This window comes from Microtus oregoni, unplaced genomic scaffold, assembly GCF_018167655.1.
Source record: "Microtus oregoni isolate MIOR12 unplaced genomic scaffold, Mior012 000007F_ref0000211, whole genome shotgun sequence".
NCBI lineage: Eukaryota > Metazoa > Chordata > Mammalia > Rodentia > Cricetidae > Microtus > Microtus oregoni.
In genome coordinates, this window is record NW_024543066.1 from 21,951,559 (window position 1) to 22,239,916 (window position 288,358).

At 43.6% G+C, this 288,358-nt stretch overlaps 4 protein-coding genes and 1 pseudogene across 6 annotated transcripts in view; 3 read left to right on the plus strand and 2 right to left on the minus strand.

Moving 5' to 3' along the window:
* Nucleotides 1-21,388: 21,388 nt before the first annotated feature.
* Tmem131 (transmembrane protein 131) lies at nucleotides 21,389-185,510 on the plus strand. Of its 2 annotated transcripts, none has more exons than XM_041655933.1 (41): nucleotides 21,389-22,017; nucleotides 67,393-67,454; nucleotides 82,380-82,420; nucleotides 90,501-90,569; nucleotides 109,187-109,310; nucleotides 124,387-124,503; nucleotides 125,651-125,773; nucleotides 127,108-127,188; nucleotides 130,349-130,499; nucleotides 130,589-130,645; nucleotides 132,188-132,249; nucleotides 136,389-136,497; nucleotides 139,891-139,999; nucleotides 140,910-141,063; nucleotides 141,146-141,316; nucleotides 142,799-142,909; nucleotides 142,993-143,127; nucleotides 143,556-143,660; nucleotides 145,351-145,437; nucleotides 155,373-155,525; nucleotides 155,620-155,695; nucleotides 155,830-155,947; nucleotides 159,942-160,080; nucleotides 160,163-160,272; nucleotides 160,654-160,720; nucleotides 162,537-162,688; nucleotides 162,936-163,078; nucleotides 163,821-164,007; nucleotides 165,013-165,198; nucleotides 166,190-166,348; nucleotides 166,713-167,299; nucleotides 171,922-172,100; nucleotides 174,806-174,933; nucleotides 177,670-177,794; nucleotides 177,963-178,112; nucleotides 180,761-180,923; nucleotides 182,161-182,282; nucleotides 182,382-182,478; nucleotides 182,663-182,760; nucleotides 183,311-183,468; nucleotides 184,495-185,510. In XM_041655933.1, the coding sequence occupies exons 1-41, from the start codon at nucleotides 21,843-21,845 to the stop codon at nucleotides 184,777-184,779; spliced, it is 5,625 nt and encodes a 1,874-aa protein (XP_041511867.1). In that variant the 5' UTR covers nucleotides 21,389-21,842; the 3' UTR covers nucleotides 184,780-185,510. The 2 variants fall into 2 exon arrangements, with proteins under 2 accessions (XP_041511867.1, XP_041511866.1); XM_041655932.1 differs by having other exon boundaries at nucleotides 21,390-22,017; nucleotides 183,308-183,468.
* Nucleotides 185,511-203,011: 17,501 nt separating this feature from the next.
* Nucleotides 203,012-221,314, minus strand: LOC121450851 (tyrosine-protein kinase ZAP-70). Of its 2 annotated transcripts, XM_041656190.1 has the most exons (13): nucleotides 221,207-221,314; nucleotides 212,651-213,062; nucleotides 212,114-212,274; nucleotides 206,993-207,131; nucleotides 206,818-206,902; nucleotides 206,695-206,741; nucleotides 206,484-206,535; nucleotides 205,980-206,172; nucleotides 205,368-205,574; nucleotides 204,862-205,054; nucleotides 204,631-204,771; nucleotides 204,423-204,535; nucleotides 203,012-203,368 (listed from the first exon to the last, which is right to left on the minus strand). In XM_041656190.1, the coding sequence occupies exons 2-13, from the start codon at nucleotides 213,050-213,052 to the stop codon at nucleotides 203,245-203,247; spliced, it is 1,857 nt and encodes a 618-aa protein (XP_041512124.1). In that variant the 5' UTR covers nucleotides 213,053-213,062; nucleotides 221,207-221,314; the 3' UTR covers nucleotides 203,012-203,244. The 2 variants fall into 2 exon arrangements, with proteins under 2 accessions (XP_041512124.1, XP_041512125.1); XM_041656191.1 differs by lacking the exons at nucleotides 206,818-206,902; nucleotides 206,993-207,131; nucleotides 212,114-212,274; nucleotides 212,651-213,062; nucleotides 221,207-221,314 and having other exon boundaries at nucleotides 206,484-206,593; nucleotides 206,695-206,713.
* LOC121450685 lies at nucleotides 215,340-217,684 on the plus strand (annotated as a pseudogene).
* A 9,099-nt stretch (nucleotides 221,315-230,413) lies between the features above and the next one.
* CUNH2orf92 (chromosome unknown C2orf92 homolog) lies at nucleotides 230,414-271,525 on the minus strand. The gene is made up of 8 exons (XM_041655910.1): nucleotides 271,441-271,525; nucleotides 257,682-257,744; nucleotides 253,883-253,981; nucleotides 252,507-252,575; nucleotides 249,405-249,506; nucleotides 235,441-235,548; nucleotides 232,316-232,466; nucleotides 230,414-230,546 (listed from the first exon to the last, which is right to left on the minus strand). Exons 1-8 carry the CDS (start codon nucleotides 271,523-271,525, stop codon nucleotides 230,414-230,416), a joined length of 810 nt encoding a protein of 269 aa, XP_041511844.1.
* Nucleotides 271,526-280,898: 9,373 nt separating this feature from the next.
* The window catches only part of Actr1b (actin related protein 1B), an 11,648-nt gene continuing 4,188 nt past the window's right edge, over nucleotides 280,899-288,358 (plus strand). The window contains exons 1-5 of the mRNA XM_041656145.1: nucleotides 280,899-281,060; nucleotides 282,807-282,871; nucleotides 284,133-284,208; nucleotides 287,845-287,970; nucleotides 288,231-288,355. Of these exons, the coding sequence (XP_041512079.1) occupies nucleotides 281,013-281,060; nucleotides 282,807-282,871; nucleotides 284,133-284,208; nucleotides 287,845-287,970; nucleotides 288,231-288,355 (440 nt within the window). The 5' untranslated portion in view covers nucleotides 280,899-281,012. The remainder of the gene's footprint in view (nucleotides 281,061-282,806; nucleotides 282,872-284,132; nucleotides 284,209-287,844; nucleotides 287,971-288,230; nucleotides 288,356-288,358) is intronic.

Consider the following 288,358-nt stretch of genomic DNA (forward strand, 5'->3'; position numbering starts at 1 on the left):
ATGACATCACAACTAGCTTTTTCCAGAGTGTTGGGGATCAAATGCAGGCCCTTGTGTTTGTGTTTCAGCCACTTTCCCATCTTTGCTATCTCCTCATCCTCTCCAAGGTCCACCTTTATGAAACCCAAAGCCAAGTCCATCAAAGCTTGCATGGGATAAAGCATCTTGGGGCTAAGATCCGCTGAGTTATGAGGGATTGGGAAGCAGCTTTCCACATATTGGCACTAATGAATTTAAATCTACATAAAATTTTTAAATTAAAAAAATCTACATAAAGTCACAATGATTGGCCATTAATTAATCATCATGGTACCTCAATAACTCCTCCCAGGAAAATATAACAAACATTCTCTAAAATGCAGGATAACACTATCCAGTGAACAATAAAAAAGGCTAGACATGCTGAGAAATTGGATAGCATGTTCTATTAAAAAGCACTCAATGGAAACCATGCTGAAAATGGACCAGGTTTTAGAATTAGGAAGAAATTTGAAGGCAGGTGTCAGACTTAGACTCCAAGAGTTAAAGCAAAATGTGATCTTTGGGGAGTCAACATATAGGGACCCACAACAGAGAAATCAAAACTATTAAAAAGGTAAATTCCTGAAACAAAAAGCATGTTACTTCAGAGTCTTTTGCTTGTTTAAGGATTCTGTAGACAAATAAATTGAGAAACTGTGTTTTAAAAGGATGTATATGGTTCGGTTTGCCATGTTATTTGTAAAACCCTTAGCATGTTTAAGTGTGTTGTGAATCTCCAGAAGGGATCATGAGATGCAGCATGTCCACCCATGGGGCTGTAGAACTCAGCACACTCGAGATCCATCGTCTGTAGGACACAGATGAGGATTAACCCTGGCATTTTCAAATCCCGTCTCTCCTCATTGTGTTCATTGCGGTAGATTCACTGCATCCACATCTGGGGACATTTTCCTCTGCTCCGTCAGGCACTCTTTACATCTTCTTGTCTGTCTGATTAGTTACTTACCTATCAAAACTTATCTTAATAGTCCTGGGGACTGGGGAGATGGCTCAGTTAGAAGATACCTGCCGTCAAGCAAGGAGGAGAACCTGAGTTGGGCTGCTCATACCCACATAAAAGCCAGGGTGAGGTGGTAAGAGTGCACCCAGTACTGGTAGGGTATGGGTGGTGAGGAGGGCAGACAGAGGGACCCCTCAAGCTCAGGAGACAGACTGCTTGTCCAAACTGATGAACTTCTGGTTCAGGGAGCAACCCTATCTCAAAAAATAAAGACAGTGATCTGAAAAGACACTCAACCTTGACCTCTGACCTCCACACATACACACAAACATATATATACACATATAACGCACCACACACAAAATAATATTCTTTTTTTTTTCTTTCTGAAAGCTTTCCCCACTCCCTCTCCTAGAACTGGCCAGAACTGTTTGGAAGGGCCCACTGCCACACTATTGACAGGCTGTGCTATAAATGCATGTTTACATGGCTCTCCGTCTTGTGACCTCTTTACACGACTGTCACCTCCTTAAGGGCACTGAGTAGTCTGAGTCATCTAGATTTCCTCAGCCACAACATGAGGCCAAGGATCAGAGGCATCGGAGGCATTTGTGGGGTGAGCAACATCGTACTCCAGAAGGCAACAACCAATGAAACGCAGCCAGCAAGATGACACATGTTCCAACAGCTAGTGGCACTAAGGTGAGTCACCACAGTCCTTAGAAGTCTGGTGTGCGGTAGTGATTAAGAACCCAAGTGCCGGGACCAGAGTGCCGGGGCTCATGCCTATCAATACTTTTATCTCCTGCTATCTTTATAACTTAAGGCAACTTACCTAACCATCCTTAGCCTCAGAATCCTCACCTGGGAAGTGAGGGTGTCAGCCCGCTCTACTTCCTAGGGTCTGTGAGGACTAAATGAGGTGACTGGGGGAGCACAGTTACACAGCCCTTGTATGCCAAGTGCTTGGTGAGCCGTAGCCATCCATAGCATCACCTCTTCCTGCTCACAGTCTGTCTGCCACCACCTCCCCTCAGACGCACCAGTTACTAACATTTCCCCTTTACCTTCCTTCTCCACCTGGCCCCCTGTTGCAGCTCCTAATCCCTAACAACACCTCATCCACCCATGCATGCCAGCATGGCCCAGCCTGTGATTAGCGCACATGGCTAGGTAAGTCTCTGTTTCCTTCTACAGTGTTTGCCTAGTCCACGTGATGTGGGATTTGGCTGCATTCCCCAGTGCTGTATATACGCAACTTTAGAACGACAGTGACCTTACTCAGTAGAGCCCTGCACACATTCCATTTCCTTCTGTGACTACTTCCTAGACTCAAGGCCCAGGGGAGAGCCATTGCAGGATAGCTCTGGGTGCGGTCGAACATCAGAACAACCCTCTGAGGTCGTGATGATTGTATAGCCATAGTCACATGCTCAACTGATGGCCATGGGTGACATGGGCAGCATCCCACATCTTCTCTGATGGTGAGCCACACGGTGTCCCTTCCTAATGCTCACACTCTGAGATACACAAGGGAGGAAAACAGCATCATCTGGAAACAGCATCAGAGGATGATAAGATGAAGAACTTGAAGATCATCAGCTGAGACACAAAGCACAGATAAGCTGCTGGAGTTTTTCTAAATGTTGACATCTAACCTTGATCATGGCAAAGTTAGAAGATCTTAGACAAAGGCCTTTTTTTTTTTTTTAAAACAAATCCTTTTCGACAAAACCTTGCTGATAAGTGTTTAGGGCAGGCACTTTCTCCTTCCTTTCCCCACTCTAATCTTTACTATAGAAAAACTAGCCTAGAGTTGTCTCTTCAGATCAAACTTTGAAACAATGAGAACTAGATCCTACAGAACATGGAGGCTGGCTGTCAGTGAGGATGGTGGTTTCTGAACCCTACTTTCAGTGTGGTTTGTGGGTGTTACCTTGGGAACTTTGGCCTATATTACTAGAAGAGTGTCCAGGCTCCCGTGCATGTTCACAGGAGGTGGCGAGGGAGGAGAGATTCAGGAGCTGCAGCTGATGCTGGGGTAGTCAAGAACTCATGAAAGTCAAACAGCCCAAAACAGTTTAAATGATCTGAGAGAAAAAGCATGATTAGAATTCAGGTAGGAAGAAAAACTGGAGAAAGAGAAAAAAAATAGAAGTTTGAGAAATAAAATATGTAATCACTACAACTTTTAAAAATTCAAGCTGGGCAGGCTAATGCACCCCTTTAATCCCAGCACTTGGGAGGCAAAGGCAGGTAATTATCGGTGAGTTCCAGGCCAGCCAGGACTACACCGTGAGACTCTGCTCAAAAGAACAACAAAAATTCAATACATAAGATAAGCTTAATGACTATCAAGAGAATTAGTGGTTTGGAGGATGGAGCTGAGGGAATCATACCAAAATATACACAGAGAAAGAGAGAAAACACAGAATTTGCAAAAATTAAATCAATGTGATGTAAATAAAAGAAAGGCAAGATGTGGTATAAGTCCAGTCAGATTCCAAAGGAGCAGATGGAGGGAATGGGGTAAGGCAATGTACTAAAAGAACATGGTAGAGAATTTCCTGGAATCAAAGGACGAGCACTCGGACTGAACAGACACACCAAATTATGACTAAGGTAAGTAAAAATAAACTCTCTAGGGCTGCATCAGAGTGAAACTGAGGCACATCCAGTACAAAGGCAAAGTAGTAAGTTAGTCTTAAGAAAAAGAACTAAAGCAAGGTACTGAGAAGTTTCGTTTTATCATGTCTGGTGGCCTGGTCATCTTCTCCCAGTCAGAGAAGGGAACAGGAACTAATAAGAAGCCAGGCATTGTCCAAGTTAAAGTGAGGTATCTCCATCATGCAATTGCTTAAGCTGGAAACAGAACTCCCCTTCACAGCTCCCAGACAGCCTATGTATCAGATTTGACCAATTCACAAAATGTATTTTTGTACTTTGCAAAATGTAATTTTTTAATTTTTGATTTTATTATTGCTAGTGTACATGCAGTACACACACACAGTCATATGCACCTGCACAAGCATGCACACACTCACACATGCACGCACAAACATGCACATGTGTACCTACACATGCACAAATGTGCACATACATGTTCACATGCATATACACATACATACACTCATGCACATATACACACATGCATGTACACGCACAGTTTTTATGACATAGCCCTTTCCCTCTGCCTTGGATCCCAGGAATTGAATCTGGATAATCAGGCTTGTGCAGCAAGCACGTCTACCCACTAAGCCATCTCACCAGCCCTGTAAAATGTATTTTGAGCCTAACCATTTTCCCCCTCTCCAAGGTCACCATCCTATTCATACTGCATCTCTCACCTAGAACACTGCAGTGGCATTTGGGCAACCCTCTTGTTTCTATCCTAATGATCTCCAGCCAATACACAGCAATTCTCTTTTTTTTTAAGTGATCATATTTCTTCTCTGTTGAAATCCCTTCAGCGGCCTCTCTTTGGTTTTGGAATCAAGACCAAAGATCTCAGCCAGGCTTAGGAGGCCCTGCATGACCTCATTGCTTCCTGTCCCCTTGGAGCTATTAGCTCTGCTCACTCACAAGCTCAGCAATTCTAGCCATAATGTTCCACCTTCCTTTGAATTTAGAGATTGCCAACCAGAACCCTTCCTGCCCCGAGTCCGTTCCTCCAGCCATTCCTTTCTGCCTGGAACACCTTTCCTTGCCGTTTGAAGGCCAATTCCTCCTACCCATTGAGATATTAGATTAGATTCCACTTGTTCCAAGAGGCCCTGCTGGATCACCACCTTCCCACACAGTCTAAACCCCCATCACCACGCTTTCCTAATCACCCTCTTTTGAAACCACCAGGGTTTGTAGCTTTGTACTCCTACCAGGAAGCCAGGTCTGCAAGATAATGGCTAGACTGTCTGCGCTCATCCCGAGGCAAGAGCAGTGCTTGACATGACTCCAGCACCATGTGAATATTAATTATATGAATAGATAGCCACGCCAGACTTCTCAGATGCAATGAGATGGGGCCAAAGTGAACAGCTAACAGGTATGAAATAAGGTTAAGTAAGGTATGAAGTAAGGTTAAGATAGCAAGTTCACCCAGATCTTTCGAGAAAGTTGGGGATATTGGGGATATATAGGTAACTGCTGGGAAGCCAGGTTTTTCTGTTCTTGTTTTTGAGATAGAGTCTGGTTAATGAGATAGAGTCTGGTTAGGTTCTTCAAATGTGTGATATGGTGGGGGACAACCGTGAAGTCATTCTAGATTTGTGGAAGTATATTCTACATAAAGTACTTCTCGCTTGGAAGCGAAGGCTTCTCAGATTATAAAGATTATAATTAGAACTGCTGTTAGTGAGATAAAGGATCCTATAGATGATACTGTATTTCATGTTGTATAAGCATCTGGATAATCTGAATAACGTCGTGGCATGCCTGATAGACCAAGGAAATGTTGTGGGAAGAATGTTATGTTTACCCCTACAAATATAATGGCGAAGTGAGTTTTAGCTCAAATGTCGTCTAGTGTATATCCTGTAAATAGGGGGAATCAGTGAACAAATCCAGCTATAATGGCAAATACAGCACCTATGGAAAGAACATAGTGAAAATGGGCGACTACATAATATGTGTCATGAAGAACAATATCTAAGGAGGAGTTAGATAATACAATACCTGTGAGTCCTCCGACTGTGAATAGGAAAATAAACCCTAATCCCAGAATGCTTTTGGATTTCTCTAAGGATCCTCCTGCTAAGACCCGTGAGCAGCAACAACTACGTATGTGCCCCTGCTCAGGCGGAGGATGTTTCCAGTTTAAATTATCTGGAAGATGACATCGATGCTGAAGATGGATGCTGTGTCACAGGGCCTCCTTCTCTGTGCAGGCTCTGAGGAACTAAGCCAACATGCTCTGTGTACCAAGGGCCTCCCAGATCCGGTATTGTTGATCTGCGTTATTTATGACAGGGTTGGGGTTTTCTGCTCTCTCCACCTCCTTCTAACCACTGAGGTCTCCTTTGCATGCCTCCATCCACGTCACAGACTTAAGACTCCTCATGGAAACGGTGGAAGACACCTCTTTGTAGGCCACTTATTCTGTGAAGAGATGAGCATGACCTTTGAGAACTACTGACCTGAACGCTGAAGGGGGTGATTCCAGCAGGAACTGAGAATCCCTGCACAGTTTCCAGTTGCAGAATGACACGGGGGGAGGGCGACAGCATGGATTTCAGTCATGTGTCTTAAGCATCTTCATCCAGAGAAACCTCCCCCACCCCCGTTTCAGATACAGAGTTTGATGCAATGTGTTCAGTGAGACCACTTCTCTTGTGTGAAGTGACATGACAACATGCTTTATTTTGCTGAGCTTTGGTTTCCTCATGAACAAAACAAATGACCCAGCTGGAGTTAAGCTGTGGGCAAGGGCACACGCACGCTCACACCTCACAGGGGCACTCTCCAGACTGGGCTTTTGCGAGTGGGGACCGTGCTTATGAACTCTAAGAAGAGTCTGCAGATGGTGCCAACAGGTACTGATGGTTATTGATTCAGTTTTTTCTCCTTAAATTTAATATTATATTAATACCTTAATTAATATAATATTATATTGATATCTCAGAATTAATAGATTTTAATATTATATTAATAGTAATTAATACTGTGAAATCTTCCTTCACATGAGTTTGGTACTTTGTTTTTAGAATTTATCTATTCAAAAGAAACTTTGGGGCCTGGCGATGGTAGCGCACGCCTTTAATCCCAGCACTCTGGAGGCAGAGGCAGGCGGATCTCTGTGAGTTCGAGACCAGCCTGGTCTACAGAGCTAGTTCCAGGACAGGCTCCAAAGCCACAGAGAAACCCTGTCTCGAAAAACAAAAAAGAAAAAAAAGAAAAAGAAAAAAAAACTTTGGATGTATTATTTGTTTCTTATAAAAGAATTCTGGGTACAAATGGGTGTTAATTCATGTGACTCTCATATATATTTGTTGTTTAAGTTGAATTATGTTTAATGAATTATATTTAAGTTAATGAATTATATTCATTTCACCAACTAGATAGTTGGTTAAGAGGGAAACAGCTACTGTGTATTATGAGAAGCCTTACTGAGAAAATGTCCCCATGGCATTCATGATGAGAAAGCAGCGTGTAGGAGTCTGTAAGTCAAACTACCCCATCCCATCACTGAACTTTTAGTTCTAAGAACTAGAGGAAAGGTCTCCATCAGGCCTGAGAATCAAGAACTGAAACACACCACGAAACTGAGAACAGAAATTACAGGCACAGCTAAAAAGCAGAACCCAGTTCTGGGGGGGACGTACCTTGTAACTGAACCCAGTAGGTGAGTGGGAAGGTACAAAGGTGATGGATAACACTGACCCGTCTCCAGCCTGCACAGAGCAGAGAAGCGTCGTCCCCAGCGTCTTTGGATAAACAAGAGGGTGCACATAAACCTCCACCCCTTCACCTCCGGGCAAAGGTGGGGCTGATCTCTCCAAGTATAGACTGCCCTTCCTCTCCTCACCCAAACATACCTTCTCCTTTGTTTCATTCATCTGTTCCGTCAACCCCACACGTCGAAGACCACCTCAGAGAACAGAAACCTAGCAGGGAACAGCCAGGTGCCTTCTCCCCTTGAAGACTGTGTTCTGAAGGTGAAGGGGGGGGGCGGTGTTTGGCAGTAAGTCAATAAATATATAATGTGTCAAGAGATGACAAGCAGTTTGAAGATAAAAATAGTTGGGGAAGGTGAAGGAGACACAGGAGGAAGGTACTGTTTCAGAGGTGGTCAAGGAGGCTTTGATGCTGGCCTGACCTGGAGCAGACAGCTCTGGGAACTTTGAAAAATCCTGCATGGACCTGATAGTTTCAGATGATCTGCCAACTGGCACAGCAATAGATCCCAAGTAAGGGTAAACCAAATGACCTCCAAAAGGCAGGTAAAAGCCAAGTCATTTGTCTTGGAAGGAAAGTGTGCACTTCTGCCCCACCTTTCCCTGGAGGTGAAAGGGTGGAAGTTTATGTGCATACCCTTAGCAGAAGGAAAAAAGGGAGGATCCAAAAAGGGGCTTGAGAGATGGCTCTGCTGGTGAAGTGTGCAAGCGTGAGGACCTGAGTTCAACTCCCAATACCCATGTGAAGCCTGGGCACTGTGGTGCATGTGGTGGACTCCAACAACACTGGAGAAACAGAGCCAGGAGGGCTTGCTAGTCAACTAGTCTAGTCAAAACAGTGAGTTCTGGGCTTAGTGAAGAGACTCTGTCTCAAAACAGAGAGCAGCTGAGACCCGAGATACCTGATGACAGTGTCTTGCTTTCACATTCCGGTATACATACACGCAACAATCTCTCTGTCTCTCTCTCTGTCTCTCTCTGTCTCTCTCTGTCTCTCTCTCTCTCTCTGTCTCTCTCTGTCTCTCTCGCTCTCTCTGTCTCTCTCTCTGTCTCTCTCTCTGTCTCTCTCTCTCTCTGTCTCTCTTTCTCTCTCTCTCTCTCTCTCTCTCTCTCACACACACACACACACACACACAGTAGAAATGAACTGCTGTTGATAACGATGGTTCTGTAACACATGCAATGTTATATTTAGCAAAAGAAAAATTTGTGACAAAGTCTAAATATCAAAACTGCCCTATTGATGCTTCAAAGAAAAAAAAACCAATTGTCCTTCTGTAGCTAAGGTTCCGTATGTCAGGATTCAATACTCCATGAACTGAAAATATTAAGAATAAAGGGGGGATGTACTGAACATGTGCAGACTTTCCCCCTTCTGTTATTCCCTGAGAAATAAACTATAGCAATTATTTACATAGCACTTATGTTTGTTACCTTAAGATGATTCGGAGTTATTGGAGGGTATGCATGGGTACAAACACCGTGCCATTTTTTGTAAGGGACTAGAACATCTGTGAATCTCATTATCTGGTGTCAAATCCTGGAACCAATCCCCCATGGACACCAAGGGATGACTACAGCATGTCTTGTTGTACTGTAATGACTGAAAAGGGTGAGATTCCGAGGTTCTTGGTCCCAGCCCAGTTCTGAAGCTCAGGATACAGGAAAATAGACCATAGCCTATGGAATGCCACCCTTGACTGCAGGTGGAAAACAGATGATGCCTTGGAGACAGAGAGACTTAGGAGGCAGGCAGACCCTGGCAGGAACGGAAACTGAGATGGAGAAGTTAAATTACTTGCCCAGATCACACAGCTCAGTCAGGCCAGGATGACAGCTCAAGCAGAACTCAAGAGGATTATGCCAAGGGAGAAAAGCAGTCAATCACAAAAGGCTGTGTATCATATCGTCTCATTCTGTGTATAACCCCCTCTTGTTAGTTTCAAGAAAAAAAGAAAAATATTCATATTCTTCCTACCAGTCCTCATTAATAGAAAAATCTTGACAATGACTCTCCCCCCTCCCCACTTTTTTTTTTTTTTTTTGGTTTTTCAAGACAGGGTTTTTCTGTAGCTTTGGTGCCTGTCCCAGAACTAGCTCTTGTAGACCAGGCTGGCCTCGAACTCGCAACTCTTCCCCTTTTAATGTCTTATTGAGACTGAACTGTGAATGCCGGGGTTGCAGTTGCACATAACTTGGTGTTCTGAGACCTTTGTTCATATGCACAGGGAAAGTGACTTCTCTCTATTTCAATTTTTGCTGTTTTGTACAAAATATGATGTAATAGGCTCTGAAGAATACAGTCTTGAATACATATTGATTACATATTGATTTGCTTTTGACAATCTGTGCAAACTATAATCCTAGTCTGACATCCTGAAGGAATTTTGAGGGAGGTTCCCATCCAGCTCCTAAATGCACCCTGGCAGCCTTTCATGGCCTCCCTGATTCTGGGCTGAAGATGCGTCTGGACTAGCAGGCCTATCCATAACAATATTTCTGACATGCGTTTCTTGTCCAGACAGCGAAGGAAGATTGGGGGATGGAGGAAAGAGGGACACAGAGATTTCGAAATCTAATAGTGAAGTAAAATATCCCTTTTGGCATATTCTATTCTGTAAAAATGTTATCAGGTTCAGCTTCCTCCTAGGGACCAGGCACAAAGGCACACGGAAGGCACACGTCTGTAAACCCAGCACTCCAGAGGCTAAGGCTGGAAGAGCAAGCAGACAGAGTGAATTAGTGTGGTGATTTCAATAAGAATGGCCCCCATAGGCTCATATAATTGAATGCTTAGTCTCCAGGGAGTGGCACCGTTTGAAAGAATTGGAAGGATTGGGAGGTGTGGCTTTGTTGGAGGAATTATGTCCACAGGGGTGGGCTTTGAAGTTTCAAAGACAAGGCCAAGCCCAGAGTCTCCCTCTCTCTAGCTACCTGTGAGAATGAAGCTCTCAGCTACTGCTCCAATCCCCATCTATGTGCTGGCAAGCTCTGACAATAGTGAACTAAACTTCTGAAACTGGTTTAGTCCCAATTAAATGCTTTCTTTCATTTGGTCACCGTGTCTTTTTACAGCCACAGAACAGTGACTAATGTTATGCCCAGATCTGCGATGTCCCCAAGACCCAACAAGGAGACCAAGTCTTGCATGTAAAAGCAAAGAGCCTTTATTTTAAACAAGTTTGCAAACTTGGTCTATCTGCATGTCCAGAGTATTGGAATAAACGGAGAGCCCTGAGCTCAGTTAGAATTGGGATTTTATAGTAGTAAAGGTGGGGTGTCCTGGTGAATGTGTGCTGGCAGGTCGTCCTATCTACATGGTTGGAACATTAGGCATTTCCTTAGGATGGTCTGTTCTTGGGTGGCGCCTGGGGAATCTCAGTTTGTGGTCCTTCCTGTAACCAGGTATTGCCTCAGGGTAAACTACTGAGACTCAGGCCTCCATTAAGCTTTATTGTGCCTAGCTCCAACACTGGCAGGTGATAATGGCTGGAAGTTAAGAACTTTCCTTTGGGTAGTCTGTTCCTATTAAGCTTATCATGGTTGGTTGAGTCCTATGCCTAACACAATTAGGAACTAAAGGCTTCTTACCGTAAAGAGCCAGTGGTGCACGCCTTTATTCCCAGCATTTGGGAGGCAGAGGCAGGTGGATCTTGAGGCCAACCTGGTCCACAGAGCTAGTTCTAGGATAGCCAGGGCTACACAAAGAAGCCCTGTCTAAAAACCAAAACAAACAATCAAACAACTCATACCTTTAAACAAACACAGCATGGGCTGGAGGGATGGTGCAGGGGCTAAGAGTACTTAATGCTCTTCCAGAGGAGCCAGGTTTGATTCCTAGCACCCACATGGCAGCTGGAAACCATCAGCAACTTTCTATCACTCCAGTTCTAGAGGATCCAAAACTCCCTTCTGGCCTCAGGCAAAACACCTATCTACATAAAACAAATTTTTAGAAAACTAAAGGTACACAGACAGCAAAGGAAAGAACCTCAATATATATATACTTGTTTGCACTGGGTGCTTTAATTTGGAAGTGTCTCCTAAAAATCTTGGGTTACACACTTAACACCTAGGTGATAGCCTTTGTGAGATTGGATTAAATGAGACCATGAGGGCTCTCTCAGTAAGCTCACTGGCTTTCCAAAACAAAAAACAAAAACAAACAAACAAAACAACAATAACAAAAAAAAAAGAGTTTGCCTTCCTCTCATCGCGGAAGCCCCTCTGCTGTGGTGTTACCATATAGCAGAAAAATTCCCCTAAGATAACAGCAGCCCTGTTGGCTTTCCCAGACTGTAGAAGGTGAGAATATGTTTTTGCTCATAAATTACTTTGTCTCAAGTACTCTGGTATAGCAACAGAAGAAAAACTAAGACACCAAACCCCAGTCCTCAGGAGGGTGGTCCACGGGGCCCTGGGGATCTGCAGTAGGGATTTCAGACGTAAGTTCTGCCACTGGTCACATTTAGACTCGTTCTCAATATCCGTGTCTCTTAACAGGAAACTTCAGATGGGATCGGAGTTCATAGTCAATCCACTAAGGCAGGGAAGAAAACGTCCCCAAGAAAAAGTGTTTGTGTCTCTGTGCAGGATCGCGGGGCTCTCCGGAGAACTATTTCCATGCCAGACATGTCCAGGTGCTGCCTGAGCAAACATTTCTGTTAGGAACAGGCATGCAGTGGCTTGACTTAAAGGTGGCGGGCTTGGAGGAAATCTGTGTTGAAGACTTAGGATCTTTCAGGCAAGAAGATCATTCCTGCGAAGACGTTGCGTCACGTCCTAGGTCACACTCCTACTTCTCAATACCGTGCAGACATCATAAGTCTTCCTCCATACCGTGTTACAGCGCAAAGGAACTTGGGAATCCGGCCAGGGTCACAGGGTAAGCAAAGAAGAGGCGCTGGGTGCAGAAGTGGACGTAGGCCATATGAGTTACATGAGCAATCTTGCCCTGGGAAGGCTCCAGTCTCTTTGTTGGTGCTGCCAGGTTGGGCAAAAGCTGCTCGTTTCAAATACTTGGCAAGTGCAGAAATTCCTTGGGTGAGCATTTCCCAGGGCTCGGTGAAGTTGGTCTCATGGGTACCAACAACGGTCGAAGGTCCCTTGTTATCCATTGGTAGAGAAAGTAAACCTAAAGAGGATATGGGTAAGGCACCTAAGGGTATATTGTGGTATCTGTATGTATGTTTCACACTTTTTTGTTATGGAAAATTCCATCATATCTAAAAATAGAGACACTAGCCTAAGAAACCAACCTCTATGCACTGATCACCCAGCTTTTTTTTTTTTTTTTCGAGACAGGGTTTCTCTGTAGCGTTGGTGCCTGTCCTAGAACTAGCTCTTGTAGACCAGGCTGGCTTCGAACTCCCAGAGATCCGCCTGCCTCTGCCTCCCGAGTGCTGGGATTAAAGACGTGCGCCACCACCGCCCGGCCACCCAGCTTTTATAATTGACTCACAGTCTTTGCTCATCTGTACCCCTACTCACTACTTCTGATCTATGGGTTATATTAACAATATTATTAATTAATTAAATTAATTATATAAAAATTAATCTCATTATGTCATTTCATTCATAACTATTGCAGTATGTCTTTCTGAAAGGTATAGTCTCTTTTTAAATACCCATAGTAGCTAGCCATGGCCATGTATGCTTATAATTCCAGAACTTTAAACGCAGAGGTAGTAAGATTATGAGTTTGAGGCCAACCTGGGCTAAAGAGTGAGTCTAGACTACCCTCCCCTGCACAATTAGATCTTGTCTCAAAAATCAATGAACAAGTTCAGTCAGGCTAAGCAGGTATGTTGGACAAGCCAGGATTCAGAAGATAAGGAAGACTGTGAGTTCAAGTCTAGGCTGAGCTACATAACAAGAACTTATCTTTAAAAAAATCATTCAATATTCAGATATTCTTTTATTGCTTTCATTAAACTGTAAACTCAAAAATTAGAACTTAACTTCCCTACAACTCTTTTAAAAGCATTTCCGGAGGCTGCAGAGACAGCTCAATGGTTAGGAGCATGTATTCCTCTTGCACACGGCCAAAGTTTGTTTTCTAGCACGCATGTCAGACAGCTCACACCTACTTGTAACTCTAGCTCCAAAGAATCCAATACTCTCCTCTGGTGCATAGGACATAACACATCACTGGAAAGGAAAGAAACCTTTTTTGAAAAAGCACTCACAATAAAGCATGTCAAGGTGATGAATGCGGGGCTGCCTGGCTAGCTTATGCCCGAAATAACAACACACAAACTGTATTCATTTAATCACTGCTTGGCCCATTTCTATCTAGCCTCTTCTAGGCTAATTCTCACATATTAATTTAGCCCATTTCTAATCATCTGTGTAGCGCCCCTAGGTGCGCTTGCCGGGAAGATTCTAGCCTATGTCCATCCTGGGTCGGAGCTTCATCAAGTGCGTCTGCCTGGGAGCTGGGAGCATGGCGTCTCTCTCGGAGGCGTCTGCTCCCGAGAGGAGAGGAGAGGAGAGCTGTTGAGTCTGAGCTCACTTCCTCTTCCTCCCAGCGTTCTGTTCTGTTTACTCCTCCCACCTATCTTCTAACCAATGAGGGCCAAGCAGTTTCTTTTTATTTAACCAATGACCTTCCTCCATTAGTCTTAATCACTGTTAAAAGTAGGAAAGAGTGGAGGCTAAATATTGGTCATTCCACGGCCACAAGTGAAAAGGATGCTCCCAAAGCCAGCCCCAACTAAATATGGAAAGCCAGTTCATGATAATTTCTTTTTTTTCCAGTGCTGGAGAATGAATTCAGTTTGTAAGATGTATTTCTTATACTAAAAATCTCATGGGATTTCAGGTTCATTGTGGTATTTATGATTATTCACAAGTTAAATCATATTGTCCAAACTGGTATTTTTTTCCTATATACAAAGCAGTTCCTTTATGTGCAATCATATTTTCCATAGTGTGTTAGAGACTGTTGTATTTCCCTACCTGTTTTCTCTTAAAGGGATTCAAATCCTCAAGCCTTTATGACAGTAGATGGGAAGTAGAGTTAATAATAAGTTGCATGTTGAAACCTGCAAAGGGAGTAGTTTCAAGTGTTCCTACTCAAAAACACAAAACAAACAAACAAAAAAACTGATAAGCTTGTGAGATAATGCCGGTGTCCATTGGTTGTGTGAAGCCATTCCACAACGTATTCATAGTTACAATTTACCTTAAACAAAATATTTCCCTTAAGAACTTGCACAAAGGGTTTGAGAGCTGGCTTAGAGGTTAAGAGCACTGGCTGCTCTTCCAGAGGACCTGGGTTCAACTCCCAGCACCCACATGGCAGCTCACCACTGACTGTAACTCCATTTAGAAGATCTAGCTCCCTCACATGGACATACCTGCAGGCAAAACACCAATGCACATGAAACAATAATAAATAAATTAAGAAAAAAAGAACTAGCACAGAGCCGGTCGGTGGTGGTGTAGGCTTATAATCTCAGCACTCGGGCAGGCAGATCTCTGTGAGTTTGAGGCCAGCCTGGGAGAGCCTCTCCTTGAGAGAGTTCCAGGAGAGCCAAGGCTGTTTACACAGAGAAACCTAGTCTTGAAAAATCAAAACACCAAAAACAAAAAGAGGAAAGAAAAGAAAAAAGAAGTTGTATAGACTATTTGCTGATTTTTTTCTGTTAAGATTATTTACTTGTTTGTTTTGAAACATAGTTTTGCTATGTAGCCCTAGCCAGGAACTCACTGTGTAGACTCAGATGGCCTTGAATTTATGGCAGTCCTCCTGCCTCTGCTTCCCCAGTACCCCACCTGGCTTCAAACTCTTATTAACTTGTGGTCATTGTTAGTTACTTTTCTCTGGTATTATTTCTGAATTATATGTTTATTAGTGGCCGTAGTTATGGTCACTGATGAGACCTTATTTCATATGGCTTTGTAAACTGGAAAAGAATTTGGTTTCGTTGAGGAATATATAAACAAAGATCTTCATACAGGAACCCGTCACAGTGGCTCCTGCCTACAATCCCAGCATTGGGAGGCTGAAACAGAAGGGTTGCCGTGAGGCTGAGGCCAGCCTGGGCGTCTAAGCAAGACTCTGTCTCAAATAACAACAATAAATAACCTTGCTCAGATAGGCAGTGTTAGAAATATTTCCTAAGCGAGCTCTCTGATGACACAAAAATTCCCAATCAAGCCAAATCAAAACAAGCCAAATTAAAAAAATATCCAGGTTTAATGGGAGATCTGCGCTCTCAGGTGGCCCCGAGGGGGAAACCGGGAAGCCTCAGAAACGCGACCCCGGGAGGAAGAAAGGGGGACCACATGTTCTTCTTTTGGGGGATCACTTAAGTACCCTGGGGAGTGGTCCTGACCCCACCCCCAGGGAGGGGTCAGGACCTGGCCCGCTGGGATTTGAAGTCCAGACCAGGCCTGGGGGCTGAGATAGATACCAGGGACTGGGGCCTAGGCTCCCAGCCTAACATTCCAGACTCTTTGGCTATAGGGGTGACAGAAAAATTGGAATGGTATTTATGACAAACACTTAGGGTCTCTTGGGAACAAAGGGCATAGACTCAAATCTGGCTACTTCCTGCGGGTACGGGGTGGCGTGGGGAAGGGGAGAGCCAGGTGTCCACGTTTAGCGAGGTGTGGCTGGAAAGGCATCCCATGAACTGTCATCCTGGAGAAGGCAGGCAGCAGCAGTTCCTTGGGAGAGATGAGAAGGCAGGTAGCTAGGAAAAAAAAAATTGTTATTGATAAAGATGAGTGTGCCAGAATGAGGAGCAGGTAGGCCCTTCATTGTGGCATCCTGGAAAACCGGAGGGTGGAAGGTCCTGCTGCTGAACAAACCAAGTGTCTTGAGCAGGTGCCCGCTTGAGCCTGGAGAGATGGTACCAGCATGGATGTCCCAAAAGTTTGGCAGCTGAGGGTGTGGTGAGGATTAGTGTGTGAGGTCCTGTCCTTGAGAGGGAGAGGTAGGGAAGGTACCCCACCAGTGGAGGAGTTTGAACTGGGAGGTGATGGTTAAGGAGAAAGGGCTCCCAGCCTAACAGACAGGACCATCATGAACGTGGAGTTGAGCCAACCACTTCAGCGGTTTCTTCCTATTTGCCCTAGCAGGGGCATTCCTAAGGTAATTACATAGTTGAACAGGCTCAACACTTAGGCTTTATGAATTGGGTTTTTCTCTTGTTTAAAGGAGTGACACCATGGAAACCTTCCAAGGGGAAAAAAAATCTACTCTGCTTACTTTGGGTCTTATCTGTTGGAAGGTGTCCTGTGTGCTGCTGTTGCTCCCAGAAACCAATCAGCTCACAAAGTCTGGGGCTCAGATGGCACCGTGGATTGAAGACCAGAGAAAATAGGCTGCCTGTCTTCAGGTCCACTTCACTACCGTGGGCTTTGTTCATACTACAGAACGCATGGATGACACAAATGAAAACAAGTGGGGGAAATCAGCGACACGTTGGTGAGGAAGTGGAGGTGCTTCCGATGGAGGAAGAGCTGGGAAGTTGGCCCTGGAGCAACCAGCAAGGCAGTGGCCAGAGACACTGAGATATCCTGAGCTTGAAGGAGTGCTGTAGGAACAGCCAGTCAAGACCAAGGTGAGCCAGAATGTAGGGAGACACCCCTCCCCCCCACCAGCTTTGGCTTTGACCTTGACATGGGGAATCTCTGCAGAGCTCAAGCGGATCTCTGTGAGTTCGAGACCAGCCTAGTCTACAAGAGATAGTTCCAGGACAGGCTCCAAAACCACAGAGAAACCCTGTCTTGAAAAACCAAAAAAAAAAAAAAAAAAAAAAAACCAAAAAACAAGAGCTCAAGAATAAAACAAAGGCCTGCACAGCCAGGTGGCCCAAGCCTTTAATTCCAGGGGAGGCAGAGGCAGGTGAGTATCTGTAAATTCCTAGGCATCCTGGTCTACAGAGTGAGTTCCAGGATAGCCTGAGCTGTTACACAGAGAAAAAAAAAAACTTTCTTGAAACTGCCCCCGTCTCCCCCCAAAAAAAGAGAAAGAAAAAGAAAACTGCATGTATACGTCTCTATCCTGAGTTTAAGACTCTTGCAGGGGAAAACACTTTATGAATTGGGAAAAGTCAAGGTCTCCTTTAGTGCTAGAAAGAGGGAAGGTTGCTGGGTGGGGGTGGAGTTGGTCTCCGGTGGTTATGCTAATCAAGGATTGAAAAGCTGCCTTCCGGGTAGGGCTCTATTCACAGGCCAGTAACAGGCCTGCAGTTAGGTTAAGTAAGGGCTGATAGTGTGAGCACCCAAAGTTCTCATTCCTTGATCAGCTCCGGTCGGTCAGAACCAGATATTACAGCACCACATTCCATCCTGACGCCTCACTGGCCGTGGCTACAAGTGGAAAGTTTTCCTTTTCCAGGGGAAGTAGAGATCCAGCGGGAAGCTGGAGCAGAAATGCGGGGAGACGATGGGAACCCACGTCAGAGCACAGCCGCAGAGGCCAAGAGCAGTTTAGTTCTGGATGCATCTGGGAATGAACAGAGAACCAGCCTAGGTTTTTTTGCACTGTCCATCTTGACAGCTGGAGTAATCCTGGGGAGAAGAACAGCTGTGGGTGGGGCAGGCTTGGTGGGGGAAGATTAGAGGTCACCCCAGTTTAAGATGACTATGAGTGAGTGGAAACAGCAGAGACAGAAGTCGGGCTGGTGGTATAAAGCTGCACCTGGAGAAGATGTGGAAACTGTTGAGTAGCAGGGGACCATGTACACCACTTGGGGAGTCAGAGACATAGAACTCCAGGAACCTCAACAATATCATCCTTCCTGCTCCCATTTTAATTCCTGTGTGTGTGTGTGTGTGTGTGTGTGTGTGTGTACAAAAGTGCTATCATTCATATGTATGTACAATTCCAGACATGCATGGGCTATGTTCGTCTACTTTTCGGTCCTCCTACCTCTTCTGAACCCTAGTAGTCCTTTCTACAACATATCATGCAAAATAGTTTTAAACTTAGTAGGCCATTTATAATATCCATTTTACAGATAAGTGAACAGAAGCCAGAAAAATTGAATAACCTGTCTAGCATCAGTACAACTAATAGCGAATAAAGGCAGGCTAGGATGTAAACCAATGAATTGGACTGACTCTCTTAGCACACTGGTAATTCACTAATTCTAGGGAGAGAGCAAAAAATGAACAGCAACCAAAAATCCGGAGTCTCCAAAGCCCATAGTGGCCAGTGCCAGTAAATTGAGAGAAACGGTTTTCAGCTTGGAGAATGCACCAGAAACCACCCAGAGAGTTAAAGTACTGACGACAGACCTCAGTCTCTGCTTAGAAAGCCACAGACCTGGGCTGCAGCTGGATAATTTGTATTGACAACAAGTTTCCAGCTGTGGCTGACCTTGGGGATGAGACCCAGAGGTTCAAAGGGTTTTCCCTGGTTTTTACCAGCTAATAGCCTCCACCTGCCAAATGTCCAGATGGTGCTAACGTCCAAAAGGTTACCGAGCTGTCCAGCAAGGCATCTGTGCTGACTACTGAAGTCCACTCCTAGTGACCTCGTCATGAGGTCACCAATGTTCACCAAGCACAGGGGAGGGTGTGAGTATGGTTGAGTCCTCACAGAACCATCTTGGTAGAGGCAAAGATGATCCAAGGAGACACACTAGTGCCCCTCCCTTTGGCAATCAGGTTATTCAAACAATGGACCCCAAGGAATTGGAATTTCCCCAGGAATCTCCCTCTGGGGGAAGTGAAAGGCTGAAGCCCCAGTGCCAGCCTAGGGAGGAACCTGGCTCCCAGGAAAAGATTTCCCACAATTCCAACAGCTTCTCAGACCACACTGCTAGAGATTGTGGACTTGGAGGGGCCACACTTTGGTCAGCGCTGCTTGAGGATGCATACCTTTTGCTCTCTATTTAAAGCTAAACTTTGTGTTACAACACTAAAAGGGGCTTGGGGGAGACTGAATTTAATTTTCCTCTTCTCACTATGGCCACATTGAATAAAACTTCTTTCTCTGTTCTTCACTGACTTGTCTCTTTAATTGGTGTTATTGGGGTCAGGAGGGCCTGAGACTTACCTTGCCTTGTTCTGGATGGCTGTGCCCAAACATTGTCTCTACAGTCAGGTAAAATTCTATTCAAGTATTGTAAAGACCCATTTAAAAATAAGAACACAGCTCAAAAATACACAAATATGTATAGGGTCTTGGAAGGAACTTGTGTAAGGAAGCGGGCAGAGGCAGTAAGCTCATGAGAAACTGACTTCTGTTGAACATGTCTGTATATGTTCAAGCTCCAAAGATAGACATCTGCAAGTTATTTCCCATGGGGCTTTTGAGCCTGAGGCTAACATGGAGATGTAGTTAAACTGGCTTTAGAGAACCCATGGTTTTCATGGTTGGAGGGACTTGTTTGCCTCAAATCTGGCAGTGGAGGAAGGGCCTTGGAAGCTAAATTTTGACCCAGCAAAAAACTTACATATCCTTAGGCTTAATTTCCTCCGGTGTTAAACACCTTCCACAAATTCTTGCTTTAGGTACATATCAGAAACCAGTTTAGAGATATTTATGATTATTTCATTACATCACAAACAAAATTAGTCCCTGGGTTAGGACACCCCTCTCCCCACCCCCCAGTGAAAGCAAGGAACTTAAATTTAGTGCTAATATTCAGAAAATTATTATTATTATTATTATTTTTGGTTTTTTGAGACAGGGTTTCTCTGTGGTTTTGGAGCCTGTCCTGGAACTAGCTCTGTAGACCAGGCTGGTCTCGAACTCACAGAGATCTGCCTGCCTCTGCCTCCCGAGTGCTGGGATTAAAGGCGTGCGCCACCACCGCCGGGCCAGAAAATTATTATTTTTTTTTTAAACAAACTATTAACACATCTGGGATGGTGGCTCATGCCTCTATCCCAACACTCTCTGGACTTTTAAGGAAGGCAGTGAGTTCCAGTTCAGCCTGGGCTATGCAGCGAATTCTAGATCAACCTAGGCCAAAGAATGAGACTTTTTCTTGGGGGAAAGGGGTGGGGCAAACAAAAAACCATCTGGGCTGAGGTCATCTTCAAAATATATTAGTCTACATCTACATTTACATGCTTGTTTACAAACAGGACCACTGAGGAGGCCAGCACCCGAGTTCCTTTTTAAAAGATTTTTTGAACTTCTATTTTCTTTTCTAGCTTGTTGTAAGACATTTACTAGGCAAATGTGGCCTTTTAAATAGACCGACTAACTCAACCAAAAGCTGAGGGAAGCAAAAAGACTCTGGGGCTAGGATCTGGAGGAAGTGACCAGACTAGCAAACTGTGACAATATCCTTCCTCTTCCCCAAAGGGTTTAAATGAAGTCTTGTAGAGAGCAGACATACACACCAAGAACATTAGTCTGGGAGACAGGAGATGTCTTCTAAAAGGAGACTAAGGCACACAGCGTTTGATTTGGGCCTTTAAAATGAGTATATGCATAGAAACATCTTATTCATTCCAAGACAGGGAAAGCCCAGGCTGACTTCTAGAGTCACTTGCGACCTTGGGCTTCTCCCTAACTGATGATTTTTCCGCACACGGTTAAGTTTCCAAAAACAAACAAACAAACAAACAAACAACACACAAAGCTCTTTCCTTGGCCAAGAGGTACGACGAGGCACCCTCTTGGGTACGAAGCTTAGGAAGCCACAAACATAAACACAGAGGGTCCCCATTCTCAAGGAAGCACTGCCAGGAACTGAATCAGACTCTGAACACTCTCCACGTCAAAGGCACCGAGGGGCAGAGGTGCGACCCAGAGGAGTCACTGGCACGGATTGTCAGCTTTGGACTCTGGATGCGCACTCACACCTCTGGAAGGCTCAGACTTTGCAGTACAGACCGGGGCTTGTCCCGGCGTCGGAGGCGCGGCCGGGCCCCGCCCACGCACCAATGCGGCTGCGCAGCGTGGCCACCCCCGTCTCCCACGTGACTGCCGTCACTGCCTCCGTGAAGCTTGGGCCGCCATCTTAACTCCTGGCCAACCCGGGTCTATCTCCCTCCTCCTCCCGGGCCGGGCAGCGGTGACAGGGTGCGGTTGGCCGCCCCGGCCCGTCAAGTCGGTGAAGCCCGTGGGAGTCTGAGGGCAGGACGAGGAGTCGGAGCTCACGGACTCCACGGCGAACACACGAACCGGCGGGGCCGCCCAGGTGCTGGCACGGAGGGGGCGGGACCTTGCGCCGCGCCCCGCCCCTCAGAGGCCAGCACCGGGGCCCGCGGCCCTTGCCCGTTTCCAGTATGGCCGCCCGCCGTGCCTGACCCGCGGCCTCTCCGTTCCGGCTCTTCGTAGGCGATGCCGATGCCGAAGCTGTGACTGACACTCTCGCTCCCACGCACGCACCGACCCGGACCCACTCCGGGAGCCCGAGCCCTGGGCCCACAACCGCTCTCTCATCCGGCATCTCGGCCACAGCCCGGACCACGGCTCCCGCGCCGCTGCCGTCGCCTCGCGGAGAAGGGTCGCGCCGGACCTCGAGCTCGGCGGCCCCCGGCCGGCCAGGATGGGGAAGCGGGCGGGAGGAGGAGCAGCCGCCACCGCCTCCGCGTCCTCCGGGGCCGGGCTGGAGCCCGCGGCCGGCCGCGGCGGGGGTCCTCGGAGCGCGGCCACCGGCCTCCTGGGAGCGCTGCACCTGGTGATGACCCTCGTGGTGGCTGCGGCGCGGGCCGAGAAGGAAGGTGGGTGGCCGACGGCGGGCTGCGGGCGGGAGAGGGAGGCCCGCGGCGGGCGCCGGCGCGAAGTTGCTGGGTCGAGCCCCGTCCCGAGCCGGCGACTCGCTGTTCGGCAGCCAACTCGCCGCGTCGGCCGCGCGCGGTGGTTCTGCTGCTCTGTGATTCCTTCTCCCGGTCCCCTTGTCTTCCCCTTGCCTCCTGTCAATGCCATTTCAAAACTTTGTGAGTTCTCGTATGCTCTTGCCACTTGGCCCGCTATGTGAGAAGGTACCCCGCTTTTTAGGCTTCTTGGTGACTTCAGCTAGGTAAATTGCGGGACACTTTCCTTGTTTCCCCTTTGTTGGGCTTTAATTTGGGCATGCAAGACGGAGCTCACTTTAAAATACTGTGGTTAAAAGAAAATAGCGAGACTGATGGAAGGCTTCAATGCACAGCTTCTAAAATTTAAATTTGCTGGGACATTTCCTTTGAAGATGCTCTGTTTCTTTAGTTTTCTTCTTCACTATGCCTTTGCGATATTGAGGATTGTTTGCTTCATTATTAGCCCTAAATAGAATAGCATTTGCCTCTAGTAAGCTACTGGAAGCCGGTTTACATTTCTTGTTTAAGACCCACTCGTAATTCCGTGTCTTTTTCTTTGGTGTGTGAGCCCATAGAAACAAATGGCAAGTTCCCAGCTTGCAAACCTTTCACCTGTAATTCACAGTTAAAGGCTCACACCTGTTTATAAAATTTCCCTAATATAGTTTAAGCCAGTAAAACTGGTACTTTGACAGGGCCAGAAAATTACTTTGTAATCTTGAAGACCAAAACTGATTTTTTTGTTTGGACTACCTGTTTCTGATGAGCCCGGGGGAATGTGAGCAGTCACAAAGCCTTCATGAATTAATCCACTCACGGTGAATATTGCCTCCACTCCCCACCCCTCCAAGGAAGGAAACTAGTTAGGGTATCTTTCATGGCACACCAGGGATTCTCTACCCAGAAAATAATTTCTTGCCTTATAACTTTGAAGTTGTCTTCCTGTATGACTATGAAGTCTCTTAGTTTTTACTGTTATTGATTGGCAGCTGCAGAGGTAAACCAGATTAGCTTTACAGTGCAACAATGTGTCCGTTTACTCTTCATTTTCCTTAAAAAACAATTGCATTCCTCATTTAACTCAAAACAGCCTCAGTCTGGTTAATATACGAACATTAATCAGAGAATAGCAAGGATTTGGCAGAGGCAATATTATTTTAAGCGTAAAAATGTTTTAAGATCGTCAGGCCTGAGGTTGTCATAATTATTTATGATCTCCTGTTAGTGTTGTTATGGGTGACCATGGTAGCCAACATTTGGACATGTGTGTTGAGCAAACCCTTTATAGTTATAACTTCATGGGTATGTCTTTTTGTGTTTCAAGGAGACCTGGGAGGCTCTTGTTCTGCTTTTCTGTTGATTGCCCTGTATAGTGCAGGCACATAGTAGGCATCTAACCTTTGAGTGAAAGACTGTTCTTGTGAACTGGTAGCACGGGGACCTGAAGCAGTAAATGTGTCTAAGTTTGTGTTATCCTTCTAAAGCTGCCTATTTTTTCAATTGCCATTTTATATGCTAATTTTGGGGGTACAGTTAAGTAAATGACTACTTTATGAGGACATCAGCTGAAAATATATTTGCTCATTCTCCATGTACAGTTTACATGTATCCATGCACTTCTCTCATATTCATTAATACGTGCAAAGCCTGCAGAATAGCTGCCAAGGTGTTAAGTACGAAAAGTGATCAAGCCACCGGACCTCCCTGAATCAGACAGCCTTTGTGGCTGTGCTGTATCTGGAGGAATAATTTGTACGGACAAAATAGTTATTTAAGATATTAACAGTAATTCGTGTGGTGGTGAACATACCTTTAATCCCAGCACTCGAGAGGCAGAGGGAGGAATCCCTGAGTGTAAGGCCAACCTGTTCTACAGAGAGACTTCTAGGACAGCCAGGGCTACACAGAGAAACCCTGTCTTGAAAAACAAATAAAACAAAAAGATTATTATTTATTTATTTATTAATATAGATCATGGGCCTTGATCTCTCATAAATGGGTCTAGTTTTAATCAAATGTTTCCAAAAGTTCTTTCAATAAATGTTCTACTCTCTAAACATACTTCTAGATCAAGTTCCAGGCTCTTGTTGTTGTTGTTATTATTATTGTTATTATTATATAAGTAGGGGAAATGGAATTGATTTTCCCCCAGGATTATGACACAGTGTCTTTGGCCTCTGTTGTGGCACTAATATAACGTTTGCCCCACAGGAGCGTTGTTAAGTTGTCTCTTTTTTTCCCCTCAGAAAGTTTGGGCAAATTGTAAAGATAGCTTTCAGCTTATCTGTTTATACTCCAAGTATTGTCTGTGTCAAGTAGTATAGTTTGAATTTTCCAAGAAGGGATATACTAGCAATTTTAGTGGTGATTCTTTGGGTATTTTGTATGTTTGTATGTTTTTTCCTGCATTGCAGTAGAATTTCACTAGAAAACCAAGACAAAGTAAAAGTCACTGTCTCCTAAAAAGCTGCAGGCAAAGCTGGATTGCCTAATCAGTTCATCATGTTTGAACTAGATGATCATTTTCTTGACAGGACATGAGCCATTCCCTGTTTTAACATACTTATGGCTTAGGACTCATATCTTCACACCTATCTTAACTGATCTGTGAAGTGTGTTGTCGCTGGTCCAGAGGAAAGGGACCTTTGACAGCATTTTCATTGCGCTTGAACGTTTGTAAAAACTTTGAGACAGTTGCCAAACATAAAGTTACTATAATTACCACAGATAACCAGCTTATTTTGATTAGGGTCAAGATTTTTCTTGAGACTAAGATTTAGAGACTGAAAACAGAAAGTCTTGTTGTCTGTTTCTGTCTGTCTCTGTAATAAAATAAATTACTAAAATACGAAGAGTGGAGCTACATATATGTATGGTATACTTAAACTTTTGATGGAATCTTGAATTATAGATCGGTGTGGCAAGCGAAGAAGCCTTTTTTAAAAGATTTATTTTATGTGTATGAGTGTTTTGCCTGCATGTATAAATGTTTACAGCATGAATGGCAGGTACATGCTAGAAGAAGGGGTCAGATCCCTTGGAGCTGGAGTTACAGATTGTTGTGAGCTGAGTACTTTGGGTGTTTAGACCTGAACTTAGCTCTTCTGCAAGATCAGGAAGTGCTCTTAACTGCTGAGCCACCTCTCCACCCCACTCTTGCCAATAATATTTTTTTAAGAACATTTTATGTATTCATTTCAAGGTGAAGTGGGTTTTGGAAGGTGTGGTGCCTTTTACTCTAAATTAGCAGGAACCATTATGTATCTAGTAAATTCAACTTGGGCTATTTCATTTCAGTCTGAAGGCTGCCTGTGTTTTCATTAACTGTCAGTTAAAGGCAAGATCAAGTTTATAGTGTTAATTAAGACTTAATTTTTCCCATATATGATGATTTCATACATAAATTTTTATTTTAAGCTATATTTGTGTCATAAGTACAGAAAAACGTTACCTGTACTTTCCTGTATTTTCTGTACAAAGCATAAGAACCAAGTACTTAGGACTAAAGGCCAGAAGACAGGAGATTAAAAAAAAAAAAGCCTGTTAGTGATTTGTCTTAGGGTCATGGAATTCATTAAGAGAGATATGTATTTTCTTTTTTTTTTTTTCTTCTTTGGTTTTTCGAGACAGGGTTTCCCTGTGTATCAGTCCTAGCTTTCCTGGAACTAGCTCTTGTAGACCAGGCTGGTCTCGAACTCACAGAGATCCGCCTGCCTCTGCCTCCCAAGTGCTGGGATTAAAGGTGTGTGCCACCATCTCCCGGCGAGATATGTATTTTCTATTGTAAAGTTATATTTTAAATGTTTTTTGAGAGTGAGATATTTTATCCTTTGGGTAGAATGGCTACATTTTGATTTAGAGTCTGTTAAATAGCTTAGTACAGAATGAACACTTCACTAATGAGCTCGTTTTGCTTTTTCTAAAAGCTCCTTGGTAGTCAGAAACATTGGGGTTCTATAGTGGGAAGAAGTACCCCTTTGTTTTGCTGGTAACCAGTCTCTTCCTCTTTCCAGTATTTTCCCCCCTCTCTAAATTCTTACAGCAAGTCTTGATAGGCACTGCTGAGGAGATGAGCTTTGGAAGCAGATGGAAAATCATCTAATTTGTTATCTGAAGTCTTGATAAAACATGCTCCTCTTGGGGGCACAGTAATAAAAGTCTTTATTGGGTGCTCAATATCTTAGAAACGCTCTCTTCTTGTGGCTTGATTTCTTTTTGGTTTGCCAAACCAAGGCGCCTGAATTATCCTTTTTGTCTGTTGAGAGCATATGACGAATGAACTTTGTACTTCTTGGTTGTCATTGTGTCCTAGCCAGCTGTCACTCCTCTGCATGTGCCAGTTGGATGTCTGTTTTCATCTGTGTGTCTGGCCAGCAGCATACACTGAAGCCCTGGGCAGGATTAGCTTATGCCACCTCCCGTTTCCCAGTTGTTTTAGTGCCATGTTATTTCCCGGGCACATTGGACTCATTTTTGATCTTTTACCAGATAGTGCCAATGGCTGTGACCCCCTCCTTTGGCCAGCTCTTCTTCCAACTTTGTCCAAGTTTTGCCATTTCTGTGCAGTCCTGCTCCCTTTGACCGTGTGTTGTCTGTTCATTGCTCGTTTATTTCATGCCATTGTGTCAGTTATTGCAGTTATTCCCTGGCCGCCCTCCTTCGCCCAGACTGGATTTTGTGTGAGGCATCTGCAATACGAACATAGTTTTGAATGAATATTTGCCTGAAATGATCTCACCTTCTACTTTTTTTAACCTGTGACCTGAGTGACCTGGAGTTTAGAGTCAAGAGTAGGTAAAAACCTCAATTTAGGTGTAGTTGTCTTTAGGAAATCTGTTACAGTAGGATATTGGGTGACACTATCTTTCTCTTCCCACATTGCTTCAGTTTATAACTAAAATGATTTGTGTATCCTCACCTAAACCGTCACACTTCTGGGGCTGGAGAAGACAGCTCAGTATGAAGAATGTGTACTGCTTGTTTAGACTCACATTAGGTTTCCAACACCCACTTGCGAGGCTGACAACTTTCTCTAACTCCTATTCTGGGAGATCTGATGCCCTCTTCTGGGCTCTTGAACCTGCCCTCACATGCACACTATCCCAAACAGATGCACAGCAAACACATAATTAAAAGTAAATAAATCTTAAAAACAAATAATGAACTATCACTACCATAACTTGAGGACTTTTAAGATTTTTAGATCCTCAAAATGGTGAGACTGGCTTAGTACTCAGGGTAACAGCTGATAAATGGTGAGGCCAAGATCCCATGTAAGCCATTGGTTCCCTGAGCAAGCCTCATAGTTGACAGTGAGCATTTGTGCATGAAGGTGTGACTAGAGACAGAGTAAACATGCCTATGCAGGACCAGTTGCTTGGTTATTTTATTTTATTTTCTAAGACTGGATCTCTCCCTGACTATCCTGGAACTCCAGTAGAGTTCTGTATCCAGTAGAGCAGACTGGCCTTGAACTACAGGAGATCAGTGCTTGGATTAAAGATGTGTACTACCACACCCAGCTAATTCCTTGGTTTAAAATAGTCATACATATTTTTTTAAAGATTTATTTGTTTATTGTGTTTATAGAATTTTGCCTGTACACCAAAAGAGGGCACCAGATCTCATTATAGATGGTTGGAAGCCGCCATGTGGTTGCTGGGAATTGAACTCAGGACCTCTTGAAGAATCTCTGAATTTTTAATCTCTGAGCCTCTCTCTAGCCCTAAATAGTCATATTGTAAGCTGGACGGTGGTGGCGCATGCCTTTTAACACCAGCACTAGGTAGGCAGAGGCAGGCAAATGTGTGTGAGTTCACGGCCAGCCTGGTCTACAGAGCGAGTTCCAGGACAGCCAGGGCTATGCAGAGAAACCCTGTTTCAACCTCTCCACTCCCTCCCCTCAGAAAAGTCATATTCTGTCAACTTGGTAAATATTAAAATGCTCATAGACAATTCTGGATCATCAGAATTCTTATAAGGAAACTTTCTTATTAGTGGATAGTTAGGGTATTGAATGTTTGCTTTTGGTAGCTACTGCCTATTGTATATGATGAGTTAGGAACCTCGTATTGTTGCTTGGGTTAAGCAATATTGCATTCTGTAAGTACTCCATAGCTCTTGATTGGTGGGACAGGTTGTTCTAGACCTGGGCAGTATTCCCAGAAGTTGGTACAGAAGAGGATCCAAAGGTTGAGTAGAATGTGTTTGTTGTTCATTGTTTTAGTTTGAGACAGAGTCTTAACTATGTTGCACAGGGTGGCCTCCAACTCCTTATTCTCCTGCTTCAGCCTCCTAAGTGCTAGGATTGAAAACAGGTGCCACCATGCCCAGGAAGATTTTGCTTTTGATAGAGAAGGGAGTCTCTTTGAGGCTTCAGTCTGAACCCAAGGGTTTCAGAAGAAGCATACCTCTAGTGTTTTGGTTTTTCTTCCAAAGGCATTTGAGAAACTTTGATTTGTTTCATTCTGCTGAATACAACACATAGGGCAAAGGTCTGAAAAATGTCTAAGGTCGAAGAGGACCCTTGATATGTCTGTCATGATAAGAGTGTAAAACCTGCATTATCTTTTTAAAACTGCGATAAAACTCACAAGATTTACCATATTAATCACTGTAGAGATGTTCAATTCAGTCATGCTAAGTATGTTCACATGCTGTGCAGTAGGTCTCCAGAATGCTTTCATTATGCAGAATTGGAACCCCTATGCCTATAAACAATTCCCATTTCTCTCCACTACTACCCCCTCCCCAGCCACGGTGTCTGAATTTGATGATAGACGCTATATATATAAGTGGACTCCCCCAGCATTGTCATTTTTGACCTCTTTTATTTTACTTGACTTAAGTCTGTAAAGCTTATGTTGCACCATGTGTTGGAATTTTCATTTTCTCCCTATGTGGGCCAGGCTGGCCTCAAACTCAACTGCCTCCTTTCCAAGACTACAATGCTGTGTCCATAGGCAGGCACTATCACAGTTTCTCATTTCTTTCAATACTAGAGATTGAAACCAGGGCCATGTATATGCTGGTTAAGTGCTCTGTCACTGTTGTCTGAGGTTTCTATCCTGCTCGGTCCTGTAGTCGTTAAGTCCCAAAGAAATCACACAGAGGTCTACATTAACTATAAACTGATTGGCCCATTAGCTTAGGTTTCTTATTAACTCTTATAACTTATATTATTATCCTTGTCTATGCTAGTCACGTGGCTTGGTACCTTATTCTGCGAGGCAGTCACATCTTGCTTCTTCTGTTTCTGGGCCAGGACTGCAGAGAGAGCTTTCCTCTTCCCAGAATTCTCCTGTTCTCCTTGACCCGCCTATACTTCCTGTCTGGTTGTCCCGCCTATACTACTGCCTGGCTACTGATCAATCAGCCTTTATTTAAAATGTAATTGACAGACAATTGTCCCACACCAAGTCACTGAGCTATATCCCTGGTTCTTTTTAACTTTTATTTTGTCTATGGCAGGGTTTCCTTCAGTTGCCTATGTTGAGTTTTCTAGGTAGCTTAAGAAAGCCTTGAACTTGGCACCTTGCTATCTCAGCATCCCAAATAGAGTAGTATGATTCTAGACGTGTGCCATCATGTGTGGCTGTTTTTTCCTTTTAGTAAACAGAATCTTTATACCCCACACTGGATTTGAACTCAACAATCTCCTTGCCTCAACCTCCTTAGTACAGGGATTATATTTGTATTAGGCCATGCTCAGCCTGGTTTCTTACTTTCGTTAATGAGTTTTAGTGTATAGAATAATGGGTTTCAGTATGACATTTTCACACACAGATGTCATGGTACTTTGTTAATATTTACTCCTCTACAACCCTCTCTGTTCCTCCTCCCCACACTAAGCTTGTTTCCCCCCTCTACTTTTGTGTCACGAATACATATTTCAATTCAGAGTCCACATATAAGAGAAAATACACAATAATTTACCTTTCCTACACTCACCATTTCCCTCACCAGCCTCACCTGTTTCTTAAACTGCGTATATCTATATACAGATATGGAGGGGCACATATGTATGTGTGGATGTAGAAGTTAGGTGACTTCATTATGGGTCTCACTATGTAGCTCTGGCTGTCCTGAACTCAGTATGTACACCAGGGTGGCTTCAAACTCACAGAGATCTACCTGCTTCTGCCTCCTGAGTGCTGGAATCAAAAGTGTGCACCACTGTGCCTGGCTCCCCACCTTGTTTTTTTTGTTTTGTTTTTTTTTGTTTTGTTTTTTCGAGACACGGTTTCTCTGTGGTTTTGGAGCCTGTCCTGGAACTAGCTCTTGTAGACCAGGCTGGTCTCAAACTCACAGAGATCTGCCTGCCTCTGCCTCCCAAGTGCTGGGATTAAAGGCATGCGCCACCACCGCCCGGCCCCACCTTGTTTTTTGAGACAGGATTTTTCATTGGGTCCTGAACCTTGTTTATTAGATGAGGCCTGTCTCTACCTCTTTTGAACTGGGATTGAAGCATGTTCTGCCCTGCCTGGCTGTTTGCTTGGGTGTTAACAGTCATATCAGGTCCTTATGTTTGCACTTTCCAGACACTGAGCTGTCTTTCTAACCCATGATTTCTTAACTTGTAAGGCAGAATAACATTCGTTTATAGATACATGGCCTCATTTTCATCTATCCACTCATCCATAGACACTTGGGCTGCTTCTGCCTCTTGGGTTTTATGAATGATACAATGAATATAGGTGTGTAAATACCTCTTCAAGACTTTTCTTTCAATTCTTTGAATACCCAAAACTGCATTGTGTGGTAGTTTTATTTTTAATTTTTTTCAGCAGAAGACTTTTTTTTTTGTAGCCACACTATTTTACAACCACACCAGTAGCATACAGAGGCTCTAATTTCAACACAGCCATGCTAACACATTCATTCATTCATTCATTCATTCATTTTTGGATGGTAGCCATCTTAGAGAGTGTGAGATAATAGGCCATTGTGGTTTTGGTTTTTATTTCTCTGAAGATTAGAGATGTTGAACGTCTCTTAATATGCCTGTTGGCCATATATACGTATTCTCTGAGAAATGTCTAGTTAAGTCATTTGCCTGAACTTTGGCCAGGTTTTTTTGTTGTTGAGTTACAGTTTCTACAAATTTTGAGTATTAACTTTTTTCTGACTTGCAAATATGGTCTCTCATTGCACATGTTTCCTAGTCATTCTTTTATTATTTTCTTTGATGAACAAAGTTTTTGAGTTGGACATGGTGGTGTACACCATGTAGGGATAAAGATTACCACAAGTCAAGCCCAACCACGTTTACATAGTGAGTTCTGGGCCAACCATGGCTACATAATGAGACATTATCTAACTCTCTCAAAAAAACAAAACAAAAACAAAAAATGGAAAGAGACTGAGAAAGAGAAGAGAGTAAGGTGGACTAGGGATGGGGGACCAGAGAGGCAAGAGTCCCTGCAAGAGTTTTTGTGCACCATGTGCATACAGATTACTGAGACCTTAGGGTATCATATCCCTTGGAGCTGGAATTACTGTTGTGACCCACCTGAGGTGGGAACTGGGACCTAAACCTGGTCCTTCAGAGCAGTGTGCCTTTTAACTGCTGAGTTGTCTCTACAGCCTTGGCAGGTCTGCTCTTAAAAACTAATTTTCTATATGGTTATATTACTATGTCTGTGTCAAAGAATGCACTAGCTAAAAACTGTCTCTGCAGTAAAGTTTGGGAAGTTGTGTAAGGTAACTACTGATTCGTCAGTGTGAGCAGTTTGTGTAGAAGGTAACTACTGATTCGTCAGTGTGAGCAGTTTTTATGGAAGATATGGTAAGAGTCTGACCTGAGTTTTCCTTTTTGAGAAATGATAAATAGGAAGCAGAAGTTTTTAGGGGGCAGTAGTTATGGCACAGAAGTCTTGCAAATCTTACCTGCGTTTGTAGAGAGCTTAAGAGATGCAATGAGTCATTCCAAAAGTGATTTGGTGCAGTGGGGGACTTTCAATCAAGCAGCACTCAGGTAAGACTGGACCACTTTTAAGACGCTGCTATGAATTAGAGATCTGTGTTCCTCTGAAGTGCTGCTTTCTGGTTAGTAAGTAGGGAGTGGGGGGGTGGTCAGCACCCCAGCAGGCCAGGGTAGTAATGGTTATGTCCTTGATGTAGAGTTCCTTTGTCTGAGTGGAATTGTGGTTAGCACTCCCCAGCAGGCAGCTGTGCTTTCTAGACTGAGGGAGTTACTTTGTACTTTGGTGCTACTTAGGGGTTTGCCTGGGCTGTTGCCTGGGCCTATGAGTAGGTTATTGAGGAAGTCATGCCAGAGGAGATATAAGAAGGAAGGTATAGTCTGGGAATTCAATCCAGTTTTAATGGAATCCTAAGAGAGTCTTAGAAATGGAACATTTCTGAATATTGTCATTTCCTTCCTGACTGCATCTGGGTGTATTTTTAGTTGCACAGTATCATGGGCTTCTCGGGGTTAGGTCATGTTATCACTGCTAGTCCTAGCGGTTTAAAAGGGTTCAGCACAGCCAGACACGGTGGGGCATGTCTATAACTAAGCACTAAGGAGGCTGAGGGTAGACGGTTCACGAATTGGAAGCTAGCCTGAGCTGGCATAGCAAGACTTTTGCCCTCCATGTGTGCATATGTTGAGTTCTTCCTTGGTAGATGTAAATTTGTGTTACTCGAACAAATACTCGAAATAACCAAATTATAGAGAGGAAAGGTTGATTTTGGCTTATATGTTGGAGATTTTGGTCCATGGCCACTTAGACCCATTGCTTTTAGGTTTGTGGCAAAGCTTGGTGGGAGGCTGTGGCAAAGTTGTTCAACACATGTGCAGGAACATGGGTCCCCTCTCTCAGTTTTCTCCACCCCTCAGAAACACCCCTTTGGAGTAGCTGCCTGTGAGACCTGGGCACATCTGAATCTAAACTAGCTCTAAGAGAAGTCATAAAACAGTGACTTAAAGGTGAACCAGAATGAAGAGAAAGTACTTCTGAAGTGATAACCTTTTTCACTATTTTAGGGCTGTGTTGCTTATTTTTGAAGGCTGCAGTACTTAGGCCACAGGTAGAATGCAGCCAAGGCTAGACAGATACGGAACAGAGAGGGAAGCTGTCATCCATGCGAGGGTTAAATGTGATGAGGCCTGCAATGTAGACAGCACCCTGATTGACAGGAAGCAAGGACTCAGTAAACATGAGCAGGAGTATTGGGTAACAAGCAGCCTTCACTGACTGTATGAGTGCTTTCCATGCATATGACTTACAGATCGACTTTGAGGGTATTTTTTTTTAAGTAAACAAAATTCATTTTGATTGTAAGAGTAAAAACAAATCATCAAATAAAGTTTAATAAGTGGCAAATGGTTTCCTTTTCATAAGCATTTCCAACCCTACTGTCTGTCCGTCCCTCCCTTTTTCTTCCCCTTCCCTTCCCTCCCCTCCCCTCCCCTTCCCTCTCCTCCTCTCCTTCCCTCCCTCTCTTTCTTTTTCTTTTCTTTTTTACGGGGGGTGGGTGGTAGTGTTTGGTTTATTTGAGACAGGGTTTCTCTGTATAACTACCCTGGCTGTTTTTGGAACCCAGTAGATGAAGCTGGCCTCAAACTCATAGAGATCCTCCTGTCTCTGCCTTCTGAATGCTGGGATTAAAGGCATGTTCCTCTGCTAGCTGGCTTTTTCTTTTTTAAAAAGATTTATTTTTATGCATATAAGTGTTTTACCTGAGTGTGTGTCTATGTACCACTTGTGTGCCTGGTGTCCACAGCAGCTAGACAAGAGCATCAGAACACCAGGAACTTAAGTTACAGATGATTGTGCGCCATGGGTTCTAGAAACCAATCCAGGTCCTCTGGAAGAGCAACCAGTACTCTTAACCTCTGAACCATCTCTCCAGCCCCTCTGCTTCCTACTTCTAAAGTAGATATTGCCAGATTGCCTATGAGGAAAAGGATTGTTTCATCATACTGTGTGAGGGCAGCCACTTCCACATTTTTGCTATTGCCCCCCCCCCATCATTGTCTCATTGTGAAACAGTTACTATAGTAAGGCTGGACATTTGATACATTTGCTGGCTATTTCCTTTTTTGGTTTTTGAGATTGGGTTTCTCTGTATAACCCTGACTGTCCTGCTGTCCTGGAACTCACTCTGTTGACCAGGCTGGCCTCGAACTCACAGAGATCTGTCTGTCTCTGCCTCCAGAGTGCTGGGATTAAAGGTATGCGCCACCACTGCCTGGCAAATATTTCTTTCTTTCTTTTTGTTTTTTCGAGACAGGGTTTCTCTGTGGTTTTGGAGCCTGTCCTGGAACTAGCTCTTGTAGACCAGGCTGGTCTCGAACTCACAGAGATCCGCCTGTCTCTGCCTCCCGAGTGCTGGGATTAAAGGCGTGAGCCACCACCGCCCGGCCCTGGCAAATATTTCTATTTCTGTTTAATTGTGTCTTTTGTTATTTTCTCCAATGATGATTGAATTTTTCTTTTTAATTTAAATGAATGCTTAATTAAGGACAGTGTTTTTTAAAGCTTCTCTTTGTATTGAATTTTTATTTTTCTATTATTTTTAATTTATCTGTCAAATCTGTAACTCTTGTTTTTCTAGCTTTGTTGTTATTCTTCAAAAGCCCTATGTGTAACAATTGTATGTTCATTAATATTTCATCTTTATGCTTTTGTTTTGAGAGGTAGATCATAAAACATATACATGCATACATATATTATGTTGTGCTGTATGAAACTGACAATTTTTATAGGAACAACGTGATTAAATAGCATTGTAAGTTTTTCAACCTAACATTGTTCTGTATTTTTGTCTGAATTACTGTATTGACTAGAGTTTGAGAACAATGTTAGATATACACAATAAAAAAAGGCATCTTGTCTTATCCTGATCCTGGTTACTAAGGTAGAGGTACCTTAGATGTTTCACTGTGAGGTATGATTGAAGTATTTGATTGGACTTAGATGTTTTTGTTTGTTTGTTCTTTTAGTTTTTCGAGACAGGGTTTCTCTGTCGCTTTGGAGCCTGTCCAGAACTAGCTCTTGTAGACCAGGCTGGCCTTGAACTCACAGAGATTGGCCACCTGCCTCTCTGCCTGTGCTGGGATTAAAGGCGTGTGCACTACTCAGCAGAGTAGTTGTTCTCCTTGGTAGGAAAGGGAAGTGATTGTAGGAAGGGGAAGCATTATTAGGAGTAGAGGTTATATGTTATCTGTGAGATTGTTTGGGTATTTTGATAGTAGTTTTGGCTGTCTGAAGTATGTTAGCAGTCTCCCAACTCAGTGCCACGCAAGACTGTTTCCTTTAGAAAACTCATGATTTTTTTTCTTTTTGGTTTGGGTGTTTTATTTTTGAGACAGTCACCAAGTGTATGTGCTTCAGTCTGTGTCCCAGAATCAGCTAGAACATTTGTCAGTTCTGCTCTGCCAGGGGACGGTGGCAAACAGCCGCATCTCACACTTTTACAATGTTTGCCTGCTGTGGGATAATGCTCTTGTACACTGTAAAGATTTGTGACTTGTATTTAGTTAATAAAACACTGATTGACCAGTAGCTAGGCAAAAAGTATAAGCAGGGCAAAGACTAGGAAAATTTTGGGAAGAGGAAAGACAGAGATGCAAGCCAGACACAAGAAGCAAGATGAGAATGCCTTACTGAGAAAAGGTACCAAGCCATGAGGCTAAACATAGATAAGAATCACGGGCTAATTTAAATTGTAAGTGCTAATTAGTAATAGGCCTGAGCAATAGTCCAAACAGTTTATAATTAATATAAACCTCTGTGTGTTTATTTGGGACTGAATGGTTGGGGGACCAAGCAGGACAGAAACTTCCATCTACATTTTCCTCTGGTTGATGTGCATCTTTGTATGTTGTGGCTTTTTGAAAACTGCAGCTTACAAACTACAACTTTTGAAATAGTCCAAACACTGCAAAGAGCAACAACAATAGCAAAATGCTTGAAGAACAAACTTTTAAGGACTATGTAGACTGCCGGAAAAGCATTCTTGAAGAAAGAATATAGTAGACTTGCAGTGAAAAACACCTGTGCTTGGTAGGAAACACAACTAAAAAATAGCAGTTCTCTCTTACTTAACTTGATAAAAACAAAACTGTAAATAGAATTCTTCATGGCATTAGGACCCTCCCCCTTTTAATATCATTCCTTCTTCATTCTGACTTCTTGCTCCTGTTAGTTACCTGTGGGATTGTTAGCTCTTTTCAGATTGATGAAGCTCTTTTTTGTGTTTGGCTTGATGAGAGTTTTTAAGTTTTGTGTGTTTTGAGATTTTTTTTTTTTGGTGAGGGCAGTTAATATAAGTTAATAGTCTCACAATTCTTGCTTGGTCATCATATATTATCCTTTATGTGTGTTGTTGGAATTGTTTGACTAAAATTTTTTTTAGGAGTTTAGTATCTTTGGTCAGGAGGGTTACTACTGTTCTATTTTCCTCTAATGGAGTCAGACTGGTCTCAGTCCATGTTGACATTTTGGAACAGTTTTTGGAACAGTTTATACAGAATTGGTACCATTGCAGTTGTCTGGGTCTGAGGTTTTCTTTTGCAGACCTCTTAAAATACAATGTAAATTTCTAGGCTATATGGCTATTTAGGTGTAGCTTCCCCCCTCACGTTTGGATGAGCTTTGGTGACTACACCTTTAAAAGAATTTAGCTATTTCATTTAAGTTGTCAAATGTATTAACAAAATTATTTCTCAGATTTCCTTACTGTCTTTTGAGTATTTACAGTATCTGTGGTGACAAGGCCTTTCTCATTCTTGGTATTTATAAGTTTTTCTCTTGATGAGTTTTGTTTTCCAAGCTGTCCTTGAAGACCCCTGCCTCAACCTCTTATGCACTAGGCTTATTTCTGCTTGAATTTTTATTATTGGTTTTACTTCTTTAGGGTATATTTTGCTGTTTGTGTTTTAGGGGGTTTTGTTTTGTTTTTTAAAAGGTGAAAAATTATTTGAGGCCTTTAGGCGTTTGTTGAAGATTTTCTTGGCTCTGTGGGGCTAATAGTTTTCATTAAGTTCAACGTAAGTTTTATTTCTTTAGAAGTGCTTCCTGTCCCATTTTAGAAGCTCTGAATAGCCATGTGGTAGATAACATGAAGTTGGCTTCTAGCTAATCTTTAGGGTTTGGGGTTTGTGTGCTGCATTTTAGATAGGTTGTACTGGCACACCTTCTACGGTTAATCTTTTGTAATATTTAATCTGATACATCTGATACATTTTAGATAGGTTGTACTGGCACACCTTCTACGGTTAATCTTTTGTAATATTTAATCTGTTACATCTGATACAGTTTTCATCTCACACTGTTTTCATCTCTAGAAATATAATTTTATTTTTCTGTATTTATTTCTCTTTTCTCTACTTCTTTCTGTGGTACTGGTGTCAAACCCAGGACTTTGGGCTTCTTAGGCAAGAACTGCACCGCTGAGCTACAATCCCAACCTCAGTTTTCTACTTAAAAATTTAGGGTTTTGGTGCTAAAGACTGAGTCCAGGGTCTTTCATGTGGGTTCTTTTCTTTCTTTTTTTTTTCTTTTCTATCTTTTTTTCTCCCCCTGAAACAGAGCTTATCTGTAGTTTTGGAGCCTGGCCTGGAACTCTCTTTGTAGACCAGGCTGGCCTGAAACTCACAGAGATCACCTGTCTCTGCCTCCTGAGTGCTGGGATTAAAGGTGTGCGCCACCACTGCTGGGCCTCATGTGCCTTTTTAACTTTCCATTTTAAGGTGGTGTTTCAGGGAGTTCCCAGACTGATCTTGAACGCACTCTTGAGCTTAGGCAGGGCTTGAACTTGCCATCTTCTGCTTCAGATTCTAGAAAAGCAGGTGCTACAGACCTGTGCTACCAGACCAGCAGTCTCACTTTTCTTCTTGTTGAGCACATAGAACACATGTCTATTCGCTGTATGTCGGACACCTGGGCCAGTTCTAAGTAAGCTTTGGCTGACTGCTCTTCTCGTCTTTTCATGTGACTGCTGACGGTGGGGAATTGTACGTTGGTAGGTGCTGGTATCTATCTGTATTCCTGTAAATATTCTTGAGCTGTGCCAGAAGATGCAGTTTAGTGACATGGAAATTTTTACATTCCACTGAGGTTTTGCTCCTCCTTGTTCATCTGCGTTTGCTTGTGTTTGGTGATGCTGGGGATCAAAGCCAAAGCTTTGGATGGATAAGCAGGCTCTGTCCCTTTTAGCTGCTGCCCCAGTCCCTTGAGGTCCAAAGCAGGCCTCAGGCTTGGATTGTTCTGAGTTCACCCTATAGTATTTTGTGAGCTGTGGGTTGTTTCATCCAGTTTCACCATTCGAGTAGGTGGTGTTCCTGATGCATGGGAATTCCAGACACCAGTGTCACTAATCCTTTTAATTAATGCCTTTTTTAGCCCTAGTTACCTCAGGTACAAGTGAGATCAGCAGTTTTTTGGGTTTTTTTTGTTTGTTTTTCAAGACAATTTGTTAGTTTTTCACATTTATTTTTATTATTTTTAAGTATGTGTGTACATACACGAGTGCCCTCAGAAACCCCTCTGTAGCTGAAGTTACAGTGGTTGTGAGCTACCTTGTAAATGCTGGTCTTTGGAAGAGCAGCTTGTGCTCTTAACTCCTGATCAGTCTCTCTCTCCTCCTCTGTAACAGTTCCCTTTTCTGGTATTCTTTTTCAGGGATCCTCACTGCCTGGGGTTCCTGAGCTTTGTCTCAGCAAGCAGGCTCTACCAGTTCCCTCTTCCCACACTGTGGGCTAAGAGCTCTCTGAAGGCAGTTAGCTGGACTGTCATAGGACTTGCCTCCCTGGTTTCCCATCACGAGGGTTTTAGCCTTTGTGGATTGGGGCTTGAAAATCAAATCATTATTTAACATATTTTGTCTATTTGGGATTTGTTGTTGTTGTTGCATCAGATTGAGACTTCCTGTTGCAGACTCCCAAGTGCTGGGAGTTAGATGAAGATAACCTCACACTTCTTTTTTCTTTTTCTAATAACCCAAGAATAAAATAATAATAATTTTAATAATTTTTTTGATGATTGCAAGGCAGTGGTGGTGCACACCTTTAATCCCAGCACTTGGGAGGCAGAGGCAGATGGATCTCTGTGAGTTTGAGACCTGCCTGATCTACAGAGACAGCTAAGACTACACAGAGAAACTCAAAAAACTAAAACAAACAAAAACTTTTAATAATTTACATTGAATAGGATGGTGTGGGGTTACTATACCAAATAGCCATAAACATGGTGGCTTTAAACAATACAGATTTACTATCTTGCAGTTCTAGAAAACCAGGATCAGAAATGCATGTCACTGGCCTATAATGAAATGTTGATAGGGTCCATTTCCTTCTGTATTTACTAGGGGAGACGGCTAAACTTGACTTTTCCAGCTGCTGGAGGCAACTGTGTTTCCTGGCTTGGGACCTCCTTTTCTGTCTTTAAAGCCAGCCGTGCAGCATTGTGCCAACTCCTCCTCATGCTTCTGTCTTTCTTGTTCTCCTGCTTCTTACTTCCAGTTTTCAGGACATTGGGCCCACCCAGACAGTTCAGAATACTCAATCTCCCTGTCTTAAAAGTATCTGAGTAGAATGTTGGTTTCTCCTGCACCCTTAGTTGCCTCTCATTCACTGGGTCTGAGGTGATAACATGGGCATGCTGGGGAAGATGTGTGGACATTATCTTGTTCCCACAGATAAAGAGTTTTTATCAAGCATCACTGTCCTCTGCTTTTTAAATAAAGAAGTAAGATTTTATTCTTAACTTGAATGCATGAAACCATGTTAGAAATAGCAAGACTGTAAGCCTGCTTTTCAGCATGTTGATTATGTATGGCTTGTCCTTCATAGATAGAAGTTAGATGTTGTTTATTTTATTTTTCTTTCTAGACAGGGTTTCTCTGTGTAACGCTGGCTGTCTTCCACTTGCTATACCAGGCTGGCCTCGAACTCAGAGATCCGCCTGCCTCTGTCTCCAGAGTGCTGGGATAAAGGCGTCGCCACCCCCACCCAGCACTATTTATTTAACTTTAGTTGTAACTCTTAATTTTCTTCTTTTTTTTCTTTTTGAGACCGGGTTTCTCAGAAGTTTTTGGTGCCTGTCCTGGAACTAGCTCTTGTAAACCAGGCTGGCCTCGAACTCATAGAGATCTGCCTGCCTCTGCCTCCCAAGTGCTGGGATTAAAGGCGTGCGCCACCACCACCCTGCGTAACTTTTAATTTTCATGTTGAGGTTTTCTCAGGTGTTTGTATTTGTTAATTTCCACAAACTTTTCACTTCTTGTGAAGAGATTGCTGTTACTGTAAAAATAAAACGGCACTGTTCCCTGCATGGCTGCAGTGGGACACGAAGGCAGCCAGTCTAGGCAGTGAGGCCCCTGAGTGGCTCGTGGACCAGGAGGACCTGCAGGTCCTAGGCAGAGAGCTGCATGGAGGGTGAGAGACCAAGACGGATAGGCATGCCATGCAGAGTGAGCTTGGATATTTATTTAGTGGCTTATGGAAGGGAAAGGGGAGAAGAGAAAAGAACAGAGAGAGGGAGGGAGAGAAACAGAGGGAAGAAGTGGGGAGAATGGAGAGAGGCAGAAGCTGCTCTTCAAGAGAGAGATGTGCAAAAGGAGAGAACTCAGAAGGAAGACCTGCCTGCCTCAGCAGTGGCCAGGGGATGGAGTGGGCAAGGCTTGTCTCTTAAAGGGACAGGACAGACTTACAACTGCCACAGCTAGCTTCTGTATTGTTGCTGTTTATCTCACAGAAGAACTGCTTACTTGCCTGTGCTCGATTCCTTTTTTCAGCAATGTGCTGCATGCTAATAATTTCAGAGCGCTAGCAGATGTTGGTACAGTAGGCCAGGATTTCCATTCTGACCCATACAGGCTCCTTTGTGAAAGTGCCTGTACACTTGCTGTTGACACAGTGATTTATGTGCACAGTTCTCAACAGTGAAGTTATCACAGTTGGTTCCACCGTTGTCCACATGTCACTCCACAGTCATCACTTCAGCTATCTTTATGTGCAGTATTTGACTATCTTCATATATTTACATAACTGTTGATGAAACTCCTAAGGCAGACATCACTGTGCATAGTGAGCATATACTATCAGTCATTCTTTATATTCTTCTCTGCCCATCAGTCAACTGCATTATAAACATGACAAGTCAAAGAGGGATTGTGGGTCAGTGGATGGGGGCCAGTGTGAGAGCACACAGGCCAGTAGGTGATGATACCTGCTGTGACTTTCCTTTCTACATTCCTTTGCCTTGTTACTGGCATAACCCTGGGTAAAAATGAGTTAGGTCCAGTAGGGCAGACTGTTTGAAGTCGGTTAAAATACTTGATGCTTTGTCTTTGTGGCAGGAGTCAGTTTATCACTGTTCTTCTGCTGGCTCTAGCCCTGGGACCCAGTCAGCTGAGAACCTGTCCTCTTACCTGGCTGGTTTCTGCCTAGAACTCATTGCCTGATGAATAGATGAGGTCAAGGCTTTGCAGATGAATGGCTCTTATATATTAGTTTGTCAATTACTGACCATGTTTTTTTCTAAATGAAAATCTATAATTGTGGGTTTTCCTTGACTCTAAAATGGACATGCCTGTGTTTCATGCATTTTCAGGCACTTTGTATAAGTCCAATAATGTTAGTTTTGGGTAGCTTTTTATATAGGAGACATTCTGCTTTTTGTTCTCTCTTCTTTATACTCTTTAAGTTTGACCTATATCTCTGTTTACATATTTTTACCCTTTATACTCAGTAAAGCTGCATAAAGTTATTGTGTCATTTATTAATACCTTCATTCTTCTTATTTAACAGTTCACAGGTTGAGTGAAGCCTAAGGACAGACCCAGTAAAGCAATAGGCACTGCTTTAAGGTGTTGTTTATTTTAATAATGTATGCCAGCTTTTCTTTCCATTTCCTTATATAATGTTCCAGAAGAAAAGCCAAGTTTCCTAGCGTATAGCCTTGGAGAAAGAGTTGCTTTGTAGTACTTCTAGCTCACAGCAGCGCTTCCATGGGAACAGTTGAGTACTGGCCACGGCTGCAGCAGTGTAGTAATTCTCAGTCCACAGGAGAAGGTAGAACCACGGCCAGGACGCTGGGTTGCAGAGGTCCCTGCAGCTCCACCCCTGACAGGTTGTTTTGAAAGGTGATAGAATTTAGAGCAGTAAGTAATTTGCATTATATGATCACATCAGGTAGCCCAGGGATGGATGAAGGGAACACACATGATGGCTGCCAGCTGCATTGAGGAGAGTGCGCTTCAGGCTTTCACTTTCTTGCTTCTGTTCCTGAAGTACCTTAAAGACTTACCACATCAGCTTGTTTTCTGTGAGCAGATTGTCTGTAGAGGTGTGTGGAACCATCTCCAGCAGATGGGTGTGGACATAGATTCTGACTCTGCAGAAGGAGTGTTCTGAGACCTTGGAATAGCAGCCTAGCAAAGAGGGATCAGCCCAGAGATACACATAGGAAGGTAGCAAAGAAAGCTTGCTTGAAAGGGTCAGTCGTGAGGATCTGTAAAGGAGATGGCTTTGAAAACATAAGATAGGCATTTGAGTGCCTCCATCAAGCGAAGGGAGAGGTAACAGGCTAGCAGAAGTCTACAGGAAGGAGCTATGTCGCAGGGCAGCCTGACCTAAAGCCTGGAAGTGACTGTTGATAAAAACACAGCAGTGTTTATCTAAGCACACATACTCTGCCACTCCTGTCTTCAAGGGGCTGGCTCTAAGACACAATCCATGTTCTAGTGACTTCTTGCTTGTATAGTTGGATTGATAAAGGAGTTAACTTAGATATACCCAGTAGTTCCAAGTTTTTCTTCAGTGAGTGAATTTATCAGCTAATTAACATTTATGTTGCCATATCCTCTTTATTGTAATGAGAGGGATATTCCTTAGAAAACTGGCTTGAGTGGAGAGCTGGAATCCCCTGATAACAGTAGCGAGGAAGCTTGCTATGGTCAGTATCTGTCTGTACCATATGGGACAGGTGGAGACTATTGAGAGTCACCCCTGCTTCCTGCATTTAAATATAAGCCATCACTGCTTGGCAGTTTCTGAAGATTTCTGTTTTTATCTAAGCAGCTCCTCTCTATTGGTGGAACTTACTCACAGAGTCCTCATTGCAGGGAGAGAGGGGACCTTCTATTTTATCTATGGTATACATGGCCCCTGGCAAGGGCTCCATAATCCTGGGTTAACCAAAAGTGGGACTAGGGGACTGGCTCATGTCCCTTTCATGTTCATCTCAGAAATTCACTCTAGCTAGTGTCTTCAAGCCTTAATACTTAAAATGCCACCTGAATTTTTAAGTATTTTTTTACATTTATTTGTGTGCCATACACACACAATATATGGCACATGTGAAGTCAGAGGACAGCTTGTGGGAGGGAAGTGGTTCTGGGGCTAGAACTAGGATAGTTAGGTTTGTCAGCAAGTTCCTTTACCAGCTATTTCTTCCCATCCTACTGGAGCCTTTAATTTTAAAATAATTTTTTTAAAACACAGACTCGGGGGCTGGAGAGATGGCTCAGTGGTTAAGAGCACTAGCTGCTCTTCCAGAGGTCCTGAGTTCAATTCCCAGCAACCACATGGTGGCTCACAACCATCTGTACTGAGATCTGGCGCCCTCCTCTGGCGTGCGGGCATACATAGAGGCAGAATGTTGTATACTTAATAAATAAATAAATAAATTAAAAAAAAACACAGACTCTGTGAGCTCCTATCTAGTAGTGACACCTTATTTTTTGTTTTGGTTTATGTTGTTGTTGCTTTTGTTTTTCAAGACCGAGTTTCCCTGTGTAGTTTTGGCTATCCTGGGACTCCTGTTTATCAGGTTGGCCTTGAACTCAAAGTTTCGGGATTAAAGGTGTGCCGTCACCACAGCCCAGCTTGTTTGATTTTTTTTAAAAAAACAAGGTCTCAGGTAGCTCAGACTGGTCTCTTAAACCCCTTCATAGTCAGAGATGACCTTAACTCTGGATCCTCTTTGCCTTGACCTTCTAAGTGCAGGGTTTACACATGCATACCACCATACCAACTGAACTACATCCCCCCCCCCCCACACACACACACCTCTTTTTTCATCCAGTCACCAGGTTAGACTGAACAATGGCAAGTTTATTCATTGATTTTAATTCAGTAGGATGAACCTAGGAACAGTCTTGTGGATGATGGAGTGAACAGGCCGCTAGTCAGACACTTGATTTACTGGGAGTTGTTATGATGACCAGGTATTGGAGACAGATTTATCTAAGTGTATTGGGATTGGTGGGAAAGGCACACCTGGGCAGATAGACTCAGTGGGATTCGCTTTGTGTACCTCCTATCAGAGTTGTTTACTCAAAAGCCAGATGTTTAGCTTTTAGTAAAGCTTTCGGGATTCCCAAGTAAGTTAATGACTTTTAAACTGTCATTGCCCAGAATGAGTGACCTATTTGGGATCCTAGATACTGTATCCTTGTTATAATGCCTCTTTGTCTCAGCTGAGTCTTGAGTTTCTTTTTCTGCTTTCTGCCTTCTACCTAAAAAGAACAAAAACAAAATAAACGAGAAAAGATAAGCAACTGAAACAATGGTGTAAGGCATTGCTACAGGATGTGGGAGACAACATGTTAGGATTAAAGAGAACAGCGCTGAGACCCCCATTACTAACTCTGACCTTGGACAAGTCATGGATCCTCTGTCTGTTTTCCTGCATATTAAATAAATGGGAATAACTTTAGTTTAAAGATTCATTCTCTACCTATCTTTTCCTTCTTTTCTCCCCACTGTCAACCCTCTTGAAAAGTTTCTTAATGCAATAATGCAAGTTTTAGTTAATGAATATGCATTTTTACTATAAGTCATTTAATTACTTATTTAAATATCTTCCATTTAATCTTACTACTTCCTTGTGTGTGTGCGTGTGTCTGTCTGTCTGTGTTTTTGTGTCTCTGTGGATCTCCACAGAGTCCAGAAGAGAGCTTTGGGTCCTTGGAAGAGGAGTTAGAAGCAGTTTTGAGCTATCGCACATGAGTGCTGGGAACTAATTTTGCCTCTTCTGGAAGAGCAGCAAGCATTGTTTTTGTTTGTTTGTTTGGGTTTTCAAGACAGGGTTTCTTTGTAGCTCTGGAGCCTGTCCTGGAACTAGCTCTTGTAGACCAGGCTGGCCTTTAACTCACAGAGATCTGCCTGCCTCCACCTCCCGAGGGCTGGGATTAAAGGTGTGTGCCACCCCTCAGTAGTAGCAAGCACTTTTAACTGCTGAACCATCTTAATACTTTTCTTTTTATATCCCTTTTTTCTTTTTTATCTTTCTGTTTGTCCTCCCTCCCTCCCTTCCTCTTTCTTTCCCTCCCTCCCTCCCTCCCTCCCTCCCTCCCTCCGTCCCTCCCTCCCTTCCTCTTTCTTTCCCTCCCTCCCTCCCTCCTTTCCTCCTTTCCTTCCTTTCTCCTGATCTGGTATTGAAGTAAATGAAATCTTCTCAGATAATTGATTTCATGGTTCATATGAATAGGCTTACCTACTATTTTGTTTAATGATCTTCGTCAGTGAGCATCTTTTATACATCAGTAGTTTTTGAATATGCTGTTGGTCTTAGGGAGAATGTGGGTAAGACGTAGTCATTAGCTTCCAAGAATTTCTTGTTAGAGTGACATTGACAAACAGATAATTACAGTGTAAGGTCAAAGATACCTATCAAGGTGTGAGTGTCATAGGAGGAATCTGAATTGACCATGTACATAAACCTACATATTGATCAGCTTCTAATGGAAAGAGCTGTTCTAGCAAGGAACTTAGGGCTGAATCAAGGTAATTCAGTTTTACTAACGATAAAACACAGCTCCATAACTTGCATCTGACTTACTGTCCTTGCCATTATCTTATAAGTATGATTTGTGTTCATTGCTGTTGGAGACTGCGTCTCACTGAATAGGCCAGAGTGATCTGGAACTTACCATCCTCCTGCCTCAGTTTCTTTAATGCTGGGATTTCAGGTGTATACCACCATTTCCAACTGTAAGTATGCCTTTTTGTTTAGTTTAGCAGTGGGCTGAACTGTGGACAGTCTGAGAAAAGCTTGGTCAGAACAAGCATACATCTTTCTGGTATGATCACCTTACCCCTTTATAGGAGGAGGTAGGCTGCCTATCTCTTGTAGAGACTAAGCATACTTGGAAGATGGACTTGCCTATAATTTTGAGCAAGTGGTCTAGTCTTCACGCTTCAGCTTCCTGATCTGCTTGGAAGGCGTTAGGAGAGTACTCACCTTCCAAGGTTTGTGTGAGTACTGAATGAGAACTTGGCATGCAGTAGGAAGTACTGGACGAGCTCTTGTTACATATTCATAGCATGTTTCAGTATAGGGTACTTATGCAATACCAACAAGCTACATTGCAGTTATTTTCAGCTAGTTAAACTAGCTCCTTGGTCTGAAGATATTTCATGTATTCAGTTCAGCAAACATTCATTGAGGGCCAATATGCCAGACATGGGGTTGGTCATAAACGCCTCAGCAGTGAAAAAATCCTTGACTTTGTGGAGTTTGTGCGTTTTATTTGTCCTGTCCTTTGTCTCTCCAAAGTACTTTTCAAGATTAGGACAAAGACTTCTATCTGAAAAGCAGGAGAAGTTCCAAAAAATTGGGGGAGTTTTATATATTTATTTTATTTAAATTTCATGTGCATTAGTGTTTTGCCTGCTTGTATGTCTGTTTTAAGGTGTTGAATCCCCTGGAGCTAGAGTTACAGACAATTGTAAATTTCCTTATGGGTGCTAGGAATAGAACCTGGGTCCTCTGGAAGAGGAGCCAGAGATCTTAACCATTGAGTCATCTCTCCAGCCCTACCCCACCTTTAAAAGATGACATATAAACTAGATTAAGGTAAATTGTCCCTTCTCAGACCTTGTTATTATGACTCTAGGAAGATTCTGCTTCTGCCACCCATGTGCTAAGATTAAAGGCATGCGCCACCACACCCGCCTAAATTGTGCTAGTTTTGTCATGGTCGTCAGAATTCATCATTCCTAGTGTCCACTAAATGCTTAGCAGGGGTTCCATGAATGTCTCTGACAGTAAGTACTCATAGGTTGTGGCTCTCCTGTCCTGATTCCTCATGCTGTAGCTCCCATAGTTTATAGATGAGGAACCAGTTCTGACCAAGAGTCAGTGTTTTCCCCAGCTTTCTTTGATAGTTGCCATAGCGTAAATTCTAATTGGTCTTAATAATTAAACCCTGAGTCAGATATTAGAGGGTGAAAGCTGAAGATCAGAGATCCAGTGCAGCCAGTCTCTAGAAAGACCTTTAGTTTTTCCAGTGCTCAGGCCGAAGGGGCGATCCTGCCCTCAGACTGTCTCTTCAGACTGCATCCTTCCACCTTATTATATTCCTCTCTCTGCCCAGCCATATCACTCCTGTCTCTGGCTTCTTAAAGCCGGGATTGCCTTTGTATGAGCTTTGTTTCTCTTTTAGGCAGATTCAGTCTTGTGCAGCCCAGGTTGGCCTTGAACTAATAGATATTCCTCAATCTCCTGATTCCCAGGATTAAAGACGTGTACCACCACTTCTGGTCTCTTGTGGTTTAGCTCTGCACTCTGGTCTTCTGACAAGCTTTATTTGTTAAAACACAAACAAAATATCACTGCAAGTAGCTAATAATAAAATTTAAATTTACTATCAATTAAGCACCCAAGCTCAAAATTCTGAAATTCATAATGCTTCAAAGTTTCAACCTCCTTGAGGGTTGATATGTTACCTACCACAAGTGGAAAATTCTATACCTGACTTCTGTGAGGTCACAGACTGGACCTCATATACATGACTGGAGTTGTGGCTGACTTGTGCATGAGAACTTGGGTTTGTTCCTCAGTACTATAGCCATGCTCACCAAATGTAGGCACTCAGAATATTGTCTGAAATTCCTTCAGGCCATGTATATTGGTATATGTAAAACACAAACTCTTTTTGTTTAGACTTGAGTCTCATCCCTAAAAACATTCCAGAATCTGAAAAAAAAAATCTGAAATCTAAAACATTCATGTTTCCAGTGTGGGTCACTCGGTCTGTACTTGCTAGTTTATTCCTATTTTAGGAATTTCTTTCTTTCTCTCTTGTAGGTGAAGTTAGTGCACACAGATTACCCAGAAGCACTCAGCATAGAAAGAACATAGCAGGTGCTGCTAGACACTTTAGTTTTTATTTTAATATCTCCAGTTTTGAAGTGAAGGTGAATGTAAGGAAAAGAATTTTCAGGACATGGTTCTAATGTATATTAAAAAGCTAATCATATAAAAATAAATCTATTCTTAGCTGCATGGAATTTTTGTTTTTCCTTGGTAACATTTATTTGACTATTTTAAGGAAATTATGGAAAATACTCACTTCCTTCCTCGTAGTATTCCCCTGAGGCGAGCTTACATTGCAGCTGAGTTTACTCCAGATGAGTGGTGTGTGACTCGGGAACTAGCTTCAGTCATAGGAAATGACTTGAGCAAAAACGGCAAGGAAGTAGAGGTCAGAGATCAGCCTTGAGTAAATCAGCATAAGGGTAGACTGCCATAGTGATTTCTCACATTCCACAGCTGTGTTTTGGGCATTGAAGCTCTTCTGGTTGAGAAAGGAAAAGAGACCTTTGACTGGCAGCTGGCATGCCTGTTAGGGCTGTGTCGTGGAGGTGTGGGGATGCTGCCATCCTACAGTGAAATATCTAGGAGTGAACACTCTGTTCACAAGTTTTCTTGGAGGTAGATTAGGTTATCAGAACATTCCTATACCCAGGCTGTGTTGCCTGAGCCTGTAGAGAAATGCAATTGGGGAAACCTTGAAATTAAAAAAAAAATATTTTATTCTTTAGGTGTTTATCACCCATATGCAAATATTTTGAACTTTGAAGGGAAATGTACCATATGCACTTGTAAAAAGCGAGAGTTTGTAAGAATGTATGACACAGCATTAACATTGCCTGTCATTTGTTGTTTTTTACTGTGTAGTCCTGACTGGTCTTGAACTGCCTCAGTCTCATAGGTTCTGGGATTAGAGGCATTCTCTCCTAGTCCATTTTCTGATTCTAAGCTAATGTTCTAGTAATTACTGTTTCTTTGTGCCTCCCTCCCTCCCTCCCTCCCTCCCTCCCTCCCTCCCTCCCTCCTTTCTGTTGTGTATGTGTGTGTGTTGGAAACTGAACCCTGGTTTTCATTCATGATAGATCATGTTTATTTACCTGCTAATAAACTTTGGTGTGGTTGCTTTTCTCTCCCTCTATTGAACTGTTATAAGTTTTTTATGGATGTTCAAAAACGTGTTTTTGTTTGTTTGTTTTTTGGTTTTTCGAGACAGGGTCTCTATAGCTTTGGAGCCTGTCCTGGAACTAGCTTGTAGACCAGGCTGACCTCAAACTCACAGATATCTGCCTGCCTCTGCGTTCTGAGTACTGAGATTAAAGGCGTGTGCCACCACTGCAGGCCAGAAACCCGTTCTTTAAGAGGTATTTCTTGTAAGTACCTAAAATAGATTGATGTGTTATCTGATAAGGTGATGTTTCATTTTAATCAACTGTCAAACCATCCTCAGCAGTGTGAGAGTTATAGCTACTTTTTGCATGCATCTCTGTCCACGTTTGGCGCTGGTCATTTAATAAGTGTGCCCTTGCATTTGTGGAATGGCTAATGGTAGGCATGGGATGCGCTCTTTGGCCATTTATAGAACTCCTTTTGTTTTTGTCAAATCTTCCCAATTTTTATTAAGTTGCCCTAACAGGCATGCCAGCTGCCAGTCAAAGGTCTCTTTTCCTTTCTCAACCAGAAGAGCTTCAATGCCCGAAACACAGCTGTGGAATGTGAGAAATCACTATGGCAGTCTACCCTTATTTTTGAAAGTTTTTTATATCATGAATGTGCATCTTTTATTAGATAGTTTATATATTATAGTTTATATTACATAGTTTATACTTTTTTAGTATATGTTTAGTATTTTCATTTTTTTCTTTATTTAAAAAAATTAGAGCTAGGTAGTGGTGAATGCCTTTAATTGAAACACTCAGGGGGCAGAAACAGGAGGATCTCCGAGTTTGAGGCCAGCCTAGTCTACAGAGTGAGTTCTAGGATAGCCAGGGCTACACAAAGAAACCTTGCCTTCAAAACAAACAAACAAAATTAAGTTGAGAGGTAGGGCTAGAGAGATGGCTCAGTGGTTAATAGCGCTGGCTGCTTTTCCAGAGAATCTGGGTTTGAATCTCAGCACCTATGTGGCAGTTTACAACTGTCTATAACTCCAGTTCCAGAGGATCTAATGCCCTCTTCTGGCCTCTGCAGGCAACAGACACTCACATGATATACAGACATATACATAAGCAGAACACCCGCACACATAAAACCTTAGTAAAAAAAAATTAATTTTTGGTTGGTTAGTTTTTGATATAGAGTGTCACTCTGGTCCTCACACTCTGAATCCTCTTGTCCCTGTGACTACAGTCATATGCCACATGCCTTGCCATAAGCAATGCCTTTTGAGAATAAATGTTTTAAATTTAATACTAATTTTCCTTTTTTTTATTCTGTGCTTTTTGTATCCTGTAAGCTTTTTCACCCCAACCACAAAGTTACAAAGATTTATAAAGTTTTGTGTGTTTTCTAGAATATTATAGTGTAGGCTAGGAGTAGATTGCTATTATTGAGGTCTGAAGTGTATTCTGACTTATCAATTTCAGTGTTCAGTAGACATCAGTATTCATTATTTATTTGCATCTGACTATTCAGCTATTCTAGCACAAATAATGGAGACTTTCACCCATCAAATTGCTGTGGCACCCTTTCTGAAAATACATAAACTATACATACACGTGTTTTAGATTCTCATCTCTATTTCTTTAGGGATGAAGGTCAAACATACATTGTATGTAAGTATTCTACTGAGCTACATCCTTAGCCCCTTCAGTTTAGTTTGTTATTAGTAGATTTGTCATTTGCTTATCGTAGCATTTTTTTCTTCTTGTTTTTGTTTTGTTTCTTGAGACAGGATCTGTGTCTCCAAAGGTGGTCTTGAACTCTTGATCCTCCTGCCTCAGCTTCCTGAGAGCTGGCTAGAATTGCAGATGTGAACCATCCTACTTTGCTGCAGCCTCTTTTCTGATTTCACAGAATGTGCCTGAACTTTAAACCCATAAAACTTAAGTTTAACTCACACATCAATGAGATCATAAACTAGTCTTGTCCCTCCCTGTCATTTGAGTTAGTTGGTGCTTTCTGTTTTTAGCTAGTGCTCAACACCAAAATTGGTATCCCCAAACTTTTAAAGCAAACCAGGGCAGACTAGAGGCCAGTTAGGATTTGTGCTTGGCTAGCAGGGGGAGAGAATACATCGATACTTGTTTGTTTGTTTGTTTTTCAAGACAGGGTTTTCTCTGTGTAGCTTTGGAGCCAGTTCTGGAACTTGCTCTGTAGACCAGGCTGGCCTCAAACTTACAGAGATCCTCCCACCTTTTCCTCTTATTCTGGGATTAAAGGTATGTGCCACCACCTCCCAGCTCAATGATGTTTTTTATACTCAAGAAATCAAAAGTAAAAGATGATGAAATTTATACTAACACTAAAACTTATTTTTCAAAGAAACACTAAGTACTTGGGCATAACAGAATTTTTGGTTTGGGGTTTTAGATTTTATTTGAAACTACTAGGTTCGAACCTACCAAACTTGGCTTTTTCCTTATTTTTTTTTTTTTTTGTAAAATCTCTCACATTTTGTCATCTAGTTTTATTTTAAGATTCTGTTGAATAATTCTTTTAATTTAAATTTATCAGAGATAAGCTGTTAAAAGACTTGACAGTGAATAAAATTATTGTGCTATATACTTAACAAATATGTTTAATAGTATTAAAAGTTTATACTATGTATTAAAGAAATTAAATATTCTTTAAATCTCTAATTATAGCACATTCTCAATCTACATGATAAACCTAAATGAGGCCTATTCTGTAACTGCTTGCTTGGTGTCATTAATTTTATTTAAAGCAGTTTTTACTTTTTAAATGTCTGGTTGTGCTTAAATGCAAGTCTGTATTGTCAATAGAATTTTGTTGATTTATTCTGTTCTCTGTTTCTGTTCTATGGGGCTTTCTTCTGAACCATAAAGAGTTTAAGTCTGATAACTTATAAACATGACTTGTGAGTTGTGAAGGAAATGAGTGTGCTTATTGGGTATGTAGTTTCTTTCAACTGTACCCCATCTTGCTAATTTGTGCCATAAGTACATTTGTACATCAAAATTAAGCTTCACCTCCTTGACTCTATTAAAACTAAATTTTTAGTTTTTGTTTGTGGGTTAATTGTTGAGCAGTTTTATTCCATACTGGTAAGAAGCTTACTGGACTCGTCTGTGGAGTGAATAGTGTAGCAGTCTGCAGGCCTATGCCCCATGCCGCCTCTAAATTCAACTTTCAGTTAGTCTGTGAGGTGCCCTGGACCTTAAACAAAACATCAAAACAATATTCCTCCTAACTTGTGACAGTAACTGCTTTTGCAGTCTGCTTCTACCCGAATAGAATATCTGGAGTGCAGTAGTGTTGGGAAATGAAGGAACATGAAGACGGAAGCTACTGGGCAGATGGTTGGGGATGCAGGAACTCCAGTCTTCTAAATGGGAGAAGAAAGGGCCAGTTTGTGAAATACAGTATTGCTACTCTCAAGTTTGACTAACATTTTATTTATTTACTTGTTTTTTGAGACAGGGTTTCTCTGTACTGTCCTGGAACTTGCTCTGTAGACACAGCCTGATCTTGAACTCAGAGATCTGCCTGCCTTTGCCTCCAAAGTGTTGGGAATAAAGGTGGGCACTGCCACACCCGGCTTTGACTAACATTTTAATGGAAGCATGACTCACATTTAGTGAACTTTTAAATATATGACTTTTGAATTTTATATGTGAAAATATTTATAAAATCTCTTAAGTAAAATATTATTTTTTTGAAGATTTATTTTAATGTGGATGGATATTTATTTATGGATTTTTTTTTTTTTTGCGCGTATGTCTTTGTTACACATTCATGCAGAGCCTGCAGATGCCAGAAGATGTCTGATCCCCTGGAACTGGAGTTGTATGTCACCATGTGGCTGCTGGGATTATGAACCTGAAAAACCCTTCTTTGCAAAAGGTTTTTAAGGCTAGTGATCTTAACCACTGAGTCTCTCCAGCCTCCCAAGTAAAAATTCATATACTGTCCATTGGGAAACACTTTAGTTCATTTACCACTTTTTTCCATACGCCACAAGAGGGCGCAGGAGCTCAGGACGGATGGCTGCAAGCCACCATGTGGAAGCCGGGAATCGTACTCGGGTCCTCTGGCAGGAAGGGCGATCTGACCGCGAACAGTGCTCTTAACCACTGAGCCATCTCTCCAGACGGTTTTTATTTACCACTTTTATCAGTGTTTTAAGCATTGATTTGGGAAGTATGTGGATGTATATATGTTTTTCTTTTGTGTCCTTGTGCTGAAAGGAAGATACTGCTTTCCTTAATGACTGAGGATAGATGCCATCATAATCAAGTAAAATAGTTAAGGATTTCTGAAGTGGGGAGTACTTCCAAATAATAAATCAATTGGATATGTAGACGTTTATGTATTCGGAGAAAAGCCTTCTTGTAGTTGATATAAGGCTGTTCTTTGCAATCTTCCAAAAACTATTGCTTAAAAGCAACCATAAAAGAAATCCCGTGTAGAATGTAGGAAGGAATATTGACTTTGTTAAATAGATATATCAGAATACAATTAATGAGTGACGAATGAGTGACATTTAAAGTGTGCAGATTTAGCTGGCACGTGTAAACAGCATGAAAACTATTGACACAGTGAGGTTAAGGAAATGAGCATTTTCTCCAGTTTTTTTTTTTTTGTGATCTTTTGGCAAGAAGTCTTGGCCTTTCTTCATTGTTGGTTGCTTAGTATAGTCTAAAAATTTTTAATTAGCATAATAATTATTTTGTGATTCATTTGTCAAGATGTTTTGACCATTGGTTCTCTTACTGCTACACAGTATTCTGATGCAGGATAGTTATCACACAGCCATTCGCCCATGGCCTGAAGCTGTCACCTGTTAAAGAAGCCACTCTATCTCTAGATCCTATATCCTAGATCTCTATCTCTAGATCCCTAGGAATAATGTGTCAGCAAATAGACTTACATGTAAGCTTTTTAAAAGCTACAGTTTGTTTTCTCGCGGGACTTTACTGGTTTGCATTCGTTTACATACATTTCCCCCTCAGACAGGTGTTAAAGAGCCAACACCTAGCCTGGCAGACTTGTAAGCTCAGTCATTGTATTGTGTGTGCATTGCCTTGCTATGTTTTACTAAAGTGTAGTAATTGGGATCTTTGATGTTTGTTTTTGGGACAAACTCTCATGTAGTCCAACTCTGGACAGCCCTGCTTGGGCCCCAAGTCCTGGGATGACAGGTGTAACACCACTTCATTTCCAGCCTGGCTAGCAAAACTCTAGCATGTTTTCATGTGGTTATTCCTGTGTGCTGTTCATAAAGGCTTTATCTGAATACTCTTCAATCTCTGCATTTTAAACTTGAGTTTTCTTAGTTGAAAAACTTTATTTACATATTATAGATCTTAGTTCTTGGTCAAATGAAAGTTTTCCAAGTGCAATTTCTAGTCTGTGGTTTCCTTTTTTACTATAGTTTTTAGAAGAGTTAAGTTTTTTTATATTTAATTATATTTGGCTTTTTAATTTCAGTTCATGGTTGTACATGCATGCATGCATTAAAACTTCAAAACTCAGGGTCACTGACATTTCTTCCTTTGTCAATTTCTAGTTTTGGAATTTTAGCTCTCATTAAGTTTTAGTGTTCAAGTTGATGTTTATAAATGTTGAATTCTGTGAGTTTTCTTGTCTATATGCTATCCATTTTTATCATTATGGTTTATTGAAAAGATTATTTTCCCTTATTGAATTGCCATAACATCTTGGTCAAAAATCACATGTGAGATGGGGTTTCCCTCTCAGCCTCCAGAGTTGGGAATTTCAGGTATTTACTACCACACCTGGTAAACTTTATTTGGAATAATTTCAAACCTTAAAAAAAAATCTGTAAAAGTGAAAATGAAGTGTGGGGAAGAACACGCTTAACAGGTAGATTGACCTGTTATTGCCAGTTTACCATGGGTGCTTTGTCTTTGCTGTTTATTTTCCCTACCACAAGTGCATGCAATACTAAAGAATTTTTATGGTCATGGAGTTGGTAAACTGTTTGTCTTGCATACATGAGGATCTAAGTCATTCATTCTCCAGAACTCATGTGAAAAAACCAGGCACAGTGACACATGCTCATAATCCCATTACCAGGGAGACAGAGACAGGCATACCCAGGGGCTTACTATGCTGTTAACCCATTTCCATTAAATTTGTGTAGCACCACGAGGCTGCGGCTTACCCGGAAAGATCCTAACCTACATCCATCTTGGGCCGGAGCTTCATGGTGTCTGCCTGTCTCTGCTTTCTTTCTTCCACAATTCTTTTCTGTCTTCTCCACCCACCTAAGGGCTGGCCTATCAAAAGACCAAGGCAGTTTCTTTATTTGACCAATGAAAGTAACAAATAGACAGAAGACCCTCCTACATCACCTGACACATACTTGTAATCCCAGTGCTTGAGGTTGAGGCAGGGGGAGCATAATTTCAAGATCAGCCTGATTTACAAGATGAGATTTTTTTTAAAAAAATCAAGAAAATAAAACAAACAAAGCAAGGACCTGTGATGTAGTTCAAAGGCAAAACCGGAGCTGAACTGGTGTTGCCTGCTGGGTTCCGGTCACTCTTATTCCCAGAGACCCACTTTCTTGATGAAAAGTAGCCACAGTGCCCTGGCCTGGGTGCAGGCTGTTCTTAGGGGATTCGCTTTCTGCTCCTGGCCTTTTGCAGGATCCTTATTGCCCTCTTTTCATGGTCTTGCTCTAAAAGGGAGAACAATATATTTTTAAAGTATTTTTGTGTTTTGTTGTTTTTTTAAATAATATTTATTTATTATGCACACAGTGTTCTGTCTACATGTATACCTGCTGGTCAGGAGAGGGTGCCAGATCTTTTACAGATGGTTGTGAGTCACCATGTGGTTGCTGGGAATGGAGCTCAGGACCCACTGAGCCATCCCTCCAGCCCCTTGTGTTTTGTTTTTGAGGCATGTTCTGTAGGCATGGGTGATCTGGAACTCACCTTGTAAAGCAAGCTGGCCTCAGGTTTGCAGCAGTCTTCCTACCTCTTCCTCTGCCAGGACTACAGGTGTCTGTCATTGTGTCCCATGACAGTGTGATGGTTAAGGCTATAATTTGTATCAGAGGGAGGATCCTTGACCAGGCCTAGGTCACATTGTTTACATTCTGGTTTCCCATCTTTTGCCTCCTTTAGTACTTGTGATGCTCTTGGAGGCTCCAGCTTCTGGTCCTTCTGTTACTGTGGTGGTCTCCAGAGGTTCTCTTTTTATAGCTAAGTGTGAGCAAATTGGAAAGCTAAACTTTATTTCCTTAGAAGACATTGTTTATTTTTGTTTGTTTAAACAGAAGATTTTGAAGTTATGGAAGACCTATGATGTCCAGGGTAGAGTTACAGCTAGATGATGATGAAGGCTCTGTGCTGTCTGAGGGACTCCTGCACATCATTCCTGCTTGCAGGCCTTGCTTCATAGTGCTCTACAGGGTCTGATTCATTACTAAGGAAATCAGAATATGCTAGCAGCTATCATTGGCATTCCAGCAGAAAACTGATAGTCGGGGAGTTGTGTGCCTTGAGAACTATTCCCAGGGCCAGTTAGTTGCTCTTTGCCGGTAACAAGGATGCCTCCTTTTTAAGCTTATTTACTTAGGCTTGTTGCTACATTGAAGTGATTTTACAGTCTCAGAACAAGGGGCCAGTGCTTTTGTAAACATGTCAGAAATAGTTTCCCTTAATAGCTAGATGCCCTTCAAGATGAAATGTCTTTAGATTAAAAACAGAACTGAAACACTGAGTCTCTCTGACCAATGTTCCTAGGGTCCAAACTTTCTGTAGAGACAGCTCTGCATCAGATTAAAGACAGCTGTCCAGGTGGAGCCTCATAGGGACTCAGCGTACAGGTCACATAGACAGTTCTCTGGAAATGAGCCTTTGAAGACTTGCTAGCCCTGCTGCCTCCCGGTGACTGCCACACTGGTTCTTACTGTGGAGGTGACTGTGGTTACAGTTGCCATAAAGCCAGAGAGAAGAGAAGGGAGCAGAGCCATGTAAACACCATAAATTTCACTGGTGCTTTGGTTTCTTAAAACGTGAGCCAACAGTCTCTAAATTGTTTGTCCTTTTTGTGGAAGAAAGGATTTTTGAAGTCCCCTGGTTTTGCTTAAAACCTTTTGAAAGTCATGATACTATCTCAGGTCGTCTGTGTCAACAGAAAGCTGTCCTGAGATTTTCATAGGATTTGTTTTAAACTCATGGATTCTTTTGAAAAGATTTGACATATTTACATTTTTCAGCCCATGAACATGTTTGCCCATTTAGACTTTGAAGTATTTTCCATCTGAAAATATTTTTTAAAATTGTTTGATGATTTCGTACTGATTTTGTACATATAGATAATCCTTTTGGGTTTTTTTTTCAGCCTCCATCACTCTCTTTTACCCCCTCCAACTTCCGCCAAACCCTTCCTTCCCAATAAGTTCATCATCTCCCCTCATCCCAGCCCCAGCAGCCCCATCATGTCTTGTTGCTTTGTGACCCACTGAATATAACTAAGGCTGCTTTTGAGGTGGGTGGTGGGCTATTACCAGAGCAGGGGCAGCTTGCCAGCAGCTGCGTCACTAATTATCTAGGTTTTGGTTTCTTTTGACAACTTTTTGTAGATTTTAGTATATATGTACCATACAGTACCTAAGTATTTTACTTTATTTGGATAATTTCCTACATATTCATGGTGATATATAGAAGTTTGATTCAATTTGGGGGTTTGAATTTGTATTTGCAACTTTGCTAAATTTCTTATTCTAAGTAATTTTTTTTTCCTTTTTCTTTCCTTCCTTTTTTTTGGCATCTTATATGTAATTATCTAGTCTGCAAATGGAGGTAGTTTTATTACTTTGAAAACGTTTGTTTTAAACTTATTGCCAGGGCTTCTGGTAGCATGTTGAATAAAAATGGGGCTAGAGCCTACACTGTCCCAAGCCCCAGGGAGTACACGTAGTCTGCAGGCTGAGGTTGGGGCCACCTCTCTGCCTGGTGTTTTGTAGAGCATAGGGCTGTGTGAACGGTTTCAGTTCTGACCATTGATAGTTACATATTACATTGGTTGAGTTTTAAGTTTTGAGTTGGCTCGTATGCCTTGAACAAAAAAATCTTTGGGTATAGCATGGAATCTTTTGGATTGCTAGGTTCAGTTAATATTTTGTTGAAAAATAATGTTGTATACATTAAAGTTTGTTCTATAGATTTTAAGCAACATGTAGCTGTTTGTAAGTATTTTTAGTCATATGATCTGGTAAGATTAGTTACATAGACAGTTGCTGGGTGTTTCATCATCCCAAGACTAAACCTCTGTTAAGCAGTTAACCTCTCACCACCACCCGGTTTCCATCACTTTCTATATCCATTAGTTTGCCTACTTTACATACGTCATATAAATAGAATTAGGATATTTGAACTTTTGGTTCTAGGTTATGTCCCCTACATGATGTTTTCAGGGTCCATCCCTGTTTTATGACTAAATATTTCATGATTATGTTGTGCTTTTGTTGGTCCATCTGTTTGTGGTGGGTATTGGTTGTTTCTGCTTGTTTGGAGACTTTGGGTATTATATTAGTCTTTTCTTTAGCAGGATGTTAGCCTGTTTACCTCACAGGGCTGAAACTGCTGCTGTGGGCTGTGGGACCAATAACAGCATAGTTTTCAGAGCCACTCCAGTATCATTTGGTTTGCCTGGTTTATAAGATGCTTCTACTGACCCTGCTGGTTCCAGCTCATAGCAGGGTCAGGGAGATGTAATAGTATAATAAGTTTCTGTGTGCCGGTGATTTTCTCATTGTTAAGTTGCTAAGAGTAGTTGGTGACTCTCAGAAATTCATTTTATATGTGATAAATTAAGTTTTTGATTTTTAAAATGTGAATAAAAATTTTAAGGTAAAATGAAAATTAAATTATGGCATTAACTTAGCCATAAAATTATTTGGTAAACTTTTTTTGATTGTTTTTGACATGGTCTTGCTGTGTAACCCAAGCAGGCCTCAAACCCGCAATCTTTCTGCCTCGTCCTCCTGAGTGGTGTGATTACAGGGGTTCACTAGGAACCTTTTGTTTTTTGGGTTTTTTTGTTTGTTTGTTCAAGACAGGGTTTCTCTGTATAGTAGTCCTGGTTGTCCTGGAACTAGCTCTTGTAGACCAGGCTGGCCTCAAACACAGAGATTCTGCCTCTGCCTGTTGGGATTAAAGGCGTGTGCCACCACTGCCTGGCTGAACCTTTTGTATTTAAACTTTTATCATGTGTGTATGCATATATGTTCAGGACATGATGCATTATATAGGATTACATTTCACATTTTAGTAAACAATGTAGAGTATAGCCTTTCTTTAAGAAGTTGGTAATACTAAATGGTTTTGGTGAGAGTTTCATAACCGTAGTTTTGTGTATATATAACAATTCAGTCTCATTATATGTAGCAACAATTGATGGACCCATGAGAAAAAAGGGAATCTGCTGTCATAGTCGGAAAATTTACCTCAACAGTTGCTAATAAGTTTTAAGTATATCACAAGTTTAAAGAGCCCAGTAACACACCAAACAGAAGACTCCACCCCACTTTAGTCTATTTTCTTACTGTAATGCAATACTTGAAGCCAGTGTAAAGCCAAGCATAGTAGAACATGCCTATAATCCCAGCACTCAGGGGGGCAGAATCAGGAGGGTGGCGAATTTAAAGTCAGCATGAACTATACATAAAAGATCAGCCAAACATTGTCTCAAGCGAAGGGGTTGCGGAGTTGGGAGTTGAGAAGATAACTCAGTCAGTAAAGTGCTTCAGGACCTCAATTCAATGCCCAGAACCTGTGTGAAGAAACTGGAGTCTGGTAGCACGTTCTTTGTCTACTTAGGGTTATTATTGCTGTGATGAAACCCCATGACCAAAAGCAAGCTGGGGAGGAAAGGCTTTATTTGGCTTACACTACCACATTATAGCCCATCATTGAAGGAAGTCAGGACAGGAATTCAGAGTAGGAACCTGGAGGCAGGAACTAATGTCTGCAGGGGTCATGGAATAACTGCAAGCCCTTTACCCCATTGAGCCATCTCACCAGCTCAACTTTGTACTTTAAATATGGAGAAAGATACGTTTATATTTTAGCATTCATGTAATAAAACCTAGTGAGGGAAGAAACAAAGATTCAATCACAGTGTCTTTCTAAACTGAAGGGCTCCATACAGACCAGAATAAATAAACATTTGTAGTTAGCCTTTTGTTGAAATAAAATGTTGAACAAATAGAACTTTAAAGGAGATAGGAAGGTTGTTAATAGTGACTCTGACATTTCAACCAGTCTTACCTTCCATTTCTTCAGGCTCTATGCAAGTCACGGTTTGACTAAGAAGAAAACTAGAAATTAGTAGATTGTGGTACATTAAAGTAGGGTAGTGGGGCTGCCAGGAACAGTCAGGAGGGCCTCATTGAATAAATGGAGAAGATGGCAGTCAGGCTTGGACATCCCAGGCAAGAGGGGTCCCTCACACAGGATTTGGTGACCCTCTTTAGCCCTGCCTGTGTGGCCTTTTCTTTTCTTGGTTCTTTTTTTTTTTTTTTAATATTTATTTATTATGTCTACAACATTCTGTCTGCATGTATGCCCGCAGCAGAAGAGGACACCAGATTCTCATTACAGATGGTTGTGAGCCACCATGTGGTTGCTGAGAATTGAATGCAGGACCTCTGGAAGAGCAGCCAGTGCTCTTAACCACTGAGCCATCTCTCCAGCCCCCTCTTCTTGGTTCTTGTAGAGGATTTAACCACCCTCTTCCTCTTCAGCCAAAAGAGACCTTGGTGATCTGAAGGTAAAGACCTACAGATGTAACCTAAATTCCTAATCCCCCACACCAACACACACACGGATTGTGTTTCTAGTAGTTACTTACATTGCTGTTTTCATCAAAGTTTTAGAATGTATTATGAGGTAGCTCATCTAGTTTTCAGTTGCAGTATTTGTTTTTGTTTTGTTTTGAGACAGGGTTTCTCCGTAGCTTTGGAGCCTGTCCTGGAACTAGCTCTTGTAGACCAGGCTGGCCTCGAACTCACAGAGATCTGCCAACCTCTACCTCCTGAGTTCTGGGATTAAAGGTGTGCGTCACCACTGTCTGGCCAGTTGCAGTATTTGGGAGCTTATTTTCTTCTTAAAAGTAGAGGTAACCATTGGTGATGCACACCCTTAGTCTCAGTATTTAGGAGTCTGAGGCAGGTAGATCTCTGAGTTCATGGCCAGCCTGGTGTACAGAATGAGTTCCAGGACAGCCAGAGCTACATAGAAACCCTGCCTCAAAAAATCAAATTAATGGATAGATAAAAATTATAGTAGAAAAAGTTGTTTTTAAAATATGAATGTCATTCCCCTCCTTATGGTTCTGGGAATTGAACCCAAAGCATTGTACAGACTAGACAAAGTGTCCTACTACTCAGCAACAACCTCAGGCCTGAATCTCCTTTTTTATTTACTAAATAAAATAGGAAAGAAGACAAGCTTGGCTTCTTAGTTTCATTTTGGAAAGAGGCATGTGAAACGTCTGCTCTAGGAGTGACAGTGATGTGAGTGACTATAAGGAGTTCAGAGTAGAACTTGGGGGAATCATTTGGAGAGTGCACACCCATTCCCTCACCTTTCAGAGATACAGGCCTACTTTTAAAACTCAGATTGCTCAGAGGTGCTGTTTGCCATGAGGATTAATGTCACACTTACTTGAAGGAGTAATGGATTCAGAAGTAGAGATTATGTATTCTGGAGGCTGAGGCAGGATTGTGAGTTTGAGGGCTGCCTGGGCAACATAACATAGCAAGACCCCGTTTCAAAACAAAATAAAGCAAAACAAGAATAACAACAATCTAGCAAGTATAAATTCTAAGTCTCATCAATTTCGAGTTCACTTTCATTGTCAACGTGGAATTTAAATCCCCTAGAGACATAGGGATATGTCAGGATTAACTGAGGAAGGAAGAGGCACTCTGAATGTAGGTAGCACCCCACCCACACCCCCCCCCCAGGTCAGGATTCCAGACTAGAGAAGGAAGAAAAGCAGTGCTTATTTCTCTGCTTCCTGATCAGACAAAATGTGACCAGCCACTTCATGTTTCTGCTACCATGCTGGCCCATATCCCTTCAAACTGTAAGCCAAGTAAGCCCTTCTTCCTTTCTTCCTTAAATAGTTTCTTCTCAGATATTTGGTCATAGCAACAAGGAGAGTAAACATTGCTTTTGCTGAATATACCCTTATTGTGCCCCCCCCCTTTTTTTTTTGACTATATAGCCTTGGATGGTCTAAAACTCACTGTAGACCTGGTCAAATTTATAGAAATTCACCTGTCTCTGCATCCTGAGGTCTGTGCCACCACACTTGACACTTTAGTGTTGTGTGATGTTTTATTCTTTTGGCTTTTTTGGGGGTGGTACTACCCAGCTCCCAAATAAATCTCACACAGAGGCTTATTCCATTATGAATGACTGGCCTTAGCTTGGCTTGTTTCTTGCTAGTTTTTCTTACTTAAGTTATCTCGACTACCTTTTGCCTCTGGGCTCTTTTCTTTTCTTATTGCTGTGTATCTCACTTTCACTTATTCTGTGGCTGCCTGGCCCCTGATGTCCTCCTTCCCTTGTTCTCAAGTTGCTTGCCCCTCTCCTCATTTCTTACTCTGTTTTGACTCTGTCTGCCAGCCCTGCCCATCCTTGCTCCTTGGCCATTCAGCTCTTTATTAGAACCATCAGATAGGCAAAGAATCACAGCTTCACAGAGTTAAACAAATGAAGCATGAACAAAAGTCACACACCTTAAAATAATATTCTCCAACATTTTAGTGTGCTTTTTGTTTGCTTGTTTATTATTTAGTTTCCTTCCTTCCTTCCTTCCTTCCTTCCTTCTTTCTTTTTTTGAGACAAGTTCTTGCCATGTAGCCCAAGCTGTCTTTGAACTCAGAATACTCTTTCCTTTGCTGCCTAAATTTTTTTTTTGGCAGCAGTGGGGGGTGATTTTTCAAGATAGGGTTTCTCTATGTTGCCTTGGCTGTCCTGGAATTTACTCTGTAGACCAGGCTAGCCATGAACTCAGAGATCCACCTGCTTCTTCCTCCCAAGTACTGGGATTAAAGATGTTTACCACCACTGCCTGGCTACATACTGAATCTTAAAAAAATAAAAAATCTGATAATGGGATCATAGTATCTGATTCATATCTTGAAGTTTAATAACAATGATCAGTATTCACTTCGATTATATTTGATTGTTGCTTAGACCAAAGAATATTGAGAAGTTTGAGATTCATTAAGATATAAAATTAGGGGAAATACCTTGAGGAGAAGAAAAATGAGCCCAGATTCGGAGGCTTGCCTTTCTGTCTTTGGCTTCCTTGCCCTTTGCCCTGCTCTTTTCTTCCCTTCTTGAGTGAGGGTCTCATGTTTAGACCAGGTTACCCTCAAACTGTCTGTCCTTCTGCCTTTGCTGAATGCTGGGACTACAAGTATGTGCCACCATGCCTTGCTGCTTGAGTACTCTGTACAGTTTTCTCTATTTTCTAAGCTATTAGTAGGATTAAGTGTGTGGCTAATGTTTTCCTGTCCTAGGCATATAATTTAAAGTTATTATTGGTCACCTAGAGCCAAGAATCCTAATTTGTTTCGTTAAATAATAAATTCTGCTTATTTCTGTATCTTTGAAGAAAGTTGGTGATGTTGATGATATGTAATACAATGTGTTACAACTATCCTAGCTACTGTTATTCATTTTCCCAGGTGATAAAATTCCTGGTATTCTTTTTAATCTAATTAAGAGCACAGTGCACTCAGATTGCTGTTGTTTTCATCACCTGGATGAAAGTGTGAGCCTATTAAACAGCTGGCAACAGGTGCCAGCAGAGGTCCACCTCTTACTGGTTTCCTCTGCTTACCAGGTGCAGAGCATTTGAGTAAGCTCATTTTGTACTTCACATTGGAGCCTCTCCCTGTTGAAGCCATTCTTACTAGTGCAATGTTCTTGCTTCAGGGATGCAAGAGGATGTTTTGTGGATGGTCTGGAGTTTAAGTTTGTGTTAGAAGATAAGAGGCATGAAGAGTGGAGTGGGTAAGCTAGGCAGAGCCTGTAGGGTTCATGGTGCTTTCTTCTGAGGGCTCTGCCACTTTATGCAGAGAGGTTCTAAAGAATGCATATGTAGCAGTTTTGAGACACATTATAAGCTAGCACTAGAGGGAACATAACCAGGAAAGGTCACCTGCTCCGGGATAAACTCCTGTCACCCAAGCAAAAAGATAAGTTTCATCTACATGTTCAGTGTTTACTAGATGTCGTATATGTGCTAAAGACTGGGAGAGGTGAGCAGAAATGGAGCACTTTGACTCTGTGGTTGAAAAAGAATGCAGATAATTAATGGGGTTTCCCAAAAGAACATCTCTGAGATTACTGCATGAAGGGGTCTGGAAAGCTCAGTGAGCAGGGAAACATCATCTAGTTAGGCAATCTGACAAGCTTATTTCTTACCACTCTTTAACTTCCTCTTTGTCCTATTGCAAAAGCCAGGTATGTGAAATTGCATAGTGAGCTTCATCCCTGAATTCCACCATACCAGCAGATAGGAGCCAGTGAACTCCATATTCACCAGATGATACATTATTGATTCACTTTCTTAAAAAAAAATAAGCTTTTATATTTTAGGACAATTTTAAATAAAAGAATTGCAAAGATAGCAGAGTATTCATCTACCCTACTCCCAGTTTCCCTATTACTAACTTTTTACATTAAAGTGTTTTTATTTTTTTAAACAACTAACAAACCAGTATCATACCGTTCTTACTAACAAGATTCCATATTTTACTCAGATTCCTTTACTTTTAGTGCACTGGTTCCTTTATGTTCTGGAATCCCATCTAAGGCTTCTTAGGCTTTCCTTGTCTGTTTTTGATGACCTTGACAGTTTTGAGAATCACTAACTAATCAGGTATTTTGTAGTCTCATCCCTTGGGATTTGTCTAGAATTTTTCTCATGATTAGCCTGAAATTGTATGTTTAGGGGAGGATTTTTCTTAGATCAGGGGTGCATATACAACTTTTCAGTTGGTGTCCATCTTGATCTAGCTGAGGTCTTGCCACTGTAAAGTTAACTCTTCCTGCCCATACTGAATTCTTTAGAAGGATGCCATATTGTATTTAAAAAGTAAAGGGTAACACCCCTCCCTTTTGTCAGTCTTGTGAAGCCCAGGTTGGTCTTGAACTCACTATGTAACTGAGACTGGCCTTCAATTACTGACATTCTGTCTCTACCTTCTCAATGCTGGGATTATATGTATGTGCCACCATGTCCAGTAGGAGTTACCTTCTTGATAGCAGTTTCTATATAAGTTGTTTGTATTTCTGCATGGAGATTTGTCTCTTCTTCCCAAATTTTTATTCAATAATTTGCTTATTTTAGTATGGAGTCATGGGTATTTATTTTGTACTTGAGGTTATAATCTAGTGCCCCTTCGTTTGGTTGCTCAGATTGTTCTAGCTTTGGTCATTTGGGAATTCCTTATAGAGGAATCCTCATTGGTATGTTTTTAAAATAGTTGGGTTGTTTTCCTTTTAGTACTGTCTGCTTTCTGACTCTCTAAGGTGCTCTTGTCCCATTGTGTGTATGCCCTAGAAGCAGCCATTTCTCAAGAAGCTCCAGTTCTTTTCATTGGAGCATAGTCTAGAACTCAGGCTCTGGGTGGTAGATGTGGTCATTTCTGCTGGAGTATCATTGACTGAGGAAGGAATTATATGTCTGTCTCCTAATATATGTACACATCCGGCTTTCTCCCTTGGGATTTGTTTGTTGTTGTTGTTTGAGATTTATTCATTTTTATATTACGTATGTGTTTACCTGCATGTTGGTGTACTATGTCCCTTCAGAGGCCAGAAGAGGGTATCAGACCCCTAGAACTGGAGTTACAGATGTTGTTAGCATTCACGTGGTGCTGAAAATCAAACCTGGGTTCTCTGGAAGAACAGCCAGTGCTCTCAATGCTGATCCCTCTCTTCAGTTCCCATGCCTGCCTTTCTATGTGTAACAATCCGTATCTCTCAAACATGAGTTCATGCTGGTATCACCAAATCTAATGCATTTGCCACATGGATAATTTTGGCCTCCCTCGTTTCTATGTAAACTCTTAGTCTAGTTATGAGGAACCAACACACTTTGTACCATGTCTGTATTCAGTTATTTAATTCCAGTACAGTGGCATCAGAATTGTTAACTTCTATGGGAACAGCCTTTCTGGCTGCCATACAGTTCATGTTTTGATTTTTATCTTTTAGATTCTGTTTCATTTTCAGGTCCACTTGTGACCGCCCCACCCCCCACCCCCAGGCCCCTACCATCCTATTTGATGGGGATTGAGTCATACATTTGTAATATAGTATACATGGTTATGAATAAAACTACTATAAGGAATTTCACATGGATTTATATGTGGACAGCTTTCAGATAATTTTGGTACATACTAAGCTCTTCATTGCCATATTGTACAAAATAGCTATACTAGCTTTTGCATATTTTGTCTTTGCCTTGTTTATTGTGCATTGTCTTGTACAATGGATAAGATTTCTTTTCTTTGCTATTTTCCCTATCCACTTACTCACCAAGTCCCCCTCAACTGCCCACCCCAAAGCATGTTGACATTGCAGAAGAGCAGAGGGCACAGAATTCCAGCTGATCAGTTTAGGTGAAATAAATGCCAACATGCTTATGATCTTCTGCAGCCAGAAGTGAATCTGACTTCTCTCCTTTTTCTTACAACAGCAGGGGTAGATATTCTCAAGGCAGCTTGCGCAGCTGAGTTATTGAAGCTGTCTTGTTACTAGTATTAATCACAGTTGCATAGCAAAACATTTTAAAGTTGATAAACTTGTGAGGCGTTAATTGCATTTTCCTCATAACCATTAAACCATTACTCTGAAACAAGCAATGTTTCATTGGTTTATTTTGGATGCCAGCATTGACCCTAGGGCCCTCACACATGCTAAGCAAATGATCTACCATTGGCCTACACCCCCCAGTAAGCAGTATATTAAAATGTAGAATTATATTTAGTTCATGGTAAAAGTTTATTGAAGTTGGATTTCTGTTCCTGCCAGTGATGATGTTTTTGTTTCCTTCACAGCATTCATGCAGTCAGAGAGCATAATAGAAGTACTGCGCTTTGACGATGGAGGCCTACTACAGGTAATTATCTTGAGTAATAGATGACTATTATTTTTCTTTGAAAAAAAAAGTAACTTTGTCTGAAGTATATTTTATGAGCTGTAGACAGTCAGTGTGGAGGTATTACATAAGCCTATTAGAACTATAATTTAGAGTAAGCATTTCTCTAAAAAGTGTTCTCCTTGTAGTATGGAAGCTATAGGTAAATGTACCTGTGTCCTGAGGATATGAGGGTGTGGAGGGCAGGTCAGAGGAGTGGAGCCTGTGCGCTCCCCCCCACCTGCCATTAGCTATTGAGTGGAACACTGCATCTGTGTGGGACCTCAGCATTTACCTAGAAAAAGAACTTCTGTGCAGAGAGGAAGTTTTTGTCTTTTGTCTAAATATCCTCCACTTACTTGCCATGTGAAGCTATGTCCTTAAGTATATTATGCATGAAATTAGATTATGGTGTCGGATAACGTTCTGGTCTTCCTGTCAAACCTAGCTCAAGACACTGGTAAAAAGCCATTCAGTCCTCTCAGCTGGGGAGCAAGAGCTGCAGGGCTTAAGAGGCATCTTCACTAACAATCTGATCTGTTTTGTTCTGTTCTGTTGAGAAGGCCCTCAGATCCTTCTGCTTCAGCCTCCTCGGTAGTAGGATCACAGGCATATGCCACTATGTCCATTTCTCTCTTGATTTTTTTAAAATTAAATTTGTTTTTGATATGTTCATACATGTAAACAATACATTGTTACTCTAACCCCCTTCCCTCTTTGTGCTTCCTTCCCATCCCAACCCCTCTTCTTAGGGTTCAATTTTTAAAAATTCATGTGTTTTAGGACCTAGTATGTTTAACCAGGACCATAGATGAGGCTATGGATTTGGAAGCCTTCACTGGAGCCATGTGGGGTTACACATCAGCACTCTGGTTTTTATGGCTCTTTCCCCTCTTTTCTAGAGATTTGACATACAAGGTGTTTTTTTTTTCTTCTCCTCACTTACCTACCACAGTGAAGATAGGCACCATGTTGTCAGCTTGTCTCGTAAATATTTCACTCATTTTATGTTCAAAGGAATCCAAGGTCTAAGTTAAGAGAAGTGCCCAAGATCCCATAACTTTGTAGACTGGGACTGACCTAGATGTCCTGTCTTCTTACTCCCAGTGTGAGCATCTGTCTGTATTGCCCTATGGGTTTGTTTTCAGACGGGTCTTACTCAGTTCGGTCTGCATGTGCACTGTTACAGTGGTACATGTTACATTTTTACTTGTGTCTAACTTGTGACTTAAATCACACTTTAACCCGGGGTTGGCCTGGAACTCTCTTAAAGACTAGGCATGATGATTTTTTGCTACACCTTCCCAAGTGCTGAGATTACAGATGTGAACTACCATACCTGACTAATAATTTTGAAAAGACATTCCTGTAACTTATAATAAAGACGAGAACGTAAAAATTTAAATTAGGTCAAGACAATATAGGCAATAGTTCTACTAAGGTGGCATGTTTTGCTATTTCAGCCACAGTAAAACCTAATGTTGTACAGTGAGTTCTACACCTTCATGTTACCTTTGCATGCCTTGGCTCATAGTAAGTGTTAATTTGATAGTAATATTTACCAAACTCAAAATCTGATCAAAATTGTGTTTTCTTTACTTTATAAAGCTAAGGAAAATAAAGTGCAGGAAAGGTAACTTGTTTAGTATTTCATTGCTAGAGCAGGAATCCAGCCAGCCCTCCTCCCCAGCAGACCTTTTCAGAATGTTTTCTGAAGCACAAGGTGTGTGCAGTTTCCCAGATACACCCCTTGGATTACCACTTAGCATAGTAGAAATAGAAATCATAATTCCTTCAGCCTATGATTTCTGTAGGTCGCACTTTAGCCCTGTCCCTCCTGTTTGGAAAGGCTACGTAGATTTACTACATAGCGTACATGGAGACCAAAGGATTCATAAAATGGGCAGAAATTTGTATCACAATCCGAAGTTTACATTAAGACTCAGCATGACAGGATTCAGTGGCTGCCCATTTTATACAACATTCTGTTCTAACTGATTAGAATATATAAGATGAAGTAATAAACATTTTCCCATATATGAGCCTTAATCATTCTTCTAACCTAACTCTCATATAAAGAAATGAAGGATAAGCAAGACAAAAAAATACAGGAAGATGAGTCAGCTCTATGTTTGTACTATTCTATCAAATAATAAACTTTTGTTTTATTTATTTATTCAATTAATTAATTAATTATTTTTTGGGGGCAGGGTTTCTCTGTGTAACAGTCCCAGCTGTCCTGCAACTAGCTCTTATAGACCAGGCTGGCCTTGAACTCACAGAGATCTGCCTGCCTCTTCTTCAGCCGAGGGCTGGAATTAAAGGTATGTGCTACCACCACCTGGCAATAAACAGAATTTTAAGCTGTTGGAAAGTGCCGGGCAGTGGTAGCTCACTCCTTTAATCCCAGCACTTGGGAGGCAGAGGCAGGCAGAATTCTGAGTTCAAGAATAGATGGGACTGGGGCTGGAGAGATGGCTCAGAGGTTAAGAGCATTGCCTGCTCTTCCAAAGGTCCTGAGTTCAATTCCCAGCAACCACATGGTGGCTCACAACCATCTGTAATGTTGTGCCCTCTTCTGGCCTGCAGGCATACACACAGACGAATATTGTATAAATAATAATAATAATAAAAGTAATAATAATAATAATAATAATAAAAGAATAGACGGGGCTACAGAGAAAATTAAAAAAAATGTTGGCGTGTAGTTCTAGCACCTTCATAGGTGGAGCATATACAGTTTAATCTTTTGTTTTTTTAATTAGCCTCTTAAATTATTTTTGAAGGGTCAGTTGTGAGTTATAATTCATATATAGGTGCATAAAATGTAGTGGGGGATTTGTACAGCAAGTCGTCATATCCTTACCACCCAGCTTAAATGCTAAGAGCAGAAATGAGCCAGCACTGGCAGAAGTCCCTCAGGTTCTTTCCCAGCCATTAATTTCATGGCAGTTTTCTTTTCCTATAGTTTAAGTTGAGGCCTTAAACTGTAAGTACTATAGTTTCACTTGTGGTATTTGTACTGTTTTTGGCTTCTTTTTTTTCCAGAATGATGTTTCTAAGGTTTTCTGTGTGAATTAAAAACTTGTTTTAATTGCAGCTTCCACAGTGTATGGATGCGCTCAATTTGTGTATCCTTCTGTGGTTACAGATATTTAGATATTTTACTTCTAGTTTTCAACTATTAATTATGAATAATAGTTTCTTTTAGTAAATATGCTTCTCATAGAGTAAAGTCATTACTGGGTCATGGGTTATGTGTCTTTAGCTGAAGTTTTTTTTCTTGGTTTGTTTTGTGCGTGTGTATGTGTGGGTGTTTGTAGAAGTCAGAGGACAATAGTGGAGTTTGTGCTCTTTCTGCCATGTGGCTCCAGGCGGTCAGTCTTGACAGGAGACACCTTCACCTGCCAAGCCATCTTGTGTCTTTGGTTTTTGTAGACACAGCCAGTAGTTTTCTAAAGTGGTGGTCCACTTTATAATCCCATTTCTTGATTTACGCTTAAGTCAGTGCATTTGTTTATTTTCATTCCTGTATCTCTTGTTACATCACTGTGTGTTTTTCTGTTGTTTAGTAGGAACTCCCTAAGCAATTTTAGATGCAAGCTCTTTATTGGGATCATGTTCCATCAATTACAAACTTAATTTCATTATCCAAACCTTGAGTGGTTATATGTATTGGAAATATCTTTTGAGTTAGGTAATTGTGTCTTAAACAAACAAATTCTTTATTCATGAAGTTTATTCTGTCGGTTTTTGCTATATTTTGTATGTTTTGTATCTGGCTGAAGAACCATATGATGGGGTTGGGATGAAAGCTTGATCAGTAAAGTATTTGCAGAGCAAACATCAGAGCCCAGTTAGATCCTCAGTACCCACATAAGAAACCTGGATTCTTGAGACTCACTGGTCATCTAGCCTAGTCTAATCAGTGAGCTCCAAGTCTCAGTAAGAGACTGTCTCAGAAACGAGGTGAATGACTTTCTGGAGATAACATTCAAGGTTATGGGTACTCAGCAAGGGTGAGCTCGCACATGTGCCTTGGATGTCCTAAAGTCCTTTGCCTTCCACATGCACTTTTAAAATCTGTGTACACTCTTAGGATTTTATTATGGTTACGTTGGATCTGGAGATTAGTTTAGAGAGAATTAAAAATCTTGGTGGGAAACTAATCAATATATGTTGTGCAGAATCGCAATAGTATCCTAACCAATGCAGTGTGGTAGAATGTTCTGCTACTGCTAGGGCTGGATCACAGGAGGCTGGCATCTTCTTCCTTAGCTCTTGAGTCCTGGTTGTGAATCATTTCCATAGGGCAGTCAGTTAACACGATATGATAAATCCTGCTCATAGAGAGGCCATCTGTAGCCCTGTCAGCAGTCCCAACTGAGCTAATGGCTAACAGCCGGCATCACTTATCCCTCATGGGAGTGAACTTCTTGGACAACTAACTAGCACATCTGAACCTTCCTAGGAATGCAACTTGAATTTGCACTTGACTGCAAACCCAGAGAAGACATGAGTGAGAACTAGTGACTTAGGCTTCATCAACCCCAAAATGGGGTTGATAATAATAAATTGCCACTAAACTCTGGAGAGGCTTATTTTGCAGCAATAGATAACCAGAACACAGGTGTGTTCTGAAATCTGGTTGCTTTGTTTCCATTGTTTCAGAAATCCCCTTTTGTATATCTGTGTATAATGAGACTGTAACCAAAGTTCTGCATACCAGAGTGTGGTAGAGAGCTTCATTCTTGGCAAACATAGCCATGTGGCTGGGAATTCAGGTGTCCTGATGACAGGAACACCATCCCTGTAGAATCTAATTGAAATTGTTCAATGGAATGTTGTTTGAGTTCCATGAGTTGTTCCAGTGAATAATCAAGCCTGGAGATCATGGACAAACTTGTATTTATATCTGGTTTATCAGAAGTACAGGTGACCTGGAGTCCCCAAAGTGCACAACTGTGTATGGAGCAAGGACACAATTGTCATTTTGGATTCTCAACTGACTCTGGCTATTTAGAATCAGGATTGTATTTGAGTCCACCAGGAGTGGTATTTTCCATAATTTCTCATGGGAAGATATGGCACATCACGCTGTCTTATGAAGGATTTTCTTGTATAGGAATTTAATGGTTTTGGAAATGAGGTACTGTGATACTGCTTCTATTGACTTTCTAAGCAAGAGGCTGGCAATCTTTCTGTAAGGATCATACATTAATTGTATGAGGGTTCAGGTGCTAGCTGTCTCCATTATAACTACCCAGCTTTTGTTCCTGTGGTACAAAAGCAGCTGTCCCGGTACCAGGGAAGCAGGCTTAAACCAGAGACAGAGTCGCTTGGTCTGTGGCTTCTTGATGACTGTCTCTAAATCATCTTAGGAGCGGGCTTCTGTTCCCTTAAGGAAAAGGAAGGGAGAAGGAGTGGGGTTGACTTGTATGCAGGCTTAGAATACCCACTGTTTATTTTAATAAGCACGGAGTCTTGAATTACAGGAAACATTTGTATTACAGGAAACATTTGTGAAAGTTGACAGAAAACTTAGAAAACATAGAAAAGTAATACTTCTTATATTGCCAAGTCCTAGGCATGCTCTGTGTTGTTGTTCTAGAGGTCAGTCTTAGGGGCTGTGTGTGCTAGAGCACTTTGTCATTGAGCTAGAGCCCTGGTGTCTAAATTATTGTGGTATTTATTTGTTTAAGGTATGTGTGCTCCATTTTAACGTATGCCTGCAGGCCAGAAGAGGGCATCAGATCTCATTACAGATGGCTGTGAGACCTCGGGACCTCTGGAAGAGTAGCCAGTGCTCTTAACTGCTGAGCCATCTCTCCAGTCCTCTAAATTCTTAAGTGCATGTTATAGGCATTAATTTTATGATCATTTTTATGATATAGGTGAGCAGATTAATGCACAGAAAATAAGTAAATTAATCTAATAAGTGACTAGGTAAGTAATAAAGCTAGGATTCAAAACCAAGCAATTTCCTCTGAAGAACAAGTTCTTAGCCACTGCATTATAGGGTTGGACCAGGGAGATTACTCTGTATCCCACTATCCAAATATAATATAGATTAATGGTTGGGTTAATTTCCCACTGGTGTTTGTTTTCTGCAAGCATAGCTTTGTTTCCTCACACGACATATGCATTTTCATAACCTAGCAACTAATTTTGTACCACAAATAGCCATTTTTAATTAAGCTAAAAGCCACTGGAAATATCCACAATTGGTATGACAGCCATACACTATAATGCAAGATGTTATTACAAATACAAAGGGAGCTGGTAGATGGCTTAAAGTGTTCACTCTTTCTGAGGGCCTGAATTAGGATCCCTCACCCTCCCCAAAAAAACCCAGGCATCGTGCATATTGGTAACCTGAGCCCTGGGGGTAGATAGAAAGTGATATTAGAATCCTTGGAGCTCATTGACCAGCTAGTCTAGGCAAATCCTTGACCTCCAGATTCAGTGAGAAGAGACTGGTGCAGAATAGGGGAAAATACCCAACATTGACCTGTGCCATGCACATCTATGCAGATGTAAATACAAAGGAAAACTATAATTAATAACACATTCTAAGGTTATAGCATGGTTTTCAGTCTTGGTAACATTTACATTTTGAACTAAGTAGTTCATTGAGGGGGAGGAATTAAGGAAGACTGTCCTTTGCATCTTAGAGTGGTTATTAAACCTCTTGTCTTTACCCCTTGATGAAATAGCACATGATTTGTGACAATTAAAAATGCTTCTTCTTGGGCTGGAGGGATGGCTGAGTAGTTAAGAGCACTGGCTGCACTGCCAGAGGACCTGGGTTCAATTCCCACCACCTACAGGGTAGCTCACAATAGTCTGTAACTCTAGTTCCAGTGAACCTAGCACCCTCACAGACATACATTTAGGCAAAACACCAATGCAAGATAAAAATAAAATTTTAAAAATGTTTTTCTTAAGGGCTGGGGAAATAGTTTAGTGATAGTAATTGCCCAGCATTTTCAGGGCCTGGACCAATATGGTCCATTCCTGCACTATCAGCATGAAAGCCCCTAGACCTTACTCTCAGCTCACAGGGATCCCTAAGGCCAGTGTGCTTGATTGAAATAACCCGTTTTCCCCTCATGACATCTTTTTAGAGACATGTAGCCATCTGAGAGGTTGTGTTCAGTGGTGAGCACTGCATGCATGAATTGCAGGTGGGAAGGAGTCTCTAATGGCTCTTCTGGATAGGGAGGTAGAAGAATTTGTGTTAACTTGGGGATTACTATGTTGGGTTTCTCTGATTTGGGGAACTTTCTTTTGAAACATGAGTGTCAGTGATTTATGATAGGTGGCCCACTGTATATGATACAGATATTTTCTAGAGCCCAGAATACTCCTGTTACACCCTATCTTGGTGTGTGATAGGTCAAAGGTCCCTTCCCTCAGCTGATGAAATCCAATTATGTTCTGTAGACTTTTATTCTTTAATGAAGCAATCATCTTTTTCAGATGGTTGTGGTTCATTTTTTTCTTTAACTTTTCCCCCCACAAATGTGCACATGCACCGCTTGCATGTCTGATGCGCACAGAGAAGACATCAGAGCCCCTGTGTAATGGTCTTTCCTGTCCCTTAAGAGACAAGCCCCACCCCCATCTACCTAGGCTTTTCTCTCTTCTGAAGAAGTAGCTTCTCCTTTCCTTTCCCCCTCCTCCCTCTCTCTCCTCTCTGTCTCTCTGTTTTTCTTCCTCTCTCTCTCTGCTCTTCCCCCCCTTTCTTTTCCCTTTCCCTTCATAACCCACTAAATAAATACTCACTTTCTCTGCATGGTGTGCCTATCTGTCTCTGTCTCTGTCTCTCAACTATCTGCCCTGCTGCCAACCCGCTGCTGAGGTCTTTCACCCTCTGGCAGTCTCCCTGCCTGGCATCCACCACCCCTTGTGGCCCTCTCCCTCCCCTTGGGGGAACTGCACCGGTTTACCATTACACCCTGGAAGTGGAGTGGCAGGTGGTTGTGAGCCATCATGTGGGTTCTGGGACTTGAACATAGGTCCTCAGCAAAAACAACTGGAGTGTAACCAGTCTTTCTCTGTACTGCCATTCCAAATAACGACACAGAGACTTATTAATTATGAAAGCTTGGCCTTAGCTTAGGCTTGTCCCACTAGTTCTTATGACATAATGCATTTATTTTAATCTATGTTCTATCACATGACTCCTTCATCTCTCCATCTAATTCTTGCTGCTTCCTCCATGTCTGGCTGGTGACTCCACCTTCTTCTCAGAGTTTTTTCTCTGCCTTGAAATTCCCCCTATATCTCCTGCCTAGCTATGATTCAACTTTTTAGTACACCAAACACAGTAATACATTTTCACACAGTGTACAAATATCCCACAACACAGGGGCTCTTAACCTCTGAGCTACTTCTGCAGCCTCTGTTTTTCTGGAGTGAGTTACCTACTCTTGTTCTTTGTTTACATTTCAATACCCCCAACCCCCTTTGTGTTTAAGAAATTTCAACATTATCAAACCTTCTCACAGTACAATTACTCATGTCACAACCATTATTTGCTTTAATATTTGGTTTTGGCATATGTCCTATTTTTGTTCATGTTTTACTTGAATTGTTTATAGTTAAGCTTTAATTTTTGAAACAATCCTTTTTTAAAAAATAAGTTGTCTTATATTTTAAAAAATAAGAGAGACTTACATAGATATAATCTTCATAGAAAGTAGAAAAAGACAAGATCTCCTGAGTAAATTGGGAGCATGGAGACCCTGGGGGAGGATTGAAGGTGGGAGGGGAGAGGCAGGGAGGGGAGCAGAGAAAAATGTAGAGCTCAATAAATATAAAAAAAAAATAAGTTGTCATTTAGTCTTACTAATGGTATGTTTTAATCTTTTTAATCTTTATGCTTTCTGCACTATGTTTTTGTTGTGTTGATCCCATTTTTAGGTTCAATTTTAAGCTACCCTTTAAAGATGAGTTTAAGCTTTTATTTATCAAATTACCTCATTCAAATTACTATTTAATGCCATTTTTTCCTTTTAACACTTAAAGCATGGCATTTGCCTGATGTGAGATTTCAATTATAACTAAATGATAGGTTTTTCTGTTGTGTCTTTGGTTTATACTTAAATAAGAAGCATTTATTTTGTTTTTCTAATCTTGTTTCTTACTGAATACCAGCTAATGTGATGGTTTATAATTCCTTAGTGTGAGTAATTTTGCTTTTTTGTCTCTGATCTTTTGCTTCATTATCTTTATGTTTTATTCCTCAACATATATAGGGTAATCGATTTTCCTGAGTTTTGTTTCTGTTCACATGGGATCATGGCTCCTTATGCTTAAATTCTTTGATCATCCTTTATTAATGTATGAACAGCATGCAGTGTACATGTTTAAGTTACATAAATTAAAGAGATTGACATACTATTTTACACCTGGAAATCATAACTACAGTCAAATAATGATCATAACCTCCTTCCCCAGCAGTTTACTGTATTCTCAGTCCCCCATGTTTAGGTAGCCTCTGGTCAGCTTTCTGTCACTGGATTCCAACACTCACTATAATAGTTGTGAAATTTACTTATGCTATTGTATAAATCAATAATTTGTCTTCTTGTTGCTGAGAAGTATTCAGTTATATTGGTATGCCACCGTTTATGAATCTGTCTGCCTTTTAGCAGAACTTTGGATTGTTCTCAGACTGTTATCACAAAGCTATTGGGAACATTCATGTTGCACGAGTTCTGATTGGTCTTAATAATAAAAATCTGGAGCCAGATATGAGGGTAAATGTTGAAAGATCAGAGAGAAAAAGGAGCAAGCCACAGTTAACTCTTACCTTGCTAACTCCTCAGCTGAAAAGGGGCTGAGCTCCTGTCTCCTCCTGCCTTATATTCTCTTTCCACCCAGCCATATCACTTCCCGTCTGTACAGACCTCCAGACCTCTATGGTTAATTAATAACTAACTCCACCCGCTGATCTTCAGAGAAGCTTTATTTGTTAGAGCACAAACAAAACGTCACTACACATTTGTATCAAAGTCTTTATACAGATAAATGCTTGTTTTTCTCGGGCAGATACCTAGCAGTTGAAGTGATTGCGTCAATTAGAAGGCACACATCTGTTGTGTAAGAAATTGCCATACTTTTTATAAAGCATCTACTCTCATTCCCATCAGCACTGCATGAGCATTCCAGTTACCCTGTATTCTTGCTGATCCTTTGTAGCACCTGCACTACAGGATGATTCACAAGTTGGGCAAGGGACTGGAGATTGAAACACACCACAAACCACACACACACACACACACACACACACACACACACACGTCATCTTTGAAACAAGAATGCCCCCCCCCCTTGAATCAAGAACACCAACTTTATTGTGTTTCAAGGCAGCTTATATAGGATCTCCTTGACCAATGGCCACGCCCCAACTCTCAGCTGCAAGCCCACCAGAAACCACTTCCCTGCCATCAGGAACTCCTGAGGGTCTTGTGCTCAGAGCGGCTGCAAGCACAGGAAAAAAAAAGTTGTTTGCTCAGAGCAACTACAAGCATTGTTTACAGAGGCAGGCAGGGGTCACAGGAAATTCAGGATCTGGAGGTCCACAGTCCCCAACAATCCTTGGCATAGTTCTTTTTAATTTGAACATTTTATAAGTGTAGTATCTTGTTGTGGCTTTAATTTATGTCATAATAGCATGCTGTAAAATACCATATTTCTCATTATTCAATATTTATTGATTGTCTTGTTAGGGTAAAAGCCCTCTTCATCAAATATTTGCAAATATTTTCTCTTAATTTGTAGTTTGCCATTTTGTTTTCATTACAAAGTTTTTTAGGAAATGTATGTCTTAACATCTAGTCTCTTTGGTTGGGTTTGTTTTGTTTTTAATGGATAATGGTTTTTGTTGTTGTTGTTGAAGTTTTTGCCTATTCCAGAGTTGCAAAGATAGTTTTGTTGCTGAAGCTTTAGAATTCATTTTTTCTATAGAGCTGTGATATTTTTAAAAAATAATTTTTTCTGAGACTGCCAAAGAGTTTCAGGTCCCAAAGAGGATGTGTGGAGTCCATGGGGGTGGGGGTGGGAAAGGAACAAATCTAAAGGTGAATCAGGATGGGTGCCAGCAGTGTTCAATTGTAAAAAGAATATTATATAGTTGCACATGGGATTAAGTGGGAGAAAAGAGGGCCTGTGAGCTAGGCTGTGGCTTGAGATCAAAAGATGAGGAATTGACCTTGACAATAGGCAGCTGTCCTGTTAAATGAAAGGGCCACAAGTTCCTCTTGCCAAATATAAGGAGAGTGACTACTTTAGCAAGCTTCCAGGGTATGGAGACCCTTATTCAAACTCCTGACCTTGAGAAAAGGATGTTTTCTGGGGACCAGGCACTATACTACAGTTTAGTCTTACTATAGGGGCCTTTCCCCCTCCTAACACAAAAGGGAAGGTCCCAATGTCTTACTTTTTTTTTTTCTTATTTTCAAGACAGGGTTTCTCTGTAGCTTTTTTTGGTTCCTGTCCTGGAACTAACTCTTCTAGACCAGGCTGGCCTCGAACTCACAGAGATCCGCCTGCCTCTGCCTCCCGAGTGCTGGGATTAAAGGCGTGCGCCACCACCGCCCGGCTCCCAATGGCTTACTCTTTAATCATAATACCGTACCATTCTGATTTCTCTATAGTTATTAACTGAACTCTTGCCCTCCATGGGCCTCAGACTCTGGATCTGAATTTTATGTCATAAACCACACTTTGGGGTGTCTTCTGCATGGTCCAGCCATGATGGGATTGGGTTCCAGGGAAGGTAGGGGCGTGTGGATTAGAAATTAGATAGGAGGAACAGAAATATGAAAGAAATACAGAGACACAGAATAGTACCGGGAGAGCAACTCAGTGGGTACTGAATATCAAATTCACCTGCGTTTATTTTTCATATGCTTTTATACCCCAGTACAAAAGAGGGGGAAGAAGGCAAAGGACTGCTTTAACATGACACAAAGGACAACCAGAACAGTTACTTGCTTCAGTGCTTGAGACATCAAGCCATTATTTCCTGAGTAAAGCATTTGATGTCTCAGGAAATGAAGTGAACACACCCTAGACCAAGTAAGTATCCTGTAGACAACCACTCCCTAAGGAGCAGGAGTATACTTGAATTTTCTGACCTTTGGTCAGGGTGGAGCGCCAACCTCTATGGCCATCTTAATGTCTAAAACACCAAGTAACCACACCCTACATCAGAGGGTGTGTAGCCACACCTGTGTTAACAACTTTGAAAAAGCAAAAATAAACTCAAGGTGCAACAGACTCAAATTTGTGGGTCCCCACAATTTTATCCTGGAATCAGTTGTATACCAGGCTTTTTTCTTTTTCCTTTTTTGAGCCACCAACTAGCTCCCAAAACATGACAAGGAAACTTCTTACTTGTTTTGAATGCTTGACTAGCTTAGGTTTGTTTCTGGCTAGCTCTTTTAAATGAACCTGTTTCTCTTTACCTACCTTTTGCCACAGGGCTTTTTACTTTTCTTTCCTTCTGTGTATCTTACTTTCACTGCTTCTAGTGTCTGGCTGAAGGCTGCCTGTCTTCTAACCCCAGGCACCTCTCTTCATTATCTCTACTCATTTCTCTTCTCCTAGTGAGCCTACATTTCTCCTCCTATTTATTCTCTCCTCCCACCAGCCCCACCTATCATTTCTTTTCCTAGCTTTTGACCATTCAGCTTTTTATAAGACCATCAGGTGCCTTAGACAGGCAAAGTAAAACATATGCAACACATCTTTGCGTAATTAAACACACTTCCCTTCCGGTGAGTAGTGTTAGTGTGTGTATAAACCACCTTTGTCTAATTTATTCAGAGCACTTTAGCTGTTCTGCATACATGTCAGTCTGAGTCTCGTTTTCAGGATTGGTGGCTTGTGGGATTTTTGTTTGTTTATTTTTTAGTATTGGTATGGGGTTTGGGGTATTTTTCCAGAGTGAGGTTATTATTGTGTTATGTGATAAGTCTGTGTTTAGGTTTTATTTTTTTTTTGAGAATCTATATGCTAATTTTTACAGTAGTTTTGCTATTTTATATATCCCCAATACCAATTTTTCCACATCCTTTCAGAGAGAGAGAGAGAGTGAGAGAGAGGGAGAGGGAGAGGCAGAGAGAGTCTGGTTCAGGTGTTTTTGTTTTTGATTTTTGAGTAAGAGTCTCACTCTGTAGCCCAGAATGGCTTGGAACTGACTCTGTAGCCCCAGGATGGCCTTGAACCTGTGGTGATCTTCTTTCTTCAGTCTAGATCTTCTTTTTAGTTATTTAATTTTGAGTAGCCATCTAGCTTATAGAAAAATAGTGCTATGTATTTGCTTTGCTTTTCCATAATGAATTATTGTTGTTGAGTATTTTTCCCTGTGTCTGCTGCCAGTGTGTATGTGTTTTGGGAAAATGTCTTATCAACTTTTTTGCCCCCTAACCTACATTTTTTGTTTTACTAGGCATTGCTCCCAGGGTCTTGTGCATGCTAGGCATATGTTGTACCAACTGATCTATATCCAGAGCTCTTTATATGTTCTAGATATTAATCTCTTAACAGATACATGACTTGTAAATGTTTTCTTCTATTCTTGGGAGGGAGTGTTTAGCTATAATTTACTAATTAAAATTAAAGAAAATTTTCTTTCAATATAGAAAATAGAAGAATTTTTATAAACTTGTTCATAAACCGCTCAGATAGACACAACAAATATTAACATTTTCAATGTTTCTTATCGATTCATACATATTCACACAAACTGTATTATTAAAGCATATTAAAGAAAATTACAAACTCCTTTATACTTAACACATACTTTCAAAAATAAAAGCATTTAATCACATCTGTCTTATCTTCCCCCATACACATTTACCAGAATACCTTTTGAAAACAGTACTGCTAATGGAGAAAGTAATGGCATGTTTTGCTTTCCTAATTATTATAGCATAGCAGCTAGCCTTGGGCTGCATCCATCACTGGTGTTCCTTGGAGTGTTGTCATTCTTACTTCCTCCTTTTGAGGTCTTTATGTCCTTCATCACTGAACTGCAGTAACAACTCCCAACTTCTTTCTCCGCTGTCCTCCACACTACAGCCAGAATACTATCTTAACACTAAGTCAGACCATGACTCTTGATCTCTTACTGCCTCATGGCCCTTGAATTTCTTCTGGTGTACATGATCTAAACGTTGCCATGGCTTCTTAACAGGGTGGACATCTTTTTGACTCCCGCCTTGCCTTGAAGCATTATTTTCTGATGCTCAAGTGCATTCAAATAAATCTGCAGTCTGTTTTTTGGATATACCATGTTCTTTCCTCTTTTACTACCTGTGTGGCTTCCATGTTACTGTTCCTTTCAGTTTAGTGTAACATGCATGAACTCTTTAGATGCACTCTCCTCATGTCTATCACTTTAGTCTTCTTCACAGCCTTCCCAGTATTGCTTTAATCATTTTCAGTGTAGAAATGTCTTTCTATTACTTAGGGTTTCCCCTCAGATTCCCTTGTGTCTTTAGCTCCATAATGGCAGCAGCCATTAGACTCCAGCACCTCATTGGGAAGGAAGTGAATACTCTGGGGCTCATGATTTATATTAAGTGATTGTGAAGGAGATTTTCCTATGGGGTTTGTATTGTTTGCCTAACATAAGGTAACCAATAACATTAGTTTGTGGTATTCCATATATGATGTTTAAAATTGAACCAGATTAGTCTCTCATTTTAATTACAGAGTGTGACCTATTATTTTATGTGACTTTTTTGGGGGGGGGGAGGGGAGGTGGTTTAACCTGAAAATCAATTGTGGGAATGGGATGAAAGTAAAAGATACCAAAAAAAATTGGTTATTTTATCTATAATAACTCTGGGTTTTAGCATTTTCATCCTTATATTCTTCCTTTTACAGACCGAGACAACACTTGGCCTCAGTTCTTATCAACAGAAAAGGTAAGTAGGACTTATATATGGCAACATGAAAACATGCTTTCATTTCTCTGTGGTTCCTCTATACCTCTGCTCACTTTACTGGGTCATTCTCTGATGAACAGGCAATACTCTACTATAAAAACAGGACGCGTTGTGAGAGCCAAAGTTGCATTTTAAGTTTTAATTATCTTTCCCAAGAGGTCCATGAAATAAAAATGTCTCTGATCTGTGTGGAGACCGAAAAAATGCACGCCCATTTCCACCTTGTCTGATGGTCAGAGAGCTTGGAGATTGACAAGCATAGTTGCACATTCAAACTCAGATTGTGATTGCTTGGTTCTTTTGAAATTAACATAGCTCATTCTAGTAAGTCCAGGACCTCTTGACGGCCTCTTGCTCAAGGACAGATTGTTGCTGAAATGCTGGAGGCAATAACGATGTTCTTCACTCCCCTAAACAAGTTTGTTTGACCCACCTGCACCAGACGTGCTTAATCACTTGTGGGCGGGAGGTTTATAGGCAGGAAATATGTCCAGATATATGCTTGCTCCTACCTGGACGTAGGTTGGAGGTATGTCAGGATGGATGCTTGAGTTCTGGGTTTTCCTTCTTAAGCTGCTGTAAACCATGACTCAGGATCAATTCCCAGGAACCTGTGATTGGACCTGGCCAGTATTAAAGCTTGCTTCAAATTTGACTTTAAACTGTGGTAGTGATCTTATTCTCAATCAGTGGAATTAACAGTGTTTCTTTTGTTTTCTGTATTGTTTTGTTTCATTTGGGACAGAATCTTACTATGTAAACCTAACTGGCCTGGAACTTTTTATGTTGACCAGGTTGGTCTCAGACTTAAAAGATCTATCTACCTTTGCCTCCCAAGTGCTGGCATAAGGTGTGTACCATGGCTTTATGCCATGTATTTCTAAATAATTAAGTTTGGAAACCCCAGATTAAATCTGAATTCTCACATGGTACAGTTAGATAGCACACTATTCTGGAATGTTTCCTGTTACTGTAACAAAGACCTGGAGTGATCAACTGGCAAAGAGAAAAGGTTCGTTTTGACCCATAGTTTAAGAAATTTAAATCCCAGCATAGCATGGTGAAACCAAGCTTCTGACCTCATCATAAGAGTCAAGAGATGTACAAGGGTCTTAAATGCTCCTTCAAGGACATGTTCCCAATGACTACCTTTCAGCCTGTCCAACCTATTACAGTGTCTCTAGGGACCAAGTCCCCAATCATGGGCCTTTCAGGCACATGTAAGATGCAAAATGTAGTTCTGCACTTGTCATGTACTCTGAGCAGAAGTACCCTTATCTTATAAGAGTATCAGGTTTGTAAGGCCTTAGTAACTTCTCATGAGCTCTATGAACTCTGGAATCAGCATAGTAGAAAGGAAGGCACACCTTGATTCTAGGAGAGTGAAAATCAGCCACGGAATTGTACTGGTTTATGTTTATGGAAATGATATTTATTATCAAAATCTGGGCTTTGAGCTAGAGAGGTGGCTCAGTGGTTAAGAGCACTTCTCTTGCAGAGGACCTGGGTTCAGTTCCCATCACCCACATGACACAGTCTTCTAACTTGACTACTAGCATTGTAGTCTTTATTTGTCTCATTGAATATGGAATCTTCCAATAGTCGCTGTGTGTTCTGTGGGCCAGCTTTCAGGAAGACAGTTGTAGCACAGGTAGGAATTAGGAAAGAATGCGAAGGAAGAAAGTCGCCATGATTGGAAATAACTGGTGAAGTGTTAGAAGCAAGAGCTAGGAGCCTGCTTGCAGCATCTTAGATTCCTCTATATTGGAGTGGTGATGCACCCGTGTTCAGGAACTTGGAGGACAGCAGAGATACAAGTTGTGTGAAGTTCATTTGTGGAAGACCCTCGTACATTGGAAGAGAGTACTGAAATCAGATGCTGACTTCATTGTTAAGGGGTGTGGCACCTGAAACACAAGTGCTCTAAATGATGTCTCAATCATCAAAACAGTCTTTAAGCCAAGGTGCAGGTTAACTTCTGACTTAAGGATCTGTCTACTAGTATTGACTGTTTTCTGACAAGAGGGCACCTGCTATGTGTGATCTGTCTTTAGGGTGAGGAGCTTTTGGTGGGAGCTTAGGAATCAGGGCAGCTCACCAACTGTGTAGCCTTATTAAAAAAAAAAAAGACTCTGAACAAAATTGTTCTTTACAAACTGTGATAATGATTTCACTGTGTGGCATATATTGCATAGAGTGTAAGCCAATGTGATTATATAAAGCTATTTTGAGATGAAATGAGAATATTTATTCAGGTAATAGTCAGCTTGCCTCCCAGATCCCTGCTCCATCTCAGAAGCAATGTTACAGATAGAGACAGGATCTCTGAGGCAAGTTGACTAGCCAGATCAGTCATATTGGCAAGTTCCAAGTTCCAGATTCCTTTCTCCTCCTTCCCAGTGCTAGGATACAGGTGTGTGTCCCCACACAGTGGGTGTGTGTTCTGCTCAATACCATCTATCTTATTTTCTTAAGACAAGATCTTTCACTGAGTCTAGAGCTAGGACCATTGACCAGCAAATCCCAGTGATCCTCCTATCTAGCCCCACTTCCCCACTCCTGGGGTTACAGGTGCAAGCACAACCATGCCCAGCTTTTTACATGGGATCTGGGGATCTGAACTCAGGTTCTTTTATGTTTATGTAGCCAGTTGTCTTCCTAGCCCTGACCTATAATTCTTGTTTAAATTTTGTCAATTGTTACACTTTCCCCTTATATTTAATTTTGTTTCTTAGATGGAATAAATTATTTGTCTTTCTTAGCTTTATAAATGACTTTGAAATAAATAGAAGTAATGTCTACCTATTTAGCCCAGGCCAATCTCCCACCCATTTATAATGGACAGTAGTGGGTCTATGTATAAAAGCTGAAAGCATAAAATTCTTGGAATAATGTGTCAGTGTTTCATTAGAATTATTTGCAGCCACGGAAATTTTTTCTTAAAATACTAAGAACATATATCAAAGAAAAATGGTAAATTAGATTTCATTAAAATTAAAAATGTTTGCTATTTAAGACAACACTCTCAGAAAAGACAAGATAAATGTGTTGTTTGTGCCCATGTCTGAGAATGTCTGTAATGCATAGGCAGCCTCATAATTCAGATAGTATCTCAGTCTTAGAAAGGAAACAGAACAGATAAGTAGTTCGGTAAGTACATGAAAAAGCAGTTGGTATTATTATTATCATTAGTTAAATTCGTATTAAAACTAAAATTGATATGTATCTATATTATACAGGGGAAATCCTGTTCATTTGTCTGAAGTCTCTGCTCATCTGTCTCTTGTAAAAATCATTGGGAACTACTAAACTGTTGATGGCTATAAAATTTTACTTGCCCCTTCTCTATCTGTTTTTGAAATGATCCTTTGTGAGTCAAATAGCAGTTGCCATATGTGAGAGATTGTTTTTAAAAATTCAGGTTTCTGATCTTTGTGCTACATGTAATGAATCAGATTCTGAAGATGGACCTTTGTAATTTGCATTTCCAAGGAATGCTAGGTGTTTAGGTTCAAGTGGTTCACATTTTTTTAAAAGAAATACTGTGTCCAGGTTTGGTGGCCCTTCCCTCACCAACTGTAGTTGCAGCATTCAGGAGACTGAGGCAAGAGAACAGTGAGTTCATAGACAGCCAGACTACAGAATAAGACCCTATTGCAAACCCTTCTCCATACTGGGTCAGAGTGTATCTTTTGTTTAGTTAGTAGTTGATCCTTGGCAGACATATGTAGACTTCTGTACTTAACACTTCCTTCAACACCAAGAAAGTCCTGTAGATTTCATTTGGAAGTCACTCAACTTTCATCCATCCGTTAACCAAATAGTAGAGTTCTTTTCCCCAGGATTTCATTGTTCTCCAGCTTTACATCAGAAAAGTCTTCATTTCTTGTCTCCAAATAATCTGGAGGGAGGGATGCCCACAAGTGCAAGGCTGTGTGCGTGTGGAGAGCATCATTCATTGCCCTGCGATTACCCAAGTAATCTAGGCTGACCGAACATCAAGCCCCCAGGAGCTGTCTTTTCTCCATCTCCCCAGCGTTGGGATTACAAATGTAATACAAGTCATCATGCCTGACTTTTCATGTGGGTTCTGGGTATCGAACTGAAGTCCTTGTGCTTGCAACACAAGCATTTTATCAAGATGGTTCTCCAGCCCTGCAAATAATTTTCACAAACTTCTAAAAAACAATTGTATTGATAATTCAGAACAAATAATTGTAAAGAAAGTATAAAAGCTGTGAGAACATGCCAGATTGGCTTGAAATGAAATTGACAAAAGGATATATATATTATTTTTCATATTCCCTACCTCAGTTTTCTTTTCATCTTCACTTCCAAACATAATAGAGTATTAATGGTGCTCTGCTATAGTTAATAAACATGTTAGAATCATTTCATCAGCTCATATATGTAGCAGCTGTGTTACTTCATTTTTAGTTTTTAAAAACAATGCAATATTTGTGCCTGTTTGTGTTGACCCATTTAAAATTATTCTTTAGATGTGGCTCTGCTGTTGTCTTTAAATATACATTTATGAAGGGCTCGTCATTCACATTGTTTCCTCTTTACTCATGTTGTGAACATTCTGTGAATCCCATTAAGAGTTGTTGGGTGTTTTCTGCTAAGTTTACAGTAGACTTTAGCACAGAATGTAAAAACATACTCCCAAGGATGTCACAGGAAAGGAAGTGGAATGTTGCTTAAGGGACTGTAGACAAGCCTATTGTGTGATTTTTATTATTATTATTATTTTACTTATTTATTTTTTTGAGGGACCCACCATTCAGCTCCCAAATAAATCACACACAGAGACTTATTCTTAGTTATGAATACCCCGCCTTAGCTTGGCTTGTTTCTTGCCTGCTTTTCTTAACTTAAATTATCCTGACTGCTTTTTGCTTTTGGGCTTTTTCCTTTTCTTACTTCTGTATATCTTACTTTCACTCTTACTCTGTGGGTAACTGGCCCCTGACGTCCTCCTTCTCTTGAGGAGTTCTTGCTCCTCATCGTTGTCGTTTCTCCTATTTATGCTCTCTGCCTGCCAGCTCTGCCTCTCCTTGCTCCTGCCTTGCTATTGGCTGATGGAGGAGGGTCATCTGTCTATGTGTTACTTTCATTTGTTAATAAAGAAAAACTGCCTCGGCTTTTGATAGGGCAGAATTTAGATAGGCGGAGTAGACCTAACAGAATGCTGGGAGAAAGAAGGAAGTGAGGCAGATGCTATAGCTCTCCTCTCCAAGATGGACACAGGTTAAGATCCTTCCCGGTAATCCATCACCTCGTGGTGCCACACAGATTACTAGAAATGGGTTAAGCAAGATGTGAGAATTAGCCAGTAAGAGGCTAGAGCTAATGGGCCAAGCAGTGTTTAAAAGAATACAGTTTGTGTGTTGTTATTTCCGGGGCTAAGCTAGCCGTGCGGGAGCTGGGTGGGATGAAAAGCAGGCCTGCCTGCAGCTCCTTCTACAATTGGCTGTTCTTCTCTTTATTAGGACCATCAGGTGTTTTAGACAGGCAAAGAATCACAGCTTCACAGAGTTAAACAAATGCAGCATAAACAAAAGCAACACACCTTAAAATAATATTCCCCAAATATATAATATAAACTACTAGGATAAATTTACCCAAAGCTGCTGCAGTAGAACCAGGAAGTTTCTTTATATAAGCAGTCATCACATGCATTCACTTACTACCACTTACTTAGCTCCATCTAGATAAGGCACTTTATCAATACTCTGGAACATCTTCCCACACAGCCCCTCACAGATCACCAGTCTGTAAGTCATCCTCGATTCCTCTCTCTTCCTCTTACCATCCCAGATCAATGTTACTGTTGTCTAAGTTCCAAATAGGCTCCGGCAGCTAGAGCTGCACCAGGGCTGCTGTTGCACTACCTGACTTCCACTCCTGAGTTTCTACAGTTTGTTCTTCACACTGTGGCCCTGAATTACACTGCAAAACAGTGCCAAATCATATGACTTCTTTGTTTAAAACACTGTTGTATTAGTTAACTTTTGACACTGTTGCCACAAAATATCTGAAAAGAAACAACTTAAGGTTTACAGTTGAGGAGTATGCTCCTGTCAGGGCAGAGAAACCATGGCAAGACTGAGAGGTCACTGCATCAGCAGTCAGAGTGGAGAGTAAACAGGAAGTGGGGCCAGGCTACAAAACCCCAGTGTCCCACTTCCTCATCATAGATCTACCTCCTAAGAGTTCTACAACAGTGCCACTATCTGGGGATCAAGTGTTCAAACACACGAGCCTATGGGGGACATGCCACATCCAAACCGCCATAGCTGTAGAGGGTGTAGAATAATATCCACACTCCTAATTTGACCTCTCAGTTTCCCTTTCTCCTTCTCTTCACTACAGTTTTTTCTGCCTCCTTGTTCTCCAGCTTGCCAAATACATCCCTACCCTCTACTCTAGGTCTCCACCATCCAAGCTGGTGGTGTGTCCTCCTCAGTCTCTGTTTTTACCCACTGTGCTGGATTTGTCTTCCTATCACCTTTACGTTGAATGACTGCAGTTTGTCCTTTTTAGTCATGCCTACCACTTTAGAATTATTCATTTGCAACTTAGAGAAAATATATTCTTGGCTCTGTGAGAGGGAAAACTATATCTTAATCTTCTTTGTACCTCTAGCATTGAGCACAAATATTTATGTATGTAAGTTGATGACTCAGATGATTATTTCAGGCATTACATTTTCCTTTCCTTATCTTGATAAGATTTTAGACTAGCTTGAGTTTAACACTTAAAACACATGAGCTGGAACTGGAACATTTTCTCAGTGTTTAGTGTTTGGGTGAAGGCTTCACCCCAGCCCCTGGCATCCATATTTCCAAAGAGTCTGGAATGTTTGGGGATCGGGGGAGACTCCACTCCAAGCCCCCTCCTCTAGAGTTGCCTCAGTCCAGACTCGACCCCTGAGAAAGCCCACCAAACAATAATCCTTGCCCAGAGATGCTCAAGACCACTCCCACAGGGTCTTTAAACTGCAGCACACCCCCGTCCCTGCCCCAGAGAACAAACACGGTGGTTTTCTAGTCTTTCTTTCCCGTCTCTCTGGGAGATTAGAAAGCCATCTGGGAGTGTTTGTATCCATTAAATCTGGACTTTTTCTAACTTGGTTTGATTTGGTCTGATTTGGATTATTGCATCGGCAGAGAGACTTATTGGAGTGCAGAAACTTTTCATTTTCGAGCACTTGTTCTTGCAGAGGAGCCAGGTTCAATTCTTAGCACCACCTCCTTGGGCACCAGACAAAATACTCATAAAATAATAAAATAAATCTAAAAAATTATTTTAAAAAACACACAAGCTGCCCATCTCTTATTTTAAAGCTGCCAAAGAATGCTGTTACTCTGTCATATCTAAGGACAGAAAGTAGGGGGTACCCCTCTGGCTGCCACCTAACAAAGAACTGTGCCTTCTCATCTGAGTATCTGTAGTTTTGCATTTTAGCACAATATGATCTTGAGATTTGCTGTTTTATTTCTTTTCTGTTTTTGCCATTTATATTCATAATGCGTGTTCACAAAATAGGCCAATCAAATAGCACAAAAGGATACTCCAAATTTGCAGAACTCAGACATTTTGGGAGTTGATTACTCTTAGCTCAGTAGCCCCCATTTCATTTATATGTACTACTACTGTGTTTCCTGTATCTCCTGTATAGAAATACATCATTTGGAAACTTGTGTATCTTCTGGATAGAATTATATCATTTGGAAACTTGTGTTCTTGTGAATTATGCAAGTGATGGAAATACAGTAGTCTCTGATGGATTGTATCTTATTTCTTCAAACAAAAATATCCAAATCCATTTTGAACGTTACTTTAATAGCTGACTGCATTTCTAACCTCGTGATACTTAAACACTTTAGGGATGCAAGCACCACATGCTCCCCAAGATCCTTGATATCTTACATTAATGTTGAATCATAATATCTGAGGCTTGCCATGCAAAATCTTGTTTAACAGAAGTCAGGCATCTGACTATGATTTGCAGAATGAAAGAGCTGCTTTTCATACTTTTTCTTTTTCTTTCCAGCATTTCTCTGTACCGGGGTAATTGTAGGCCCATACGATTCGAGCCACCAATGCTGGATTTCCATGAACAGTAAGTAATTTGGAACTGTAGGACTATTTTACTTGTGTTAGCTGTGTGAGAAAATGACATGTTCAAGTCTTAACAAAGCAAATGATGTTGAAGCCCTTTGAAACTAGGAAACAAGTATCTGTTAAGAGCATGACATAATGTAAACTTTGAAAGTGAAAATGCCCACACACTACGGTCTCTGGTTCAGAGGATCTGGGCATGAGAGGTAGCCTAAGCCTTTAAGCCTCTTCTGATAAGTACTTCGTTTCTGGTGTTTACATTTTTTCTTCCTGACATTTTGCGTGATATGCGTGCTTTTATAGTGCTTGTGTCAATAGTACATCAATAAATAGTATGATCTCCAACCCCAAATGGAAGATCAAAGCAAATGCCCCAGATGTATCTGAGCCCAGAGCTGAGCTGTTTTCTTTTCTTTTCTTTCTTTCTTTCTTTCTTTTTTTTTTTTTTTTTTTTTTTTTTGGTTTTTCGAGACAGGGTTTCTCTGTGGTTTTGGAGCCTGTCCTGGAACTAGCTCTTGTAGACCAGGCTGGTCTCGAACTCACAGAGATCCACCTGCCTCTGCCTCCCGAGTGCTGGGATTAAAGGCGTGCGCCACCACCGCCCGGCTCTGAGCTGTTTTCTTAAACCATGCACTGGGTCACCTCCTACCTTAAGGACTCTTGTTTCACACATCTTAGAAAGTAGAGAAACAAGTGCACACCGTATTGCGCTCCAATTGCAGGTAAGTGGGGAGGGCCTCTTACCTTCTTGCCTGTTAGAGAAATTGTCAGAGGCAGAAGAGCAAGCTGTACCTACAGCACTAGTGGACCAGGGTCTGCGCTGGTAGAGCATGTGGTCTGGGTTTGGTTCTGTGTGTGCATGCATTTGGTAGTGTGTTTTACTCAAGTGTGGTCAGACTATTGGTGCGATTTTATCTTTATTTTTCCTCGCTAATATAAGTAAATCTCCATACTATCAGCCTATCCTAAATGAAATTTAAATGCATACACATTTCTATGTGTTCAGTTATTCTCCTGCCTTTGGGAATGTGGATTATTACTTTCTCTCTTTATGTTGTTACCATCAGTGAGTTTCTAAGCAAAGGCCAAAGTTAGCATTTTCAATTTTGTGGTTGGTAAATAGATATTAGTTATTAGATGATATGCTTTGTTAAATGCGAGGCTCTGAACAGTCTTTGCAGTGTCATGTCCACTGCCAGTTCCCTTTCCTCTGCTGGAGAAACACTATATTCCACCTTCGCAGTTTTTTGGTTGTATCAATGTTTTAGGTCAGCTCTAACTAAATAGATGAAATTTAGTTTTCTTTATTACTCAAGGTTTTAGTCAGCTGCTTTTGCTGAAATAAACATAATAGATAAATTTAAGTACCTTTTTCAGTTTCAAATGTAAAAGTCAAATATATCGTTTCTATTTTCTGAAGCATGACTAGGTAATTAGAATCACCCAAGAATTGAATGAAGAATGCTTGTTAACCCACGTTTTCTGATGATGATATTCTTGGAGAGATCCTGGGTTGAGGGAGTTAGTGTTTATACTTCAAGACGGAGCCTATATTCAGAATCGGCCATTATATAAGAAAATTGACTTTCTGTGGTTTTAAAGACCATAATGTTCAGATAGGAAATGAATGATCATGTTGTTCTGAAAAAGCTTTAAGAACTGTTAGGATTTTTTTTTTTTTTTGGACAATGTTTCTCTGTGAAACAGTCCTGGCTGTCCTGAAACTCGCTTTGTAGACCAGGTTGGCCTCAAACTCACAGAGATCAACCTTTCTCTGCCTCCCGAGGGCTGGGATTAAAGGTGTGTGCCGACACTACCAGCTGTTCTGATCTTCTCAATAAAACTCAGGAAAAGGTGGTATCTTTCATAGGTGATTAAGCTCTGTGGAGTCATCTGATGCCTACAGCACTGCTGTGACATAACAGGTAAATCTTGATGCGGACACCTTACTGTGAACCTCAGCCTCTCAGAACTGAAAGGGAATAAGTTTATTCTTATGTATACATACATACATACATACATATATACACACACACACATACTCACATATATTTAAATTTGTGTGTGCATGTCTGCGTGTGCCTATGCCATGTGTTCCCATGGAGGCCAGAAGACAGTGTCACATTCCCTAAAACTGAACTCAGGTCTTCTGGAAAAGGAGAAAATCACTCAGCCATCTTTCTAGGCCTTATTTACTTTCTTAATTACTTATCTGTCTCCTGTCTGTCTGTCTATTTGTCTATTTGGTAGTGCAGGAGATCAGACCCAGGGCCTGTGCATGCTAAGAAAATAGTTTCACCACTGCATTTTATGTATGTGTCCATGCAGTTCCCAGAATTCCTATTCCCTATGAATTATACAGTTTGTGATATTCTGTTCTAGCAGCACAAAATCTACTAAGTCAGGTGCCGTGATAAAACTACAAATATAGAGTTCTCAATTCAATTACAGAACGTATCACAGTCTTTGTTAAAAGGAAAAATATTTACTGAAAATACATGAATTTGATGTTTGCCGATATGGTTAATTTTTTTAAATAAAGGATTTTCTTTTTCTAGTAAAATTATCTTTTGAGTGTGATTTCAGAGAAGGTAAGCATAGACTAATGAACTCCATGCTAACACTGTGGCATTAAATAATGTTTGATATGCTATGAGACATGGAGGTGAAAATGTAGATTAGTTTTCAGTACCAAATATTAGTCTAAATCACTGAAAATTCCAGTTTAAAAAATCAGCAACTGCTCTTGAGACTTTCTTTCAAAACTTATATCTAGTTGTTTTCTGCTCCATTTGTTGCTTTGGTTTTTTGCTTTGCATGTGTATGTGTGTGTTGTATATGTGTCTTTATATATGTGGCTAGAGATTGTTGTCAGAGGTCAATGTGGGTGTCTTCCTCCATTACTTTTTGACCTTATTGTTTTAGGCAGGGGTTTACTAAATCTTGAGTTTACCAATTCAACTAGACTGCTGGTCAGCAAGCTCCTGGATCCACTGTCTCCTACCCAGCACTGAGATATCAGAGGTGTGCTATCGTTCCTGCCTTCTTACATAGGTACTGGGGATCTGAACTCAGTTCCCGATACTTGCTTGGCAAGAGCTGTACTGACTGAGCCATTCATTCATTTATTCAGGGTGCTTGTAAATTACATTTTGAAATACAGAAATTTTCAGTTACATAAAAATACTTGAACTGAAACTAAAAATTCCTTCCAATTTATTTGTCTCTCAGTTCTTTGATTTAATTCCCCACCCCCAAAATAGGAGACATTGCGATAAACAAGATTCTGAAATGATTTTGGAAGATTTTTTTTTTCTTTTTGAATCATGTATTTCTCTGGGAGTGGATCGACCCTCTTTCGTCTGTTTCCCTAAAACATGAAGTGGCACACAAGATTATTCAAGAGGCTGAAGCAGGATCAACAAACAGTTCAAGACCAGCTGGGAATATAAAAGCAGCCTGTCACAAAAAGCCAGAGTAGTGAAACAAACTGTTTTGCGCCTAGGTTACAGCATTTTATAGACACCTTCCCAAATTCATATGTTGATCTGTAAGAGCTTGCGAAGGGTGGTAATAACCAGTATAAAACTGGAGTTTTGTTTATTGTGTCAAGTGGTACATGGTTGTAACATGAGGGCCTGCTTGTTGGGGTTTTTGTCCTGCCCAGTTCCCACAGCCAGTAAGCCCCAAAGAAATTACACAGAGGTCTATATTAATGATAAACTGATTGGCCCATTAGCTCAGGCTTCTTATTAACTCTTATAACTTATATTAGCCCATTATTCTAGTATATGTTAGCCACGTGGCTCAGTAACTTTTCAGCAGGGCAGGTCACATCTTCCTTCTTCCCTGTCTGGGCAGGACTAGGGAGGAATGGGCTTCCTCCTTCCCAGAATTCTCCTGTTCTCCTTGACCTATCTCTACTTCCTGTCTGTTTTCCCCACCTATACTTCCTGCCTGGCTACTGGCCAATCAGAGTTTATTTAAAGCATAATTGACAGAATACAGAATTGTTCCACACCACATGGTCATTGTAATAAATTTAGACACAAAATATTTGTGAGGGCAAGAAAGTGAAGAGCTACCATAGCCTGACTACTTAGAACTTCTATATTTGAACTATCGTCTTTTATGACCTTTGCATTTATATTAATTCATTTAAATTTATTTTTTTACTTGTGGGTGTTCTGTCTACATGTATACATGTATGTCAGAAGAAGGTATCAGATCCCACTATAGATGGTTGTGAGCCACTGTGTCGTTGCTGGGAATTGAACTCAAGACCTCAGGAAGAGCAATCAGTGCTCCTAACCTCTGAACCACCTCACCAGCCCAGCATTTATATTTATTGAGTCACAAAACATAACCATATTTTCTAAACATACTATCTGTTAACTTGCTTTTCAACTTAATACATAGTGAACTTTTTTCTATTTCTTTATTATTTTGTGGTAGTAGAGAACATAAAATTACATGGTTATATTTGTTTGCTGTTTTTAGTTGTTTGCATATTTCGTTTGTGATCAGTGCTGAAACTAGTATATTATACAATATGACTCTTCCTCAAGAGGAAATCTTAATGAAATGACATACAGAATATTAAAGTTAACCTTCAATAACCTTTATGGCTAGAGAAGCATTTGGTGTATGAACTAGAGGCGGCTGGTGGGAATAGTAAAATCAGCATTGACTGGAAAAGAAGCAGATGGGCTTTTTTATTGAGACTGATGCTAGTCATAGAGAAACTGAAAACTCACAGGCTGAGAAGCTTTGTAAGCTTACTGAAGACCCTTGGGAAGACAGATGAACTTCAGCAGAGCACAAACAAGGCAACTAACAGTGAGAAGGACTATCGGAAGCACAGAAAAGGAACTGATCCTTGGACCAGCAGTCTCCTGTGCTGCTCCTAAAACAGAGAAGTGAGCAGAAAGGAACAGTGTTCTCTATGGTCTGATGTTTGTGTCCTCCAGCCCCACTATGTGCTGAAACCGTGTCTAGAATATGATGGTATGGGAAGTCTTTGCAGAAAGACTAGGCTCTGAGGGAGGACAGAGCCACCCTGGCCTGTTTACAAGGTGATTATTTAGCAGGGAGACATCATCTGTGAACCACAGAGGAACCCACCAGAACCAAAATGTGCTGGCACTCTTTACTCAGATTTCCTGGTACTGGAACTGTGAGAAAGATGTTCCTGGTGGTTATAATTCACCGAGAGTATGGCATTTTGATATATTTTCTTCAATTAACTAAGACATTATTTTATCATTATTTCAAACATATCTGTGCATAGTCTAAGAACATTAATGTGTTTTATTATACAAAGATAGAACTGGGGTTACAGAAGGTATTTTGTGGGCAGATGGAGAAACATACATAATGAAGTTCATTTGGAGAATCAGTACCTGCAGTGGATCTTAATGTGTGTGTTTATGAATATGTTTAGCAATGTGCTTGTGGGCATATGAGAAACTTGGCTTATATGGCTGTGGAAGCTGGTTAAGCATTCATTGAAGAAGATGGAGAATAGCTGGAACTGTGAGGCCCGCTGCTGATCTTTTCCATGGCAGGCAGGAGGAGATCCTGAGCTAGGGAGAGCAGTAGTTGGTAGAGAAGAAGGCCTAAGCTGTTCATGAAAGGTCTTCCAAGTTATTAGCACACCCACCTGGAATGAGCTCCCTTTTGACCTAAGCTGGTCTGCAGATGGCTTCCAGAAGCACCCACATTAATTAGTATTTCAATAGCTTGGGAAGGTATGTATACTATAAGATAGTTACTGGCTCTCTTGCCATCTCCCACTTGCAGGAGAGACTCTAGGAGTGTCTGTAGTCTTCAGTGCTCACAAGTGAGAAATGCACTAGAAAGGAGTTCTGGGGACTGTAATTTAGTCCAGCCCAGTGTCAGCACCCAGCCGCTGCATGGATACAGACGTCGAGAGTCCTAAATTTAGCTTTCTTGTCTCTAAAAATGGAAGGTCTCACAGTTGAAATACTGTGTTTTGCAGTTTTAGAGTCCAGGCTCTTTGGAGACTCAAAAGTAGCTTCGTGACAAGAAACTGAGAGTATATTGCCACTACAGAAAGCTATTCCTCAGTGTCTTTAGGAAGTAACCAGTTGCTAAAGGAAATCAAATGTGTTAGTTCACATCCTCTTTCAGAGTTATATGTTTTTCCCCACTCTCAGAAACATAAACCTTGTTAGTCAATTGAAATTCTTCTTGCACTGATCTATTTTTTTTTTCTGTCTCCAGACATTCTGCTTTTCTTAAATGGCTACTAAGCAGAAAGTTTGAGATCAGAACTCATCGTAGAATAGCTCCCAGAGCTTTGTCCTATTGTCTGTAGGCACCTACCTCCCCCCAACACACACACACTCTTCTGTTTTTGTTAATACATGTTCAGCTTTTTGTTTGTTTTTGTTTTTTTTTTTTTAATTGTTCAACCCTTAGGGAAAGGGACCAAGTCCTTGGCTCAGGAGCAAATTCTATTTAAGTTGGTTGTAACATTCCCATTTGTCTTAGTTTGGGCTTTTATTGCTTTGAAGAGACACCATAACCACAGTGATTCTTACAAAGAAAACATTTAATTGAGAGTGGTTAGCTTCCAGTTTCAGTCCATCTGTGAACAACACTGGGGAGAGTGGAGGCATGAAGGCAGATACGTGCTGGAGCTGAGAGTGCTATATCTTGCAGGCAGCAGGAAGTCAGCTGTCACAGTGAGGAAAACTTGACCAAAGCCGGCCCTCATAGTGACAGAAGGTGTGACCCAGATTAAAGGTGTGCCCTCCATCCTCAAGGTCTGGATTAAAGGCGCTTGTCTTCTAGCCTACTCCAACAAGGCCACACCTCCTAATAGTACCACTCCCTGTGAGTTTATGGGAGCCAAAAACATTCAAACTGCCACACCATTCTTGTTTGGGGTCAGTTCACAGGTAAATATGACTCAGTGTAGCTAGGAGTATGAGGACAGGTCAAAGAGAGTTTTAGGGGAGGAATTTTTTTCCCTCCATTATTGTTAAACATATGAAAGAAGCACCCCCCTTCCATGCTCAATATTGTATTGGCATCAGGGGTGCCGTGGCAACCATCCCGTCAATCAGTGAGGAGTGCTAGTCAGAAGATAAAGCCAGGGCACTCTGCCTAACAGCAGAAAAATGGAAAGGATCCATGCCCTTGGCAGCTCACTAATCCCAACACTGCTATATTGTAACCTGTGCTACTACGTGTACTATGGTCCTGTAGTGCCTGTACTACGTGTACGGCGGTACTATGCTTGTAACGCACTCTAGCACTATGCCGGGCAAGGGGCTGGTGATTGAAACACACACATACACAGACAGAGACATAGACATGGGTCATCCTTGAATAACCCACGAATGCCAAGAGTGCCAACTTTATTGTGTTCTAGGACAGTTTATATAGTGCCTTCCCTGACCAATGGCCACACCCTAGCTCTTGGGATCCTTCAGCTGCAAGCCACCAGAAACCACTCCCCTGTCTGGTGCTCAGAGCAGCTGCAAACACAGGAAAACAAGTTGTTTTGCTCAGAGTAGCTGAAAACATTATAAGTTGTTTACTCTGGCAGGCAAGGGGGTCACAGGAAATTCAGGGTCTGGGGGTCCACAGTCCCCAACACTATACTGGTCAGGGCCTTTGTTAACAGCACTAGTTTTGTTCTCTTGATACTTTGTGGAATGCATGGCACTCTTCCTCCTGCTCCTTCCTTTTTCTGCCTGCAGCCTTGTGAGCACACAAACCACACATTTATCATATCTGAAACCTTCCCTCATTCATGACTTGGACATAAGCCTGTGATTCCCAGTCTGCTGTCCCTACCTCCTCACTCACTGAGACATCTGGGTTTCTTCCTTTCCCCTGGAATGCTCATATCTCTTCCCCTTCCTCTCCATCAGTAGAAAGATTTCTACCAAATCCATGTATGCTCTCATATATATAATCCTCACCGCTTAGCTACCTCCTCTTGGCTCAGGTCCTTGTCATAGTTTGAAAACTAAGACTATTGCTACCTATGTAGTTTTCTGGTTTTTGATCCATGGTGTCAGCAAATTAAAATGTTAGAATTTGATCATGAGACAAGGGAGATGGCACAGTGGGTAAAGGCCTTACTGCCAAGCCTGATAACCTAAGTTCAATCAATGTTGTCCACATGATGGAAGGAGAGAACAGACTCCCAAAAATTGTCCTCTGACCTCTATACTCATGCCCCTCATAGATAGATAAATAAATAAAGTGTAATTAAAATTTCTTTTAATTTGATCATATTATTACCCTCCTCAAAAAAGTTCTGGTACCTTATGATGAATGGTAAATTTCTTACATTTCTTACACCACATATGTAGAAAGCTACAGACAATATCTTAAAGTCAGTGTGGTCTTTCTAACTCTGGGCATGTTATACATACATACCTTGAAAATCTCTCCCTTTTGTTTTTTAAAGACTTCATTTTAACTTTTAGCAGGCATGTGTGTCTGTGTACATATGCGTTTGAGTGCAGGTGCCCGTGGAATTCAGGCACTTCAGATCCCTGGACCTGGAGTTAACAGGTTGTGAGCTGCCTGGCATTAGGTGCTAGAAACCAAACTCTAGTCCTCTGGAAGTAGAAAATGCTCTTAACCACTGAGCCATCTCTGCAACTGCCCTAAAAGCTAAGTCTCTTACATCTAAACCTTTCTTACATGCAAAATGGTAGAACAAATGATCATTAAGTGATAAACAGGTTTAACAGCTATTTTTTTTACGTTTTGATTGTGTGTGTGTGTGTGTGTGTGCGTGTGTGTGTGTTAAGGTCAAAGGACAACTTGTGGGAATTTGATTCTCTCCTTCCACCATGTGAATGTCAGAATCTTTTCACCTTGTTTTTTTGAGACAAGGATTCTGTCACTGAACCTGGAGCTCACCCATTTAGCTAGGCGGCTAGCTAGAAAGCTTCAGGCATCCTTCCTGCCTCTACCTCCTTAGTGCTGGATTATATATGGCCAGCTTTTTATGTTGGCCCTGGGATCCAAACTCAGGCCCTCAGCCTTAAAAAGCAAGTGCTTTATCAACTGGGCCAGCCATTTACCCAGAGCCTTGTAGTTTATTATAAACTATCTGAAATCAACAGGCACTATAATGATTCAGTCCTATTTCTTTAGCTGTCATTCCATACATAAGGACACTCTACAAAAACTAGCTCACCATTGTTGATAGAATAAGAAAATTATCATTAAGTACAGAGTGCCTATATACCTCTGGTTCAATCAGTGCTGTAATTGTTCAATTGTAAATGAGAAAATGCTACCTGAAACTCCTTAAAGCAAAAAGGAGACTGTGACTTAGCTGCCACTGCAGACATGCAGGTCCATATTATCCAATGCTCCCAGGACTCCTGTGTTTCTCAACTTGCTCACTCTCTTATTCTCTCATTACCGATACCTTTTCCATAAAAGGATGAGAACAGCCCTGCTGACTGCTTCCATTACTGTTTGTAGCCTTCTTCCCTGGGAGACACTAGCTTCTGTTTCTCTAGTCAAAAACATCTCAGGATAGAGCAGCTAGAGTCATTGTCCAGTCTCTGAAACAGCTGTACAAGAGGCATGTATCAGTGGACATAATACTAGGAGCCATTCTTAAGTTTGTCAGGATTTCATCAAGAGAGAAATCATACAGTGGGCAGCTGTTCCTATTGAGACCACCATAGACACCTTCTCATATCCCTGATGACCAGTTTAGTAGAGTTCATACCTGTTTTGTAAAACAAACCTAGCTAGCTAGCACAACCAGCTATTGTTCACACAGAGGTGAGATGAATCACCACCTAAAATTTGGTTTGAATGTCAAGACTGATGATATCACACACATACATACCCCAAGAGGATATGAAAAGTTCATCATACAGATATTTGTTCAATTTAGGATAGGATTATTATATATCACACACAGTTTTCTTTCTTTCCATGAAACTAACAGTCTTTGGCTGGTGGACTTTGACCTTTGGCTAAATGGAAAAAAATTATTTTTTATATTCTAAAAAGCAACATCATATACAACCTTTTAGCCTTTTAAAGAGTTCTTTATAATGGATATGGGCAACTGAGAAAGTGGTATTTAAATTATAAGAACATACCCTATAACTAATTTTGTTTAAACAAACAAACACCAATAAAAATCCTCAAGAATAACTGTTTAGTCTTAAAAAAGGGAAATGATTGCATAAAAAGTGATAGTAATCAATTATATTTAATCATAATGTAGCCGAAGTACCATTTTTCACTTTGAAATGAGGGTGTGAGCTAAGTATGCTGATGAACAATTGATACACAATTACATGATTTTTTTTACCTATTCCAAAGATTATATGCATAATTACAGTCATTACCATGTACTCAGACAGGAATATACACTGACCTGTTAAAAGAGGTCATGGGAGTTATATCACAAGGAACTTTCTTTGCTGTAAACTGAAACTTTTCATGAGTGAGCACTGCATTCTGGTGGTGTTGGTTTTTTTTTTTTTCCTTCCACATAGCAAATTGTGGTTTATGTTGTAATCTTTGTATGGTTCTCTCTTAACCTAGCATAAGTTTAAGTGTCATTGATTTGAAAATGTAATTAGTACTGTGATTGATATATATGGCTGTAGGCAAGCCTATGGGGCATTTTCTTAATTAGTAACTGATGGGGGGCAGCTCATTATGGGTAATGCCATTCATGGGCTGGTGGTCCTGGGTTCTATAAGAAAGCATACTGAACAAGCCAGTAAGTAGCACCCCTCCATTGCTTCTGTATCAGTTTCTGCCTCAAGGTTCCGGCCCTGTTTGAGTTCCTGACTTCTTTGATGAAGAACTGTGATGTGGAAGCATAAGCCGAATAAACCCTTCCTCCCCAGCTTGCTTTGGTCATGGTGTTTTATCACAGTAATAAAAAACCCAAAGTAAGACATGTACTCTGAGTAACATAGCCAGCCTCCCTTTTTCTTTTTCTGTATTTTGTGTATTGTTTTCAGTTCCTTTTGGAGTTGGGTTTGAAGCTGGAACTTTGCATACACTAAGCACACTCCACCACTGAATCACATCTTTGAACTAGCCTGGGCTCCCTTAAATGTGCTTAGAGCATTTACATTAATTTACACGTAAGCAAAATTATGCAGCAAAGGTCTGTTTTATAGTGTGCTGAATATCTGATAGAATCTGTTACACTTCTCTATCCAGAAACACTGAAAACATAGCCCCCAGCACTTGTGTGTGTTCAGCATTTTGACATTGTAATGCAGCATTACCGTGTGCAGAGTTCATGCTCAAGAACTGAATGAACAATTGGGTTATCAAAAAATCAGGGAGCTTCAGTGTTCTAAAGTAAGTTTATGTGCTGGGCACACTGATAGCTATTCTCTCATGACTGAGGCTGACCAGGTGCTGTGTCTGCCGTCTGCTACCCAGCATCCTGAGAGAGGCTAGGCCTGCATAGCTGTAGCCCAGAAAGAGATCTGGGATCAGAGTACAATTTCTAGTGAATGCACATGACCCAGAGTATATTTTACAAACCATTGTAAAGTTTAAGAAGGAAAGGCATAATTCTGGCCATCGTAAATATTAGGGGCCATCTAACAGAATGAAGCATTCTGAAGAAACCACAGTGGGCCCTCAAGCAAGTCTCAGAGCCTTTGCTGAAGAGAGAAGAAAGGAGACGTGCTTGGCTTTTATTATATTTCAGGTTAAGGTGATGGTAAGAGTGTGGACTTTTGGTCCTCTCATTAGCCATGAAGGCGTGTAGAACCTTTTTTGCCCCTTGCCTGCATGTGATGCAGGAGGCAATTGGGGGATCAGTGAGGCTTGAAAGCTGCCGGCATTCTAGTATCAAAAGTGGAGTTCCATTCATGACTACCTATGACATCTTCCAATTTCAGGCCCCTTAATGAGGCTGTAATGAGACATTTACCTTGCTGCTTCCTGGGAAACCTGCTACTAACTGTGATCACTACTGTCATCATCTCTACCATCCTCTATAGTTCATTTCACAGACATCAAATTAATGGTTTGATGACATGGGCCTTTTTTTTTCTTCTTTAAGATTTACGTGTGTAGTGTTTTGCCTGCATATTATATATATGAATCACATGTGACCTGGTACTTGAAGAGGTCAGAAGAAGGCATTGGATCACCTGGAACTGGAGTCACAGACACTCATGAGCCACTGTTTAAGTGTTTAGGTGCTGGGAACTGAACACAAGTCCTCTGTGAGAACTACTAGTGCTCCTAACCAAGTCTCCAGCCCCCAATAGACTTTCCTTGGCTTTCTTTTTTTTTTCAATGAAATTTATATCTTTGATGTTTAATTTCTATTTCTTCCCCTCTCCCTCTCCTTTCCGGTTTCCAAATAATGTTGTGCAGCAGTCTGGGCACTGCTGACCTCCTTTTCTCCCTTCATCCAAATTGTTTATGCCAGTGTTCTTAAATGTTTTCTGTTTCTATAACAACACCTTTCTTTCAAACATTTACTGGAAACAGTAAAAGATGTTTGGCATAGAAACTTGGTTCACTGAATTCTTTGGTTTATATAATTATTAGGTGCAGAAAAATGGCTTCAAATATTCAGTTTAAAATCATTACTAATTGACTTTAATGTGTACATTGAATATGTTGTTGCTAGAAAAAGGACTCTTGTCAAAATAAGTTCAATATATAAAAGGTATTTCTCTCCAGTTACTTTTTGGTGTTTCAGGAAAATCAAGGAGCCTCCTTTTTCCAAGTTGTTTGGTACCTTGTAGTTTTTCCACTGCTAATTCTTAGTCTCACACAAGGGTTTATGACGTGTTTGTGAAAACTGTAAGGTTTTCTGTGATTGAGTAGTACAAAGTGCTGAGCTGATTTGGACCAGCTTCCTGCCTATGGCAGGAATTCCATTCAACAGAATGCTGTGTTATTCACACTCATGAGGTTTGTCTAAGGGCATTTGGGAAACCATTTGTGCAGCTGTTTCTGCTAGTGCAGTGTCATCTTACTGTGACATAGGAAGTGTGCCACTGACCACAAAGCTGCAGCTTACTTTCCAAGCTGCTCCATTTCCTCGATGTTTCCTCCCAATTCTTTGGAGCCTTAGATGCCTCTAGAATCTGGACAGTCATTTGTGCTGGTCTTGAAACATAGAGAACAAATGCCTGATAGCTTCAGCTGTGTTCATCTAGAAATACCTCCCAATGTTCCCTTTGACTTCTCTGTCTGGAGCAGCCAATAATGGAAACAAACAGGCCAAGAGTCTGGGCATCTGTTTAGTTTTATTTTTAAATTCAACTTGGCTAGCCAAGATCACACAGTTGTGGTAGACAGATCTGTGAAATGATTGGCAGAATTTCAGGCTTCTAATATACCTATATAGACCTCTTAACTTTGCAGTCAGATACTCATCCAGGTATTGCTGTAACTAAGGTTCTGTCTAAATCACATGGTCTTTAAAATGGAGGGTTGTCTGGGTAGGCCAGACCTTGACCCAGAGCCTTCAAAGTCTGGCTTGAGAACCAGGAGCCAAGTGTTGGATATTTGAAGGAGAGGAACGTGGTGTAAAGTTTCTTTTTGCTGGTTTTAAGGTAGAGGTGCTAGATGACAGGAGATTTAGAGCAGCATGAGCTGTGCCAACAAATTAAATGCATTAGCTGTGGACTTTGCATTCTGCCTGACAATTCGGCCTGCTAGTAATTTGCAGAAGCCTTGTGAAACCCTGAGTAGATAAACCAGCCAGTCTTAAAGTAGTACAGTAATACGTGGTTATCTTTAACCGCTGAGCTTGTAGAAGTAAGTGATGTTGCATAATGAAGAATGTGCTGCCTATTGGCAAATAAGCATTCTCTTTTCATGGCCCAGAGTTCTCGTGTCACCAAGAGGAGAGGACAACCTAGACAGGGTTCCTGCAGTGTACCCTCCACTTCTTGTGTGGACTGCCCAGAGCTTGAGAAAGTCTGTCTTATGTGAACATACATATGTACAGAAGCCAGCTGTGCTCCTTCTACCATCTTCTCTCTGTCCACATTACTCCTAATTCCCATAACCTTTCTCTCAGCAAGGGTTTATCTCTACTTTTCCTTCTTGATGTCTCAAGAAGAAGACAAAGCCAGGTACAGCAAAATTGTGAATCAAACCTTCTGATCAACAGGCTCCTGGAATTGCCACACTTGCTTCCTTATGCTCTGTCTTTTTGTCCCCGATGAGATTGGTTGTACTAAAGTTGGACAAGAACAAATATAGAAAAAAAATGACTAACAGTCATTTAGCCTTCAGTCTGTTTAAATTGTAGAGTAACAACTTTTTTTCCCAGAAAAAAAGTACATATGGTGGTCTTTGAGGATGTAAGGAGAATGTGTTTATTATTCCACACTGTTTTACTTAAATGCCTAGAATGCTGAGGAAAGACTTCTATACTGTACTGATTGATGTGGGATGTCCTTCCGTATATGTGTTGCTTTTATTGGTTAATAATAAAACTGCTTTGGCCTATGGCAGAGTAGAATTTAGCAAGACAGTATAATTCCATAATAATCATTCTCAACAAACCAAGAACAGAAAGGAATGTTCCAACCTATAAAAGATGATCTGTGAGACCCCAAGGTTGGCATCATGCGGAATGCTGAAAGGATGAAACTGTCCCCTGCATCAAGAACAAATTTTTGTCACCTTTCTTCAGCTTCTTATTTACTCTAATTCAGGCAATAAAGAAGGGGAGGGAACTCAAATGGAACCCAGATTGGAAAAGAAGCATCTCCACTTGCAAGTATTCCCTAATCTATAAACTAAACACCCACTCTAAATGTAATATATAAAATAAAGACTACTAGAAGTAATAAAAAGGGAGAAACAAACTATATTTTTATTCAGTAAGAGTGAAAAGACTTTGAAAAGAAAGAGGAACAGTTTCAGCACATGCTTGTAACTCAGCACTCAGGTAGAGTAAGCTTGAGTTCAAAGGCAGGCTGGATTAGTAGAGACCCTGCATCAAAAACTGGGATAGGGTGGGAAAGAAATTCCATTTATAATAACATCGAAGAGAATAAAATTCTTAAATATAAATTAACAGAAGCAATAAGACTTACACAAAACTAAGAATTATGATCAAGAGAAACTACAGAACTAAATAGATAGGAAGACATCTCAGATGTTCATGGATTAGAAGACACAAATTAAGACTACAATCCTCTGTTAATGTATGGATTTAATACAATCTTCATCAGAATTTCAACTGCCTTTTTTATAGAAATTGATAATCTTAGAATTTACAAACATATAAGGATCCCGAACAATTAGATCCAAAACAACCCTTAAAAGAAAACTAAAATTAAAAGAAGCACACTTTGGAATATCAAAAACCTTTTTTTAATTTTATTTATTTGTGTGGGGGCATACATGTGAAGCCAACTTGAATGTCCTGGTTCTCCTATTACACCATGTGGGTCCTGGAATTGAACTCAATTTGTCAGGCTTGGCCCCAGGTGCCTTCACCTGCTGAGCCATTTTGCTTGCCCTCCATTTTCAAAGGCTTTCTACAAAGCAAGGCTGATTCAAACACATTTATAAGGATAGATTCATAGATAAATGCAAAAGAACTTAGATTGCAGAAATAGACCCTTAAGTTTATTGACAGTTGATTTTGACAGTATTTTAACCATCAAGAAAAGAACATGAATCACACAGTGAGGTAAAATATTTACAAATCATCTGTTTCATGGGCTCTACATGGCTGATCATGGCCAAATCTACATGTAAAATGTTAATGAAAGGGAAGTCTGGGGCTGGAGAGATGGCTCGGTCCTTCCAAAGGACCCAGGTTCAATTCCCCTCACCCACATGGCAGCTTACAATTGTCTGTAACTCCAGTTTCAGGGGACCCGAAACCCTGGGCTTCTGCACTAATGCACACAAAATAAAACTGAAAGAAAGGGAAGTCTGATACTCTTAGAGCTACAGCGTCACATTAGGAACAGAATTGCCGTCTGCCAGTAACACTGTGTATGTTACTCCACTGTATGTGTTTACGGGCTGCTGTCTTACAATCTGTGTTAAGGAAAGAATGTCAAGCCCTGCTCTGTGTTTCTTTTTGTTTAAGAAGGGAAAGGATCCCAAGATGAAAGGAAGACTAGTTACACACACACAAACATACACACAAAATCTTTTGACTTACTTCCCCGTGTTTGTGAGCATTCCAAGACAGTGCTTAGACCAAACTGTAACGGGGCAAGAGTATCTTCCTAGATTGTAACATATAGACCAAAACTTTGGAAGTTCTGAGAGAAAAGTTGGAAACATAAACCTTTCTGCATTTGTTTAAGGAGCTGCTCTCCTTGCTTCAGTCCAGACAGCCTTCCTATACCATAGTCTCCGATTCCCTGTTCTCACTGCCCTTTGCCCCTTACTTTTCCTATCTGCCAGTTCAGGCAGCCTTCTGTTTCCCCCAAAGATTTCTTGGTGGAATTTATTCATTTGGTTTTCAGTATTTCTTAGAATATTTTTAATTTTTTAAAATTTCATACATGTGTACTATATTTACATTATTTCCACCTTTTCTTCTCTCCTTCCCAACGCTTCCTGTGCCTCCTCCACTTCCTCCCAAATTCATGACCTCTTTAATGATTATTGAAATACATATATCACATGTATTTCAGGTCGCAGAGTTCATTTACTGTTGCTCATATTTATATGTGTTTAGGACTGATCATTTGGGATTGGATAGTGCTTCAAAGGGTTCATTCATGGAGAAAACTGATTCTCTCTCTTGGCACCCGTTGATTGTTGTATGTAGTTCTTCTTCTGGGGTGCCAACTGGTAGAGTCGTTGTGCTGGTTTTGTTTAGGTTTTGTTAAGATTTCATACATATATAGAAAACAGTATCTCACAGCAGGTATACTTGGCCTCTGGTTCTTACCATTTTCTACCTGCTCTTTGCTACATTCCTTGAGCCTTCATTGCAGGGGTTGTGTTGTCTAGATGGGTCCATTAGGGTTGGGCACTCGATAGTCAGTTGTTCTCTACGTTTTGACCCATTCTAGTTGTACCTCTCTAGCTTAAGCATTGTAACGTTTGGGAAGCAGTAGTTAAGGGGAAGAAGACTAGCCTGTGTGTACTAACATAATTTATCATCTTTGAAAGAACCTAAAGCCCCTAATTCATTCTCTCTCTCTCTCTCTCTTTTTTTTTTTTTTTTCGAGACAGGGTTTCTCTGTTGCTTTGGTGCCCGTCCTGGAACTAGCTCTGTAGACCAGGCTGGCCTCGAACTCCCAGAGATCCGCCTGCCTCTGCCTCCCGAGTGCTGGGATTAAAGGCATGTGCCACCACCTCCCGGCCTCCTAATTCATTTTTTTAAACTAGTGAAAATTATCAAACTATTTTTTGGTTTATAAATTTTCCCAAATAATAAATTAGAGTCAGAGAACTGAATTGAAGAGAAGATAGGGATAGAGCGTCATGATAAACACTATGATGCAAATGCAAAGCACAGTTCTGGCTGTGTTACAATTTGAGGTTTATGGACAGACATTGACTTTGAATTGTAAAACAAAATTTCAAGAAGTATGGCCTGGAAGGGTTACACAGGGAAAGTATCTTGTAAAAGAAAGATGGATCTGAATTAGAAAGTGAGTGTGGCCTAGAGGACAGGGAAGACTGCAGAGGAACTTGGGGTCCTTCACATCCTGACTCAGGTGGAAGTCTAGATTGTGAAAACTCTGTCAGTTTACTTATTTGGGTTGAGAATATCGGGTTCTGAAGGACATTTTCATACTGGAAGAAGCAGCAAACGTGTGCATGTGTGTGCCCATGCATAGCTGCTACTTACTGAAGGATATGGGCATTGCGGAGTAAGGACATGGCATGTCCTTTGTCTTCAGAGTGTTCTTGTTCTTGTCAGGGAAATAGGACCAATGCCACTGAGATTATGAGAGAGCCCCGAAGAAAAGAATTCTGTGATGCTTTAGAAGCTAGGAAGATACATAGATAGCTGCAGAAGTACCAGTTAAACTCTATAGTAAAATTTTGCTTTTAAGGAACACCAAGGGGAATATTAAAATAGACCTGAGCCATTGAGTATGTATTTCATATTGTTCCCTTAAGAAGAGGCAGTTCAATGTGAGTGTTAGTTCATGGACTGGATGCAAATTCAGGTTCAAAAAATGAATATGGGCAAGTTATTGAAGCTTTTTTTTTTCCTATTCCAGTGTCCTCCATTAAATAAGAATAACAGAAGTCCCTGATTCATTAGATCTTTTCATACAACCTGTTTGTCTCTGGAACTTGGGGAGAGGACCTGATTCACAGTTAACAGAGAGGCAGGATGGTGTTATAGAGAGGAGAGATCAGACCACATTTCCAGATATCAGACCACATTCCCAGGCTGGCTTCCTCACCAAACTGTAGGCATTATTCAGCTAAAACTTATTTCATTGAATTGTAGCATCTGACTTAGTGTATCATACAGAATGACACTCAGATATTTGTTGAGTCAACTAAATGTATTTTACTATTTACTGTGTTTGCATATGAATTTACCTAATAGTTTTATGTTTGGCTTTTAAGCAACTAATGATTATCCTAAAAGTTAGAAGTATCTTTGAATTATTTCTGACAGTTTTCTTTTTACTTTTGCAGGCCAGTTGGAATGCCAAAAATGGAAAAAGTCTACTTACATAATCCTAGTTCTGAAGAAACTATTACTTTAGTATCAATATCTGCTACAACATCACATTTCCATGCATCATTTTTTCAAAATAGGGTAAGCTTTTCCACTGTGGTTGGTATCTCTCTTGTTTGAAATGGAAGTTCTGCATTTTTATTAAGTTTACTTTGCTATAGTTAAAGTTAAATTTCCCTACTTTCTTAGATGTCAGTTTGTCTCCTTTCAGAAAAACCTAACTTTCTCGTAGCCAGTTCTACAGGCAGGTCCTCAGGACTGAGTGAAGGTTCTGTTGCTGTGTAATAAGTTAGCAGGAACTGAATGGCTTAAGCTAGTGCTCACTTAGAAACAGTTTATAAGGCCAGTGAAGTGATGCTCAGTGTATCATAAGAATTATGATGGCGCCAGGAAGTGGTGGCACATGCCTTTAATCCCAGCACTCAAGAGGCAGAGGCATGCAAATCTCTATGAGTTGAGGCCAGCCTGGTCTACAGAGCGAGTTCCTGGACAGGTTCCAAAGCTACAGAGAAACCTGTCTTTAGGAGGGAAAAATGAATTAAGATAGCCTGGGCTCATTCCCTCTTTGCCTAGAGACTGAGAGGAAATGCACCTCTGTACTCATTCAAGTCTTTAGTGGAATCAAGTCATTTTTGTTTGCAGAATGGAAGCCCCTATTTTCTTGCTGATCAGGCCCTCACTGAGCTTAATGCTCCTATGGGCTCTTCCATTTTTGTAAGCCAGCAGCAACATGTCATTCCCTCCTTGTGCTTCTTTTCTCCCTGGCTACTGCATCTGCCACTAGCGAAGTAAACTCATGGCATTGGTTCAGGACCACTGAGATAGTCAGCTGACCTGTGTACACCTGCAAAGTCCCTTTTACAATAGACAGCCACAGTCATCGTGGTCACCATAGTCACGATCATGGTGGAGCTCTGTGTACCATGTGTATCCTCCAAGCTTTTACCCAAGATGTTGGTAGTAAGATGTGAAGCTGTTATTCAAGAAAGAGCCTTTCTGATCAAAACAACAGAAAAAGGAACTGAAGTAAGTTTTTTTTTTAATTAGAAGATACATTATGTTTTAATGTGTAGGCTTTCAAAATAGTGAATAGGAATTTCATTAAAATGAGGAGAAAGTAAATAAATGGATTCTAATTTCATCTTCCCAGGGTTTTGTTGACTGTTGAAGGGCAGTGACTAAGAAAATGAACGTATTTTGTAACACAAGACATTTATAAACTACTGGTTAATTTCATATTAATTGTTCAGTGTTTTACATTTCTCCTCTTTAAAATCCTGTTTTGTGATGTGTTTTTATTAGCAGCTTCTGAGGTTAAAAAATGGCTGTGGTTTAAGTTTTTTCTACCTCCAACTTTGAAGTATTTTCAAAATAAAGCATATTGCTTTTGATAATAAAAGCTTAATTTCTTTGTAATTTTCATGGAAAATATCCCCTTTCTTAAAGTATTTCTTAAATTTTCCTTGAGTTATTCTTGTTTTTTTCCTAAAAGATATCTCACATTTTTTAAATTAATGTATCAGTGGTCTCAAGACAACAAAATTCTAATACCAAGGGAGACATGAGTATATAAAGTAAGAGGTAGGGCTCAGAGGGTTTTGCTTTGGTTATGAGTAACGTGAGTAACTTGCAAGAGTTTAATTTGCCTAGTGTTTTGCCTCATACTTTGCTGTGGCATTATAACACCTGTGTTCATTCCCCCCCCCCCCTTTTTCCCTCTGTGTGTGTATGTGTGTGTGTATGTGTGCGTGCACGTGCGTAAACAGAGATTTCATGTACCACCAGTATGCAGACATGCTAGGTTGGAAGGCAAGGAAAAATGGAAACAACCCTAAACTAGTGGCTTGATTGTGCTATACTTAGATAAATGAATAGTTAATAGTTTGTTGACTGGCTTCACTAATTCAAGTGATCCTTTGCTGTTTCTAAGTGTCTCAAGCTTACCTTGGCCGAGGGCACGGCTTTCATCCTTTCACTTCATCCAATATTGTCTAGACCAGGAATTGGCAACTAGGTAAACAACCCAGGGGCTGCGGTGTTTGGGAGCATACAATCCGTCCAGTTGAGCAGCTCCAACAAGGCTTTACTTGACTGTCTTGTGGGAGTTGGTGCAGTTCTGATTTTTCAAGGCAAGTCAGAAATAAGAATCTTTATGTATCTCCCAATTTTCCCACATTGGAAGTGAGTTGAATTTTAGAAAGACAGGGTAGACTATATAGCATAAGCTTTTTTTTCTGCCATTTTGACACTTCTGATCTAGACTCTCTCCCAGAGTATATTTCTGCTGATGAACTTTATGTAGAGAACAGACTTTCTGGAAATTCCTTGAAAAGATAAATTGTGTATGTAGTCAGAATCAGTTCCAGGAAGCGGAACTAAGCAGTGACTGTCATGACACCCATCACAGTCTTGCTGTAGATGCCTTTAGGTTCAACTTTAAGAAGATAAACTCCCCACCCCCAAAAGATCGCCAAAATTGGTGTGATTTTTTTTTTCTTTCCTCTTGTCCCTTGTGCTTTCTATCCTTTTTCTCATGGTAAGACAGACTCCAGAATCTCAGGCGTGAAGGGGAGAACAGGGTAGAGTGACCTCATTTCCCTACCTCCTCAGTTTCAGACCTATAGTAAAAGCCATTGTGGAGGAATGAAAAGTGTTCCTCATACCCGAAAAACACACCCTTCCATTATGGACCCCTCAGAATCCCCCATCACATCTTATTTCTTTGGGGGGAAAAATGTTTCTTATAACTCATGAAGCTTTTTTTTTTTTAACTACCCAATACCGTCTCTGTATTAACCAACCCATAGAAAATAGGGAAAAAGAAGAATTATTTAAAAGACCAAGTTCTACATAGCTATATTTCAGTTAAATTTTCAGGCAAGCATAATAAAAATGTTTCAGTTTACAGATAAAATGCAAAAAATTTAAGCTACCTTATTACACTTTAAATAATCTCATGGATTGAAGGCTATTGTAAGCATCAATGATTATTTTTAATTTGGTGTAGAAGCCTAAATATTTATTCCATTTTAGGTTAAACTCTGATATCCATGCATATTGTTGGGAATTGAGCACATGTGATGCTATAGCACATATGCTAGGATAGGGTATTGTACAGATAAAGAAACCTGTGTCTGTTGCCAGGAACCAATAATATACAGTGTGTTCTCTGTAAGAAAAGCATATTGTAGCACAGAATGCACCATTTTATGAAAAACAAAGGTTTCTGAGGGTTTCAGTATGTCAGTAAGAGCCAGGGTAAATAGATAGCTACACTGGTGTAGAATGACCTGAGAACATTAACCTTGGCTTGGTGGTGGTGGTGGTGCCGCTGCCTTTAATCCCAGCACTTTGGGAGGCAGAGGCAGGCGGATCTCTGTGAGTTCAAGGCCAGCCTGGTCTACAGAGCTAGTTCCAGTACAGATTCCAAAGCTACACAGAGAAACCCTGTCTCGAAAAACCTATTGAGAGAGAGAGAGAGAGAGAGAGAGAGAGAGAGAGAGAGAGATCGATCATTTACTTCTCTTCCTCACACATCTTTGCTGTGTGTTTGTAAGTATAATAAACTCTTACTACTTTTATAATTTACAACATGTAAGGAAATATAAATGTAAAAACCAGCTTTACCACCTATATAGAAGTAACAAATTTATTAATTTAACAGATATTACCAGGATTTATCACTGAACAAACAAGAGATCACTGCTCATGGCACTTGCCCCTAAAGGGGGTTTAGTGACTTCAGCAAATATAATAAATATACTTTATGAGCCTTTCGAAGACAGCATGATCTAAGAAAAAGAAAAGCAGTGGAATAAGGGGTTTATTGTTAAGGGGGATTGTGTTTCAAATAGTAGGCAGTGTTTGACCAGAGACTCGAATGAATGGCGGCTAGAGAAGAGCAGTCCCGAAAGAGCAGGTAGTGTAGAGACCCTGGTGTGAAAGTTAACCCGGGAGGAAGAGGGTTCTCGTGTTGTGAGGGGCCCTGCACGTTGTATGAGGCCTTGGCTTCTGTCCTTTCTAAAATTCGAAAGCAGCAGAAGAGCATATGCAGAAGAATGGAATGTTAAAGCTTATTTTAAAAGAGTCACCGTTGATCAAAAACAGAAGAAAGACTAAGGGGAGAAATCAGATGTAGACCTGTTCTGGTCACCTGTGGTAACTTATATATGCTTTGCTGAATTTACCAGACTCTGAGTGAGTCTTTCCAGTTCTTCTAGTTTTTAAATGTATGGGCATGGAGATGTATATAATGCCCTTTCTTGAAGGGAAGAAGTTGACATAATCAATTCTTTTGACAATTTTATACATATATAATTAGACTTTATTTACATATACCGTGATGCTTTTCAGTTACATCCATTTTCTTGCAAATGTCATTAATTCATTTTCCTTTACAGCTGAATAAAACTTGATTATGTATATATACCACATTTTTTCATCCACTCCCTCCTTGACAGACAGCCTGGCTGGTTCTGTATCTTGGATGTTGTGAATAACAAAGTAGTAAACACGGCTGTGCTAGTTTCTCTGGTGTGCTGAGACTCCCTTAGATAAGAACCCAGCAGTGGTATCAAATGTTAGTTTAATCTGATTTCCCTAATAGCTACAACCATTTTCATTCTCACAGACAGCATATACATCTTCATCTTTTCAGCATCCATCCACACCAGAATTTCTTGTTTTTCTGACTTGGGTGAGATGGAATCTCACAGCAGTTGTAATTTGTATTTTCCTAATGGCTAAAGGTATTGAACACTCTGCCAAACATTTATTGACTAAATTTCTTTTTAGAAAAGACTATTTAGTTCAGTAAGTATTTATTGGCTAGATGATTTGTCCTTTTGGGTTGTTTGTTTGTAGTTCCTTATTAATACAGATATTATCTGTTCAGTGTTTAAACTGGTAACGATTTTTATACATTCTATAGGGTATGCCTTCACTCTGGTAATTGTTTTAAGTTCATGCAGTCATTGGAGTTACTTGCTGTGCTATGGGCAGCCTTTTACAAAGTCCTTTGTTTATGCCTATATGTCGCAGTGTTGGGGGTGTCTTTATTACTGCTTCAGTATTGTTGCTTGTTATAGATCTAGGTTATTTATATCTTCTTGGTGTATGTTAGTAGGTCACATATCTAAGAATTATTTTTTCTTCAGATTTATGATAAAGGTTTCAAAGTGTTCCCCATTGGTTCTCTGAATTTCATCAGAATCTCTTGTGACATCCCCCCCCCCCCCCTTTCATCTCTAAGTTTGTTAGTTTAGATCTTCTCCCTTTTGGTTAGACTGGCTAGGGATTTATCAATGTTTACTTTTCAAGAAGTGACAACTCTAAACTGACTCTATATATACTTATTTTAGTCTCCATTTTCCTTAATTTCTGCCCTGATCTTTCTTCATTCTTTCTTGCTATCTACTGCCTTTAGCTTTGATTCATTCATGGTTTTTTAAGACTTTTGAGGTACATCATTAATTTGTTTATTTGAGGTCTCTAATTTTTTAAAGATTTATTTATTTTTATATATTGTGTGTGTGAATGTTTCCATGCATGTATGTCTGTATCATGAGCATGCCTAGTGCTCATGAGGGCAGAAGAGACCATTATCTCCCGAGACTAAACTCCAGACAGTTGTGAGCCAACATGTAGGTACTAGAAACCCGAGTCCTCTACAAGGGCAGCAAGTGCCTTTAGCTGCTGGAGCCAGAGTTCCAGCCTCCTCTACAATTTTTTAAATATGTGAGCTCATTGTTTTAAACTTTCCTCTTAAAACTGCCTTGATTATATCCCAAAGGTTTTGGTTAGTTAGAATTATACTTTTGCTTCATGTGATTCTAGGGAATTATCAGGTACAGTTCCTCCCCAAAATGAATTTAGTGACCTACTGGTCATTTAAGAGTGTTTCTTAGTATCCAAGTACTGTTATGGTTTCTGTAGTTTCCCTAGTCACTGATTTCTACTTTTATTCTACTGTCATATAAGATGCAAGAAATTGTTTTAAAGTCCAACTCAGTATGATCTCCTGGGCATGCATGATGGAAGAAAAGACACCAGTTCTTGAAAGTGTGCTCTGACTTCCACTTATGTGTCATGGTGTATACAAATCCACATACTAAATAAATAAACATAATTTCATACTTTTAAAAGAAATTATTTTTATTATTTTGTCTTTAAGATCTTACGTTGAGACCTACTGTATATCTGTTTTGGAGAAGGTACCATAGGCTGTTGAGAATAAATGTATTTCCTTTCTGTTTTATAGAATATCCTACAGACAGCTGTTAAGTCCATTTGGTCTGTGGTGTAATTTAACTCCATTTTCTTTGTTAATTCTTGTTTGAATGACCTGTCTAAAGATGGTAGGCAGGATAGTGTTAAAGAGATAGCTCAGTAGTTAAAGATGGTAGGCAGGGTAGTGTTAAAGAGATGACTCAGTGGTTAAGAGCACATGCTGCTTTCTCAAAGAACCTGGGTTCAATTCCCAGCATCCAAATGGCAGCTCACACCTATCTGTAACTCCCATCCGAAAGGAGTCTTCAGGCTTCTATGGGCTCTTCATACAGGTGGTGTACAGGCATATATACAGGCAAAACACCCATTCACATTAAATAAATATATAAATAAGAAAGTGAGATTTGAAAGTTACACCCTCTTTGTATCAGGATCTAATGCCCACCAGCAATCTTTTATGAAACCAGGAGCCCCAAAATGTGGTACATAGGTATTTACAATTATTATATCTTCTTGATGAATTATATGTTTGTTGTTTGGTTGGTTTTTCTTTCTTTCTTTCTTTCTTTCTTTTTTTTTTTTAAAGACAGGGTTTCTCTGTGCCCTGGCTGTCCTGGAACTCACTTTGTAGACCAGGCTGGCCTCGTTCACAGAGCTCTGCCTCCCAAGTGCTGGGATTAAGAACTATGCCTTTTATTAGTGTGTAAAGTCCTTTTTTATCACTTCAGATTTTATTTTGAACTCTATCACCTGTCAAAATAGTTATACCAGCTTCTGTTTGGCTGATAAATTTAAAAACTTCTGTGAGTGTCTTTTCCAGTGAGGTATGTTTCTTGTAGACAACATATAGTTGAATTTTTTCAGTCTAGTTAACCTGAGTCTTTTTATTGATGCATTGAGGCCGTTAACATTTAAGGTTGTTATTAAGAGATAATTTGGGGAGCTATTATTTGACTTTTCTTTGTTTCTATTAGTGTTAAGGGTTTCCTGGCTTACTTAGTCTGGACATGATGAAGTCCTTCCTAGCTGTCCGGTGTTCATCTGTTCCTCTTACGGAATTATAATGCTTTAGCCTTTCTTTTCTCTCTGGCCTAGTGGCCATAAACTACCTTAATTTGTGCTTGAAATGTCCTAATTTCTTCATCAATTTTAAAAGAGAGCTCTGCTAGACGTAATCATAGGCTTGAAGTATTTGTCCCGTGCTTTTCTTACCATGGGGCTGCTCAAGATCTGATACTTTTTCTGACGAGTTTCACGTTGTAAACTTGTTTCCTCCCTCCCCTACAGCTCTACTGTATCTTCTCTGCTTTGTGTTTTTGACATCTTGACAATATGTTATGAAGCACACTTCTCTGGTTGTTTCTGCTTAGACTTTAAGAGTCTCTTGCATTTGGTTGTCCACTTCTTTCTCTAGACTTAGGAAATTTTCTGCTAGAATTTTATCAAGTAGGTTCTCTCTCCATCTCCAATTCTTTACCTCAAGGATTCTTTGGTTTAGCCTCCTAATCATATTCTGGAGTTCTTGGTCATCGCAGTTAAGCTTGTGTACTTCTTTCGGAATGTTTGAATATGGTGTTTCCTCAACCTTGTGTTCTACCCTGATATTCTAACTTCTTGGGCTAGTCTGTCAGGGCACTTTGCACAGTGTTATTTGATTGATTGAGCTTTCCTTTTCCAATAGCTCTTTGGTTTTCTAAATCCCAGTTTCCATGCTGGTTTTCACTTCCCCTTTGCTCATTTTCTCTTTTCTGTGCCTGTTTTTTCTCTTTTGATCTAGGATTAATTTCCATACTTCACTCATTTGTATGATTGATCCTCTGGGGTGTTTTGCTTTTAAGATATCTGTCAGGTGTTTTAGCCACTTCAGTATCTGATTCTGACTGTTGAGGAATTGTGATCGTTTGGAGGAGTTATCTTTCTTTACTTTTTCATGGTTCTTGTGCCTTTGTGCTGCAATTTGTGCATCTGTTTGTTATGCTGTCTTTTCCTGTTTTATTTGCTTTTCATTTTAGTGAGCGCTCTGTGCCTGAGAGTTCTGTCTCTAGGTGAACTACTGTAGCAACTGTAACACTAAGTCATGCAAGTAGAAGAAATAGATCTTAAAATAAAGTAAAACCCACTTTTATATCACTATGTACCACTAAATAAAGCTTGACAAAACTAATGAAGAATTTAACTTTGAAGTTAAAAATTAGGGTTGGCACCAAAGCTACAGAGAAACCCTGTCTCGAAAAAAAAAAAATTAGGGTTGGGCTGGATAGATGGCTCAGAGGTTTAAAGCACTTGTTGCTCTTGCAGAGAACCTGGGTTTAGTTCCCAGCACTGACTTGACTGCTTATAACCATCGATAACTCCTGCTCTAGAGACTCTGATGCCCTCTTCTGATCTCATTGGGCACTAGGCACACAGGTGATGTAATGACAGACATACAGGCAAAACATTCATATACATAATAAGTCTTTAAATTTTTTTAATTATTTAGAATAAATGAAAATAATAAATGGATGAGGTAAAGGAAGAGGCAGAGAAAGGAGGAAGTTGAAGCAAAGTTAGATAAACAAAAGGAAAAAGAAGAGTAGAGAAACATGTTATGAAGGGAAGAGGAAAGATTAAGAAATTAGAATAAATAAAAAAAATTAAACTGGGGAAATGATTCAACAGGTAAAACACTTGCATATGAGGACCTGGGTTCAAATCCCCAGAACTCAAATAAAAACTGATCATATAGTATGAGTCTAATTCTAGCACCCCTGAAGGGAGATGGGAGCTAGAGATCGAGGAATCTCTGGAAGTTCACAGGCCAACTAGCCTGGAAATCAACAAAGAAACCCTGTCTTAAAAGAGGAGGCAAGGCTGCAATGTTGGATAGTGTCCTAATTGGATTCTAGAGCTTTGAACCCCCTGTCGGATAGGTGACTCGGCAGTGGACAAGCATACTGCCTGTACTTCTCAGTCCCCAGTGCCTGTCTCTCTCATGATGAATTCTGGATGTTCAAGCTTCCAGGGACACTTTGTTATAAACAGGAGGTTGCCTCTACAGGTAGCTACTGGGCACAGCCCTCTGACTCTGAAGAACTCCTCTTTACTCCTGACCCATCCTGTTAGAGAAGTCACTGTCTCAGGAAGACCCATAATTAGATTTGAGACTTGTGAAAGCTGTGGTCTTGTCCTGTGGGTAGGACTGACAGCTCTTTTCACCTAGGCCTCCTAGTTTACCTTACAGATGAGGTTTCTTTTCCACTCCGCAATGAGAGTTGCAGCTCTGTGAACTGTGACTTGCTTCTTTTCCATGACAACCCTTCTATTTCTCTGCACTTTCACCTGTCTTGTCACTCCTATGGACTTCAGGACTGTCCTTTCTCTCTTTGCAGCAGTCTACTTTTTAAAATAATACTTTTATCAATTCTTTTGGTTTTTTTGAGACAGGGTTTATCTGTGTAGCTTTGGTGCCTGTCCTAGAACGAGCTCTTGTAGACCAGGCTGGCCTCCAACTCACACAGTTGCCTGCCTCTGCCTCCCAAGTGCTGGGATTTTGTGCAATGTATATTTATTATACTTACCCCCCAACCACCCCTCCCAGATCTACTCTCACCTCCCTGCCCACCCAACTTGGTATGGTGGTTTGTTTGTTTTTGATTTATATTGTCCAACTAGTCTTAGGAGTGAGGACTCCCTTAGAGAATGGCTGACCTGCCAGGGGTCACACCATAAAAGAAAACAGACTCTTCTTCCCGCAGCAGATATAAATTGCCTATAGCTCAACAGCTCATGGTAGAATTTTGTGCCCATCTCCTCTCCATCTTGGGATTTTGTCTGACTCAAGCTTACATAGATCTTGTGTTTGCTGTTAAAATCTCTTGAGTTCATATTTGTAACTGCCCTGTTGTGTCCAGAAAACTTTACTTGAGTTATCTACCCCCTCTGTCTCTCAAACTCTTTCTATCCCCTCTCCTTGAAGATCCCTTCGCCTTGGGATTTGGACAGCCCCTTTAGGTCTGAGCACTCCCCAGTCTTACTGCGCAAAGGTTGACCAGGTGAGGGTCTCTGTGTTAATTGCCATCAACTGCAATTAGACACTTATGTTACACTGTGTCATTTAGCAGAACAGTAGTAGGTTCTCTTCTAGGGCCTATGTCCTATCTAACTACAGGTTCTTGGCCCCTTTAACATTGCCAGGTGTGGTTTCCATCTCACGGAGAAGATCAAAGCATAAAGCAGTTGGTTATTTCCATAACATTCATGCCACTGGTGCACCACTGAGCGTAACTTGTCAGACTCATCATTATTGTAGCTTGCAGGGTTCACAGCTGGATGACATTAATGGTTACTTTTCTGTGACTCAAGAGTGGGGTATCTTAGCAATAGGGTCTTGCCATCAAACTCTGGATAATGACCAAGAGCATTGGTAATACCTTGTAACATTTGGTGGTTTATGGAACCCCACTGGCCAATAAACTAAAAAAGAGGTATCCCATTACTGGTGCTAGAGTTTTTAATTTGCTGGCATGTGGTGTCTAGTTAGGATGCTGTTCACACTATAGTGTAACTCCATTTAAACTCTTTATATGCATATATATATGTATTTTAAGATGCTTCTACAGTAGTGGGTTTCCATATGGCTTTTTCAAAGGGTTTTCAATGTTAGTTATCCCTCCCCATTTCTCTTCCTGTACCCTGCCCTTCTACTCCCACTCCATTTAATCCTTGCTGCTCCATTATTCCCTTCCCCCATTTATTTCCCTGATGTGTTCTGTTGACAGACGTTTCTGTCCTGCCCAGTCCCGCAGCCATTCAGTTCCAAAGAAACACACAGAGGCCTACATTAATTATAAACTGGTTGGCCTATTAGATCAGGCTTTCTTATTAACTAACTCTTAAATCATACGTTAACCCATAATTTTTGTCTGTATTAGCTACATGGCTTGGTGCCTTTAATCAGCAAAGGATTCTCATCTTGCTTCCTCTGTGTCTGGATGATGACTACAGACTAAACCTTTCCTCTTCCCAGAATTCTCGTATTCTGGTTGCCCCGCCTATACTTCCTACCTGGCGACTGACCAATCAGCATTTTATTAAACCAATACAAGTGACAAGTCTTTACAGGGTACAAGATCATTGTCTCACAGCATCTCCCCCCATTTTTTTTCAAAACAAGAACTCTGATTCTAATCTCCTTTGTTGAGCTTTTTCCTGACCATTATCCATAACAACTTGTAACCAACACTCTAAATAAAGACAAACATCCACAATCAGTTTTTTCTGGGAATGTGGGCATAGTTTTCTAGACTTCTTCCTACTGATTGGGGGTGCTGATAATCTTATGGGGACCTAAAGAAAATTTAGGATTATGCTCAAGTCCTGGCAGAAGTATTCTGTAAGGCTTGATCATCTCAGCGAGTAGTCTTGAGGCTTTTCTGGATGTAGAACTTAGAGGAAACTCCAACAGAGATCCTCTGAAATGTTTAATCATCTGGGCCATTTGCTCCTCTTGGACATTCTTTGAGGGGGGGGGGGGTCTTTCTTGATAAAACCTGATTTTTCTTAACTCAGAATGAATCTACAGCCTCTCATTTCCTGTGGAAACAAAAGCAAAACCACTTCTCCAAGGTAACATTTTTTGACTTAAATTTTGAAGTCAAAGCATTTTCAAAATATGTATGTTATATTAATCCAGCAACATTTATAATCTTTTAGCAGCTGTTGCTCCTTCCTCAGCCATCAAACAATTCAAAGACAACACAATTACATACAGTATCCAGATTCTCTGTATAATTTCCATCTTTACATGGCTTTATTTTAAACTCTTTTTTTATTTTTAATTTTTAGTTTTTTGAGATGAAATTTCTCTGTGTTTCATTGGTGTCCTGGAACTCACTCTGCAGACCAGACTGTTTTTGAACTCACAGAGATCTGCCTGTCTCTGCCTCCCAAGTGTTGGGATTAACGGTGTGTGCCATCATACCCAACTACTCTCTTTCTTTCTTTTTATTTTTTTAAGAATATTATCCTTTTTCTTCTCTTCCAAGCCTACCTATATTTTTAAACACACTGTAAATCATTTAGAAATTTTTTTTCATCTGGATCCATCTTTACTGTATATCTTTTTCTAACCACATGAGTCTTTAATTTGTTAAGCAATAAGGCTAGGATTAAAGCTGCGGCTTTGACGGTTGGATCCACCCCATTCCTTAGCTTTTTGAGAGTCTAGCTTCATGGCGGAAGTACTGGTGGGAGCCATGTTTATTGCCAGAAATCTATGGAGTTTCAAGGTCCCTGCCACCACCAAGAAGCATGTTGTCGGCTGCTCATAAACACCATTTAAGTGTTTGGTAGTTGGGCTTCTTAAAAGAGCTGCAAGGTTTTTATTTATAGCTAAAGCTGAGTCAGGAAGCCTCTCTTAAATGACACATGCTTGCTCTAGCAAACAGAGCCCACCCAAGAAAATGCTGCCACTAAGAAGCCACACTTAACTTTGTTCTTTTGTGTCCAGAATGACTTCCCAAGCTCTCTCAGGTTTTATGTGGATATAATTCCCCATGTTGGGCACCATTTGTTGTCAGAGGTTTTTGTCCTGCCCAGTCTGCAGTCATTCAGTCCCAAAGAAACACACAGAAGCCTACATTAATTATAAACTGGTTGGCCTATTAGCTCAGGCTTATTATTAACTAAACCTTTTTGTTTTTTTCATGGCAGGGTTTCTCTGTAGCTTTGGAGCCTGTCCTGGAACTAGCTCTTGTAGACCAGGCTGGCCTCAAATTTACAGAGATTATCTGCCTCTGCCTCCCAAATGCTGGGATTAAAGGAGTGCACCACCACTGTCCAGCCTTATTAACTAACTCCAACATCATACATTAACCCATAATTCTTGTCTGTGTTAGCCACATGGCTTGGTACCTTTTATCAGCGAGGCAGTCTCATCTTGCTTCCTCTGTTTCTGGGTGGCAACTACAGACTGAGCCTTTCCTATTCCCAGAATTCTGCTGTTCTGTTCACCCCTCCTATACTTCCTTCCTGGCTCCTAGCCAACCAACATTTTATTAAAGCAATACAAGTGACAAGTCTTTACAGAGTACTAGACCATTGTCCCATAGCAGTGTTCTATCCTCCTCCTTTGAAGGCTCCTCTCCTCCCATGGCCCTTTACTGGTTCCCTAACCTCTATTGGTATGGAATAGTCTTATTTTTTTGTTAACCAGATATATTTCCTTCTGACTAACACAGAAGTGGATACTAGTTTTCCATCTTTCTTAGAGGAGCCCTATATTCCTTTACCCTTCCATAGTATACAGTGTATAGATGTGTATACAGTGTATCATCTAGAACTAAAGCTTGTATAATGCCATTCATGTTTTAGATTCCCATGTATTCTCTCTTTTTTTTTTCACGCATTCTGTATAGAAGTTTTAAATCAGTTTTGAGCTCTGAAGTATCAACTTTCATTTTATTTATCTTAGTGACTGGTTCCTGCTTTGTAGTTCATCAGATTTTACCTAACTTTATTTTTGCTTACTTTGGATTTCATTTACTGTATGTTCAAAATAAATGTGTAATTTATAAATTTCCTTCTAATGATTATTTAGCTGCTGCTTGTACATTGTAATATGTTGTATTTTCATTTCAAATCAATTCAGAATATTTATATTACTGTGTGTCTACTTAAATAGCCAGTGGCTTATTTAGAATTGTGTTGTAGGACATTCACAAGACCTTTTTGTTTTGTTTTGTTTTTTTGTTTTTCGAGACAAGGTTTCATTGTAGCTATTGAGCCTGTTCTGGAACTAGCTCTTGTAGACCAGGCTGGCCTCAAACACACAGACATCTGCCTGTCTCTGCCTCCCGAGAGCCGGGATTAAAAGCGTGTGCTACCACCTTTATTAATTAATGAATTCTTTACTAAGAATTTATTCTTAAATTCAGGATCAGGTGTGAATCCCTCTTTTGTTACACTTCTAGGGGTGCTATACTCTGCTTGAGCCCGCATTCTGCTTTTAACAATGTGGGTTTTTTTGTTTGTTTGTTTTGTTTTGTTTTTTTGCCCTCTAGTATGATAGCCCTATTGTCTTCCCATTCTCTGCTGTGGTGAGCCAGTGTTTACATTCCTTCTCTCTTTGGACATGTTTGTCATCCATACATTGTGTGTGACAGTTTTTTTAAAAAGTTAAGATTTCTTCTTTTTTATGGGGGGGGGGGGAGTTCCTGCTGATAATGCAAAAGGAATCTTTCTAGCTTTTGTCATTCTAGAATCAAGCCAGAGTCTCGGTGCCATATGCTTTGGGCTATAATTTGGGTAACATTTTAGAGTTCTCACAATAGAAGCAGAATGAGAGAGACGATAGCTTTACATATTAAATGTTCCTTAAGGCTACATTGCAGGCAAAACTATAGCCTTAGTCTTGAATTTCATGGAATAAAACTTTTGTTACTGATTATGATGACATTCTTGGTCTACAGGAAGTAATAGTGAGTTCCTTCTTTCCTACCTTAAGTTGCAGTGACATTTCTTCCGTCACGGACAAATGGCAGAGGTGGGGGATTGGGGCCCAAGTTTTTTGTTTGTAGTACAACAGTACATCTGTATAACAAGTTCAGCTTCAGCCTTGGGGCTGTTTGGTTATCTGATGGTGAAGCTAACAGTGTATAATTAGGTGCCTTTTTCCAGTCTAGTGACCTTTGAATGAATAGAGTCCAAGGGATCTGTATGTTGAACAGGGCTTTAGGCCAGTAAAGGATGAAGAAGGTAGGTAATGAAGACATGTTTTATTATTTTTCTATTTTACAAGAATATGACTAACCTAAAGGCTAAATATTTAAAGGAAAACAGCTAGTTTATGGAAATTATTTGTTTGTTTTATAGAACTTTAGCTATGTAATGGTCAGTATGCCCTGATATTTTTGATAATCAATTTAATTTCCTTGCTTTCATTTTTCAGAAAATTCTTCCAGGAGGAAACACATCATTTGATGTAGTTTTTCTTGCAAGAGTAGTGGGAAATGTGGAAAATACTTTATTTATTAACACATCTAATCATGGGGTGTTCACTTACCAGGTAAGAACCAGAACTTGAACTTCCGTTTCAGTACACAGATATTGCCAGCAAATCTAATAGCCTTTAAGAGCTCACTTAGTAAACTCCAGGGAGAAGAGAAAAAAGAGGATGTTAGATTTAGGGTACTTACATTTACTGCACCCTATGGGGTTTGCATTTTATTTTATTTTTTACTTGTTTGTTTGCATTTATTTATGCTTTTGTTGTGGTTTGTTTGTTTTTAGTGCCAGGAAATGAACTGAGGCCCTTGCATATTCTAGATATACACTGTACCACCTAGCTATACCCCTGGCCACACTTGTTGACTTAAAGAGAAGACTATTGCAAGAATGGAGGTCATGGCTCTCCTACAGCATTAACACCAGACCCAAGTGGTCAGAGTCAGTCTGTATTTCCTGTGGATTGTAATCAGGTTGTTGTTGAGATGAACCTCACTGCCTTCTGTATTCTAGTCCACTATCTATACTTTCTCATACCTGGTTTTCCTCAAGTCTGTCGGCTTCCCTCAGCACTGCCCCTGCTCTTTCTCAAGCTAGTGTCATCTCTCTGGCTCACAGGATGTCTGTCTAACTACCTCTCACTCTTCTCCAGCTCCTACAGTCTGGGACTTACTCTATAATTAGAGAAATTCTGAAAGAATCTCTCTTGACATCTGCTGAGTACTAGAGTAAGTGCCACGAGCACAGGCCTGTTTTAGTGTGTTCACTGTTAAGCCGTATGTGCCTAGCACATCATATACAATAAACACTGGTCATTTGAATAGCTGCCTGTCCCTGTTAGTCAGTTTAGGTAAGGTGTTCCCATGTGGAGTTAACCTGAGCCTGGGCCATTTCTGAGCATTGTCTGAGTCACAGCTCCATCTCTTAACAGTTACAGTGGGAAATCTTTCAGCGGCCTCTTGCTTCTCTGTATATATATATCCCATGGTCTCGTGAAGGACTGTTCACACTTGAGTTTCCAGTGTGTTACAGAGGCCATTCTAGATGCACATACAGAGTAAAGCAGATCTGCGCCATCATCTCTAGAAGTTGGTAATATTCTCATATTAAAGTTAGATTGACTGTTTTCCATAGAACAAGTAGAGCTGTAACTGTTGAAAATGATAGTTTAAAAAAGCAACTCAAAAACTTATTTCCCTTTGAAACAGGTATTTGGTGTTGGGGTTCCAAATCCGTATCGGCTAAGGCCATTTCTTGGGGCCAGAGTCCCTGTAAACAGCAGCTTTTCACCCATAATAAACATACACAACCCTCACAGTGAGCCTTTACAGGTGAGTTTCTGAGAATAATTTTAACTAGTCCTCATTTTGGTGGGAATTAATGTTTAGCATAAATATCTCAGTCTGTCACAGCTGCCAAAATTTTGTAAAATGTAAGATTTTGTAAGTGGGCTGAAGAGATGTTGGTTGGTCTGCAGTTGTTTAAATATTGCCCATTTTTCTCAGACTTTGTTATCCAGTTATCTTCTCTTTGAATTTAATTTCTCTCCTCCCAGTCATTCCTTGTCTATCTGTTGAAGATAGGGGTTAATGTAGGCCTTGTACTTGCTCCTCAGCTGTGCGCAGTTGTGCCGAATGGTAGGTAATAGTACCGTGGGCGACCTTAGCTCACGAGCCTGCAGAGTGTGTGGCCTTTAGAGCACACACAAAGAAAAGCAAGCAAGCGGAAAACCTTTCAGCTTATATTAGAATTTTGCAGGTTTTATTGCTCTGTTCTCTTTTATTTCTTTCTGGAATACTTTTATGATAAAATAGGTAACAAAAGCTTTCCACCACTTTACCTCAAATTTATTTAAGTTAATGACATTTATTTGTTCTAAGATCGAGAGTTCTCAGCTCAGAAACTAAGTGTTTTGATCTTTATTAGGATTGCTACATATGTCTCAGGATGTTTATCTTTTCATTATTTCACAGTTCTGATAGTTATTGGTTCTGCCACTAGATTTAGCTATATATATAGAATTTATATGTCTTTTTTTTTTTTTTTTTTTTTTGCTTTTTTGAGATGGTCTCATGTAGCCCATGCTGGCCTCAGATAATACAAGCTGAAGATGACCTTGAATTCAAGATTACCTCAACCTCCCAAGAGGAGAGATTATAGGCAAGTGCCACCACATGTGGCCTTAAATTTATATTTCCAACACTTCATAACTTACATGTATTTTTATTTGGTAAAAAAGAAAGTGTTCTGCTGGGCAGTGGTGGCACATTCCTTTAATCCCAGCACTTGGGAGGCAGAGGCAGTGGATCTCTGTGAGTTCAAGGCCAACCAGGTCTGCAAGAGCTAGTTCCAGTACAGGCTCCAAAGCTACAGAGAAACCCTGTCTCTAAAAACCAAAAGATAAAAAATAAAAATAAAGTGTTCTGTTGCTTCCTAAAATCTAATTTCTGAAACTACATTTTTTCCAAGTTTTCAAAGTTACCTTGATTTAGTTTAAAAAATACTGTTGTTTATGCAAATGAGTGACGGCAATGTGGTATTTGCCTACATTTACCTGTTTTTGTATCCCTCCAATAAGCAGTGAGGATGCTAGCTTCGCCATTTCAGCAAACCCCCTGTGATAAAAGTGACTTTGATTGTAACCATGGTGTATGCTTTGTCCCAGGTTGTAGAAATGTACTCTAGTGGAGGAGACCTTCACCTAGAACTACCAACAGGTCAGCAAGGAGGAACCAGAAAACTGTGGGTGAGTGGAAGCCCAGCTTTCTTATGTGTGTGCATGGGAAGTCAGTCATTTCATTTTTAAAATAGTTCATGGAAGATATAGTATGTACCACTCATTACATACTATATGACAAAAGTTCTGGTGGTCTATGGCAAGAGGGCATTCAAACCAACATGATGATCTTTTGATACACAGCATGAGGAATGAGTTATGAACACGACGAATTGAAATAATATAAAAATGAAACAGTTTACAAAATGAAAAGAAGCAAATTAGTTATGGTATATGGTATAATAATTCAACATAAAAGAAAAATGGCAAAATTATAAACTTGGTCTAATTTACGATTACTTTTCAGATATTCTTTCAGCATGTAAAAAGATGACATTTTTACAAAAAAATTCATCTTGTTAATCTGTATATTGTTTGAAATAGGATACTTTTAGGAAATGTGTCCAAACATATTTTTAAAAAATCAACCTAAAAACAGTATTGGTTTTAAAGAACACACACAGAGCATGAAAATCTATCATATGATCCCAGCAATGAACAAGTCATTTTGATTGGCTTATTAACCACAATCACTTAAAGCTTACTAGTATATTGAAACATTTTGGCTCACCCGGTTCAACGGGGCTTAAGATGAAAAGAGAAAAGGTGTATTATATGATTTGACTTTAAAAGAAATAAAACTCAATTTGTATGCCATTACTAAAACAATCCTTTGAGAATCTTTCCATCTAGTATTTATTTTCAGGAATGGAAGTGGAAATACATAGCCCAGAAATCTGCTCTAAGAATGAGCCACTGGGGCTGGAGAGATGGCTCATGTGGGTTAAGAGCAGGTACTGCTCTTTCAGAGTACCCGAGTTCAGCTCTCAACACCCACATCTGGTGGCTCCTAACCACTGGCAACTTCAGCGCCAAGGGATCTGACTCTGCTGGCCTAGTGGGAACCTGCACTCATGTGCACATACACACAAAACAGAACAAGGCACTGTACTCTGGGTACAAGGACATGTACTCTGGGCTCCATAACTACTGGTAGACTCTGTACAAGTCACTTTGCATCAGCTACTTGGTGTTTATAGACTCCACACCCGACTTTGAAACTTTGATACAGCTACAGCTTTTTTGTTAAATTTTCTGTTTTACAGAGTGTTAGCTCACTCTCTGTTTACACCCAAGGATGTGTGAATTTCTATGTCTTGAATCAGGTTTCCCCATTGTAGATTGTTTCCTCATGCTTGTGAAACTGCTATGTGGTGACTAGAAAACTTGTTAATGAATAGAAAAGAGTTCCTTCTAAGTAGCTAAGAACTGTACTGAACCCTGGCAGAAATTAGCATGACCTTTCAATACCCCCAGGTGACTACAGAAAATAATAATAATTCCTTTAGGCCTTGAATAAGAAAAAAAATAAATTGTGGTCCCTGTCCTGTAGTACACGAAGGTATGTTGTTGTCTTCTCAAGAAATTTGATCTGAGACACTGGAAAGATCAAGCAGATGTTTTCTTAGCAAAGGCAGATTCAAATGGACTGTCCCCAAAGTGGAGGTAGCAGCCCAATAGATTCTGTGTTGTGGGTTTTAAGTAAGTTTTATGAATATTTATGAAGTAGGTGGCATAACTAAGATCCTTTCCCTCCCAAATCATAGCAGATTAAATTTCCCTGCTCTATAGATCCATATTTCTTCCCATGATCCTTTAGAAAGGTCCTGAAAGGGAATGAGAATCAAAACCACAATGAAAATGATATTTTAATGGAAGTAAGGTCTTTTGATTGAGGATTCATATCCTTCATTAGTGCACATGTGTGGGAAAATGCTCTGACATCCTGTTTCTTTTGTTTTGTTTCATTTTATTTGTTTTTTGAGATAGGGTTTCTCTGTGTAACAGCCCTGGCTGTCCTGGAATTCACTTTGTGGACCAGGCTGGCCTCGAATTCACAGAGATTCGCCTGCCTCTGCCTCCACCTCCCAACTACTGAGATTAAAGATGTACGCCACCATGTCCAGCAAGATTTATTTATATAGTAAGAACAGTCTCTCTTCCCCTCAGAGAGGTCTAACCAACCATCAAGAGATGAAGCTCTCAAGGCACAGCTGCAACATGCTGCCCAGGGCCCTGTGGTTGCTGTAAGGTTTTATCATTAAGCAGGAACCAGGGCTTTATGATGGGTTGCAGGCTGAATAAACGGGAGCAGAACTTTGACTCTCTATAGGTATCCTTTTGCCCTCGACCATTCCTGTCTGTCTTTTGCCTGATGTCACCTTTGCCCACTTCACTATACATTAGAATGTCCCAGGGGCTGAATCAGCTTCCTCAAGTTGGAAGACACATCTGGGGTTCATCTCCTCCATCCCCGACCCCCGGCCCCAAGTTCCAGTCATCTGTTCTACTTTGAGACTACAGAGTTAGGGAAGTAGGAGTAGATGAGGACCAGTAAGTTCCCGAACATGAGGTTTTCCTAAAATAAGCTAAAAGTGGTTTGCAGAAAAAAATTCTAGCAATTTCCATCCCAGCCAAATAGTTCTAAAACCTAGAAAAGAATTTGTGCACCCCACCCCCATTGTGTTCCAATGAGTCTTCCTTCTAGTATAGTACCTCTGTAGGGCTTATCATTTAGAAGACTGAAAGTTTAGTCTGTGTGCCTGTGCATGCGCAACAAGAGCTTTATTTGAATGCACTTAATGAATTGTTAAGTTTTAACTGAAAATCAATTAATTAAAATAAAGGCGAAGTCCAAGCCCTCCTGATTATTATCGGAAGAACGCTATGCACTTCTGGAAAATACTGCCGTCTAATGGGGCCATTTCCATTGGATAATTTCAAGACTGAATATACAACTAACATGTTAGAAAAAAATAACTGGTTTTCTAGATTAGTTATTCTTTTAAGAGTTTTTTTAGTTGTTTTCAGACCATTGGCTTGATTAGCTTGTCTTGACAGAACATACACCCCTGTTCTCAAAACACTCATTTTTTTTTTGTATTTTAACCCCCTCTGAAATTGGAGGTTTTGTGTTAAAATCAGTGAAGCATATGTTTAAATGGTAATGTACTATTTTTCTTAATAGATAATATAGTAATGTGCCTTCCGTCTGTGTCATCCAGTTGAATAAACAAGGTAGTTGTACAGTGTTCCACACACTGTGCTACAGTATGGTGTTTCCTCACAGGAAATCCCTCCTTATGAAACCAAGGGAGTGATGAGAGCCAGCTTTTCATCCAGAGAAGCAGATAATCATACAGCCTTCATAAGAATCAAGACGAATGCGTCGGATAGCACGGAGTTCATCATTCTCCCCGTGGAGGTTGAAGTTACAACAGGTCAGTGGAGAGCTGCAGGAATGTGAGTTTGTTCTGTTCTCAGTGCACCCTATCTTGGCAGATAATTGTTCACTGTTCTGTTTTCCCAGCTCCTGGAATTTATTCCTCAACTGAAATGTTAGATTTTGGAACACTTCGAACACAAGGTAAAATAGCGGAAGTCTTTATGGGTCTTTCTCAGTTACTTTTCTGTTGCTCTGAGGAGACACCATGGCCAAGGCAACTTATAAAAGGAAGCATTTAATGGGGTGAGGACTGTTGCTTAGGTTTCCAGAGGGTTAATCCATGAACATCGTGGAGGGGAGCATAGAGCATAACAGCAGACAGGCATGGTGCTGAAGTTATAGCTGGGTGCTTACAACTTATCTGCAAGTTGGAGGCAAAGAGAGACTGGGCCTGGTGTGGGCTTTTGAAACCCCAAAGCCTACTCCTCGTGACATACCTATTCAAACAAGGCCACACCTCCTAATCCTTCTCAGAATAGTTCTGCTTTAGAGACCAGTTCTTCAAATACATGCGCCTGTGTGGGCCATTCTCATTCAAACCACAGGTCTAAAATAGTCCAGTTGAGATTCAGTTCTTCTCGTGGCTCTACATACAATTCATCTTTGTAAGTTATTTCTCAGTGGGTCACATAATCTTTTACAAATCTTCAAAGAAACCTGCTTCCCAGGTGATAGAATAAGGTCAGGATATTTTGAGCATTCCAGGTAGAAACTGAGGTAGAAAATAGTTTCTTAGTCTAGTTCCTCACACATTCAGTTGTGATAAGTAGTTATTTGTTTATTTATTATGCATACAGTGTTTTGCCTGCATGTTTGCCTGCACACCAGAAGAGGGCATTAGATCTCATTGCAAATGGTTGAGAGCCACCATGTGGTGACTGGGAATTGAACTCAGGTCCTCTAGAAGAGCTACCAGTGCTCTTAACCTCTGAGTCATCTCTCCAGCCCCATATTTATTGACTGAGGTCTGTCCTGCCCAGTTCCCGCGATTGTAAAGTCCCAAAGAAATCACATAGAGGTCTACATTTTTCAGTAGTAAAATAAAAGTCAAAAGATTTATCTCCAAATTTTTTTAAAGACATGAATTATTCAATTGCATTATAATGGATAATATTGATTATCCTGAGTTGTGAAAGAATTCTAATTCTAAAATAATAAACAACCAAGCTAAGGTTTTTATTAAAGAAAAGTACAAATACTTAGTTGAATCATTTGTAGTTGACGCTTACTTGCCCAGGATTAAAGACCATATTTTTGGAAAATTTATTTTATTTTATTTTATTTTATTTGGTACGCATGTGGGTGCATGGGGGGGGGGGGGTTCCCAAGACAGGGCTTCTCTGTGTAACAGTCCTGGCTGTCCTGAAACTCTGTAGACGAGGCTGGCCTCAAACTCATAGAGATCTGCCTGCCTCTGCCTCCCTAGTGCTGGGATTAAACGTGTGTGCTGCCACCTCCCAGCTTGATTTTTCTTTTAGTATGGTTATTTTGCATTGTAATTGCCTTATTGGAATCTAAGTAATGTCTGAGTTCACTAAAGGTTACTCTCTACATTTTTGTCTTGGTTTTTAAGCTTATTATTTAAGCTGGGTGTGGTCGGGGCAGCTCTTGAAAAACTAATGTTCTGCTGAGTAAAATGTGCTATGGGCAGGTCTTTTAAACACTTTTTCTCCATTTTAACAGATCTACCGAAAGTTTTAAATCTTCATTTATTAAATTCAGGAACAAAGGATGTACCAATAACAGTAAGTTTTTTCCACCCCACCTCCAGTGTGTGGGGGGGGGGGCGGGGGGGGAGTTAACACCAGAGTTAAGTTTTTGCTCTATATTGTGGTAGTTTGTCGACTCTTGGTTTTATGTGGACTATGAGAACCCTGATCTTCATTCATCCCTTTACTCATTCATTTAATTAATTAAACATCAACTATTGTCCTAAAAGTGGAGCTATGAGTCAGACTACCAAAGTCCCCTTTACCACTGAGTTCACTTTGAAATCAGGCTTCTTTGGGTTCATCAAAGTGCAGAAAGAAAAGGATGGGATCAAGAGAGCAACATTAGGAGACTTACATGTTGTAGGAAAACAGTGTAGCTACTTTGAAACACGTGTAGGTGAGAAGAGAGACCAGCCAAAGCTGTCGTGGTGTTCTGCTGGTGAGGTCACAGTAGCTTAGACTTCTCTCCTACACACACTGCAAACTGAGCTTTTAGAAAACTTAACTTTCTTTGTTTTGTTTTCTCTTTATTTCAGCATTTCTTGCATATTATAACAAAATTAGAGGCTGGTATTTATTTTTTTAAGAAAAGTTGTTATCCTCTACCATTTCCTATACATGTGCAATTTTAAATATGTACTAAGGCAGTGCTGAATGTTCAAGTTTTGTTGATTCATCTTCCAAGAATGGTCCCATTTTTAAACACTGTAGTTCTTCTCAGTGCACAGTAATGATACAAGTAACTCCAAATACATGCTCCTCACCTGGTGATGGACAGAACACCTATATTCAGGCCCTCCTATCTATCATGTAGCTTTGAGAAAATTGCCTTCCTGACATAAAGACTAATATGCTTTAGATGCCTTTAGGTCTACACGAGGTTTCTATGTTACCTGATAAATAGGAATCATTTATTAACTTTACCAGTATCAGCTTGATGTTTGCTGTACTGAATTTATGCACAAAATATTAAGGATCCAAAGGCTGTGTACTAATGAGTTCTCTCTGGAGATAGGGTCTCATTGTACAGCTCTGGCTGGCTTGAAACTCACTGGTTGGCTCTGAATTCAGAGATTAGCCTCCCAACTGCTGGGATTAAAGGTGTGCACCACACTTGCCTTCTTGGACTCTTGTACTCACTTGAATTATTGAGTGGTAGTTTGATTTGAATACCATAAGAAAAGGCTAAAATTATATTAAGAATGTATACAAGCTGCCTTTCCTGTCATATTTTCCCACTTCTTAATTATCTTTGAATAAGCATTAGTTAGTAACTAATACTAAAATATTTAGTATAATTAAGTTTATTAGAAGGTTAAAATTATATTAAGAATGTATACAAGCTGCCTTTCCTGTCATATTTTCCCACTTCTTAATTATCTTTGAATAAGCATTAGTTAGTAACTAATACTAAAATGGTTAGTATAATTAAGTTTATTAGAAGGTAATGATTTTGTATTATGTTTTATATTGTCACCAGAATAAACTTTAAGTATTTTGCTCTTACTTTTTTTTGTTTTTGGTTTACTTTGTTTTTATTTCCTTAGACAAATGGATTTTACCTGACAATTAGGTTTATTTTTAATGAGTGAACAGTTCAGATCATTTGTATAAAGTGAGTCACCAGTTGTATATTTGCTTAATATTAGTGCAGTTTGTTCTGAGGTAATAATTCTGAATGTAAATATTTCCTCTGATTTGGAAAATGCTTAAAAGCATTGCATTTGAAGTAAGAGAATCATTTTTTGACATCTATTTTAAGTTCTTCCCTCTTACAACAACAGTATCGTAGAAAAAAACATAACTGGTTCTTTCTGGCATGACTTCGTAGAAGCTACTGCCACCCAGAACATGCTACAGTGGTTCTTGATGAGCCCTTGCAGTATGTGAGTATATTGGGGTGTGGCTGTGGTTTCATTGTTGCTATCTCACACACAGTAGCCAGTGAAGAAGGGAGCTGTGCTGCCAGAGCCGTGATAGCAAGACCAGCTATCTAGCAAGCCACAAGCTTACAATCAAAGTAGCAAGCAGATGGAATCACAAAACTTTTCAGACAGATTAATACCTTAGAAAATGTCTACTTCAGTCTCCCAGGATGTAACATGAAGGGTCCTGTTTGTTGTTGTTTCTGTCCTGCCTGGTTCCCCACAACTGTTTAGCCCCAAAGAAAATCACACATAGGTCTCCATAAATTATAAGCTGATTGGCCCATTAGCTCTAGCCTCTCACTGGCTAACTCTCACATCTTGATTAACCATTTTTCTGATCTATGTTAGCCATGTGGCTCAGTACCTTTTTTCAGTGGGGCAGATCACATCCTGCTGCTTCAGTGGTCTGGGCAGGAGTGGGAGGAATCAACTTCCTCCTTCCCAGAATTCTGTTCTCATTACATCATTTCTACTTCCTGTCTGGTTTTCCCGCCTATATTTCCTACCTGGCGTTTATTTATAACATGTGTTTATTTATAACATGATTGACAGAATACAGACAATTCTCCCGTACCACCAGGATGTTTTTACAGGTTGGAAAAGTGAACCTGAGTATGTGGCAGCTTGCTTAGGCTTCAACTGTATCACTGCTAGATTGCCATATGTATTCTACTGCTTTCCCTCTCTTGGGGAAGTTGTTAGTGTGATAAAATAATATAATGAAAGCAAATGAAACTATCTTCCATATGTAACAGTTCAAACAGGTCTTTGTTTAATCTCAAAAATACATGCATACCCTTCAGGGAATGAACAGATCTGTATTTAAGGTATAAGGATCTCTATTTAGTTTATTATTAACAGTAAGCTTTATTGATAAATAAAATTGCTGTGAACAAGTCATCCAGGTCCCAACCCCAGTCTTATATTCAAATGAGAAAGCATTCTTCCAGAAAAAGTTAGGCAAATGAAAAAGATAAAATGCTGAAGAGTAGAAGGCCAGAAGCCAAGGCTATTAAGAATTCCAACACAAGCAACTTTAAGAATCATCCTTAGGGCCATCATCTAGGACCTGTAAGGACTTGCTAGCTGCCCAGGGCTAAGGCAGTGCATGGGAAAGTGAGCTGCCCTGGCAGGCCCTAGAGTTATTATAATTCTCTTAGTTCCCTGCCATAGCAAACACCAAGCCACAGGACCAGTGTCTTTTTTCACCTTTATCAGTCAACAGAAAGGGTGAGCTGAGAATGGGGAAGAACCTAGTGACTTGCCAGCCCTGTGAATGAACATGCATACCCATTGAGCTGCACAGATGGAAGATTCTTTCCTGTGGGAAGTAATACGTTTGGACATCAAGTTCACACAGTCCTGATCATTTGATAAATACTTTGAATCAGGTTTAGTGTGCAATGCCATGATTCCACGAAGACACTTTACTGCAGTGGTATGTCAGTGACCCTATACCAAGTCAGGAAACCTGGCTTTAGTCCTCCTCTTGCTACCTGACTTTTGAAACATCACTTTATAGTGTGAGACTCTCTTTATCAAAACCATGGGAAAGGGGTTGGACTTTTGAAGTCTCTTTCAGTTTAAATGATTTGTATCTTTGAGGATGATAAAGAACTAGACCTTAAAATGTGTTTATTTATAGAATAATACACTAAACATATACCATTTACTGATTTTGTTGTTTCTATTTGCTTTGGGGATTTTTCTTAATTTTCGGTTTAGTTATGTGAATATATCTAAGTTGAAAGCATTCCAGCCTCTCTTACAAGTTAAGTAGCTCTGTAGTTGGCCTTACTACGCAGTGCACAGATAGTAGTATAGCTTGCTCTTTGACAGTGGGCCTTGCTTACGTTCCAGGCCATGGAGAAACAATTGCAGAAGCCACCTTTGGGTCACAGCATCTTAAAGTATTCATTCTTCCCATTAGAGGACAGCTCCATAGCACCTTTGTGTATAAGACAGATGGTTCTTCATGTCCCCTTTTTTTACAAAGTAGGCATTCATGTAGAAGATAGGACTTTTAAGTTTTCTCATGTGTGAGTTTGTCCTTAGATTCATACGTACTAATCTCATACCTGGTTTCTTTGTCATTACTTTGTTTCATAAGGTATTCAGTTGAAAGTAAGGCATCCGCTTGTGCTATTTCGTTTACAGCTACTACAGACATTAAGCCTTAATTTTGAAAGTGCTTTACTTTCTAGCTATACTACTAGACTAAAATTCCTTTCTTTTTCTTTGCAGAGTGTTCGACCTACACCACAAAATGACGCTATAACGGTACATTTTAAACCAGTTACATTAAAAGCTTCTGAAAGTAAATATACCAAGGTTGCAAGCATTAGTTTTGATGGTAAATATTGATTTTTTCTACCATTGAGTGATATTATTTTGATAAACTAGAAAGCATTTATGTGGGTTAATACAGAAATCCAGACTATTTTAGCCTAGATTTAACAGTACTGAAATTGATTTTGTCCCCCTACAAAAATCATGACTAAATTTTTTTGTCGTCATTCATTTTGTTTGGTTTTTAGAGACAGGATTAATGTGTAACAACCCTAACTGCCATGGAACTTGTTTTATAGACCAGGCTGGCCTCAAATTTACAGAGATCCACCTGCCTCTGCCTTCCCAAGTCTGAGATTAAAGGTGTGCACAACCACACCTGGCTTAACTTACTTTATTCATAAATTATCATAACTTCATAAACCTAAATCAGTATTAACAATCAAGAAACATTAGCAGATACATTAGAATTGGGATTATTTCTGTATTCTGTGATAACAGATCACAGCTGTCATAATTTACCTGAATTATGAAATCATTGCTTGTTTTCATTGATATTGTATTTTACGTTCAGAAGCACCTTTAGGTTTGTGAGCAGAAGTATTCTTCATAACACTTTTATATGTTGACTTCTTAAGCAAAGCAGATAGTCCTGCCTAAACTTAAGTAATAGCCTTTGTTATAATTGTCCAATTAGCTATTATTTCAGCTATGAGTAATATGTGTCATAGGAAATATTATCCCAGATCTACAGCTTAGTGCCCCGAATGTACCCAGTCTCACCGGAAACAATAGCTTAGACTTAAGTATTTTTACAGTCTGTCTTTACTGTGTTTTCGTTTTTGTTTTTGTTCTAAGAGAAATTTATTGAATTTGCTATTTCAAATTTGACTTAACCTTGCTTAACTCTATGTTATTAAATAACTGAAACTCGGAAGAGGGCATGTGTCTTCTGTAGCCTCCCCACCCTGAACATGCCTCTTTCATCTAATGCGCCTGTCTAACCTAAGCAAGGAGCCATAAAGCTGAAACTGACCATCTGCCCGGAGTTCACATTTCATAGCTTAGCTCATCAGATGAGGTAGTCAGTGAGTATGGCAGTACCCTGCAAGCTCAGCATAGTGTCTGTGAGAGAGTATGTATAGTCTGTATATTCCTTAGTTAGGGAGCATTCAGGGAGGATCTGCAGACCATGACACAGGCTGACTGGGGCTTCTGCAAAAGCTCCCAGGGAGAGGAAGTTGAGTTTGTGATCTATTTGATGATGCATATGTAGGAAGTTAGAATTACAGAAAGTTTGGGTATCACAGCTACAGACATACCCGAAGTACACGTCTTGTGTGCCACTGAGAAACCACATTCACGACCAGCAGAGACCCCTCTTCCCTTCCAGAAAACGTTCTGAGCCCTCAGAACACTTAGGCTACCTTAGTGATTAACTCAAGGAATGGGCAAGTTCACCTCAGCCACAATCCTATGGCATTACCATCCCTTTATCTCTGAGGGTACAGGGCTCCTCCCTTCCAGCACCTTAAGCCCAGCAAATGTCTCCATGGAGGCCTATGGTGCCATTTGTGTGGTTCTTCTGAGATTATAGACTCTAAATTATCTATTTACTTATCCAGTGCCAACTATGGAATCCCAAGACCTCATGCACACACACATTGCTTGACAAGTACTCTGTCACTGAGCTGTATCCCCAGCCCTAAAATGGTGTTTCTTACAAGTGTTTTTTTCTAGCAGTTGCTAATTTTCTTTAAAGTGTTTTTTAATGTTATGAGGAAATATTTTGACCTTTAACCCACTCACAGCACTGCAGATCTCCCAGCAGAAAATACCTCTCAAAGGTTGCTGTGAGTGGCCTGGAAAGATGGCTCAGTGGTTAAGAGCACTTGCTTGCCATTGCAGAGGATCCTGAATCAGTTCCCAGCACCCATGTTCAGTGGCTCACAACAGCCTGTAACTCTAGCTCCAGGCAGGATCCAGTGCCCTCTTCTGACCTCCTTGGGCATAAATGTGCATGTATGCACACATACACCGTGCCCTCTTCTGACCTCCTTAGACACACACACACAATTTTTTTAAATAATAGTTTTTAAAGGATTAGTGTGAAATCAGTCGGGAAGCTGTGTTTAACTTGGGTATTTTCAGAGTTCACTGTGTGTTAGTGCTGCCAGGGTCATGTTTAAGACAGATATCCTTCTCCCCAAAAGTATTCCATGATATTTAACTGAATATTCTTGAGATTTTTGTGTTAATTCAATAATACTATTAAATACCTGAATTACAGACATGTAATCAGCCTGACATCAGAACACTGAAAAAATTAAAGTGTCCATAAATAACTCAGTTTGGAAAAAATGTTAAGAAGAAATTTAAATCTTAAGTGCCTAAGAGTAGACCTTGAGATGCTAGGCATCATACCATTTCCTGTCCTTTGCGTGTCCTGAAGTCAGGTGGCACACATCCACAAGCAGAGGCATACCTGAAGGACTGCAAAGGAGAGACACTCCTTCAAAGTGAGCACCAGACTGAACGCAGCAGTTCTTTGACTCCATCAGTGAGACAGTACAGGGATGGCAGCAGGCGAGGGTGTGCTTCAGCTCATATGCACAGCTCTGGGCTGGCGAGTGGCAGATGTCTGAGCTCCTTAGCCTCGGCTTTTCTCCGCACTATACTGCCTTGTTGAAATTTGCGGGAAGACTGCAGCCGAACCAGGAATGCTGTCTCTCAGTACACCCTTGAACTACCAATGCTCAGTAGATGGCTGCAGTTTTGCCTCCCAGGGGATGCTAGACAGTTTTCTGGAGACATTTTTAGTTGTCACAACTGGAGGGATGCTCCTGACATCTAGCAAGAGGAGCCCCTGGGTACTACTGTTGGATATCCTACACAGTGCCTGCCACGGGAGTAAACCTGATCTCACACACTACCATGCTGAGATTAAGGTTAAGGAACCTGCTGTCCTAAATGACACCAATGCCTCAAACGAAGAAGTGATTTGTGTTTACTTGCTAATGACTAGTCTGTCTGTCTCACCACAGGAAAAAGTCCTGCTTTTTATATAAAATATCTACTTTGCATGAGCTTTCCTCTTTTTTTCTTAAAGATCCTCTCAATTTACATAAAATTCACTCAGACTCATAAGTAGTAAACAGTAATAGACAGCTGGCTACATGGCTCAGCAGTTGGGACCTTGCTCAACACCAAGCCTGTCAACCCATGTTTAGTCTCAGAAAATGCAAATGGTGAAAAGAGACAAGACCCCCGCCAGTTGTCCTCAGCCTCCACACGTGTGCCATAACAGGCTCACCTTCACTCACATGTATCATACAGATACACAGAATGTAAATGTAATGTTTTAAGTTTAAAAATACCCCCGCACACAAATAGACATTTTTAATAAAATGACAATTTTTTGTTGTTTTCTTGTTTGTTTTTTAATGCTTCCTTTCAGCTTCAAGAGCAAAAAAGCCATCTCAGTTTTCTGGGAAAATAACTGTTAAAGCAAAGGAAAAGAGTTACTCTAAACTCGAAATACCCTACCAAGCAGAAGTTCTAGATGGGTGAGTTTCTCCTTCCAAAGAGCTTTTAACTTTTTTTTTTAAAAAAAAAACTTTATTTAACCTTATTTCATGCACATTGATATAACGACGTCAGATTCTCTGAAACAGGGGTTACAGACAGCTGCGAGCTGCCATGTGGTTGCTGGGAATTGAACCCAGGTCCTCCGGAAGAGCAGTCAGTGCTCTTAGCCACTGAGCCATCTCACCAGCCCCCGAGCTTTTAACTTTTTGTTTCTAACTTTTTGCTGATAAATAGTTCATCTAACCTAATGGGATTATTATAAAAAGAACAACCACAACTGTAAAGGAAATCGTTCTGTATCTTGTTTATTTCTGATTTTCTAAGATGAAGAGAAAATAGAATGGTATTATTTGTGTTAGAGGATGTAACGATTCATCAATGAATCTGTGTTTTTTTAAGTATTTAAGTCATTTGAACCATTTTCCTTATGTTCTTTTTGTGACGTGTCGGACTGTTTCGTGTCGCTCCTCTCTGACTTGAGGCAAATGTTTGTCTATAAACTCCTCAGTCCCTCGACTGACCCTTGCTTTATAAATGGCCTCTGAGCTATAACTTTCTCATTGTACTTTAAGCAGTAAGTGTTATATTAACACACAACCTGATAGGTCCTCACCATAACCACCATAGCCGTCCTGTTGGTGCATTCTTGATTCCAGAAGTTTGATTTTGTATCATGCAAAGGGAACCATCTTTCCATTACATTTCAGTATTTTATAAGCTAAATTTTAATTCATGTGATCAATCATAGTTTCATAAAGATAAATACTAATTCTGTTCTGTGGTTCTTAATGCTAAATGTATACTACTACTTATAACAAAAGAGCTTGGACCTTAAATTAGCATATGAAAATAAGGAGGATTTATCTTGTTTTGTTTTTTTTCCAATAGTTATTTGGGTTTTGATCACGCCGCAACGCTGTTTCACATCCAGGACAGTCCTGCTGGCCCAGTGGAGAGGCCAATTTACCTGACTAACACTTTCAGTTTTGCGATCCTCATTCATGATGTGTTGTTACCAGAAGAAGCCAAATCAATGTTTCAGGTATGTGTGAGCCCTCTAGCTTCCATTCTGCTGCTATCCACTAGATGGTACTAACTTGCTTTTTCTCTCCTTCTTTTCCCAGGTTTACAACTTCAGCAAACCAGTTTTAATTCTTCCTAATGAGTCAGGATACATTTTTACCCTGGTTTTTATGCCATCCACATCATCCATGCACATAGACAACAACATTTTACTTGTTACCAATGCCTCTAAGTTTCATTTACCTGTGCGGGTATACACAGGCTTTTTAGATGTAAGTATGTTGTCAAGGTCCCTTCTCTGTGCTTCTGGATATTGCCAGGGTTTGGGATACATTCTTCTTGTGTTTACATGTTGATCTGAATCCTTCTCAATCAGTGCTTGCAGAATACAGTAGTGTACCACCCCCATTTACAAAGGACCCCTTCCAGGATCCCCAGAGAATTCCAAAACTAGAGGTTGTTATTCTTCAGTGTCCAAGGGGAATTGGTCTTAGAATCCACTACAGATGCCCAAACCATGAGTATTCCAGTCCCTTATAGAAAATGGTGTAATATTTGTAAGCAAGCAGTGAAGTCCATGGATATGGAACCTACAGGCTGACTGTCCACTCTGTGTTTTCCTCTAATGCATACAACTAAGTTTAATTTAGCAATGAGAGTAAGTAGTAGTAAAATGGAACACTTAGGATAATATGTGGTAAGTGCTGTAATTAAGCTATTACTTTTACCTTTGCCTTAAGGAAAGCACTTTATGGCTTTTCTTTGGGACATGTGAATCACTGCCCTTGCTCCTTATAAAGCAAATTAAGGGTTGTTTGAACACTGGCACTGTGCTGTGACCACAGGTAGTCCTTCTGAAACCCACACGATGAATGAGTGGGTAGCATATATAGCATGGATACAGAGGAGAAAGAGATGGTTCACATCCCCGAAAAGACAACACAAGGCTTTGTTTGCTACTCAGAGTAACATGCAATTGCAAACTTGGGAATTACTTCTGGAATTTTTCCCATAATATAGTTGACTTCTTTAATTTCAGTCTCTACCTAGAACCTTTCTACATTGTTTTCTCTTGGTTTACTTTTAAATTGTAATGGCAGAAACTCTAAAACAAAGATAAATAGAAGGATAATGTGGCAGGGGCAATAGGAAGTAAAGCGGTATCCTTGATTGGTTAAAGTTGGACAAAGTTGTTATACTAGGACAAAGCGAAGAACCAGAGAGGGCAGAAGAAAACTGGGTGGTAAAGATGTACATTTGGGCAAATATGATAAATATAACACAGAAGTAAGGTGAAGAGGTCTTCACAGTACAGAAGACAACAGACCAGTGGGAAAATTCCAGACAAAGCTGTGGTGAATATGGCCAATGAAAAAAATTTGGATAAGTAATAAGACAGTTGAGAAAGAAAAGGGTGGAGCATGCACAGTGCCTTCCAGAACTTAACATCAGCTAGACTTGTGGAGCTTGGGGCTCAGGATTACCCCATCCAGTCAGATGACTTATTTGTAAAATCATTCAGTGCCTTCTGAGACCACCTCAGTTTCTGCCTAACTGCCAAGGACTCCCTAGCCTCTCTTTGTTTTTCAGGGATGTAGCTGCTCATTAAATGGCTCTTTCCATCTCTGATTCCTCTGTTCAAAATACTTACTCTATAATGTTTACATTGACATAACATACAGAAACTGTGGTGTCTCCTAGTGATTACACACATGCGATTTGGTGTTTAATACAGTCCTTTTCTGTCTCTCCAGTACTTTGTATTGCCCCCTAAAATAGAAGAACGCTTCATAGATTTTGGAGTACTGAGTGCCACAGAAGCAAGTAATATATTATTTGCAATTATAAACAGCAATCCAATTGAGGTAAAAAAATTATTTTTATTCTTGATCACACTGAGGATTTCATATTTGTGTTGCAAGATCACTTTTGTGTTTTCTCTTTGAAGCTGGCTATAAAAAGTTGGCATATCATAGGAGATGGCTTATCAATAGAACTTGTAGCTACAGAGAAAGGCAACAGAACTACTGTGATCGCAAGCCTTCCGGAGTTGGAGAGGTCCTCTTTGCCTGTCCAGTCCCCGGTGAGTGAACTTGTTTACTGTTTCTTTGGGTTAGAATGGGTGTTTCAGCCACAGGTAAAAGAGTACTGCTGTGTGCACCACACAGTTAGTGTTTTGATGTGCTTCCTAATGACACTGACTGGTAACATTGGAAGGGCCTCATGGAGATCATCTACTCCCCTACTTTCCTTTCATGATGAGGGCACTGAAACCCAAAGTCATTAAGCCTATCTTATCATGAGTTACAGAGCAAGCGAAATTGGAATGATTTGTATCATACTATCATGAAAGGAGAAAGTGTCTTCAGTGAGTCAGTATTCTAAGCTCCAGTGTGACCTGAGCCACACATGTCTGTGTGGGTATAACTTACCACTAGAGTGCTCTTTCCCAATTCAGTAGGAGACTTGATCCTGCATCACTAGTGAATGATGCCATTTTTACTGCTTCAGGTAACATTAGCTTCAGGACACTTTGCAGTGTTCAGAGTCAAGCTTACTGCTAAGAAACTAGAAGGGATTCACGATGGAGCCATACAGATCACAACAGACTATGAGGTAAGCACATTACTGGGGATTCATGCGAGTGGATTTTTCTGAAACTTTTTGCTGTTATTGATTGTGCACATTTATAGAGCTTTTTGTTTTTGTAGAAGCAAAGAACTACATCTGCTTAAAGTTAATGTACCAGTTTCATGCCTTTAAAACTGGCCTTTTAACCATTCAGAAGACTGGTTGTTACCTCCCAGTTTTCTGCTAAAACTCATACTTTGTAACTAAAACAGAGTTTCAGGAAAATACCTTTAGTACATTTAGAATTACCCTGCTAGAAACCTGCCTACAGACAGTTGCCACATAACAACTGACTGGGTTTTCTGAGCTGCATGTTTGACCCTACACTCATTAGTATATATTTTGCAATATGTTAATGTTTGTGTCCTGATGGACATTCTTTAAAGGACTATCATTGATCTCTTCCAGAGACTGTAGACTTTATGTTGTATTCAGTAAGAGCCTGAATGTATGTATTTCTAACATTGATCTCTTCCAGAGACTGTAGACTTTATGTTGTATTCAATAAGAGCCTGGATGTATGTATTTCTGACAGATCTGATTTTTTTTTATTTTATACTTTCAATTTTTGATAAAGGGATTGGAACTTACTGTGTAGCCTAAAGTGGCCTTAAACTAGCAGACTTCCTACTTCAACTTCTCAAGGGCTGGGGTTGCAGGGGTAGGATTGCTTGCCTACCTCAGTTAAATATCTAAAAATATTTTAAACTTAACATTTAAAAGATCTTTGAATAGTTAAGTCCTGAGTACTGCTGAATTCAACAAGTTGGTATCTTTTTGTCCTCCTGTTGTTTTCAGCACACACAAATCCAGCGACAAAATAAACAGAATTGACTATTCAATAATAATGACTAGTTTAGAGTATATCAAATTACCTCCAAAAACAAGGAATTCATATTTAGTGTTCATATAGAAGTGCCTTTCAGACTTGAGGAAAGTTTTTGTTAAGTGGATGAAAATAAAAATTAAACACAAGGGGCTGGAAAGATGTCTCAGCAGTTAATAGCACTGGCTGCTCTTCTAGCGGACTCAGGTTCAGTTCCCAGCACCTACAAGGTGGCTCTTAACGATCTGTAGCTACAGTTCCAGGGGATCCAATGCCCTCTTCTGGTCTCTGCAGGCACCAGGCATGTGTGTGGTAGGTATGCAGGCAAAATATCTATATACATAAAAGCTAATTACAAAAAAATAAAATTTCAAAAGTTAAACACAGATATTCTTTCATGCACTGCACTCAGCTCATGTGTGGTACTAATTAGGAATAAACTGAAGTCTAACTCCTCAAAGTTCAACTTGTCTTTAAAACTTTGGTTGAAATCAATTTCTGTCTACCAAAAATATACTGAGTTATTTAGCCATAGAAATCCTGGATTTTTATAGATGTTGTTTTAGGAGTACAGCTTTCCTTCTTAATCTGTAAGAGGACGTGCATTTTGAAAAATTTGTCTTTATTCCTTTCCTATGACTTGGTCTTAACTGTTCTTAGCAGGTAAATGCTATTGTTTTCATTTTATAGAGAACCTTGGGCAGATTAAAAAGCTTCCAGGGTGGTTATTGCTGGTATGTGACACAAAATAAACTTTGTTTTTAGCCCTGAAACAATGAAGTAATCGCCAGTACCAAACATCCCAGACTTTCCCCTGACTTCATGGTAATCTGCCTCTTCACTCCACAGATCCTGACCATTCCTGTGAAAGCTGTGATTGCAGTGGGCTCGCTGACCTGCTTCCCAAAGCACATGGTCCTTCCCCCTTCTTTCCCAGTAAGAAAATTATACTTCTTCTTGCTAAGTGTTTTCCATTGCCTGTATCTCTTGTGTTTATAGCTCAAACGGGAAAGTCATGTACTGTTTTCATCATTTATTGTAACGTAAAGCATAGCGCCAGGTTCTTCAGAGGGTATAAAGTGGGATACGAAATAGACCCCTCCCTCAGAAAGACTTTCTATGAAGAATAGGAATGGGAGCCTTGCTGTATGTAAAGCATAAAAAAGAGGTTACTCCAGGAAGAATAAAATAAAGGGACTTAGAGAAAAAGCACCCTGTAGCCTAACTTAGAATTTTTTGTGGCAGGGATAGAAAACCATGGTCAAGGACATCCAGGGCTAGGGAAGAACATCACCAGAGGCAAGAAGGTAAAGTCAGAAGTGGTCCAGGTGCTGCTGAGTGATCTGCTGGGCCAGAAGGGAAGGAAGCTTTAAGAGCAGGTAGAACAGTATGTTGGAGTGGATACCTGAAAAAATGTAAATTCATGGGAATCTAAAATTTTTTGAGCAGAGAGTTAACATCGTCAGTGCTGGACTTTAAAGATTGGCTCTGTATCAGAAGGAAATGCAGGCCACTTGTGGAAGGAAATAACAGCCCAAGGTGGAGTAGGGCACACAGGAAAAGGGCCATGGGGAGAGATGAGCACCTTTTCTGCTTCCAAACCTCCATTTTGAGAGAGGGAGAGGGAGAGAGAAAGATTTGAAATTGGAAAACCTGGTTCAGTTCTCAGCACCTACATGGTAGCTCACAACTGTCTTAAATTCCAGGTTCAGGGAACTCAGTGCTCCTCCAGTCCTCTGTGAGAACTAGGCACACATGTGGTGCATACCAGTACATGCAGGCAAACACTTATACATATAAAATAAAAATAGGCATTCTTTCTGCAGAAGTTAGTTAATGTCAAATGTTTCTCTATCATCTGAAACACTGTTAGAATTAATAACTCTTTTAGCTTGATAAGAAATTGCTTAGGCAGGCATGAACAGACACTTTAAAAATCGTCTCCTGAAAATTTTGTGGTATTGTGCTTCTTTATGCTAAAAAAAAGAATCCATGTAGGTTTTATTCAATAGGATTTCAAACAAAACGCAACAGTTGGATGTTTCTCTCCATAAAAATATAAATTAATAACTGCATATTCTCATAAATAAACATATACAATTAAATGTGTGGGATTTTACATATAAAACCTGGATATAGGCAGCATAACTATAAAATCTCTTTCTTGATGGAATTGGTAACCCCCCCTCCCCCGCCCCAACAGGGTTTCTCTGTAGCTTTAAAGCCTGTCCTGGAACTTGCTCTGTAGACTAGGCTGCCCTCAAACATACAGATCCACCTGCCTCTGCCTCCCACTGGGATTAAAGGTATGTACGGTCATGCCTTTTTTTTTTTTTTTTTTTGAGTACTGTTAAGATATTTAAAGTTGAACTAGTGAAATGGCTCAGCAGATAAAGGTGTTTGCTGCGAAGCCTCATGACCTGAGTTCTCCAAGACTCATATGGAGGAAGGAGAGAACCAACTCCGGGAAGTTGTTTCTTGAGCTTCACGTGGACTCAATGGTGGATACGCACTCTGTGGCACATAAGCCCACCACCATATACATACAAGTTAATCATGTAATTTTTTAATTTTAAAGAATTAAAAAAAGAAAGTTTGTATATGGGTCATTAAGTACTGGAAATACAAGAATTTGAATACTTGGCTACTGTAGGCGACAGCTTCATGTGTGGTTCTAGAATACTTGCAACAGTTCTTTAATCGCACAGTGACTCATCCCTCACAGCGGATCTCTCTCGATGTGGTTCTGAAAGATATGGGACATCTTTTATACCTAGTGGCAGGACCTCAGAGATGATGTGTGCATGGGGAGCAGGGTGCTAGAGAGAAGGCAAAAGATATTACACATGGATCAGCTCCTTGAGTGCTCTGATGAGGTCCGCAAATCGAGACAGCTGGGGGTAGGAGTGGATAACTGTGCCTTAGCATTTGAGCATTTAGGAAGTCAGGATGCATTGGGCAAATGTAGAAATGTGTCTTCCTAGGATAGAGGGTTAGGGGCAGGAGATACGAGTACTGTACTTAACAAAGCCTAAATTCAAGAGTGTACCCTCTCAATATAACATTTTAATTAATAAGTTCAACATATTTAAGTTTGGACTATAATTAAACCCCCACCTTCCTGTCGTTGCACTTTGTCTGACTATATATTAAATCCATGCCTTTATTATTAATCCATGAAACCCTTATTCTTCCTTCAGCCACCTTTTACCCTCTGCTAAATCCTGAAGGGACCTAGAGCTATTGGAGGGAAACCATACATTAGAAAACATTTCAAATAACTCAGGGTTGGATACTTGAGTAGAGTTGCAAAATGAACTTTATTTCTCTTTTGATCTCCATGCGGCCAAAGAGCTGATGCTGGGGAAAAGTTCTGACAGGTATAGGAATCTAGATGACTGCCAAGAAGGCACAGCTGCTGCCTGTTCTGACTTTCTTCCCTCCCAGCCACATGTCCACCCTAAGGGTCTTACTAGGGTATTTATTTTCACTGGGCTGCAAATAAGGACACCATCCTCTTCTGTGTTTTTTAGTACCAAATACTAGAGCGGGTTTCTTTTTTTTTTTTGAAATTACCCAATTTAATATTTTATTTAAAACTGTCACATAGTGGTAAAAAGTAGGTAAATTACTGTTATTAAATATTTAATTTTATCAATATTTAGTCAATATTTCTAAAGCTATTATATAGCACATCTTTTTAAACTATTTTCATACTTCATATTTTATCTTAGTAGTAATAAATATCCATTATTTTATATAACAAGTAAAATTTTCCAATACACATAAGCATATGTAACTATTAGTGCCCATCTCTTGGAATTTTTCTTCTTTTTTTAAAATTTATTTATTTATTTATTTATTTATTACGGATTTCTGTCTCCTCCCCGCAACCGCTTCCCATTTCCCTCCCCCTCCCCCAATCAAGTCCCCTCCCTCATCTGCTCGAAGAGCAATCAGGGTTCCCTGACCTGTGGGAAGCCCAAGGACCGCCCACCTCTATCCAGGTCTCATAAGGTGAGCATCCAAACTGCCTAGGCTCCCCCAAAGCCAGTACGTGCAGTAGGATCAAAAACCCACTGCGATTGTTCTTGAGTTCTCAGTATTCCTCATTGTCCGCTATGTTCAGCTAGTCCGGATTTATCCCATGCTTTTTCAGACCTAGGCCAGCTGGCCTTGGTGAGTTCCCAATAGAACATCCCTATTGTCTCAGTGTGTGGGTGCACCCCTCGTGGTCCTGAGTTCCTTGCTCGTGCTCCGTCTCCTTCTGCTCCTGATTTGGACCTTGAGATTTCTGTCCGGTGCTCCCATGTGGGTCTCTGTCTCTGTCTCCTTTCATCGCCTGATGAAGGTTAATATTCATGAGGATGCCTGTGTGTTTGTCTTTGGATTCACCTTCTTATTTAGCTTCTCTAGGAACATGAATTATAAGCTCAATGTCCTTTATTTATGGCTAGAAATCAAATATGAGTCAGTACATCCCATGTTCCTCTTTTTGGGTCTGGCTTACCTCACTCAGGATAGTGTTTTCTATTTCCATCCATTTGTATGCAAAATTCAAGAAGTCCTTGTTTTTTACTGCTGAGTAATACTCTAATATGTATATATTCCATACTTTCTTCATCCATTCTTCCGTTGAAGGGCATCTAGGTTGTTTTCAGGTTCTGGCTATTACAAACAATGCTGCCATGAACATAGTTGAGCATATACTTTTGTTGTATGATAGGGCCTCTCTTGGGTATATTCCCAAGAGTGGTATTGCTGGATCCAGGGGTAGGTTGATCCCGAATTTCCTGAGAAACCAAAACACTGCTTTCCAGAGTGGTTGCACAAGTTTGCATTCCCACCAGCAATGGGTGAGTGTGCCCCTTTCTCCACAACCTCTCCAGCAAAGGCTATCATTGGTGTTTTTGATTTTAGCCATTCTGACAGGTGTAAGATGGTATCTTAAAGTTGTCTTGATTTGCATTTCCCTGATCGCTAAGGAAGTTGAGCATGACCTTAAGTGTCTTTTGGCCATTTGGACTTCTTCTGTTGAGAATTCTCTCTTCAGCTCAATGCCCCATTTTATAATTGGGTTGATTAGCCTTTTACGGTCTAGTTTCTTGATTTCTTTATATATTTTGGAGATCAGACCTTTGTCAGTTGCGGGGTTGGTGAAAATCTTCTCCCAGTAAGTGGGTTGCCTTTTTGTCTTAGTGACAGTGTCCATTGCTTTACAGAAGCTTCTCAGCCTCAGGAGGTCCCATTTATTCAATGATGCCCTTAGTGTCTGTGCTGCTGGGGTTATACGTAGGAAGTGGTCTCCTGTGCCCATGTGCTGTAGAGTACTTCCCACTTTCTCTTCTATGAGGTTCAGTGTGTTCGGAATGATATTGAGGTCTTTAATCCATTTGGACTTGAGTTTTGTGCATGGTGATAGATATGGATCTATTTTCATTCTTCTACAGATTGACATCCAGTTTTGCCAGCACAATTTGTTGAAGATGCTCTCTTTTTTCCTTTGTATACTTTTAGCTCCTTTATCGAAAATCAGGTGTTCATAGGTTTGTGGGTTAAAGTCAGGGTCTTCTATTCGATTCCATTGGTCGACTTCTCTGTTTTTATGCCAATACCAAGCTGTTTTCAATACTGTAGCTCTGTAATAGAGTTTGAAGTCAGGGACAGTAATGCCTCCAGACAATCCTTTATTGTATAAGATTGTTTTGGCTATCCTGGGTTTTTTGTTTTTCCATATAAAGTTGATTATTGTCCTCTCAAAGTCTGTGAAGAATTTTGATGGGATTTTGATGGGGATTGCATTGAATCTATAGATTGCTTTTGGTAGAATTGCCATTTTTACTATGTTGATCCTCCCAATCCAAGAGCAAGGGAGGTCCTTCCATTTTCTGGTGTCTTCTTCAATTTCTTTCTTCAAAGACGTATAGTTCTTGTCAAATAGATCTTTCACTTCCTTGGTCAGAGTTACCCCAAGATATTTTATGCTATTTGTGGCTATCGTGAAAGGTGATGCTTCTCTGATTTCCCTCTCTGCTTCCTTATCCTTAGTGTATAGGAAGGCAACTGATTTTTTGGAGTTGATCTTGTATCCTGCCACATTACTAAAGGTGTTTATCAGCTGTAGGAGTTCTTTGGTAGAATTTTTGGGGTCGCTTATGTATACTATCATATCATCTGCAAATAATGAAAGCTTAACTTCTTCCTTTCCAATATGAATCCCCTTGATCTCCTTATGTTGTCTTATTGCTATTGCTAGAACTTCAAGCACTATATTGAAGAGGTATGGAGAGAGTGGACATCCTTGTCGTGTTCCTGATTTTAGTGGGATGGCTTTGAGTTTTTCTCCGTTTAATTTAATGTTAGCTGTTGGCTTGCTGTAAATAGCTTCTATTATATTTAGGTAGGACCCTTGTATCCCTATTCTCTCCAAGACCTTTATCATAAAGGGGTGTTGAATTTTGTTGAATGCTTTTTCAGCATCTAATGAAATGATCAGATGGTTTTTTTTCTTTCAGTTTATTTATATGGTGGTTTACATTGATAGATTTGCGTATGTTGAACCAGCCCTGCATCTCTGGGATGAAGCCTACTTGATCATAATGGATGAATTTTCTTATGTGTTCTTGGATTCGGTTTGCCAGTATTTTATTGAGAATTTTTGTGTCGATGTTCATGAGTGAGATAGGTCTGTAATTCTCTTTCTTGGTTGGGTCTTTGTGTGGTTTTCGTATCAGGGTAACTGTAGCTTCATAAAAGGAATTTGGCAATGACTCTTCTGTTTCTATATTGTGAAATACATTAAGGAGTATAGGTATTAGTTCTTCTTGGAAGTTCTGGTAGAATTCTGCATTGAAACCATCTGGTCCTGGGCTTTTTTTCGAAGGGAGATTTTTGATAACCGTTTCTAATTCTTCGCAACTAACCGTTCTATTTAGATCATTCACCTGTTCTTGGTTTAGCTTTGGTATATGGTACTTATTTAAAAAAATGTCCATTTCTTTTGTATTTTCCAGTTTTGTGGCATACAGGCTTTTGTAGTAAGATCTAATGATTCTCTGAATTTCCTCTGTGTCTGTGGTTATGTCCCCCTTTTCATTTCTGATCTTATTTATTTGCGTGCTCTCTCTCTGTCATTTAATTAGTTTGGATAGGGGTTTGTCGATCTTGTTGATTTTCTCCAAGAACCAGCTTTTTGTTTCATTGATTCTTTGGACTGTTTTCTGTGTTTCTATTTTGTTGATTTCAGCCCTCAGTTTTATTATTTCCAGTCTTCTACTTCTCCTGGGCGTGTCTGCTTCTTTTTTTTCTAGAGCTTTCAGGTGTGTTGTTAAGTCCCCAATGTATGCATTCTCCGTTTTCTTTAAGTGGGCACTTAGTGCTATGAACTTTCCTCTTAGGACTGCTTTCATTGTGTCCCATAGGTTTGAGTATGTTGTCCCTTTATTTTCATTAAATTCAAGGAAGACTTTAATTTCTTTCTTGATTTCTTCCTTGACCCAGGTGTGGTTCAGTAGTTGACTGTTCAGTTTCCATGAATTTGTCGGTTTTTTGGGGGTAGCGTGGTTGTTGCCTTCTAACTTTAATCCGTGGTGATCTGATAAGACACAGGTTGACACTGATATTTTTTTGTATCTGTGGAGGTTTCCTTTGTTTCCGAGTATGTGGTCAATTTTTGAGAAGGTTTCATGAGCTGCAGAGAAGAAGGTATATTCTTTCCTATTTGGGTGGAATGTTCTATAGATGTCTGTTAAGTCCATTTGCTTCATTACCTCCAATAATTCTCTTAATTCTCCATTAGGTTTCTGTCTGATTGACCTGTCCCTTGGAGAGAGAGGTGTGTTGAAGTCTCCTATTACTAGTGTGTGTGGTTTGATGTCTGCCTTGAGTTCTAGTAATATTTCTTTTACATAAGTAGGTGCTTTTGTATTGGGGGCGTAGATACTCAGGATTGAGACGTCATCCTGATGAATTGTTCCTGTTATGAGTATAAAGTGACCATCTCGGTCTCTTCTGATTGATTTTAGTTTGAAGTCAATTTTGTTAGAAATTAGTATGGCCACACCTGCTTTTTTCTTAGGACCATTTGCTTGAAACATCTTTTCCCAACCCTTTACTCTGAGTAGGTGCCTGTCTTTGTGGTTGAGATGTGTTTCTTGCAAACAGCAGAATGTTGGATTATGTTTTCGTATCCAATCTTTTAGCCTGTGCCTTTTTATAAGTGAATTGACCCCATTAATATTAAGTGATATTAATGACCAGTGGTTGTTTACTCCAGTTATTCTTATTGCTTTTGGTAGTAGAGATTGTGTGTCTCCCTTTTTTGAGATGTGCTGGTGAAGGGTCACTAGATGCCTGGGTTATTGTAGGCAGTGTTGGCAGTGATGGATTCCTTGGGTTGCGATTTTCCTTCTATTACTTTCTGTAGGGCTGGATTTGTGGCTACGTATTGTTTAAATTTATTCTTATCCTGGAATGTCTTGTTTTCTCCGTTGATAATGAACGATAGCTTGGCTGGGTATAGTAGTTTGGGTTTGCATCCATGGTCTCTTAGCTTCTGCAGTACATCTATCCAGGACCTTCTGGCTTTCATAGTTTCCACAGAGAAGTCAGGTGTAAGTCTGATCGGTTTACCTTTATAAGTTACTTGCCCTTTTTCCTTTGCAGCTCTTAATATTCTTTCTTTAACCTGTATATTTTGTGTTTTGATTATTATATGGCGAGGAGATGTTTTTCTTTGATCCAGTCTGATTGGTGTTCTGTATGCTTCTTGAATATTTAAATGAATATCTTTCTTTAAGTTGGGAAAGTTTTGTTGAAAATATTTTCTGGGCCTTTGAGCTGTGACTCTTCTCCTTCTTCTATTCCTATTATTCTTAGGTTTGGTTTTTTTGATTGTGTCCCATATTTCCTGAATGTTTTGTGTTGAGAATTTGTTGGCTTTGCTGTTTTCTTGGATCTGTTCGTTTATTTTCTCTATGGTGTCCTCAGCATCTGAGATTCTTTCTTCTAGCTCTTGTATTCTATTGATTATGCTTGTTTCTATAGACTCTGTTCGTTGACCTAGATTTTCCATATCCAGCTGGTCCTCAGTTTGTATTTTCTTCCTTGCCTTCATTTCAGTTTTCAATTCTTGAACTGTTTCCATTACCTGTTTGATCGTTTTTTCTTGGTTTCCCAGGGTATCATGTACGTATTTACTCATTTCTTCAAACTTTTTGTTATACTTCTCATCCATTTCTATAAGGGCATTTTTTACATGTTGTTTAAGGGACTCTATTGCCTTCATAAAGTCAATTTTTTCCACTTCTTCTGTGTTAGGTTGTTCAAATACTTCTGTTGTAAGATCATTGGGTTCTGGTGTTTTCATGTTGTTTTTCAGATTATTGGGTGAATTCTTGCCTTGGCTCCTGCCCATCTCCTCCTATTGATCCTATCTAATGGGTCTTTTAAAAACCGGATCAGGTTTCCCTGCTGGCCAAGGGCTCCGCTTACAAAATGCCCTCGCTCTGTTTCCTGGTTCCTGCCGCAGGCCAAGAACCCTCTCATCCCTCCAAAGGGTCTTCAGGACAGGACCAGGCTCCCCATGTGCCAGTGACCTGACCAACCAAAGGCCTACCTCTTTGATTTAATTGTAGTAGGGCGATCTACTCTCCTTATTGCACGCCTGTCCCCGCCGCTTGGGTCTGCCGCTGCACCAGTCCCCCAAAGCCTCTTCCTGAATGCGGTGTCACTCCGCCTCTGCGTCTGGCCACCGCGCCGCCTCTGTCCGGGTTTCTTGTTTTAGAAAATTCTTTTAAGTGGGTAGAAATAATTCTGTATTCAACCAAAAGAAAGTATAAGCTCATAATATGCTTCTCAAGGGTGAGTTTAATCTTTTTTAAATTCATAATTTACTAATTTGATATCCTGTAGAAAAACAAAGCACCTGGTAAGAATGGTTCCTGATTATACTTTGGTTTGTGAGGCTAGAAGGATGGCTCAGCAGTTAAGAGAACTTACGGCTCTTATCGAGGGGATGGTTCAGCTCCCAGCACCCACATGGAGCTCACTGCCATCTGTAACTCCAGGTCCTGTTCCATGTAGTGCACTTTACACAAGTGCAGCCAAGCAGTCATACACATAAAATAAAAGTAATTGATTGTTTTTGGATTTTCGAGACAGGGTTTCTCTATAGCTTTGGAGCCTGTCCTGGAACTAGCTCTTGTAAACCAGGCTGGCCTTGAATTTACAGAGATCCACCTGCTTCACCCTCCTGAGTGCTGGGATTAAAGGCGTGCACCACCACCACCGCCCAGCCTTGTTTTTGTAAGATTCTTAATGGTGTATATTTTTACTAATTTTTTGAGACAAGGACTGTGTAACTCTTTAATCATCTAAGTATTGAAATCACAGGCATGCCAGTTCATAGCCTGTATTTTTAAAAAAGATCTAAGTTTCTCTTTTGTAAAAAAAAAAAATTACATTGCTTTTTATAAAGAAAACCTTTTTAGAAAAGAATGTTTTATTCTTATTTGATTAGGTCTTAGAATTTGTTTATTTCAGTGCAGCCTTTCTTTGATATGAACAGACTTTGCCTTACAAACAAAAATGACCCCTTTGTGTGAAGCTCCCTTCTGTGTCTTAGTGTACTTGGTGCATCAACACGAAACCAGATTTCCCCTTAATTCATACGGTAATATGCCACAGCAGCAACAACAGAGAGGTTGTCCTATGGTTTCTTTTAATTTGGTGCTTTTCTTCTGAATGAGGGGGTAGATTTCTGGGACTTTTACAGATTTAAATATTATCAGCTGATGAAAATTCTGAGTGTGTCATACTTAGCTGCAGATTTGATCATTTACAACTGAATTTGTTTGTTTTTCTTCCTTCAGGGGAAAATAGTTCATCAGAGCTTAAATATTATGAATTCCTTCTCACAGAAGGTGAAGATACAGCACATACGGTCTTTGTCAGAAGATGTACGGTTCTACTACAAACGATTACGGGGCAATAAGGAAGACTTGGAGCCAGGGAAAAAGTCAAAGGTTGGTTAGGTTTGAGAAGTCCCAGCTGTCAGTCCTTTGTGACTGTGATTATCTGTGGATTTGGGATTCACGGTTATCCTGTGCTTCTTTGTAGATTGCAAACATTTATTTTGATCCTGGGCTACAGTGTGGGGATCACTGCTATATTGGCTTGCCCTTTCTATCCAAATGTAAGTCTTCTTGTTCCCTCCATCTCTTCTCTCTCTCCATCAAAAAGTGATGCTGAGTACTGTAGAACTCACTGGAAGGGGTATTGGCAAGTGGATTAGGCTGAGTCTGTGCTGACCTATGCTTCCTCTTTTAGCTGAACCCAAAGTACAGCCCGGGGTCGCCATGCAGGAAGACTCGTGGGATGCCGACTGGGATGTACATCAGAGCTTGTTCAAAGCTTGGATGGGAATAAAGGAGAATTCAGGTCATAGGTACGAGCCTCTGCTTCAGTGACGTGTTTAGCAGTGAAGCACGTGGGATATCTCTGTTGTTACCACTTTTGAAATGTCACTGTATTTTCATATTGGTTATTTTACTTTACAGTAAGATAAGTAAGGCCTAGTTCAGAACGTTGTCACATTGATATTGTCAACATATGTTGCTAAGGAATACATACACTCCTATTTCCTCTTTTCTCTAGTGCACAAAGTCTGTCCTTAAAATCAAAGAAATGTGAAATTGCCTTTATATATCATGACTGCCATGTTCATCTTAGACATAGTGTTGTGCATGAGAAAAAGATTTGTCTGCCACTGGCCTGCCCAAAAGGCAAATTGGGCTCTCTCCCTATAAGAGACCAACTTTATTAGCCCCTTATGAAAAGAACTGCCTTCTTCTTCAAGTGCTAATGTTGCCAGAGGCATAAAGGGCCCCTTCAGGTGGCTCTTCATGGCATCTTTGGCAGATAGAAAATATGCTACTGGAAACCAGTGTTGCACCTGGATTCAAACGCTAAGCTGTAGCTGTGGTATTATAAAAGCCTGACCCTTTCGTACTCTTGGGGAAAAAATTTTCCAGAATCAGGAACATTGACAAGTAGATATGATAGATTTGTCCAAATTAAAATTGTCTACCATAAGAATATTATGAAATTCTTAAACCATTAACTACTTTTTGATTAACTTTTTAGTTAGCACACAAAGAATGGATATCACTGTGACATTTTTGTACATATATGATTAGACTTTACTCTTACCTCTACCCCTTTGCTGGTTCCCTTCGTCCCCTTAGAAGGACCCTGCTTCTGCTCTCATAACACATTTTCCGTTACCTCCTTTTGATACCACTTTTCCCTTTCTTGAGACCTTTCCTTCTCCTGGTTCCCTTTCTACTCTTGGCTATTTTAAATAATGCAGGGATAAATATGGCTTTCTGCAAGTATCTCTACAGTATGCTGACTTAGCAACCTTAGGGAATGGCCCGTGGTTAGTAGAGATATGAAAGCTCTGTTAGTTTTCAAGGACCCTCCATACTGTGTCCAGAATGGCTAGGCAAGTTTACATCCCCACCTGCAGCCCAAATACAGGTTCACCAGCCCATCCTTGTTGGAGCCCATGTTGCTCCAACACAGATAATTCTTTTCCCTAACTGGACTGGAACGGAGTCGAGAGGAATAATCAGACACAGCTTACACAGTCATCATGGAAGGGCATCTCAGGGTCTTTTCTCCTGACGACCTCCCGCATTTATTATCCAAACAGCTTATATCCCATCACATCAATTGAGTGGGAAAATACATTAGGCTGTCTGCTAGGTAACCAGGTGAATGCCTTCTCTCACATCCGTATTTACCTGTATGCTAGCTGTCACATAGGCCTGAATTAGCATCTCTATAAGATATCCTCCAAATTACAAAGGAAGAAGCTCCAAACATCCAGACCATTAGGTCACCAGCTTCAGCCAACACCTCTCCTCAGGCGATCTACATTTATAACAAAAGAGAAAGGAGCAGCACATCCCGACTATTGTTAGGCAGAGACAGCTTGTCTGCAGAGCTACGTGACCACCTCAGATCGGGCCTATGGCTTTTGTGCCCTACAGAAATATGGGCATACAATCCACTCTCTCTTATTAAATTTTAACAACCCCTGTGCTTCTGCAACAGGACAGATGGGTCGCACCTGGCTTGGGCAAAGTCTTCTTCCTATTACCCAAATTTTCCCATCTTTGGAAAGCGGCATTTGTGAGTTTTTCCTGTCTTAGGCATCTGGGGAGGATAAACTTTAAACCCGTCATTGACTGCCGACCTCTGTAAAGAGAAGAGATTAGTGGAGAGAAATATACACAGGCTCCAACACATCCTCACCAGTTGTTGGCAGGTGGTTGGTTAGTCTTGTGTAGGTGTGTGGGTGTGGGTGTGTGGGTGTGGGTGTGTGTTTGTTTTTCAATGGTAGCTACTCCTCTGAATCTCCAAGCAGTTAATTTGCATTTCCCTGAAGATTAAAGATATTGAACACTTTTTCAGATGTTTCTGGACATTTGTATTTTTTCCCTTAAGAACTGTCTACTTCGCTCAGCTCATGAGTCCATCTGTCCAATGGTTCAAACCATTAACTGTTGAAACCGAGAGTTTCTGTATTGTAAAAAGTTTCTTTAAAGAGCCGGGTGGCCTTTAATCCCAGTACTTGGGAGGCAGAGGCAGGCAGATCCCTGTGAGTTCAAGGCCAGCCTGGTCTACAAGAGTTAGTTCCAGGACAGACTCCGAAGCAACACGGAGAAACCCTGTCTTGAAAAACAAAACAAAAAAAAAGTTTCCTTAAAGAAAGTTTTTTGTTTTATTAAACACGGTTCCACTGAGTACACAGAGACTTGTAATGAACTTGTGAAGCGCTCAGTGATTCAAAGTCTCCTTTGTTGCCTGTGTCTCCACAGTGGACCTTGTAGGGTATAGACAGTCTCCAAGTGCTACTGTCCAGGTGTGCATGGCTGACTCAGCCGCGCTGCCCTCCGTTCAGCCCCCAGGGAGCCCTTCACCACCACATCTTCCTCCCAGTGAGCACCCAGCCAAGGCCCTGGGGCTTCCATCTGCCCTCTGCCTCCCCGACCTTCTTGTGCAATGAACAAAGCATTTTTCATGCACCTACATTTCTGTTACCTTGTTGATATGCATGTTTCAAGATATTCCTGTTTCTCGTTTTATAATGCCTATATGTGTATGCTTACCAATACCCCAGGATCATAATTTAGTAGTACAGGGTTTGAGTATGCTTCAATGGTTAGTCCCAGGTACCTTTGCCCCATTACGAATACATTCTGAGTCCTGAACTCGACTCTAACCAGTCATTAGTAGGGACTATTGAAATGAGGTCCTGAGTATGACTGAAAACTCTCCGCACTTGGTTTATTACTTCATGTGGCATCCTCATCATGTGCTGCTCTTATCTTGGTTTTACATAGAGAGGAAAAGTAGTATGTCAGGAGCACCACTTGTCATTAGTTCTCTTGGAAATCTCCTAGCACGTTGCTACATCCCTCCCATATATGCCATGGAAGAATCTTAGAACCCTTGAATAATAGATGTATCTGTCCTAAATCATCTATAGTTCACCTTTCCTTATTAAATTTGTACTTTTTAATTTTTTAAGGCCTAGGCTGCTGATGTAGTTCAGTGGTAGAGTGCTTGCCTAGCACACAGAAGGTGCTGGGTACTATCCTCAGTACCACCAAGAAAAAAATTTTCTTTGAAGACATACATGCATTTCACTAATGCTACTGGATCTAAGACCTGTCAACCTTAACAAACTTAGTATAGAACTGTAGCAGGAATTGTTATGTTGACAGCCCTCTGTGCCAAAATAGAGGCATATACATCATTGAAAGCATAATGAAGTTGCATGCCCAGTCATAGAGGGGGCATCTGTATCACCTTCTCTAAGATTCTGGAAATGGAGGCCAGTGGTGGGAGCCCTGACCTCTGGGCGGGACACAGCTCTTGCACGCTTGAACCCTTGTGCAGCTGTCGTCTCCTGCACGGGATCTCCACCTAACCAGGCCTTTCCGCACTCTGCTGTGGAATGGGTTGGGGCTCCATGAGGATTTAGGCAGGTAACGGTTGATGTGAGAAGGAAAGACACGTTTCCCAGTGGTGTTAGCTGCTGGTAAGGTAACAAACTCCCACTCCATGTTCCTATAAACTACCCTAATGAAATTCATTGGGACACCCCCTCAAAAAAAAAAGAAAATGGGGGGCAAGGCAGGGCAATGATCATCTAGTGAAAGAAATATATCATGTATATGTACAAAAGTAAAACTAATCTCTGTTAATACTAACATTTTAAAGCTAAAAAAATCTTCTAAAGTAGGATGAGTAAACTTTTTTTTAAAAAACCGGAAAAAATCTTTCTCAAGTACACTTCTTAAGAATTTCTTGTGTTCAGAAAACTCAAGTTTTGCTTTTGTACACTAACTTAGAAATTGTTTTTCTAGGTTGAATGCTCTGTTTGAAATAAATACAGACCTTCAAAAAAATATAGTATCAAAAATCACTGCCGAGCTCTCGTGGCCTTCCATCCTCAGCTCTCCCCGGCACGTGAAGTTCCCACTCACTAATACTAACTGCTCCTCAGTAAGTACTCTGATGGTGCACGCGTTCAGACAGAGCTGAGGTTATAGGAATCTCCACTAATGTATCTTGGCTTTGCTTTAAGGAAGAAGAGATTACCTTAGAGAATCCTGCAGACGTCCCTGTCTACGTCCAGTTCATCCCTGTGGCTTTGTATTCCAACCCTTCCATCTTTGTAGATAAGTTAGTCTCAAGGTAAGCGAGCCTTGCTTTAGACAGCCAAAGTGTCGACTGTAGCTGAAGTTCGCAGAAGTTTCCTGGGGTTGGGTTGATACTAAACTGAGCATAAGAAATGCTTCAGCAGGATGTAAGATGGAGTTACCATTTAAAATTTTAAAGAGACAATAGACAAAGAAACTCCAGTATTTCCTATTCTTCCCCAGTATTTCCTTTTTAAAAAGTGAACAAGATATTAATAACTGATAGCCTTTAACATTCTAAATGTTAGTAATGTGATATAATACTGCTCCCAAGACCTGCCACAAGGTAAATTTGCAAATAAAGCTTAAGCCTGATAATCCTCTACAATTTCTAGTAGTGATGTTTATAAAGATGAACACGCATTTTTTATTTTAGGTTTAACTTGAGTAAGGTGGCCAAGCTAGATCTGAGGACACTTGAATTCCAAGTCTGCCGAAACAGTGTAAGTACAAACTCCACACCATTACTCTGCTAGGACCAGGGCCAATGGGAAGGGTACCTACAGGCTGCTGTTAAGCCTGACTGAAATTCAGAGACCATACATGAAGTATGCTAATGTGACATTTTATTTTCATTAAACATTAAAAAATTTAGCTGAATCATTTAAACTTTCTTCCTGTGTACTTCCTAATAAAAGTGTAAAAACCCGTGAATTTGAGACCAGTAGGTGGCTGTGTTCATACCTGGCACAGCTGTGTGTGTTTACATCAGTAGATGATACTGACTTTAAAAGTGTAAGTTGATTTGTCCTGGGAATGAAAGTGTCCCTAGTATTCAGGTGAGTGACCACTAGCTACTCATCAGACCTTGATGTGGAGGGTACATGTCAGCTAGGAGGGTAGCACTGGGAGTCAAATACCTGTGCCTCGCTGCCCTTCTCCCCAGGGTCAGATTCAAGCCTCCTTCAGATCAGGGCATTTGTCCTTCCTGTTGGACCACATAGTGCGGTGTAGGAAGTGCTCCCCAGTCCTGTCCAACCAGCTGCCTTGTAGTTATTCCACCCTTTGTCATAGTTCCAGTCAGAAGACCTAGAACACATGACAGCAGTTTAGATGTCCTAGATTCCAGTGTCTTTCTCTTGAAATCTTACCTTGCTTCTCCCATGCATAAAATGCCATTGTAGCAAGCAGTGGACTGAAAGTCAGTGAAAATACTCATTAACTAGAACGTGGGTCTCTTCCACCTTTATAAATAAAGGACACAAAATAAGTGAATGAGCTGGCACTTAGTTTTTAAATTTTGACCACATACAACAGTATTTGCGAGATATAATACACTGAGCTAGACATCGGGAAATTTCTAAAGAAGAAATTCTAAGGGTGAAAATATAATTGCTCAGTGACTCCTTTAAACTGCTTCTCTTTCTGACATGTACTATAGAGACAGGAGTACATGTTGAAATTGAATAAATTGTTTGTTATTGTTCAAAGACATTATTTTTTTCTTTACAAGTACAGACTGGAAACAGACAGTCACTACAAGGGAGATTAGCACCACTGTCTCTGTTCACACATAAGAGTTGGTGGTATTAACTCCAGCTCCTCTGCTCATCTGATCTATAGTAGAGATGGCATCCTAAGAAAAACAGATAACATCCCAGGGATCCCTTGGTCAGTCTGAGAGTCCATCCCTATACAATTAGGGAGTCCTTTTGTTTGTTTCAGAACATCACACATTTAATCCCAGCACTCAGGAGACATAGGGTTCTGTGAGTGTGAAGGCAGCATTGGGGGTGGTGGGGGGGGTACCAAGAATGGCTTATTATTAAAGGAACTTATTCACCATCCACTTTTTAACAGTCAGAGTATTCCATTATCCTAGTAGATGTTAATAGAGAAAATATTTTACCTCATAAGCAAAAGTTAAGTGGTGTACTTCCAGTCATGAGTGTTGACTTTGTATTAATGTATCAAACTGTTTGTCTCGGGTCTGTGTCCTTTCCTGTATGTGAATTATATTTCAAATTAAAAAAAAATACACACACTTTTTTAAAAAGTAGCTGTATACAGATATAAAGTGCATAATACAAACATGAGGGCTTTGATAACCTGAGGAATAAATTCTGTTGTTTTAGCTTAATGCAGAACATGAAGTCTCCTTACTGGCAACCTAGCTCTCAACACCAGTGTTTAAGTCATGAAGGATAAACTTGTCTGTGTGATGAGTTTGAGAGGCTTGGGATCTAGAGGGGATAAGGGACGAATGGTTTGCCCAGAAACTATATTAATGACTCCTTTTTGTTTGTACAATGATTCAAGGCTCATCCACTGCAAAGTCCAACAGGGTTTACAGAGGGCCCCTCTCGGCGTTTCATTTTAAACCTCATTTTAAAACCTGGAGAAAAGAAATCTGTCAAAGTAAAGTTTACTCCACTTCACAACAGAACTGTTTCTTCGCTGATCATAGTCAGGTAGGCTCTGTGATGTGATGTGGCTCATTTTCAGTGCTGACCTTCAAGTCCTTGTCCCTCACACCGTCAGTAGTAGCATCGGTGTGGCTTAAAATGAAAAACGTGTGCTCTTTGTGAATTTTTAAATTTTTACCCTTAAATTCAACATGTTAATAATTTTTTGTGGTTGTTTAAAAATGTTAGAACCTGTAAATCAAAAGATATGCAAAATTAATTGGATAAAAATGTAATTCTTGTTCTTTCATAGAAACAACCTGACTGTGATGGATGCTGTGATGGTCCAAGGTCAAGGGACAACCGAGAACTTGAGGGTATCAGGCAAGCTTCCAGGTCCAGGAAGTTCCTTACGCTTCAAAATTACAGAAGCATTGTTAAAAGACTGTATAGACAGTGAGTATCCCTAACTGAGAAAAGACCAATTTCCAGTCTTTGCTTTCAGCTATCAGCAATTTCAGAAGAATAGTATTTCCATCTATGCACACCTGCCTTCTAGTTGTGAATGTTTGTGATGCTAAGAGAATCCTGACTTACATTCAGAGCTGTTTCATTTGGATCTTTTGCAGGTTTATTTTGAGAATGAAAAGTAAAACATGTCATTTTTCCATAGCATATCAAAGCCTCGCAGGGTAATGCACTCCTGTAAGCCTAGCCCTTGGGAGGCTGGAGTAAGGGATCGTGAGTTCTAAGCCAACCTAAACTACCTAGTGAGTTCAAGCAGAGTCAGAAGTATACAGAGACCTTACTACCAATAAAGAATGAATGAAGGAAATCTATTAATTATGAATAAAATAGATCGGCCGGGCGGTGGTGACGCACGCCTTTAATCCCAACACTCGGGAGGCAGAGGCAGGTGGATCTCTCTGAGTTCAAGGCCAGCCTGGACTACAAGAGCTATTTCCAGGACAGGAACCAAAAGCTAAGGAGAAACCCTGTCTCGAAAATCCAAAAAAAAAAAAAAAAAAAAAAAAAAAAGATCAAAGTGGAGTGTTTCCAGATAAAACCTGAGGAATGCTGATCTTTTTGGCATGTGGGGTTGACTCATAATGTTCAGCATACAGAAGCTCACAACATATACCTCATTCACACCAGAAGTAAGTGATTTATTCGTCCATCTGATTTCCTTTCCTTTCAGGTTTGAAGCTAAGAGAACCAAATTTCACATTGAAAAGAACATTCAAAGTAGAGAATACAGGACAGCTTGAAGTCCGTGTAGAAACTATTGAAATCAGTGGGTATCCCTGTGAAGGATATGGCTTTAAAGTGGTTAACTGTCAAGAATTTGCACTAAGTGCCAACACCTCCAGAGACATAATCATACTGTAAGTATGTAGTATGTGCTTGTTCGTACTGGTTTAATTCAGTGACTAACTTTCCACTCCTAGGTTTAATTCAGTGACTAACTTTCCACTCCTAACATTGGGGTCATTTCACATGGGCTCCAGAGATGGCTCAGTGGTTAAGAGACCTGGCTGCTCTTCCAGAGGAGCTGGGTTTGAGTCTCATCACCTACATAGTGGCCAACAACCTTCTGTAACTCCAGTCCCTGGTCTCTCAGGGTCTTCATGCATATAATACACAGACATACATGCAGGCAAAATACCCATACACACATGAAAAGAAGTAAATAATTTTAAAAAAAAAGCTTTATCACAAATGTATTTGGTTTTTTTTTCCACTTCAGCTAAAATATTCATTGTATGTTTTTGTTTCCAACATTGTAAAACTTCCTCTGCCCTTAGATTAGACCAGATAATCTTGAAAACTACCTTTTTAGAAACCAGTTTCAATATTTTTAAGGCTATTATAAAGCATAAGATGTTAGAGTGACTTGGAGGTGTCTCAGCCACAGAGCAGAGATCTGTGCCTCCCGTGTGCCATTGATTCTGTATGGTCTGAGAATGTAAACTTACTCAGAAGACAGCCTTTAGGCCCTCAGTATTAGATGCAGTTATTTTTGTAATTGATTACTTATTTCAAAGTAATAAATATGACCTGCCCTTGATTAGACAATGATTCTATGATCTTCTGTGGCTGTTTAATCAGCACTTTCATGTATATTACTACATGCATGGCATAGCACTTGCCACCTAAATGTCCAGGGAAGAAAGAGTCACCAGCTCAGGGTGTGTACAGCTAATAAAGAAAGCACAAGTTACTATAAGCAACATGCAGGAAGTGACAAAACATCACTTGGAATGGGACTGGTTGTTTTTTGTTTTGTTAATAAAGCCATTAGGAGTAAAGCCTAGATTCAAAAACAGATAGAGGGACCAGAAAAGAACATGTGACTCTGAAAATGAACCTCACTGCTGTCCTTGTCTTAGGTTTACTCCAGATTTCACAGCCTCCAGAGTTATCCGGGAACTGAAGTTTATAACAACCAGCGGCTCTGAGTTTGTGTTTGTATTGAATGCCTCCCTTCCATACCACATGCTAGCAGCCTGTGCAGAAGCCCTCCCTAGACCCAACTGGGAACTAGCTCTATACATCATCATCTCAGGAGTAATGAGGTACAGTGTGTACTTTCAAGGTTGGCTCTCACTTTTCTCAGGGATGGGTATCCCAGCAAACAAAGCAGACACCCCTGACTTCTTGGTCAAGCTTGTGTATTGGTAGGAATAGTTACAACTGAACCATTCTTGGGTGGCATATACAATAATGAAGTCTTAGTACCTTTAACACTCATTTAACAAATGAAGTCTATGCTGATTTCATAAGGAAGAAGGCACATAATACAAGGTAAAGTTGCTTTTCTTGGGCATACATAATTAGTGTAATTGACTGTCTAAGCAACATAAACAGAGGAGAAATATTTTCGAAGGCCTTTGCATCCTTATCTTCTTTCAGTTTATTTCTTTATGTATTTTAGAGAATCAAATATTCTCTTATCTAAATTAGTTTATAACTACATGCTTAAGGGAAAGAGAGTTGACCCTCCATCCTCTAGGTCCCCTTGGTAAGGAAAACCCAGGCTGCACGTGTCTCTTCTGACACGTCTTCCCATGAAGCTTCTGGGTAAGGTTAAGCACTTTTAAAGTTGCTGTGCAGAGGCTGGAGGGACAGCTCGGTGCTTAAGAAAGAACTGCTGCTCTTCCACAGGACCTGGGTTTAATTCCCAGTGCCTACATGGCCGCCCATGACCAGCTGTAAGTCTGTAAGTCCAGTCCAGGAGATCTAATTCCCTCTTCTGGTCTCCATTGGCACTGCATGCACTTAGTACACCAACATACATGGAGCCAAAACACCCCAATGCAGAAAGTATATTTAAGTAAGTTTCAAAAAGGTAAAGTTGGTGTGCAAATTTTGTTTGATCTATAATGCTTTATTTTTGTCTTCTTTTAAAAACGTGTTTGTTGCAGGCATATCTAGCTCCTTTTTTGTTGTTTGTTATTTTACATCATACTATAATTAAACACACCACACACACACCAGAAATGTGTAATAGGCAAATATATTATTCTTGTCTTGGCAAATGCTGAATCAGCCCTCTGTGCTCCACAGTGCCCTGTTTCTCTTGGTCATTGGAACAGCCTATTTGGAAGCTCAAGGAATTTGGGAGCCATTTCGGAGGCGACTATCCTTTGAAGCTTCCAACCCGCCCTTTGATGTGGGAAGGCCATTTGATCTCAGGAGAATCGCTGGTATTTCATCTGAAGGAAAGTATGTTCACACACTGAAAATCCACTTTCTAGTACACATAGCCTTGGCTGATGTAATTACAAGAAATAGAAATGTATCTTCACTCGGGGTTAAAATAATTTTTTAATTCTAACCTTGTATGTGGTGCTCAGTTATTGAAAACATACAGGATTTCTTATCAGGGGCAAAATCTGCTTATTGATTAGTTAGACCACTAACCTAATTTATAATTTCAAGAGGGAATGAACTGTAGAAAGTTGTGGCCCTTGCCCCTGCTATTTGTTCCTAGTTTCTCTTTGTGATGGAGATATGCTGATGAATTTTTTTTTATTGGTATTAGACTGGAAGTTGCAGCTTACTGATTTTCAATTGATCCATTTTTCAGCTTGAACACACTCGGCTGCGAACACAGTCACGGTAGGAGTTTCTATAGCAGCTCGTCATCCAGGACTGGCACAGGGAGTCACAGGCAGTGTGGCACCTCAGTTCACCCACACAGCAGCCACAGCAGCAAACATTCAGCTGACGTGGACAGTGTCAGAACCAAAAACAGCTCAAATATGTCAAGCAGGACTAATGCACAAGCAGCCGCCTCACAGGCTACAAGCAAAACAAGTCCCCTAGGCTTAGAGGCAAATGCAGTAACCCAAGGTCACACAGCAAACAGAAAGTCCAAAGGGACGAAGCAGAGCCAGCACAGCAGCCAGCACCATGGCCACAGCCCGTTGGAGCAGCACTCACAGCCTCCACCACCAGTGCCTCAACACCAGGAGCCGCCACCTGAAAGGCTCTCTCCTGCTCCCCTCACACACTCTTCTCACCCAGAGCGAGCCAGCAACACACGGCACAGCTCAGAGGACTCCGACATCACAAGTCTCATAGAAGCCATGGACAAAGACTTCGACCACCATGACTCCCCACCCCTAGATGTGTTTACAGAGCAGCCTCCATCACCATTGTCAAAAAGCAAAGGTAATCTTTTCCCCCTTCAGAAGAACAAGCATGTCCGGGAGAAGGCCCGATCAAGAGCAGTCAGGATTGTGGTCAGTACAGGTAACTACTGTAGCAAGGGTTCCGTAGCTCATAGCCATTTCCTAGGTGAAGCGACAGATTTTCTGTGCCACAGGGCAAACAGAAACACCAATTGTCATGAAAGATAGAGCTGTACTCTCCACTTGCTTCTCCAAATCAGAAACCTGTTGGGTGGCATATCCTGTTGCCCCTTCAACTGCCTACAATAGCTGTGTCACAGCCATTGTCAAATTGATTTTGTAAATGGGGCTAAAACCAAAACCATCTACCTTTTAACTCAAAAATAGGATTTCTGGCCATCCGTGGTGACACATCTGCAGTCCCTCCAGTACTGGTGAGGCAGAGGTGGAAAGGTTGTCACAGGCTTGAGGCCAGCAGGGCTACACACTGACAACTCTTCAGTAAATAGGAAAGGGGGTGCAAAAGAAGCAAATGAGATAATGTGTGAAGCCAAAAGAAGCTGGACCTACAGGACAGGGACAGCAGAGAGTGACAGCAGGGAAAACATGGATGTGCCGGAGAATGTGGGATTAGTGGGTTAGGGAAAGAGCTTTTGCCTGGAGGAACCTTACAATCAGGAAACGTGTGCACAAGGCCAGTTTTGGGATAATGAGACAAATGCCCAAGCACGGTCTAACAGTGAGGCCTGAGAGTGAGGTTTCAGAGTAAACATTGTGGGCATGAACAGGTTCCGGGGTGCAGCCTTGGGTGCAAGGTGCTAAAGTATAATAGAAATAAAGCGTATTGACAGTGGCAAGGCCTCAGACTAGAGTAATCCAGACCCATGGAGTCTGGGAATTCAGAACTTTGGAAAGAAAGGTGACGTGTAGACTGTGATTCCCATGGCTACAAGCAGGCTTTCATCAGTCCAGCTGAAGTAGTGCCACCAAAACTCTTCAGTCATGGGACATTTCATTTTAAGCAAGTTAGGGGACAACAGGTTTTTTTGGGGGGAGTGGGGCAGGGTAGGAGGCCGCTAGATTTCACAGTTACGTAAGGTAGGAGACTGAAGGAGAAAAGATTCCCGTGAGTGTGGCATGTGGCTCCTCGTGGTGACTGGGTAAGTGCATGGGTTGCAGCAGGACCAGGCCAGGTGTCCTAGTTGCTTTTCTGTTTTTAAAACAAAACACCATGACCATGCAGTGCTTATGAAAGAAAGTATTTGTTTGGGGGCTTCATGATTATCAAGGCAGGTAGCATGGCACTGGAGCAGGGGCTGAGTGCTCACGTCTTGAAGCAACAGCTACAAAGCCAAGTGAGATTAATGTGGATTTGTGAAAAGCCTACCCCTAATCATTCCAAACAGTTCTACCAGGTAGGGGCCAAGCGTTCAAATATATGAGCCTATGGGGACGTTCTTACTTAAACCAACACATCCCGTTCCCTGTCCCCATAGGTTTGAAACCGTATCACGGTATAAAATGTATTTAATCCAACTTCAAAAGTCCCTGTTATAGTTGGTTGTTTTTTACTCTTTTGGGAACCTACCACCCAGCTCCCAAATAAATCACACGAAGTCTTATTCTTTCTTATGAATGCTGGGCCTTAACTTGGCTTGTTTCTAGCCAGCTTTTTAATTAATATTTATTGAGCTCTACATTTTTCTCTGCTCCCCTCCCTGCCTCTCTCCTCCCCACTTCAAGGTCCCCATGCTCCCAATTTATTCAGAAGATCTTGTCTTTTTCTGCTTTCTATTTCCCATATAGATTAGATCTATGTAAGTCTCTCTTAGTTTCTGCATTGTTGTCTAAGTTCTCAGGGATTGTGGTTTGTGGGCTGGCTTTCTTTGCTTTATGTTTAAAAACCACCTATGAGTGAGTACATGTGATAATTGTCTTTCTGTGTCTGGGTTACCTCACTCAAAATAATGTTTTCTAGCCGGGCGGTGGTGGCGCACGCCTTTAATCCCAGCACTCGGGAGGCAGAGGCAGGCGGATCTCTGTGGGTTCGAGACCAGCCTGGTCTACAGAGCTAGTTCCAGGACAGGCTCCAAAGCCACAGAGAAACCCTGTCTCGAAAAACAAACAAAAAAAATAATAATAATGTTTTCTAGTTCCATCCATTTGCCTGCAAAATTCAAGCTGCTGTTATTTTTTTTTCTGCGGTGTAGTACTCCATTGTGTAAATGTACCACATTTTTCTTATCCATTCTTGGATCAAGGGGCATTTAGGTTGTTTCCAGTTCTGGCTATGACAAACAAAACTGCTATGAACATAGTTGAGCACATGTCCTTGTGGCACGATTGAGCATCCTTTGGATATATACCCAAAAGTGGTATTACTGGGTCTTGAGGAAGGTTGTTTCCTAATTTACTGAGAAATCGCCACACTGACATCCAAAGGGGTTGTACCAGCTTACATTCCCACCAGCAATGCAGGAGTGTTCCCTTTCCCCCACATGCTCTCCAGTGTAAGTTGTCATCAGTGTTTTTGATCTTGGCCATTCTTACAGGTTACGATGGAATCTCAGAGTTCTTTTGATTTGCATTTCTCTGATGATTAAGGATATTGAACATTTCCTTAAGTGTCTTTCAGCCATTTTAGATTCCTCTGTTGAGAGTTCTCTGTTTAGGTCTGTACTCCATTTTTTTTTATTGGATTATGTGATCTTTTGGTGTCCAATTTCTTGAGTTCTTTGTATATTTTGGAGATCAGACCTCTGTGTGATGTGGGGTTAGTGAAGATCTTTTCCCATTCTGTAGACTGTCATTTTGTCTTGTTGACCATGTCCTTTGCTTTACAGAAGCTTTTCAGTTTCAGGAAGTCCCATTTATTAATTGTTTCTCTCAGTGTCTGTGCTACTGGGGTTATATTTAGGAAGTGGTTCCCTGTGCCAATGGGTTCAAGTGTACTTCCCACTTTCTCTTCTATAAGGTTCAGTGTGGCTGGCTTTATGTTGAGGTCTTTGAATCATTTTAGCCAGCTTTTCTTAACTTAATTATCCCATTTATCTTTTGCCTCTGGGCTTTTGCCTATCTCTATTTCTTTTCTTTCCTTCTTCCTCCATGTCTGGCTGTGTGGCTAGATGGCATCCTCCTCATCTCCTTTTCTCACTCTTCAATCTCTCTTCCCAGATCTCTCCTATTTATTCTCAGTCTGGCAACCCCACCTTTCTCCTGCCTTGCTATTGGTTGTTTAGCTCTTTATTAGACCAATCAAAGTGAAACAGCTTCACAGAATTAAAAAAATACAACACATCTTTGCATCATTAAGTAAATATTCCACAGGATAAACAAATGCAACACATCTTAAAATTATATTCTACAATACCCCCTACTCTTTCAGTTTCAACACAATTCAAAAATCCAAAGTCATCTTACAGGGATCAAAGCAGTCTCTTCACTGTGACCCTTATAAAGTAAAAAAGCAAGTCATGCAAATCACATACTTCTAACATATAATGGCGTATAATATACATTACCATTCCAAAAGGGAGAAAAGGGAGCATAGTGAGGAAATACTGGACCAAAGCAAGACTGAAAACCAGCTGGGCAAGCTCTGTAGCTCCGCTCTCTATCAAAGGGCTTCCATGGCTCTGCCCTTCCAGCTTTGCTGAGGACAGCTCACTTCTCTTGTTTGCTTCCACTCGCTGTGTGCAGCTCTCTCTGGCAGGCATCCTCCCGCTGTCATCACAGCATCTTGGGGTCTCCAACGCTGTCCAGGCCTTTTTACTACTCCTGTGTCCTCCACAACGGTAAAGCCAGAACCACCTGGTTGATGAGGATGCCTGTTTGGGGCCTGCCCCCTTCTTGAATTACATTTTCATGAACTTTGACTTGTTGAATTGGGGGACCAGAAAAGGTCTAAAGGACCTTTTCCTTTTCCTAAATCCCCGAGGACATCACTTCCTTTATTTCATTTTCCATCAGGCCTTCAAACTTACCTTTTTGAACATAGAACTTAGCTCCAACATTACATTTACTGGTGCTCTCTTTTTTTTCCTCAAGTTACACATTTTGGGGTTGAGGGGCATGGGTATTTTGTTTTGTCTTGCCCTGTTTGCTCGTTTTCATTGTAGATCTGCATAGGAGTAGTCACTAGGAACCATGAGAAAGAGTCAATATTGGGCTGTCTGGAATCTCTACCAGCAAAATTAGTCCCAGACTCTCCAGTTCAGCCTCAAGCAGATTCTTAAGGCAAGGGCAAAAAGCAACCACTTTCTGTGACAAAGGGTTTTAGCACCTCCAGGTGATGCACAGAGAGGTTCATCGTATAGTTTCACCCCTGACATTCTGTCACCCCACACATTCCAGAAGTGCCCATGATTTTTTTCAAAGCTCTGTCACTTTCTGGCAGATATTTTCAGACCAGTTTGCTAGATCGGCCAAGTCTCTGCATATTCCCCAAACTGTACCTGTAAGAGGAGTGTAGTCCAGTGCGTATCGGCTGCCACTCAAACTCCTCACAAAGCCAACCCCAATTTGGATAACTTTAAGTCAAGAAGGGAAAAAGTGGAGAAAGAAGAATCTAGCTTCTCTCCCAAACAAAACTTTACAAATTTGGCTTTGGGTTTGAAGCTGTTTGGATCAAGCTTTGTTTTCACTCTGACTTTCCATCCCCAGGGAAAGGAAAATCTCTTCAACAACGCAAGGCTAAGCCTCCAAAGAAGCAAGAAGAGAAGGAGAAGAGGACAAAGGGAAAGTCCCAGGAGGACGAGCTAAAGGACACCCTGGCTGATGATGACAGCTCCTCCACCACCACAGAGACCTCCAACCCCGACACAGAACCACTCCTCAGGGAGGTATGTGGGTGCTCTGTGGAGACCTCAGGCCACCGAGCTCATACAAACTAATGTCTCATGTACCCTGTCACTCCTACTAAACTTGTGTCCTCGGTGTTCTCAGGCATGCCTACACCCTTCTCCCTGCAGAAACCACCCTAGCTCTGGGATATGATGAAGAGCCTTCCAAAATATTACTTAGAAACTCAGACACTGCTGAAAAGTTGGAGAGCAGCCAGGATAGTAATCACACTATTGCGTGAGATCTGTCCCCAGCTTTACCATCACAGAGGGAAATACCTGAACCCATTCAGTGTAGTTTTTCTGGAAACAGGGTTTTAGTAACAGCTCACCGCCCAGGTAGGGGCAGCAGTGACTCCCAGAGGGAGTAGGGCCCAGATACCATTAGTGGTCACCTGGAACCAGAGCCCATTCCAGTACACATCAGCACATGGAGAGCATGTCCCATCCTTTGAGTCCGCAGCTGATGGGTGATTTAACATTCAAAATAATACTGCTGAACAACTAGCATGTCACAGCCATGCACAGTCGAGCAGTGTGAGTTGTAAAGGCTGTGCAGAAAGACAGGCTCTGACCGTACCGTGGCATTTTCCATTTTCAGTGAGTGTATTCAGATTTAAGATGGTCTGTGCAGTACTTAATACTTAGGGACCAGAATCTGGCTTCTGGTTTCCATCTGTTGGCCCATCTGTGTCCACTGGGTGATTTAATGTTTTACATCAGGCACACAAGTAACATCTCACATAGGTCCTCCTGTCCCCTCTTGCATTTCCTTGCAGTTGGCCTAGTGCTCTGTCTACTTTCATATGATTTGTAATTTGTACTGGGCCATTGAACTTGGTTCCTGTGTTAGCAAATAATCAGAGAAACTGGGTACCTGCTACTAGCCTTGAGTGGAGTCCCAGCAGTGTCAGTATTTGGAGAGCATTTTCACCCCAGGACTTTGCCTGCCTACCTTCCAGCCTCTTTCCCCATCACTCTCAATGTCTCTTCTCTGGCTAACTCAGCCACCATCATGCTCTCTATTTCCATCAGCATCATTCCCACCTCGCTTGTTCATGCCTTCTGTTCCCACATCCTCTATATCATTTGCTTCCTCACTGACAAGACTCTGAGCTCACCCTTCTAAGTCCCATTCCTGGCTAGTCTTCCCTTAGATGGACTTTATTCCTGCTGCCCAGCACTCTGTATTTACTAATGACTGGTCTCAGTGTGTGGGTTGTCCATATCATGGCATCCCTGTTCTACCCATTCTTTGACCAAATGTGTATTGAACACCTAAGTGCCAGGCACTTGGGTAGCAATGCTGGACAGAAAGCCTTGCTCTTTTCTTAACGAGCTCTTGGGCTGGAGAGCGGTATCTCCGCTCTTAAAGGATGGTGCACAACCTTCAAGAGAGCTCTTGCTCTATGCCCTACAACCAACCACAGATTCTTCAGAAAGTACTTGAATGATTCTAAATAATCCCTGAAGGCATAGGATAGGTAGAAGGGGGACCAGATTAATTTACTGTCAACAGCTAAGTAAATGACTTGCTAAGTTTAGGCTGCATGTTAACCACACTGAGGCTGGACTGATGGTGGGTTATACTTCTCCCATGCTTGACCCCACACCCATGGCTGACCACTTTGCCCATGGGCCCAGGCACCCTGGGTCAGTGATGAACCAGGTTGTTTTTGTACACTGCCCACAATGTGTATAGCTCCCCAGGCAGCTTCAGCAGTCTTTGAGTGGATTCACAGCCTGGTCAGGAGACAGCTCCTCTAGGCTCATATGTGGATATGTTAACACATCACATTACTTCAGAAATGCTCATTGCATGTTTTCCAGTCTGGCTGAGGGCCAGAAACAGCAATGGCCAGTTTTGTAGCATGGGCTTTACAATACAGCTTAGATTGCCTGCCCAGGCAAGGCTGCTCAGTCAAGCTGGGCATAACAAATCCTCCATGCTCTGCTATGACCTGGGGACATTTTCACAGCTCTGGCAACACTGTTGCCATGTGTGTCTCCCTCTAGATTTGATGGCCCCGCTGCCTGGCACTAAGGTGATACAGGTGATAAGCCAGTAAATGTGAGCTGAAGAGGTGAATGGATATGCATGCTCCACCTCCTGGTGGAGAGGGTGGAGAGCTGTACATACACCACAGCACTGTGGCCAGCTGCAGTGGACGACTAGGTGTGAGCATGCAAGGTGCCTCCCTGACGCTCTCCTGGTCTGAGCTTTGGCTTTGTAACATAGTCTTTGCTGGATTTTTCTTATAAGTAGAGACAAAGTTTTACTTCCTACTAATTGGTGCTACCACTGCCCACCTCTTGTTAGGACATGCATATAAAACTAAATGACCTTTATAATTCAGAGTCATCAGAATACAATTACATTAGGTTAAAAACAGCTGGCAAATTGACAGCTGTAACAGATTTCAAGAAAGGAGTTTAGGGGGACAGGCGTAGTGGTATGCAGCTTTAATCCCAGCACTTAGGAAGCCCAGATGAACATTGAACTCAAGGCCAAGCCTGATCTACATAGAAAGTTCCAGGCCAGCAAGGAGCTACACAGTGAGGCTCTCTCTGAAAAAGAGGGGATTGTTATTTCTACATATTTGACATATAATAGCTGTTTCCTTAGATTTTGTGTCTTCGTCTCAAAAAACATTTTCAGTCATTTTATTAATCTTTCTGAGCAACTACATTTGCATCTTTTACAGGATACAGAAAAGCAAAAGGGAAAACAAGCCATGGCAGAAAAACACGAAAGCGAAATGTCTCAAGTGAAGCAAAAAAGCAAAAAGCTTTTAAATGTTAAGAAAGAAACCCCAGCAGATGTGAAAGGCAGGTGAGTGGTTTGGGCCGCAAAAGCCAAGGGCTGTGTTATGCTCCTTGGGTTCTGATGTGCTGGGTAGGGACCTCCACCTGCTTCTGGCACCAGATGTGTAGAGGGCAGGGTTAGCAATCTGTTGTAAGAGTTTGGGTTAATTTATTCCCAGGCTGAGACCCTAATCGCTCTCAGTTGTGCAGAGGGAATGAACGGTGGTTCAGCTACAGCAGGAGTCTACAACTTTTCTCAAGAGCAGCTTGGAGCCTGCTACGTCAGTAACCAGGGATGCAGTTGGGATATAGAATTCTGTGCTGTAGACCTTGGAAGAGCTTACTCTTACCTAAAACATGTTCAGGGAGGTGTCAGCTGTAGGGATGAGACACTCGACCGTGGAAGAATTCCAGTACCCACAGGGCAGACCTTTTAGGGAGGCTTTCTCTAGACTCTTCACCAAGAAAATGAATGTGTGAGCTGCTGGGTTGTTGACTAAGATTTACTCCTATTTTCATTGAACAGGGAGGGATAGTGTCTTTCTGATAAACTAATTTCAGTGTTAGCACCGTGGAAGCTGACGGAGAAGTGATGTGGGAAGGAGGGAAGGGCAAAGACTTGTCTTGCCACTGTTAGCCTGAGCCTTATTCATGAGGGAGGCTTCGGATATTACCCTCGAGCTGCTGTTGTCAAGATGGCTGCCCCCATCCCGATGCCTGAGCCACATGACTGCTGTTGTCTGGTTTTTTTTCCCCACTAAATGAGTAGACTATTATTAGATCCAATCTTGAAAACTGTTTAGATCTGAACCACCTTTCTAGTTCGCCCTTGTAGATGGAATCACTTCAAGTCAGTTGGCTGTTGTCCATTTTACTTAAAAGGCTTAATTTTTTTCTGGAAACCATCTGGCTTAATTTAGGAATTTTGAATTAGCAAAAAATAAAATAGTTTGACACCCTTTTCTCTTAAAAGCGTATTAATTTTACAGTGTCAGAGTTAAGTTTGTAAAACAGACACCCCCACAGTTCTAGATGATGTACCCAAATATAACCTACCCAGCCTCCACCAGGGGCTGGGTGCCTGTGTCTTCAGAGTCTTCTGCCATTTTTAGAATGTTGAATTTTAAAATAAGTATGCCAGCCAGGAGTGGAAGAAGGTCAGAAAGAAGCTTATGTAGCACTGTGGTATTTGTAGTCTTGCCCGTAAATGGTGGTTTTGGTGTTTTGTTTTATTTTGGTTTTGTTTCAGTTTGTTATACTACTTAAATTTTTATTTATCTGGGCTAACAGAGACCATCTGGTTGGTTTGGTTATCTCTTTAATTTCGGAAATACTTACGGAGCCTGGCCTGGTGCCACGTGTCTTTAATCTCAGCACTTGGGCGGCAGAGGCAGGCAGTTTTTGTGCATTGAAAAACAGCTAGGGCAACATAGTGAGACCTTGCCTCCAAAAAAAGGAAAGAAAAAAAAGAAAATTTTGTGAAGTATGCAAAAACAGACATCCTTTGAACTTAGTCCCTTTATAAATATAGCAAAACACGTTCCTTCAACACGTGTGTGCTCTCTGTGAAGTCATGCTTTGCCCGGTTGTAGGGGAGTCGTGAGTATTTGGGGGCCACCAGATTTGGGGAGTTGGAACTGTTTGAACCTTTGAACTATATATGAATCAGCACAGTGTTTAATTTTTTTTCCTAGAAATTGGCAGCATCCTAGAAATGAGAAATGGGGTTGAGAGTGGACTCAAGATGAAGGGATATAAAGAATGTGAAGGCCAGAGCAGGGCGGAGGTCACACACACAAGGGTTGGACAGGAAGCATACTCAAGTAAACCTGAGAGGCCCAGCCCCAGAAATACCCGTGCAAAGCTGAGTGTGCTTGTGCATCTGTTACTTCTAGCTAGTCAAAGGGTGAAGAGCCTCAAAACTCAGGGACTACCCTGAGCTGCACAGCAGCTTCACAGCCAACTTGAGTGACTCAATAGGTCTCTGTCTTAAAGAAAATGCTGAGGCTGTAGCTCAGTGGTAGCGAGAGTAACTAACATGCACACAAAGCCCTAGATTTAGTGCCCAGCCCTGGAAGAGAAAATAAAATGTGCACAGGCTTTGCCTATTTGTGCCCAAAAGCCAAGCTGTCGGTTCTTCTGACATTAACAGCCAGCACTGGTGATTCCGCCCCAGGAGCCACTGCCTAGGTATGGCCAGATTCCCAAGTCCAAAGCCTGACCTTGGTGGGTGTCACAGAAACAGCTTTGTAAAGAACACCTTTGTCACCCACAGGTGGTACTGCTCCTGCTACCTTATTTGAGTTGCTGTCTAGTTCTGCAGTGACTGGAAATTGGCTCCTGCTCTTGTCAGATTTCTGTTGGAGAATACATTTAGGAGCCTCATGGTAGCACATGTCTTGGAAAGGCTCATCCAAAGCACAGCTGCCCTTGCTGACTCCATGCAGCAAGTTCATGCACACATTTCCCAAAGCAGGCATTCAAACCCTTCATCTGTCTCCAAATATGCCCTCAGCATACTGCCTACACTCAAGACTGCAGAGGTTAGACCCTCAAGTACACGGGTGCACACACACACACACCAGCAGTTCCAGAACATTTAGAGCTGAGAGTCCCAGGTGCAGAACTGGGCAGGCGATGCCTCAGGAAAGCCTCTTAATAAGGCCTGTAGTTGAACTGTGGTGTGATTATGCTCTTAGTGACGCACATCCTTGCTACAAACAACAGGATAAATTGATGTCTGCCATCCTCATTTGTCTTTCAGTTCCTTCGAGCTACCATATACTCCCTCACTGGAAAATAAACAGCGTAGAAATCTCCCAACCAAGATTCCTCTTCCAACTACACTAACAAGTGGAACCAAATCACGAAATCCACAGAAAACGAAAGGTATTGTCATGTCGATCACAGAGATGTTTTCATAACTACCTAGTGGCTAGTAGCCCATCTGTAGCTGCTAGTCATATAAAAAGCCAAGGCCAGGTTGAAGATTTATTGAAGCAGACTCATGAAAGAAAAACCTCCCCCCATTAACTTTCCTTTCTGAATTCCGTGCAGGTACAAGTAAGTTAGTGGATAACAGGCCAGTTGCCCTTTCAAAATTCCTCCCCAGCAGTCAAGAACTAGGAAACACCAGTAGCTCAGAGGGTGAAAAAGACTCTCCTCCTCCAGAGTGGGATGCTGTGCCAGTTCACAAGCCCAGCAGCTGTAAGTATGGGTTTAGAAGTCGCTGTGTTCCGTGTGCTCCAGATGCTGCAGGCTGGGAAGTTGTTTCTAGAAGAGACGTTGTAGGTGGCCCACTATAGCCAACAAGAGCTCAGAGTGCATCTGTCTGGCCAGTCACTCCCAGCTTCCCAACACAAGGCTATCTAGAGGTCTCTCACTCTCCCCCTAACCTTGACTCAGATTTGGTAAGCTCGCTTTACTAAAGTAGGGTAGAAGTCTTTGCCCTTCCAGCCTGACATGGAGACTAAAGAACCAAAAAAAAGAGGTCCTAAGAGAGTAGTTCTCAACCTGTGTGTTGCAACCTCTTGAGGGTTGAACAACTCTTTCGCGGGGGTAGCATATTAGATATTTACATTATGATTCATAATATTAGCAAAATTAGTTATGAAGTAGCAGCTAACATGATTTTATGGTTGGGGGTCACTACAACATGAGAAACTGTTACTAATGGCCCCAGCACTAGGGAGGTTGAGAACCACTGTCCTAAGAGCTGGGCTGGGTGGGGGAAGATACTCACCAAGCAGGCCGCTTTTACCAGACAAAATGCTCCATGGAGTCTGCTGCCACAAGGTAGTGAGATGTCCTCACAAGTCTGGTCATTCAGGGGCCTGGAACTGGTGGTGCATCCCTGTTGGGAGAATGACTGCATCCTTAGAGGGCCCTGGAGCCCTTAGCTGGGCCTTTGACCTTGACTTACATCAAGGAAGCAGGATTGTGGTCTCCGGGTTCAATTTCAGAGGACTGTTCTGAGGCTAGTAGATGAAGCTCTTTGACTTATCTGAACAACTCCATGGAACCAAGCACCAGAGAAGTGGGATTCCCCTTCTAGACACCGACCCTAGCCAGCGGCATCCACGGGGGTAGGGCAGTAGGCTCCAGCTCCAGAGACTTCAGGTGTGTGCCTCAGGAGGGAAGCAACAGGAGAAGGGCTCCGCAGCTTCTGCCAAGTTTTTCTCAGCCAGAGCTCCTTGGCCGACTGAGGGAACCTGATACCAAGGCCCGTGTCTGTGCCACCCTTTGTGCTTTTCTAGTTAGAGAAAACTTTGGCCTGCTGCCTCTTCTCCCCACCAGCCTCACTGCATAGCTCTACCAAGGAAGGCTGCTCTGCCTCTGAAAAGAGTGTCCAGTTCATGCTGTCATGGTTCCTTTCTGACACGTCCACTGCCTTCGTTTCCATTCTTCCTGCTCCTCCCTTTGATCTTAGATCGCACTAAGTCTGAGTCGGGACAAAGTTATGGCAGGAACTGTATGCCGTGTATCCACTTGGCAGCCCTTAGCTGGAACTTTGTTTTGATCAGGGTTTCTATTGCTGTGAGAACCACCATGACCATAAGCAACTTGGGAGGAAATGGTTTGTTACACTTGCATATAGTCTGCACAAAGGCAGTCCCGGCAGGAACCTGGAGGCGGGGCAGAGGCTGTGGAGAGGAGCACTGCTCGTTTCCTCACTCAGTCTGATTCTTATGGCACCAGGACCACCTCAGGGAGTAGGGGCGGTTCTCTACCTGCATGAAATGACGTGAGGTTTGGACTCCTCTCTTCTCTAGCTTCGGGCCCTATTCCAGAAGCCTTGTTCTGGTCTCTCAGTTTCTTTCCATCTGTAATTGTCAAGTCCACCTTCAGTGCTTCTCCCTCCCCCTCCTCTGTCCACACACACAGCTTCCCCTGGACAGCGCTCAGGAGAAAGAAGCCATCAGAGGATGCTAGGCAGTTTGTCTGCACTGTCACAAAATACCTGAGAAGAAACCTGGGCTCACAGTGGCAGTCAGCCCCTGCCAGCTGACTGTCGCTTTTAGGTCTGTAGCAAAGCTGCTCAGCTCTTGGCGGCTTGGGAACAGAGAGAAGAGGGTACAGGGGAAATGTGCCCTTCAAGGTCACACCCCAATTTCCACTGACAGCCCTCACACTGAGCACTGCTGTGGACCAAGCCTCCAACACAGGAACCTTTGGACAGATTTCCTACCCAAGCCAAACCAGAGCGTGGCCTACTCCCAGTACTGACTTTTCACCAGAGGAAGGTCAGAGAAGGTGCCACACAGAAGTGAACAGGAAAGGGTCTGTGCATTTGTACGGAAGTCCCTTCAACAGCAATGTGTGGGATAAGCATACTGGATTCTGAACAACTCAGGCAAGAAGTTCACACACATATATATATATACATATACATACATACACATACATATACATATATATATACACATACACACACCATTTGCGATAACAGCAGATCAGCTACAGAGAGGTCAGCCACCTCTGTGGTCAAGAGTGAGGGTGGGTGGGCAAGCAAGTGCTTGCATTCCTTGAAAGCCCAAGGACACAGAGATTCGAGTTTCCTCTTTCTCTTTGGAACCTTTAGATGGAATGCAGAGTCTTAACTTGAGCTGGGTGGTAGTGGCAGACATCTCTAATCCCAGCACTCAGAAGGCATAGACAGATGGATCTCTGTGAGTTCAAGACCAGCCTGGTCTACAGCATTCAAGGACAGGCTCCAAAGTTAGAAAAAACAAAAAGTTAATTTTTCTCTTTATAGAAGCAGTTGAATTTCATATTTTTAGAATATCAAAAACAACTGATTTTTGAGGAGTCCAGATTAAAATGCCACATTAATGGGACCTTTTGTTCATTTCCAGCTACTGACAGTCTTTATAAACTGTCTCTGCAAACCCTCAATGCAGACATTTTCTTAAAACAACACCAGACCTCACCAACACCGGCCTCACCATCTCCGCCCACCGCTCCCTGCCCTTTCACATCCCGTGGCAGCTACAGCAGCATTGTCAACAGCTCCAGCAGGTAGGCTCGCTGCTCACACCTGACATCACCTGGTTGTCATTGACACACTTGGCCAACACACACTTGGTTTGTTGCAGCTAACAGACCGCATTTTTCAATCCTAAGGTTTTTTTTTCCTGGCGTCAGCTTTTCCTGTTTAGGCACCTGACCCCAGCAGTGATCTTACCTGTAGATATACAAGTCTGTTAAGTGTTCTAGAATCATGTTCTCATCCAAGAGCCAGGCAAGCATTCCAGCAACTGAATGCTTTAACCTAAAGGACAACAGTGAATTGAAGACCTCAGAGTATGTGGCTTGGTAGCCAGAAGGGTCTGTCACTGTTGTATAAGGTGCAGTGTAAGCGACATGTGCTCAGAGGCCAACACTGTCTCTGTACCATACAGGCTCACTTCCTGCTGCTTCCAGAGCTGAGGCAGTGACCGATGGAGCAGTGGGGCCTGACTTGCCTGGGACCCTCACTGTTTGTAATCATGTCCAGGGGAAGGAGGCTGAGAATGGACCCGTCCTGTCTGTCAGCGCCAACAGTTAGCTGATGTTCTGACAGGTTTCTTTGCTAGGTGGCCTCCTTCAGATTTTTTAAAATGTGATCTCCACCTTTTCCATGTCCCTAAATTGTGATACCCGCCCTGGTCTCTTTCCTAGCTTTCTCAGAAACCCCTAATTATCTGTGTGATTAAGCTGTGTTGCCCACGGCTTAGCTGAGCTCTGAGCCATCCTGGGCTATCATCCCGGGTCTGAAGCAGCACCCCACCCCAGGTGTCTGCTGCTCCTGCTTCCCCTTGCTGGAGGCCCCCCAGTGAGGGAGCACTCTCTTTCCTTCTTGCTGGGGGCCCCCCAGTGAGGGAGCACTCTCTTTCCTTCTTGCTGGAGGCCCCCCAGTGAGGGAGCACTCTCTTTCCTTCTTGCTGGAGGCCCCCCAGTGAGGGAGCACTCTCTTTCCTTCTTGCTGGAGGCCCCCCAGTGAGGGAGCACTCTCTTTCCTTCTTGCTGGGGGCCCCCCAGTGAGGGAGCACTCTCTTTCCTTCTTGCTGGGGGCCCCCCAGTGAGGGAGCACTCTCTTTCCTTCTTGCTGGGGGCCCCCAGTGAGGGAGCACTCTCTTTCCTTCTTGCTGGGGGCCCCCCAGTGAGGGAGCACTCTCTTTCCTTCTTGCTGGGGGCCCCCCAGTGAGGGAGCACTCTCTTTCCTTCTTGCTGGGGGCCCCCAGTGAGGGAGCACTCTCTTTCCTTCTTACTCAAGTGACACAAAAGCAAAGCAGCCCAGTGGGAGCAAAAGCAAGTTGACAAAGGCTGCCTCTCTCCCGGGCAAGAATGGCAACCCCACCTTTGCTGCAGTCACCGCAGGCTATGACAAGAGCCCAGGTGAGTGACCTCTCCATGGCCTGTGACACCTGAACAGTGGGTGTGACGGGTGGGCTTTGTCCAGCTTTGTCTTGCACTGATGCAGAGTCCTTGTTGCAGGAGGGAATGGCTTTTCTAAAATGTCTTCAAACAAATCAGACTTTTCCAGCAGCCTTGGCATTTCTCACATTCCTGTTGACAGCGATGGCTCAGACAGGTATGTGGCCCACTCTTCCTCCATAGAGAAGTTGAGATTCTCTGGGTTAAGTGGGCATTTTTCCTACATACGCAGCATCCCTTTATCTTTACTTCCATATCTGAGTCTCTCCTTGGGAAGCTGGGAGATGGGCCCATTTCACTAACCATCATCCATTTTGTGTATTTTCCCTCATACTATTCAGCTCGGGTTTGTGGAGTCCTGTCAGCAATCCAAGCAGCCCCGACTTCACCCCCCTCAATTCGTTCTCGGCCTTTGGAAATTCTTTTAACCTAACAGGTGGTAAGTATTTAACCCTAGGAAGCCTATAGACAGGAAGTATCTGTCTGACAGGTAGACACTTTGTAGAGAAGTGGCAGCCATCGAGGCAAGGAATATCTTTTCCACTTGCATCAGCTGCTGCTCAGTTATGTGCAGCTCTCGGGTGCAGGTTGGACTTTGCTGTGGTAGAGGGCTTCTGGGAACCCAGCATGCAACATAGCAGCCATGTGGAAGGGTCCTCCCTGATACCCCTGCTCAGTGCATAGCAGGACACGGTGCCACAGTCAAGCTGTGCCCAGCACAGACCTAAGAGCTTCTAAAAGAGCGCCTATGTCTTCCAGGCACAGTGTGAGTTTGCATTAGTCACAAGGTCGGTGTTGGACAGTTGCATCTGGTGTCATCTAGTCATGAGTTATATGTTCAGATCGTGTGCCCTGTGCCTGAGATGCTGGGAACATCCTAGAACACCACAAAATGTGGTGGGAGCTGACGAGGAGTGTGGGCAGCACTGGTGCGCCATCTCATCCCAGCGGTTGCAGTGGACCTGACCCACTCTCTCGTATCTCAGCAGTTTTCAGCAAACTCGGGCTGCCGAGATCTTGCAGTCAGTCATCCCAGAGAAGTTGGAATGAATTCAACAGCGGCCCCTCCTACCTTTGGGACTCTCCAGCAACAGACCCCAGCCCGTCCTGGCCAGCCAGTTCCAGCTCACCAACCCACACAGCCACTGTGAGTACTCACACTCCATCCCTCCTCTTCTTTCCCAGTGTTGCCCTCATTTGGACTGTGCTGTAGCCTCAAACAGCAAAGAGCACCATGCATAGGAAAGGCCACATTTCGGGTTCCACTGTTGTCTCATGTTCTGTCCCATGGCCACTGTGCCCTTCACACACATTAATTGGGACACTACGAGAAACTGAACAGCGCAGTCAGGTCCCGGCTTTCCTCCTTACAGATGTAAGCCTCTTTCCTCCTGGTGAACTAGAGCCCAGGTGTGACTCCGCCATCCAAGGCTCAAGCGGCATGGCCCCACCCTGCCATGGCAAGCTGGGGAGTCGCGTGTACTTTGTCTCTGTGAAACACTTCTCTTTCAGCATCTCTGTACATTTGCTTCTAAGCTAAATTTTCTGTAGACATTATGCTCCAAAAAGGTTCTCTTGCCAAGAAAATGAGTTCATCCTTCACAAAACAATGGCACCAAAATATATATATATATATATATATATATATATATATATATATATATGATCTAGCTGCAACTTTGCCTCAGAAAACCCTAAACCACACACGAGTGGTAGGTGGAAAATGCATGAGCTTTATAGGTTTGCCTGCTAAGGAGCCCAAAACCTGCCTCCTAGGTAATAATTCTGGCATCGTTTTCTACAGCACCTTAATCATTCTCTGCACACAGCAGGTAGTCATCAGTCTGTCCTGAAGCTTTGCAAGCCTCTTTCCCACGCTACATGTTTAGCTTTGCATCTTGGTCAAAGTCAGGACCCACATAGGTGCCTGTGCCCCAAGGACACCTATGCATAAAAAGCAGGCTGACCGTGCTGGGTCCACCTGCTGGGCTTCACCAGCCTTCATGAAATGTCACAACACCTGCTCACATCCCGCTGTGGCTAATATATGGAATATGCTTTAAAATAAATAAAAACAAGAGAAGTCTGGGCCACTCCATTCATGTATGATCCTGCCCTGTCCCTGCTGCTGGGCCCACCTCATGCTCACCGTTGGGTCTCTGTTTTGTCGCAGTCCATCCTTGGCAATGCCAGTGGCCTGTGGTCCACCACTCCGTTTAGCAGCTCAATCTGGTCCAGCAACCTCAGCAGTGCCCTTCCGTTCACCACTCCAGCAAACACGCTGTCCAGCATCGGCCTCATGGGCACGGAAAACTCCACCACTGCCCACGCTCCTTCCGCCTCTGCTCCAGCTGACGACTTGGGACAGACCTATAACCCCTGGCGGATATGGAGCCCCACAATTGGAAGAAGAAGCTCTGACCCTTGGTCTAATTCGCACTTCCCTCATGAAAATTAAAATTAAGCAAAAAACAAAAGTGGGGGCCCCTCATCTAGATCATGATATGCCAGTTTCCAAGACATCGTCGAAGGCCCTCACTGCTGTCGCTTCCCTCTCCCCCTCCCTCCTCTTTGCAGGGCAGGCTCGTTCCACTCGCTCCTTTCAGATCTTTCTTGCAATTATGATACTCTGAGATTTGCTGTTGTGCTTGTAGACAAAAGTCTGGACTCAGCCACAATCTACAGCCTGTCCATCTGAAATCTTGACTCGCCCAGTTCCCCACCTGTCTCTTCCCTGCTTTCTTTATCTGTAAGAACACAAATTTGGCATTACAGTTAAGGGAGTAATTTGAGTTGATTGACAAGTCCTGGCATGTGACAATTTTACTAAATTACCAAGTTTGGTTTTTAATAATTTCACAATATTATGCGCCAAGATCTAATTTTAAAAATGTATGAGGACTTTGTGCTGAAAATACAGAGTATTTTTTTAAAGTAAGGCTATCTTGGTGTAAAAGCAGATTACGAAACGTAAGCCAGCGTAAGAGCAGTGGCTGAATGTAGATCATCCAGTGGAGACCGCACGCATTTCTGTGCTGTTTGTACTTGAGGTGTGTACCATTTGTACACCTGAATTTATTTTAAAGAGGGACTGAAATGCACATAGCCAAGTCTTGACATTACAAGATTGTGTATTTCTTAAATACAACTTTGTGTTGTACTTTGAAATAAATGATGCTTTTTTCAAAAGCCTCGAATTGTTTTGTTCGGTTTTCTTAATATGCAGTATGCATTTCACACCACGGAGGGTCGTGGTGTCGTAGCGTGGCACTTTGGAGTTCACAGGTTAAAGTGGTATCTGGTTTCTCACAGCTACAGGCAGCTGTGGTGCTAAAAATTTTCCTGGTGACCATGGAAGATCCCTGATAGAAAATTACCCAGAAGCCTGTTTAGATCCATCCAGGGAGAGGCTTTTCCTCCACCTCTAGCCAAAACAGAACAGCCTACGAACAAAGTGGCCAAGACTCTTGACTATTCCTGTGTGAGCCGCATCTGAAGCCTTGGGTTTCCCCATTGTGCACTCAGCCTCTAAGAGGCCGTGAGTTCCCAGCCGAGTGGTCAGCGATCAGATCCACTCCAGTTGCCCTTCTCCAAAGGGCCTCCAGCCAGCTGGGAGGCGCTGTTGCCTGACCCAGGAGTTTGCTGCAGGCGGCTAGAGGGAACAAGGAAGGGAGCAGGGGCTGGGCACATAAAGCACTGCGGCCGAGTTCAGGTCCCCAGGACTTCCACGAGCCATGTAAGGCAGGTGTGGTAGCCGCCTGGAATCCCTGTCCTGAACCCCCAAGGACCAACCGCACTAGCTCCAGGTTCACTGAGAAACTTGCCTTAGCAAATCAAGTGGACTATGAAGATGCCTGGCAAACCTCATACACATGCACGCACATGTACTGTACACTCACACGCATACCACACATACACAGGTGTGTTCCGCAAGAGAAGCAGGTATAAAGAAGTTGGTCACAGAAAGGGCCTGAGACCACCTACAGGAATGCCCAGTGTTGGGCTTCTGTACTTGGGGGCAGTTGACTGAGGGTAAGGGAGAGAGGCAATTACAAGAAGTCATTTTCCCACCAAGATAGAAAACCTTCAGCATTGTAACCTGGCTGGGTGGAAGACAGCACCATGTCAGAATGCCAGCACATGCCGTCTGCAAACAGGCCCCAGGACCAACTGTAGAAGAGATTAATCCCAGCACTTGGGAGGCAGAGACAGGATCTCTGAGTTCGAGGCCAGCCTGGTCTACAAGAGCTAGTTCCAGGACAGGCTCTAAAGCTACAGAGAAACCCTGTCTCGAAAAACCAAAAAAAAAAAAAAAGGAGAGAGAGAGAGAGAAGAGATTTGCAGTGTCTAGAAGGCACAAAAGGAAAGATTTGTACACACCTACCTATTTTTCTTTTTTAACAAATCGTTGAGCCTTTTCCAATGTTAAATCTCTCTCCAGAAAGAGCCCATAGTCTACACAGGCAACAAATGGCAGTGCACCACAGCCTATCAATCTGATGGAGCTTCTGATCTCCCTGGAGGCCCTTCTTGCTCCAGTGTGCTTTTCTTGTCTGTATTTCTGGGATTTCACAAACAGCTTTAGCTAGGTAACAGCTGCTGAGCAAATGTTCTGAGGCCATTTACACGGTGAATCAAGCAGCCTTCCACGGGCAATTCTGTGCAACTGAGCCATCCTATATAATGTGATTTGGAATCTAGCCTTCCCTGCTTTTCGTGAAAGTTCATCAGAACCAGGAAGACCTCTGTGAGTTGCCACTTAGGGACGGCGGGCTTCCTGTACGGCAGAGAGCTGGTGCCTGCCTTGTAGTTAGCAGGTGGTCAGCAGGGTATCTTGTGCACTTGCAAAATGAGGGTGAATTTGAAGCATACAATCTTTATACCAAGGAAAGGTCAAAGGTCTCCCTTCACTCAGGCTGGAGGGCTGGAAGGATGGCTCAGCAGGAAGAATGCTCACTGATTTCAACCACATGTAACTTCAGTTCTAAAAATCCAACAGCCTCTCGGCATCTGCAGCCATACACACATGCACATACGGACATATAAACAGTAAATCTTAAAAAAAAACCCACATTTTAACCACAAAGCTCTACTTTGAGGTACAGTGGGGATCCTAACTTGCTGCTCTTAAGAATCCCTAAGGTTGCCAAATTATTCCTTTTTAAGGTTGCTTTTCACCCCATAAAATGATCTCTGGCCAACTTGAGGAATATCATACACTTGTAAGAAGGAAAAGCCAGGGAGCTCCAGTCGTTGCCCGTGTTTCTCTTGGTATTTCCAGCAGTAGGTATCTGAACAAGGCAGGTACACAGATGTGCTCAGCACCCTCCTCTGAGGTGGAAGAACAGCCTAGTAAGAGGTGAAATACCCCGCCATTTGCCATCTAGTTCCACAGCCAGGGGAGCAAGGTGTCTCCTGTGACAGGGGCTCCCAGCATGGCTGCAGGCATTTCCTCTCTTGGGCTTTGAGCCACTTGCAGATCTGTGCAGTGGCTGCTTTGGAAAAGGGTCTCTCCTCGTGTTACCTTTCAGTGGCCCCAAAGATGCTGTACCCCAGAACCATCTGAAGAAGGGCACTACCCAGACTCTGGGCATCAGAAAACTGCCTAGTCACACAAGTCCCACCGGGACCCTGCAATGGGTAGCTGCCACTGAAACCCACCGTGGAGCAGCAGAGCACCTGCAAACCATGCCTGAGAGTGTCCTACACTGAAGTGGGGGAGAGGGGGTGGTGACATTGGAGGACACGGCCCTCAAAACCAGAAAGTCATCCTGAGGCCACAGCACGCTCTGTGATCCCAGGCAGCACTGGCGCCCCCAAACTCTAGCCACGACCCCCATTCCCTGTCCTAGCACCTGTTACTGGCAACGTAGGGTGAACACGCTGCTGCCCTGCCACAGGGACGCCCTGAGTGGCTTTGAACAGCACCATATAGAGGCCCATACAGAGTGCCAAGGGCAACTTGGCCCGGCTCTCAGGGGGTGGTGCCCGCCACAGCAGATAGAACTGGGAGAAAAGCCATGTCCACCCTCACCTAAAGGGCGTGTGGTACAAGTTGGTATAAGAAGAGAGCTTTCCTCGGCTCTGGTGGAGGTCCCACACCTGGCAGAAACTGCCACTGCGCAAGAGAGAGAAGGGCCATGGTCACCGCTGCATCTAGCCATGCAGCTCCCCCGACACAGACATGTAGAAGCAGACGTACACATGCTAATGCATATATTCACACAGAGACACACGCACACACTGACACAGACACACACTGTTGGTTTTTTTTTTTTTTTTCATTAAATCCAGTAGCTGCCCCTTAAACAGCTGCTGTCCTACGGGCAGCTCCGCAGCTACCAGCAGCAATTCAGCAGCGTCGGCCAGAGCCAGAAGGGAATTCTGTTCCCTTGGGCACCGGCTCCCTCACTACAACGAAAGGGAACTTCATCTAGATCTCTATCCCACTTCAGAACTCAGGATTCAAAGGCTGAGGTGAAATTCTGCTCGCTCAGAGAGGCTGGAGAGCAAATGGCTAACCTCTGCTAAAATAGCTCTCCAAAAACAGGGCTTCCTTCTGCTCGACCCCACTTAAGAACCCTAGCTACATGGTCCCTCCCTGCCACTTCCTGTCAGGTAGTTGCTGACTCAAGCTCCTGACCCCAGGTTCATTTTATTTAAACAAATGTAACACATCTTTGCATCATTAAATACTCCACAGCATAAACACTTGTAACACATCTGTTTATGTAAATATTATTTACACACATGTAAATAATGTTCCACGACACACACACATTCACCCATAAACATCACGCAGACACGCTGATACACCTGCTCCAGCAGTCCTGGTCAAGACTGACTGTGACAGTCACAGAGGGGGTGCTAGCATTCCCCTTATTCCCCCGACATGCAGTCTCTGGATCCACAGCACCACTGCCTCAGAGGCTGAGACTGCAGAGGACCTCAGGGGTAGCGGAGCTGACATCAGAGGAAACCCCCATCCCAAATGGGGCAGCACTCCTAATGTAGGAGTGACCACACTAGGAACACCCCACCCCCACAGCATAAGCAAATGTCACACATCTTCAAATAATACTCTATAACAACACCACGTTTCTCCACCACACGGGACTGCACCCCTGGTTTCCCCGCTCTCCCGTGGAATGCAAAGACGACAAGTCTCCCCAGTTCCACCACAGCGCCCACTGTATCCAAAATACCAACCGCAACCGAAAAGCTATACTGCAGTGTCCAGCCAGGATTAAAACCACACTGTGCAAGCCAGTTACGTCAAGAGACATCTGCAGGAGGAAGGTACCTCATGAAAGCGGAAGAGATGCCTGGCTCAAAGGACCAGCCAGTCAAGATCAGGACTCCAACGAAAAAAGTAGATGGAATGCCTGGTAACTAACCTGAGGGATTACAAAACCACTAGGTTAGGGCCAAGAAAATATAGATGAACAGTCGGTCGCAAGAAATGAGGAAGCTCCAGCAGGGCAGTGTGGGGCAGAGCTGGCTCAGGGTCTTAGAGGCTCCCTGACTTTATTGCTGTGATAAACAGCCTGGAGGGAAGGCTTTATTTGGCTCACACCTCCAGGTCACAGACTGCATTCATCAGGGTTCCCTAGAACAGAATTAAGGAGACAAACAAGGAGATCGTCCATACATACCGAGATCTATATGTGAAAATGTATCCTTCTTCATCAAGTGAGCTTTAAAATGGTGAGAATGGCAAATGACACCTGAGCCGCTGAGGACCCAGTCCTTGGTCCTTGCATCTGGGAGCCTTCGCAGTCCAAGTTAACCCAGAATCATTATCTCTCACTGGGGGAGGAGGGAGCGCACAACAACCCATAGTCGCTCAATAGATGAGTGATTCAATAGTCCCAACCTGGCACCAGGGTCCCAGGATGTTCCTGAAGGGGCTGCTTCTTAGCCCATGATGGTCACTTGGAGACACTGGTTGTCCATCACTGCAGTGACCAGCAGCAACAACAGATCCATTCAGTGACCAGAAAGAAGACCATGAGAAGAAAGGCGAAATAGTTTCTTCTGCAATACCCTTTCCACATGAAGATGCCACCCACAATCGGGATGCGTCGACCCTTGTCAATCAGGACAGTTCGATGAGGCTCCCTACTCAGGCGGGTCTAATCTGTGGCGAGTGGAAATTAAAACCAACGTCTATCTATCATTTAGATAGTCTGTCATTTAGGGACGTCGGGGCAGGAACTGGAGCAGAGACCAGGGAGGAGCACGGCTTGCTGGCTCGCTCCATGTGGCTAGCTCGGTTTGCTTTCTCATACTGCCCAGGCCCACCTGCCTAGGACTGGCACCACCCACGGTGGGCTGGATCCTCCCACATCAATCATTAATCAAGAAAATACCCCTCCCCCCAAGGCTTGCTTGTGGACCATCTACTTGAGCATTTTCTCAATGAAGACTTCCTCTTGCCATGTGACTTTAGTTGGTATCAATTTGACAAAAAGTAACCAGCACAGAGGTTAGCTGACCTTTGGCCAGGATGTATTCAAAGGCTTCCAGGTTTCATCCAGGCAAATGTCCCAGTCTTGTACCTCCACGGTCACCAACAGGAAGGGGGAGCATGACAATACTAAAATAGCCATTTTACGAAGCCCTGAAGCCTAACCCTTTCGGAAATGCTTTCCAAAGGAATCCTGCATGGGAAGGAGGTGTTGAAACCCGGCAGCCCCGTTCAAACTGATGCAGAACATCAAGACAGCTGCATGGACTGGTCGGAAAGTCATGCTGTTGGTGACATCCTAGATACAGCTCTAAAGTTGACAAGGTAGCCAGTGTGTGGCCCTGTACAAAGGCAAAGCCAAGAATATAAATTTTTATTATTTTTTTAAATTTATTTATTATGTATATAGTGTTCTGTCTGCATATATACCTGCAGGCCAGAAGAGGGCACCAGATCTCATTACAGATGGCTGTGGGCCATCATGTGGTTGCTGGGAATTGAACTGAGGACCTCTAGAAGAACAGCCAGTGCTCTTAACCGCTGAGCCATCTCTCCAGCCCAAGAATATAAATTTCTAAGAGTGTGGTGTGTGTGTGTGTGTGTGTGTGTGTATACAAAGGCAAAGCCAAGAGCATAGTTTTTAAAAGAATGTACGTGTGTGTGTGTGTGTGTGTGTGTGTGTGTGTACGCATGAGCTTGTGCGAGAGGTGTCCGATCACCTGGAGCTGGAATTACAGACAGTTACGTGTCGCACAGGTGAGTGCTGAACCTGGATCCTCTGGAAGAACAGTAAGTGCCACTGAGCCACCTGTCCAGCCCCCCAAAAGCATAAATTTTGATGATGAAAAGACAATTTTTATGTCCCGGAAAAACAAACCAAACAGGAATCTCAAAGCCGGGCGATGGTGGCGCACGCCTTTAATCCCAGCACTCGGGAGGCAGAGGCAGGCGGATCTCTGTGAGTTCAAGACCAGCCTGGTCTACAGAGCTAGTTCCAGGACAGGCTCCAAAGCCACAGAGAAACCCTGTCTCGAAAAACCAAAAAAAAAAAAAAAAAAAAAAAAAAAAAAAAAAAAAAAAAAAAAAAAAACAGGAATCTCAGAAATGAAGAGCTCAGCCAATCAAATGAAAACAGGCGGGGCTGTCAGGTGTGGCAGCGCAGGCCTGATGAATCCCAGCAATCAGAAGGCAGAGGCAGGGGGATCTCCGTGGATCCCTAACCCACTAAAGATGCACAGTGAGACCCTGTCTCAAAAAAGGCAGGGACGGGAGCTGGAGAGATGGCTCAGTGGTTAAGAGCACTTTCTGCTCTTGCCGAGGACCTGGGTTCAGTTCCCAGCACTCATGGTGAGTTCCAGGACAGCTGGGCTGTTATAGAGAGATCCTGTCTCGGAAACTACCCCCCAAAAAAATCATTTCTGGTTTTGATTTGATAAGACCCATCTTCGTGGTACTATAAAAGCAATTTTTTAAAATAATGGGGAAGAAAATATTCTAATACTTGAAACTTAAGAAATACGCATGTAAACTTCTGAGGGGACAAGGTACCAGAGAAATTTTTAAAGCAGTTTTTAAATTTCAGCTTCATTGTTGTGTGTGAGCACAGGAGTGCATGTGGTCTTGTCTGTTTTCAAAAGTCCTCCATCAGCTCCAACAGAAATTCTGTGTACAGGACTTCCTGCTGCCTGCAAGATATAGCACTCTCGGAACGAGACTCCTAAGACACAGAGAGAACTGAAGGAAACAAGCTCCACCAAGAGCAGAGCCAGGAGAAAATCCAGCCCTGGGAGCCAACCCAGTCCTGGGACACTGGCAGACCAGGATTGAGCCAACAACCTGACTCAGAGTCTGTGACCTCCACCGGAACCGGAGTGGGACTGAACCAGTTACCTAAGACACAGAGAGAACAAGTTCCACCCGTCCCCGGACACGGGCAGATCACAATTGAACCAGCAACCAGATCCAGAGTCAGCGATTGCCACCAGAACAGGTCTAACTCCAAGCCAGGGACTTCTGCAGGAGGAGATCCAGACCAAGATTTTCAGAAGCAGATCAAAGCCAGCAGCCTAGGTCAAAGTAGGCTTGAGACAGTAAACTCCAAGGAAGCAGACCAAAGCACAGGAGTACTGAGCTACCTCCAGGAACAGGAGTAACCAACGGGGTAACTAGAACTGTGACACTGACTGTACCACGAGGAACAACCATCTGAGCTTTGGATTCACTGGCACCTAGAAGATTACTCAACAGAATCTCAGACAGCCCCAACCACACCTATTAGAGGAAAAGATGAGTAGAAAAGGTAAGATCACATGCTACACTACAAAGAGCAACGCAATACCAGTAAAACCTAAAGACACTACAAAAGTAAGACATGAAAAACCACATATGGATGAACCAGAAGAAAATGATCTAAAAAATAACCTCAAGAGAATGTTTGAAATACTTAAAGATGAAATGAAAAATTACCTTAAAGAAATAGAGGGGAAAAAAATTGGAAGATATCAGTTAAAGAAAACCAAGAAAAATAACTCAAGCATATAAATGAAACTATGCAGGACTTGAAAACTGACATCAAAAAAATAAAGAAAACACAAGCCGTAGGAATTATAGAAACAGAAATCATGAGAAAAAGAGCAGGAACCACAACTGCAAGTATGAACAACAGAATACAAGAAAAGGAAGAGAGAATCTCAAACGCGGAAGATAAAATAGAGGAAATAGACTCATCAGTTAAAGAAAACATTAAATATATCAAAAGCTTAACCTAAAATATCCATGAAATATAGGACAACATAAAAAGGCCAAATCTTAGAATAATAGGTATAGAAGGAGAAGAAGTTCAACTTAAAGGCACAGAAAATTTATTTAACAAAATCATTTTTTTTAGAAAGATATGCCCATGAAGATACAAGAAGCTTACAGAACACCAAATAGACTGGATGCAAAAAAAAAGTCCTCTCACCACATAATAATCAAAACACTAAACATACAGAGTAAAGAAAAAATATTAAGAGCTGCAAAGGAAAAGGGCCAACTAACATATAAAGGTAAACCTATCAGAATTACACCTCACTTCTCAGTGGAGACAATGAAAACTAGAAGGTCATGGTCAAGCATTATGCAGACATTAAAAGACCATGGATGCCAGCCCAGACTACTATACCCAGCAAAACTGTTGGATCACCATAGAAGGACAAAACAAGATATTCCATGACTAATCTAGATTTCACCAATACCTAGCCAGAAACCCAGCCCTACACAAAATACTAGAAGGAAAACTCCAACCCAAGGAAGATGGCTACACCAACAAAAACTCACACAATTGATGATCTCATTACAGCAAATCCCGAAGAAGAAAAATGCAAAAATTAACATCACCAACAATGAAAACAAAATTAACAGGAGATAGCAACCACTGGTCATTAATATCCCTTAAAGTAAATGGACTCAACTCACCTATAAAAAGGCACAGGCTAACAGATTGGATATGAAAACAGAATCCATCCCTCTTCTGCATACAAGAAACGCATCTCAACCTCAAAGACAGACATCGTCTCGGAGTAAAAGGTTGGGAAAAAAATATACCAATCAAATGGACCTAAGAAACAAGTGGGTGTAGCTATCCTAATATCTAAAAAAATAGACTTCAAGCTAAAATCAGTCAAAAGAGACAAAGAAGGGGGCTGGAGAGATGGCTCAGTGGCTAAGAGCACTGGCTGCTCTTCCAGAGGTCCTGAGTTCAATTCCCAGCAACTACATGGTGGCTCACAACCATCTGTAATGAGATCTGGTGCCCTCTTCTGGCATGCGGGCATACATGGAGGAAGAATGTTGTATACATAATGAATAAATCTTAAAAAGAGAGAGAGAGAGACAAAGAAGGACATTTTATATTAGTCACAGGAAAAATCCATCAAGAGGAAATCTCAATACTGAATGAACATCTATGCCCCAAATACAAAGGCACCCTCATATGTCAAAGAAACACTTCTAAAGTTTAAATCATATATTAAACCCCACACACTAATGGTGGGAGACTTCAACACTCCCCTCTCACCACTGGACAGGTCAGTCAGACAAAAAATGAACAGAGAAATAAGAGAACTAACAGAACTAACAGATGTTATGACTCAAATGGACTTAACAAACATCTATAGAGTATTCCAAACAGAAAAGAATATACCTTCTTCTCAGCACCTCATGGAACCTTCTCAAAAATTGACCACATACTCAGTAACAAAACAAACCTCAACAAATAGAAAAAATTGGAATAACCCAATGTACCTTATCAGATCACCATGCTTTAAAACTAGATGTCAACAGCAATACCAACTCCGAAAAACCCACAAACACATGAAAATTAAACAATGCTCACCTGAATCATCAATGGGTCAAGGAAGAAATAAAGGGGGAAATTAAAGACTTCCTAAAATTCAATGAAAATGACCACACAACATACCCAAATTTATGGGACAGAATGAACACAGTGTTAAGAGGAAAGTTCATAGCAATAAATGCCTACATAAAGAAGCTGGAAAAATTCCACACTAGTGAATTAACAGAACATTTGAAAACTTTAGAACAAAAATGCAAACTCACCTAAGAGAACTAGACAGCAGGAAATAATCAAATTGAGAGCTGAAATCAACAAAATAGAAACAAAGAAAACAATACAAAGAATCAATGAGATAAAGAGTTGGTTCTTCGAGAAAAACCAACAAAATAGACAAACCTTTATCCAAACTAACCAAAAGGCAGAGAGAGAATATCCAAATTAACAAAATCAGAAATGAAAAGGGGACATAACAACAGACACAGAGGAAATACAAAGAATCATCAGGTCATATTTCAAAAACCTGTACTGCACAAAATTGGAAAACTTAAAGGATATGGACAACTTTCTAAATAAATATCACTTACCAAAATTAAATCAAGACCAAATAAGCAAATTAAACAGACCTATAACTGCTAAAGAAATAGAAACAGTCATCAAAACTCTCCCAACCAAAATAAAAAAAAAGCCCAGGAATAGATGATTTAAGCTCAGAATTCTACAAGACTTTCAAAGAGGAACTAATACCAATACTCCTCAAATTATTCCACACAATAGAAACAGAGAGACCATTGCCAAACTCTTTTTATGAGGCTACAATTACCCTGATACCCAAACCACAGAAAGACAATACTAAGGAAAGAGAATTACAAACCAATCTCATTCATGAACATTGATGCAAAAATACTAAATAAAATACTAGCAAATCAAATCCAAGAACACATCAGAACCATCATCCACCATGACCAAGTCGGCTTCATTCCACAGATGCAGGGATGGTTCAACATACGAAAATCTGTCAATGTAATTCACCATATAAACAAGCTGAAAAATAAAAACAACATGATCATCTCATTAGATGCCAAAAAAGCATTTGACAAAATACAACATCCCTTCATGATAAAGGTCTTGGAGAGAGCAGGGATACAAGGAACATACCTAAACATAATAAAGGCAATATACAGCAAGCCAACAGCCAACATCAAACTAAATGGAGAGAAACTCCCGGAGATTCCACCGAAATCAGGAACAAGACAAGGTTGTCCACTCTCTCCATATTTATTCAATATAGTTCTTGAGGTCCTAGCCAGAGCAATAAGACACCAAAGGGAGATCAAGGGGATACAAATTGGAAAAGAATAAGTCATACTCTTGCTGATGATATGATAGTTTACATAAGTGACCCCAAAAATTCTACCAAGGAACTTTCACAACTCATAAACATTTTCAGCAATGTAGCAGGATACAAGATTAACTCAAAAAATCAGTATCCCTCCTGTACACAGATGATAAAAGGGCTGAGAAAGAAATCAGAGAAACAACACCCAAAATAGCATAAAATATCTCAGAGTAACTCTAACCAAACAAGTGGAAGTCTTGTATAACAAGAACTTTAAATCTTTAAAGAAAGAAATTGAAGAAGATACCATAAGTGGAAAGACTTCCCATGCTCTTGGGTAGGCAGAATTAATATAGTAAAAATGGCAATCCTACCAAAGCAACCTACAGATTCAACGCAATGCCCATCAAAATCCCACCTCGAAAGAACAGTACTCAACTTCATTTGGAAAAGCAAAAATTCCAGGATAGTCAAAACAATCCTGGGCAATAAAAGAACTTCTGGAGGCATCACAATCCCTGACTTAAAACTCTTACTACAAAGCTACAGTACTGAAAACAGCCTGGTACTGGCATAAGAACAGACAGGAGGACCAATGGAACCGAATAGAATACCCAGATATCAATCCACACATCTTCAAACACCTGATATTTGATTTAAAAAAAACATCAAGGGTGCTGGAGAGATGGCTCAGTGGTTAAGAGCATTGCCTGTTCTTCCAAAGGTCCTGAGTTCAATTCCCAGCAACCACATGGTGGCTCACAACCATCTATAATAAGGTCTGGTGCCCTCTTCTGGCCTGCAGACATACACACAGACAGAATATTGTATGCATAATAAATAAATAAATATTAAAAAATAAATAAATAAAAAAAAACATCAAATGGAAAAAGGAAAGCATATTTAACAAGTGGTGCTGGCATAACTGGATATCAACACGTAGAAAAATGAAAGTAGACTCATATCTATCACCATGCACAAAACTCAACTCCAAATGGATCAAAGACCTCAACATAAAGCCAGCCACACTGAACCTTATAGAAGAGAAAGTGGGAAGTACACTTGAACCCATTGGCACAGGGAACCACTTCCTAAAATATAACCCCAGCAGCACAGACACCGAGAGAAACAATTAATAAATGGGCCCTCCTGAAACCAAAAAGCTTCTGTAAAGCAAAGGACACAGTCAACAAGACAAAATGACAGTCTACAGAATGGGAAAAGATCTTCACTAACCCCACATCACACAGAGGTCTGATCTCCAAAATATACAAAGAACTCAAGAAATTGGACACCAAAAGATCACATAATCCAATAAAAAAAAATGGAGTACAGACCTAAACAGAGAACTCTCAACAGAGGAATCTAAAATGGCTGAAAGACACTTAAGGAAATGTTCAATATCCTTAATCATTAGAGAAATGCAAATCAAAAGAACTCTGAGATTCCATCGTAACCTGTAAGAATGGCCAAGATCAAAAACACTGATGACAACTTATGCTAGAAAGGTTATGGGGTAAAGGGAACACTTTCTGCATTGCTGGTGGGCATGCAAGCTGGTACAACCCCTTTGGATGTCAGTGTGGCAATTTCTCAGAAAATTAGGAAACAACCTTCCTCAAGACCCAGTAATACCACTTTTGGGTATATATCCAAAGGATGCTCAATCATGCCACAAGGACATGTGCTCAACTATGTTCATAGTAGTGTTGTTTGTCATAGCCAGAACCTGGAAACAACCTAAATGCCCCTCGATCAAAGAATGGATAAAAAAAAAAAGTGGCACATTTACACAATGGAGTACAACACAGCAGAAAAAAATAACGACAGCTTGAATTTTGCAGAAAAATGGATGGAACTAGAAAACATTATTTTAAGTGAGGTAACCCAAACACAGAAAGACAATTATCACATGTACTCACTCATAGGTGGTTTTTTAAACATAAAACAAAGAAAGCTAGCCTACAAACCACAATCCCTGAGAACTTAGACAACAATGCACACACTAAGACTTACATAGATCTAATCTACATGGGAAGTAGAAAGTAGAAAAAGACAAGATCTCCTGAGTAAATTGGGAGCATGGGGAACTTGGGGGAGGATTGAAGGGGAAGAGAGAGGCAGGGAGGGGAGCAGAGAAAAATGTAGAGCTCAATAAATATCATGGTTAAAAAAAAGAAATTCTGTGTACATTACCCAACTCCTTCTAGTGCACTTTCTGACTATAAATAACCCCGGTCTAGACAGCCCATGTGAGTGAAATTCAGTATTTTCCCTTTAAGATCTGGATTAAATCACCTAGCATGATGCTTCAAAGTTCAACCGCATCATAGCGTGTGATAAGATTTCATTCCTTTTACTGCCAAGTAGTACCCAACTAGATGTCCACAGTGAATCTGGGCTATTTGCCAATTGGTGACATAGGCACATGCATTTTCCTCACACTGGCATTCATCGCTCTGTCATTACTAGCTCCCCTTTTTAAGTTTTGGAGGCGCTGGAGCCCATGCCCGGCAGTTAAGAGCTTTTGGGTGCCCACACAGTGGAAATAAAAAAGCTAGAAGGAAATGTCCCCCTCGGCCAGCCACACCCCAAGGTATCACACACACAACAGTCAGACTGGCAAACTGCAGGTGCCTGCAGATGGGGACCTCCTGGGACGGGCTCTCACTTCACCTCCCCAGCAGCTGGCCATGGCCACAGGCGCCCGTGGTGAGACGTCTCACCACCAAGCCCAGGCGTGGCCCATTGCCCAAGCCTAGAGACCACTCCCGCAGATCAGCACCTGAGCGCAGAGCAGTGGGGCCTGCAGCGCCTCCACCCAATCTGTACACCAGCAGGATCTGCACAGTTCAGACCCTCAGCGGAACAGGTTCTATAGTAATGGACCCCAAGTCTCTCCCGGGGCCCAAGTCCAAAGTAGCTCTCCCTAAAGACACGCCACCTGCAGATCCACTCGGTCTGAGGCTCCATCCCTGTCCCCATTGGTACCAACAGTAAGCCTAATTAGTGCAAGCCTGGAATCCCCTCAGGAGCCCGAGGCGGACAGGTAGAGAGTTCAAGGCCAGCTTGAGCTACAAGGTGAAGTCCTGTCTTAAGACGCGGGAAAGTGACAGAACTGAGCCGCAGAATTCTTATCTAACATGCGCAAAGCTCTAGGTTCATTCCCTGGTACGCCATAAGACCAAGTCTTTGGGCACCTGTCTGTAATCCCAGAACTCAGGAAGTAGAGACACAGGGATCAGAAAGTCAAAGTCATCTTGGAAAGCTACATAGTGACTTTGAGTCATGAGACACTGTCTCATTAAATATATATTATGCTATATTATATTATATATTAATGGGGCTGGAGAGACGCCTCCATGGTTAAGATCATTTGATGCTCTTGCATCCAGGTTCAGTTCCCAACACTCTGCCCGGTGGCTCCCAACCATCCATAACTCTAGTCCCGGGGACCTGACACGCTCCCTGACCTCTGTGGTCACAGCTATGCATATGCGATGCACAGATGTACACGCAGGAAAAACATGCATGCATGCACACATGCATGCACACATGCGCGCGCACACGCACACACACACACACACACACACACACACACACACACACCAAAAAAAAAATTTAAATCTAAAAAGAAAAAAGAAAACAAGGAACTGGAGAGATGGCCCAGTGGTTAAGAGCACTAACTGCTCTTTCAGAGGACCCAAGATCAATTCCCAGCACCCGCATGGTGGCTCACAACTGTCTGTAACTCCAGTTCCTCGGCTCCAATGCCCTCTTCTGAACTCCTTGGATACCAGGCAAGCACATGTATACACACATATATAAATGCAAGTAAAACACTCATACACAAAGAATAAATTATTTTTTAACAGAAGACAAAACTGAACAGGGACTGAGTCATCCAGGGGTTTCTCCTCCCGCCACCTTGTCAAGACAGCAACCAGCAGGCAGGAGGAGCCAGCAGTTACAGAACGTCAGCACCCCATTGCCTGGGCATGACATCCACAGATACCAGGCCAAGCAGACCTGGGTTTAAGAAAAGGCTATGGGGGACTGGGGAGGGCGGCCTGTAGGAGTAGATAATATTGGGAAGGAAGAGAGAGCGATGTCCAACCCTGTAGCTTCGTGGGACAGGGGTGGGGTCAGTCCCCACTCTGAGCCCATTCTTCTGCTTCCCCAGGGCAACTTCCTCCTCAGGACCGCACACTGATGGCAGAGGAAATGGAAGGCAGTTCTGTCTCTACAGCCAGGTAGAGACACTCACCAGCTCGAGCATCCGTTAGTTCGCCCAGTACCTTTCAGACTTTTCCTTGTTCTTAATTTGCTTTCTCTTTTCAGCCAGCCCAACCAAAGAAACGGAGGCACAGAAGGGTTAAATGACTTGTCCCCAAGGCAACTGGGGCTACATCTACAAGCACAGTATAGGTTTTCCGAAAAAAAAAGCAACCCAAGCAGAGGCCACACTAAATACAAAGAGACAAGAGCCAGGCTGTGTTCTGGGATCTGGGAGAGGGTGGGAGACCCGACCCAGAGGCTAGCATGAACCATCCTGCACGTGGGTCCGGGGTGAACACAATGCAAGTGCCCAGACTGAGGACCTGAAGATCAAGGAGGAGTCTGGGTTCAGTTCCGGCAAGTAGAAACTTCCAGAGTTTGGACTGGTGAGCACCCTCTGCAAGACCCTGAGCCCGCCTTTGCTTTGATAGTGGCGCCACCTAGTGATCATGTTTGAGAACCGCATTCTCATCAAAGGATTCCAGCAACATTTATTAGTGTACTGGACACCCACATGGATGACTTTTAAATACCAAGCCAAATGAAAAATAATGCTGACCACAAAATAAATGAAAATCAAAATATATTAGTCAATAATAAGTGAATTTTAATATAACTGAAATATTGGTATAAAGTACCATTTCCAGGAGCCACAATATAGTATGAAGGAAATTTGTTTCTTGGTTTACTTAATAGCTTTAAATAAATTTAAAATAGTGTTTAAATTTTAATATTGTTTATGAATTAGTAATACAGCTCACATAAGAACTAATAATATTATTTTCCAATAAAAAACATTTATCTTACTACTTTCAAGGCACTGCTGTGAGATTTTTGCTTGATTTTTGTTTTCTTGGTTTTTTTTTTTTTTGTCCGTTTGGAATGTGCGCTGTTAGGTAGGGTCTCATTATGTAACCCAGGCTCACGTGCAACTTATGATCTTACCTCAGCCCCTACGTGCTAGGATAACAAGCACGTGACTCCACACCGTTTGTTTTCAATCTTAAACACAAAATGAGGCAGGGGTAGAGAAGTGGCTTAGTGGTTTAGAGCGCTCACCGCTCTTTTAGAGGGACAGAGTTCAATTCCCAGCACCAATGTCAGCAGCTCATAACCTCCTCCCCAAGACACGGGCGCGCGTGCCCACACACACAACCACAGACACACATTCTAAGGGGGGATAGAGAGAGTGACAGAAACAGACGATGAGACAGAGAACGCGCGACAGAAAGGTCACAGGGAGAGAGACAAAGAGAAAGAAGAGAGAAGAGAGAAAGATAGAAAACACAGGGAGAAAGAGAGGGAGCGAGGTAGAGAGACAGAGCGAGACAGAGAAACACAGAGACAGAATAAAACAGTGAAATCACACTATGCTCTGCACCAGAGCTAACGGCACTGTCGCAGCGTCAATTCCAGAACCTCGGTCAACAGTTCGACCCTACTCACACGTCATCAAGACTCTGGTGCTCCTCGCCGCTCTCAATCCCCTACATTCTCCGTTCTCCTCCCGTGGCCCCATAAAACTTCCACAGGCTTTCCAGAGTGCTTGGCTTCCCACCACAAATAAAAACCAAGTTTACTTTCCCAGAATCCCCAGCAAAGCTCCTCTCATTGGCTCCAAGTGTGATATGCCCTCCCCCGCGAAGTTACGGTTGCCAAGGGAAGGGGGTATTGGTTAGCCACTGAGGGTACAGGTGAAACTAGGATTCTGACTACAACCCACCACACCTGTTGGGTTATGCCCTCCAACATCCTAATTTCTTGTGTGGGGAAACGGAGGCAGCAAGATCTAGGTAGTTCTGAGTGGGGCTGAACTGGCACTTAGGATACCCCCAGCCATGACTTCCTGTGCCCGGGACAGGGCTGATAACTGAGTCAGGGTTGAGGTGAGGGCTGCCCAAGGAGACTAGAAAACCTGTTTCAGCTGCCTGGGGAGGGGTCGGGTCATTCGTAAAAACCTCTCCAGGTGATCCTGGTGTACAGTCCACTCGGGGATGCTGAGGCCTGGACGCTCGCACAGCCCTCAGACCCACCTTGGCCTCCATTTCCCAGTTTACCCCCGGCACCTGGTTCTCCTGAAGATAATCCTACAGCAGAGAAGTGGGAACAGCAGCCTGTCTTCCGGGGTGGGGGTCTCTGGGGCTGGGCCTACACAAGAGACCGCTAAGTTCTTTCTAACCTGCTCCTTTCAGTACCCACCCCTTCCCAAGCTGCTGGTCTTGGCCCAGAAAAGATTAGAGGACTCTCAAGTGAAGAGACGTGGAGTTTATTCCAATGACTGACAGTGACCGCTGGAGGGCTCCTAGCTCCCACTCGGAGACAGAGGAATTAAGATGACCTCGGGAGCACGCCATCCTCTCAGCCCACAGCCCACAGTTCAGTGATGCTTGCCCAGCTCCCGAGGAAGGATCAAGTGGAACATTTGAGAGCGCTGTGGGCCTGGGGTCTCAGGCGCCCCTGCACACAGCCCATCCTGGACCGAAGGTGTAGGGAGACCTGGGGTTCAGCCACATGCAGCCTCAGCCGCCTGCCCACACTGTGGGGATCCCTCGGCCTTGCTGGCCAGGCTGTAGTAATAGTTGCGCATGCGTTGTTCCACGGTCTGGAAGTCAGGGCGGTCCTCCCAGCTGTAGGGGTGGGGAAACCAAAACCCAACGTGAGCGGGAGGGCAGGAAGGTATTAAGGGGTAGGGAGTTGGGGGTAGACTTTCCGGGCTCAGAGGAGCAGGGGGACTGTTGGGTGAGGTCTTCTTGGTGTGAGAGCAACGGCGTTCTGGGGCGTCCACCCCAAAACAAATAGAGCTGCTGGCTTACAGAACACAGCTTGTCATATAGTATTGAGAGCTGTCCAGGAGGGTACAGAAACAGCAAAGTGAAGGTCAGAGTGGAAATTACTGCCCACAGGGAACAGGAATACTGGGTGCAGCCATGTTGGGTTTGTGAGCCAGGCACGAGCTTACATGGAGGCAGATATGTGACTTGGGATGGAGGTAGTCTCACGGTGAACAAGCTTGACCAATGAGGAGCTGTTCGTGGTACTGGGGTGGGGTTTGATAGGCGCTAGCCTCTGCCTTGGGAGTAGTGGGCGCTTGCTGAGGGAGCCTGCGTTACCATGAGTTGAAATAGGATGAATGGACCCATCCCGGTCAGCAGCACTGTTTCAAAGTCAGTGCCGTGTCGTTTCGTAAAATATCGCATGCTGGGTTGTCAGGATTCATAATCACAATAAGGCGATGCCTGTGTGGGTGTCACCTGTCATCTGCTCCGGGTAGGGCTGAGTGATGGGGATTGAGTGTGCTAAGTATGTGGGTCCTGCACAGGTGGCTTCCCTGAGAGGTGGGGCGCTGGGCGTTTCTTGTACAGGCTGAGGATTAAGTGCTGGAAACTCGTGCTGGGCGTGGGACACTAAAGCATGCTGGGTGACAGTGTGACTATGGTGGTCTAGCGCTGTCAGATCTGAGTGCTGGTCATGGCAGGGCCCATGGCTGCATTGCATGGCCTGTGTCCCGGGGAGCTAAGCATGGATGGGGATGGATTAAAGGTAGAACACGGAAAGGCTGACACGCGGGAGCGGATCTTTGAGTGGAACACTAGATAGAGCTAGGTGACCCCGATGGGGCATGAGGACTTCTTCTCCAGCCCCAGGACTGAATGACCAGACCCCCTCCCACCCGGAACTCACTTGTAGGTCCAGCAGTCGCTCATAAGTGAGTACATTTCGGGTGGACACTCTGGCGGGCATTCCATCCTCTTCCCCTGCTTGATGAAGTCCAGGACCTCGGGGCCCTTCATTTTCTGCTCAGGCCAGGGACAAAGGCATGTGTGAGGAACCAAGGTCCCACACTGGTCCCTCTCCCCCGTCCACCATGGCCGAGTTCTGCCCAGCCTACTTTGTAGGGCTTCTGGCCGTAGGAGAAGGCCTCCCACATGGTGACCCCATAGCTCCAGACGTCGCTGCGGCTGGAGAACTTTCGGAAGTTGATACATTCTGGTGCGTACCACTTCAGAGGCCACTTCCCAGCGGAACGGGCCTAAGAAGGGGAGGTGCTGCTAGGACAGGACCCCGGGACCCCCCCGGCCCACCAGCCACCTCCGCCTAGACACCCCTGGGTGGCACTAACCGTGTAATAGCTGTCATCAGCACCTAGTGCCTTGGACAGGCCAAAGTCACTGATCTTGGCATAGTGCCGATTGACCAGTAGAACATTCCGGGCTGCCAGGTCACGGTGCACGAAGTTCTTCTCTTCCAGATACTTCATGCCCATGGCTACCTGGTGCAGCAGTTCAGCCACATTGCTGACGGGGATCTCCTCCCTGGGTAGAGGGCAAGATGGGGTCAGTCCTTCTTCCCATGAGCCATAGGTATAGCACAGAAAAACTGGACAACAGCCAGGGGCCTGGTATCTAGAAAGTTCTTGTTGGCAGTAACAGATGCTCCATAAGCATCTGATGTACATAGGAGCTCTGGGCACAGACCTGCTATCACCACCATGGTGCACATGGGGAAACAGAGCCAGAAGCACATGCGTGCACGCGCGAGCGCGCGCGCGCGCACACACACACGCACTGCCCTCCCAGCTCCACCCCCCCCACCCTGCGAGCAGCCGACCCCCCCACTCCGGCTCACTTCTTTCCAAGCAGGAACTTGTGAAGGGGCCCACCGCCGGCCATCTCCATGACCAACATGAGTGCCTCCGCCTGGCACACGCCAATGAGCCGCACGATGTAGGGGTTGTCGAGCTGGTGCATAATCTCGGCCTCTCGCATCATCTCGTCCTTGTCGGCCTTCTCCGTACTGTGCTTCAACACCTTGATGGCCACATCGATCTGCTTCCTGTCCAGGGGCACAGCCACACATGCAGCGCGGGTGTGAACTGGGCAGGCACCCGCTGCCACCCGCCTCTCTCATCCCCCGAGTTCCGTAGCGCACCCTCTGGCGCACTCCCCAAGATGCCTGGGACAACCTCAGCCTAAAACACCTCCCCAGGGAATACCTACATGTATGGCATGGCCTGTCAACACAGGGAACAGAGATGCCCCCTCTGCTAGAACTTCAACTCGGCCAAGCCCTTCCTAGCATAAGCCAGTGTCTCCCTCTCAGGGGTCCCCAGGCTTTCCACATAACCGTCCAGCATGTCACACCCCACCCCAGCAGGAGTCTGCTTCTCAGACAAGATACCCCAGTTCCCACTGCTCCTGATTCTAATGCCCCCACCATGGTAGAAGCGGTCGGTCATACTTGCGCATCCGGTAGACTCCCTGGCGCACTGAGCCAAAGTTGCCACAGCCAAGTTCAATATCAGCCACAAGGAGGTTCTCGCGCTTCAGGAAGAGCTTCTTGTTCTTGAGCTCCTCGGGGTCACTGTAGGGACTCTCATAGACGCTTGTGTCCATGGGCATCGGCCGCGGCTTGTCTGGGGACGCTGCAAGAGCTAGGCATACAGTCATGTGCACCCAGGTCAGAAAAGGAAAAGGGGGAGGGGACGTAGAGACCACGGGAGGCTCGGTCACACCAGACACATGGCCATAGGCCATGATTTACCCACATCCAAGTGCCTGCATGCACCAGGATGTACAGACGTACAGACAACTGGCATGTTGGGTTTGGGCATGACTGTGCACGGGACAGACCCCCGCCAATGGCTCTGACCGTGTTGTCTCTTGCTAAGCCCCACAGCCCAGCCAGGGTCCCTGCTTCCAGTTGGGCATGAGCTGACCCACACCTCCACCTCTGCCAGCTTACCTGGTTCAGGGGTATATCCATCGGAGTTCAGGGTGTCAACTCGTCTCTGAGGCTAAAAGTCACAGGGTCAGCTGCAGTCAGCCAGACTGGTGATTCTTAGGGACCCACGCCTGCTGAGGACACCCCAGGGACCAGCCCCTCCATAGCCATCTTTCCTGACCTAGCATCCCTGAAGTCATCCACCCAATGCTCCGAGGGACCACTGGCTCACCTGAGTGAATGTGGACGGGTGGGCTGGGAGGGTGGGGGCAGCAGCAGCTGTGGGGGAGAGAAAAGACAGTGAGTATGGGAAGCCGTCTCCTGCATGCTAGTCCGCCTCCAGCCTCCGCCTCACCTCCAGCGCTGGCGCTGCTGTTGGGGCAGACCTCCTTCAAGCGATAAATAAGCCCGTCCGCCTTCAGCTTCAGGTACTCCACCAGCTGCGAAAATGGGTGTCAGGGGGGGCCTTCTCAACCCCCAGGGGCCGGGCACCCCACCACAGGGTGCTCCTTGGAGCATGGCTGGCCTACCTGCCAGAGAGTGTCAAACTTGGTACCCTCAGGGATGCAGAACTTTCCCGCCTTGTCCTGGCTGATGAGATAGTGGTACACGGTTTTCCCATAGATCAGGGACAGTGCGTATGTACCCTGCTCCTTCCGGGGCCTCAGCCTGAAGGGGGAGGAAGGGTGTCACCCCATAGCAATGGGGGGCCTCCTGTGCCTCAGTTCCCTCTACTGACATACATGCTATGGGCTCCACACTCAGAACCTCACAAAGCAGCAGCAGAGATTGGGAAAGCCACGGATGGGTGCCACTAAACTTCAGCATCTTTAAGGTGACTATGGGAGAGAGGGGCAGAGACCAATGGTAAGTGTACAGGAAACATGAGGTAATGCAAAGGCAGACTGGAATCCCTTTGTAGGGGAACACTGATGGCCCACAGCAGATATGGAGCCAGGGGCGTGGGTCTCTCATACACAGGAGCCATGGTGTTGTGATACTTGCTACCTACTGGGAGACAGTCGTCCTCAGGGGTACCTAATCATCAGGGGTATATTCAGCTGTGTACTTTGCTAACCATGGAAAGAACACAGGGACCCATAATCCTTGGGTCTATACACATACGTATACACAATGCCCATCATACCTGCACACACAGACACACACAGACACACACACACACACACACACACACGAAACCCCATGGCAAAGTCATTCAACACCTCAAACAACACAGCCTCATTGAAGGAATACTTGCCTACCCGTGCATGGCACTCAGCCACTGTGGTGGTTTGAATGAACATGGCCCCCATAGGCTCATACATTTAAATGCCCAGTCCCTAGATGATGGAACTACTTGGGAAGGATTAGGAAGTGTGGCCTTGTTGGGAGAGGTGTGTCACTGTAAAATGGAGGAACTATGCCAAGTCAGAAGTTCTTCATTTGGTCGCTGCATCCAACATACCATTCCACACCCAGACTTCTCATGTCTCCTTCCATGGTCTAGCCTGGTGAGTACCCCAGAGCACCCAATCCTCACTTTCCCACAACCTGCCAGTGGTGTGGGAGGTTCTTCTGTCTATGTGTGGCTTTTATTGTTTAATGAATAAAGAACTGCTTTGAGCCTATGGCAGGGAGGAACAGAACTAGGTGGGGAAAGCTAGGCTGTATGCTGGGAGAAAGAAGGGCAGAGTCAGAGAGACGTCATAGAGCCGCAGTGAGAGTTAGACATGCCGAAACTTTGCCAATAAGCCACTGCCACATAGCAATAAACAGATTAATGAAGATGGGTTAAATTAATATAAGAGTTAACCAATGAGAAGCTAGAGCTAATGGGCCAAGCAGTGATTTAATTAATACAGTTTCTGTGATTATTTTGGGTCTAAGCTAGCTGGGGAGCCAGGAACCAACAAGCAGGCTCCCTTCAACATGCCAGATCTAGTCTGGGTCCCACAACTAGTGCCCCACCCTAGTCTGGCCACCTGTGCCTGCACAGCAGCCATGCCCTAGGCCTTCACAAGGACCTGCCCTATCTGCAAGCACCCACCAGTTGCTTCTAAGCCACCTTCACCACCCACTAAGTACCCAGATTTTCTATGTCCTCCTCCAGGGTCCAGCCTCATGAGTACCCTGACCTTCCTTCATCCATACCTTTGCCCTCCTCCAGGGTCTAACCTAGTGAGTACCCTGGTCTCCCCACCCATACCTTTGCTGTTATCCACTAGATTTAGCCTGGCTCCCCCAGGCAGCACACATCCTTGTTCGGCCTTCACTACAGAGGAGCTCCACGATTGGCCCAGGATTGTCCCTACCCATCCCCCAAACCACAAGACTCTTCAATCATAGCCAGCCTTTCCACTCAAACAGATCTTCCCCCACACTCCAGGCTTGGGACAGGAAGCACGTCCTGTACACCGGCCCAGTCCTCTCTGTCAGTCTGACTTCATCCATCCAAACCGTTTCCAACCTCTAGACCCAACCCTCCCCACACCTTCTCTTCCCCGCACCTGCAACCTGCTCTGTCTGTAACAAATTCCAAGCAAAGAAAGTCCATGTGTCCAGATTTCATCACAAAAATACCAATATGAAAGATCAAGGCAGTATCTCCCCTCCAGGACCCACCAGTCCTGCAGAAATGTTTGCCAATGACAATGACCCAAATCAAAGGTTCTCAATCTGTGGGTCGTGACCCCTTCAGGGGGTAGAACAACCCTTTACAGGGGTTGCCTAAGACCATTGGAAAACACAGATATGTCCATTAAGATTCATAACAATAGCAAAATTTACAGCTACGAAGTAGAAGTGAAAATACTTTTGTGATTGGGGCAGGGGGCCACCACAATATGAGAAACTGTATGAAAGGGTCACATTATGGGGCTGGAGAGATGGCTCAGAGGTTAAGAGCACTGACTGCTCTTCCAAAGGTCCTGAGTTCAATTCCCAGCAACCACATGGTGGCTCACAATCATCTGTAATGGGGTCTGGTGCCCTCTTCTGGCCTGCAGATATACACACAGACAGAATATTGTATATATAATAAATAAATAAATATTTTTTTTTAAAAAAGAAAGGGTCACATTAGGAAGGTTGGGAACTATTGACCCAGATGAACTCCAGGACACAGAATTCAGTCCATCATAAACCTCCTCTGAGAACTCAGGGAATTTAAAGAAGACACGAAGAACAAACAACTCGAGGAAATGAAGGAGGAAGAACTCAAGGAGAATGATCGTCTGAGTGATGCCCAAGAAAACGCAGGCACAAGACTGATGGAAATGATGGTGATGACCCAGGACTTGAGAATGGAATCTGATCAGGAGAGAAAGACATGGACAAGAACTCAAGACAGCAAGAAACCTCAAAGGAAAGCCTCACAAGTAGAATGGATCACCCAGAAGACGACTATCAAGTCTCGAAGATAAAATAGAGGATGTACACTAAATCAGTGAGGAACATGAAAAAAAATAAAATGGAAAATTTGGGACACCATGGAGGGGGGGAAGGCTCTAGAATTATAGACATAGATGAGGTAGAAAAATCCCAAGTCAATGGCATAGAGCAGATTGTCAACAGATCATAGAAGAGAACTTCTCCAAACTAAGGAAAGACACACGGAGAGATAAAAGAAACACAAAAGGGGCTGGAGAGATGGCTCAGAGGTTAAGAGCATTGCCTGCTCTTCCAAAGGTCCTGAGTTCAATTCCCAGCAACCACATGGTGGCTAACAGCCATCTGTAATGAGGTCTGGTGCCCTCTTCTGGCCTGCAGGCATACACACAGACAGAATATTGTATACATAATAAATTAAAAAAAAAGAAAGAAAGAAACACACAAAAACACTCAGAACACCAAATAGACAAAACCAGAAAAGAAAGTCCCCATGGCATATCCTAGTTAAAATGCTAAGCACACACAACAAAAAAATGTGTAGTGAAATCTGCAAGAGGAAAAACACAAGTCACATATGAAAGAAAATCCATCAGAATAAGAGCTGATTTCCCAATGAAACCTTTGAAAGCCCTGAGCACAGTGAAGAAAGAAAGAAATAGCCCTCCACTTACAGTCTAACTCTGTCCAGTGGAACAAAATATCAAAATATTTAAAGTACAAGATCTTTGCTATTTTTTAAATTATGCATATGAGAGGTGGGTGTGTGCTTGTGAGTGCAAAAGCCTGTGGGAGCCAGAGGTGCTGGGCCCCCCTGGAGCTGCAGTTACAGGTGACTATAAACCACCCCCCAGTGGGACCAGGAACCAAACTCAGGTCCGCTGGGAGAGCAGTACAGGCTCTTAACTGCTGGGCCATCTCTCCAGCCCTGCAAACACACTCTTTTTTTCTTTTTTTTAATCCACCAACAGCAGAGTCCTGGAGAGAACAGCATCTCTGGGGAGACCTACAGATCTCAGTGTGTGGTGAAAACCAAAAACCAGTTCCTTTAAGGGGGTCCTGGGAAAGGAGCGTTCCCTGGGGGAGGAGGCAGAGCCATGGTCCAACCTGGCAGGGCTGAGGAACCCGTGAGAAGGGAGGCCCTGGGAATTGTCCCCCAAAGGCTTCTTGAGGTGAGCACTGGGCTTCCTAGAGTCATTGAGAGAGGCAACCACCAACTATCTCCACATCTGGATGCCTGAGTGACTTTGGCTGACATCTGAATAACATCCATGCACAAAAATCTTACACCCAAGCAAGAGCACTGCACCTGGCAGGGTTTCCAGACACCCAGCAGAGTTCTTAAAAGCTCTTCAGAGGGCCTTCAGCCTTAACAAACCCATGGACAGCCACATGACCTAGCTGGTCAGACACACAGACATAAAGGCACACAGGATCAAGAGCTGATCTTGATGGTCTTGTTCACGCCACTGCTTTGCATGTATTAACTCATGTGATCCTTTACACAGGTCCCAGGCAGGTACCACTACAGGACAAGCTGAGGTGGTTGAGGAAGCTGCTTCAGCATCTCCCCCGCCCCCCCCCCCCAGCCTCGACTTCTCTCAGGGTGAAGCCAGGGCCACACCCTCACTAATTACTTCAGGCACACTGGCCTCAGAGATTCTCTCTCCAACATGCCAAGTCAATTCCTGCTTCAGGTCCTTTGCACCTGCCACCGGGTTTGTTAGGAGCACCCTGCACCCCAAAACATCTTCTCTATGTTGTTTGGTTTGGCTTTTCTGGTGTGGGAGTTGAACCCAGATCCTCTTGTATGCTAAGCAAAGGCTCCACCATGAGCTCCCTCCAACCCTTCTTCTGAAGCTCTCCTTTCCCCTTCTCACAATCAGAAGCTGTCTTCTCAATAAGCCTCCTTCAGCCGCTTCACCTAGCTCTGGAGCCCCTTCCCACACAGCGTTCACCACCATCTGACAAGGGTTCTGTCAAGTTCCTGTCCTCTAGGGACAGTCACCCCTGTCTAGTCATGTCATTGCCTGTCCCACAGCCAAACAGATGGCAAAAGTTGGGCTCAACACAAACGCACCAACTTTGGAGTCCTTCCAGTTCACTGCGAGGACGTTAGCATCTCAAAGGACCTCTATGCCTGTGCGCACAGCCACGGTCACCCACCAGGCCCATGTGCACACTCAGGTCTGCCCACCTGGCCCCTAGGAGCTCAGTCAACAAGCTCCCCGCCCTCATCACCTGGACCCCCGTGCCTCACATACAGGAACTTGCCGTCTGTCTGCGGGCCAGAATAGAGTTTGCGTTCGGCCTCCTCGCGAGTTAGGCTGCTGTGGTACCAGGGCATCCGCTCATGGGCTGTGGTGGCAATGAGCTTCTCCACCTGTGGGGCCTGGCTGATGATGGCCTGTTCCAGTGCATCACCCTGAGAAGGAGCAGAGAGGGGCGTTGTGGACGTGGCCAAGTGGACAGCCACTGGACCCTGCTTGCAGGGTCTTGACTCTCCAGAACCCACCCTACTGAGGCACAACTAGGGTTCATCTGCAAGCTGGAGAGGAGGTCTCCCTCCTAATCTAACCAGGGAGGCACTGTAGCCAGGCCTCACCTCCTAGCCCGGCGGAGTTCATCAGCTTCAAGATTCTACACAATTTCTCGCTCAGGTATAGCATGTGCTTTGTCCCTGTCCGCCATCTTTCTGTAGGGTACAGGCCCGCCCCTCATAATCCTCTCCAGCCATAAGGCCCCGCCCATGTCCCGGCCCCGCCCATGTCCCGGCCCCGCCCATCTGACCACGCCCTCACCTCCAGTTTCCAGGTCTGGCGCACGTAGTCGCGCACCATGGCATCGCGCAGGCAGTCGAAGACCCCAGGCTGCGGCTCCAGGCCTGGCGGCCTGTTGCATGGTTTACGTAGGTTGCAGGGCAGCCCGTCGGGGTCTTGCGAGTAGAACTGGCAGAGCTCGGCTGGGCCGCAGTGCGCCTTCCCGCCCGCGATGGCGTAGGTGCCGTTGAGTTGGCGCTCGATGGGAAAGTGGTGGAAGCGCACGTCGTGCACCAGCGACAGCACGTAGCCCCCCAGCGAGCGCAGGCACTGGCGCAACAGGAACAGTCCGTCAGCCATGCCTGCCAGCTTCAGGTGCTCCTCGGCCTCGGCGCGCGAGATGCTGCCATAGAAGAAGGGCAGGTGCGCCGCGGGGTCGGGCATCGCAGGGGCCCTGTGGGTGCAGAAGGCGTGGTGTGACCGTCAGGGCCTGCAGACCGCCCCAAACCCTGGCATTCAGGGCCAGAGAGAGCCCACGAAGATAGATACCTATGGTGTGTAGCCAGAGGCGCCTCATCTTTGCAACTGAGTCAGTTCCAGGGAGAAGGGGCTGTGTCCTGGGCACCCACCCGAGTTTGACTTTTCAGAAACTTGCACACAGAACATTCAGATACCCTAAACCGTCTCTTCATTTTCCCGAACAAGTGTTGTTGTTTTTGTGTGTGCGTTTCAAGCTTTATACTAAGGATATTATATATAAAATGTTGTCATTTCCCTGCCCTCTCGAAAGCCACACAAGTCGAGGAGGCAACCATCAGTAGTGTGATAGGAATGACCATTACCATTGCAGATCGAGGTCAGGATTTTTAAGAGTGAAGTTAGCGAGAAAAGAGCTAAAATGGCCACCTTCTTCGAGCCCAGAGCAGAAGGGTGAAGGGCAGCTACCTCCTCAAAAACCATGGGCGGAGAGAGTCAGGCAGAGCAAGGCTAGCAAGCAGCTCATCCGAGATCCTGGCCCCAGCCTTCCCCACTTCACAGCGGTGCCCTCTGCCTCTATAATTCCCCTTGCCCTGCCCCTCGGCCATGCTGAACCAGTGTTAGAAAGCATGAATTAATCTGAATATCCATCCATAGAGAGGTGGTTAAGAGTCGGGATTTAACTCTAATGTTATTTCTGATGCAGCCATTTTAAAAAATGGGGTGTGTGGTTGGGGGAGAAAAGAAAGAAGTGGGAGGAGATAAAAGGAGGGAGGGGAACGCTGGCATGGTGGCTCCTGTCTGTAGTGCCAGCATTTGGGGGATTGGGGCAGGAGGATCACATGAATTCAAAGTCAGCCTGGGATGGTTGGATGGATGGATGGATAGACAGACAGACCGATAAATGATAGATGATAGATAGATAAATAGATAGATAGATAGATAGATAGATAGATAGAATCTGATAGGCAAATAATTTACAGTTAAATTTAAATTTAATTTACCCTGAGGTGCCTGGAGTGATGCTAGTATCCTGTGTTTTGTTAGGGTTGGGGTACACCGGTGTTTGAATTAATCAAAACTCAGTGTGCACTTAAGATTCAGGCATTTGCTCCCCCAGGGAGAACCACGCAGTACTGAGCCCCAGTGCAGATCTGCATGCAGAATGTTCAGGCTGTAATGGGCGCTATGACTACAGTGTTGGAAACCATCTACAGTACAGACAACTGATGGAGAGAGCTGGGTAAGAAGGTTGTCAACTCTTGTTAGGCACAGTCGTCCTAGAAAAATATCTGCAAACACTGAATTAGTGATGACTGAAGAGCAAATACAGGCTTAGGTTCCCTGGCCACGTGACCAATATGTAACTACTGGGGAGGGGAGATGAGGTGGGGTTTCATATAGCCCAGGTTGACCTTGAGCTCACTATATTGCTGAGACCGATGAATTCTTGCCTCCATGTTCAATGAACTGGGATAATAAACCTGTGCCAACATAGCAGGCTTAAAGGTACAGCCTAGGCTGACTTTGAACTCATGATCCTCCTGCTTCATCTTCATGTAGCAGGTTCCCATCACAGCTGTGTGTGTGCACACGTGTTTCAAATCCCTTATTGAATACGCATTGTTGGGCTAGAGCCAGACCTCTTTGGCAAAGCATCTGCCTGGCATGGGAAGGCCCAAGAAATGTGCCACCCCACAAAAACAAGAAGCAGAGCCCATACTGCTCATGCGCGGTGGTGATGTGATTAGCAGTGACTCAATATTCTTTCCGTTCTGTGTATATCTGCAAATCGTGGGAAAACACCATATTATTTTGAGGATTGCAAAGTTTAGCCAGTAGGTGAATTCTCAAATATGGAATCTGTGAATAATGAGGGCCAAGCTGTATGATAAGTGGAGTAAATGTAACCTGTAGAATCCAGGAGGCGACTAGGAGAGGACGACTCGGTCTTTCCATTCTCTGTTTTGTTTTTATGCAATGCTGGGGGAAAATGTTAGTTCATCATAACATTTACTTGTTATCTACTAAGCTGACCCAGGAAGGACTCCTGGGCATAAACTGATAAGGAAGGGGCCCTGTGCTTCTTATACAAACAAAGGCAGGGGATAGGAGGATAGTCTTGGTAGCTGAGGAAGGCTGCATCTGCCCTGAGTATCCAGGGATGGGCAAGGATGGAGGTGGAAGCTGAGGAAGATACTTGGATGATACTGAGAACGATGAGGCCAAAGCCTCGGTCTGGGCAGCTGGGCACATGCCAGCCGTCACGGAGGGCCAGGTTGGAGCCACTGCCGTCTCCACCTCTCAGACTTCCACCCACCTCTCGTCCAGGCTGGTGTCCTGTTCCGCCCTGGCTACTCCACCATCGACACCACTATCAACAGGGTGTGTGGTACTAGGCAATCACCTAAAACCCCTGCTCCCCCATGCCAGGTCCTCTGAGTGATGGGTATCCTGTCCCGTCCCTCCTGTTTGGTCTCACATCTCGCTGGTCCTTACAATCTCCCCGGCTTAACCCCTTTGGCCCTGAGACTTCCGGTTTGTGTCCCCTCTCTCTCCCTCCCTTTCCTTTTCCCAATTCCCCCCTCTCTCTCTTTCCCCAAATCTTGTCCCTTTACTTGGTCACCCTGTCAGTAGCTCACAGCTGGACACCCACCTCTCCCCCAGGCCAGATCTCTAGCCCAATGTTGGTTTGTGTTGCCATCACCTCCTTTGATCTCTACCAACTGTTTCTATTAATACGAACTGAGATGCAGATCTCACGCGCAGAGTGCCTGCGGTTAACTGCATCCCCACAGTCTGTTTCCACTTGAGCTGAGCTCTGGGGTCTGCGAGCTGCTCCTAGGAGATGCTTCACCGCAGCCTCTTTTGCTCGAGAACCGTCATTGGATTAAAACTCCTCGGCCCTCTACTCCAGCCGGGCTGGGTTGCTTGCTTCCCTCAGACTCACTTCCGGATGTTCATCCATGTAGAATTCTACTGAATGTGCCCTCCCTGGCCCCCTCCATCTCCCCAAACCCAGCTAGCCCCTCCTGGCCGACTCCTGATGCTGCTCCACCACAGAGTGCAGAGTTGCAGGATAAAGCAGTGGGGTGGGGGTGGGGCTTTTCTGCTGGGGGGGTGTCTGTAACAAGGCTGGTCTCTGAAGCAGGAAACTGTGGCAGGAAGCTGTCAGTCACGTGGTTTGAGCATCTCTGTCCCACATGGCCACAGATGCAGCCTGGGTAGTCAGAACTTGGTTATAGAAGATGATCTGGGGAAGGCTGGCTCTCAGTGTCTAGTCCAAGGCTACAAGTCAAACAAGACTGGTATCTAAGACCAAAGGTCAAAGTGGTTCAGAGACAGGAGTTTTCCCTGTTTCTACTTCACCTACCATCCCTCTACTAGTGACAGCCAATGTAACAATCGTGCCCTCCCTGCCAAAAGGCAGTTATGGGGGAGGGATGGGGAATCTCTGTGTCTGCATCCACCTCCCTGGCCTTTCTGGTCCATCCTCATTCTAGTCAAGCAACATGATGACCAAGGCTGCAGAGACACTGTAGCCAGAGATGCTGAGACCAGTGGAGGAAGACAGAGGCAGAAGATGAAGGGCTAGAAGCTAGAGGCTGGCACAGGTCTTTATGCAGTCTCCCATCTGCAGGCCAGGCCAGTGTGGCACAGCCCCACCCATGAGCCGGGTTCACCTGCAGCCTCCTAGTGTGAACCAAGACTTAGGACCAGTCCATCATCTCTGTCTGTTCTGAGCTGTGTCCGTCAAACCCACCAGGACCCTGGTCCAGCCTGGGCTGACCCAAGGGCCTTGTCAGGGGAAAGCAGATAGGGCTTGAGTTAAGAAGCCCACTATGGTCTTTGTTCTTTCCCATTCCAGGATTCTAGCCACATATTCTTGTGCCCTGAGACACAACAGTGGGGGACAGAGTAAGTGGACATAGCTGGACTGTGAGCCTGGTCACCAGGGCTGTCTTCCGCTCTACAAAGTGGACACTGTTGCCATCAATGACCCCTTCGTTAACCTCACTACATGGTCTACATGTTCCAGTGTGACTCTACACATGGTAAGTTCCACGGCACAGTCAAGGCTGCGGATGTGATGAAGGTCATCTTCATCTTCCAGAGGGCAAGCTCCCCAACATCAGACAGGATGATGCTGGCGCCGAGTATGTTGTGGGTTCTGCCGGTGTCTTCACCACCGTGGGTCATTATCTCCGCTCCTTAGGCTGAGGGCCGTTTATTTACAGTGGGTGTGAACCACAAGAGGTGTGATGACTCACTTGAGATAGTCAGCTGCACCACCAACTGCTCAGGTCCCTGGTCAATATCATCCATGACAACTCTGGTATTATTCAGGGACTCATGGCCACACTCCATGCTATCACCACCACCCAGAAGACTATGGCTGATCCCTCTGATAAACTGTGGCGTGAGGCCCTGAGGCTGCCCTGAGCATCTTCCCTGCATCCACGGGCTTTATGAAGGATGTAACTCATCCCAGCACTGGTGGGAAGCTTGCTGGTCTTCCACGTGCCTTCCCTCAATGTGTCTGTTGTAAATCTGACTGGCTATCTGGAGAAAGTTGCCAAATCCAGTAGCATCAAGTAGCTGGTGAGGTAGTCATCAGAGGGTCTCCTGAAAGGCATCCGGGGCTACCCTGGAGACCAGACTGTCTGCGACTACTTTAACAGAGACACACGTTCCTCTGCCTTTAACAGTGAGCTGCCATTGCCCTCAGTGACCACCTTGGCAAGCTCTCTCTCCTTCTCTTTCTCTCTTTCTCTCTCTCTCTCTCTCTCTCTCTCTCTCTCTCTCTCTCTCTCTTCAGGGGCAAGTTTCAAGACCAGGTTTCTTTGTGTAGCCTTGTTATCCTGGAACTTGCTCTGGAGACCAGGCTGGCCTTGAACTCAGAGATCCACCTGCTTCTGCACCACCACTTTATTTTCTTGAAACAAGTCCTTGGTGTATTCCAGGCTGACTTTGAACCTACGATCTTCCTACCTCTGCCCCCGCAAGTGCTCGGGTTACAGGCGTGCGTCATTATACTTGTCTCACGCACTTCCTCTCACTCTCTCCCCCACTCTCTCCCTCTGACCCCCAATCTCTACCCAGAGGCTCCCTGAAGCCCTGTTTGCTTAATTCCTAGGCCACCTTGAGCTCCCCACAATAGACACAGCACAGGTACTTGTCACTCGGTGACCCCAATTAGATGTAGTAAATATGCCACAGGCCCCTCCCTGGTTCTCCTGACTAGGGTAGATTTGAATCACAGGCTCTCGGATGGACTGAAGTAGAAAACCGAGCTGCCCGCTGCTCTTAGACTAGACCAGGGACGATGCTCAGAATTGTGGAGCATTGTCCACACTGACCCCAGGTGCCCAGCACAGCGCCTGGCTCCTTCCTGTGTTAGAACACCCACTCTGCCCTCTCTCCAGTCATGGGAGCACCTTAATCTACTTGCTCAAGTCCCGCGGTGGGGCCGTAGCAATCACAGTCCGAGCTTAGGGCCTCTGCACTGCCTATGCCCTCTTCCTCCCCTTCAGGTCTGTTCTCTGACCTCCCTCTAGCACAGCCTCCTCTCAGCTCTCCATCCCAAGCCCAGCTCAGTGTCCTTCATCACTGAATAGGGTACGCCACTAAATATGTACCAGTATGTTGACATCTTTATCTCCTGCGTGCTGCAAGTACAGAAAGTTTGCATTTTCAGTGGCCACGAACACCAGGGGCCAAGAAGGACAACAACCGACTGTGATGGACAGGGGCACCCCTTTAAGAGCCTGGCAGACATGAGGGTCACAGGAAGGTCTGGGAGTGGACGTGGGGGCTTCACCCACTAGCGCTAGCACACAGGGCAGAGTAGAGCTATCAGGGGCCTTAGGCTACTCACGCCCTTGCCCTGGCCACCTGCTTCAGCTTTTCAGTTGCTCTTCCTTGCTAGAGTCTCCGTGGTTCCCAGGTCCCCACCACCCTCCCCAGGCTGCATCAGGTACCTAGGAAGGGGAGCCCCTCCACCTCCCACATCCTAGCCCCGATGGCCACCATGGTCACATTTGACTGTCTGTGTCTGGGTGCTCAAGGCCCACCCATAGCAGCCAGTTTTCTACTATAGCTCCCACTCGCTGCCACACCGAGAACAAGGCCAGCCTTACAGGACCATGTGACATCCTCTAGGAGCTACTCCACTCACCCTGCTCCTTGGTACCATTGCTCCATGGGAACCATTACTCCCATCCCTCAGCTGGGGAAACTGAGGCTCAGAAAGGCTGATGTCATGCTCCCGTTCTGACCCACAGTCTCTCAGGTCCAGCAGAAATGGACACAGATGTCTCCAATGAACAACCATTCGGAACAGAATCCAGAGATGATCCAAGTCCCTGGGGTCTCCATATCCCCGAGGACCCTAACACTGCAGGTGAATTACTTGGACTGGTAAGGTCTAGAGAACTGGGCTACTGGGGGCCAGAGATGGGTCTCCAAAGCCGGCATCTGAGCATCTGTTAATTGATGAGACAAGGTACCTCCACCCCCTGCAGCCAGGTGAGTCCCCTAACCCCCGTCTGGGTTCTGGGGACTGTAAGCAAGGCGGTTTCTGTTCTCTGGTCTCGAGCTATAGGACAGTAAAAGGACACTGGAGACAGCCCTGTGGAGTCGAGGGACTGAGGAGGGAAGGGCTGTGCTGTGTGTAGCAGGGCATTGGACAGCATTCTTGGCATCTGTCCATTGCATGCCTGGATTGCCCAAGTCAGTATCAAAAGCATCTCCAGACAGTAGCAGCTGGCCCTAGAGACCGGGAATGTCAATTGTATCTAAATCAGAAACTCCCCTTCCTATCACTCTCAGATCTGAGCAGGGTGGTCGGTATGGAGAGGTCCAGATGCTGCAGTCCCCCTGGAACCTTCCAGAATCCATGGAGATCAGAGCCTGAGACCATCAAGAGCTAATGATAACAGATATCGCCATCAAATAACAACCAATTATACGGCCCCCACCATGTTCCTGACCACTGGTGTGTTCCCTTAATCCCCATGAGAACCTTGTAAAGGAGCCATAGGATACAGAAGCTGTGAAACACAGAGAGGTGGAGTGACTTGCCATCGGTCACACAGCAAGTAAGTAGCAGGCAGACCCAGACGGACCCAGGCCCCCTGGCCCTACAGTATGAACTTCAACCCCATCCAGGCTACTTGCCCACCTGGGTACCTGCCAGGGTGGCACAGACTGGTGAGCAATGAAAAGAATCTTTGGTTTGTCAGAGGAACTTCAGCAGGTAGCACTGAAGAGCCTCCATCCCAGGAGTTATAGACCCCAACTTTTCAGAAAGGCCTCAGTAAGCACCTACTGTGTGCTTGGCGGCCTAGCTACAAGCAATGAACATCCTGGTGACCTGTCCACCACACAGACCCCTGCTATTTCCAGCCGAGACATGCCTGCTGGGAGCAGCCTCTCACAAACAAGCCAAGTACTTCACAGGCAGCCACGTTTGTATCTGCTTTTAACACGCACACAAACCAAGGCTCAGAGTGGCCAAGAAACTTGCCAAAGACACACAGCTATCACGCAGAACTCGAACGCTTTGCTTCTGACTCTGCTACAATTAGAGCCCGACTCGAGTCCCTCACCAGAGCCGCTGGCTTTTTGTTGCTTCCTGGAACCAAAGAGCTGTCCCAGCAGGAGCCCAGAGACCCAGAAAGCATCTTTGCCCAAACACATGACGGTACTGGCACCCCACGGGTGACCTGCTTCCCCGGGGTGCCCATTAGCTCCATCTCCAGCCGGACACCACCCAGTTCAGTCCCTTAAATCCTGCTCATCCTTCTAGTGGCTTCCTGGCTCACAGTCACCACCTTGTCCTTGGCCACCGGCAGCAGGCCACCTTCAGGACTGGCTAACCACAGCTCAATCCCGGCTGCCTTACCACGATATGTGGTCAAAGCCAGGAGGCCACCTGTGGACCTGTCCCCACCGCTAGGGCCAACCAAAGTCCAGCCTCAGCCCCTGTGGTCCCCACACTCCTCACACAGAAGGTAAAGGATTGGCAGCCACCGGCTGGAGTCACTCACACTCCCTCCAGTCACCTTGGATGGTCACGGTGCCAAGGCATGGGACAGAGGCCAGAAGATGGTCACTTACCTGGACACCCCCGACAACACCACAGCTCACAGGGCACGGCGGGGCCTAGCCGGAAGGCCTGGTGTCCCCGTAGCTCTTTTTCTCACCGACAGGTTTCTCTGCAGCTCAACCTATTTCCTTGATGCGAAGACAGGAAAGAGAGCTGTGTTTGAAGTTGACGTCAAAGCAACAAAATGCTGTGTGCAAGGAAAATCACAGGCCACATGCCCCTGGCGGGGTAGAGCGCATTTCCGGGGCCATGCAGTGTCAGCCACAAGGGGTTGGGAACTGAAGAGGAAGGTGAGGATTGCAGCAGCCAAGACTCCTAGGCTCCCAGGTGCAGGCTGCTGCGCACAGTGAGGCCCGACCTGAGGGAGAGAGGAAGGGACCTGGAGTGCTGGGGGAGAGAGAGATTCTTTCTGGAAAGGAGTCCCTGAGTGCATCTGTCCCAGTCAGGGTTACCCCTACTGAGGTGAAATACCATGACCAAAGCAACTTGGGGAGGGAAAGGTTTATTCAGCTTACATTTCCGCAGTTCATCATTGAAGAAAGTTAGGACAGGAATTCAAACAGGGAGAGAATCTGGAGGCAGGAGCCGATGCAGAGGCCATGGAGGGTTTTGCTCACTGGCCTGCTCCACGTGGCTTGCTCAGCCTGCTTTCTTACAGAACCCAAGACCACCAGCCCAGGGGCAGCCCCACCCACAATGGGCTGGATGCTCCCTGCCACAAATCACTAATTAAGAAAACTGCCCTACAGACCTGCTACAGCCCAATCCATGGAGGCTTTCAATGAGGCTTCCTCCTCTCAGACGACTACAGTTTGTCTCAAATTGATAGAAATCTTGTCAACCCAGCACCCAGCTTTCCTCACCCAAGGGGATGCATGCTGAAGCTGGCCTTTGGTAGCTCCCTAGAGGAGCTATGTACTTACTCCACAGGCAGGCTAAAGCTGAGGGGGGACCCCACTCAGGCACTAAAGCTGGGGTTGGTGAGTCCACTGGAAGTCCAGAGTTAAGCTGATGTTCATCTAGAAAAACCCAAGATGGCAGGAATGTTCCAGACGTGCTCTGGGAAGAATTGGCCATGGAGTTGAGACATGCAGATAGGGGTTCCCCCACAGCACCCACACACTCCAGTTCAGCCCCACACGGGTCTCCTGTCTTAGCCACAGCTTCCTCCCTGTCCTCAGTTCTCTGATGCTTGCCTGGCCCTAGCATGGCATCCACCCACCCCCCAGGCCAGGAGCCACTACCCATATCTAGCCCATAGCAGTAGCCTGCAGTGCCCACTCCAGTGCCCGGAGGCCTCTGGGGAACTCTCTCCCCCTGCCACTTTCTTGCCACTCGGACAGACACTCAGGAAGGTGTTTGAAAGTCCATCCAGCTGGTTGACCTTAGGGATGACCTCTCCAGCAGACACGGGCAGTAGGCGGTGCTCCTGAGTGCTCCATCCCAGATCTCCCTTCTCCTGTAGCTCCTCACAGGGATCTGCTGTGATCAGTTTCCTAAGATCCCTCCCAGTTCAGGAGGAGCCTCCCCTGGCCAGGGTTCTTCTAGTTTACATTAAACCCTCTGGGCTTTCCCTTTTCCCACAGACTCATGAAGTCCAAGGGTGCGGGAGGTCTCTGTCTTCCACTGCTCTGTTCCCGCAGCCAGAGAACAGCCCGGAGACTGGAAAAAGAACTCCGCATCAAACTCACACAGAGCAGGAAAGAAGCGGCCCATGTTGCAGGTTCTTTTACAGTTCTATGTGCCTTAGAATCCATTTTCTGATGATGGCGGTAAAATAAAACAAGTCAAATAATAGACATAGTCGGCAGCTCACGCCACTAATCTTAGCATTCGGGAGGCAGAGGGAGAAGGAAGAACTTTCCCTAAGTTCAAGCCCAGCCTGAATTAGTGGACACCCCTGTCTTTAAAAACAAGAGAGGGCCAGGTGTGGTGACACACTCTAATCCCAGCATTTAGGAGACAGAGGCAGGTAGATCCCTGTGTGTTTGAGGCCAGCCTGATCTACACAGAGAGTTCCAGGACAGCCAAGGTTACACAATGAGATGCTTTTCTGGCGAACAACAAAATCCAGAAGGGGCATCAAGGTGGCACAGGGGGTAAAGGAGCCTGCTGCCAAGCCTGGCCTCCTGAGTTGGACCCCCATGAGCCATATGGTAGAAGGAGAGGAGTCATCTCCTGTGAGTTGCTATCTGACCCCCACACATATACCATGGCATGCACTCACATGTACATATGCGTACGTACATGCATAATTTTAAAAAGCAGTTAAAGCAAAGCAGAATGCAGGCAAGATGGCTCAGTGAGTAAAGATGCTGGCAGGCTGAACCTGGCGACTTGAACTCCATCCCTGGAACCCACATAAGGGTGGAGGAGGAGAACCAACAATCAGGCCATGGCTCAATGCCCCCCAACACATCTTGCATGTACATACACATACACACACACACACACACACACACACCACTAAACACACTAAGCAAATAACAGAGTGAGAGAATATGAATGATAGAAAAAAATAAAAGTAGCATAGCCAGGTAGGATTGTCCCCGTGGCTCACACACTGATGGACACAGGACACAGGAGGATGAAACTGTGCAAATTATCTGGAGGAACAGGGCGGCCTCCTGGGCAGCTGGGAACTGCACAGGTTGCCTGAGTGGCAGTGGCCTGGGGCTCCCTGGCTGGATGTGAACTCCAGGCCTCTGCAAGCCACAAGCCTCGCATCTGTCTCCATGCCCCTTCCTGTCCCAGAGACCTGTGACTGGAAACTGTGTGGTGGCAGTTGCTGCTTTGTGTCCACCTCTCTGAGAAGAGACTGCAGATCGCAGCAGATAAGGGCTCATGTGTTCCTAGGTGAGGGTGGCAGGAGGGAGGTGCGGCCTTTGAACTTCAGGGGGAAGAACCGATAAGCGCTTGGGAACCTGGCCTGTAAAGTTGTGTGCTGAACATCTAGAGCGTTCCAGTAAACGCTCACCGTGTACCCAGAGCCTGGGAAGAAATTGATCACACGCCCTCACGCCTCCAGGTAGTGAGGCTACATGGCTTCCTCCAGAAGGGCCTGTGTGTGCAGGTAACTGAAGCCAGGTTTGGCTCTACAGCTAAGGGAACACCTGGGATCAGCAAGGAAATATCTGGCAGGTGCCCTGGGAGGGGATTTGGGAGTCCCCTCTGTATGCTGTGAATACCATTGGTTAATAAAGAAACTGTCTTGGCCCGTGATAGGGCAAAAGAATAGAGCTAGGTGGGGGAAAACTAAACTGAATGCTGGGAGACAGAAGATGGAGTTTAGAGAAAAGCCATGTGGCCCTGATGGAGCCGGACAGAACTTTACCCGGTAAGCCACAGCCATGTGGTGATACACAGATTAAATTAAGATGTAAGAGTTAGCCAATAAGAAGCTAGAGTCAATGGGCCAAGCAGTGACTTAATTAATACAGTTTCTGTGTGGTTATTTTGGGGCTGAGCATCTGGGAACCCACAAGTGGCCTCCTACTACAGGGAGAGAGTGGAGTGAGTCTCAGTCTTCCAGAGAGGCCACATTTAACTCTGCCCTCATCCCCCAGGCACAAGGACAGCCTCCTCTTCCAGGACCCCTCCTGGATTGCCTCCCCACACAGTGACTCAACTGCTTTCCCTCTGGGCCTGGCTAGGATGCCTCCTATCCCCTCGTTCTTTTCTATCTCTTGGGACTGTTATGAATATTAATAGAGGCCTGGAAACAAGTTCCACTGGTGATGGTTACTCCTCGTTGACAACATCTGGAGTGAACTACAATCCAGACATGGAGGGCACAGCTGTGAGAGATTTTTTTTCCCTTGGTTTGAAGCGGGTGGATCCATTTCTAGTCCAGACCTTTGAGGTAGGAAGACACAGGCATTCCCAGATCTTGAGGTGGGAAGACACACCTTTATCTGGGCCACATCTACCGGCAGCCTATATAAGGCCATGGAGGAAGGAAGCTTTTGCTCTTTCCCTGCTTGCCCTTGCCTTTCTAGCACCTCCACAGCTTTGGCTGGCAGCCTATATAAGGTCATGGAAAAAGGAAATATTTGCTCTTTGCCTGCTTGCCCTTGGCTTGCCAGCACCTCCAATCTTTCACTGGCATTGGAGCCTGCTTCTTCGGGATCCCAGCACACACAGAAGACCAGCTGAGACACCCAGCCTTGTGGACGGAGCAACTAGTGCCTTCTTGGACTTCCTGTTCATGGCCAGCCATTGTTGGATTAGCTGGACTGCAGCCTGTAAGTCAGTCCAATAAATCCCCTTTATATATATATAAAGGGATATATATATATATATAGAGAGAGAGAGAGAGAGAAATTCGTTCTATGAGTTCTATTACTCTATAGAACCCTGACTAACGCACTTCCCACTGTTGCCATCCTCATCAACATCACCGTCCAGTTCCCACAATTTATGCCGTGCAGCCCCAGTGTTCCCTTGCGCCCTCTAGGGGCAACTCTGAAGTACTGAAAGCTGCCAAGCACCATGTGGGAGGCGGTGTTAAAGATAGGAAGTGACCGTCATCCCCAGGCAAATAAACCCAAGCTAATAAGTCTAAAGAGAACTGACTGGTCCCAGCAACCACTTGCTGTGCCCTCCTTGAGGGCTCGTCAGATGACTGGCTCCTTCTGCAACCTCCAAACCATCGTGGCAGCTGCCAGAGTCTCTGAGTCCAATACCCATTTCACCTACAGGTCAGCTTATCCCTGGCCAAGGTACCAAGGGCCTGCTGTAGCCACTGCAGATGCTGATCTCTTCCCTTGGAGGTGACACTCTGATGGAGAGACAGACCTAGCAAAAGGATGAAGTGTTCCACGGAGTGTGTCAGCACTGAGGAGGAAAACACTAGAAAGTGGAAGATCTAGCTATAGGCGGGTCATTTGCAATACGGATCAGGGCAGGACTCACGGAGGAGACACCTAGAGCCAAGAGGCTACAGGAGACAATGAAATAGGTGTGGGGAAGAGGGAACAGTAAATGGGACAGGAATGTGTTGTGAGGTGCGGTCTCTAGCCCTGTTGTAATGGTCTGTCCAGTCCCTTTAAGAGACAAGCCCCACCCACTCCCCCCCTCCACTGAGGCAAGCAGATCTTCCTTCTGCTTCCAGCCTGAGCTCCTTCCTTTCTGTCTCTCTCCCGAAGAGGCAGCTTCTACCTCTCTCCCTTCTCCCCCTTCTCCTCTTCCCCCTCCTCCCTCCCTCCCTCCATCTCTCTCTCCCCGTGTTTCTCTTTCTTTCTCTCTCTCTCTGCCTTTCTCTGCTCTTTCCCCTTCTCCCCTTTCCCCTCCTCTCTCTTTGTTTCTCTCTCTTTCCTCTTCCCCCTTCTTCCTTTCCCCTTCATAACCCACTAAATAAATACCCACTTTCTCTGCACAGGGTGCCTATCCAGCTCTGTCTCTCATCCACCACGGCTCCTCATGGGACCAGCTGACCCACCAAACTCTCTCACCCGCCATGCAGCTCCCTACCTGGGATCCGCTGCCCCTTGTGGCCCACTGCCCACTGCTGCCCCTTGGGAATTGTGCCATTTTATTTTTACCATTACACTGGTAACTGGAGTGTTTGAGAGGCCGGGAATATAATTCAATTGGTAGTATTTGCTTAACATGCACAAGGCCCTAGGTTCCATCCCAACACCACAGCACCACACAGTGGTACATACCTGTAGTCCCAGTACTTAGGAGGTACAGACCAGAAGTTCTAAGTATGGACTGCAGAGACAGACAGCTTGGTGGCTAAGAGTGTGTGCTGCTCCTGCAGAGAATCTGTGTTCAGCTCCCAGCACCCACTCAAGACAGCTCCATGGGATCTAACACCCTCTTTCAGCCTCTGTGGGTACACATGCCCACACACAACAATGCACACCTACGAAAATGTAATCTCAGATGTTCAAGGTAATCCTTGGTTACATAGGGAGTCTGGGGTCAGCTTGGGATATACAAGTCTCTCGAAAAACAAACAAACAAGACTAAAAATTGTGTTTGGTAATTATTGCATAAGTAGCTGAAAATTCCAGGGATGGGCTTCAGGGCAACCTGCTCTGGGCTCCACTGATGGCTGCAGGGTTGTCACCTCCCACCTGTTGGCTTCTCTCTCTGTTGCATTTTCTTCCTGGGCTTCGAGATAGGGAGTTACTTCAAGTTCTGTGCAAAGAGAAGGGATTTTTCTCAGTATTACCTGAAAATACCCCCAACACAGCTCACAGGTTGAGTGGGTTCCATCTCTGTCTCTGAATAGTGATTCCCAACTAGTCTCTGGAGCCAGTGAAAGAGTGTGGGAGTGGCCAGGTCAGGCACGGGTGGTTGGAAGGAATGCAGAGGATTCTGGGAAGGCAGAGAACCAATATCTTGCAGAATGATCATAACAGCTTAAAAAAAAAAACAGTCGGGCGGTGGTAGCACATGCCTTTAATCCCAGCACTCAGGAGGCAGAAGCAGGCGGATCTCTGTGAGTTCGAGGCCAGCCTGGTCTAGAAGAGCTAGTTCCAGAACAGAAACCAAAAGCTACAGAGAAACCCTGTCTCGAAAATAATAAATAAATAAATAAATAAATAAAAAAGTCCTAGGTAAGGGTTCATGTGATACAACAGCCTCACAAAGGATGTAGCCCATGTTATAGAGAGAAACAGGCCAAGAGGAAACAGACAGGAGACTTTCCTGGGACATGGCGGAAAGCAGAGAGAGAACAGAGCCATCGCTGGGCTGGACTCTAAACCCCCATGCCATCTGTTGACTCAGCCACACAGGGATAAAGGGACTGGGCTCCCACCAAATGAGGGGAAAATAAGGTGAAAGGGATCCCTTTGGGAAAGGTGAAAATGAAGTAGACAGTTGTGGGCTCGCTCCCACAGGCCCACAGGCAAGGGGTGCTCTCCTACAGAAGGCAAAGCCCAGAAATGGGACAGGAGATCTGGGTGGGGGTGGGCTGCTGCTCAGAATTGGGAGCCCAGAGGCTGGAATGAAGCAGAGGGAGGGGGCACATGACCAGACTGGGACATCTCATCCAAGCTCAGAAGGGTCCCAGTCCCTACTCTTTATAGCGTCTCCAGCCCAGCATAGTGCCTGCATACAGTAGGTGCTCAATTATTTCCTCTATTGTCAGAATGAGGAAATGGAAGCCTGGGGAAGACCAGTACCAGAATCCAGCTGGATCCGGCTCTCTGCCCGTGGAACACCTAGAACTGTGGGGCTCAGACAGGCAGTCCCTCTGAGTCAGGCCCCATTACAGCTGTCACCTGTTGCCTCTGGTCCTGTGATGGCCAACCTCACAGTCACAGTCTGGCCGCAGAGCCTCTGTAGACTACCCCATCCCACTCTGACTCGACTGTGGAATGGAGGAGGATCATGTTCACCTCACAGGAGACAAAGGCCAGACCCATGCAGGTCAGCCATGAGGAGAGACTGCCACAGGGAGGGACACTGGCCACTGTGTCTGGACAGAGGGGTGTCCATTAAATGCTTGTCTGAGTGGGAACCAGTCCCATAAATACCAGTTGCTGACGCTGGTGGGGAGCCAACCCCACCTCCTCTCCCAAGTTCACCCCACTCGTCAATCAGATTTCCTTTCCCTACATGCCCGGCTCCAAATTTCCTATCTTCCCTGCTCCCCTTCATGGCAATTCTCCCCCTCCTGCCCTGCACCTCATTTGCTTGAACCCCAGGGAGATCAGCAAGGAGGGAGCATGCAGGATGCCCTATGGACTGGGACTCGGCTTCTGATCTCCTGGGTTGGGATCTTGGCAGAACACCTTCTGTCTAACACATTAGGCTATGTGTGACTTCAGCATGGCCACCACTGGGGCAGTTTTGAACTTACTGGCCAGGTTAAGCTAAAGCACATTTTTGAGGTGGGCCGACTCTTCTACTTGGCAAACAGCTGCATAGAATCTTCTCGGGGCTCTTTGTCTTTAGAGCCACATGAACAAGTCTACAAGCCCCACCCTCGGGCCCTGACTGGACTATTTCTGGGCCTCTCCACCACTCTTCCCCACCTCTTTGGAGATTTTAACTAAGGACCCCCATCCTTGCATGAAGAATCAGCCAGGACCTCACAGTCTCACTGGCTGCCCCCCCACTAGCTACAAGCATGCCAGTGACAACACCAGGGACCACCACTCAGCCAGGGTCCGCCCTGCCCCTGCCTACTCCACCATTCCCCTGAACAACACCCCACTCCCTACAGTAACCCAACCTAACCTTACCTGTGCTGGGACTGAAACAGCAGAGAAGGCCTCCTGCCTGTGAGCTATACCCATCTTGCCATGCAGGCAGTTTTCCCATCTCCTCTAGCCCGCCTAGCCCTGGCCTACCTAACCCTTGCTAACACCTTCTATTCCAGAGCTGCGTCTGGCCATGCCCCTGGGTTTAGAGCCTCATGCAGTGTCTCTCCCATGGATTTTAAGCAGGGGTTGCCCCATCTTGATTCTGACCTTGTTCTCTGGTCACATCTCATCCCTCTGACTCAAATCTTGTCCCTGTCCTCATTTTTTCACTTCATCTTAGTGGGACTGATATGTCTAGAACTGGGGCCGAGCTTGTGACTGGTACCCACTTGTCACTGGTCCACGAAGGAGTGACATTGTGGAAACCTTGGTGTGCCATTCAACAGCTAAAGTAGCTGCTCACCCACTGAAGCCTCGGGCCTACTCGCCAGCAGGCTGTGGGTACAGGCGTGAGCCAACCTAGCTCTATGGCACTGTTGCCCAGGACTGGCCAAGGATCCAGGCTAGGAATCCCACCAGTCAACCAAGATACTGCTCTTAGTGGGAAAGGATACCCGTGCTGAATGATGCCAGCGGTTCCCAGCATCTAGTTTCTGAATAGCCCACCTGTAGCCCTAGCTCCCGACAGAGGCAGGAACCCTCCCCAGGTCATCCTGGCAACAGCACCAACAACTGAGGGAGCAGCTGAAGGGTTCCCCAGTGGCACAGCAGAAGGAAGACAGGATGTAGGAGTAGATGTGACATTGTAAAGTCTTCAGGGTCCAGGATCTCAACCCCCTGGCTGAGAACTATAGCTCTGGTAGTGGTCGAGAGCTTACATCTGAGGCTTGCAAGAGACGCTACCACTCGGGGCGCCACCTGCCACTGCTTCCCCCACCTACTCTTGAGACCAGCTTTTGAAGAACAGTTTGCCTACCCTCCATTTCTGTCCAGGCAGCGCAAAAGAACCCTCCGGCAGTGGCTTGTTGACAGTTTGCTGACTCCTCCACCGGCTTAGACGGAGGAATTACACTTCAGGAGTTTCTGCTTTCCTGTGAATTTTTTGATGTACCTTTCCTCGGGCTTTTGCCACCAAGCCTTCCCGTTCATTATAAAAATATTGTATGTCATGTTTGCTGCTGGATACCTAAAACGAAGAAGAAACACCACACCGCTCACTAAATACACAGGAAGCCTCACTGTCCACCCCGTTAAATGGGGCAGGAGGATGTTTCCTCAGGGAAGGTCTATCCTGGATGATGTTTCCCTGTGACCCAGGGCCGCAAGGTGCCTCTGGGAAACTCCTCCTCCGCAGCTTTTCATCCTCAGCCCCAGCTTGTCCTTTTGGGATGGAGCCAACCATCCTAACCAGTTCTTTTTGAGAGAAAATGTCTGGTCCAAGGATGGACCCTGGTCAGGGTTATAAAGTGAGCAAAGATTATTTTCAGAAGCCCTTAGATCTGAGCTCCCTTCCACTTTGCCTAAAGAGCCCCATACCTGTGTCAGGAGCGTTAGCTGGATGTGAAGTGGTTGCCAGCTAGCCTGGTTAGGCCTTCCATCCAGATGGCCTTGGCATTTAGAGAAGACAGTGACACTCTCTCATGGGGACATTTAACTACTATAGCCTCGGAGCCAAAGGAAATGGACAAGAAGAGTGCCAGAGCTGGGGGTGGCCTGAGGGAGCTTCTTGTCCTCAGCAGTCAGTAAGGGATGTGTGGCTCCAAGGATGTAGCGGGGGCTCGCAATTCTGAAGGTGACCGTGCATATGACACTCTCTCGAGTTATGTCTGCTCAAGGTTCCGTCTGTGCCTGAACCCTTTTTCTCCTTGTCCCTGAAGACTCCTGCCAGGCATTAGCCCATCACTTACAGGGCCATGCCGGGTTCTAGAAAGCGGCTATTTAGCAGCTAGCAGAACCACACCTCCGTAGTCTAAGCAGGCAGCTGAACCAGTGTGAAGAGACTTCATGGTGTGAATTCAGCCTTGGTCTCTTCTCCACCATCTTGCCCATTCACACCTTCCGAGAGCCATGCTTTGGCTTTTCCCACACCTAGAGCCCTAGTTCCCATAGCCTGGGATGGTGGCATATGCCTTCAATCCCAGCACTCAGGAGGCAGAAGCAGCTGGGTCTCCGAGTTCAAGGCCAGCCTGGTCTACAAAGCAAATTTCAGGACAGTTGGAACTTACAAAGTGAGTGCCAGGACAGCCAAGGCTACATAGAGGAATCTTGTTTGGGTAGGGGAGGGGCAGAATACAGTCCTAGTTTCCCTTCTCTGCCATTTCCCCTTCAGTTTTCTCTCAGACTTGCATGGCCTTGAGAGGCACACATAGCCCAAGTCAGAGACTCCAAAGCCCCGGTGTGCCTCAGAATTGCTAGATGGTGCTGAAACCCACCACCTGGGAACTGTTTGTTTGTTTTCAAGACAGGGTTTCTCTGTAGCTTTGGATCCTGTCCTAGAGCTAGCTCTTGTAGACCAGGCTGCCCTCTAACTCACGAAGATCTGCCTGCCTCTGCCTCCTGAGTGCTGGGATTAAAGGCGTGCGCCATCTCCGCCCAGCTCACCTGGGAACTTTTATCAAGCATGCTGGGAGATGCTGAGGCCCAACAGGAAGACGTTCCTGCCTTCCTCTTACATCTGGGATCTTCAAGAAGCAACTGTGTTTCAAACTCCCTGAGTTGATTGCTCGGTTTCTTTTCTTTTCTCGTTATCTTACAGGTATGGGTGTTTTGCCAGCAAATACCACATGCATGCAGTGCTCTGGAGACCAGAAGACTAGATTAGATCCCTTGGAACCGGAGCTGCAGATGGCTATGAGCCACCCTGTGCTGGGAACGGAATCGGAGCCATCTCTCCACCACCACCACCGTTCCCGACTTCTTAAAAGGAAGATGGGATGGATGCCGAGAGCCACTAACCTGGCCTTCTTCCGCCTTATGTATGTGACCAACGCAAGCACCACCAATATTGTGACCAGGAGGATTGCAGCCACAGCAGCGGCTGCAGTGATGATGTTCTTTTGCAGGAAGCTCAGCAGCTCTCTGCAAGGTAGACTCTCAGTGTAAACATCTAAACAGGAGACACAAGGATCAGTGTGAGCATCTAAGAGTGAGACACAAGGATCAGTGCGAGCATCTAAGCATGAGACACAAGGATCAGTGTGAACATCTAAGTGTGAGACACAAGGATCAGTGTGAACATCTAAGCAGGAGACACAAGGATCGGTGTGAACATCTAAGCGTGAGACACAAGGATCAGTGTGAGCATCTAAGAGTGAGACACAAGGATCAGTGTGAGCATCTAAGAGTGAGACACAAGGATCAGTGTGAGCATCTAAGCGTGAGACACAGGATCAGTGTGAACATCTAAGTGTGAGACACAAGGATCAGTGTGAGCATCTAAGAGTGAGACACAGGATCAGTGTGAACATCTAAGTGTGAGACACAGGATCAGTGTGAGCATCTAAGCAGGAGACACAGGATCAGTGTGAGCATCTAAGCGGGAGACACAAGGATCAGTGTGAGCATCTAAGCGGGAGACATAAGGATCAGTGTGAGCATCTAAGAGTGAGACACAAGGATCAGTGTAAACATCTAAGCGGGAGACACAAGAATCAGTGTGAGCATCTAAGAGTGAGACACAGGATCAGTGTGAGCATCTAAGCAGGAGATGCAAGGATTGGTGTGAGCATCTAAGCAGGACACACAAGGATTGGTGTGAGCATCTAAGCAGGACACACAAGGATTGGTGTGAGCATCTAAGCGGGAGACACAAGGATTGGTGTGAGCATCTAAGCGGGAGACACAAGGATTGGTGTGAGCATCTAAGCGGGAGACACAAGGAGAGTATCAAGAGGCAGCCTCAACCATCCCTCCAGGTGACCCACAACCAAGCCCCGAAACTCAGAGCAGAAGTAGATACACTCGCATGTCAGGCAGCTTCAGAAGTCCAGCTGGGGAAGTGGCTGGCCCTGTCACCAGCGACAAGTTGAGATGCTGAGGGTGTGGGCAGGCAAGCAGCAACACAATCCATGGAGAAGGTTCAATAAACCAGAGTGTGTGGGAAGCAAGAAGACCAGAAGTGAGGTCCACAGGGAGGCAGGAACGTCCTACTTCAAAGGCTTTGAGAATAACGGAGGTGGGGCTGGGGGTGCAGGTGGATGGTGGTGCACTTGATTCAAATGCAGGAAGCACTGGGTTAAATCTCCAGCATGAGGAACAGGACAACAATGTCAGATATTGAGTGAAGGTTTCTGACGGGGCAGAAACATTTCTCTGCTGCCCTCTCCTCCCTGCCCCACCAGCTTCTAGAAACTACTATATATGCAGTCTGCCTTGTGGGGGTTAGGATTGTAGGTTGTGACTGTGATCTTGATATGACTAAGAGACACATAAGAGATTAGAATAGGCATCCCCCCCCCCGCCGCCGTGTGTATGTGGGGGGGGGGGTGTCTGGGAGGGTGTGTGTCTGGGAAGGTGTTTCCAGAAATGGTTGACTTGAGAGACAGTGACAGATGTGGGGAGATCCATCCTGAATTTGGGTGGTACCATCCAATAAATGAGGGCCTAAATGGAATAAAGATGGGGAAAGAGGAAGCCAGTCAACGTGGGGGAAATTTTCTCTGCTTTCTGCCCAGCATGTAGCCATGGCTTTTCTCCACAAGGCTTTTCTGCCACAGTGTTCTGTCTCATCAGAGCCTCAGAACAAGGGGGAAGCTGACTGTAGACCCGCACCTCCAAAATCCAGAGCTGAAACAAACCCTTTCCCCCTGAATTTGTTCCTCACAGGTATTTGCCACAGTGATGAAAAAACTGATCAAGCTTGTAGCTTGAGAGACTCGTGACTGCCCCACCCTGCAGTTGATATCGCCAGAGATGACCCCAACTTCTGACAGCCCTCTAGGGACTTTGAGAAACCGTGAGGGTGGCTTTGTAATGCCACCAATTGTTGGTTTGAAGTACAAAAACTCACGGTTAGATCTCAAAGGAAGGAGCTCCCAGCTGACATTAAGGGACTCAGGAGCATCTGAATTTCATTTGTAATCTAGGCAAGGGAAGAGGGGAAGTCGGGGAGTGGGGAGAAGGAGACAGTGACAGGAATTAGCCGGTTCAGTGAGGAGAGACACTGAAGAGAGTGGGATGATGCAGGCAGGAGGATGCTGCCCAAAGGCTTTTGTAGGTTATGGGGGGAAGCTGGAGCCAGACCCTTCATCCCAGCTGCACCATGAGTATCAGTAAGTCTCTCTGGGGGCTCTGCTGGGAGAACTCAGCACTCGAAAGTTTAAAGTTACATTTTATTTTATGTGTGCACACACATGCCATCCATGCATGTGGCCAATTTACGGGAGTCAGTTCTCTCTCTCTACCATGCAGGTCTGGAGGATTGAACCCCAACTGTCAGCCTTGGTGTTTAATTGCTGAAAGGTATGGAGTGGCTGTATGGAGAGACTGTTGGGAGCTGCAGACCCCTGGCCCCTTGACTTTCCCAAGAGTGTCCTGAGCCTGGTACCAGCATGGGGTCAGTCTCTACCCACTACCAACAAGCCTGAGCTCAGTTAACCCAACCATAGGAGACTAGCCTAACCTTTGACATTGAATCTCTCTTGTATGCTAGATGGGATGGCCTCAGTGCCCAGCGTTGGCAAAGGCTCAGAAGAGGACACCAAGTTCTAAATGACCACGGCTCTTTAGAGAACCCATGAAAATCCTTTTGAAAAGGTGGTCAAAGTTTTCAAAGTCATTTTACTCATAATGTGAAGACTATATGCATTGCATGTTTTTGTGTTTTGTTTTGTTTTTTTTTTTTAGACAGTGTCACCATGTAGCCCAGGCTGGCCTCAAACTCATGAACCTCTTGCCTCAGCCTACTGAGTGTCGGGATTACAGGTATGTGACCCTACACTAGCTTTCCACAAACTTTTGCAGGTGAACTAAAGATACACTGATTCTATTCAACTAAAATACCACGAAATCAAAAGACATGTTCTAGAACCTTCCATACTCGAGACTCTTACTTAGATCATGCTTTAAGAACAAGTAATTACCTCGAGAAACTAATTCTTGGGGTATCTCTCTGTTCACAGTCGACAATTGATGGCTAACATCTCTGTTGAATAGAGACGATTCCTTATCCACCTCCTCAGCAATAAGATCTACAAAAGACAAAAGAGAAGTCTAGATCCTGAATGCCCCCTAAAGTCTACATATTAAAGGCTCGGTCTGCAGGGGGCACTCATAGAAGGCACTGGAACCTTTAGGGGGTGGGGCCTGTGGGAGGTTTTTAGCTCATTGGTACTGTGCCTTCAGAGAGGATTCTGGGATCCTAGCTACCCTCTCTTTTCTCCTTTCTCCTCTCCCTTCTTCCCTCTCCTATCCTCTCCTGTCCATTCCCCTCCCCTCCCCTCCTCTCCTTTCCTCTCCTCTCTTGCCCCCTCCCCTCCCCTCATCTCCCCTTTCTCCTCTCCTCTCCTCTCCTGTCCCCTCTTCCCTCTCTTCTCCTCCTCTCCCCTCCCCTTCCTTCCTCTCCCCTCCCCTCCCCTCCTCTTCTCTCCTCTCCCCTCTCCTCCCTCCTCTCCCCTCCACTCTCCTCTCCCGTCCCCTCCTCTCCTCTCCCCTCTTCCCCCTCTTCTCTTCTCCTCCACTCTCCCCTCCCCTCCTCTTCTCTTCTCTCCCCTCTCCTCCCTCCTCTCCCCTCCACTCTCCTCTCCCATCCCCTCCCCTCCTCTCCTCTCCCCTCTTCCCCCTCTTCTCTTCTCCTCCACTCTCCTCTCTCCTCCCCTTCCCTCCCCTCCTCTCTTCTCTCTCTCTTGCTTCTCAGACATGGAATGAGCAGATTTGCTCTCTCACACACTCCTACCATGTTGCTTTACTTCTCCACGGACCCCCAAACAACATGGACAGCCATGGACTAGAATTTCTAAACCTGTGAGCCAACAGCTTATAAGTTGTTTATCTCAGGTATTTCATTATAGAGATAGGAAGCTAATATTAACAGTTTTACCTACAGTCATTGACCTGAGCTTAATTCTGTTTCTATGATAAAGAAGCGCACGTGCGTGCATGTGTGCGTCTGTGCGTGTGTGTGTGTGACGTCACACCCAGCACATGTGTGGAAGTCGGAGGACAAGCCTTCACCTTTCACTGTTTGAGACAGGGTCTCTTGGTCGTCAGTCATGGTGTCCACCAGGCTGGCCCTGAATCTTCTGGCTTTTCCTGCCCTCACCTTCCATCCCATCACCAGAGCCCCGGGATTACACATGCATGCTACCACATGCAGCTTTACGTGAGTTCCTGGGATTCTAGCCTGGTTCTTACATTGCTGTGGCAAGTGCTTCACCCACTAAAGCATCTCCCCAAACCTTTGGTAGCTTCTTCCAGAATCAAAGCAAAGAGGAAAGGGGGATTTGGGGGAGGCACCTAAGGTGTCTTAAAGTACATCAGCATTTTGGTTTTCTTTAGAACCTAACAAATTCACCCTGTCACAGCTAAGGCAATGATTCTCACAGGGAACGCTTGTTACACAGACTGTGGGCCCCTCTTGAGAGTTTCTGGCTCTACGGGTCTAAGTAGACCTGAGAATGTGCAGGTCTCACAGATATCGCTACTGCCTGTGGGGACCACACTCAGGGTGTCTAGCCTGGACTTGAGCGTCGCCATTTGTATGAAATAGAGATGCTATGGCTTGCCTTATAGGTGGCAGAACACCTGTGAAAGTCATGTTTAAACCACAAAGAGCCACACAAAGTAGGAAAATGAACACACCGAGATATTTATCAGTACTTCCAAACTGCAGAAAGGTTTCAGAAGAAAGACAGGTTTGGGAATGGGAAATCTGGCATTCTAGCTCTCCCATCAGCGGGCTGTGACTCATTTGAACAGGGAGGCAGGGGAATGCCTGGGAGCATTTGGTCTGGAGAGACAGGAGGACAAGAGAGTTGTCTTTAGCGGGCATGGAAAGGTCCTGGAGACAGTGTTAGAGATGATCTGAGCTGCTCCATGGAACAAGCTGGAACCCCTGTAGGAGCCCTGAAAAGATTGCCATGGTCTGTGTGAGTTGGAAAAGCTACCAAAAAGTGAATGAGCAGGGAGAGAAACAGTGACTCACGTACCCCCAGACAACCTCAAGTCAAGCTAGGGCCCCATCCCCAGATGGGGGACCCTGAGACCTGGAGAGGAAGTTCAAGGTGAGCTTGCTGAATCTTTGGAGGATTCACAAGGAAAACAAAACCCGTTGCCATGGGTACAAAGGTTAAGTGTGTGGTAAGAGATCCATGACGTTCTCATTATTCTTAGAAAAGAGACAGAGTCATCGTTCCGCAAGTTGGCTTAGAAAAGTGAGAAGATGTTCAATTCAACATACCCGGCAATCAGTTGGCTTGGAAAATGGCAGCTCCTTAAAGGGACAAGCATCTGGAGACAGCACGTAATGAGTTACACGGGGGCCACCGTGAGGACTGCATTGCAGAAGGAGTGTACTTCTGCACAGGGAGATCGCCAAATCAGGGAAGGACTTGGCACGAGCATCAGCATGAGGACCGGAGTTTTCTCCCCAAGAACCCACGGAAGACAGGTCGCACACCATAGTGGTGTATGTTTGTCATCCTGGTGTTCTGGGGAGACAGCGACAGGTGGGTCCCTAGGGCTTGCCAGCTAGCCAGCCTAGCCTACTTGCTGACCACCGGGCAGCCAGTGAAAGATCCGTTTCAAAAAAACCAAGGTGCTCCCCTGTCCAACCTTCCTTTATCTCAATCCTCCTGTTTCCCCAAGGACCCCCTCTTTCCCTTCTAACTTTTCTCTCCCCATCTCCCCTTACCCCCATCCCACCCCACCCCCAAGATCCCAATTTTCTCCCCGGCAATTTTGTCTACTTCCCTTAGCCAAGAGGATAACTATATGTTTTTCCTTGGGTTCACCTTCTTACTTAGCTTCTTTAGATTCACCTATTGTAGACTCCGTGACCCTTATTTATGGCTAGAAACCAATTATGAGTGAGTACATCCCATGTTCATCTTTTTGGGTCTGGGATATCTCACTCAGGATAGTGTTTTCTATTTCCATCCATTTGCATGCAAAATTCGAGAAGTCATTGTTTTTTACCACAGCGTAGTACTCTAATGTGTATATATTCCATACTTTCTTCATCCATTCTTCCATTGAGGGGCATCTAGGTTGTTTCCAGGTTCTGGCTATTACAAATAATACTGCTATGAACATAGTTGAACAAATGCTTTTGTCATATGATAGGGCATCTCTTGGGTATATTCCCAAGAGTGGTATTGCTGGGTCCAGGGGTAGGTTGATCCCGAATTTCCTGAGAAACCAAAACACTGACTTCCACAGTGGTTGCACAAGATTGCATTCCCACCAGCAATGGATGAGGGTACCCCTTCCTCCACAGCCTCTCCAGCAAAGGCTATCCTTGGTGTTTTTGACTTTAGCCATTCTGACAGGTGTAAGATGATATCTCAAAGTTGTTTTGATTTGCATTTCCCTGATTGCTAAGGAAGTTGAGCACGACCTTAAGTGTCTTTTGGCCATTTGAACTTCTTCTGTTGAGAATTCTCTGTTCAGTTCAGTGCCCCATTTTTTAATTGGGTTAATTAGCATTTTAAAGTCTAGTTTCTTGAGTTCTCTATATATTTTGGAGATCAGACCTTTGTCTATTGTGGGGTTAGGGGAGCACGGAACCACAATTCTTAGTTAAGGGAGCCACTTTAGGGTTGGCAAGAGACCTGACCCTAGAGGGGCTCCCAGGTGCCCAAGCCGAGGTCCCCAGTTAGTTCCTTGGGCAGCTGAGGATAGGGAACCTGAAATGACCCTATCCTAGAGCAATACTGACGAATATCTTGCATATCATCATAGAACCTTCATCTGGTGATGGATGGAGATAGAGACAGAGACCCACACTGGAGCACTGGACTGAGCTCCCAAGGTCCCAAGGAGGAGCAGAAGGAGGGAGAACATGAGTAAAGAAGTCGGGACCACGAGGGGTGCATCCACCCACTGAGACAGTGGAGCTGATCTATTGGGAGCTCACCAAGGCCAGCTGGACTGTGACTGAAAAAGCATGGGATAAAACTGGAATCTCTGAACATGGCGAACAATGAGGGCTGATGAGACGCAAAGGACAATAGCACGGGGTTTTGATCCTGCTTAATGTGCTGGCTTTGTGGGAGCCTAGCCAGTTTGGAGGTTCACCTTCCTAGATATGGACGAAGGGGGGAGGACCTAGGACTTACCACAGGGCAGAAAACCCTGATGGCTCTTTGGACTGGAGAGGGAGGGGGAAAGGAGTGGGGGGAGGGGGGAAAGGGTGGGAGGAGGGGGAGAAGGGTGGGAGGAGGGGGAGGGAAATGGGAGGCTGGGAGGAGGTGGAAACTTGTTGTTTTTTTTTTTTTCTCCTTTTCTCAATTAAAAAAAAAAAAATACCAAGGTGGAGGCCGGTGGGATGGTTCAGCAGATAAAGGTGTTTGGGGCCAAGCCTGAGTTCAAACTCCAGGATCCATATGATAGAAGGAAAGAACAGACTCCTGAGTGTTGACCTCTGACCTCCACATATGTGCATGTTTAACCCCCCCCCACCCACCCCCATACACAAAATAAATAATTACAAACATAATTTTTTAAAAGGTGAATGTTGGGGCTGGAGAGATGGCTCAACAGTGAAACCCACTTGGTGTTCTTTCAAAGGACCTGAGTTTGTATCCCAGCACCCACATGGCGGCTCATACTATCTATAACTCCCGTTCTAGGGACTCTGGCACCCTCTTTGGCTTCCATGGGAACCAGACATGCCTGCAGACAAAACACCCATATACATAAAATGCAAATTAATTTAAAATAAAACAACCTTCAACGGTGTGGGGGTAGAGAGATGGCTCAGTGGCTAAGAGCACCAGCTCTTCCAGAGGATCCAGGTTCAATTCCCAGCACCCACGTGGCTACTAGCAACTATCTGTAACTCCAGGCCCAGAAAATAACCCAATACCCTCTTCTGCCCTCTCAGGTACCATGCATGTTCATGACACACAGACATACATACAGACAAAACACCCATACTCATAAATATAGTCCTTTCTTATTTTTTTTTTTGAGACAGGGTCTCCCCATGCAGCCCTGACTGTCCTGAAACTCACTATGTAGACCAAGTCGGCCTTGAACTCACAGACATCTGCTTGCCTTTGCTCCCTGAGTGCTGAGGTTAAAGGCGTGGACCACCATATCCAGCTACTTTTTTTAAATTTTAGATTTAAAGGCACAGGTTACCTAAGAAACAACCCAAATTGCTGGCCTCTGGCCTCCACATGCATGCATGAATATGTGTGTCAACAAATATGTAGACAAATATTTGAGCTCACACACACACACATGTAAGTCAGATGTCAATGTATATTACACATGCATGCTACCACATGCAGCTTTACGTGAGTTCCTGGGATTCTAGCCTGGTTCTTACATTGCTGTGGCAAGTGCTTCACCCACTAAAGCATCTCCCCAAACCTTTGGTAGCTTCTTCCAGAATCAAAGCAAAGAGGAAAGGGGAATTGGGGGGAAAATTCACCTGAAAACACATTTTCATTTCTCTATACCACAAGAGGCGTCACCGCCAACAGAAAAAGCATAGCTGTCCACATTTATCACCAATATGGCCAAGAGTTTTTATTTAACTGTCTGGAGAATATGAAGGGTTGTGGGGGGGTTTCTGGTTTTTTTTTTTACTTTTTTATTTATTTATTTTTAATTTTTGAGACAGGGTTTCTCTGTGTAACAGCTGTAGCTGCCCTAGAACTAGCTCTTCTAGGCCAGGCTGCCTTTAACTCACAGAGATTTGCCTGTCTCTGCCTCTGGAAGAAGAGCAGCCAGTGTTCTTACCACTGCGGCATCTCTCCAGCCCCTCCAATAATTGTTAACTAGATTAAGTCCTTTGTTAGTAATTTATTTATGTATATGGATGCTTTGCCCACACGTATGACTGTGCACCACATGAGTGCCTGGTGCTGGCAGAGACCAGAAGAGAGCATTGGATCCCCTGGAACTGGCGCTTCAGATGGTTGTGAGCTACCACGTGGGTACTGGGAATCGAACTTGGGTCAGCCGGTACTCTCAATGGCTGAGCCATCTCTCTAGTCCCTACCACCAGTGTCATGCTCTTTTGGACTGTTTGAGCATCCTTACAATATGGCAGCCACCTTTGAGCAGAATGAGCGGTCCACTGACTATCTTATTAGTTGTGAGCAAGACCTTGGAGAACAAGAATGCTTCATCTAGCTCTTTAGCCTCTAGCACAGAGCCCTCGACCAGGAGGGGAAAAAATCAGTGGCTAGGTTTTAAATAAGAGAATGAATCTTGAAGGATTTTGTCTACAACTTATGAGGAACTGTGATACAAAACCACCCAAGTAAACCATCTTGAACATCCTTATTGGCTGTAAGCAAGAGGCTTTCACTCCCCCACCAGAGCCATTCTCCCGGGGTCTGTTAGAGCACCCTCACTCCTGGCAGGCAACTTTCAGCAGAGTGAAGGAACCAAGAGACAGCAAGGTAGAAACACAACGCGTTTGGTGACCTAATCTACAGAGTAGCTCACCATTGCTTCTGCCACTCATTAGAAGTCATGAAATCCAGCCCACACTTCGAGTTTTGGAGGGAGAGGTGCCAAAGCATCTGTGGACATTTTAAGTCCATGGAGGGATAGAATTCCAAGGAACACAGCTGGGTGAAGAAAACGTTTGCATCTGTTCATAGAATCCAAGTATTTTTAACCCGGTACTTCAGGCTCTCTGAGAGAATTATGAGAAGTGGCATCCAGGGGACGTCACTCTGAAAGACGCTTGAGCATGGAGATGTGGCCTGGGAAGCGGAGATCTCAGAATAGTTTCCATGATACTGAGTTGACCTGTACGGAATTGCTGATATTTCTGACTTATAAAAGTCAGAAGTTCAAATGATATAACTTTATATTAGTCCCAAGGAAGGTTTTCTGGGTGACATAGTTCTAACTTGCGGGTTCCTAGAAATCCAACATCACCAGTTTAAAAACAAAAAACAATGATTCGTGTGTTCTCATTCATGTATGTGTATGGTTGTGTGTCCATACACGTAAGCAGGTTCACTGGCACGTGTGTATGTGGATAGAGGCCAGGGCCAATAACAGGTGTCTTCCTTAACCTCGCCCCACCTCATTTTTTTTAAGATTTTACTTTTAAGGCAGACAGTGGTGGCACACACCTTTAATCCCAAGCACTTGGGAGGCAGAAACAGGCAGATCTCTGAGTTCTAGGACAGTCAGGTCTACAGAGTGAGTTCCAGGACAACCAGGGCTACACAGAGAAACCATGCCTCAAAAAACTAACACATAGGGGCTGGAGAGATGGCTCAGAGGTTAAGAGCACTGGATGCTCTTTCCAGAGGTCCTGAGTTCAATTCCCAGCAACCACATGGTGGCTCACAACCATCTGTACTGAGATCTGGCGCCATGTTCTTACGTGCGGGCATACATCGAGGCAGAATGTTGTATAAATAAATAAATAAATCTTTAAAAACAAAACTAGCACATACACACAAACAGACACATACACACACATAGAGAGAGAGAGAGAGAGAGAGAGAAAGAGAGAAAGAGAGAAAGAGAGAGAGAGAGAGAGAGAGAGAGAAGTACTTATGTGTATTCGCATATGAGTTCAGGTGGCCCTGGAAGCTAGAGGCCTCCAATGACCCTGGAGCTGGAGTTACTGGTAGTTATGAGCTGCCCAATGTGTGTGTGTGTGTGTGTGTGTGATTGTGTGTGCTGGGAGTCAAACTCAGATTCTCTGTGAGAGCAGTATGCCCTCTTAATTGCTAAGCCATCTCTCCAGATCTCCACATTATTTTTTTTTTTTTTTTGGTTTTTCGAGACAGGGTTTCTCTGTGGCTTTGGAGCCTGTCCTGGAACTCGCTCTGTAGACCAGGCTGGCCTTGAACTCACAGAGATCCGCCTGCCTCTGCCTCCCGTCCACATTATTTTTTGAGGCAGGGTCTCTTACTGAAGCTCACAAAGACTGGCTAGCCAGTAGACCTCAAGAATTCCCATCCATGCCTCACTAGCACTGGATTGCAAGTGTGTGTCACAGTGCCCAGGTTCTTACATGGCTACCGGGGATTCAAACTCAGCTCCTCCTCTTCCGCAGCAAGCACTTGCCCAACTCACCCATCTCACCAGCCCCACAAATAATCCGTTTATAACGTGATAACCAGTGTAGTGACAATCAGTTTATAGTGGGATTCCTTCCTTACAGAAACAAATAAGTAACACGGAACTGACTTCAAACCTAGTGTAGGTAGCCGACTGCATACCTTGAGTTCTGGGAAAATGAGCGGTAAAGCTCATTTGTACTTAGAAAGTTGCCATGCACTGAGTTAGGAGTCTATAAGGGAGAAAAACGTCAATAAGGTTTCTTACAGCTTTTATAGGGGTTCTGTTTTCTCTGCTGCTGTGCAAACACTCTAGAAAATAAATCTACCAAGCTAAGCAGGTAGATTACATTAAGGTTTGAGATGTGGTATTAAGTTTGTTTCAGGGGGACTCAGCCCAGCAGGGCACCTAGTCCCCTCTAGTGTAACAATAAGGGGCATGAAGGAAGCTCCCGTATTTAAAAATTATTTCATGCCTTGAATGCTTTAGAGAAACACGGTCTTTGTTGCTGTTCAGTAACAACAATCATTGGCCCATTCAGCCAAAGGCAGAACTGCAGACAGAGCCTCCCACCCCGGGGGCACTGGGTTCCTGTCTAAAGACAGCATGTGGGGGGGGGGGGGGATGCTCTGGATGACGAACAAAGCACAAACTAAGCACAAAGTAGACATAGCTCGTAGCTCCGCCGTCCTCGGCTTGTGAACCAACACTGCCCCCTGCTGGATGCTGGAGCAGCAGTTACTTAACCTCAGTATCCCGCAGATGGAAAACAGTAACAATGCTGCCACATGGGACTGCTGTGGGGATGAAACTAGTAAAAGCAGAAGAAAACTCCAACAGCTGCCAGACAGGGCTCACTGTGTTGGCACTGGTGCCATGGTAGTGATTATTATTGTACCAGCCACCCACACATCCATTCATAAAACAGTATTCTGATCCAGCACTTTTCTTTGCCACTAAAGCTTCCATGGGGCAGAGAGTCTGGTCTGCACTGAATAGTGTTATGATCCACTTTACTGTCATCTCAGTGTGGACTACAAGGATGATGACCAATAGGATCAGATAAGATGGAACATAGCAAGTTCTTAACATATACATAAGAATACATAAATCCCAAAAACAAACCTACTGCAGCAAATAGAAACTGAAGAATTCATTCTTGGTATGTAAATATACATGTATGTGTGTGTGTTCAAATAGAGAGGAAGATAGATAGATTGATGATAGATGATAGATAGGTAGATAATAGATACTCTCTTATATAAATCCCATAACCACTTCTCAGTTGAGGAACATTAGAAGCATCTCCCCCTGAGAGAGGCACAAGACACAGTGTAACTATATTTCCCCTACTCATAAAGATTGTCTTGGAGATAGTAACAATGTAATTAAATAGGACCCCTAAGTGGATGAGAGACTCAGTAGTTTGTAAAGAAGAAAAACAGTATCTCTCTGCAGATGTTGTATTACATATACACATCTATTTCTATTCCATGGACTAGAATCCAGTAAGGTCCTATCTCAGTTTGCCTCTCTGTTGCTGTTATAAACATCGTGATCGAGAGCAGCTTGGAGAACAAGAGGGTTTCTGTGACTCACAGATCATCAAGGGAAGCTAAGGCAGGAGCCCAGAGGCAAGAGCTGAAGCAGAGACCACAGGGCAAAGCTGCTTCCTGGCTTGCCTTTTATACAACCCAGGGTCACCTGTCCAGGTTTGGCTCAGCCGCCTAGGTCCTGCTGTATCAGTTACAATCAAGAAAACGTCACGCCACCAGACATGACCATGAGCCAATCTGATGGAGTTTGAAGTTGCCCCTTCCCAGGTGACTCAAGTTTGCATCAAGCCAACAAAGTCCAGTCGGCGCAGGTACTAAGGCTATGAAATGATCGTGCACAGATCAGTTTACCTTCCAACCAAAATTTAACTCAGTAGTGTGCAGGATAATCAGGAAATGTCCACTTACAGCAACAACACAGAAAAGTAACAATTCGACAAGATATATATATACATATTTGTGTGTATATATGCACACACACATGTAGATAGATATGAAAATGGAACACACTGAAACAAGCCAAAGATAAGCTTAAAATTTTGTCAAGATAGCCCCATCTCTAGCCTAGGATGATTCAATATCGATTTTTCCAAAATGACTGGGAAAGTACAAAAAGTCATAAAGTTAGACAGCCTGACAGTAAAGCTCATACAGAAAAACTATCATACAAAACGGCCAGAAAACCACAGGTGGGCGGGGGGGGACAGAAATCGCAAAGGGGACTGGTCCTGCAGGACATTCAAACAAACTGTTTCGACCTCTCATTTAAACTGTGTGTTGTGGAGCTGGAGAGATGGCTTAGCAGTTAAGAGTACTAGCTGCTCTCCCAGAGGACCCGGGTTCAACTCCCAGAATCCACATGGCAGCTCACAGTTGTCTGTCACTCCAGTTCTAGGGGATCTGACACCTTCACACCAGTGCACATAAAATAAAAGTTAAATACATTATTTTAAAAAACTGTGTGCTGCCGGGCGGTGGTGGCGCACGCCTTTAATCCCAGCACTCGGGAGGCAGAGGCAGGCGGATCTCTGTGAGTTCGAGATCAGCCTGGTCTACAAGAGCTAGTTCCAGGACAGGCTCCAAAATCACGGAGAAACCCTGTCTCAAAAAAACAAAATAAAAAAATAAATAAAAATAAAAAATAAAAAAATAAAAAACTGTGTGCTGATGTTGCACAAGGAAATGAATACCCAGATTACCGGGAGTTACTCCGTGATAAAGGCGGCATCTCAGACCACAGTCGAGATGGACTCTCTAATAAGAGGCACGGAGACAACTGGTAGCCAGATTGTGGGAACTGGACTGGTTATGTCTAAAGTTTTTAATGAAAATCTTCGTGTGCCAGATTTGATCATCTTTTCTCAACAAGAGCTGCCATTCCAGCCCACGCCCAGTCCCCAGTAAGCAATTGTCTCCTTGCGGCTCTCAAGGTATGTCCAGTTATCAAAGAGGTGTACAATTATATTTAACATATCACTAATAGGATATTTACAGGAAATAAAATCAAGGGTATTAGAAATGCCTATTTTAAAGGGTATTTGTTGGTGAATAAATTACCCCAGAGCATCTAACTCAAGGGTTCTAATCTCCAGGATGTGGTCCCTGGCTATGACACTCTGAAAATGCATAGAAACACGTAGAATCCTGGGCTCCACTTTTGGAGGTTCTTGGTGGATGGTAAGAATGAGGGCTTTTAATAAAGGTCTCCCACCCTCCAACCTGTTCCCCACGGCTGACACACTGTTGGGTATGGGACCACTACGCCCATGCCTACACCCTGACCTAGGAAGAAACATATATTCAGCCGTCCACTTAAGGCTGTTTCAAATTTTTAAGAAAGAATGCTCCCTCTGCTTCCTGCCATAGTTGTTCAACCTGTCTTCAAGGCAGCTCCCCCCTACCCTAACCTCAGAGGTAGACTGGGCCTTTGCTCACGGGCTGGCTGGAGCACTTTCCCACTGCCCTTGGGAGGACAGAGGAGCCTCAGGAATGTGTGCAGCCCCCAAACGCCCCACTACCCTGTGGGGAGGAAGGGATCTCGCTGGTTTATAGATAAGGAGGAAGAGTGAGCTGCCAATGCCAGGTCTTTCCTTGGCCTTCCTAGCATCCCGGTATCTACATCCCTGGTATCCAGCCAGGAAATGAACGCTTACCCTGCTCCAGCCTCTAGCCGGGTTTCGCTGCAGGACAGGGACCTGAAAAAGCCCGTCCCACCCTCACCCAGTTCTAAACATGAGCAAGAGCGAAATGCGTTGTTATACAATTATTTCAACTCGGATCGTATTCATCTTCATTTATGACTGTCAGGAGTTGCCCATAGTGCCAATAAAATGTTTTGATTCAGGAGAATTCCAGAAAACATGACTTCTTTTAATGAAACACCATGAAGAGAGAGAGGAAAAAAATTTTCAGTGCTCTTATAAGCATCTGGGTCCATGTTTTGTTTTATTTACTATTTTTATTAATTTTATTCTATGTGGGGGTGGTTGAAGTGGGGTGTACACATGCCACAGCGTGCATGCAGGGTCAGAGGTCAGAGGGCAACCAGTATATGTCAAATTTTTCCTATCCCCAGATGGGCCTGGGCCACAAATTCAAGATTCCAAGCGGGACAAAAATACACCTTTACCCACTGAGATACCTCGTTTCACATTTTTAGAAAGTCCAGACACTAGCGTAGAGCTTAGTGTGTACGAAGATGTGCAGCTGAAAGGTCTCACGTCGACATGGAGATGTCGCCTGACCACTGAATGCAGGTGAGCCCAGGCAGACCCAGGAAATGACCCTGATGAACTGGAATTCACAACTACGGGGCGACATCTCAGCATGCTCATTACCCTGCCACCAAGGTCACAAGGTCATTGCTTGCAGATTTCTCACGGATGATTCTCTCCTTACTAACTGGGTTGATTCCCAGTGTGGTACTGCTTCCCCAAAAACCTTGGGAAAAGGGCATGTTCCTCTTATCATTTTTGAGCAAGATCTTTTTCACTATTGAGTCTGCATTGGTTGGTTGGTTGGTTGGTTGGTTGGTTGGTTTTGGTGCTTTGTATAAGAATGGTGCTCCTGGGCTGGAGAGAAGGCTCAGAGGCTAAGAGCACTGACTGCTCTTCCAGAGGTCCTGAGTTCAATTCCCAGCAACCACATGGTGGCTCACAGCATCTATAATGAGATCTGGTGCCCTCTTCTGGCATGCAAGCATACATGGAAGGAATGTTGTATACATAATAAATAAATAAATCTTTAAAAAAAAAAAAGAATGGTGCTCCTAGGTTCATCTATTTGAATCCTTGGTCATCAGGGAGTGGCACTATTTGAGAAGGATTGGGAGGTGTGGCCTTGTTGGAGGAGTTGTGTCACTGGGAGTGGGCTCTGAGGTTTCAAAAGCCCAAGCCAGGCCCAGTGTCTCTCTGTTCTTCCTGCCGCTTGCAGATCTATATATAGAACTCTCAGCTACTTCTTCTGTACCACGTCTACCTGCATGCCACCATGCTTCCCAGCATGATAATGATGGACTAAACCTCTGAAACTATAAGCCAGCCTCAATTAAATGCTTTTTATAAGAACTGCCATGGTCATGGTGTCTCTTCACAGCAATAGAATACTGATTGAGACAGGGTTTTTTGTTTGTTATTATGGTTGGTGGTTTGGGCTTTTTATAGATTGTATGTGCATGTGTGTAAGTGTATGCTATGTGTGCAGTGCCCATGGAGGCCAGAAGAGGGAGTCAGATCTCCAGGAACTAGAGTTATAGGTGGTTGTGAGCCACCTGGTGTAGGAGCTGGGAACTGAACTCAGGTCTTCTAGAAGAGTAGCAAGTGCTCTTACCCACAAACCATCTCTCCAGCACTTTCTCTTATTTTTTGAGACAAGAATTCATGCAGCCTAAGCTGTCCTCAAACTCACTATGTAGTTGAGGATGGAAGAGATGCTATACTCCCCCCCCAAATTATCCATGTACATGAAATTATGGCACATTGAGTGGATGTTATTAATGCTAGTCAGGGTTCACACTACTGGGAACAGTGAACTCTATTTGCAAATTAGTCTATGTCCCCTGAACAGCATCCAGAATGGCAGACTATGTCTGACCCTGCAGACCACAGACCTCATGGCCGACGGAAAGTACAGCAAGGGTTTCAGACACTCTCTTCCTTCGGTTCTCAGTCTGGCAGTGCCCCATCAGTAGGCATTTTCCAGAATGTTCCGATCGCAGCAAGCACATCCACTACAACACAGCCTATGAAAACCCACACACTTCTAATCCATCGGCATATACTTGCTTTCATTGGTGTCTCTCCACGTAACTAGCTCATCAGCTGCTCTTGCGTCTTCTTTTGATAAATGTTTGGGGTCGTTAGAAAAGACCTGCAGCAGGATCTCATCTGAAGAGAAGCAAGCACAAGCATGTTAACACCAGAAACATGCATGGGTATATCTTGCACTGTACATACACAGTGTGTCCATGGATGCGTGAATGGATACTCAGACTCAGTGGATACAGGATGCTCAGCTCTAAGATGACCAAACCAGATACCCCAGGCAGAGATAGACATCTAGAAATTCTGCCCCGTGCCTCATATGTAGAGATACAACTTCCCTTCTCGTTTCTGGTGTCATTCATACCGTCTTAAAGTGTCCCCCCCCCCTCAGGGTGACACATAAGAACAGGGTGAAGGCTGTAAGTTATAAATGAGGCAGAACATACTAAATGGTCGTTAAGAGCTTTTTTATACATAAAACTCTTCCTGATTAGGATGGCGAGATGGCTCGGGGTCGTGCTCACTGGCCACTCTTCTGGAGGACCTAGGTTAGATTCCCAGCACACGCATGTTGACTCACAACCTGTTGTAACACCATGTTGATTTAGACAACACATACTTAAGTCACTGAATACAGAAAAATCCAGCGATTGCTCAACTAGAAGCTTCACCCCTACTGGCTGGCATTCGTAGTGTTGTAAGGTACTATCCATCCTAGCAGAGCAGAAACGAAGTCATCAATCTCACCCACCTATGAAGCCTGGAGGCTACAATAACGACCTGCCGGCAAGATATATACCTCGGATGCAATATTGGCACAAATGTTATGTGAGTAACCAACCCCCTTTTTTGGGGGGGTTTAAGACCCACTTCATGAGATGGAACTCATATTTGACACTGATACTGAGGCCAAGAACCTGAGATTAAAGGTCATGCCCTAAAGTAGTGCTTCTCAACTTGTGGGTCGCAACCTCTGGAATTTGAATGGCCCTTTTATAAGGGTTACCAAAGACCATGAAAAAACAGATTTACATTACAATTCATAACAGTAGCAAAATTACAGTTATGAGGTAGCAATGAAAGTAATTTATGATTGGGGAGTCACAACATAAGGAACTATACTAACGGGTTAAAAAGGTTGAGCATTGCCGGGCGGTGGTGGCGCACGCCTTTAATCCCAGCACTCGGGAGGCAGAGGCAAGCGGATCTCTGTGAGTTCGAGGCCAGCCTGGTCTACAAGAGCTAGTTCCAGGACAGGAACCAAAAGCTACGGAGAAACCCTGTCTCGAAAAATCAAAAAAAAAAAAAAAGGTTGAACATTGGGAAGGTTGAGAACCACCCCCGAGAGGAAAACCTAGTACTATTATTCTACTAAGTAAACATAGCAATAAAATTGTTCCTATGCTATACAAATAGATTAGTGCATCACCTCAACCCTCACCAGAGAAGCTGCTTCTTTTTCTTTTTAATTTTAAGGATTTATTTATTTTAATTTATGTGTATTACGTTTTGCCTACTTGAATGCCTGTGCACCTTGTGCAGTTCTGGTACCCTCAGAGGCCAGAAAAGAGTGCTGGACATTCTGAGACTGGAGTTAAAAATGCGTGTGAGCCACCATGTGGTGCTGAAATCAAACCCAGGTCCTCTGGAAGAGCATCCACTGCTCTCAATTGCTGAGCCATCTCTCCAGCCCAATAAGCTGCTTCTTACAACAGATGGTAATAAACGCAGAGACCTACAACCGGACAGTGAAAGACTTTGGAGCACTCAGATCTGAATGGGGTGTCTTTATCAAACCTTAGGGATCTATGCCGAAGAGAAGAAAAGATTAAAAGAGCCAGAGGTGGTGCATGACTCCAAGGAGAAATTAGTTTTCATACACAGCAGGTCTGATGCACATGTGAACTCAGAGAGACTGTGATCACACATACAAGCCAAACCAGACAAAATCCCAGCACAGAGAAATGGAAATCCAAGCAAAGCCCACCCGTGACCAAGAAGCTATTTGCAGCTGCTGGCTGCTCAGGGAGGGACAATCAGTTCTCTTCAAGAGAGCGACACTGGGTATCTTAACCACACTACAGAGCAGGCTCCGAGCTCAGGCGTAGCTGGCTAACACTAAACGGGTTCCACGTTTAGTGTGTGTGTGTGCGTGTGTGTGTGTGTGTTTGGGATTTTTATTTAAGAGAGAAAAAGAACATGAGGTTGAGTGGATAGGAAGGGGGGTCTAGGAGGAGTTAGAAAAGGATAAAGAATATGATCAAAATATATTGTAAGAAAAAAATTCAAAATAAAAAACCCACATTGTAACATTCTCTTGGTATACTAGTTAATATAAATGCTAAGGATTAAATAGGTTTGTATAACTGAAGATTTTATTTTTGAATGTCAAACTTTCTGCCCTTCAGAGAAAATACTTATTAAGAGCTTCTAGCCAGGCGGTGGTGGCGCTCGCCTTTAATCCCAGCACGCAGGAGTCAGAGGCAGGCGGATCTCTGTGAGTTCAAGACCAGCCTGGTCTAGAGAGCAAGTTCTAGGACAGCCAAGGCTACACAGAGAAACCCTGTCACAAAAACAAAACAAAACAAAACAAAATAAGAGCTTCCAAAAAAAAAAAAAAGAAAGAAAGAAAAGAAAAGAAAAAAAGGCAGTTTTTGCCGGCTCTGCTTCTGTCCGGGCAAAAGGACAGGTTCCTGGAGCTCTCGCACCCTGTCGAGTTCCATCTGGATCTTCGCTTTTCTCACAAGCACAGCAAGAGTTTCCTAGATGAGCAATGAGGTGGACTTTGAAAACTCTAACGCGAAGGTCTTCCCACACAGCGGGCGTAAGCACTCAGGCAGGCTGCCTGGTTCAATCTCCCAGGCTATCCTCACGCTCTCCTACCCTGCTATCACCATCTAGCACCCTCTGAGAAGCAGGGTCCTTTCCCGGTGTTTGCATTCTGCTTTCTGTTGGTTTTCTTAAGACTCTGACAGAGGAACCCACTCTAGCCACAAGATAAGCAACAACCATGCTTACCTTTCCTTTGAAGCAGCAGAAACGAGTTACCTAAAAGACAGCCAAGGGCAAGTAGGCGAGTTCTTCAAATACATCCTAAAGTTTTCACAGGAGGAGGGGACTTACCAAACAACTTAGCCAGATGTGAACTTGATGCAAATTCAGAATTGTTGAAGCTGTTCGGGGGGGCATGAGCTGTGGGGAAACAAATTTTAGCTGGGCTGAAATCTGTCCTCAATTCTACGCCTAGTCTCTCTCAAGCCCCAGTCCTCTGCAAGGTACTTCGAGAGGAACAGTTGTGTAACCGGTGTCTTAGCCACTTTCTCGATGCTGTGGAAAAATTACTTTGGCAAAAACAACTTAAGGGAGAAAGGATTTGTGTTGACTTGAGCCTCTAAAAGGATACCGTCTGATTATGGTGCCGAAGACACTGAGGCAGGAGGAGGATGCACAATCACGAAGTTATTTGTGTGCACACAGCAGCTCTAACTGTAGAAAACAATCTGGTGGAAGGACCCGGGTAGTGGGTGCCAAATGACGTCAAGCAGAGCTGCTTTGAGCCAATAAAGGACAAAGGCACAATTCTCTACTAACGAGACCTGGAAGAGTCGTTAGGACCAATACATTTAATCCTTAAGCACTTTGCTGAAGACATGACATATTGTATCAACTGAGGGAACATAATAAAAACCCCCTGCAGAGCAAGCTAACAGGATTATGCAGCAAAAGGATTCACATTTGTGCCTTTATTGAGTGGCCATCGAGAAATGCATTGGCGGGATCATTAGTTACAAAACTGCTTTGCTTAGAGTGTAATTTCCACACAGCATATATTTCTGGCTTTATTTTGATAAGCAATGACCCATTCTCAATCTCCCTCTTAATGGAGAGGGCCTTTTCTGTTATCCTCATGATTTAGGGCTAATGTGCGCAAGGGGTTTTACTTGGCTTTGTCTCGTGTGTGTGGCCAGCTGTTTTCTCTTAGCGTTAGCATTCGAGCATGGGTGTTAGCGGAGAAATCAGCTGTGCTGCTCTGGGAAAACAGTTTACAAAGGCCGAAGCAGGGCTGGGGTGATGAGGGAGTGTGTGAGAAGGCTTTGCACCCAAGACGGTCACTTGGGCACTCCTGGACAGTAAACTGTAAAGTGTGGACGGGAAGAAAGTTGTAACAGTGTGCCTAGCTTGTGTGACCACAACAGTGAGCCCCGCTGAAAATTAGATTCTGTCCTTTGCACAACATCCACGGTGATAGGACCTGCCTGACTGCGTACAACAGGGATCATAATAACAATGATAATGATGAGATAATGACAATTAAGAGGCACACTTTAAAGCACAGACCCCACAGACACTGAAAGCTACAGGGAGGGTTTTTGATTTCTCTTTCTTCCGCATCTCAGCCCCACCCACAGCTGGATTCTGGGATGCTCCAGGCACGGCCCAGCCAACTGAATACCACCCATAAAAACGCAGGCACTTTGAATCCGTCCACAGATACTTGCTTTCATTCGCCTCTCTCCAGGTGACCAGTCTGCCAGCTGTTCTTGCATCTTTTGACATGTCATCTAGATTGCTGGGAAACACCTGCAGCAGGATCTCATCTGAAGAGGAGCAAGCAAAATCATCAGCGCCAGCAGCACACGAGGTGTATCCCGCTCTGTACCTGCCTAGCGCGTGTCCATGGATGCGTGAAGGGGTGACTCAGACTCAGTGGACGCGGGATGCTCGGCTCTAAGATGCCATCACAACTACAAACTCATGATCGCAGCAGATATCCCAGGCAGAGAGCGCCATCCACCAAGCCCAGGTGGTTAGAAACTCTGCCCCATGTCTGGTTTTCTTCCAGGTCCTGGTGTCATTCTGACCTACCTCTGGGACTGTGCCCAAGCTGCCCCAGGTACAAGCAAAAACCCTTTCTTATCTCTACAAGACATGCATCATTTCTTCACTTGAGGCCTTGTTGCCTTTCCTGGTGCTAGGTCAAGGGCCTGCTCGTTTAAGATGCTAACTACTCTAAGAGGCCAGATCCCACAACCTAATGAAACAGGCCACCCTGTGCCAATCCCCTCAAACCCCACCTTCCCTAGATCTACCCTGGGATGAAAAGTTAAGGCACTATCTTATCCCTTGCTGTGCTATGATTTTTGAATGGCTCAAACCAGTACCTGGCTCCTCCATGCTCCCTGTTATGTAGGTTATACCAAGACTAAATCACATGGGTAGAACTTCCTACCACGCAAGCATACACGCTGACCTGATATAAAAGCAAGGTTTCTTTATTGAAGGGATTTCTCTAAAGACTCTCTCTCCTGGGCCTCCCCATCATCCTGTCATCATGACTTTCTTTCTCTTGTTCTAAGCTATCCCTCTGCTGTGGTTAAATTAGCAATGCCTCGCAGAGGCTCGTGTGTTTGATGGTCTCAGTGGTGCTGTTTGGGGAGATTATAGAAATAGTGGTTCGCAACCTTCCTAACGCTGCAACCCTTTAATACAATTCCTCATGGTGTGGTGACCCCAACCATAAAATTATTTTCATTACTATTTCATAGCTCTACTTTTACTACATTATGAGTCATAATGTAAATATTTTTGGAGAGAGAGAGAGCTGCCAAAGGGGTCCCAAGTTGAGAACCACTGTTTTAGGGGGTAGAGACTTGCTAAAGGAAGTGAATGACTGGAGACAGGTTTGGAGGGTTTATAGCCTCACTGCACTTTCTGGTCAATCGTGTGTGTGTGTGTGTGTGTGTGTGTGTGTGTGTGTGTGTGGTGTATGTGTATATGGTGTGTGTGTGTGATGTGTTTGTGTGTGTGATGTGTGTCTGTGTGAATGAGTATGTGTGTGGTGTGTGTGTGTGTGATGTGTTTGTGTGTGTGATGTGTGTCTGTGTGAATGAGTATGTGTGTGGTGTGTGTGTGTCTGTGTGAATGTGTATGTATGTGTATGGTGTGTGTGTGTGTGTGTACTGACGCTCACGTGCCTGTTGCGTGCCCTCCTTCCTGTTTGTGGACACACAAGTCGTCAGCCAGCTTCCTGCCCCTACTGCCAGGCCCTCTCTGCCATTATCGTCTCTATTCCGCATGAACCATAGCCGAATTAAACCCTTTTCTTCCTTAAGTAGCTTTGGGTCACCATTTTTTATCACAGCACTAAATAATAACTAACAAGCCTTCTTACTCAAGCCCCTTGAGGTTTTAAAGGTGAAGTCTGCCCTCAGGCCCATGGTGCTGGTTTTAAGCAGCTATACGATTTTGTGCTATATGGTTCCTTTCTAATGCTCTCCAGGGGCGAGGCTTCTTGTGGTCGGAGGCCCTTCCTCCTAACAAACCCCATTCCTGAAGGCAGTTACACGCCAGCTCTTTTCATGAACCAACAACCGATGCCATCTGCCTTCTCCTTTACTTCACGCTATGAAGCACACTATAATTTCTGGGCCAATAGGCACAGACCCAAATTCCAGTTTGATGCCTGCCAGAGCATGACCTGGGGTGAATAACTTTCACCTCTTAGATCTTTGGTGCCATCAGCAGCAGGGGGTGGGGAGGATTTAACTCAGAGAACTTTTGTGGAAATTGATGTCTTTAAGGCCCTGAACACAGGGTCAGTGCTAAGATTGTGCCCAGGACCAAATACCTCACCACCGATTCATATAGCATCAACCCCGGAGCAGCTAGGGAACATGGTCCATGAACCGCTCTGTGGTTAAAGGTGTGACACACAGGAAACCAAGGTGTCATTCACATAGGACAGAAGAATGAATTCTCAGTCACAGCTTCTATGCTTTTCCATCTCAAGATGCACTCACCTCCTTCTGCATCTACTCTGTGGTTGAAGCCTCGAATGCCACATCCCCAAAGAAACTTCCTTTTCCACCCTCCCTGGCAGATAGGGCCAGGCCACACAGCACAGAGAGATCCTCAAAAGACAGCTGAGACCCAGAAAGGGCATTGCTTCACTAGACAAAAATGTATTCCTTTTTTTCATTTTGGAAGGTGGTTGAGACAGGGTCTCACTGTATACCCTTGGATGTCCTAGAACTCACTATGGAGACTGGGCTAGCCTCAAACATACAGAGACCAGCCTGCCTCTGCTTCCCAAGTACTGAGTTCAAAGGCGTGCGCCACCATGCCCAGCTTGGATAGAAAATTTTAAAGTGCTGAGCTTGCACTTCCCTGACTTCTTCCTCGAGCCTGGAAAGGAGGATGTCTGGATGTGATGCCTGGAACTGCAACAACCATCCTGCGGCCCAGAGACACAATCACTGGGACAGTCCTGATGATCTCAAAGCAAATGGCTCCAGCCCAAGCTACTTTGACAAGGGAAAAGAAAGAACCCTTGGTTTGTGTTGCTGAGCCATCTAGACATGTACGAGGGTATACCAGACATGGCCAGACATACCAATGTGTCTATAAAGAACAGCAAAACCAGAGTTGGGCTGAGGAGAGAAGAAAAAAGGCTGGGCCCAAGCAGGCAGACCTCAGGAGGAAGCAGTGAGCCCTGCCAGGAAGGGCTGCCCACAGAACGCGCTAAGAACTTCCACTCTGCATAAGTGGGGTGTTTCTGTCACCTCTCTGCTTTCTCAGCAGACTGCCGTGGTTCAGAACTGTTCCCTGAGCCTCTGGTCCCTGGACTTGTAGGACATCAGCAATCCTCAGCCTGGAGTCTCCCAGAGAGCTTTACAACTTGACCACTGTGTCTGCCGGTCCATACCTTTAGTCCCAGCAACTGGGAGGCAGAGGCAGATGGATCTCTGAATAAGTCAGCCAGGAACACACAGTGAGACCCTGTCTCAAAACGAAAACAACAAACACACTGGTCTGGGGCTCTAGCTCAGAGTAGGGTACTTGCCTAGCAAGTGTGAGGCTCTGGTTTGACTCCTAGCGCAGTAAAAATGCCCCTCCCCTAAGTCTAATACCGAAACCTTGGAGAAGGGTCCTTTAATATCCCCCTGGCTGTTCCCAGCTCAGCCTGGGGCCTCACACTCACCGCTAAGCAGAAATAGTCCAGACAGGCGCTACGTGGAGGGCTGAGGTGGGTCACTGCCTCAGGGAACTTCCAGATGGCACTGCTGACTCTACCACCTACCCACTTTGGAAAAGCAGCAACTTTACCAAGCTTTGGTTTATCGCCCTGTTGGCTTAATTTTTTTTGGCACCTGGACACTTAGAGGAACTGACTCTTAGCCACAAGGCAGAAAGAACACTCGCCTTTCTGCCTACCCAAACTGCACACAGGAACAAGTGACCTAGAACAAGCGCGTGACTTCTTTAAATCCCAGACTCGGGTTCCACAGGACGACTTACCAAATAGCTTAGCCAAATCTTCCTCTAAATGCCTTGAACTGGAGGAAAAGCTGTTCTCCACACCTGTAGGAGAAACAAGACGCACTGTGATTAAACCTTTCCCCGGTCAGGCAGGTACGATGGTGCACACCTTCGAGCCTATAAATATGTATATAGGGGTAGAATCAGGAAGGATAGTTCTCGGCCAACTTTGCCTACAGAGCAAGTTCAAGGCCAGCTTGAAGGACAGGACCACTGACTCAAAGGTAAATAACTTCCACCTATATATTTCACCCCCACCACACAGGATACATCCCAAGACTCCAGTGCCTCCCTGAACCTGTGGACAGTCCCAAAGCCCATGGATTATTTTCATATGTATATATACTGTCTTTTCCATTTTTTAACTGTTACTTATCATGCACGGTGGCCATAACTCTTGCCGTCTGTGGTATAATACCAAACAGGCACAAATTTTGTTTGCTTTCTACATGATTGCAGGGACAGAAGACCCACCCTGATGACTTTGGTGTACTTAACTGTTGGAGACCGAGTCTGGAACGTCACCCACTAAAGCTCTAGGATCTAAGTCCTCACAGACCCAGGATCTTGACCCAGAGAGGGGTCTGAGGATTGTGGTCAGCCAATTGGTCTAGCAAACAGTTGGGGAATATTTTTGTCAGGTGTGTTACTTTTGTTTAGGCTGCATTTGATTAGCTGTGAAGCTGTGTTACTGTGCCTGTCTAAAACACCTGATGGTCTAATAAAGAGACGAACAGTCAATAGCGAGGCAGAAGCAAGGATAGACAGGGCTAGCAGGCAGAGAGTATAAAAGGAGAAACAAGGAGAAAGGTGCAAGAGAACAAGGAGTGGTGAATATCTGGGGCCAGCCACCCAGCCACCCAGCCACCCAGCCACCCACAGAGTAAGAAGGAAAGAAAGGCATATTGAAAGAGAAAGTTAGAGCTGGGCGGTGGTGGCGCACGCCTTTAATCCCAGCACTCGGGAGGCAGAGGCAGGCGGATCTCTGTGAGTTCGAGGCCAGCCTGGTCTACAAGAGCTAGTTCCAGGACAGGAACCAAAAGCTACGGAGAAAACCCTGTCTCGAAAAATCCAAAAAAAAAAAAAAAAAATAGAGAAAGTTAAAAGCACAGAGGCAAAAGGTAGATGGGATAATAGAAGTTAAGAAAATCTTGCAAAAAGCAAGCCAGAGCTACGTCTGGGCATTCGTAACTAAGAATAAGCCTCCATGTGATTTATTTGACAGTTGGGTAGTGGGACCCCCAAAAAAGCCAAAAGAGTAAAACATCCCACAATAGCAAACAGCAAGATTGATTCCAAATGACGCAAGACCATAAAAACCAAGAAAGCAAACCTGACATTTGCTTTGAAAAATTTATGTCCATAACAACTTACTAAATGAAAACCAAAAGATGGGAACAGCCCAATGTCCATCAGCTGACTGAACAAGCAGGTAAACAAGGCAGCAGCAGGTCGTTCAGTCCTCAGAAGGAGCAGAGCGGCACCTGCTACATGAATGGACCTGGGAATGTGCTAAGGGAAAGGAGGCAGGCACAAAGCCCACACGTCATGTGATTGTGTTTACGGAGAGTATTGGAAATAGACAGCCCACAGAACAGATGGCAGACTGGGCCTTCCCTAAGATTAGGGGTAAAGAAGAAAGGAGGTAATTACTAAGGACCACACAGTCCTTTTTAGGGGTAATGAAAACATTCTAAAATTAGGTAATAGTGATTCACTACTGTTTATACACTAAACACCACACACACACACACACACACACACACGACTATATCACTTTTCAGGTGTAATTTTCTTTTTTTGCGGTTAGGTGTTAGTTACTACGTCACCCAGCCTGGTCTCGAACTCATAACAACAATAATGATGATGAAATGAAAAAGAAAATGATGAGCGCCGGGCGGTGGTGGCGCACGCCTTTAATCCCAGCACTCGGGAGGCAGAGGAAGGCAGATCTCTGTGAGTTCGAGACCAGCCTGGTCTACAAGAGCTAGTTCCAGGACAGGCTCCAAAACCACAGAGAAACCCTGTCTCGAAAAACCAAAAAAAAAAAAAAAGAAAGAAAATGATGAGCTCAAGTCAACAGGTGACTTTTATTGTTGATGAAATCTCCCTAAGGTTGTCATTTGAAAACTGTGGAGAGACCTGGAAGCAGCCTCCCCATACCTGCAACCATCCCCACCACATCTCTGACCACCGAGCCTTGGCCTTGACTGCACCTGGAGAGGAGCCCCCAGAGCCACAGCCCAGCCTGTACCAGGAGGAAGAGTGATCATCTAAGTCACGGCCCCACCTACACCAATTGGAGGAAGAGATGGGTAGGTGCCAATGCAAGAATACATTCAACAACCTAAGAAACAACATGGCAACACCTGAACCTAGTGGTCCTACAAACAAAGACCTGAACATCCTAATGCTGAAGAAGCAGAAGAAAATGTCCTTAAATATAACTTTATGAAGATGATAGAAACTTTTAAAGAGGAAATGAAAAATTCCCTTAAAGAAATGGAGAAAAAGACAAAAAATTGGAAGAAATCAATAAATCTCTTAAAGATAACTAAGAAAAATCAAGACAAAACAATTAAAAGATGAAGGAAACAGTGCAAACAGTTCAAGACTTGAAAATTGAAATAGAGACAATAAAGAAAACACAAACCAAGGGAATTCTGGAAATGGAAATCTGGATAAACAAATGGGAACTACAGATATAAGCATAAAAAACAGATTACAAGAGACAGAAGAGAGAATTACAAGAGATGGGAGAGGAAATAGATTCATCAGTCCAGGAAATGTTAAATCCCACAAATTCTTAACACAAAACATCCAGGAAATCTGGACACCATAAAGAGACCAAACTTAAGAATAATAGGGATAGAAGAAGGAGAAGAACTCTGGCTCAAAGGCATAGAAAATACATTCAACAAAATCATAGAAGAAAACTTTCTAAACCTAAAGAACGAGATGCCTATGAAGGTACAAGAAGCTTACAGACCATCAAATAGACTGGAAAAGAAAATCCCCTTGCCATATAATAATCAAAACACTAAAGAAAGAATATTAAGAGCTGCAAAGGAAAAAAACCAAGTAACATATGAAGGTAGACCTCTGAGAATTACACCCGACTTCTCAATGGGAACTGTAAAAGCTAGAAGGCCTGGACAGATGTGCTGCAGACACTAAGAGACCACAGACCCAAGCACTAACTACTATATACCCAGCAAAGCTTTCAATCACCATAGACAGAGAAAACAAGATATTCCATGACAAAACAAGATTTAAACAATACCTATCCACAAATCCAGCCTTACAGAAAGTACTAAAAGAAAAACTCCGACCCAAGGAAGTTAGCCATGCCCACGAAAACACAGACAATAGATAACCTCACACCAAAAAAACCCCAAAGAAATGAAACACAAAAACACTACCACCAAAAAATAACAGGAATTAACAATCACTGGTCATTAATATCCCTTAATATCAATGGACTCACTTCACTTATAAAAAACACACAGGTTAGCAGAATGGATACAAAAACAGGATCCCTCCTTCTGCTGCATACAAGAAACACACCTCAACCTCAAAGACAGACATTACCTCAGAGCAAAGGGCTGGGAAAAGACATTCCAATCAAATGGACCTAAGAAAAAGCAAGTGTAGCTATCCTAATATCTAACAAAGTAGACTTCAAACTAAAATCAATCAAAAGAGATGGAGAAGGACACTTCATACTCATCACAGGAAAAAATCCATCAGGATGAAGTCTCAGTTGTGAACATCTATGCCCCAAATCCAAGGGCACCCACATATAAAAGAAACATTACTAAAGCTTAAATCTCACATCAAACCCCATGTTCTAACAGTACGAGACTTCAACACCCCACTCTCACTCTCCCCAGTAGACAGGTCTACCAGGCAGAAACTTAACAGAGAAATAAGACACTAACAGATGTCATGACTCAAATGAACCTAATAGGCATCTATAGAACATTTCCCCCAAGCACAGAAGAATAAACCTTCTCAGCATCTCTTGCAACCTTCTCTAAAATTGATCACATACTCAGTAACAAAGCAAACCTCAACAGACACTAAAAAAATTGGAGTAACCACTTGCATCTTATCCGATCACCATGACTTAAAGTTAGAATTCAACAACACTAATTGCAGAAAGCCTGCAAACTCATGGAAATTTAACAATGCTCAACTGAATCACCCCTGGGTCAAGGAAGAAATAAAGAAATTAAGACTTCCTAAAATTCAATGAAAATGACCACACAACATACCCAAATTTATGGGACACAATGAAGGGAAAGTTCATAGCACTAAATAACTACATAAAGAAAATAGAGAAATCTCACATTAGCTACTTACAGCACACTTGGAAGCTCGAGATCAAAATGAAACAGACTCACCCAGGAGGAGCAGACAACAGGAAATAATTGAGGGCTGAGGTCAATACAATAGAAACAAAGAAAGCAATACAAAGAATCAATGAAGCAAAGAACTGGTTCTTTGAGAAAATCAATAATATAGACAAAACCCTTATCCAAACTAACCAAAAGGCAGAGAGAGAATATCCAAATTAACAAAATCAGAAATGAAAAGGAGGACATAATGACAGACACTGAGGAAATCCAAAGAATCATTAGATTATACTTCAAAAACCTGTACTCCACAAAATTGGAAAATCTAAAAGAAATGGACACAAACCACAGACCAAAATTAAATAAAGACCACATAAACAATTTAAATAGACCTATAACCCCTAAGGAAAGAGAAGCAGTCATCAAAAGTCTTCAACCAAAAAAAAACCCAAGGATGGATAGTTTCAGCACAGAATTCTACCAGAAGAGCTAATACTTATACTCCTCAAATTGTTTCACACAATAAAAACAGAAGAAATGTTGCTAAACTCTTTCTGGGCTACAGTTACTGTGATACACAAACCACAGAAAAACTCACTGAGAAAGAGAATTACAGACCAGTCTCCCTCATGAACATTGATGCAAAAATAATACTGGCAAGCCGAATCCAAGAATGTCGGGGGCTGTGGACCCCAGACCCTGAATTTTCTGTAAACAACTTGCTTGCAGCTGCTCTGAGCAAAACAACTTGTTTTCCCATGTTTTCAGGGGCTCTAAGCACGAGACAGGGGAGTGGTTTCTAGTGGCTGCAGCTGAAAGATCCCAAGAACTGGGACATGGCCAGAGCACTATATAAGCTGCCCCTGAACAGGATAAAGTTGGCATTCTTGGCATTCTTGTTTCAAGGATGACCTGTGTCTCTGTCTGTGTGTGTGTGTGTGTGTGTGTGTGTTTGTGTTTAAATCTCCAGGCCCCTTTCCTGACTCGTGAACGAACACACCTTGTAGTGCCGGCTCCGCACTACAGGCGTAGTAATATAGCACACGTAATAGCATGAACGTTCCAAGACCATAGCACGGAGCACTCAGAACAGGCGTAGAGCAGACGCTGTGCTTTACACAAGAACATGAACATGGTGGACCAAAAATCATCCACCATAAGCAAGTTGGCGTCACCCCAGGGATGCAGGGATGGTCCAGCATATTAAAAATCTATCAATGTAACCCACCATATAAATAAACTGAAAGAAAAAATATTTCATTAGATGCTGAAAAGCCTTTGACAAAATCCAACATCCCTTCATGATAAAGGTCTTGGAGAAAGCAGGAATACAAGGACCGTATCTAAACATAATAAAAAGCAATATACAGCAAGACGACAGCCAACATCAAATTAAATGGAGAGAAACTCAAAGTGATTCCACTAAGATCAGAAACAAGACAAAGCCGTCCACTCTCTCAATATCTATTCAACATAGTACTCAAAGTTCTAGTTAGAACAATAAGACAACAAAAGGAGATCAAGTAAATACAAACTGGAAAGGAAGAAGTCAAACTTTCGCTATTTTTAGATGATATGATAGTATATATAAGTGACCCCAAAAATCCTACCAGGGAACTCCTACAGTTGATAAACATCATCAGTAATGTGACAGGATACAAGGTCAACTCAAAAAAATCAGTAGCCCTCATATATACAAATGATAGAAGGGCTGAGAAAGAAATCAGAGAAACATCACCCTTTACAATAGCCACAAATAACATAAAATATCTTGGGGTAAAGAAGTGAAAAGATCTGTACAAAAAGAACTTTAAGTCTTTGAAGAAAGAAACTGAAGAAGATATCAGAAAATGGGAAGATCTCCCATGCTCTTGGATAGGTAGGATCAACATAGTTAAAACAGCAATCTTACCAAAAGCAATCTACAGATTCAATGCAACCCCATCAAAATCCCAACACAATTCTTCACAGACCTCAAGAGCAATACTCAACTTCACATGGAAAAGCAAATAACTTAGGATAGCCAGAACAATCCTGTACAAGAAAAGAACATCTGGAAGCATCACCATATCTGGCTTCAAGATCTACAATAGAACTATACTAATGAAAACAGCTTGGTATTTGGCATAAAAACAGACAGGTGGATCAATAGAATCGAATCGAAGACCCTGATATTAATCCACACACATATGAACACCTGATTTTTGACAAAGAAGCGAAAATTATACAATGAAAAAAGAGAAAGCATGTTTAACAAACGGTGCTGGCATAACTGGATATCAGCATGTAGAAGAATGAAAATAGATCCATATCTACTGCCATGCACCAAACTCAAGTCCAAATGGATCAAAGACCTCAACATAAATCCATCCACACTAAACCTCATAGAAGAGAAAGTGGGAACTACCCTTGAACACATGTGCACAGAAGACCACTTCCTAAATATAACCCCAGTAACAGACACTGAGAGCAGCAATAAGTAAATGGGACCCTCTGAAACCAAGAAGCTTCTGTAAGGCAAAAGACACATCAATAAGACAAAATGGCAGCCTACAGAATGGGGAAAGATCTTCACCAACCCCACGTTGGACAGAGGGCTGATCTCCAAAATATATAAAGAACTCAAGAAGCTGGACATAAAATATCAAATAATCTAATTAAAAATGGGGTGCAGATCTAAACAGAATTCTCAACAGAAGAATCTCAAATGGCCAAAAGACACTTAAGGAATTGCTTAGTGTCCTTAGCCATCATGGAAATGTATATCAAAGTGTCTCTGAGATACCATCTTACACCAGTCAGAATAGCTAAGATCAAAAACACCGATGATAACTTATTATGTGGAGTAAGGAGAACACTCCTCCACTGCTAGTGGGAGTGCAAGCTTGTACAGCCACTTTGGAAATTATTATGGCAGTTTCTCAAAAAAAAAATGGGAATCAATCTACTTCAAGACCCAGCAATACCACTCTTGGGCATATACCCCAAGGGATGCTCAATCATACCACAAGGACATTTGCTCAACTATGTTCCTGCCAGCATTATTTATAACTGCCAGAACCTGGCAACAACCTAGATGCCCCTCAACTGAAGAATGGATAAGGAAAATGTGGTACATTTACACAATGGAGGACTACACAGCAGAAAAAAAAATGATAACATCTTGAAATTTTCATTCAAATGGATGGAACTAGAAAAAAAAATCCTGAGTGAGGTAACCCAGACCCAGAAAGACAAGCACAGTATTTAGTCACTTGTAAGTGGACATTAGACATAAAGCAAAGGATAACCAGCCTTATAGTTCATGACCCCAGAGAAATTGGGGAACAAGGAGAACCCTAAGAGAAACAGACACGGTTCCCCTGTGGAAGGGGAAATAGATATGATCTCCTGAGAAAATTGTGAGCATGGGGGTGGGTAAGAAAGCAGGGCAGAAGGGCATGGGGAGGAGAAAAGGGGAGGGAGGAGGAGAGGAGAACATGAGGGAACAGGATGGTCAAGATGGGGGAAGGACAGAGAGGGAGAGCAAATAAACAGATATCTTGGTTGTGGGAACCATTATGGGCTAGTGAGAAACCTGGCACTAGGGAAATTCCCAGAAATCCACAGGATGGCCCCAGCTTAGACCCTAAGCTATAGTGGAGAAGGTGGGTGCCTGAGCTGACCTTCCCCTGTAATCAGATTGATGGCTACCTTAATTGTCATAATAGAACCTTCATCTAGCAACTGATGGAAGCAGATGCAGAGACCCACAGCTAAGCACTGAGCAGAGCTTCTGGAGACCAGTCAAAGAGAAGAAGGAGCAATAGTATGAGCAAAGAGGTCCAGACCATGATGGGGAAACCCACAGAAACAGCTGACTTGAGCTAGCGGGAGCTCACTGACTCGGGACTGTCAGTGGGGGAACCTGCATAGGACCAAACTGGACTCTCTGAATGCGGTGGCAGATGTGTGGCTGGGGCAGTCTTTGCGGCCACTGTCAGTGGGACCGGGATTTATCCCTAGTGTTTGAACTGGCTTTTTGGAACCCATTCCCTATGAAGGGAAACCTTGCTCAGCCTAAATATAGAGGGGAGGTCCTTGGTCCTGCCTCAAAGTGATGTGACTCCCCATCAGAACAAGCCTTACCCTCTCTGAGGAATGGGATGAAGGGTGGGTGGGGACGTCAGGGGGAATGGGAGAAGCGGAGGGGGTGGGAACTGGGATAGGTATGTAAAATAAGAAAAGATCAAAAAAAAAGGGCTGGAGAGATGGCTCAGTGGTTAAGAGCACTGCCTGCTCTTCCAAAGGTCCTGAGTTCAGTTCCCGGCAACCACATGGTGGCTCACAACCATCTGTAAAGAGTTCTGGTGCCCTCTTCCGGACTGCAAGCAAACACACAGACAGAATATTGTATACATGATAAATAAATAAAATAAATATTTAAAAAAAAGAAAAGATCATTTTTAAAAATTAATTAATATATATTTTTAAAAACTGGGTGTGGGTGGGTAGAGCAGCACACACCTGTAATCCTAGTACTTAAAAGACCAAGGAAGAAGGATCATAAATTCAAGGCCAGCCCAGGCTATCCTGCCTCAGGAAGCAAGAACCAACAATGAAGCAATTGGACACATGCTGCCCGAGAAGCGCTACAAGGTGAGGAGAAGCTGAAGCAGAGTAGCAAGCTAGCTAAGACATTGGGGGACCACCAGGCCATGTTACACCTTCAGTCCCCACGTATCTGTGCCAGGAACACTCAGCCTCTCTCACATAGCACCCAGTGGGGGCCAAGGCGAGATTATCTCAAAGATGGGAAGATTTCCCGTTCTTGGGCGTCAGACGGATTCACATTGTGATAATGGCCATCTTATCCTAAGGCAATCTAAGGGTTCAATGAAATCTCGGTCAAAATTCCAACGCTGTCCTTCAGAAAATGATGACTTCACCATAACTGATTTCAAGATATACTAAAGAGCCATGGTAATCAAAACAGCATGACAGTGGTACAGAAGTCGTCCCATAACATGGGACAGAAAGACCAGAGAAAGGACCACACAAGTACTGCCATCTAATTTTTGACTAAGGTGCCAAAAATATACATGAGAGATAAGACAGCGTCCTAGGTAAATGCTGCTAGGGAAACTAGATAGCCAGAGGTAGAATGAAAAAATAAACGACATTTGTCAACCTCTAAGCAAAAATCAATTCCAAATGAATCAAAAATCTCAAAGACCTGAACCTGCTGGAGGGAAAACACTGCAGGATTTAGCACGGGAGGGGCTTTCTAAATCGGAGTCCAGTCCTTCCCAGAAAAAAGTCCAACAACCAACAAAGGAGACCTCACGAAATCAAAGCCTTCTGTATAGCAAAGGAAACGGTTGAGAGAAAAAAAAACAGCCTGCAGATGGAAGAAATCCTTTGTCTGCTATGCATATGGTACAAGACTAATATACAGAATATACAAAGAAACCCCCCCCCAAAGAAAAAAACCTAAACAGGAGAAGGAACAACCCAATCTGAAAAAAAAAATGGCTGTGTTGGCTGGCACATGCCCTTTAGGCCCAGTAGGGAAATCTCTGAGTTTGAGGCCAACCTGATCAACATAACAAGTCCCAGGATGGCCAGGGCCACGTAGGGAGACCATGTCTCCAAAAGTCAAGAAGAAGGAGGAGAACAACAGCCTAATGAATATTTTTTAAGTGTTCAACATCCTTATCCATCAAGGATACAAACCATAACTGCTTTGAGATTGCATGTCATCCCTGCTAGAGAGCCAACGACAGCAAATGCTGGTAAGGACGCAGAGAAAGGGAACATGTCGGTGAGTGGTGAGCCTTCCAACGACACAGCTATAGCCCTCCATAAGTAAGCTTGCTCATCTGTGTTGATGGCTGCTCTGCCTCAATGCCCACCAACAGATGAATGGATAATGAAAGTACGGCACACGTACACAGTAGAGTTTTATTCAGTCATAAAGAAAAATGAAATTATGATGGTACTTTCAGGAAAATGAGTGGAACTGAGAAATATACTAAGTTACCCAGGCCCCGAAAGACACAACACCACGTATTCTCGCTTTCATGAGGACTCTATTTCCTAATCTTTATATATGTAGATTTATGTGGGAGTCCGTGTATACAGAGTGTTGGAAGCTAGAAAGGCACCCAGGAGATGAGGGCAGAGTCTACGAGAGTGTGGAGGAGTGGGCTGGAAAGATGGCTCAGCAGTTTAGAGTGCACCCTGCTTCTCCTGAGGGTCGGAGTTCTGTACATGCACAGAACTCAGTTGTATAGGCTCACAACTGCCTGCCTATAACTTCAACTCCAGTGGAGCTGAGGTCCATGTCTGGTTTCCTCAGGCTCCTGCATCCATGTGCACATACCAACAACACCCACACACATACACACACAAAATCTTCTTAATAAAATAAACATTTTTTAAAAGAGTGGGAAGAAAGATCTGGGCACGGTAGTGCACACCTTTAACCCCAGTACTTGGGAACTCTGTGAGTTCAAGTCATCTTGGTCTACATAGTGAGCTCCAGGACAGCCAAAGCTACATGACAAGACCCTGACTCATAAATAAATAATAAATAAATAAATAAATAAATAAGATACTGGGAGGCAGAAACAAAAAGGAGTGAGAACAAGAAGACGAGGGAGAGGACGGGCCAGAGGGAGCGTCAAAGCTAAGAATGCATGAAAGCCATAAAGAAATAATGGCATTTGCTAATCTCGGTATTTTTTCTAATTTTTAAAAATTGTGTGTGTATGTATATGTCACGGTGTGCATGGGGGAGGTCACAGGACAGTTTCCACCACGTGGGTCCTGCGAATCAAACTTATACCATCAAGCTTGTTGGCAAACACTTTTACCCACGGAGTCATCTTGCTGGCTTTTGGTAAGCTAATTTTGAAAAGAAAATTTCTAAAACAGTTTAGAGGCACCCTGTATGGGTGTGTAAAGGTATTCCAGAAGCCATGGGTTATTACATAAATATCTCAGTGCCAGAAGTGGGCTGCCTTTCTACTAATTGTTCGGAAAATCTTCTGAGGTCCCCAGAACATTACAGAAAATTGCCATTACAGTTGGCTGCTCACCAGCAATGGTAAGATCCTATTACTGAAGCTATCGCACATTCTGGTAGCAAGGTATAGGGATATCAACCTGGGCTAGACTGGAAGTGTCCCCTCTGCCAGTAGCCCTCAAAGCGTTTGAAGGCACCAGTCAGGTTGCTGGGGATTTTAGAAACCATCATTGTCATCTTCTATGTGTATGAATGTTTTGCCTGCATATACATAAGTATACCATGTGCAAGTGTCAGAGCCCCTGGAATGAAGTCGCAGATTATTTATGAGCTACCATATGGGTACTTGTTTGTAAACTAACAAAGCTTGCCTGAAGATCAGAGTGCACAGCCAGACGCCAGGCAGTGATGGCACACACCTTTAATCCCAGCATTTGTGGAGACAGAGGCAGAGGGATCTCTGTGAGTTCAAGGCCAACCTGGACTACACAAGATTGAATCTGTCTAGAAGAGAAACAGAGTTCAAACAAAGGTGATCCCAGCACTTGGGATAACATGCCTTTAATCCCAGCATTAGGGCAGTGGAGACAGGAGTGAGATGGCTGGAAGGAGAGAGGAATGTAAGGCGGGAGGAGACAGGAGCTCAGGGCGCTCGGAGGATTCATAGAAACAGGATCACCCTTTGGTCTGAGCATTGGTAGAGGTAAGAATGGTGGCTTTCATAGTGAGTTTCTGGTGGCTGCTGTTCTGCTTCTCTCATCTTTCAGCTTTAACCCCTACATCTGACTCCAGAATTTTTATTATTAATATCCATTAGAAATCACATTACAGGTGCTGGAAATCAAACCTGGGTTCTCTGCAAGAGCAACAAGTCCTCTTAACCAGTGAGTCATCGCTACTGCCCCTGTCATCAAGTCTTACGCATGTGGATTCTGCAAGCTACACTACCAATTAGCCATCCAAAAACAATTCACTGGTGTAACAGTGGCAAACCTGTTATGGGGACCACCAACTCAATTCTCATCGAATTTGAGGTCCACTCTAGGGGAGAGAATTCATTCCTGGTACCATAAGCCTGGTCAAAAGCCCAATGGCTGGGGATGTCATAGGCTGTATTACTCTGCTCCACAGTCAGGATGTGTCTGTCAAGTAACCGTGTTTACGTCTGCAGAATAGCACTGCTGTTTGTTTAATCACAGAGGTTGCTTTTTGCAGTGAGCAGGGGTAACCACAGAGACTCATGGTTGGTCGGAGGGATTAGCATAGTGAGTTTCGAATTCTCTTCCATACATGGGACATCTCCATCATCCCTTCTGAGCTTCAGGGAACTTTGCAGACGTGGAGAAAAGAATGTAAGAGCTCGAGGAAGGTGAAGGATGTGTGGAGCACTGACTCCCAGGTGTGAAGTCATCACACTTCTGTGTTCACAGCAGCCGTGATTATCAGCACAGAATCTCTACATTGGGCCAGTCAACATCCTGTCATAGATAGGGAAGATCTCTCACCCATCCCTGAGGATTTATAAGCAGTTAATGACAGTGGGGTGGGTGGACATTTTCTTCAGTGGTGTAGACACTAGTAAGGTGCTTCTGTAAACAACTCCTCACCCATCCTCCTGTAAGCAGCCGAGTAAAACTCACTGGTAATTTTTTTTTTTAAAGAGATGAAATTACAAGGGGAACTAACAAGATGAGGAAGTGAATTAGTCAGAGTGGTATGGGAACAAGAGAAGGTAATAGGTGAATATAAACAAATAAAAGTATAAAAATGTTGTGATGAACTGTTTGCATAATTAATATATGCTATTTTTATTTGGTTGGCTTTTTTGAAACAGGATCTATGTAGTCCTGGCTGTCCTGGAGCTCACTATGTATAACAGGGTGGTCTCAAACTCACAGAGATCTGCCCCCTTTTGCCTCCCAAGTACTGGAATCAAAGACATGTGCCACCACACCCAGATTAGTATATACTAATTTTTAAAATATGTGTAGATAAGATTGGGATGATTTGTGTATGACTGTTCTTTCTATTGATTGTTCTACTTCTGAAATGTTTGAAAATATTTTATAATGAAGAGCTGACATTTCTGAGTATGGAATAGTCTTATGAAGCTCTAGGATTTGAGGATACATCACAGGTAGATAAACTCGGTGGATCAGAAAACGTAGCAAAAAGGAAAACTTCCCTTAAGATGTTCCCTTCCCCCAAGGAATCCAGCCTCATGATGAACTGAGGAAAGTAGAGAAAATAGGATAGGAGGAGGGCTCACCATCCCAGCCTCGGCAGGAGGGGCCCACCAGCTGGCCGGGCTGAGGCTCCCCATGAGTCTTCCATCCCTCCAGTGGCCATGACAATATACTTGTGATGGTACCTTCAGTCACAGGGATAGAATGGGGCTCTGCGCCCCACTGGCTTCCCAGGAAGAGTACAAAGGAGAAGAACACAGTGTCGCTCATCTTTGCCACAGCCAGCACACCATCAAGGGGGAGCCATTCTCCTGGGTTTCTCGCAGACACAGCATAGAAACAGCACTGAGTTCCAGGACGTTGTGGAATCTGGGCTCTGTGAGGTCATACTGGGGAAGGAGTGTGGCTGTAGTCAGGGACCAAGTGGGACCCTCAAAGGGTCTCTCTGTTCATTTTCTTGGCCCTCTGAGGCCTTCCTTCATCCTCCATGCCCTACAACTTAAAGGTGGGACTGTATCAACAAGACTATTAGAATGCACAGGACAGAACTCAACCGTGGCCTCCTAAGCCAACTAGAAGCAGCTGGGGCCTCCAGGAATACAGTATTGATAACACATCCCATTAACAAGCGGGATGTACCTTGGTTGGTAAAGGACTAGCTTGGCATTTATGAGGCCCTGAGTTGGATCCTCAGCACCAAGAAAAAGGCAGCATATTAATAAAATGTAGTCACTTGGAGCTGGGTCCTAACAGGTCCATCGGGGAACGGGGTGAGAAGGGGCAGTGTCAATGACATAGACACTTGGAGTCAGACCTACAATAGACTTGTTTATTCAGCAATGGGGAGAGACTTTTATACCCTCCTCCCAGCACCCAGGCTGCGTTCCAATCCGTTGACATTGCATGGTCACCCCTCATTGGCTAGGCATGATCAGGACCTCTGACCCTCAAGCAGACTCCAGGTTGTCTCATCTCTCAGCCCTTGTAGGCCTTTATCTTCCTGGAAGGGCCACATGATAAAGACCTGGTCATCAGTCCACGGTACTACTGAAGAGAGTTGAGCCTTTAGGAGGCAGGACTTAGCTGGAAGATCACAAGAGGTGGCTCTTACAGGGATGAGGTGCACATACTTTTAAACACGCTTCGTGGTCAGGGAGTACACTAGTTGAGAAGGATTAGGAGGTGTGGCCTTATTGGAGTGGGTGTGGCCTTGTTGAAGGAAGTATGTCACTGCAGCTTTGAGGTTTCAAAAGTCCGCGCCAGGCCCTGCTGCCTGTGGATCCAGATGTAGAACTCTCAGCTACTTCCCCAGCACCACATCTGTCTGTGTGCCACTATGCTCCATACCATGATAATGGACTGAACCTCTGAAATTGTAAGCCAGCCCTAATTAAATGTTTTCCTTTATAATATAGTCATGGTGTCTCTTCACCACAATAGAATGGTGACTAAGACAAAGGGGAGACTGGGACCCTGCCCCATTCTGCATCTTGGCCATCATAAGGGGAGCAGCTTGCTCTATCAAGTACTCCTATCCCCTCTCCCCTCATGATGTTCTGTCTCACCACAGGCCAGAAGCACTGGGTCCATGGACTGGAGCCTGCAAAACCAGGAGTCAAAGTAAACGTTTCCTCTTGTTGGTTGTCCACAGCATTTTGTCACAGTTATAACTGGCCTACCCTCTACAATAAAATTATAGCACCAAAGAGAGCATACATGTACCAGGTGTGGTGGCGCACACCTTTAATCCCAGTACTCAGGAGGCAGACACAGGCGGATCTCTGTGAGTGCGAGGCCAGCCTGGTCAACAGAGCGAGTTCCAGGACAGCCAGGGCTACATAGAGAAACCTTATCTTGAAACGACCCCCCAAAAAGAGCACGAATGTTTTTGATATAGTCATGCCGTTTCTCATAGGCCACTGTGTCCTCTATTAGGGTTTAAAGCACTGGACTGTTTGTGAGACTCCAGCCCCCTGACACCTCTATATCAAGGAGTCTGGGATAATTGGAAGTGTCATCCCAGTCCCTGGCAGCCATCCTAGGGGTGCCAATGGAGCATCAACAGAGCAGAACACTCCATCTCAAGCCCCTCCCGCTGGGATTTGTCTTGGGCCGGACTCCATCTCCAGGAAGCCGGCCAAGCCCTGACCCCCCCCTCCCCAGGGAGGGTCAGGATCATTCCCACAGCCACCAGAAAAAGGAACAGGTTTTGCGTGTGCTCTCCCTGTCCCGTCCCCACCTCCCCACCCACCCACCCCCGCTATTCTCCCATCCACCCAAGAGCACGGCATTCATTAAACATGGGTATTTTTGATTTGGGCTAATCTGGTCTAATTGGAGTTATTTTGCGCCAGTGGAGAGGCTCTTCTTAAGATTTTTTCCTAACATGGATTATTTTAAGAGACTACTTAAATATATTTAATTATACATTTTCTAGTATTTTTCCTTTATTGCTAGTATCATAAATTACCTAGCCAGTCCTGTACATACAGTGACTATGGCCAGGGGATAAACAGTGTGGAGTGGAGTGGCTAGGATGGAGAGATCTGAAGACAAACCACACACACGCATGCACAGAGTTAGTTATATGGGGGGACTGGAGACAAGGCTTAGCAGTTAAGAGCACTTGTGCAAGCTTATGCATCCACCACCCACATAAAAGCTAAGCATGGTCCTGGACAGCACCTGTTAACTATAGCACTAAGATGGGCAGAGATAGGATTGCTAGGGCTTGGGACCAAAACCTAACTGAAAAATAAGAGCTCCAGGTTCAGTGAGAGACCCTGCCTCAAAGGAAGAAGGAGGAGAGTCATAAACACACATGCATACATGATACACAGCAGACACAAAACTCTTGCTAACCCTGGTGTATTAGCTTGCTAGGGCCACTAGAGCAAAAGTAGTGTAAACAACAGATTTATTCCCGCACTGTTGTGGAGGTCAGAAGATGGAGATCACAATGCTGACAGTGTTGGGTCTTTCTGCAGGACAAGAGGAAAGGATGCCTTCTAGAACTTGGCCTGAAGGCAGCCATCTGCTCCGTGGGCCCGCAACATCACTCTCCCCCCATACACATCTGGATCCAAGGGCCTCTTACTAGAACATCTTCAGCCACACTGGATTAGAGCCCACCCTTGTAGCCTCATTTTGACTTCCTTACCTCTGTAAAGACTTTAAATCCGCTGGGCGGTGGTAGCGCACGCCTTTAATCCCAGCACTCAGGAGGCAGAGGCAGGCAGATCTCTGTGAGTTCGAGACCAGTCTGGTCTACAAGAGCTAATTCCGGGACAGGCTCTAAAGCTACAGAGAAACCCTGTCTTGAAAAACCAAAAAAAAAAAAAAAAAAAAAAAAAAAAAAAAAAGACTTTAAATCCATACACACACATATTCTAAGGCCCCAAGGTTAGGATTTCAGCATCTAAATATGGACATAATTCAACTCATCACATCAGGGATAGCTTATTTCTCTAAAATAGCTTCAAGAAAACAAAAACTAGAACACATGCACACACAAACATATGCATACATACACACAAATACACATATGCATACATACACACATACACATAAGCACACATACACACACACACACAAACGCACATATACACACACACACAAACACACACTGACACCCTTAGCAAAGACAGAAGACAGAAAATATCCAGCTTCAAATCAGTAAAAGAAAACGTAACTGCTAACTTGGATGACCTCTCTTTTACTTCTGATGCTGGTCTCTACAAAGAAAAACACAGCAGTCCAAGATGGTCTAAATCTCTACCCCACTGGTTTGTGTTTTGTGTTACACTTAACACCTCATAATATGTGAACTCTCATGGTAAAAACACAGGGCATTTTGTAAGTATTCTATAGCTAGAATATCATTATTTGAATAAAATCTCACTTTAAAAAGCAGTTTAGAGTACTTGCAAGGTAGAGGAAGGTAGATCTCTGTGAGTTCAAGGCCAGCCTGGTCTATATAGCAAGTTCAAGGACTACATAGACCCTGTCTCAAAAAAAAAATTAGGGGACATCAAGATGACCCCTGAGGTGAGAGCACTTGCCACCAAGCCTGAGGACCCAAGTTTAATCCACAGGACCTACGTGGTGGATAAGAGAAACGACTCCCTCAGGCTGTCCTCTGACCTCTGCGGCATGCATGCTCATGCACACAAAGATACACACACAAGGACGCACACAAAGATACACACAGACACACACAAAGATAAACGTACATGGATGCACACAGACACACACAAAGATAAACGTACATGGATGCACACAGACACACACAAAGATAAACATACATGGACACACACAGACACACATAAAGATACACACAAGGACGCACACAGCACACACAAAGATACACAGAATAATTTTTAATACATGCAATGTTCACAAAAACAGAGGAATCTTTGTCTATGTGAGGCATAATTACAGAATAATAGCTTGAGTTTAAATTAGAAATTAGTGTTTAACAAGGCCTACTCTAGAAAAGCCATAATCAACTAATGGTTATGGAAGGGAGAGAATCAGTCTTCTCCAGGGTCAAGCCCCTGATAGGTTACTCAATCCCAAACATATATGAGCAACACTAAATTATCCCAGCAGGTTGTACTTACAAACTCACACACACATGCCAATTATAATTAAATAAGAGGCCATGCATATCAGGGGTGGGAGGAAAATGACAGCGTTTGAGGGAAAAGAGGAAGGGGGATGACGTAAATGCCGTGCTCACTTAGGAAATTCTCAAAAACTGAAAAGTTTAAAAGAAATTACTGTTTACAAATCTACTTCCTAGCCAGGCATGGGGAAGCACGCATTTGATCCTAGCACTCAAGAGGCAGAAGCATGTGGATCTCTGTGAGTTCAAGGCTGCCTCGGTCTACACAGTAAGTTCCAGGACAGCCTTTCCCTGTCACAAAAAAAAGAAAAAAATCTATTTCTAAGATATATGTGTATGCAGTTTTTAAATAGTCAATATTTAAGTGTAAATAAAAATTTTAATGCAAAATGCTTATGTATATTAAAATAATATGTATATTAAATAACTTTAATATATACATATTAAAGAAACAATTCCACAAGCATTTACTAGTTTTTCTCTAAGTTTTCCTTTTATCATATGAAGTTTTTTAAAAATTTATTCTTCTCTCATATATTACATCCAGACTGAAGTTTCTCCTCCCTCCAATCCTCCCAACCCCTCCTCCCTCCTCTCTGCCAAATCCACTCCTCCATTTCCCTTCAGAAAAGAGCAGGCCTCCCAGGGATATCAATAGAAGACAGCACAAGTTACAATAAAGCTAGGCACAAACCCTCATATCACAGCTGGACGAATCAGCTCAGTGGGAAGAAAGGGTCCTAAGAGCAGACAGAAGGGTCAAAGACAGTCCCTGCTCCCCCTGTTAGGAGTCCCACAAGAAGGCCGAGCTACACAACCATAACATACAAGCAGAGGACCTGGGCCAGACCCGTACTGGTTCCGTGATGGTCCGTTCAGTCTCTGTGAGCCCCCATGAGCCCTGTTTAGTTGACTCTGTAGGCCACGGTCTCATGGTGTCCTCAGGCCATCTCGCTCTGCCAATGCCTCCTCCCCCTTTTCAGTGGAGTTCCCCAGACCTCTGCCTAATATTTGGCTGTGGGTCTCTGCATCCGCTCCTGTGAGTTGCTGGATGAGGCCTCTCTGATGACAGCTGGCTTGCTGGCTCTGTCCTAAGGTCTCTGGGCTATCCAGCCTCTGGTTCCTGGCCATCCAGGCAGGGGCAGGGGTGGACAGACACTGCCTGGAAGTAACTTTTTAAATGTGTATCTATGTGAATGAAAGCCAAGCATGTGTGGTTGCCCTTGGTTGTTGTAAGAAGAGCGGCAGGCTGCGTCCCACTGCCCGGCTAGCTTATACCTGAAATAATCACACAGAAATGGTATTAATTAAATTACTGCCTGGCCCATTATCTCCAGCCCCTTATTAGCTAACTCTCACATATTAGTTTAACCCTTCTCCATTAATGTGTATCGTCACTTGACTGTGGCTTACCAGCATGAGTCTAACCAGCATCCGTCTCAGGCAGGAGAACCATGGTGTCTGCCACACTGCCCTTCTTCCCAGCATCCAGTTCTCTTTTCCACGCCTATCTAAGTTCTGTCCTATCAGGCCAAGCAGTTTCTTTATTAATTAACCAACGAAAGCAACACACAAACTTGGTGACCAGAAAATGTGGAATCGCCCGGCGGTGGTGGCACACGCCTTTAATCCCAGCACTCGGGGGGCAGAGGCAGGCGGATCTCTGTGAGTTCGAGACCAGCCTGGTCTACAAGAGCTAGTTCCAGGACAGGCTCCAAAACCACAGAGAAACCCTGTCTCGAGAAAAAAACAAACAAACAAACAAAAAAAAACAGAAGATGCGGAATCCCTTGAGGCTACAGTCACAAGTGCTCATCATAGCTCCAGACTTCATATGAAGTAAGGCTTTTAAAATTTATTTGTATTTGATCTACATTGGTGTTTTGCCCACATGTACGTCTGTGTGAGGATGTTGGATTCCCTGGAACAGGAGTTACAGACAGGTATGGGCTGCCATGTAGGTGCTGGGAATTGAATCCAGATCCTCTGGAAGAGCAGCCAGTGCTCTTAACCCCTGAGCCATCTCTCCAACCCCTGGACTAAGTTTTTATAAAATACAGACTACCTTGAGTTTTTGTTTTGCTCTGTTTTTCAAGACATGGTTTTGTTTACCACTCTGGTTACACTAACTGGCAGTGTGAACCTGGAGAGTAGAGCCCCAGAATGAGGCAGACTACGGTGTCATGCAATGGCCAGCTTTATTCAGAGCATCAGACAATTTATACTCTGAGGGCTAAGAAGAGTTCCATGAATAAAGTGTACAATCACAAGGACAAGCTGCACAAGGCAAAAACGTGTTTTTCCAAAGAGGCACTTAAACAAATAACAATAGCCGGGTGTAATGAACAGTCTGAAGTGAACGCACTCCTATCAGCGACACCTGGGAGGGGCATAAAAGCACAATCCAAGAACAATTCTGTGTTTTTTAAGAAGTTGAGGTCACAAGACTTGTGTCTTGGAGTTTTCTCAGAAGCACTCAGAATTCCTCTTGCATGACTCCGTCCTGGGACGGTGTTTGGACAGGGTTTCTCTGTGTAGCTCTGGCTGTCCTGAATCTTACTCTGTAGACCAGGATGGCCTCTGGCTCAGAGATCCATCTGCCTCTGCCTCCTGTGTGCTGGGATAAAAGGCGTGCATAGCTGACTGGTTCTTGATAGTAAGTACTATGTGTTCTGTTTCATTGTTTCTGTTGAGGTCTGCCATCAGGCTGTCTTACATTTTGAATAGTTTCAGTAATTATTTAAAAATAATTCAATTATATATCGGAGATTTTAAGTTAAAGATTATTATAAATTTGTATGTGTGTGCGCTGTGCACATTTGTATGATTTGTATGCATACTCACGTGTGTGGGTCTATGCATGCTCACTATGTGGATATGTGCATGCTCATGTGTGTGGGTGTATGCATGCTCACGTGTGTGGGTGCATGCATGCTCACATGTGTGGGTGTGGAAGCCCAGAGTTGATGCTGGATGTCTTCTTCAATCATTCTCCATTCTATTTATAGAGACGAGGTCTCTCACTGAAACTAGAGCAGGTAGATTCTGGCTAATCTTGCTAGTCATCTTGCCTTAGGGATCTCCTGTTCTGCTTCCTAACCATATGCTGGGACTACAGCATGCCTGGTTGGGCTTTTACATGGGTTCTAAGGGATGAGAACTCTGGTCCTCAAGTGTAGCCCCCAGCTGCAGCCTTTGATCCCCGCCCCCACTCATATCTGCAGCTTTCTTCTATTTTCCCTATCTGAAACACATCTATCCTTCCTGTTTTAATCACACTGTGAACCCCAAGATTGCATTGATTACTAGAGGAACGTTCCTCCTGCTGTGGTCAATGTAGACTTCATCCCATGTGCCTCTCTTTCTATCTCACTCCATCCCTTCCCCAAGCCAAGCTCTAAGGAAATATTCTCGGTTAAGTCTCCACACACAACCTACATGGGTACATTATGGACAATCTTTTGCCAGTTGAATTGAAGGAAAGTAGACGAATTCTATGACAGACACAAAGTAACAAAGCTGGAGTGAAGAAGATAGAGCAAGACTGTATGTGTGGCTCAGTGGCAGAGAACTTGCTGGCTGCAGGTTCCATGTTCAGCAGCCAAAGGGAAGGAGAAGGAACAGGAGGGCAGGAGGAGGAAGCCTCCACTACCCGAACCATTCTGTATCTCTTTTAAAGAAATTTAATTTGTGGGTCATAATCTTCAGACAAGAAAACTCAAAATCCAGGTAACTTCATCAGTGAACTCTATCAACACAAGAGAGAAGGCCTCTCAAGATGATCTTCTCAGATGTTGTCCCAGCAACAAAACACTGATGCCACAAATATATGTTATTGACTGATGGTTTAATGAAACAGAACGTCCATAGAAAATATCGATTCTTAACAAAAGCACCAGCCGGGCTGTGGTGGGGCACGCCTTTAATCCCAGCACTCGGGAGGCAGAGGCAGGTGGATCTCTGTGAGTTGGAGGCCAGCCTGGTCTACAAGAGCTAGTTGCAGGACAGGCTCCAAAGCTACAGAGAAACTCTATCTCGAAAAAGCAAAAAACAAAAAAACAAAGGCACCAAGGCAATTCAGTGATTATTATATATTATAAGTTAATATATGTAATATAAATATGTTAGGATGCTATAAATTACATAGAATTTTTTTGGAGACAAGATATCACCATTTAGCCCCTACTGACTGTGGGGCCAGCCATGAAAGCTAAGTCTGGGCAGGTCATCCAAAGGAAGTTCTTTACTCTGGCCATCGATGAATTTAACTGGAGTCTGGGGTCTCAATAGTTTACCATGGGACAATGCCTGGCAGGCCGAGATTGCCCGACCCCCACCCAAGAGCAGAACATTCAAAGGAAATGCCTGGCATTCCAAGAGCTGTAGCTAGGATCACCTGCTAGCGCACCTGACCAGGACACCCCTAGACAAATCTCAGAGACCGCTCACCACCCACCTTTACTACTATAAAAAACCCAATCGGGGCTCTCCAGACAGTCCAAATACGTTGGACATGTGGAGAGACCGAGTTTGCAAACTTGGTTAAAATAAAGGCTCTTTGCTTTTACATCTGGGACTCGGTCTCCTTTGTTGGCTTTTGTGGGGACCCACGGATTTGGGCATAACAAAAACCCTATCTCTAAAAATCAAAAAAATGAGTAAATCTAATTTGACTCTACCGTTGAAATATTAAGGCTGTCTTCCTACGAGGAGTGCTCACGGATGTTGCATTGAAGATGTGTTTCCAGTGACACTTTCCAATCGCAAAGGACCCACTATCTTCTATTCAATTCCTGCGTCCCCTTTAAGCACCCAGCCATGACATCATCGCACGGACGCTGCGCAGCCTACCTTAGCAACGCCCGGCTGTCCTTCCGGGCAGCTTCAATTGGCTAACCAGCTCCAAGAGTCCCCGCCCCCGTCCCTCAGCAGTCCGCCCCGGCGCTCGCCGTCAATCAGGCCAATTACCCGCTGTGATTGGCCGCAGAGCTGGGTTCGCGTAGGCAGTGTACTGGGGGAGGGGCGCGGCGCCCCGTCTAGAGTCGCGGCCGTCCTGGTCCTCCCGCTCGCCTTGTAGCCCGCCGGTCCTCCTGCAGCCCGCCTGCTGGGCAGGGCCGGCTCGGCCCGGCCATGGAGTCCTACGACATCATCGCCAACCAGCCCGTGGTCATCGACAATGTGAGTCGGGACAGCGGGGTTGGGGGAGGGCTGTATCCCGCCCAGGGGTCGCACGCGGCGCCGCGCAGTGGCCCGCGCTGGTGGGACCAGTGCCCACTCGCTGCCTCCGCGGGGCCAGGTGTGGGCCTCGGGACCCCTTCCCTGGGAGCCCAGGATGTGCAGGACAGCAGGACCTAGCCAGGTGGTCCTTGGTGCTCTAGGCCAGCGGACGCATCTGTCATGGATGGAAGCTCTGGGCAAGTTTAGACCTCCGGCCCTTTGCTTGTTGGTCAGCCTGATATAGGTCGGCTGACATTTGACCTTTGCACACTCCTGGCCTCGTCTTTTGGAGGGCCTGGTGATCTTTACAACACTTCCCAAGAGGCTGCACCCAGAGGCAAACACTGCACGTTGATGTCTACCAGCCAAGTACCCACCACCACTTGGCGTCCTCTTTGCCGCTTTAACCCCCCTCTCTTTAAATTATCCTTTTGGAGAGTGCAGGACCTCTTTTCCCCGGACAAAGCAGCAGCAGTTGGGGCTAGGTTGTTTGCAAGCCTGAAAGGAAAGAGGTCCTGCTTCCCGAGGCTTTGTCTTCCAGCACCTGGGTTCTGCTTGCCTTCAGATGCCCTGGGAGATGTCTAGCCTTAGAGCCTTTGCCGTGGCCGGGGTTTTCTTTGGCTATGCCTAGATGATATCTCTGGCCTGCAGGCCTTGGAGTTTTTGACAGTGACACACTTCTGCTCTTTCTGGGAGCTGACTCCTCCCCACGTGACCCCCCTGATGGAGTCCCTTTGTGGCTGCCTTTTTTTGGAGCACCCATGTGGACTCCCTTAAATCATAACAGGATGTTTATCATTGGAGGCTAGTCCTGGGCTCGAGGATGTGCTTATCCGACCAGTGCTCTGGCAAGCTACAGTGCGCATCAGGCTACTTCCCTTCTTGGTGGCCAACAAACTTATGAGCTCAGGGGCACCCGCTTGCCACTCTCCTATGCTTGGAGGCCCTCTCCTATGACTTGGACATGTTTTGTTGCTGCTCTGCACCCCCAAAGGGTTGTGATGGAGATTGGTGGGCAAAGGGTATGAGAAAGTGATTCCTTTACTGAGCAGAGGACTTGCCAGGTTTTTGTTGACATCCTAGGTCCAGCTTCCAGGCTGGAGGAGGAACAGGGCCAGTCTCCTCCTCTTACTCCCCAAGGAAGGTACCTGAGAAAGGTACCAATCTTTCCGCACCCCAAGTGGTCTCCCAGGTGGACCCAGTATGTGGTCTATTTCTGCCGGTGAAGGAAGGGACTCTTGCATAGGAGGATACTGAGGGGTAGCATCCAGCTATCTTTGGAGTGTAGCTGTGTGCCTCCTCCCACAGGAACTAGCCATAGCTTTCACCGAGGAGGAGGTGTGTGATGGCTTCTCTCTCCTCGCCCTACTGGTGTGGGTGATTATTGGTAACAGGGATCACCTGCACACTGTAGAACACTGACAGCAACCCTGACCTCTGCCCAGTAGATGCCCTTAACAGCCCCTCTTGTCGCCCGCCCCCACCCCTTGAGTTTCCAGACCCAGCCTAATAGAAATCTCCAGGGCCGGAGATGCAGCGTTACCCCCAATTTTGAGCCGCTAGTGTTTGTGAATAATCTTGTCCTCCAGGTGGGGTCTCTGGCTTCCCCGCTGCCCAACCTTGGTGGGGCTGCCAGAGCTCTCCACTTGGGGACACTGACTGCGTCCGGAGTTGACGGCAGAAGCTAAACATTGCTTTTCCTTGCAGGGTTCAGGGGTGATCAAGGCTGGTTTTGCAGGAGACCAGATTCCTAAGTACTGTTTCCCAAACTAGTAAGTGTTGCTGGGGCAGCAGCCTCCCCCACCTCCTGTGTTTGCTTTTGGGAAGAACACGGACCCTGTGGTTACAGCGGCTCTTCTTTGAGGGCCACTCCCCGTCCACCTGGAAGAGGAAGCAGCAGATTGGTGGGGTCAGCCTGAGCTCTGGGAGAGTTAAGGGCTGAATTTCCTCTTCAGAGCTTCTTACCTTTGTTTCTGGCTGAGCCAAAGAGGAGGAGAAGCAGCCAGCATGGCCCTGGGGATGGGGTGTGGCAATGGCTGTGGCAGAAATAAAAGGAACCTCTCTCCAGGGAAAGAGCTAAGCTCCCACAGAGAATTGTGGGGGGAGGGTACCCCTGCCTCCAAGGAAAGGTTTCTCTGATTATTGTAGGGTTTGGGTGCTTGAACCCCTTGCCTCCTGAAAGCTAAGTGTACATTCTAAGCTGTACCTGCAGCTCCCAGAAACGTTGATCAGGGCTCGTTTGTGTTTAGCATCTAGGAAATGTTCCTATGTAGCCCACTCCACACGCCCCAGGTGGTGCTAGTGGTGGCGGGAATACCTGCCTGGGTGGTACCATCCTAGGGATCCTGGTGAGCCTGGGAACCTGCCCAGTGGAAAAGTTCTCTCTGAGGACTCTCAGAGCTTAAAGGATTTGTCAGTGGCCAGATCAGAACTAGACCCTGAAGTCCCCTGGACTGGGGACAAGGCCAGCCTGGACTCACTGAGGGTGAACCGAAGGGCTTCAGCCTTCCATCCAGAACTCTGACTGGGTGGGTGTCAGGGAATGCTGTTGGTGATACGTGGGGAATGTGGGTCACGATTTGGAATGGCGGCTCATCAGATGCACGCTTCCAAGAACTCATCTCTATTCTGGAAGCTGTGGCTGTAGGGAGGGACAGTGGCCACTGTGAGAAGGATGCACAGGGAAGCGACTACACAGCTGTCCTCTGTCCAACAGCAGACAAGAGGCTAGGCTGAGACAGTGGCTATAGAAGGCTTATCCCTTGCTAGAGCTAGGCCATGAAGGGTCGTGTTGTTCACACTCAGTGCTTCCTGGAGAGAGACCCGTTCCTTCAGACTCCACACTGCTTGTGCTGCTAAGACCCATGCTGCTGGCCCACTTTCCCTAAGTCTAGGCACTGACCTTTGCCCTGCGCCCACTTCCCAGTGTTCAGACTGGCCACTCTCTAGAGCTTTGCAGCTGGGCTGTGGTTTTCCTGGACACAGGTTCAGCCGTGCACCTGCCCAGCTCACTGACCTTCTGTGTCCTTGCAGTGTCGGAAGGCCCAAGCACATGCGGGTTATGGCTGGAGCCCTGGAGGGGGACCTCTTCATTGGACCAAAAGCAGAGGTAACTGGCCCTCCATTGAGTTCCTCAGTCACGGGAGAGCTGGCTGGTGGTCAGAGCAACCTGTTCTAGGGTTTCTGCACCTTTTTTGACCCCTCTCTCGGTTGTTCGGTGCTGTGTGTGTGGCAAGGCAGTCCTCCTTCTGTGATACGCAAACAAAATGACCCGAGGAATCGGCTTGGACCTCCTGTCCTCTTTCAGATGCTGTGTGGAAACTATGGGAGAAGGAATTAAGGTCGCAAGCCTGCGAGCACAGCAGTTGGGAGGGGTGGACGTAGGAGGATCGGAAGTTCAAAGTCATCTTCAGCTACCCCCAAAAGTGACTGAGAATTAGAAGCATCTAGAGTTGATGGCCCTGCTGTAAGGAGGGCTGGGGCCATTTCTCATTCTGGCTAGGCTGGCATACCTGGGGGACCACACAGCTAAATCAGACTCTGAGGGAGCCAACATAGAGTGTGAGAGAAGAGCCAGCCCAGTGTGGGCAGGAGCCAGGTAGGTTCCTGGGCACAGTCCCAGGCCTGAAGAGGGCGGGGAGAGCTGAACAGAAGGGCAGGCGAGAGGGATTTCTGAGGGCAGATGGAGGAGGCTATCCTGTGGAGGACAGGTGAGGACTGCTTGGAGAGCTGGGCCAAGAGGCCAGCGCCCTGGCCATATTCAGGCGGCCCAGGAGGGGCTGTGCTGACAGGAACGCTGGCTGGAGCTATGGATGGAGACACTGTGGAGAGTTTGGGCAGTGAGTCAGGAAGCACATTTGTGGGGTAAAAGGAGGGATTGTGGGATGGGCACATTTCCAGAATTCTCTCCCCGAGTAGACAACAGAAACAGTGGCTCTTTATAAGGCCCCAGTGAGAAACCAGACTAGGATTCTACCGAAGTTCACCCTAGGGAACCAGAGACTTTGTTGATGGGGTGTGAGTGAGAGGCTAGTGTGGGAGCGAGGGACATCCACAGCCATCTTCATTCTTCAGAGCCTTCCCCAGCCTGCGTACGCTAGCTCCTCTCAAGGCCTGAGACCATGTGCAGTTAGGACAGAACTGCCTAGGAATGGCAGGGAGGTACAGGAGGAAGAAATCTCGGGTGAGGGTCCAGTGACCCTCTCAGCCCCTCTGAGGGAATCTCAGGTCTGCTTAAAAGGTTTCTTGCAAGCAGGGACAGCTGATTTGATGAAAATGGCTCCTCTTTGCTTGGAGTTGTTTACTGTGTTCTGTGGCACTCTCCTTTCCTTCATCCCTTAGAGTCTTACACACACACACACTCACAGTCACTCACTCCCTTCAGCAATGTTCTCCACTGGATTTTACCAAGTCCTGCGACTGAAGCATGCAGTGACTTCAACCAACAGGGTCCTACCATCTAGTTTTGGTATACAAACAACAGCATGGCAGTAGACTTTATTGTTAGGGGGGCTTAGAGGGCCTCCTTTGTCAACCCACCCCTAACACTGGGATTCTTGGTTAATCTCAAGTCCTCAGAGGTCTGTTTCACACTCTCACAAGGTATCCTGCGTTCATCCTTTAACTTTTACATGTAAGAGTTTTTGGCAGAATTCTCTTAATTACCTTTGTGGATGTCTTAGGGTTTCTGTTGCTGTGATGAAACATCACGACCAAAAAGCAAGTTGGGAGGAAACAGTTAATTCGGCTTACACTTCCATATCACTGGCTGTTTATCCTCAGAAGTCAGGACAGGAACCTGGAGACAGGGGCTGATGCAGAGGCCATTGAGGGATGCTGCTTACTGGCTTGCTCCCCTTGGCTTACTCAGCCTGCTTTCTTATTATAGAATCCAGGACCACCAGCTCAGGAATTGCACCACCCACAATGGGCTGGGCAAAATACCTTGCCGCTGGATTTTCTGGAGGTATTTGCCTAATTGAGGTCCTTCCTCTCAGATAACTCTAGCTTGTATCAAGTTGATAACAGACCAGCCAGCACAGTGGGTATCATCCATGCTTCACCCAACCATGAAGCCTCCAGGAATTTCATGGTTGTGTCTGGCTTTGCACCCTTTGTGACCTGATTTCCTTTCCATCCTTGCTCCTTTAGGCATACTGTTAAGTCTTTGAGATGGCTTTCCAAACCCGCAGAGCACTCAGGTTAGCATTATGTCGTCTATATGATGAAACCTTTTTACCAAGGATGCTCTGGGTGACAAAGCAAGGCTGTAGGTCACCATCCCGTGACAGATAGTAGGGTTGTAACCTGAAGTACTCTGAAAGCCCATTCCAGGAAGGATCTGTTCAGATTCCAAAGCTGAAGAGATCCTGAAGAAAAACATCAGTGAAGTCCAGTATAACAACAAAAGATGGGAAAACAGATACCCCACCTTTGGTGTGGCTTTAACTGCCTGTCTCATCATCTGGACCCAGAGCAATGCTGTTGGCTTTTCCCAAACTCATCTTTGTAGTTGGTTGATTTCTTTTTTACTCTTTTGTTCTTTGGGGGACCCGCCACCCAGCTTCAAAATAAATACACATGGAGGCTTATTCTTATTTATAAACGTTTGGCCTTAGCTTGGCTTGTTTCTTGCCAGCTTCCCTTAAATTATCCCATCTACCTTTTTGCCTCTGGACTTTTTCCTTTTCTTACTTCTGTATATCTTGCTTTCACTCTTACTCCATGGCTGGCCCCTAGTGTCCTCCTCTCCTTGTTCTCTTGCTCCTTGATCTTTTTTTCTCTTGCTATTGGCCGTTCATCTCTTTATCAGACCTATCGGGTGTTTTAAGCAGGCAAAGTAACAGAGCTTAAACAAATGCAACATGAAAGAATGCAACACACCTCTGCGTCACTAAAACAAATGTTCCACAACATAAACAAATGTAAGACATTTTAAACTAATATTCTGCAACACATCTTTGTTTTTGTTATATCCTGCCGACTACCAGACATGGTAAGAATTCCTTCCTAAGGAGACATCTTTAACCTCCTCCTAAGGTTTCTTCCATAAACCAAAATACAAGCTCCATCAGTGTTTACTCTGGAAAAACTGATTTATTTTTGGGGGTAGTGAGGGGGTCGAGACAGGGTTTCACTGTGTAGCTCTGGAGCCTGTCCTGGACCTTGCTCTGTAGACTAGGCTGGCCTTGAACTCACAGAGGTCTGCCTGCCGCTGCCTCCCCAATGCTGGGATTAAAGGCATGTTCCACAACCACTCAGCTGGGAAAACTGGTATTTATTGAGCTTACTTACAGAGTGTGGATGACGGGCTACTTAGAGGAGGACAAGGAACCCCAAAGCACCTGAAAAGTTTTCACCCATCATGCTGGGTTCTCCCTTCAGTTAGCCTTCCCCAGCTTATGTAGATCCTTGGGCCACATACAGTTAATACAGAGTGCATATAAATGACTGGGCACGATTTGGGGTGACGGTCCAGTGACCCCACCCTCTGAGGCACCCACAGTCATCAGGCCTGCTTGTGATGATTTCTTGCCAGCAGGCACAGCTGACTTGATGAAAATAGCTACCATTTGCCCAGAAGACTGTATTCAATGAGGCATGTTGCCATCTTCTCTGGCCCTTAGCCATTTGAGGCCAGCTGAGCTGGGAGATACCCAGCAGGCAGAGGCAGAGGGCGACTTCAGTGTGCAGCAGCTGGTCCACGAGGGCCAGGTGCTATGTCTGGCTTTCTCCTGTCCTCCAGGAGCACCGGGGGTTGCTGACCATCCGCTACCCCATGGAGCACGGCGTGGTGCGAGACTGGAATGACATGGAGCGCATCTGGCAGTACGTCTACTCCAAGGACCAGCTACAGACCTTCTCCGAGGAGGTGTGGCAGCCACCCTTCCCTCCACACTGTCCTTGCCCACTCCCTGTCTGCGCGTTGATAGGACCTTTCCTGCTCTTCCTGTGTGTTTATGTGCACAACAAGTGATAGCCAGGCAGAGTTCTGCAGGGCCTGGTCTTGGGAGCTGGTTCAGAATGGAGTCCTCAGGCGGGACAAGCGGCTGTTACAGTGGTGCTTCTAGCTCAGGAAAGCTCAGTGTCTGGCTTCTCTTTGTGTGTGTGTGACTCCCTCGTCTCTCACAGCATCCTGTTCTTCTCACGGAGGCCCCGCTGAACCCCAGTAAGAACCGGGAAAAGGCAGCAGAGGTGTTCTTTGAGACCTTCAATGTTCCTGCACTGTTTATCTCCATGCAGGCCGTGCTCAGCCTGTG

What these genes read in the sequence shown, in the direction of transcription:
- Tmem131 (XM_041655932.1), top strand. Translation starts at nt 21,843, where the DNA reads ATGGGGAAGCGGGCGGGAGGAGGAGCAGCCGCCACCGCCTCCGCGTCC. An exon ending in CTAATACTAACTGCTCCTCA is followed by an intron (nt 160,081 to 160,162) that starts GTAAGTACTCTG and finishes CTTTGCTTTAAG; the next exon opens with GAAGAAGAGATTACCTTAGA. An exon ending in AGTTCACAAGCCCAGCAGCT is followed by an intron (nt 178,113 to 180,760) that starts GTAAGTATGGGT and finishes GTTCATTTCCAG; the next exon opens with CTACTGACAGTCTTTATAAA.
- LOC121450851 (XM_041656190.1), bottom strand. Translation starts at nt 213,052, where the DNA reads ATGCCCGACCCCGCGGCGCACCTGCCCTTCTTCTATGGCAGCATCTCG. An exon ending in CAGACAGACGGCAAGTTCCT is followed by an intron (nt 207,132 to 212,113) that starts GTATGTGAGGCA and finishes CTCCCCCTTCAG; the next exon opens with GCTGAGGCCCCGGAAGGAGC. An exon ending in ACGGCCAGAAGCCCTACAAA is followed by an intron (nt 204,536 to 204,630) that starts GTAGGCTGGGCA and finishes TGGCCTGAGCAG; the next exon opens with AAAATGAAGGGCCCCGAGGT.
- CUNH2orf92 (XM_041655910.1), bottom strand. Translation starts at nt 271,525, where the DNA reads ATGAGCGACACTGTGTTCTTCTCCTTTGTACTCTTCCTGGGAAGCCAG. An exon ending in AGATTTGGCTAAGCTATTTG is followed by an intron (nt 253,982 to 257,681) that starts GTAAGTCGTCCT and finishes GCTCCTCTTCAG; the next exon opens with ATGAGATCCTGCTGCAGGTG. An exon ending in GTGGAGAGACACCAATGAAA is followed by an intron (nt 235,549 to 249,404) that starts GCAAGTATATGC and finishes TGTCTTTTGTAG; the next exon opens with ATCTTATTGCTGAGGAGGTG.